Source organism: Aulostomus chinensis, chromosome 3 (assembly GCF_037954235.1).
Source record: "Aulostomus chinensis isolate RoL2024-O1b breed Wild chromosome 3, RoL_Achi_v1.0, whole genome shotgun sequence".
Lineage (NCBI taxonomy): Eukaryota > Metazoa > Chordata > Actinopteri > Syngnathiformes > Aulostomidae > Aulostomus > Aulostomus chinensis.
In genome coordinates this window covers 18,596,470-18,880,836 of record NC_141322.1, presented here as the reverse complement: position 1 = coordinate 18,880,836, position 284,367 = coordinate 18,596,470, and the positions used below count along the sequence as shown (strand labels likewise).

Sequence of the window (284,367 nt, the reverse complement as noted above, 5' to 3'; positions counted from 1 at the left end):
TCCAAATGTTAAATTGTAGGTCAGTTAGAAAGAATTTAAATCATCAAAATCCAGGTTTTTATTTCTGTTTTTCGTTGAGAAAAAATTAAAAATGTCAAGATTTACAAATGAAGTCTGGCGTGTTTGTCAGAGTGCCATAGTCATTACTGTCGAGGAGAGAGTGATAGAGCTGGAATGCAACACGATCCTAGAATCCATGTTTTGTGTGTATTTGTGATTTATTATGTGGATCTCAGAACTATGTGAGGACATGAATGAACAACATAAATCATAATGTGAACAATGTGGCTAGAGCTCACGTTTAAAACTAGCATGCTAACATGCTAACAATAGGGGCGGGCCAAATACGGCCCTATAGCTACACTTCTGCTTGTGGTGTGTTATCAATACACTGGTTTAATTAAAGAGCTTACATTGCAGATTTCTTTATGTATACACGATGCTGTGATGAGTCCTGCTTTTGGCCCGTTTTAGCTTTCTTTTACTTCATTTTCACAGACTTGATGATGTACAACATCAGTTATACTAAAAAACTACAAGATATCAGTTCAAATCTCCGCATTGTGACACGATTGTCATTGTGGGCAAAGCATCATAATTGTATTACATTATATCGACAACTCCACTCAGTCTTTTTTGGGGGGAGGGCGCAAAATCCCAAATCACACTCTTTATTATTAATTTGTGGTGATTTCACAGTATTTTACAATTGTTTGTCAGTATCATACAATCATGACAACACAGGGTAAAGGGATACTTCATATGTACAGACACTGCTTCCAACATGTGGTCAGTAAGGCCTTGCACGTGCACGCGCGCGGGCGCACACACACACTCACTCACTCACTCACTCACTCACTCACTCACTCACTCACTCACTCACTCACTCACTCACTCACTCACACACACACACACACACACACACACACACACACAGGTCATAAGAAGGAGCCCACATTGAATAGCACGCCTGCTCATACACACCCATGTGGTTGCTCACACACTCATATAAGGAGGAGTAATAACATCCCTTTTGTTCCAGTGATCAATTCCTGGTCAATATGGAGGAATGTGCTGGGCCATGATTATTCTACAGTTGGTCAAGAACAACATACCAAGTGCCATTCTAGTTTAAAAAAAAGAAAAAAAAAAGGTGCATTAATCACATTCTTTATTACTTTATTAGACATTTACTGCTAAAAGTGACTTTTTAAGACATTGATATAATTCACATGAAAAAAAATCTATCTTTAGAACCATTTTAAGGATATTTACATTCTAAAAAAACCAAACCCAGTGATCTCTATTGTACTTCATTCATGTACTGCAGTACTTGGCTCTCACGGATTAAAAGAAAACAACACGTAAAAACAGACTTTATAGCCACACTAGTGCCCTGTGAGAATGTGAATGAGAACACACCGGAAAATAAATTGTTACTGGAAAATTATTCACAGAGAGACAAGAGTAAAGGTCACATCGTAAGTAGAGAGACAATATTTGAACCTGAGTGAAAAAAAAAGATTCAAAATTTTATTACCTCACCTAACAAGAGGAAAAAAGTCTCTAGATGGAAAAGAGAGAGTGAGATCAAGAGTTACTGGTAGCTTGTAATGAAGTGGAATTTGAATATGCCTGACATATGGAAAACATTTGTACGGTCTGAATATGCATTTTCAGATTTTCTCATTGTAGCATGTTTAGTTTGCTAAAGCTAAACATGCTAATACGCTACACACATTTAGCATCTTACTCATTTGAGAGCTTCTGACTGAGAGGTATCTCACAGGGGGTGCAAGATTAAAAGCTGGGGGGGTTTAACCATATGGTAAAAATTAAAGTATGAGTGAGTGACAAGAGGCTCTGCCAAAGGAAAACAAAGCATCTCCTATAGGATCAGACAACACAGGACCTCCTCTTCCTCTATCCAGCAGCATTTTACATCCCGCAACATAAACCGGCTACGCAAACTATTAAATAGAAGCGTCTTTACATATACAGTTCAAATTAGCATCACACAGGATGAAATATACAGCAGATATACTGCCCGCTTTTAAAAGGTCAGTCTTATTCATCACATCTACAGTACATACACGCAAGTATACTTGAATATAAATATATGTAGTCCTATAAATATAACCCTTAACACCATGGCTTCAAATGTTGTGATTAAAAAAATAAATAAAGGTATCCTCTTACATATAACAGGAACTTAAAGTGATACTTCACCCAAAATGTAAAATTTGTTTATCAAGTATTTGCTGTTCGATATCTTGAATTCGTTATTCATATTCATTCATTATGTTGTTTTCTTTTGTTCCCCATGACATCTTGGTGAATCCACCATTCAGAAAACATTAGCCTCATACTTGCTGCTTGAAGCTAACGGAGAGTGAAGATGAACAACGGCAAAACTACACAAAACATCACTTTACAAACTCTCAAATGCATGATCTGGTACAGTCCAAGTCTAAAATGTCCACAGGTTTGATTTGAACTAAAAAAACAACAACAAACTAAAGCAGTTTGGCTGCTGCACCCTTCAGCACGCTGTTGAAATCCCGCCTCCCAGCTTATGCTTAACCACGTAAACACCTGGTAGTGGAGTCTGGCCAATAAGCAAGCTGAGGGGCGGAGTTTCAAACGAATGCACAAACAAAGGTGAAAAAATCCCATGGGTGGTGGTGCTTGCGCCATGGGGGGGAGGGGGGGGGGGGTAGAACCTCAGCTGTTTAAGTGAGGTAGTTTTTAACTTCAAACCATTAAATGTTTGTTGATTGACTAGCAAATGGCTGGATAAAGAAGACGTGCAGTTTACTGGACGATGAGGGACTCGGTAGGGAGACAAAACTTCTTGAGGAATTCAAGACATTAAACAGTGAGTTACTGATTTAAAAAAAAAAAAACAACGTTCTGGGTGAAACATCATTTTAAATGTGCTGAGGTTGAACTTGTAGACAATCTCACTACCAGTATTGACAGAAGTGAAAAGCCAACTTCATGTAACTGGCAGCTGCAATATTTTAAGGTTAGTTATTCCACAAATATCGGTGTAGTGTTTTGGTTTGTGCGTGTGTTTAATATTTCATTACTTTTCCCAACTGTTTTGTGTTGCCATATTTTTTGTTTACAGTTAACACAGTTTGTGCATTTGGGTTTGTGCTTCAATCGCTCGGTTGTTGTGTGCGCAGACGTTTCGACGAACACGCGTATAACGCGCAGGTCACGAATTAGCTTGTGCGTAATAAACCTGAAAAATGTCTTTCTAACTTTTGTAGCAAGGAATTCATGTTTGCCATTTCAAATTCAAATGGAGCAGCTGTGCTTTCTGTCAACGAGGAATCTGACTTGCCTCAACTAAATATGGAAATTTCAAGTGTTTCGCTGTATATATCTATATCTATATATCTTTATCTATATGTGTGCTTCTAATTCTTTGGTGTAGAAACTGAAACAGATGACGAGACTAACACAAACTACATTATGCTACAGCACATTACTTTTTACAGAATGAACAAGAAGATATCATACACAGCAGGAGGGAGAGGACGCAACATAAATATGTTTTAAAAGCAGCCTTTAGCATAGTTTACAAGACAAGAGAGCCCTGTGAAAGCAAATCTACATGGTGGGAAGTGTTTTCATGTTCAGACCTGCAGAACAAAGGTGCATTGCATGAATGAGTGTGTTATTACGGTATGAGCCTGTGCTACCCTGCACACACGTGTCTGAAACCTCCCATTGGTGAAACTCACATTCTTAAATGCCACTAAGAATCCTGTCAAAGTTTCACTACATTCAGATCTTCTGCACTGCGCTCACAGGGACACACGTTATACTTGATGAGGATGTGTGTATGTATGTGTGTGTGTGTGTGTGTGTGTGTGTGTGTGTGTGTGTGTTGAGGACCCTTACACTAAGGCAAAGAAAAACAGATCACAGAACGTCATCTTGAGCACATAAATCTGGTGGTTGTGACTACAGACTAGATACTAACGTAGATCTGGTCCAGGCTGGGAGACATGAACACATTTTGGACACCTTCTCCAGTGGTTGTCAGCTACATCTAGTTTGGATGTGTTAGTGGATGTCGGGGTAGGGGAGTTGGGGGGGTAGGACAGCAGTCAAGAGTCAGACTCAGGTGTGGTAGGTGTGGTCGGCGTCGTGGGGCTGATGGCAGCATTCTGGTAGCTTGTACCGTAGCAGCTGTTCGGAGACAGAGAGTTGGGGTCCAGCGGTTTGGTCCCTCCAGGAGCTAGATAAGCTTTGCGTGCCGGCACTGATGATGGTGCGTCCCCGGGTTTGGCACCGAGGATGAACCTTGCCTCGTCCTGCTCCTCCAGGTTGGATATGTCCTTCATCATGCTTTTACGGTAGGAGACGGACAGCTTATTTGAGCCGTCTGACATCAGGTGGAAGTGACGAGCGATGAAGACGATGGGGAGAGGAAGCATGGCCACAACGATGAGAGCGAAGCACATGACTAGCGCCCAGGGAGGGTAGCTCTGGAAGCGTTCCTGCGCCTGCAGACCCCAACGGAGGGTTTAGTGAGTAGATTATGTTGTGCAGTGGTGGACACGGGTAAGGATATTTGTGCATGCAGATGTCAAAACAGGTCAGTCTCAGAAGGAAAAGGGACTAATAGGTCAACTGGTCATCATCCAAAATCACAACTGTTTGTTTGACTTGTACGATGGCCCTGAGGGCTCAACACACTGCAACTCCATTTAAAAATAATCAATTTGGCAATGCACCAGCAGCGGTTTGCAAAGAAGCCACAAATATTACATCATGGAAGAGTCTCCAGTGGACATTCAAAGTGATGAATATGTCTGGATAAGATTTTTTTTTTTTTAAACGTTCTCATTTCTGACCAGAATTCGGCTCTCTGTTAGAAGAAATTGTTTTTGGTTTTATTTTTCAAACATTATGATTGTCAAAATGTATTATTTAGCATGTATTTTGTGAAGGTCCAGTGTTTTGAGCTCTCAGGGTCAGGTCACTGCAGTATAGAAATCTTTAAATATAAACCCCTAAAAGCAAAAAAACAAGAAGCTCTCTGAGTGACTGACCAGGTCTTGGACCCAGGCGTTGTACCCTGGTGGACTGATGGCCATCTCGATGACGGTAGCAGAGATGAGGACAATCAGACAGATGGGCGAGACGTACTTCCACAGGTAGAAGTAGAGCCTATTCGGTCGGAAACCCAACATGTCCTCCAGGTCTTGAAAGAACCTGGCAGAGACGGAGCAGCAGCCATCGTGAGTAGCAGAGTGAGGATCACGTCTCTGTAAACAATCCCACACTCACCTACCTACACTCATCTGCAGATGGTTGTACCTTTTAGTGCCATAAATCCACGCGACAGACACATTTTCCAGGATGACCACCACGGTGAGGGGCAGCCCAGCAGAATAATCATCAAACATGGTGACAAAGTAATTCCCTGAGCGCTGAACAAAGAGCAGACCGCACAGGAAAGCCACGATGCAGCAACACACTGAGAACACAGGGAGGACAAGACATTCCATGGAGTCAGTGATGGAGAGTAAAACAGTTTAAATATCCTGTTTGTGTTTTGGCATCAGTACAATAACTGAAAGCAGCACATTCCTAATCATGCGAATACTTTTTAAGTGCTGAGTCAATTTCACCTTCTAAAACTGGACAACAAAGGAGGCGACTCGACTTGAATCCCAAAATTGAGGTCTTGAAACTTATTGTACTACCACTGATGACAGACTTGACTTTGACTGGACATTCATGACTTGGGACTCGACTCTGATACGAGACAGGTCTAAACATGGCAGGTAGACAGGTCTAAAATGATTTTGACTCGCCTTTTTCATTAAATATTTGCATTTTACAACATATCGAGGATGTTCTGTTTTTGAATCAGGACTTTTAAGAAAATAGGACAGAACACCATTACTGGAGTTTCTTCACGTAAAAGTTGGGACAAATTGTGGGTTACAGTCCTCTATATTTGCAGTGGTGTTGTTTGTTGTGTATTTCTACAGTTATTTCATGTGTGCTCAGATTATCTCACCCTAGCTCACCATGGTGTGAAACCTTTACCTGAACAGCTGATGCAAACCTGGCAACCAAGTAGGATGCAACAGACCAGCAGGGGGCAGCATGGAATCTTGGAGACCTCTAGTCAATAATAAGTACATTTTTCAAGGATTATGTTGTCCATGATGATTTTAAGAAGACGTTTACAGTTCCAAAAGCAGTAACTGCGACTCTATTGCAACACTCCCAAAGAAGAGGAAGGGACGTTATCTCAGCTATCGTTTTGGCTGGTCAAATCTTAGCTAATGTTAGCTTGAAAGCTAATGTGCTTCGTCAGATTTCAAATCGCCAATTGTTAATGCAAAAGTCTATCAGGGGACTGAAGCAGATCACCAGAATGTCACATGACTTGACTCATGACACGAACTTGACATGACTTGCGATTTGTGCACATGTGACTTTTACTGCTACTGCTGCACGTGGTTTACCTGTGAAGAGCTCCTTCTGGACCTTGTAGGTATCCAGGACGGGTGTGGTGATGCCCGTCATGGTACCGATCATGCTGCCCAGACCGAGGTTGATGAGCATGAAGAAGAACATGACCGACCAGAATGGAGACCCAGGAAAATGTGTCATGGCCTCCGTGAATGCGATGAAGGCCAGACCGGTGCCCTGCACAGCCTGCAGATGGACAGACAGTCAGAGTCAAAGAGAGTCACAGACAGACAGGTGCTCCGTCCGCAGCCTCACCTTGTTGAGCTCATCCTCCAGGATGCACGGGTCCAGACCCAGCTGGGAGAAGCTGCCCTCTTTCACCGTCTTGATGACCCCGTACATCTCAGCGTAGTCTGACGTGGTGAGGTGGGAGAAGTTGACATGTGGTGGGATTAGATCATGACTCAGCACATTAGAGTTGAGGTATCCCAGGATCTTCTCAGCGTTGCTACAGGCATGAAAAGACATTCTGAGCAAACATGCCAACCTTGAATAAACATGTTCTTCATCTTTCAAAAATTTCACATCACACTTTTCATGATATCACCAATTTCTGCCAAAAGATCCCTCTGTATCCTGCACACTACTCCACCCACGTGGAGAGAGAAGTGCTGAACTTACTCTACGACACATTTTTCATTCATGATGTTGGCCTTGAAGCCCAGCACAGCAAACACCACCAGCGTCGCCAGAATGGAGGTGAGAAAGTTAATGAAAGAGACGAGTACTGCGTCAAAGTGGCAGTTGTTATCTATCTTGTTGTAACTGGAGAAGGCGATGACTCCTCCGAAGCCCAGACCCAGAGCGAAGAAGACCTGGGTGGCTGCCTCCCTCCACACCTGCGGCTCCAGCATCTTCTCCAGCTGTGAGAAGCGAAGAGAATGACTCATCAGTTTGTGAAACTTGATTATTTGGTATTAAGAGTCAAGAAATCAATCTCACTTTAGGAGTGAACATGTGAGAGATGCCGTCTATGGATCCCTTCAGCATTAAACCTCGGACCAGGAAACAGAACAGCACCCCGTACGGGAAAAGTGAGCTGAAGTACATCACCTGTGAAGATGGAGAGTTTGATTATGAAAGAGAAACCAGCGACCATCACACTTGTGTCATGTCTTCTTCACTACCTTCCCAGATGAGGCGATTCCTTTAATCACGGCGAGGCAGACGATGATCCAGGCCACCAGCAGAGACAGGGTCATCTTGATGTTGAGGCCGCCGCTCTCGGCAATGGTGCTGGTGGTGTTCAGAGTCTGACGGTACCAGAAGTAGGTAGTAGCCGAGCTTTTCTCACACTCCGGCTCCACAACTGGACAGTGTCAGCAGAGGGAAAGTGGAAGATTAAGATTAGGTTTGGTGATGATGAGTAGGATGAGACGGGGAATCTTTACACCTCTCAGTGTCACAGTTGAAGCAGCACACGCACACACACACGCACGCACACACACACACACACACACACACGCACACACACTTCATAACCTTCGGTCTCAATTCTCAGCTACTGTCAGTGCAGATTAATCAATTTTACACACACACACACACACACACACACACACACATATCAGCACCCTCTGATGCACAGAGAGACCTTCATTAAATTATTATTTATTGAAATAAATATGATGATGGCTTCAGCGCATCGTCTCTCTGGCTCAGCCTTGCTGACTCATACATATGCTGAATGAGTCTTTGTTGCTTCCGAGTTATGTTCTTATCTCTTGTAATTGCATAAACTCCAGAAGTTCTTAATCTGGATGATTCTAACACAGTTTTATGAGGAAGCAATGGCAGATTTTGTTTGTGGATGTCGACTGGAGCTGCTCACACAGCTACAAAGACACAAATGGATATTTTTTCATATGACCCTGAAAATGTTGCACTCTTCATATTCGATGAATATTTAATGAAATGATATTTAATGGGTCAAATTTTAGTAAAAGACACACACTTGTCTGTGTTATTAAAGGCCCCGGGGGGGGGGGGGGTCCATTTGTTTCTGTGGTTTTATGTGGATCTAGTGGAGGGAAGAGAGGGACCACTTGAATTTGTTTGGTTTAGTAATGAATGTAAAACTGCCTGAAGATAAACGCTCCTCTATTACTGCCTCGTGTCACTCACTGGCAAGTGTCCCGTTCTTCCTGATGGGGCAGTCGCTCCATGGCAGAGGATACTGGAAGGACTGGAAGAAGTAGAAAATGCTCCAGCCGATGATCACATTGTAGTAGAGTCCCACAAAGCCACACACCTGGATAGATAAAAAGATGAATATGACAAATAAGGATGATTTGTGTTGATCCATGTCGCTGTCAGTCTTGCCAGCCAGGACATTCAGACACTAAATAAGGTTGAAGAAAGCATGAATAATTGAAGTGCTCTCTTTTTAACAGAGATGGCCGGAGAGATATTTATAGCTACTTCTGTGCCAGCCGAGCAGCTCTGAAGACGGCTCTCTTTCTCTCTCCATAAACTGAAGCGAGGCCGAGGCAGGTTGTTGTGGCAACCTACTGGAGATGTTCCTGTAACTCCATCCTGCTTATTCCTGTATCGGTTTCATGGCCTTTACATTATAAATATTCACATACACAAGGGATCCAAAAACATACTTCATTCATAGTTAAAGGGCAGAGAGGAGTTGGAACCTGCAGACATCACACAGATGGAGCAGCGACTTCTTTACTTTCCTTTAAACCGATGGAAGTTCAGCAGACATTCGCAGTTTATAACCTCCGTCATTCTTACAAGAATACAACAAACACACAACAGTTCTCTCTCCATTTGCTGCCGATTAAATAATTCTTTTACCATCAGACTAGACACCCCTATCCCGCCAAGACGTGGACAGACGTAGTTCCACACCCCGATACTCCCACGCCGGATCTTCTGACCCACCGCCAGTTCCAGGAAGAAGAGCGGGATGCCAATGATGAGGAGGAGGATGAAATAAGGAACCAGATAAGCACCTGGAAAACATTGAGACTTGTTTATAGAGCGCTTATCCAGAAATATAACATTTCCTTGTCTGGTGCTGAATTAAAGAATGTTATTTCAGTCTCTAGATAAAACAGTTTTTTTTCAGGGATTAGTCGGCCTTCATCCAAAAATATCAGTCTCCTTTAATAGTGTGACAGATGTAAACAGAGTTTCGTGCCGCGTTAATGTTAACATTATCAGTGTAACTGTGATACTGTGATTCAGTGAGATGTGTTTGCTCTCCCCTCCCCTCATGAATCTCCTCATTAATGTCAGACTCCATTGACAAATAGTCTTTGAATGTCATTTTAATTTTGATGGAAATCTAAATTTGGCCCGATGCAGCTTAATCCTGCGAGACATCATCAGGATGCAGCAGTGTTTCATGTGAAAAATGGTGAGTCAAAATCCGGGATATAAAGACTTACAGCCAGCGAACATGAACTACTATTAATACACCAAAAGTAGGAATTACACACACACACACACACACACACACACACACACACACACACACACACACACACACACACACACACACACACGATGGGCGCAGTGATGAGGCAGAGGGAAGAGGGGAGGTGAAAGGCTGAAGACAGTTGGAACACAGAGGAGAGTGAGATTAAATGAGGCGAGGTGTTCAGAGACACTGAAAAGATCAGATCGCTCATGCAGTTCCATCCATCCATCCATCCATTTTCTTCCGCTTGTTCCTATTAAGGGTTGAGGGGGGGGGGGCTGGAGCCTATCCATGTGGCTACGGGCGAGAGGCGGGGTTCACCCTGGACAGGTCACCAGTCCATCGCAGGGCCAACACATAGAGACAGACAACCATTCACACTCACAGTCACACCTACGGTCAGTTTAGAGCAGGGGTGGGCAATCATGTGCCATGGAGAGCCGTGTGTATGAAGGTTTTCCTTCCAACCAAACACTTTAAAAGGTGATTTCACTGATTAACACACCTTCAGCCACAGAAGAGTGTTAATCAGTGGAATCACCTGTTAAAGTGTTTGGTTGGAAGGAAAACCTTCATACACACGGCTCTCCATGGCACATGATTGCCCACCCCTGGTTTAGAGTATCAATCAGCCTCGTCCCCTCTTGATGTCTTTGGACTGTGGGAGGAAGCTGGAGTACCAGAGAGAACCCACACAGGAACAGGGAGAACATGGAGACTCCACACAGAAAGATCCTGTGCTGGAGCTGGGACTCGAACCTGGAACCTTCTTGCTGTGAGGCCACAGTGCAGACCACTGCACAGCATCTCATGCAGGTCCATCCCCCCAATATTCTTCCAATTCTGTTTTTCTGTCACTTTAACATTAGCCAGCAGGTGGTGGCACAAAATCATGGACGAACCATTGTCACCATGGAAATGCCATCATTAAAATAATCTTTTTAAATATTCAGCAAACTCCAATCTAATCAAGTTAATGTTCCACCAAGCTAGTAGCAAGCTAGGGTATAGCTGATGCAGCGGAGCTAAAGTTACTAATGCTAACATGTTCGCTAATCTTTCTTTCATAGTACTGAGAGACTGAACTGTTCCGATCATTTCTGATCAAGTGGTTGATACTTCGTTTTGGACAAAACAAGTTACATTTCTTTTGTTTTACCTAAAACACAAATGACACAAATGGATCTGCAAGTCTCAAGTCCCATGTTAAGCGTGACTCAAGTCCAAGTTTCATACCAAAGTTTCCATCTCTGACTGAAGCCACTGATATTCAGGGTTCGATTAGCCATACGGGCCACAGGGCAACTGTCCAGAAGCTTCCAAAAGCCAAGAGTTGAAGCAAATTATCCGGCTTAATCTCATTGTCAGGAAACCTATCAGATGATGCTACTTCTCCACCTCACACAGAGCCATTGAGAACTCACTGAACCTTAAAAAGGTCAAATTGATGTAGATTATGTTGTCAAAACTCACACACCATCAAACAAACAAATGCAAAGACCTAGACACCTGACGGGCTACTAAATAATGGCCCAGGAGCCCAGTTACAGCCTGCCGATAGATATGATGCATGACGGAGTGATGAACATAAAATGAATCATGGAGAAGGAAGGGAGAGGAGACAGGTTCAGTGAAGGAGAGAAAATAGTGAGGAGCGCACTCGGTGATAACAGACCTTTAATGCGTCTGTAATTGGCTGCAGGACAACCAATTACGGAGTGAAAAATGGCGTCTGGAGCGGCCTGGTAGAGAGTTTACTGTGGGCTCATCCTGCCTACATGCAGTAAATCAGGCTGTGAACACAATAGCATGTCTGATGATGTGCTACAACCAGGCGTGTTTCACCAGGGCTACGCCTCCAATTACATCCAGCCCAGACAAAAATAATCCTCTGCTCTAAACAATGACATGAATTATTTATTGAACCCGGTTCTGTTTATCGGAGTATCAGCTGAGCCTGACCTGCCCTGCTGGCAGTCGGAATCAATAGCGCGGCTAAATTTAGTCGAGCTGTTTTTAAGCACGACGCAGCTGCTCTCTCCGCACCCACTGAAGCGTCGTGATTGTCGTGTGGTCACTGATATATTAAAGGTGAACGGCTACGAGACGTATTAATTTTCGACTGACACACAGAAAACTGAGCAGATGTTGACCTAAAAAAAAGTGTTCAAATCAGATGAAACATTTCGACTTCACTTGAATCAGATCGAGAAGGCCTACGAGCTTAACGTGCACATCACCAAATTTATACGAATTTTTTAGTTTGTTCACATTTTTTATTCCTTGTTGAAAGAAAAGGATAAACTCACATGATCAACTAGAATGTCGATACATTAAAACAAGTTGATTCAGTTTTTTATGGCATTTTTTAGCTTTGAATAGTTAATGTCGGCAACATTTTGCGTAAAATGACAACATGGTATGATCATGAAATGATTCAAATTAAACTCATGTAATACTAACATTAAGTGATAGATCATTCAATTTATTGATTGATTTGGGTTTTGTTTTTATTTAATACACTCTCAAGATGTTGTCTTTAGTGGAGGCAAGGCTGTTAAAATGCTATAATAATACACGCTGTAACCTGCTGTATTAGTAGAACTGAATAATACCTGATTTAAATGTAGTTAGAGAAAAAGCCGTCCTATTTGAAAGCATCCTTTTGTTTTGTTTACTCATGTTTGCAGTTTTACTCACTCACTCACTCTGATCATTTAATTTTGAGGAAAATCACATCAATGCACATGGATTACAACAGATTTTTACAGTGATTGTTTTACTTGGAATAATTGAAACATGACAAATGTCTTAATCATTCAGAATTTATCTTACTAGGCTTTCTAACTCTTTTCTTTGAATGTGGCATGGAGCGAAAGGTTTGAAGTAAAAGTATGCAGTAAATATAGTACAACTGCCTCAGACTCACCTCCTCCATTCTTCTGGCACAGGTAAGGGAAGCGCCACACGTTCCCCAGGCCCACAGAGAAGCCCACCTGGGCCAGGATATACTGCAGTTTGCTGTTCCAGGCAGGGCGTCCATCATTTTCAGGCACCTCTATCTGTGGCACTTTCTTCCCTGCTGTCCCGCCAACGTTCAGGGAGCTGCTCTTGTAGTCGAGCGGCTCCTCATGCGCGAGCAGGTCGGCCACCGACTCCGTGACGTGCTCATGGCTTTGCTCGCGCTGGGTCACTTTGCTGTTCTTAGGCATCGGGGAGGCTGAGGGTGGGGAGGGGGGGGGGGTGGGGGTGGACAGAGAAAGTGAGACTGGCGGGTACAGAAAGAAGAGAGATTGGAGAGGAGATGGTGGATGTGGCTACAGGGGAGATGCTGATGACTTGACAGCTGGATCGCAGGTCTGGACCGCTGTCCTGCATTAGAAAAGACAAAAAAGGGTCAAACGGGATGTTTCAAGGACATCATCGAAAAATGAAAACGCCACGATGTTCTATTGTTGGACCCATAACCCCACAGACATTTTTAATTTAAGAAAGTGGTCTTGACAAGTGATGAAGATTCATCTAAAGCTTCCTTTTCCTGGCTGAAGAATGCAGTTGCTAACTAAATTATTTCTCCATTTATTAAAATGCTGGATTGCAACTCAAACCTCCTGAAGATGTCATCAGAGACACAGGAGACTATTTGTCCCACCTGTATTATCTTCACCTGTCTTTTTTCAACCAAAACTGAACGAAGGTTGGATTTACTTTTTTGCTTCTAAACAATTCCCAATCCTGCAAATTGTTCTATTTAATTTCCCTGCTCTGCAAGCTTAACTTTAGTGAAGGTTTTTTTCCCACTGTAAATCCCCTAATCCCCTGAAGCCTTGCAGCAGCATCCACCCTCACCCCTCTTTCAGGGAGTGGTTGGTTCATCCCAAACGCTACAGAGGAAGTGATGCTTTGGATGATCAGCCCTCATGTGCTCTGCTGAGCCGCATCACAAGTCTCCATGTAGCCTCATTACTTATTGAGTAAGTCTTTCCACCATAATAAGAGACTAGTTTCCCAATAAATGCTAAACTGGAACAATTACCGGGCAATAAAGACGACTCTGGAAGCCAGAAATGCTAAATAAAAGTGGATTCTTTGTGACTGTTGATTTCCTGTTAAATGAAGATGCTGCTCTTCACCTCACGTGTGACGACGCTAAGGCAACAAAAAAAACCTCACGGAACTTAACATAAACTCCCAACTTTGATGGTGACACGGAAGCTACAAACATCCTCAATTTAACTCACAAATTGTGCCTCAAGATTTGTTTTTAATGCTGCTGTTCATTTTTTTTTTAAATCCCACAACGGATTTCCTCCTGTGTACACACGACTCTGCTGCTGCATGTCAAGATGAGCCTATGATGCAATAATCCACAGCCATTCACAAGTCTTCATAATCCCGTGTGCATTAACCGTAAAGCCCCCCTACCGCTGCTTTCTGTCTTGTCATTCAATCCCACACTAGAGTGCACAAGACACATAATATCAATCAGAGGCTGCAGAATCCAGCCAGCACTGAGAAATGAAAATAACAAATAATCCTGTTGGAACCTACCACACACAGTTCAGATGACCTTAAATGATGAGGCCAAAGAGGACGATTGTGGAACAAGTTGAACAAGCAAGAGGAGCTTCAAGCTTCGAAGATTTTTGTTTCACAACTGAACAGTGCGGTTGAAAATAAAACCAAAAATCACCTGGTGATGATCGATTCCCTTTTTTGCTTTTTAAAGGTCCTTTAAAACAGGGACATCACCTTTATTACAACAAAACATCCTGGAAGATATGAAAACTGTTCTCTGTAGCAGAGCAGTCACGAGATAATGCAACAAAATGTCATCTGTAAGGTGTAAAAAACATCAGGGATGAATGAAGCCGCTTTCTTCTGCCATCCCATGATACATCGACATGTTGCAACCAACACTTCGCAGGACAACGCATGCACAATAACACCAATAACTCTTAGCGCTTAAAAAATGCACTACATTAATCATATAGTTATTATTCTTACCATCCCCAGCAAGCTCACATTTTCATTATTGCACAATTCAACATGGAACAGGTCTGTAAAATTCTCTCGTGCAGACCAGAGCAACAAACATCACACTTAAAGGTGAAAAACAGAAAAATAAGGACTGTTATGATAGGAGATCATAAGTATGTTTCTATTTACGGCTGCAGGAGGAGGCTTGGGAACACAATACAGCATGTAATTTGAGTTAAAAACAATAGACTTACCAGCTCCAGTTATTCATACATCGATGTGTGATTGCTTTGTTTTAGTAGAAACCAAATAAGTCCTTCATCAGTTATCAAACTATAAAAACCAGACACTATGAGCAGCTATGAAGCATCAGTTTCAATAACATTTGCTTACTAAGGCTGTCTGGCTAACTGCAGTTTTCTGTCTGGGTGGAAAAGTACACTGGAAACATCTTTTATCTGCAAAATGAATGAATGAACAGCTTCAGGTTGTGAACAGCTCAGGAGCTCAGATGAGTGTGAGCGAACAGCAGCTGACACATCTGCTGCTGCCTCTGATAGCCTGATATTTACTTTGCTGCTCCATCATGAGTCATGCACCGACTTTTAAAAACCCTATCAAGGTCTCCACATCATTCCACTATGTCCGTGAGAACCACAATTTATATATAATTATATATATATATAATATATAAAATATATATATAGTTATTTATATATATTTACACACACACACACACACACACACACATATATATATATACATATACATATATATGTGTGTGTGTGTGTATATATATATATATATATATATATATACACACACACACACACACATATACACACGCTGATCTGGTCTGTCAAAAGCAATTCAAACTCTTCCAGTTGCGTGTTTAAACGATGCTGATAGGAGAAGACTCACCGTGTATTCAGGTCCAGTTTGACCGCAGCTGTCAGACTATCCGGAGAGAAGCACGGCTTCAGTGTCGGTGTGTGACTGACGGAGCGCTCGCAGGACGCTGGAGGACGAAGCATCACATGTAGGGTGGAGAGTCCGGGACGCGCCGCCACTGAGACGCGCCGTGACGCGCAGCAGCGTGCCGCTCAGTGTCAACAAATCACAAATGATCAGCTGCAAGTCACTTGTTGGTGTTGGACTCTTCCGCGCATCATCATCATCATCATCATCTTTGTATGGAAAAAAAAGGATGCAGAAGGTAGGACGGGGTGGGGTGGGTGGGGGGGGGGGAGGGAAAAGGGGCGCGGATTTGTCAAGGTTATCCACTCCTACCTGAAGACGTGAGTGTCTGACGTCATACTTGATCAAGTCTGTAAATGCACGTGAGGATAGCATTCTGGGCTCATTTAGCGTGTAAACTTTATATTTAAAGTCTAAATAGGGTTTGAAATCTCAGATAAAAACGCAGATGTACCTAATTTTATAGTAATGAATTAATAATGATGAATAAATAAGTGAATATTGCCGTTGAAGGGAGAAAGGGTCATTGTACTGAAAGTAAGCGATCAAGATGCGTTATGTTAGTCTTGTAGAAGGGAGAATCCATGTGGGGTTTGTTGATATGTCTGAACATGGATGACATAAATGGATTAATCTTCCTGGTCAAACTTGTGTACGTTTGGTGGTCGTTTTCTACAGAGATATTGGACGCGCCTGCAGCACACGCAGCCTTCCAGAGGAGCATAAATCATGCACCAGCCACCAGAATACTCTTTAACAGCAGCGAGAGAGGAGGAGGATAATACTAAGTGGCCATTTTTCATTGTGACCTTATGGATTTCCACGTCCGACTCCTTGGTTGTCTTAATCAGATGGATCCTCACACTTGCTGAATGATATTCCTCCTCCTCCTCAGCTTCAAAAACAATGACTAAAAGATGCATAAAATCCCATTTAGCAAGCAGGCAAACTGTTTGAACTGACCCCTGAAACCAGAATACGACCTCTACAGAATTCCCTGTATGTGCGAAGCTTCGCCACTCAACTGAGACAAGCTTGTGGTCCCATCTGTTATTTCCACTATCGGTCATTGTTTGGTGACACTTTTCAAACACCTTCTTTGAGCTGACTACTGGGAACCGTTACCACGGCAACCTCAGGGTCATATGACAGACTTTGTGTCCTCTCTGCATGCCTGTGACTGCATCACTTGGAGAAATACAAGTTATTCATCCTCTGTTTGGTTGCATAAATTTCGGTGTCTATGACATACTGTAGGTGACACGCTTAGTTTTGATATCATTTTCTGTATGTCTCAGCTCTCCAAGTACATTTCGGTAAAGTAAATTGGCTCAGAAATATCCACCTTTTATGTTTTTACACTGTTTTTAATATCCAGCATATTTTGTCACCTCATTTGAGATCATGTCTGATTAGAAATCTTTGACATGAACGTGATGCTGAGACTGAAACGATTTCAAAACAGCCCAGAAAAGTCTCGAAATATCAGTTTAGGAGAAAGCTTTGTACCCTTCCTCTACACTGGGAGTAAGGGTTCCCAGGACAGATGCTAACTGGACGGCTCTGGGTGACTCAGATCATTTTTTTGGGGCTTTTATCAGCAGCCCTGTGGGCCTGTGGGACGGATGTCACCACGGTGCTGCTGCCCTCTCTAGTTAGCAAATGACCAAATGGTCTGGTTGGGGTTGGCTGAGCTATAGCTTTGTTCAACTCTTCATCTCATTCCTCATTTAAACTTTCCTTTTTTCTAGAGCTTAGGTGAGGTCCCACAACCAGCACCTGCAAAAAAAAAAACTTACAGAAGAAAAAGTGAGGGTTCAATTTGGTTTACATCAATAAAGTTCAGTGTCACGTGTACTTTTTGCATCCTTGCCATTTCTGTCGCTCCTTTTCTTGTTACCAGCGTGCGTTTGCCTGCAGCTACTCACCTGCTTTGAATAGCACTAGTTGCTGCATTTGCTGCTAGTGTTTATTGTAGTTGATTGTAGTTTATTATAGTGTATTATAGCTTATTGTAGTTTATCATAGTTTCTGCTACTATTGCTCTTGTACTCTTTCTGCTGCTACTTGTTTCCTGCTGTTGTAACAGTGACAATTTCCCCACTGAGGGACGAATAAAAGCTTATCTTACCTTATCTTATCTTAAGCAAACAGCTTCAACAATCCCCCTCCGACTAAATTAATTAATTAACATTAATGATTAACAGCAAGAGCAATACATACGTATGAAAATGTAAACTTCTTTAAATGAAAGAACAGCGTCAGAAAGCATGGACTCCCATAACCGCACTTACACAAGTTACTGTTACGTACACTCTCAGCATCTCATTCCACTTGTCTGCTAGTGTGGACAGGAAAAATATGAAATACAGGAAGTTTATTTTCTGTGGTCTTAGCACTCGGTCCAAGCTAGGTGGGGAAACTGCACTGTTATAACACCAATTTGAATAAATCAGTCCATTAATTTCTCCTGATCTGCGGTGATCTTTCCCCGCCAAACACTGGCAATTTGAGCATGACAGGAAACATCATTTAAGTCAATAGGAGTCGTAGTTTGACACTGGTGGATGTCTGTGCTAATCTATGCCATATTTGTGGACAAGTTTAATAATCTATATTTTCTTTATCCAGCTCAGGAATCAACAAACACGTTGATTTGAGCTAAAAACGACGCAAACTACCACCCCTACCAGTGATGCAGCAGTGGCAACCGTCTTTGTGAGCGCGTGACACATGTATGTGAGTTCACACTTTTTGATGTCACGGATCGACGTGCGGCATCCCTTTCTTTTCTGTGGACCTCAGCACCGTCGACTCTGTCCCTCCTCTTTCCTTCACATACCCTCCCTTGTTCCTACTGTATCTCTGCTTGTTGACGTCAGCATCCTTTCTTTCTACTCCTTTATGCTGTTCACCTTCAGTCCCCTCTGACATCACAACGTCTCCTCTCACTGGTTTGCAGGCCCGCTTCTTCTCACGTGCTTTCATGTATTCTGCATCTGCACCACCACATCCGCCCAGTACTTTTCCTTTACTCCAGTCTCATTTATATTCCTCCCTCCCTCCTGTTTCTCCCCCTAGTCTGGGTCACTCCCTGCTCCTAAAAAAAGCCTCAAGCCGGCACTGTGGGCTCTGTGGTACCTGGTCCATTATTAGAAGAACTACAAACATCATGATCCTCACTTAAAACAAGAAACTGAACACTTGAGACGGATGTGACTGAATAGTAGAGCAATGGAGCCTACTTTCTTCGGCCCATGTGCACGGCTCTGTGATGGATGCAGATATTATTAGATTGTCACTGTGATCAGCATCATACAGAAACACTTCAGCTCCGCCACCAATGAGTCATATTCAGAAATGTTGTCGAGGATGGAAAAAATAAACTGGGAGTATTGTCTTTTTTACATGATCTACCTCCTCATAGGTGTCACACCAGTGTTTTCTTTCCCAGATTGAGGGTGTGCAGGTGTGTGCAGGTGTGCAGAATAGGAGAAAGTGGGTCACGCCTGCATGTGACAGACACACACAAACACACACTGCAACGTTTCTCCACATGAATATGGCGAGTGTCAAATTCTAATATAAACAGATGCAGTAGCTGAGTGTCGTAATACTCAGCAGAAAGTTCTCATTTCAATCATCTGTTTTTCCTGTTGCATGATGGGAAATTCATCATGAATGTGTATGTAGGTTCAGGTTACTCAGGTGAAGGCTGGATTTATTTATTTTTTTGGCAAACAAAAATGTACAAACATATCTGTTACTGAGCATCTGTCAGACATGAAAGCCAGAGTTCAGCGGGTCGGCGCCTGCTGTTCACCTCAGTGAGACGCACCAAAATAGAAACTCATTAAAACCTGTATTTTGTCGGTTTTTTTTTCCCCCTCGCTAATCCTTCGAATTTGACAGCTCATTAACCAACACCCCGCCATTCTGTTTTTGGAGATGAGTCGCCTGTCTGTTCCAGTATGGCGGATCTTTCATATTTCCACCAATGAATTAGAAGTGTACTCTTCTGAATACCAATATCCATTACAAGCAAGATTATCACTCCTGATCCTAAGATTACAACGAGTTTATATTTAATATTCTCCACTGTCAATTTATTGGGTACACCTATATGAAACTAATGCAGTGAAATAACCCTGTAACAAATCCTCCCTTCATGAGGATTACTGCCTCACTGCTGGGCCTGCCCCAGGAACATGTGACCCTCTGTAGAAGAACTTCACCAGATGGTCTCTCAAAGAGGGGCCAGTCCGGCTCACACGGTTGAGGGCAAAGCTCCTGTCCCCATTTTTTTTTCTTTTTTTAGGCAACATAATCCTTTTAAAATACCACTGCAGCAAAGGATACTTTTTTTTGGTAAGTATTGGTTGATACAACAAGATTGAGTCAGAGAGTAATAAGGTCAGAGTTACTCTACGGTGATTTAAAAATGATTCAGAGCAGCCAAACGCAAGAACAACACAGCAACACAGGACCCGGTTTATGAAAACGGCCCAGCCAAAGCTGTAAACACAACTCTGACTGTTGATGCTGCTGACAAAACACTCACTAATATCCACGTGAGGCATTTAATGATAATTCCAAACCAACAAATTTGAGAATTTTAATTCTTTTTTTGTTTGTTTGTTTATTAGTAAGCTTCGAGCCGGTCTTCTCACTTTGGAAATGATAGATTTAGAGCAAAAGATTAGAGTAATTTTGAGCTGGAAAAACAACAACAACAACAACAACAAAAACAAGATATAATCAGACTTTTAAGAAAACACTTTGTTCCATATTAAACAGAAAAATAAGAACTCTGTGTGTGTGTTTGTGTAGGACTTTGTGTGCAGATGAGATATTACAGAACTACAAAGCAACACAGCTGAAAACCTGCAGGACCACCTCTCTTTCCGCTGTGCTGCAGGCTGTAATCCTGCGTGTGGGAGCGCCCTACATACACGCCTCGGCATTTTTAACCCCGTCGATAATAATAATGAAGCCTACACATCCACAAATAACTGCTCACACCCACAAAGACACTACACGCTTTGTGGGTGATGACTCGGATCAGCGAAGAGTATTCACAGTAACGCTTTTCGTCACATTTTCGCACCATTAGACTCTTGTCACACATTTATTCATTTTTATACACAAGCATAATAGTCCAAAGCGCAGATCACCATGTGACCATAGGTGAGTTGAGACAAAATAATCAATATTATGACATTTTGATATGGAAATGAACAGCACACTGGGATCTGTAGATATGATCAAAACCTGATTTATTTCAACGTATTTGTCATTACACAGTACTCTAAGTTCCTCTGTACTACAGTTGAACTGGTTGGTAGGAGGATCGTCTCTGCCCCCTGGTGGTGAGAATGCGTCACTCCCGAACAGGCTGGCGGGTAGAAATCCAGCTGCTGAAGACACATCTGTTTTTGAACAATCCTGAATTTAACAGCTTAACAGATCCCAGAACTGCAGTCAGTCCAGACAAGATGTCACGTACATGAATTATGAATTTAAATAGCAGCATCTCTCCTCTTTTGGGGAAATCTTTGCTTTATGGAACATTTTGCTTTAAAAGAGTTTCATGTATTGAGAAGTTTTTATGTCTCGTTTTTATTTATAAATTTGAAAAACACTTTAACTTCTTGTTTTGCAATAATTGCACATTTGTATTTGCACTTCTACATATACATATATCTATATATACACATACATATATGCACACGTATATATGTACGTGTACACATATATATATACACACATATATCTATCTATGCACATATAAATATATATTCCCATACATATATACACACACACGTGTATATATGTATGTGTATATATATATATATATATATATATATACATACATACACACATATGTATATGTACACACATATGTATATGTACACACATATGTGTATGTACACACATGTGTATGTACACACATATGTGTATATGTACACATATGTGTATATGTACACATATGTGTATATGTACACGTGTGTATATGTACACGTGTGTATATATGTACACACGTGTATATATGTACATATGTGTGTATATACACACGTGTATATGTACACATATGTGTATATATGTACACATATGTGTGTATATACACATATGTGTGTATATACACATATGTGTATATGTACACGTGTGTATATATACACGTGTGTATATATACACGTGTATATATGTACACATATTTGTGTATATACACACGTGTACATATATACACGTGTGTACATATATATGCGTATATATGTACACACATATGCGTATATATGTACACACATATGCGTATATATGTACACACATATGCGTATATATGTACACACATGTGTATATATGTACACACATATGTGTATATATGTACACACATGTGTATATATGTACACACATGTGTATATATGTACACACATGTGTATATATGTACACACATGTGTATATATGTACACACATGTGTATATATGTACACACATATGCGTATATATGTACACACATATGCGTATATATGTACACACATATGCGTATATATGTACACACATATGCGTATATATGTACACACATATGCTCATATATGTACATATATGTGTATATATGTACACACATATGCGTATATATGTACACACATATGTGTATATATGTACACACATATGTGTATATATGTACACACATATGTGTATATATGTACACACATATGCGTATATATGTACACACATATGCGTATATATGTACACACATATGCGTATATATGTACACACATATGCGTATATATGTACATATATATGTGTATATATGTACACACATATGTGTATATATGTACACACATATGCGTATATATGTACACACATATGCGTATATATGTACACACATATGCGTATATATGTACACACATATGCGTATATATGTACATATATATGTGTATATATGTACACACGTGTGTGCATATTCTCAGCTGTCCCTGATATATTAAGGAATTTGTTCAGGAAAAAAAGTCCTTAGATTCCACACGTATCGTACCTTCAAAACAATTTAGCTGCATTCCATCTATATTGTGTCCTCTCATGGAGCTCCCCTCATGTTTTCTGAGTGTCTGCCCCCCCCCCCCCAATTCTCCTTCTTTTTCATCAGTGATCCCTGAATAAAGCAGCAATAACGACATCAGTTCCTGCACGTTTATTCACTTATTGTTTGCTCTGTGTTCCTTCACTCATTCCTCATCTGTCAAACAACTGGATCAGCCGATCACATCACCTGACACGACAAATACTGTACATCACATTATATTCCCCTCTGTTCAGGTTCTCCACCCAACTCTGCCCTCTGGAGGACTGGGAGACCAAAAAAAAAAACCCCATTCAAAAACATCCTGCTAATTTCAAATGATTCATTAAATGGGATGTCACAAAGATGAGGTCGCATCAGATAGAAAGGTTCAGAATAGCTGCCTTTATTCAACAAGGAATCAAACACAATTTACTCTCATCATGTGACTGATAAATGTGACACAAGCACATTAAAAAAAACAACAAAAAATCTGTACTCACCAATACTTGACGGGTGGATTTCTTGAAGTGTCCGATTTCAGCGGAGAAGTGTCTGTGTTGACGTGGTCGTCTGAAACACTCATCATCATAGTTATGACCAGCTCACATTTAAGACACCCTCTGTCCTGCTGGGCCAATGTGTCAGTATCGAAAGGTACATAAACGGTATATAAAGTGTGTTGTAACCTTCTGTAGCTACTGAGAGCGAAGAATTCAGCTTCCAGTGCAACCAGCAGCTTCCCGCATCCACGGTCCCACCAATAAACTTTAACAGTTACACTTTTACTCTTAAAAAAAATGCTCATCGAGACACGTGTCCCTCAACACAGATGTGATCCACTGTGTTGCAAGATCTCCCAACAACTAAATAGTAAATTTACCAGAGTCTCATTTTATTTTGATAGTTAATAAATTATTCCCCCCCCCCCACTTGTTTTGAAAGAATAAAGTTTAGTGCTACTTTAATTTATAAGCTCTATGCATTTGTTCTGGCTTGTATTTTGAATTGATTTTCTTCCAGTTTTTAGTTCTGCGTTGACCAAACTATTTTCTCATGAATTTTTCTGCCTTCAAATCTATGAACGCAGTTCCTCTAACTTATCCATCTACAGGTTATTTGAATCGCCTTGTACAAATATCAGCAGTTTTTTAAAGTATTTTATGACCCTTTTGTCACCTCGCTCTAGTCATCGGTGAGGACCTCTAAACTGCACCGACCTGCATTGAGATTGCTATGCAAATAAAGTTTGATCGGCAGTCACCATTACACAAAAAGGATCTTGTTCAAGTGCACAAGAATCACAATGAAATTGGAGAAAGTGCATCAATTTCTTCTCAGTTTTGGCAGGTTCTACATACCTGAGTCAGCTGGCACGTTACCTGAGGAGTTGGTCAGTGCCACAGCTCCAGGAAGTCTCAGGTCCGAGTCACGGCTAGCCAGCCCCCCCACCCCACCCGGGGCCACCAGTGAGGCCAGTCAGATCCCTTGTGTCTGGAGATGAACCCAGAATAGTCAGCTATGAGCAGGAGCGTCGTCTCCACCAGGTAGATCCCACCCACAGTGGCAGGAAACTCTTTGTTTGTTTGGCACATAATCATTTCAAAATAAAAGCATCCTCACTAGAGGTTCCCTGAGATCTTCCGCTCCAGTTGATGGAAAACCAGGTGGATGAGGCGGATGTCGTTTCAACCTCTGTTACGGGAGGAGCTCGACGAGTGACCACACAAGTGAAGACTGCTCCCAGAGCCAGATGATGATGATGATGATGATGAGGATGATGATCTCCTGCTGAGGCCTACAGATGCAGGCGACCTCAGTGACCTTTCGCAGAAGTTGAATGACAAACCAGGCAGACGAACTCTCTGCGGGTATCAGCCACTAAATCAGTGACTCACCCTCGCAGGCTGACTGGAAAATACAAATCTGCCCAATTTGTTGTTTGTTTTTTCTCAACCGTCACATGAAAATCTCTTCACAAAGGCGTCATTCAACAAAAGATGATCAACAACAACGCAAACACGCGTACTCTCCCGCTCTGCTCGGAAGCCTCCCGCTGTCAAAACCGTCAAGAGTTTGATAGACAAATTCCAAGCACAGAAAAAGGTCACAAAAGTTGTCTTCCGAAGCACTTGAGTTTCCCAGGAATGAGTAAATTTATTGAGACAAAATCTATGAAGTGCACTTTGCGATTTGTTTTCTGACAGTTAGGTAAACTTCTTAGGCCCGTGACGTTCTCCATTTCTGTCTCCAGATATCCTGAGTTTACAGCACACACACTTTTTTTTCTCCTTCCATTTGAAACAAAGAGCATGAAGAGCAATCATTAACAGTCCTCTGGAGGGAAGGCATGTGGCTACCCTTCACTTCCAATTCATTCACGAGTCCACGGATTGATAATTCTAATGACGGAGTCCTGATCAGAAATGTGCACCAAATACATAAAATTAAGGAGTTTACGCTGACATCATCTTTGTTTTACAGTACATGCATTTGTCAAACATAAACATCAGAACAAAAATGGAGGATGGAAACAAATCAAACTGAATGTGAGTCATTAATAAGGGGAGGACACAATCGGGCCATTGAAATCGTCCATGAGAGCTGAAATTACTGTAAATGATCAGTCAGCCAGCAAACCACTGTTAACATCTGGATTAGTTCCAGTTTCTGCAAAATTCGAAGCGAACCTCAGATTTAGAGATGGGAATTTTTTTGAAAAACTTTTTTTCCCCCTCCGGCGCTATTTTCTGCTACGTTAAAAAATCAAAATGATCAATTAGCAGAGAAAAATTGAAATAAACTGTTGCCCCTATAATAATTATAATAATAATTATAATAATAATAATAAAATGTACTGCTGTCCAATGTAACAAATCAGGCAATGAGAAAAAAATCGCAAACAGTTCAAATGAATCTGACCGAAAACGTGCTTGTGTCCACCCCCTGTGGAAACTGTGGGAATTTCACCTTGTAATGTCACACAACCACCAGAATTCATTTTATGCTATCATCTTTAACACGCATATGTATAATTATATTTGTCAATTATGAAAAATAATCTGTGTAGGCCAGACATTTTTTATATATATATATATATATATATATATATATATATATATATATATATATATATATATATATATGACAAATGAAACATTAGTTGTGATCTTATATATCGCCATAAAACAGGAAGTGGTCACATACTTTGGATAAGGAAGTATTTTTTTACTTGTTCAGCAAAAAGTAATACAGATGCACATGAAGAATATCGATGAGTAAAGCTTTAGATTTCGCTAAGAATTAATTAAAAATATATATTGTACATGAGTGGGATCTTTTCTGGCCTTGTTGTACAAATATTGTTACTACGGAGTCATCGATTAGATCTAGAAGTGACATCTGGCAACTGCTGTGGACCTTCAATTCTTTCTTAAAGAAAGGTTGTTGTTTTTTTTCTATAGAACTGAATTTTTCAATGACGTAAGGCATCATCTTACTGACTGACAGAAACCGAGCTTGCTCTTCACCACTCTCAGCCAAGTACCTTTCAAGTATTGTAAATAGCAGAAAACCTGGTATCCTGCTTCGTTACCGTGATTTTTCTTTTCGTATCTCACATTACAATAGTTCTTCAGACGCTTCCGTGTTTCTCATGAGGCGCCCCTGATAATAACCATCACCAGGTAGCTGTCGTCGGTTTTGGCAAAGGCTTTGGCAGAGGCATCCAAGAACTGCTCAGAGAACTCACAGGGAGGGAAAGCTTGCAGGACTCCTCCATGATCCTTGTCATGGCTGCCCCCCACAGGGAGGGTGATGATGCCGGCTGCCTCCTTCTGCTTCAGATAGGAGACCAGGTTCTTCAGTGGTCTCTCCATGGAGTTGCTGGCGTCCTGAGCCCCTCCGTCCTCGGGTTTTGCAGGCATGGCGAGGAGGATGGAGTATCCGTTTGAGCCGACGGCCTTGATGCGACGAGAAACTTCGTCCAGCTTGGGCTGGTCCAGGCGCAGACGCTGGGTGATCTTCAGCTCGGACACTTGGCCACCGTCGGAGCCCTTCACCAGCAGACTGGTAGCCGCCGCCACATTGCCATCCAGCAGGTGCAAGGACGTGGGGAAGCTGCTGTTCTTTAGCAGGAGGACGCCCTGCCACACCTGACTCAGTTTCTCTACTCCTGCTCCCTGTTTCAACTGCTGATCAGGCTTAGAGGAGGAGTCTGAGGAGGACGGAGGCTGTTCCACCTTCCTCGCTGGGCTCTTAGCCAAGTCACAAGCTTTCCGTTTACGGTCCTTCTCTGGGCTAAGAGTTCTTCTTTTCTTGTTGCCCAAGCCAGTGTCTTGGCTAATCTGTCGCTCTCTGACAGGGGAGGCTCTGCCAGAGCGAGGCAGGCATTCAGGATCACTATATCGCCCCCCATCTTTGCTGCTCCCTCCAGGGCTGCGCTCTAGTGAGCTGCCATGGCGGCGCTGACCATAGTCACTGCTGTCAGGTGAGCAGTCCAGCCGCCACCCTTCATCCAAATGTCTTCTTTTGCGAGTGCTTTGCAACTCCCACTCACGTTCTACTGACCAGCTGTCACAGGAATGTCTCTCCAGGCGTTCTATTGGTTCAAAGCCACTACCTCTCATCCTGTCGTGGACGCTCAGGCCAGACCATTCAGCAGGGGAGAAGAGATCCCGGTCTCGGAAGCGAGCAGGTATCGGAGGGGACCTCACCCTCACCGAGTCAGCGAGGCGGTGGGCAAAAGGCTCAGAGACCAAATCATAGTGTGGCAGAGGGAGGGGCAGCTGCACATACTGCTGCTGCGGCTGGTAGCGGTGCTCTGCGTTGGCAAAGTCCACCCTGAGTCTCCGGTCGGGGCCGCCAAGTGGGAAGCCTCGCATGTGATTGCAAGCAGCCTGAGCAGCATCCAGGCTTTCATACTGAATATAAGCCCACACCTCCCCTTTCCTGTAGTCTATATTCCGAATGGTGCCAAAACGGTCAAACTCTTTGGCCAGAGCTGTGAGAGGCACCCAGGGTCCTAGGCCCCCTACCCACAGTCTGTTAGTGGGTGTAGGTTTACCATAGCCAATTTTAATGGGGTTACGACCAACCACTTTCCCTGACATCGCTAATTTGGCACGGTGAGCCATGTCAAGGTTTTCAAACTTGATGAACCCATAAGTGTTGCTCTGGCCCCGAGCTGCTCGCTTTATATCCACCTCTGTTATCACCCCAAATCTGTCGAACACCCTCCTCAGGTCACTCTCAGTCACACTGACGTCCAGGTTACCCAGAAACAAAGTCCTGTTGGCCCTCTGGTCATTCTCAGGGGTCGTCAGTTCCTCATCACGGAAAACAATACTTTCAGGGATGAACGGTTGTCGACTCCTGGCGTCATACACAGAAAGATCTCTGAGGTGAGGAGGGGTGTGGCGGCCCAGCGCCAACTGCTGTAGTCGGAGGTCTCTGTACGCCAGCCCGGGAGACAGCGGCCTCTGCGGATGGAGATGCCTGTGTCCAGCGGGGAAGTTGTCTTTAGACACCGGAGAGCGGCTCCTCCGTCGGCTCAGGTAAACCGTATCGATCCTCAGCGGCCGGTCGTACAACACCAGCCTGCCGCGCGCGTGTTTGGCCGCCCGAGCGTCTTCGGCTCTCCGGAAGTTCACGAACGCCACCCGTTCGTCGTTCTCTCGACTCATTTTAATACTGACGTCACCGAACTTCTTAAACTCGTGAAAGAGTCCGTCTTCTATCTCTTCATCGTTAAGCTGAGAGCCCAGCTCACTTATTTTGAGAGTCTTGTACTCACTTTCCGAGTTTGCAGGAGGCCGTGAGTCGGACCTGGAAGTCTCCGTGGCGCTGTCGCCACCGTGCGGCTTGTTCCCCAACACGGGTCCGTAATCATAAGCACTTCGAACGGACGACGTATGTGCATCCCTCACGTCTCTTTTCTCATGATTTAAGCTTCTCCTGGATGAAGCGCCGCTTACAGCCGAACTGTTACCGTTGCTGCTTGTAACAGTCAACAGGGCTCCGGTCTTCTTGCCGCTGGAGTTGCTTCCTCTGTCTCTGCTATCATCTGACACCCGAGAACGTTTCTTCACCGGCGATCGCTCCTTCCCCTTCATCTCCAGGAAACGATATCTGTCGTGCGGAGTCTCCGAGCTCAGTAACTGTCCTTTCTACCGCGTGAATCCACCTAAAATGTCTAAACTTACTCGCGGTTTCCACGACAGTATCAGACGATTGACACAATCGCCATGTTGAGAGACTTCGACTACTGTACAGGAAGTCCCGCCTCTTCGCTTTTGAAACAAGCTGATTGGTTTGACGGGAAGTCAGTCATATTAAACAGAAGGTCACTCGCCTATGCTCGGCAAGGGTGCGGTTAGCTGCGGGGTCAAAGACTGCCCTGGAAGTTGATTAAAAACAACAGAATGATTTATCAAATCTCCCCTACACGATGTGAGAAGGTTAATTAGTCTCTTTGGAAATGATAGATACTTATTATTAATTAGTCTGCCAATGTGGAGCTGGCATTTCTTTGATTCTACAGTACAAATACACAACTGTAGTTCAAGTATAAACCGTGTGACAGATGTCTTACAAGGTTCGCCACTGTTTCAACAAAGCGCTAAAGATTTATTCGTGAAATTCTCTAACATTACTAACTTCCTAGCTCTCTAAGTTGTTTCTTTTTTGTGGAGTATGATGGAATGTGTGCAGCTACACTGATTTTTTTTTTTACGTAGTTTTTGTCGGAAATTCTCAGATATGCCTTATATTAATTATAATGACTTTTCACCATTTTACTGTTGTCAGTAAGTTGTTTGATCCCCTCTCTAGTATTTTATATTAGTAAGTGGTATAACAATTCATGAAACATAGATCCAGAGGCACATTTATTTTAAAAAAGAAAATACTTAAGATGATGTGAGTAAACACAATTTATTTTCCCTTTCATCGAATCTGTCCCGATATGAAACTCTTTTCAAAGCTGATTTCTTCCTCCCGGATGCTTGCTAAACTCTTGAAATGACGTGACCCGCGAACCTTGTAAAAGCTGATTACGATGACATTTTTGTCAATCTGTGATTTTATATACTTACTAGTAAAAGTAGTTTTATGTGGGTAAAGACAACACAGGGTGATATTTATTTAGAGTCAAATGTTTCCCCTAACCTCGTGGTTGCTTCCTGCAGTTGCACCAGCCCAGTATATTCAAGGACAAAAGTTCTCAGGTTTTTGCCCTGTTCCTCATCTGGGCTCATCTTCCAGAGATTTTGTGACAGGATGTAATTGTAGAGCGTAAAACTAACTCCAGTCCAAAATTGGCTTTTTCTGAGGCTTTCAACTGCACGGGGACATTTTTTCCAGGACAACTGAGAAAATACCCTCTGTTAGATACTAAGTATCACCTGTTCGCAGGCTTCTCTTATCACTCTCTTTCTGTCACCAGCCAGTAAAGTAAAGTAAAGCTCCTCCATATCTCACAGATCAATGGATTTGGAGCGGCAATAACAGGATCTGACATCCTATATGTGAAGATTTCAAGTCAGCATAAGATCCTTGGCATACCGCGCGGTGCACAATCACATATTTTTTTTATTGTTCTTTCAGTGCCAGCATTTTACACCCTGCCTGTGTTTTCTTAGCCTTTGGCCTCACTGAAACAGAGGCAATTTTCTAGGGTCTTGGTTTATTGTCGTACGATTTTTGGGCTGCCCCTTCCTGGCATGTCACTTGACCCCTTTACAGGGTATCTCAGTGGGGTAAAGAAAACCCCACACTCCTCAAGGATCTATATTTTCTTCATCATGGACAACGTATTTTTTGTCTTTTTTTCGATTTCATGTGCTTATGTTATTTGAGTCATCTTTGTACCTCCACTTCTGCAGAGATCCTTCACGTCCTTCTTACCATGAACTGCATACACTGAAACAGTTGTGTTGTTGTAACCTTTGTGCTCCTGCTCATATCTGTTTTTAACTCACGTCTGTCTTCACTTCCATCTGTTGGCTGCTCACATTTGTCATCGTAATGTCTGCTCACTTCAGCTGCCCGGTAACTTGTCGCTTTGTCGATTCATGATTTACTGCTTTATTACTGTCCGTGTACATTCTGTTTACCTGTCATCTGCATTTATTGAAACTGATGTGTTGTATCATGATTGTTGTTTTCGAGTTGCTCCTTGATTATAGGCTGCAAATTTCAACCCTGGCCTGGGATTACAGATTAAGACGATGATTAATGCTAATTTTGGCATATTTACAGTAAAGCAAATGATCCTGCATTTATGTTTTTGAAGATAAACTAACAATAATATGTGTTGCTGTGGTAGATGAGTTCTGTCATAGCAATAGTCAATCCAAATGTTACTCTCACGGTTATGACCACTAGGTGGCAGCAGGCGCAATGAGCAGCAGCTACTGTAACAGTCACTTCATTCATCAGAGTCTCCTGGGAGGGGCCTGGGGAAAGGATGAGTCATCTTCTGGAGAATTCAGACTTTAAAACAGAACCAAATGCCAGTCATTCATTGACAACAGGAGCTGGTTTGTATTCATGCCATCTGTAACATTCAGTAATCTGAGATTTTCCTCAGGGCCCTGCATTTGATCTAATTATAATCTGTGATTTAATATGGGGGGGGGGGTGCATCATTCAGATTTATTTCCATATAAACATTTGCACTGACACGCTCAACATCTATATTTAACCCCATCTGACCCCTTATGAACACTTAACCACCATTTAAAATCACACTGATAAAAATACTTTCTGACTGGGGCATTAGGCACTGTATTGTTGTGCTGTGTTTTCCACGTGGTTAAATGTAGTACATACACACACACACACACACACACACACACACACACACACACACACACACACACACACACACACACACACACACCTGGCTTGTGTTGCCTGGATTGGGGGTAAATAAGGTAACCTTAGACTGCAGCAACATCATTGCACACCTCTTCAATCATTCATCCAGCCAGGAGGATTGGCAGAGCTACAGCTTTCCCACTAATAACTGATCGATTTCTGCACAAAAAAGGAACTTTAAATGATGAAACTTTACATTCGCCACGCTGAGAATCTAAAACCGATATATGAAATCAGCAAATACTTATGGCTACCGTGAGATTTCAGTTGTTTGAGGCTTAAATAATACAGATGAGAGGAAAGTAAACTAGATGGTTCACTCCGGAGGGAGATCCTGTGGTGAACAATCCATATTAGGACAGAAAAAAGAGTAACCCCAAAACGTTGCCAGAAGAAAGTAAGTCTGAGGGACATAAATACGACTCCCTAGTTTCTGCTCCAGCGATCTGTGTGGTCTCCTGTTTCACTCTCAAGTGATCAGGCTTTCTGTATCGGTGTAATACAGGAACATAAGCCAGCAGACATCTGTGTTACTGAGCAAGCTGAAGCCAGGCCTTAGTCTCTAAAGATCACACCACTTGTCCTCACACATCTGGACTGAATGGATTAAACGCATTGATCTTACGTGGACAGATTTCACATTTTGTTGCCTTTTTTTTTTTTTTTTTGTAGTTTATGAAATGGAAGCACAGGAGCATAACAGAGACAATACAACAAATAAGGAAGTACAACAGGAGGACATTTGTGACACAGCAGCTAACATCACATATCACTTGACAAAGCACTGAACATACAGACTAACAGTTTAAAACAGTCTTTGGTTATAAGTAAGTTCCAGAGAAAACACAGAGAGGTACAGCATTAGCACAGAGTAGATAAGTGTCCCTTTTTAGAAGTTGCTACATCATAATACTGGTAGATCACAATGTTTTGACATTTAAACTCAAATAAATGAACTGAAATTAGCTTGGAAATGTGCCACAAAGACAAAGGATTAAGTGTTCCTTCAAAATAAAAGAACCGAATATTGCTACAACATTAATGAGTTTCTGCTCTTAAGTTTCTTCACTGCTAACTTGTGATGGATGTGACATGTGGGTTGTTATCATATTACTTTTGTATTGTTTTGTATGTTCGTAGTGGCAGTGTCACTAGAAACTATGTTCTTTGAGAATGACTCATCAAAACTTGACTTTAAGATGATGATGATGATGAATTTTGAGCAATGAGCCCACAATATAAAACTATTGGGAATCAAGGAATCTGTTGTGTAGCTGTTCTTCTGTATTTACACTTCCTCTGTTTCAGGCAGCCTGCTATTTCTAACCCTGTTTATGAGACTGCTACATGTCCCGCCGGAATTTGCTAATTTGCTCAGGGTTTGGCACTAAAGCCGGGACACTTTCAGAAGTTGGTGCCCAATCTCATTTCTGTCCCCGGGGCAATGCTTAACTCTCAAAAAAATGGGAGGATGTACATTTATGTTACCAGTATCAAATAATTTAAACTGAATAACATGAAATCCACTTAGAAAACATAAATTTGTATGATTATTAATACAGTCCTTCCATGCAATTGAAGCTACAGAAGCTGGGCTAAAATCTGTCACAATAATGGCAACAATGCCCTGATAATGATGTCATTATTAGGAGAGCAGGAGTGAGATTCAGTTCCTGATGAAACTATATGATGCCCTTATCATAGTATAGGTGCATTCGAACATAAATATATGATTCTAACAGCACAGACACTGAAGTGTGCACTAAAATATAGGGTTATGTGTGCTGTCTCTGTTAAATAAAGCTTGACTCAAATAAACAAAATACATTCCTTATTATTATTATTATTATTTCATAATGAAAATTAATCATGCTTGAAATGTGTTACTTTGTTCTTGCATGGGGAGTAAACCTGTTTCAATTGATGTAAAGAAACTAGATCACTTTCAGTAATTAGAGTTTCGTCTGTTTGCTTCTATTTAATATGAGTAATTGCCTCTGGCTATATTTGACTTTATTTTTTTTCCTTCTTTCTTTATTGTTACAGCAAAAATAAATAAATAAATAAATAAAAAATTTAAATATCAATTAAAATCAATTAGTTAGAGCCAGAATAAACTGAATTACAACAAAAAGGTATCACACAAAAAAAAATGAGGTGCCGATTCTATGATTATGATAAAACCTCATGTGATTGTAAAGCAAACCGGCAGTGCAAACAGCATTAATTTAAAAAAAGAGTTAAAGTAATATTAAGTAGTAATATTTTGAAACTCTTCAGGGCAGCTATTTCTTTAGCTTAAATGACACTGAAACTTTAAAATAATGTAGAAATAAACTGCATGGAAGTAATTCTAGTGTTCAGGCATAAGTTTAACTAAACCTAAAAAGGAATGTAACATTAAAAGACTCGGCAATGCCACCGTTGCACGGTGAAGTGATATAAATTCAATTCTACGTGAGATAAATGCATTCATTTCACTCTAACCAATGTTAATATATGAGGGTATTGCACGAGTAATCAATCTCTTACAAACAGCATGTGCTGCTACATCAGCTGGCCAAAGCTTTTACTTTGTTTGGAGTAAAAAGCTTAGACAGAGCCACCACCGTCTAAGCTTGCAGCCTCTTACGAACATTTACACCACCATGGGGGTATCGGAGCACACAGAGCTGACGGATTGTTCATCAGACCCCCTTCTCTTTGTCTTTTGCTCCTGCCACTCCTCGTCTTCCTCACCTATTGGGTTCAACCTCCCGTTCTGCTCGAGCTGGTCCTTGGTTTCCAGGAAGGGCACATGTCTGTAAGAGAAGTCCCTGCCTCCACCGTCGTCCCCGTCTTGCCCGATCCCCTCGTTTGCTTGAGAGATGCTGACAGTTGAGGAGTGAAGACTACCTGTGGGGTCATTTTTCTCCAGACCCTGACCCGGACAACATGCGCACTGGCAGGGTGTGAGGTAGAGGTAGACAAGGACCATGACTACACTAACCAGGCAAGCCACCAGGGTGGTGTAGGCCGTCTTCATGTTCTCCAGCCCGCCACTCATGGTGGAGTTAAACACCACCACGGTAAAATACAGGGTCTCATTGAGGGAGACGCCAGTGGCATGGCAGATGTAGACCCCTGAGTCCTCTACCTGCAGGGGTCCAATCTGGAGGTTGCCTTCAGGAAGCATCACAGCAGTCTTATTAGCTGGAGACACTGAGACATTTCCTGGCAGTGTCCAGCTCTTCACCACGTCCTTCTGCCTGGTGTCACAATCCAGGACCAGGAACTGCTCCAGATACGCTTCTTCATCCATGATTTTGACCTCACTGCAGTTCAAATAGGCCTTGTTTAAATCCAGAGTGGGCACTTTTTCTTTCTGTGAGACCTGCAGGACACATTTGTGGTCACCCCTAAAGTCAGTGGCAGAGCTGAGCTCCTTCAGGTGCCAGCGGGCCATCATGTCATACAGCTCACAGGTGCAGGGGAGAGAATTGTTGTGGAAGTACAGTCCATTTTTGATCCAGGCAGGCAGACCTTGAAGCTCATGGAGGGGCAGTACTTTGATTCGGTTGGAGGAGACATCCAGCAGTCGGAGACTTTCTAAGCGGCTCCGCTCCTTCACCAGCTCCAGGGGAAAGCGTGAGATCTGGTTGTGACTCAGGTAGAGCCTCTGCAGGTTGATGAGGCCAGAGAAGGCGGTGCGGTCTATCTGTGAGATATGGTTCTTATAAAGCAGCAGCACCTCAAGTTGCTCCAGTGGCTCGAATATGAACTCATCTAGCAGGCAAAGGCCATTGGAGGAAAGATCCAGGTAACGCAGCCCCGTCACATACACAAACGCCTCAGAGGAGAGAAAGGTGAGGCCATTGTTGTTGAGCAGGAGAGTGTGTAGCCTGCTGAGTTTGAAGGGGGTCCACTCAGCACGAAGTCTATTGATGGAGTTGAAGCTGAGGTCCAGCACGGCTGTATACTGTGGGAGAGCTGTGGGGACATTAGTTAGATTCACCTTGGAGCAACTGACTATGTTGCTGGCACACACACACGTCTTTCTGCAGTCTAGGGGGCTTCCTATTAACTGCCCACTGACTCCAAATGTTGGCAGTAACAAAGCCAGAGGTAGAAGTGTGAAGAAGCTGCGTCTCCTCATTGCTGCCTCGGTGGCGTGGTGGGGAAAGCAAAACAACCTCCTCATGATGTCAAGCTCTTACACAATAGTAGACCTTGTCTTCACAGTTGAGGGTCATGGAGCTGCAAGGACAGATTGAAAATGAAAGATGTGATGTCATCGCTTTAATGAGATAATAAAATACATGATGTATAGCTTGCAGCAGCTCATGCTCTGATACTCTCAGGGGTGCACTGCAGCAGCCCCGTCACAGTCAAAAAGTTCTGTTTGCTCAGCAAAAATAAACTAAATAAATGTAATTGAAATAGCTTAAATCAATCAAGAATAATAATCATAAAATGCGCGATAAAGAAGCATGATTCTTATTTGTTTCCATCTTCCGGTAATCAGATCTCCGCACTCAGGCAGATACATGTGTCCCATGCAGCAGACACAAACGTCCCGTCGATGCCTTACCTTTTCCGTTGCAGAGATAAAGAGTCTTCAACAGTCCAGCATCGTAGGAGAGCCGCTCCAGGACGGTACCATCCTCCTCATAGCAGCCGCGGCAGTCGTGTCTGTCGGGCGATCACTGTGCAGCAGCACCAGATGACCGGAACAGCCGGTCTGCGGTCTTTGCTGGTGAGGAAACGCACCCAACTGTTAGTTGATCTGCGGCGCGCGAACAGCAGTGGAGAGGTGTGTGTGTGTGTGTTTGTGTCTGTCTGTGTGTTTTACGTCCCCTCCTCTCTCTCCCTCACTCACTCTCTCTCTCAATTTACACGTGACGCAGTCATAAAAAGAAATAAGTTTAATTCTACAAATATTAAACAGGAACGAGTGAAAAAACTCTTTATTTTGCTGTGAATCAAAGGAACATGATATTAGTTCAGAATTTTATATATATATATGTATATATATATGTGTATATATATATGTGTATATATGTGTGTATATATATATATACACACACACGTATATATATATGTGTGTGTGTGTGTGTGTGTGTGTGTATATATATATATATATGTATATATGTATATATATATATGTATATATATATACATATATGTATATAATCGATTGAGCTTCGACCTTCCAGGGTGAGGCTTGTTGATGTCCTTTGTTGGGGGCGAGCGGGGGGGGGGGGGGGGGGCAGTTCTTCTGGGACGGATTAATTTCTTTTCCCTTCAAGGCCACATTATCTTGTGATGGCAATTATGACGTTAATGACGAAGTCCTTCCGTCCTGGTTCGTCTTCTTACTCTGGTGAAGGGCAGGCTTAATGCGCGCGCACCTGAGTGTGTGTGTGTGCGTGCGTGCGCGCGCGCGCGTGTATTGGAGCTGCAGCAGCAGCAGTCTTTAGCAGCAGCAGCAGTCTTTAGCATCAGCAGGGACATGATGCAGCAGCAGATCAGCCCACATTAACATAAACTGCAGAGTCCAGTTGTCCTGATGAAGCTCTTTAAACACAGTCTCAGGATAGAGTGGTGACCACAACTACAAGCAATCATTTCTTCTTTTTAAAATCATTAATCCTTTATGCTATCTTCAATCTGTCATTGTGTACATAATCTTCCCGTGGGCCCTTCTTGTGCAATAGGTGATGTTTTACGTATTTTATGGAGGTCAGATTTTTTTAAACCATCAAAATATCAACATCAGGTGTCATTGCTATGTCACATTGAATTGACTCTGGTGTGGGGTTTTGTCCCTCTGACATTTCATCAAGAAATTAAGCAAACATCAATGTCTTAACAAAGTTGGTCACCAGCTAGGTGTTGTTGAGGTCCAGGCTTGGTCTGGCTCTGGATCTGGCTCTGAGTCTGGCTCTGGATCTGTATCCGAAGCAGAACTCCAGTGCAACATCAGTAACCGCGAAGAAAATGAAACAGGAATGTTTGGAAGAATAGAATCAGTAAAGGTGATGAGGATAAGATAGAATAAGAATATAGGACATAGAAATGTAAGTCTAATCAGCAGGCAGCTTGACAATAAAAAGCGGTTCAGAATACAAGGAATATAAGAGTTGTATCCTTCCAGGATGTGCAATTGTCACCAACACCTTTCCTATTTGAAGAAATTCAGTCAGAGGTTTCCTGATGAATCGCATACGCATGAGGTGACAGTGACCTTGACCTTTAACCACCAATCTGTTTCATCACGTCATCTTGTAGTCCCAGTGATGTTTGTACCAAATTAAAAGAAACTCCTTTCAGAGATCATGTAAATAAAAATGGGACGGATGTAGAGATGGACAATCAGAAGACATAAAGCCTCTGGTCCATGCCTCCACTCCCTGGCAACAAGGCATAAAAATAAGTACAAACAAGTAAGTGCAGACAAGTAGCAGTCAATGAATAAATAAAAGTATAGGCCTACATCCTGGTATATAGAGTTAAATATGTATGTTCAAACATTTGTCCTATATAGATTATTAGAAATACAACATACAAGTATAAAACTGACAGAAATCATTTTGTACATCGGGATTATTTTCACATCAGCGGTGCTTCAGGAGCTGTTATCTTCAACAAAGTGGTGGTTAATCGATGGTGTGGAGTGCAGGAGCTTTGTAAGCCTCCGAATCCTGAGCTTCTTTGTTGCTTTAACTGGACGGTAATACATCCTTGTTAGGAATGCACTGTGACTCACAGCAGCAGCCTTGAGATGAATTGTAGTGGGCGCACGCACGCACACACACACACACACACACACACACACACACACACACACACACACACAGACAATGAAACATAGGCTGTCTCAGCTGGGTATCTGGCGAGCAGACATAAGACTTATCTGGTTAGCAGTAACATAAGGGGCTGGACAATAGTCAAGTGTACTAAAGCAGCAAAAAAAGAAAAAAGAGAAAAAAACAGTCTGGTACTCAAAACTGTCTTCAAACTGAGAAACTGATGAGTAACGCCAAAGGAGACAAGTGGGAGAAATTCACTGAGGGGAAGAACTTGTCAACATAACAAGAAAAAGCAGATTCTTAGACGATGAGGATGAGACAGCGATGTAGAAGTTGTCTTGATGGGCAGTCCGCCAGCATAAGGTCATAAGGTCATCTCACACAAAGACCCACCTGCTCAGGTGTGGTTGCCATGGTGTCACAGTTGAATGAAGTAAATTGAAGGTAACAGTGAGAGCACCATGTGCACCGTCATGTAATGAGTGGAGATATTTGAGACTGTCCTCCCAAGAAAAACAAGACAGTCAGTCGTTAATGCGACGTCTCCTCACCTTAACCATGAGGCGCATGGTTGATGACGAAGCTTATTGAAGGTACATCCTACTAATCACTGGGTCATGGATCAGACTTTTATTATGAATGGATCAATAATCTTTCTTATATTGGGGATGGTAGCAAAAGACAGCTTGAAAATACTTCCTAACAACACAAGATGTTGACCTGTTGGTCTTTGATTAAAAGGTTTAAATGGTCGCACTGAATGAAGATCAAGATTTCAGTGGCGGATCGAGTCACAGAGGGAGTTCTAATTTAAAAGGTTGTGTTGCATGGTAGGAACATTGCTTACATCAAACAGACTTTAATTAAAACAAAACACCCTGCTGTCTAAAGAAATCTTAGGTGTTCTGAAATTCAAACTGGCAAGAAAGTTTAACCAAAAACCGTCAGAGCAGAGGAAATGAAAGCTTAGCTTCAAAATATTGTAATTTATCTTTTAACAAAAGAGAAATGATATCACGATATCTAAGTAATACCACTGTCAGGTTGCATAACAAATAAAGCGTAATACATTTTGTTTTAATAGTTTTCTTTCTAAAACCAGGTGTGTAAGAAAACCTTTGCAGTACTGCAGCGGAAGAATGCAGCTGGAGTGAATAGTTTGACTCATTTTAACAAGCACGATGGAAAACACACTCAGAAAAACGTGCGTGAAGCACTAATAGGTTTAAGTGAATATGAAAATAAAGTGTTACTTTAATGTAAACATGTCAGTAAATTATTTATGAATAAAACAATGCAAGTCACGTGCCATTATTCGAAGCCAAATATGGGTTCAAGAGAACTGACCTGAGAACAGATATTAGGCACATCTTTACCAAACATTAGCTACTATTCTCCTCCAGGAATTACTGAATACATGCATGTGGCAGCACTTACACTGTGATAAAAGCTCCATCAGCAAAGAGATCAGTAATATCTTATAGCAATCAAAAGCAGTCTTTTAAAATGTTCTTATTATTCACTTACAACCTGTTACACACTGTAACTGTCAGTGTTTTGATTTCAGCAGCCTTTGACCCTGATGAAGAACAGATTAGGCCTTGAACATGAAACTTTTCTAAAAACAACAAAGAAAACTGTGGCAACACAATAAAAGAAAGAGTTTGAGATTTGATTTTAAAGAAAGTGGTCGCTTTCTTTTCTGGTTTTCTCAAGATAAGCTATAACAGAAGGTTGGAGCCCGGGAGAACAGAAGCCCCCGTCCCGCTTGGCCATTAGCCTTGACAGAGGAATAGCTAGCAAGACTTTATCAGAGGATCTCAAACTACAGGCTGCTGATTGGTAGTTTAGATGCTCAGTATGCAGCTCGGAGCCAAAGGGTTTAAAAATCAAGACTAAAATGAAGACTCCTCCTTTCGAGATCATTGAAATATGATAATAATTCTGGGACTACTATCAAACCATGAAAACGTGACTGATCTAAAATCCCTCCAGGGTCCTAACAGAAGTTAGCATAAAGCAACAAGAAAGATTTATGAAAACTTTGAAGCGTAAACTACAAGCGAGTTAGGTTAACTGGAGACTGTAATTCCCTGAAGCTGTGAGTGTGAATGGTTGTCTGTCTTTCTATGTCATACCTGTCCTGAAGGAACCCCCCACCCCCACCCCCTACCCACTGTCAGCTGGGGTAGCCTCCAACTCCCTGTGACCCTGAATGGGATCAGTAGTATGGGATGAAGAAACGTGAAAGAGTGAACAAAGAGCAAAATTGGGATTGAAACACTCTCAATACAACAAAGAAAACACAAAGCTGAAAGAATTTGGGAAGTACAAACCAGCCTGAAAGATTTGGGGCTCAGTGCCTCCATTAAGAGGACGTTGTGTTGCAGATGTGCAGCTCTTGTGTATCTCTGCAGAACCACATATGGAAATAGCGTTTGACTGAGCCGTGCAGAAAGCGTCTGCAGCCTAAGTACCCACCATCACTGCTGAGTGTGCTCGGCATTAGGACATTGATTGTAGCAACACAAGCGTCTGAAATCAATAAACAATCTGAAGAGGGAACAAAACTAATGCAGTTCCACAAAACCACGACGGTCCTTTTTGATTACCGTGGCCTGGGAGTTGAGTCATGTAAACATATACCTCTGGCTGTTACAACTGTGTTTTCACACAAATGATTCAAGCTGCACTGGGAAGTATCAGTAGCGGGGTTGATGTACGCAGCGGCCTTGGGGAGGCGTGCTCCTGCTCTCAGATTTACGGTTCTCTAGTGAATTATAAATGAGGTAAGTGGCGGCAGGTTTGGGTGATATCAAACCCAGCCCAAAGTCCATCAGACAAATGAGATCAGCATCCTCTCTGTGGAAGAGCTGCCCATAATGGATTTCAGCCTTTCAACACTACTGAACGTGATTTGATGATGAGCCACATATTGGTTGACAGGTTGATGGGCTGAAACATGTGACAAAATGATAAATAGTTTATTCCCTGAAGTTATCAGCATGCATGTGTGGATGTACAGTAACTAACCGTTATTGATCATTCTTACACAACAGACCTTCTATTTCAGTGTTTGATATAAGAAAGTAAACAGGTTGTGTGGTAAATTAATGGGTGTTGATCATGTTGAGAAACTGCCCATTAACAAGGCAACGCACAGTACATAAAAACTGCAGGAGAACACTGGTGGGTTTTTTTTGTACACATTGTTTCATGTACAATGATTTATTCATCTCTGCATTAATGTAGCGCATCCAGATACTTTTTGTTGATTTAAATTAACTGGAAATTAAAGAAGAATTAACAAAGATATTTAAGATTCAAGAATATATTTACATTATTCTGGTACATGGTCCCTGTACAGTACCACACACAGTAAAGGGTTTTTTTTAGTTTTTTTTTTAACAGTGACTGTTTTCATGATCAGTGTGGCTGTATTAGATCACGTACGGTGGAATTGTATAGTAGAATAGTTTAAATGAGCCCTCTGGAACATCTATGGATGGAGCTGAAATGTTAATCGATGTAGACTCTTAGAATATAAAAATAAGAAACATGGGACAGATCATTTAAATTAAAGCCCCCCAAAAAAATCCTAATCTTCCCCAATAATAACACAATATAAACACTGCAACACTGCCCTTGTTGGCATATTGCCTCCCTCTGCTTGTCACTGGTATACTGCAGTAACTCTATAGAGGATGTAGTTTTAAATATGCGTGTGTGTTTGTGTGTGTGTGTGTGTGTGTGTGTGTGTGTAGATGTTATCGCTGTTACACTGCCACCATCTGGCTCAGGCAGCATACTGAAGAGTCAGCTCTGCTATTGTTACATGTGTAACTTAAATCAAAACTACTGTCTCACCTGACTGTTCATATCGAGTGGGTTCAAATGCTTTCAGTCCACAATTAACAAGGTAATTCAAGATGTTTTCTTCCTCCGAAGCAGAGAAACACGGCCTCCGTGAGCTACGAGCTCATTTTGTATATCAGTTTCCCACTTCTGCTGTAAACTGTATTGACTTCACTTTAAAATCGCCTGAATGGATTGAGCAGAACAGACGATAAACTCAAAAACAAATGTCTGAAAGTAGTTTAATATTTACCGGTTGAATGACATTTACTCTCAGCCTCAGCAATTTCAGTGCCTATTATTTATAATGTTTGATATGATACAAACAATTGTATTTGAGCCTCAATTTGAAACAGTACACGAATCTCAGGAAAAATAAAGCTGGTCAGACTGGTGAACACAAACAGCACAAGATGTTATTCTGCCATGACATTTTTTTTTTTTTTTAGTTTTTTTAAATTCTTGATGGTTTGCTCGTCTGTCTGCAGCAAACCTTCCTCCTCAAGTGTCTCCTAGACAACATTCATCTCTTTACCCTTTATCTCCGGCAACATCACACAAATACTTCTTTTTTTAACTTTTACCTTTAAATATGAAAGGACTCAGCAGTCCATGTCATCCCTTCAGTATGAGACGCTACACAGCTGTCATGTCAGGCACTGTACAGGTTTGTCTTCAGTGTTATTAAACACAAAGCTGATTAATGTTCTCCCACACCAACCTACACCTGCGCTCAGTGTGCGTTTGGATTTGTTTGCTTATTGCAATAATTATGTTTCAGTTGTTATGATAGTGTGTATTTTATTCTGAGTGAAGCTGATGTTTGTGCATCCATATTATTGGCAGTAGGGGCTCTCTGGGGTTAGTACGGCGTCCTTTGCTATTTCTGAGTGTGAATGTGGAGTCTATTTTCAAGGTTGCCATGGAAACCATTGTATTTGAGGTGGCAATGATTGGTGCTGTCGGCCGAGCAAGACCCTGCACGCGTGCGCGTGTGCACACACACAAACACACGCACACAAAAACAAAACATACATTACTTTGACTCACCTTCATTTCCTTGAGTCTCATCTTAAAATTTGATGACTTACCCCAACACACACACACACACACACACACACACACACACACGCGCACACAAAAACAAAACATACATTACTTTGACTCACCTTCATTTCCTTGAGTCTCACCTTAAAATTTGATGACTTACCCCAGTGCACGCGCGCACACACACACACACACACACACACACACACACACACACACACACACACACACACACACACACACACACACACACACACACACAAAACCTCTTAAGTGTAGGTGTGCCTGAATATAGACACTTAAACTGTACCTAAGCACGTGTATCTTTCTCATGTTGTTTGACAGGAGTTACCAGATATATTGATTCATCGCCATGACAACAGTAGTAAGCGCTGTCCATTAAGTCTCTGTACACCAACTCTGTCGTGTTTTGTCATGTCCTGCTGTTTGATGTATGGACTGGGAGGAAACAATGCAGTAATCAATCAGGGATTGATCATGTTAAAATAGATTCTTTTGGATAACATAGAATGTAAATGGATGTATCTGATGAAAATACTGCTAATGCTTGTCTGCTACTGTAATGTAGAGTATATCTAAACAATATATGGTAAAAGTGGAGTAAATAATATTTATGTAACTCTTGTTTACATGGATGAAGAAGGGCATAGTAGTGTGTTGGCTGCACCAACAGCCATTTCATCATTGCTAAATCTGCTTATTTATGAAGTCATTTTAAGCTCACACCATTCAAATAATGTGAAACAAATATTACATATATAAGTAATGCTACAATACAATTTAGCAACTTGGATGATTCACAAATTACCAATCCAATGTTTTACTGCAGATATTTTCTCTGACGGTTCAACCAATGCCAATTACACTGAATTAGTAACATCAAAATCTATATTCATGGTCTTTAATTTCACATTCATAGCGTCCTAATTTACAGCATGCATCATTATTAGGTCCATAATTTCATTTGCTAAATTATCACAAACATTCAAAATGTAAATATTGACTTCATGGACAGTCACTTTTAGGCTAGTGAGGTCTGGTTGGAGGGGGTTTAAATATTGGGATACCGCTTTTTCTTGCGCCTCTTTGAAGGAGTTAAGCGCTTTATCTATTCAGTACTTTGGTGGTAAGTCTTAGAAAAATGTCCATGGTATGAAACCAAAGGTTATAGTTGGACATTTTTTTTGATGTTGTTGGTATGCAAAAAAATTGTCAAAAGTTCAGTAAACTAGATGGGGAATGTTGGTGAAAATACTATTACAGCTCTGTTGTAGCTCCAATATACTCACTCCTCACTTGGTCTTCCTGTTGCAGTGATTTCACTAGACATTGTTCTAATAAGCCTGTTAGAGAACAAGATTAATACATCGCTTTTTAATGGTTAGAGGTACAAGTTGATTTCCATGAAATGCAAATTCTACATGTAACCTCAATGGCAACCTTGCAAATGCAAATTAAAAAACACACCAAGCAGTTCCATGCCTGCTTCTTCAGTCGAGCAGCTTCACCCGTAACAGCCCAGATTTCATTGTCCTCTACAGACAGAGCACTTGGATGGACTGTATATGAAGAAGATCACCGTGGCAACAGTAGCCCGTGTGAGACGCTGGGATAGCGGAAGCTGAGGCCTGGGCTAATCAATGCTTCACTTTCTCAGTAAATCTTGTACCATGGGGTACCTAAGCTGGTGGCATTACTACTGAAATTATTAGCGACTGACAAAAATAAATAAACATGGAGAAAGGAAGGAAATAAGGGATCATGAGCGCGTGTACGTGTGTGTGGGTGTGAGAGAGAGAGAGAGCACAGACAAAATATAAAATTAAACACCAAGAGGTAATTTGAGATCATCTGTCAAGAAAGAGGGAGTGTTTAAAGGTTCACGCAAGAATGAGAAAAGTTCATGTTGACAGAGTAGTGAAGGAAGAAAAGTCGTATTATTATGGCCCCCTTACTCCTCGAGAGCTGTATTTCCTAGACTGGGTTTGTTAAACTCCATTTCACACAATTTTAGTCAATTTGTGGTTCTGGAGAGTAAAATTAGCGAGATGATCTCTTGTTAGCCTGCTCACAACACAATAAACACACTGAATTATCATGGAGAGAACAAACATGTAATTTGTGATTTTGGGCCATAAAAATAAAATCTGATTTGATTATCTTAACAGTTTTACAGTTAGGATTGATGAAAACCAAACTTTATTACCATAAGTGGTAAATTTTAATCACAAACTGTTTGGCAAGTGTAATTTGTGACTGGTGGCACTGGGTAAAAAGGGTTTCCCTGGATTATTTGACATATCGTCCAAAAAAACACTGTAACCGTGCAATGTGTGACATGACATTTCAGCAAATGCTGAGAAATACTTAAATCTTTATTTCTATTTCAATAGTAGTTGGGATGTACGAGATATTGTTCCAGCCTCCCTGAAGAGTCTATTCACACAATTCAAATATAATCCCAGTATTTCCAGCATACTTCTTTGTAGATGAGACAGTAAGGACACTAGGACCCTGTGGAGACCCTTTGGTTCTGTTTCTCCCTGCCTCCTATTCCATCTCTGCAGTCACTGTGTGTGAGTGGAGGAGGCAAGAAGAAGAGAGTGAGCTGGTGCCTTTGTGAGCATTTACATCAGCATCGTTGCTCAGAATAACCTCTGCCGCCACAGCTGTAGTCATCAGTCTGGGGGAGAGGATGCACCAGACAGATCAAGGGACAGGAAGAGAAACAGAGGGAAGAACCTCAGCAGCAGTTCTCATCACAGGTGGACCTCAGCAGAGGCAGATAAACCAGCTTTTCATCCTCAGAGACCAAAGCAGCAGACAGCTGCATCAGGATATATTCTGATTCAGGTACATCATTTCTCTCTCTTCATCACACTCCCTGATTCTCACCACATCTTTTTTTAAGTCCTCTTCATATAATCTAAAGATTATTGTGTTACGAATAAATAATCAGCTGTGTTATGACATATAGAACGTGGGCCTTGCTTTACACAGTGGGTGTAATGTATTGATGATTAATATATAAATGAGTGGGTGGTAAGAGATGACTAAACCAGGCAGCAGGGTTAAACTGAATTAGGACTACCCATATGTGTCATTTAGAGACATTGCTTACTGTGAGCAGTCATTCATTGGTGATGAGGGAGCTCACTGTTGCCCCAGTTGTCTCTGTTAACATTATAGACAGGAGACAGAACATCATCTACATTTATGCTAGAAGTCTTTCATCACAGTGAGCAACAGGATTCTCTTGATTGGACACATACATACACCAGCATGAATGTTTATGTCTGTACAAGCTAGGCACAGCTAATATGCAGCTAATATCTGCATTCCCAGAAAGACACCAGAATGCATAGCAAGTGGTCGGGGTTGTCTTGGTGGCAGACGTTGTAGACAAAAGGACCAAAAGAACGGTAAGGCCTAACAGAAACCTGCAGTTTCTGTTTTTATTTTTGAATAAGAGAAAGTCAGTTAACAGGGTGAGCATACGACAGGAGCTTCACAGCAGGTGTGGATGTGAAGGAAAAGAGCTATTACCCATTCAGTGACAGGATTGGTTTTGGGGGAATAGGCTTGCTTACGAGCATTGGCAGGATGTGAGCTTGAACAGTATTTATCACCTGCGGCTTGCCAGGAAAGATCAGTCTCGATTTGAGCTTTTTTGACATACAGGTAAATGTGTGAATAATATGATCTTATGCTTTGGTCATTAAGATTTAGCTGCAAACTTACAGTATAGAGGGTCTAAATGGTTCAGTTCTACTGCGCAGGCCTGCAGACGTGGGGTGTAATAAGGCAGCAACTTTTAATTAATATGCTATAATTCTTCAAAATACACATTGGGAAATCATCTTATAAATATAAGTATAAGTCGCCTTTATTGTCACCAAGGGATCGAGCCCAGGGCGAAATGCCATTACACAACTCAAAGCCTGATGCAACTATCACAATCGGTCACAATTATTACAGATTGAGAGTAATAATGGTACACTTCAGATTCAGAAATACACATTGGGAAATCATCTTGTCCTCAAGCATGAGAAAGACACACAGTGGCCCAACTATTGTACGTCAAATTATAATCAATTCAATTCATTTTGCTGGCTCAAACTTGTTGCTAAGGGTGGTAAATGTAATAATTCATTCTCAGATGAATTAATTAATTTTGAGGGTTGCTTGGGATTATCAGTAGCATTGCCTTAACAGGGACTGTCTTAATATTAGCAGGGCCAAACCACAGACAACTATACAGATGCTAATTCATATTCTTTCTCTGTTGTTTTTCAGGGTGGTTTCCGACTGACGGCAGCTATGGTGAATTTGTAAATGAATCCTAAAATCTTAACCTCCTGACCATCACATCATCCTATGAACTACAGGGCAGCTTTTGACCTAATTTTCAAACCTCTGTTCTCTGGCTGTACTTCCTGGAAGTGAAGGATGGGTGATGGGCCAGTGACTGACCCTATCTGCCTGCCTCATCCCACCCTTCAATGGAGCCGATGTGGAACTCCTCCCACCTGCTTCCACAGCTTTTGTCCAACATGTCTACCTCTACGCTGCCTGAGGGCTGGGCTCTGTCCCAGTCACTAGCCCTGCTGGCAATGCTGCTCATGGATCTGCTGGCTGTGGTGGGTAACGTGGCAGTCATGGCAGTCATTGCCAAGGCCCCACAGCTCCACAAGTTTGCCTTTGTCTTCCACCTGTGTTTGGTGGACCTGCTGGCAGCCCTGGTGCTGATGCCCCTCGGCATGCTCTCGAGCCGAGCCTTCTTTGGAGAAGCCCTGTGCCGGAGTTACCTCTTCCTCAGTGTGTGCCTGGTCAGTGCTGCTATTCTCTCTATTTCTGTCATCAATGTGGAGCGATATTACTACATTATACATCCCATGCGCTATGAAGTAAAGATGACTATTGGCCTGGTAGCTTCGGTGCTGGTGGGGATCTGGGTCAAAGCCCTGGCCATGTCTGCTCTACCACTACTTGCTTGGTTCCTGCAAGGTGGAAGAACTCCTCTTCTAGAAAGCAGTGGGGTTGCTGGAGGGGGAGGTGGGCCTGTCCCATCTCCCCCGGCTCAGGGTCACAGGCGCTGCTCTTTGCATTGGACTGGGGGAGGATCAAACCGTTTGGCCTTCATGGTCTTGTTTACGCTGGTTTATTTCTTGTGTCCACTACTGGTCATTCTTGTTGTGTATTGCAATATGTTCAAAGTGGCTCGGGTAGCAGCCATGCACCACGGGCCTCTACCTACTTGGATGGACACACCTCGTCGGCAGCGTTCGGAATCACTAAGTAGTCGTTCCACGATGGTTACCAGCTCTGGCGCAGGAACTGGAAGAACGACTCCACAACGGCCTTTTGGTGGGGGAAAGGCTGCAGCGGTGTTGGTAGCAGTAGGTGGACAATTCCTGTGTTGTTGGCTGCCCTACTTTTCTTTCCACCTGTATTCAGCTCTGGCTGCCAGCCCTCCGGCAACACTGGCCTCATTGGAGGAGGTAGTCACCTGGATAGGCTACTTCTGCTTCACCTCCAACCCATTCTTCTACGGCTGTCTCAACAGACAGATCCGGGAGGAGCTCGGCAAGCACCTGCCTTGCCTGTTCCGCCGAGCAGGGGTTGAGATTGAGGACAGACTGCCCAGCCGAGAAGGATCGATAGAGGAGAATTTCCTTCAGTTTCTTCAGGGCACTGGCTGCAACCTGGATCCTCAAAACTCTCATAGCACCTCCAGTCCTAAAGGTGAAGCGTGCTGCCCCGTGGCTCAGTCCCAACCACCTGAGCCAGCACAGCCAATACCCATTGATTTCCGCATTCCTGGACAAATTGTAGAGGAGACTTCAGAGTTCATTGAGACTGAACGGGTGAAGAACAACCATATATATACAGACAATTGAGTTTTTTTTAACATCTTTATTTTCTGAAAAGTATTCTAGTTTTTATTATTCAAGTATTCAGGAGTAATTTAATTGAAAATAAGATGAAAGCTGTCCAACATTTACTTCAATGACTTAAAATAGTATCTCTGTTTCATTGCACTTTGCCTCATCAGTTTTCCATCCTAATTTTTGAAAATACATAACATATTTTCAAATGAGGATGCAGCTGTTTGAGATCCATTTCAAACTGGGAAATCGCTACTAGAATTTAAAAAAAAAGGCAATATTTTGGCCTTCCACATCACTGCTCGGCTCTGTACAGTAAATGGCATTGAAATAATATTGATGTAACTTGTTAAACAGTTTTCTTTTTTAAATAAATAACAACAATTAAGGTAATGATACGTTTGGGTTTACGACAGAATCTGAACAGAGTCAGATGTTGTCAGAATAAAACCTTTGGTCTTAAATTAAGGACAAATCACTGAAACACACTGGTTCTATCTCAGTAGATTATTGTGCAGTGATATTCCACAGTTGAACAAATGGCCTTTATTACTTATCAATGAATTGAATGATTTCATTTTTACACGTTCAGATATTTTATTTGTTACTGCCAAATCTATCATTTTTTTAAGAGTCTGCCTCGTCAGGTATTTTTGTAAATCATTTGGTTAATTGCAAGTAATTTCATTGACGACAGCAATAAAATTCAGAAAATATGACCACCAAGGAGGATCCACCTGAGTAAAATCCGTCACTTCTGACTGGTAGTTGTGTTTTTCATGTGGTTGCGCCATCTTCACTCTAATGGTTGAAGTTTACAGATAAACTACTGAATTGTGTCCTCCTTTCTCTGATGCGAGTCTAACCAAATTATTTCCTAGAAGTAAGCCAGAAATTACCACTCACTTCGGGTTGATTTTCCAATGATTTTCAGGGTTGCTCAGCCATGCGATCAATGGGTCCGTGCACTGAGACAAGGACCTTAAAAAACACTACTGATGCACAGCATTGCATTCCAATCTTATCCTTTACATTGTTTGATGTACTAAATTATATGTTATGTTTATAAAATTGTAAATTTTGTTGACTGCAGCACTTAACACAACCTTTTTTTCCCCCCAGTGAGTGTATTTGTTCATTGCGTGAAGGCTGATGTATTTTGGCCTGTGTGCAGTAAATGCTTAATTCAAATGAGTGTTTTTCAGATGTGGAGATGATTATCCCAGAAGAAAAATACATTTCGATTTATTTTTGAGCTGCCCTGCCTCATCAGGTTATTACAGAGCCTTGGAAGGAACACGGAAAATGGAAAAAATAAATTATTGTTAAAAAAAAAGGCAAAATCCCGAGTGTAGTCTTCGGAACATGTTTGATACTTAGCAGTAAGTACTCTCCTCAAAAGTCTATAAAATATCTGAAAAACATACTGACAAAGCCTATGAAGCCATGAGTGTGTGCACTCCACTGTTTTGATTTCAGATTCCAGAGACCTGGAAGTACTGGAAGGAGAAGTTTTGCAGAATCTCACAAAAGTACATTACTTTTTTGCCCAGTCACTGATCTTTTCCTCACCGGTGTTATGTAGGTTTTATACAGAACCTCAAATGCAGGAACAAATTTTCATTTTCAAACATTTTCCCATCCTGAGCAGTTCTTTGTATGTATGATGACTGCACAATTTTTGATGTTGTAAGATTTAATTGTTGAGGTTTTATTAGAAAAGGAGGAATGCAGAATTTGATATGTTTTGCTAGAGATTGATGATGAGTTGAGGTGACTCTTTAAGGGGAACTGCTAGGGAAAAATACAACAAACTGATGTGGAATTTTAATGTATTATCAGGACATTTCTTATGTGGATACAGGGTTTTTAAGATGTTTTTGTTTGTTCTTTCAGTGACAATGCCAATCCAAAATCAAAACAGACCTTAATTGTTCATCCAAACTGTGAATGATGTGGAATGTTTTTCAGAGATAGTTTTTATGCTGTGATTACAATAAAAGAATGACTTCCACTGCACTGCAATGATATGAATGTGATTAGAATATACATGGGTAAAAGTGAGAGATACTGTTGTAATAAAGAGTTTCTATGTTTGTAAAAACATTTCAGATGCATTCTCATGATTACGATCGGAGGCTTCAGGCACAATCAGTGTTCAGTGATGGGTTTTTGTTGTTTCTTTTACATTTCAGCACAATGATGTTATTCCATGGATGGAGCATAATCTGCCAGCTCCACTTTGATATTCCACCGGAAAGAGGAGAGCAGGACGACATAGATCAAACACTTTGACCTTACGAAACGTCAAAGCTCGTGGTGTGACCGTCAGAAAGAAGAATCTGGCGCTAATCCCACCCTGGTGAGAGCAGAATCATGAATTACATAGAAACGCTTCTGCTCAGTCCTGAGTTTCATGTTGGTGCTGGTGCGCGGCAATGCTCACACCTCAACGATGGACCTCCTTCATATCGTCCTCTGCTTCACCAGGCTCTGCTATCCCCATGGCAATTATTACCTAGTGACATTCTGTGTGCTGTGGTGGGTGGTAGGAGGAGCCTGCACCATTAGGAAGCCAAAAACACTCTTATCTGTGACTTCTTAAAATATATTGCAGGCTGAACCAGAGCGGTCACTCGTTTTTGTTGTTTTATCACAGTCTGGGATTGCTTGTGAGTATTTCTCACCAGAAACTCTGATGAATATCTTCCTGGAAATTCCAGTTTTGTTTACAGTAATGGGCCATAAATTTAAATATCAAAGTTATATTCTCAGACAAGGGGTCACAACTAAGGTTCTGTGTTAATTTTTTAATTCATTGTGCAAAATATTTGTATGTTGTGGATACATAATTCAGACATTTAACTTGAAGTAATATGTGCAAGGACTGTTGCTGATGGTGCCAGTTTGATTACCTGCCAGCTCGGGACTAAAGCAATTCAATACAACTGAAAACTGAAATATTGATGTCAAAAATTATTTACAACACAATTGAAAAACTTAATGGAGAACAGACAAGATACGATACTGTGGTTAGATAAGTGCGTGGAGAAGAATGTAAAGCTTTTTCCAGTTGCACTGAGTGCAAGGGCAAAGGACATTCAGTTAGAGAGGAATAAAGAATCACCCAGAGTTTTGTGTTTCACAATAAGAGGAAGTTGAAGAGGGAAGTGAGACAGGAATACGTATGTATGTGTTAAGGTAAGGGCAAAATATGCCAAAAAGTGGATATTAGAGAAGTATATACACATGCAGCTGAAACACTGAGAGGCATGTAGAACCATTTTGTCCACATGAACGAATGTTTTTGAATTCTACTAACTTCCGAGAACACTATCTGGCCCTTAAGCTGCTTGATTCATCAGCTAGTTGCTAATTAGCATCTTGGCTGATTGGATCCGAAGCAGACAGGCAGCATGCGCCGATATGTGAACACAACCAGGATGCATTGAGAGCTGATCATTCGGGCCACAACTGGAGGGGGTTTGACCTGCATGTGGTCACATTCTCCAAGCAGTGCGATTGTGAATGTGACCGGAAACCTCACTGAAATCCCCCGAATCAACTGATATCCTCGTGCAATCACTAATACTGTACATGCTCATTCATGGGACAACATTGTTATTATTATCACGCACATCTGGGAGTCAGTTTATCTGCGTACAAGTATTACATATCAGGCTTTAGATGTGAGAATCACAATGTGTCCACGGATTTACAATCAAGAGTTCACACATCTGAGAAGCTGCTAAACCACTGTATTGTTTATGTTGCCGGCCATCCCTTCTGAGAACCACTACGAGTGCAGCGCACTGTCATGCCCACGCCACGCCACACCGCAATGTGGAATCCGGACAAACTGACACACGGCAAATGTTTGCATTTTTTGTATTCTTCTTTTCAGGTCAAAGCATGTTTGCCTCCCACTGGTTAAAAAGAAAAAGGGAACAACATAGTTTTTGGTTTTTTTTGCAGAAAAGCAGTGAAGTGAGATCATTAGTGGCCACTTGAAGCATGTGGAGACATTTTTGAACGGCAGGTGTGATGGGATCACCTAAAGGCCACGCTGGGAAGGGAACACACACTGACTTGATCAGAGCTGTTCAGTGAAAATGCTGCGTGTGGAGCTCCATGATGCCAAACCAAAACAGTTAAAGTTGCGGGTCATCACATCAAAACTATCAGCTGAAAGATGCTAAACTTGCTATGGGCACCTGAAAGCTGGATCATCTCCCAGATCGAACTGATAGTTCCTCAACCTTAGTTCTATCATACGGCTAGATCTCATCATAATGGATCCAAAATGTTTTTGTGCTATTCTGCTAATAGACGTGATTATCATCACCTCTTTGGGAGAGTTTAAAAAAAAAACAACCTGAAATAATGGGTCAGAAAGTGAAAACAATAAACAATACAACATTACATTGCAAGCCGGTGGATCTACGCACGCTACAGGCTCCGGGGGTAAATAGCTGTGTAGCTGCTGTGTGAGACTGTGTCTCACCCTGCTGCAAAAAGACTGGATTGAGAGCCCAGCTGTTCACTCAGAATCCTGCTTCAGTCAAAAACTGGTACATACTTGACTTGTGAGGGAGAAATTTAGCCACTGCACAAACCCAAAAGGTTCATTCACTGCCACACTGAGAGGAGAGAGCAGATGGACGAGAGACTCACGGAAAACAAACATACACAAACACATAAACATGGAAAACAAGAAAACATGTTACAGAAAAAAACAAGTCAATATAGATGTACAATGATTTGAATCCTAACTTTTTTTTAAATCCCCTTTCAATGAAACTTGAGCTACATTATACGGTGCATGGTGGTGGAATCTAAATTGAAATAAATGTCAACTGTTGCTTTTCTGAAGTGTCATTTTTGTTGGAACTATTCCTTAAAAACCAGCTTGCCTCCGTGTGATTGTGAATGCAGCTCAGTAAAATTAGACACGTCCGTCTCCTCGGTAAACATTTGTCTGTTTTTAATTAACAAAAACAATAATAATACGAATAATAAAAAGCTTCCTGAGAGAAAAACGTTGACTCATCGTTTCACCGACACGAGGACAGACGTTAGCTGCTTCATCAATACGAGGAACAGCAGGCGGCTCCTTTAAATGTTAAAGTTTGAGAAGAAAAGTCTGTAATACGTTAAAAACCCAGTGGGCGAAGTCGAGCTGAGTTGGAACTTATCAATACTGCTTCTTTTCTTTATGAGTGTAAGTAATGTGAATTAGGAACGTAGTCTTTCTCAAAGTCAATAGCGTTCTCACGGTAAATATTTGTAATTTGCGGTGGTTGTAAGCTAGCTAACGTCGGAGTTTAACCCATATCGTGGTGATATCGTTGGCTGAGTCACTGGAGCGTAAAGATACCGGAACCTTTAAGTTATGTAACATTAACCATCGTTTGTAGACTTCCGTGTAGGAGCATGAGAAACTAGGTGATAAAGTGAGTATGCCCACCATGTTATCTCCTACCTTGTGTGTTTCTGCAGGTTACGTCTTCCTGTCTGCACCCCTGCTTCCAGCTACACCGCAACTATGTCAGGAGGTAAGTCAACAACCACTTTCAGCTCAATATCAGAATCAGTTATAAAGATATATATATATATAATCGTCTATGTTCCCAAAGGAAACTGCTTCCTTGAACCACATTAGAACTCCGTTGTTTTACAGAACTACCAGTAGTGGCCTTCCAGTAACCAACGGGGTTAATATATCCTGAGGCACAAAAATCATTCAATGAATTTAAACTTTCTTTTTAAGTACAAAAAGTTGTGTTTGATGGGGTTTTTTTTGAGAAAGTGGCAGTTAAGTTCCGTGGCGCCTTAATAGTTAACTGACTCATGATTACAGTGTCTGGAGTACAGTCTGTTTTGTTTTGCAACTGCTGATTTGATTCCTGTAAAATGTTTATTAAATTATGCTGCCGGGACAAGAAATTTAATGCAAGAGGCTTTTGATATTTGTAGTAACTTGTAACTGGAATAGTGTTGGTAATTCTGATCTCAGCTTTACAAAAAAAAAAAAAAACTAATACTGTACTACAAGGCTTCCTACTGTTGACAAAGATATTGAAATAACATTATCATTTGCAATATTAGAGGAGAGTTTTCCCATTTTTGTTGAAAAATCCATTTTAGTAATAACATTGGAATTTTGGTGGTTATGTATATGACCACCAAGATGCCTTTTTAAACCTGTAGAGTCTGTGTGGAGGTAGGAAATCTCTAGAGAACCATAATGTTACACTTAAAATGGTGTTTAAAATTACATTTTTGATTAACTGTTCTTCTACTGTACTAAAAAGACAAGAAAAGAAGCACGTCCCGATTGAGTTTTCTTCTTGTAAGTAGTTACCCCCCTACATAATATTGATAATGTAGTTTCTCTCATTCATAGTAAAGTATAGTATGATTGTAGACTATTGAGTTTTGTTTACTTAGGTTTCAGCAATTTCACAGTTCATATAAACTATGGCCGAGCTGCTCAAAGGGAGAGAGAGAGAGAGCACATTGAGTATTTGGTGAACGGCCTCTGCAAACAAATTGCTGAATTCCATGAGCTTTGCTCTGGAGTGAAAAGAAATCCCACAGCAGTCAGTGATATACTCACTGATCTGCTGTTTTTTTGTTGTTTTTTTTAGCAAAAAGCTGTACAGACAGCAAGCTTGATCAAATAGCAAAGACGGACAGAGAATCAAAGAGGAAATCGCAAGATCTATCAGGGTAATACTTCTTTTTCCTCCAGAATGTGAGTATTTTGATTTTAGCTGTGTGTGTGTGACATACTTTAAGATTGCTGTGACTGTTTTTATTTTTTGAGTCTGCTGCAGCTGCACCAGATGGTGAGTCTCAGCTCTCTCAAAAACTGGGTCATATTTCAGAAAAGGCTAGAGACCTCCTGTAACTGAAAGATTTTATTTTTGTACTTTACAAGAATTATTTTGCTTTTGCCAGATGCCTGAAAGATGTACCTTTTGTAAGGTGATGTGAAGCTTATTTGACCACCACGAGTCATTTTAAAATCGTCCTGGGCCTTCTTCATGTTGGTCTTGGACAGTTAGTACGAAATAGTTTGTAGCCTGATTTCACAATAATGCTAACAAGAAATACTTTGGAAATGTAGGTTGATTTTTAGATGACGGAGTGATAGCTTTGGCTTCCTTTAGGATGTGACTTGTATTACTACATTTATTATGTTTCTGATCCATATTTATTTTGTAATCTCTGAGACCTTCTTTGAATAGTTGATCAGACGCTTATCTGCGTTAACTTTTCATACCACTAGATGGGGACCTTTACTCTTTTATGCCTCTTTGACATCACTAACAGTCATTACACAGCCAGTGCTACTGTAGAAAAGCAGAAGCCTTAGGAATATACAGTTATATGTGTTTGATTTGAATTTGATTTACGGAGACGTTCGGTTGCATTCTATATGTGCAAACCCTGGGAAGCCTAAGTAAAGCCTGATTAGAGCTTTACAACTTAAGGAATCACAGGAATTGATATACCTTCATGCCTTTTGTAGTGTGACTTTGCTTTAATTTTGTAATTTAAATGTGTGATTTATATCTAAGAATATGTATGCATATACACACAAAACATTCATAAAACAAAATATTGTTTTAAATGTGAAATAGTCCAAAGGAAAGTGGCTTTAATTCGCTTTTAAAAGCTAGTTTAGTGATATATTATACTCAATTGTTACAGTATAACTTCATGCACATAAACAACATGAATCACAGGTAAGAAATTTTAGCTGCTCACATACTGATCATGGGTTGGATGACTTGTCTCGTCGTGCATTGGCTGTGACTATTTATAATAGATCATGGCAGGCGGGCCTGTGTTCTGTGTGCTCTGTCTCCTCAGAATTTTCTAGCTAAGAAGACTGGGAGGTCTTGGAGTTCAAAGATTGGGAGTTTTTGCACTTACTTTTCTGTATTCTTTGGCTTTTTAGGCAATTGCGATTCATCTGAATACTTGCTCTGTTATCTAGTTGAATCAAGTTTCTATTTTTAGATGAGTGGAAAAACTTTTGTCCTTTGCTCACCTTGGCGCTCAGCCGACGGGGTGTAGTTGCTTGCAAACTGTCATGCTAGCAACATACCCTGCTATGAGTGTAGCTGTTTTCCCCTGCATTGGCTATAAGAAGCTAATTCCCTGGTTGCTAGGGCAACCAAGTAGGATGGCCGTCAACTGGAGATGGGGAAGCCTTGGGCGGCCATTCAGCTTGTCGCTGTGCAGCATTCCTCTTGACCTGCTGGCTGGGAGGAGGAGCCAGCTCTGCAGAGGAGCCTCTCCAGGCCCAGTGTGCCCCAGCATGAGACAGAGCTCCAGCTTTAGAGCTAGAGCTCCTCTCTCCCTCTGCTGGCTACTGCACACCTCTGACTGGCTCTGCTCCACTGGCAGCTGGAGGACAGGCGGCAAGATGTCAGCTTCTTCCTCCACCTCCATCTCCTCCCCTGGCAATGGACAAGGGAAGCCTAAAACTAAATCCCCCTTTCGCAAGAGAGGGAGTCTGCAGAGCACAACCAGCCCTGGTGAGTGAGGATGAGAGGGGGTCCCATAGAAAGAGTGAGACAATTCTCAGCCGGTAGGAATATAGAGATGCTACATGCTGCAGGGGAGGGTGGGGGCTGATGCTGTATTCTAGTTAGGAAAAGCATGTTTTAAAAAAAACGAATTGGATGTTCTCAAACTTTTACTTTAAAAAGTCTGGTAAATACAGTTGCAGGGCAGATTGATGAAATAAGCTCTTATGTTGCATTGATGCACTGTTGTTAATTAAGTTCTAAGTCTTGATGCTCAGTTTGCTCAAAACACTGTAACATGATTGTCATTTGAAAACATATATGTTTTTGTTAATATTAGAAATATTCACATAACAAGCTGTGAACTTTTGAGTTAATGTGCGATTGTGAATGGATGCCTAGCCTTTGGTGGGCCTTCTGCTTGCCGCTTGTAGCAGTTTATCATGAGTGAGCAGGGTCTCAGGGGTTGCCTCATCTAACCGTTTTAAGATTACCAAAGCAGTAGCATCGCATTATCTTACATCTTGCTCAACTGCTCCACAGCAAGGACATTATTTTCACTCATTGTTGGAGGAAAGATGAATCTCATCATCTTAGTGGCAGTTGCATAGTGGAAGTGTTGGGAATGTCCTAAACTTGTATTTTGAAAGTTTTTAGTTGCTATAGCTGCAAGATCCCCTCATTTCATCCTCGCTTTTTCAGTTCTATCCTACTATCAGGATAGATGGATGATTGTGTCGTTAACTTGTCTTCGTGATAGTGTCCTCTGAAATTCTGAGTTCTAAAGAAAACACTTTTCTCAGGATTTGACATAAATCATAAGCTGTCACATTAGATGTTTTATAGAACTATCTAAGATGTGGCCCATAAAAACTGTTTAGAAAGGGCAGAGGATATCAAAAATTACTTAACAGCTGCTTGCAGGACCCACCTGTCTACCACCTTCTATCGTGGGCTAACAACCAGTCAGATGAATCAACTGATGTGAAGCCAAAGTTGTTGTTTTTTTTTGTTGTGTTGTGTTTTGTGGAGAGATACCAGCAATTCTTTTGGTGCAGTTGAAACTAAGGGTTCATAGGGGCCTCATAGTTCCACAGACTTGTTTTTTTTTTCCCTCTGCGCCTTGTAGTTTAACATTTCACAAAAACAGCAAACAGTACTGTCAGAGTATTAGAGCCAACTTGTAGACAGTGAGCTACTCTCAGGGCTGCTGAAGTATTACTTTACAAAGCAGCAGCCAAAGGTGAACTATAAAAAAAAAAGAAAAAAGCAATGAAAGTCTTGCAGTAAATTGAGATGTAAGTTATTGCCATAATATAGTGCGTAACACGGCGGCCAGTGAAGCTTGTCTTTGAGGGCTGTACCATCAAGAAAAGCATAGCTGTGCCTAATGCAGTTACATCACCTGGAAATACAACATCGGACAGACAAATGCATCAAATAGAGGCAGGGGGACAGCAGGAGAAAAGGATTGGTTCCTAAATATGAAAACATATTCTAACATGATAAACATGGAGGTGTGTTGCAGTGGTATCAATTCACAAGGTGTACGGGTTTGATGAGTTAGTGAAAAAATGTCTGTAGCTCTGTCATTGCCTTTGAAGTTGATGCTGATTGGCCTCTATGGGGAGGAGAACCTAGAAATGTGGAGTAGCGATTCCGGTGTGAAGCCATTAAATGTTAATATTGATTTAATTATACAGCTACAGAGCATCGCCAATGAGCCACACTGCAAATTTAAATGTTTGGAGGATGCAGATCCCAGGCTCACATTGACACATACCCACCGTATTTGCTGAGGAAGCCTGTCTTTGCTGCAGTAATAAATAACTTAGAGGTCTCTGCATCCATGCAGCCATTTATGTCCTCTCAATTAGCCGCTCGACTGAGCCCTCTGCACTCCCAGTGTGTCATAACAGCCATTTTTGTACGTCCCCCTGACCCCACCACACTTATTGCAGCCCATGTGGCAAATTTCTCCTGTAGGGAAATTTACTCTATCTGCATCGTGAGCAGCTGGTGTCCTGGACCGGAGGACTTAATATTTCCTGTGTTAATCCATGTTCATCTGTCCTTTCATGAATCTTAACTGTTCTTTTATCCCAAATATATCTTTAGCACGGCTGCATATTTGAAACAGTTCTCTTATGTAAGTGTTGGTATTGACTTGCATGAGGAAACATTGATCACCCAGTCAGTTTTTACATGCCGGAATCAGTCTGAGCCTGCAGGCTGCTCTCTCCCACTGGACCGTAATTGCATCACATGAAGGAGAATACTTAATGTAGTAGCTTTGCAACTGAAGCCATATGATGTGATATATGCAAGCTATTAAAATATCTGCCAGCAAGGTGGAGGGATTCCTCTCTCCAGCATGAATCACTGCTGAGGCTTCTGTTAAGACCTGATATGGAGGCTGCTGGTGTGATCTAGTCATAGTGATTCTAATGTTTTTGATATCGTTTTTTTTCTTCCTGATAGAAAATATGATATCTGAACTTAAATATTGACCGATACAGAGTATTGATGCAATACCAGTGTGTAAAACACTACTTAGAAATACATACATAACTTATTGGTAGGATTTTAAATATTGCCACGTTGTTGCCATGATGATGACATTTCTTCTAGTCAACTCAGTTTGTTATTGTTTGGTTATGTATTTATATCAGGTAGAAAATAAATAAGGGATGATTGTTTATTTATTCACATTCATGTTGTAAACACTATTGGGATGGTTGTTTGAACTTGATATGGTTATATTTAGGTTGTAAATGTATTTGCGATAGTAAAATCATGTAAGGAAAAAGGGCTCCATTCATTCATTCAGTACACTTAGCCATATGAAACAAGCAGGTTTGATTGACGATACAGACAACAGGGATATGAACACATTTGTGCATTTAATACATTTTTAAACATGATATTAGCTAGGTAACTTATGATGTTAGTATACACACCCACTCAAAGATCAGAACCACACCTCTAAGTGATAAGAAGAAGTCCTTGAGTGACCCCAAGTGGCTTTGTTACTGAATCATTAGCATAAAGTAATTTTTTTCCCCCGTGGACCTTCACCTGGTCAAGAATCAACCACATTTGCCACTCCCGTCTTCCCACCACCCATAGGACATGTCATAGACCTAATCATGTGACAAAAAAAACCACAGGGAGTCCCACAGTAATGTCACAGTTGAGGGTGTTACAGAGAAGGTGTCAGTGGGTCAGAACTTCAGTGTCAGTGCACAATTGAACATAATTATAGTGTTAATATTGTTGATCTGGGAAAAAATACTGATCAAGGGAACCAGCGAAGCCACACTGGGACTAAATACAAGAAGAAAGGTATGGCATTATTGACCTATATATATATATATATTTAAAAATTCTACGTGAAGCATGCTTTGACCAGTAAGACCCATGTATTTGGCTTTATATGGGATTACGTTTGTGATATGTGAGTTTTCAAGTTTTTAAAGAACTTATTTTGATAATTTAACATTTACAAAAAACTTCCTATTCTGCTTCACCATTCGAGGGAATCTTTGCATCAGGCCATCATTTTTAACGAGACACCGGTTGTTCGTCTCACACATCTCTGCAGTTTTCTTTGTCTTTGGGTGAAACATTCCTGACCTTTCTTCTGCTATGTATAGCTCAGTTGCTTCCTGTGTAACAGAGGAAGTCTGTTGATGGTGGAGTGGAGATTTAGGAGAACAAGGGACCAAGGTCCCATCAGCTATCATGCTAACAGGTGGGCCTGTTGTTGCAGAGTCAGTTAGATAATCAGTTGAGCCTCATTATCTCGCCTCTCAACCACCCCTGCACCTGAAATACACTGGTGCTGTCACTCATACAGCAAGCATTGGAACAAATATGAAGCCAGTTTGACTGCTTGTTATATTTTCCTTTCTCTTACCTCTGTGTAATTGAGGTTGTAAGGCTGCTGCAGTTGACTAAATGTCTCATCTTTGTTGATAGTTCTGCAGTGTGCCATGTAGGTAAATAGTTCTTCACACTGCTGTTTTGATGATCTGATCAGCAATGCTTTGCTTTCTAATATCCTCCAGCCCTTATTTGTTAGCTTGGTTTACATACAGTTCCAAAGGCCAGTCAGAAGTCAAACTGAGTGAATTTAAACAATGCCCTCTCCTGGGTGTCAAGGCAAACTGCAGCTGTACCTAAAACTAATAAACATTTGCTTTCCCCAAGAACACACAATCTCAAGGTCTCAGAGCAGCTAGACTACGGGTACGCACACTTGTTTCCCTTGGGTGGGACAAAACCTGGGCCGTAATGTTCAAATGCTAAATGGTACCAGGATTCTATGTTCCCTTAATGAGTATTTATGCTTTAAAAAAATGGCCCTTATAGGTGGTAATAAATAATGTATTGTTAAGTACGTACTGTTGTTTTGTTTAATTCATTTTTCTAACATTTGCCAGGCCCTGATGGTGACTAAGTGTCATGTTATTTCACTGGGATGATGTGCAGACAGTAAGCTAACACACAGTAGTTCATGATGGTTCGTGTTTCATCTCTGTGGCACAGTTAAGCATGATGCTTTACTATATCCCTGATCTGGACAGGCTTCCTAAAGATCAGTTTTCCCTTTAATCCATAATCACAAATGAACCTAAGTCAGTCCCTCACCCCTGCACCCCCCACCCCTATTTCCCAAATTACCTTCCAGCTCATATTCTCACAATTGAAGCACACATGAAGGCAGTTGCACTTGACTGAGGTTGTAAGGTTATAACAGTGTGAGTCAGGGATTTTGATTACTTTATGTGGCCAGAATGATTGTGACCAGTTTTTCAGAGATGCATAGCAATATCAATATTGTTATAGTTTTTTTTTCTGTTTTGAATGTTGATGATATCAAGTAGCAATGACTGTCCATCACTGTACATGGACACAGTGTTGACTGTTAAACCATTCCAAGAAGCCATAAGAGAAATTTCAGATTTTAAAATCTGAAATTAATATGTAGTTGCAACAAAAATAACTAAATAAACATGGTTTAATAAAATATATTTTACCAATCAAACTAATATTCTTTCTTGGTACTTCTCTTAGGCCACAAATTGAAATCAGAAATAATGGTATATCCCAAAGTAAAGATAGCTGTAACTGTGTGTTTGTGTGTGTGTGTGTGTGTGTGTGTGTGTGTGTGTGTGTGTGTGTGTGTGTGTGTACGTACTCCTTGATGTTTTTTTGTCTATTTCTTTTGCATGTGTGTGTTAAGTATGTGGAATTACAGTTGGTGTCTTTTTGTTTTTGATGGCTGCAGGCAAGATTCAGTGTTATGAGAACATTCCTGATAGGCCCAACGTGAGAGATAAACAGCACTAGTCTGAATGATGAGGATTTCTGTTGAAATGTTTGCCCTGTTTTATTCCCGTGGGAATTTCAGTCTCTTGCTTGACAACTGCCTCTAAAAATAATGACAGCTTTTCTGTTCCTCTGGGAGAAAAGGAGTGAAATATGTGCTGCTGATTAGTGGGGAAAAGATGCATAGAAAACAACTGACTTGAACTGTTAAAAAGGTGACCAGACCTCTGACAATTAACTAGCTATGTGCCATGAAGAAAAGTGGATGTGTCTAAGTATGAATACATCACACCCTTGCTTACTTATGCTGGGCAGCATACTGCCCAGCTTTTTTTGCAGTAACTGTGAAAAGACCTCAGTGGCAGAACACACACTTAAATACAGACTGGTAAATATGGACAAATCAACAGAAAAGCAGCTGTCTTCCATTCTCAATAATAACTGTCAGCTACTCATCTTATATGATGCGAGCATCTACTTGGACAGTCAAAACTCTGAAGACTTCCTGTCCTGGACACACTCAACTTCCTCAGGTCCAATTTCCTAAGGTGAAGAGTTGGGCCTCAAACAGCCCTGCATCAAAGCGTTGCATATCTGGAGGCTTGGAAACACTCATTTAACCTAAAATAGGTCCGTGGCCCTCTAAAAGCTGGTAAAGAACCTGACCTCATTCAACAGTCACAATTCTACATTGCTGGGACCTTTATTTAATTTCCTTCTGTAACATGTCTCCCATGTGTCTTTTCTTTAGTGGTCACCTCTGCCTCTACTTAGCACGTTTTCCTTCATAGAGGTCATTTGCATTGTGGAGTCCCTCTGCTAAATTATTAGCTCCTGTCTTGATAGCTTGTGCCCTCCATCCACCAAAATTAACCAGCCGATACCACCAGAAACCTGGATGCCAGTCTCAGAGTTTCTGTGATGAAATTGTATAAATTCAGTGACCGTGCTGATCAGAGAAGGAACAAATCAGTGGAGATTCACTGGAAAAGACATTGTAGTAATCTCTCAAACAACTGAAGTGAACATTGAAAAATACAATAAATAGAATGCTTCCATACTGCTTGCCCGAGGTAACCCAAATCACCTGAAGCCTCAACATGCAGAGTTGTTTTGAAAAGCATCACTGACACCATGTATTCAGATTCACAAAAAATGGAGAACTAAAGAAAAAAAAATCATCCTAATCATCAGGGTCATTTTTAAGCACTAGTTCACCTATTTTTTTGTCAAGATAAGATGAGATAAACCTTTCGTTCAAAATCGTCCCTCAGTAGGGAAATTGGCACCAATGACTTGCGTCCATGCCATATTTTACCCTTGCAGCAGGGTTGAACAAGTACAATACACTTGAAGAACCAAAGACCGTATAATAAAGATAAAATAAATAAAGATGCATATAATCAACAAATACTTCTACTCTATTCTCTTCATGCTTGTGCCTCTGTGGTAGTCACTGCTATAGTTGTTGTATCTCACAGACTCACAAGCTATAAACTTCAGCCACATGCTGGCTGGTAATAATGGAGCGATGACGAACGACTATTGAGTTCTCGTGGGTCAGACTGTCAACAGGTTGACTGATGTGACAGCTGGTGTGATTCCATCATGTTTTGATGGTCAACATGTATTTAAGAGGAAAGCTGCACCTGTAGTAGCCTAAAGACTTGGTGGAACTCTTGTCAAACTGGAATGGAACAGGGTGTTAACTCATGAATCGTACTCTGGAGTTCCAGTGTTAGCTGGATTTTTGTTGCAGCGTTGTTGTTTGTACTTGCAGGGTATGACCAAACAATATATACGTGCCCAGAATTTAGTTCCTGATGTGGTTCCTGTCGTCAGTCTTTTGTGTGTCTCTCATTCTAATGTGAATTACAGTTGACAAGACTTCTTGTGCCACACATCAGTCATGTGAGTGCAGAAGAAAACAGCTTCCCTTGACATCATGTGGTCGGTCAGGAAATTAGCATTGCATGCTGCATGTAAATGAGCTCACTTGCATGTACCCACAATCATGTACCCCTACACCTGTGGATGCTCAGTCACATGAATTCCCACATTATAAATAAGTATTTACATTTCAGGCAACAAAAGAGACATATTTTCCAGAAGAGTTCAGCTCAGTCTATATTTGTCTCACATGGACACTTTAACAGGTGCTATGGAAAAGCAAATCAGACTTTGAATAGGCAGAATAAAAACATTAAAGAAATTGTTGTAAAGCAGTAAATCAAGGTAGCCTACACTTTAAGCTCTAGAGGGCCAAAACTGAAATGTAAATAGAGCCACACATATTGTGATGTTTGTGCAGTGTGTCACTCTGCCACTTTATACAAATTATGAAAAATAATCCAACATATTTAAAAAGTACTCTTACCTTACAAAACAGCATAAACAGTGATTCAAATAATTTTACATTTATATATTGTGACTGTTGTTTATTGTTTACAAATGGCATGCCAAATTGAAGCTTTTGGTGGGTCAAATTTGGCCCATGTGCCCCCCCTTTGGAAAGCCCCGAAATAAATCATAGCATGGAAATGAATTAAAACTGTTAAAACCTGTTCTGTAGAACTGTAAACTATTTTGAATTTAAATATAGCAATTAAGGTACGAGTCAGTATCAAATCAAAATATGTCTTGTTCCAGGAAATATTCATCCTATCTTACGTTTGCAGTTATCAGATGATTGAGGCAGTTTTCTGTATGAAGAGGTGGGTGGTGGAGAAAAGGGGGGTGTGGCCAGAGATGCAGGGCCTCCTCCATTTTACAGCACAACAGAGAAGTGGTTCACCCCAGACCCTCCCCTTTTTTGCCACGTGGTATGTTCCAACCAAGTATTTAAATCCGGGAGCTTCAAGACTGCTGTTTATGCACTGAAAACCGGTGTTATCCAGGAAGCAGCTGAGAGACAGAGAGAAAGACAGAGAGAAAGGGGAAGGTAATCAAGGGACAGAGCAAAACAAACCTTCATCAGCACTGGAGGGGGCAACACTTACAACAGGAGGAGCAAAGAGAAGAGAAATCCTGGTGTGAGATCAGCTTATCCTTACGAGAGGGAGCGTATCCTGTCTCTGTCTCTCCTCTTCTCTCTCTTTGCTGTCATTCTCTTCTTTCCACTGAGCCAGTGGGGGAGGGTGCATCGACTTTCCCAGGCCTAGTTACATGTCCCAGCATCCCATCAGAGCTCGGACAAGGCCACTGCGACTGTAACAGAGACTCAGAGAGCAGGACAAGACAGGGGAGCTAGAGGTACTGTAACCTGCGCTGGTTAAACATCAACAGTGTCAGATAGCATGTTGTCTGTTAACATACTAGAAGTTTCATCACTTCTGTGCTAGTCATGGTACTTATCATTCCAAAAATATTGCACTTGCAAGCTCATAGTGACTAATGAGGTGCCACTAACAGTTGCTTAATCCTGTAATATGATGACAGCATGCTGACAGGGAAACAGAGACATGAAAGAACAACTTTGCCTTCTGCCAAAAGGATAGACATATGGAAGAGCGGATCGTATTGTGTGTTGCAGTGATGCTCAGCATAGAGACGTCTTCCTAGTTTATTGAAGTGTCTTGACTGTTGCAGTGAGCGAACATTTAGGGCATTGGGTTCTGCACCACACAGTCCAATATGGTGCATTACTATTTCCCAACAGATTACTCACTGAGATTCTCTAGAATGTGCTGACAGAAATGTGTAGTAAACCAGAAAATGCAGTTACAGCAGAGTATCAGCAGCTGAGTGTGGAAGAGAAGAAAGCTCTCATTTTGGAACACTTGAACAGCATCCTCATTAGTGTTGTGTTAGCAGGGTCAGTGAATGTGACTGACTGTTGTTGTTACGTGCACTTGAACATGTTGACCTGCTAGGTATTTTGTTGTTAGAGGTGGTTTTTTTCTTTTTTTGTGTGTCACCAGCTGTCATGTGTTTGTTACTCTTAAAAGGTTTCCTGTTGGCTGCAGAGATGTGTTTCCCAACCTCATGTTTCTAATCTAAGTACCAAGAATGACCTTTCTATGTAAGCCTTAAAATTGACGAAAATTATACCCCAACTATTTACAAAGTGTTTTTTTTTTGCCTTGCAGGATGTAGTTTCAGCTGGCAGATGTCATCAATCATGTTTACTCACTTGCACGCAGCCTGCATAAATAGTATATTTTCGAGATGAAGACCTGAAGCGGAGGTTTATTCTCATCTGTGGTTGCTAAGGAGCATCTGGGATGTGTGTCGTCACATTGTCTCTCAGGGTATCAAGTGAAATCGGTGAAGAAGAATTAATAGCTCTGAATGATCGCAGTGGATACTTCCTCCCTCTGAATAGAGGGATAATTAAAACACATTAAAATGGGCACACACAGAGTCACACATTCACAAGTCTATTTATATATACCATCAACAGTTTCTCTTGTACTGGCTAGTATTGCTGCTGCATTGAAGATTTGTTACACCAGACAACACAATTCCTTCTATTTGCATCAGTCCAAAATGAAATTCCTCCTCTTTAAGGTAAATAAGTAAATAATGCACCTGAGAGTACAATGATATATCACAGATTTGCTTTTTTATAGCGTTGGTTGATTGTCCTCCTTGTGTTTTTTTTGTTTGTTTTGTTTTTGTCAGAATAACATTCATGTACATGTCAAAGTTGGTGCTAACTTGAATTCATGACATTTCATCTGGGTGTGCTGTGTCTTATAGAAATACATCAACACAACAAGAAAGCAGACTAGAGACAAACAGTCTTTGTTTGCACTGTAGCTGATTCATCTCTTCAGCTTGTTACCTTTCATTACCTCCACCGGGGACATTGTGTTTTCTGCCTGTCTGTTAGCATGATTACGCAGAAGCTACTAGGCTGTTGCTTAAAACCTGGTGGAGGGTTTAAGCATCAGTTGAGGAGGAAACCGTTCAGTTTTTGAACAGATCTGAAAAACAAATTATGTCCTGCTTTTGTCCACATTGTGACGTAGAACATACAAAATAGGGAGAATGCTGAATGTATTCTTGAACAGAGATTCATAACATTATTCAAACCATCTCTCAATAATTATCTAATTCTAGATGATAAAATTTGTCACATTGACCAAAGGAATTCGATTGAAATTTGTTGCATGACCAGTAATCACTATTGTCTAATCAAATAGTCCAGCCTTCAGGATCCATGATCTACAAATTTAATTTAAATTGCTATCAAAAGTTAATCACTTTAGTTCATTTTCACATTACCTATCTTTACCCCAATTTAATTAAAATCCATTTACCCTAAGACTCCAATATGAAGTGCAATCTGGATTTTCAGAAGGAAAACTAAAAAGCAGACTTTTTGCTTGCTGTGCTGCTCTTGTATCTATTCTAAGCTTAAACAAATACGTCTTTGAGCCAAACCACAATGAAGGCAGAATAACCAAAGCAAAAAAGGTCAAACGTTTTATTATCCATCAGTCTGCAACTTCATTTATTCATTATTTGTTAATTAACTGGTCTGGTAACATCATAAAACACCAGTCTATCCCCTAAAGATTTTGTGGAAACTGTAGCATGAAATGATGGGTGGGTTTCTTGAAAATAGTTGCAGCTCATTACTTCTCTAGCACATTAGCTGGTTAAATTGGTCAGGACAAGCTACTGGCTCTAGTGTCCTGGTTGGGGCACTCCACCTGTCCCTAAACTATTTGTGTACCCTTTACAGTGTGCTTTTGTTAAAGGTCGGAGCTGACCAATACAAATCGAAATAGAGGAAGTAGAGCAGTATGTAAATTAGAGTAAAACTGTTTATTTGCTTTCTGCAAAATATCACAAAGTTGCAATTAAATCAACAGAAATAAACCAATTACTGAAAAGAGACAAGAGTAACAGAGAGGGATTGGATGAATGTGACAATTGAGCTGGACGATTATTCACTTTTGTATAAGGAGAAGTGCTATATTGTCTGCTTGCAGCTGCATCTAAATCTTATTGATTCTCTGTTTCATCAAGTTTTGCATCACTGTCAATGACTTAGCCTGAAAAGAACTGTTGGACCACACGTTTGCTACAGGAGTGTGTTTATGGCTAATCTAATTATGCGTTAAATTGACTGATAGCAACTCTCAAAATAACAAGGATGTATTGACAAATACTTGCCACGGCCTCATGATCATCTTTGGAAAAACCGGTGTATTTTACATTTTTTTCCAGTTTTTGATCATTCTTATTCAAGACAGAAGCAAAACTTCTCTTAAAATCTGATGTAAAATAAGTGAAAAATAAGAAATCTGTAGACTTTTATGATTCATTTTGCACTTAATTTTCAATGTCTCATAAGATTTTAATTGAAGATTAATCTTAGTCAAAATTCCAAATTAATTTGCTTCTGTCGTGAATAGAACTAAATGTAAAACACACAAAATAAATGCTTGCTGTGGCATTTGTCCTGATGGATGTGAGGACAAGGCATGTTGGAAGGATGGTATTGATTCCCCTGGAAAAGAGGCTCTACAGTGACTAGATTGTCTCTCTGGTCTACTTTAACAGAAAGGTGGGTAGTTTGTGTGGGTGGTGTTCAGATTCAGGTCTCAGGGATGTGAGTGAACACCGAGATGTGGAGCTTTGTCAATATCACTTAGTGATCTCAGCAATTAACTTTTAGCAGCTACTGTGAACTTGTGGTTTGTGCTGATTGTCTTTTCTTTTGTGAGTGAGAGGGATGCAATCTTTTTTCAGTTTGCAGGATGCATAACATTTCAGTGTTTGTTTGGGCTAATTTTGCAGGAAACTGGTATAAAAAAAACAGGCTTTTGCAGAATATTTGATGAATCTGCTGTGGGTGATAGTATTATTTGACTTGGTTGGCCACATGGAGACATCAGTATTAAATTGACAATCTGGGTAGAGGCCACATAAACAACTCAAAAGTCTTAGAAGCTGTCAAACGAAGATTGAGAGGTTGAGGCATTTCATTCAAAATAGGCACGTACATAAACGGTAAACAACATTTTTGAGGTGAGGCTGTGGGCTCAGTGTCGTGCGTCCTTCACGCTATCTACTCTGTGGTTTGAAATTTAGACCAAAACTGCTCATGCCAAGGTCTCATGAATGTTGTTGCAGATAGAGGAAATGAAGCAAAATGAAGATATGCTGGATTAGGGTTTTTCTTTTGGATTACACAGATTGAAATAGTACCAAGGAAAATTTACACATGCCCTCTATCGTGGTGTCTTTAAAAGCACAAAAGACGCTGAAGATACAGTATTGTCAAGACAAATGAACACTCTGCAGCTTCTGGATGTTTCCATTCAAGACCATCCAGGGCCATTGCTGTTTGGGTGGACAGTTCTCGTCCATGAGCTCCCCACTTCACTGATGTCACTGAGATAAAAACGAGAGTTGGGGTGCTGGATTAAGAGTCATCTGTGGTGGAAAGACTGGAGGATTACATGGATACTATACTGGGGATGACACCACGTGTGTGTCCATATACTCCGTCATCTGTCCTTGTGAACATGGACATGTGCTGATATCCACACACGTGTGTACCGTACTCATATAGACTCGTGGGAAATTATGGGACCAATGGAGGGAGCAAAGAAACTTCAGATAAGGGTATCTGGGCTGATATTCTGTCTGTTCTATTCTGCAAGCAGCCCTTTGCTATGGTAACAGTGTGTTCAGAACACTGTGGCTCATGTAGGTTGGTAGTTGTCATATTTATGCTGGTTTATGGTTTAACCATCAGCGAAGGGCCGTAACATTGCTTGACCTCAGCTGCTTGTCACAGTGTTGTAAACAGTGCTAACGGAGTGCTATGTATATGACAAACTGTCATCAACATCTCAAGGCGTTTTAACAACTCTTGTTCATCTAACATGTCTGAATCAAATTGAAATGATACATTTTGTTGATTTTCTTTTTATTCTGGTTTGGCTCTTTTTATATATGATGTCTTTGACAAGTCAGTAGCCAACAGTAAAGGTCAGGCTCTAAAGTCAGCAGATAAGTAGCAAGTAATAGAGAAAATAGATATTTTTCATCTCATCTGAGACATCCATCCATTTTCTATTCGGCTTATCTGTTGAGAGTTGGAGGGAGGGGGCTGAAGCCCATCCCAGCTGACATTGAGCGAGAGGCGTGGTTTTCCCTAGACAGGTTGCAAGTTTGCCACAGGGTCATCAGGAGCACAGTGTCTTGCTCAAAGATACTTCAACGTGGTCACCGGGAAAGTGAGGATCGAACCAGCGACCCTTCTGTTGCTAGACGGCTACTCTACCTCTGAGCCATGACGCCCCCGTCATCTGAGACTTCCAAGTGCAATATTGAAAAGTGTTTCAGTCTTAACACCAGTAAGTGCTGTGTGGGGAGTTACCCTCTGTTCAGTCTTAACTCCACTCAGACAACAGATGGCTCAGACTAATTGTCACAGGCGACACACACAACATCAGTAATGAGTCCGGTTATAGTAAGTGAACACACCATTTCTAAAAATTCATGAGTGACTGCAAGTGCACAAATAAATGTGGCGTATTAAATTTTGTTGCTTTTTAATTTAAATTTCTTGCTGTTTTGATCATATTAGAGTTAATTTAATGTTCTTCAGAGTGACTCAAACAGGAGAGAAGTATATTTTGTCTTTTGTTGCTGTCCCTTATTGTGTTGGGTTGTGTCTGGAGTGGACCTGGAGTCATCTGTTTCCAGCAGGTCCAGATTGAGGATGGCCCCTCTGTGTCAGCCTCAGGAGTGTGTGTGTGTGTGTGTGTGTGTGTGTGTGTGTGTGTGCGCAGATTTGTGAATGTGGTTAATCAGGATGATTATTTTTCAAGTGTGTACACTGAAGTGACAAAGTGGTCTGCAGGTACAACAGTGGGCTCTGGTTTTTGACATTGGACAAAGATCTTAATGTCTCTCTAAGAGTGGAGACTCAGCTGCCAACGCCAGAGCGTCACATGTAATCTTTTTTTTTTTCTTTTTCTCAAAAGCTGTATTTTATGTCTCCTGCATAGAGGGACACAAGAGACATGATTTTACGTAGTGGAACTAGGAACACAAAGGAAACCCTTTGTCAAATATTGCTCAATGTAGTACAATGGTTTTCTCTCGATGTTTTTGGTCTGCAATATCAGTTCTATGCGGTTAACTCTTGTACTAACTGGGTTGTTTTCAGTTGCTGTATTATAGTTACTCTTAAAAAGACACACAAATACACTTTATCTATTTATTTGTTCATTTATTACGATACATATATCACTATATATGAATATACATATTTGATTTATGTTCATGGGGGCTGCATGGCTCAGAGGTAACGTGGCTGTCCAGCATTTGAACGCTCGCTGGTTCAAGCCTCACTTCTCATGTCAAAGTATCCCTTGGCAAGATACTGAACCCGAAATTGCTCCTGATAGCCCTGCAACGACCTGGCAACTCATCCAGTATGAACCCCGCCTCTCACCCAATGTCACCTGGGATAGGCTCCAGCCCCCCCGCATCCCTTAACGGGTAAGCAAATGGGTGGAGGATTTATATTTGAAGTTATAATTTAGAAAAACATGAAATTACCAAATAAACCAAATTAACTGACTTGTTCATGTCGCTGTCATGTCACTATCCAAATATGTGTTCATTACTTTCAGAGATTCCACACGCCACTGCATTGTAAAAAAAATAAACTGTATAATAACTAAAATCATGGTTTCCCATTCTAAAACTACCACATGTACACTTCTGTACAACCAAATCCAGATTATCCTCAGTGTTGATCTATGATGGGACAAGTTGACTTCATGTGGCTGTCTGTGTTTTCACCAGACCGTAGAATAATTCAGAATTTCAGTTTGCAGAGTGACTGACCTCATCATTGGTGTTTTTAGCTTCAGGCTACAAAGCACCAAGATGATCCACGAGTATCTGTGCCCAGTGAGGTCTGTCAGTCACGACACACGGCACATGACACCACACACGGCACATGACACCGCACGTAGCAGACAACGATGAAAATCGCAAGGACATTCTTGTATTTAACTCCTGAGATAAAAAATTGTTCATTTGACTGCCAGTGTTGTGTTAGTAAGACATATTTCTAAATCTCTAATCTAGAAGCCTCTCCATCTTTGCTCAAGCCGCACTCATGTCAGCATTTACTTATCTGATTACTTTTTTTCCCGCAACAAACTGTAATGACACTATTTCTGCTCAACTTTGAAATTTACTGACTCTTTCGTAATGGTCATGCCAGTTTCCCCACTGAGGGACGAATAAAGGTTTGTCTTATCTTCCTGAAGAAAAATGAAAATATATCTCAGAATAAGGGATGTGTCAGAAAAGACAAACGTGAGATGAGATTGTTTCTGTGTGACTCAAAAAGGATTTGTAGAAGCATTCAACTCAGATTCCTGAACTGCATTTGTAAATACAAAACTTGGCATCATTGGAACCTCCTGAAAATATGAAGAGTTCAATATATCAAGGCCTGGTGAAGAGGTGTTGCTGCTGTGCTGAAACAAAATGATGTTTTCTATAATTGGCTGTTTACTTGCTACTGCTTGCTCATGCAGCAAACTGTTGAGTTTAAATGTGTGTTTGTTCTTGAGCTTGGACTAGACCTGCTCTGTTTAAGTACCCAAGATAACCCATGCTATGATTTGGTGTTCTAAAAGTAAAATTCACTCGACTAGACTGACGGGAATAAAATTGAACTTCTCTCCACAACGATTTCTCACCACAACTTTGCCTGTCTACAGATTTGTGTGGTTCAGCTGGGCCCAAGACTCTCAAACCCCAGCGATCCCTTCCAGGGACATCTGTTTCTCTCACACAATTCCCAGTCGACCTACGAACGTCCATGGAAGAGAAGTACAAGGAGATCGCAGAGGTGAGATTTCAAACTCAGATATTGTTTTTAAACTCACAGCAGCGTGATGGTAACACTGGTGGTCTCCAACCAGCTTAGATGCAGCCTTCAGTCCATTAACGTCATAAAAGGGAAAGAATTAAATATAACAAGAGGATTTCATTTTAATCCTATTCTTGTTAAGGGTTTACATTTTTTTTTATTTTTTGCTGAGATAAATTCAGAAAGACATTTAATTATAGAACACACAAAAATTTTGAAAATATGATAACATCACCTTGGCATTGAGGCTTGGACTGCTGATGCCTAACACAACAAAACTCATGAATAGTTCAGATATTAGAGTAAACATTGGGAATTTAAAAAGAAGATGCTTTCTTTATTTTCAAAACATTTACAAATGTCTGTAAATCATACTTAGCTCATGATAAACGGATAATAAGCAGACTTCAGCAAAACTGGGCAGACATAGATAAATATCAGACTTGTTTATTAAAAAATTGCCAATATCTGCTGATACCGTGCGGATATTTGCCTTTTCATTGCGTGTACCTTTTTATGAAAGTAGATGGAGCATGTGGGGTCTATGTAGGTCTCTGTGTTGACGATTTCGTCTGCTCGCTCTAGGAGCTGTTCACACGCAGCATGGCGGAGAGCGAGATGCGGAGCGCTCCATATGAGTTCCCAGAGGACAGCCCCATCGAACAGCTGGAGGAGCGCCGGCACCGCCTAGAGAGGCAAATCAGTCAGGACATTAAGTAAGGAAATACACACACACACACACACACACACACACACACACACACACACACACACACACACATACACACACCTACACACAAAGACGGTAAAATAAACTCTCCCGAGAACCGCAGACAGCTCTCGCCCTCGCCCCTCTGTTTACTCAGTCTTGTTTTCACCCACGCACACAAATCCTCGGGCGCTTAAACTTTTATAAGGAGGTGGGTTCTGTCCTCTCCAGGGTGATGCTATCTGCACTACTAAGCTGCCTGTCCTAGTAGTTAAGTGAGGTGCCTCCTGAAGTATGATCAGAGTTTACTGCAGTCTGAATCACTGTGATTGATTTATAACTGAAAGGCTTTGTGTATGTCTGTATGTGTGTCTTTGTGTGTGAGAGAGTTGCTTGTGCTTATATAATTGCTCTCTGTCTGTCTCTCTGTCTCTTTGTGGTGGTGTGCTTAACTTCTGATGCCCTCTACCCTTTTCCTTGCCCACACTATCCTGCACCGCTGCATATCACCCCAAGGCTTGAACCAGAGATATTGCTGCGCGCCAAGCAGGACTTCATGAAAATCGACAGTGCTACAGATCTGGAGTGAGTGAGCACTGAAGATTTGTCAAGTGATTCTCTTTCTGTCTTTTTTTTTTTTTACTGTATATTTTGTATACTTACACCTGTCATTTCAGAATTGAAACTCCTCGCTTCCATTTGTTATCAGAGCCACTGAGAGTGTTAATCAGTGTATTAAGACCACATCTTCCCTCTGCTGGTGACTTTATAGATGTGCAGTAACTTTAGACATTAGGAGAGACTCAGCAGCTAACACGTGACCTCCTTGGTGGTGGTAACATCAAGGCTGCTACTGCCTTTGCATACTATAAATCTTTATTTTGCTTCTCCTCATCACTGTGATGGGACTTCTTGTTTGGTAGAGAAGCCCGCCTCCCTGCATCCATGCAAAAATCTTTCCATTGAAGCGTAGATAAATCGACATTTTAGCTGCTACCCTGCATGAACACTGGGCTGAATAAGTATCTGTTTTATTTAAAAAACATTCTTTAGATTAAATAAGCTATTTTTTAGTCACTCATCAGAATATTGACGGTGATTGCAAATGTATAAAAATGAATGAGCCTCATCACATCACATTGTCTGACCCCTAACTCTGACACCCTTAGTTTAGTTACGCTCAGTTTTCTTTAAATCCTCCTAGTGATATTCATCTAGGACATGAAGGTATAATGCTGCCTATGAACAAAGCCAAGGTCAAAGATGCTTTTAGAGATTTGTTCATGCTGGAGTACATCTCATTTATATGAAGACATAAACCCTTTCTTTTCTTTCATTCACTTCATGCGACATTCTTGTTATTTCCTGCTTACCTTCATGATTTCTTGGGGCCCTCTGTTACTTTGTTTTACCCTGTTATTTGATCCTTTGAAGGCTAATGAAGGAGACGAGTGTGGACACTGTTGATCATGGATTTACAGAGAGGGAGATGCCAATGGAGAGAGAGTACCAGCGGGTCTCCATATCTGGAGAGGAAAAATGTGGGGTGAGGAGCTTTTATTAAGCTGCTCTCTCATAATTTCTGTGTGCGTTCACTTCATTGAGCTGACTTGTAAATGTGGTTCAACGTCTTCCCAGGTGCCTTTTACTGACCTGGTTGATGCTGCCAAGTGTGTAGTGAAAGCTTTATTCATTCGGGAGAAGTATATAAACCGATCCATGCAGTCCTTTTGTAAGACCACTGCTCACGCCTTGCTGGACCTTGGAGTGAAGCCACTGGACCTGGGGGTATATGACGACATACCAGAGACCCCTGTTGATGCAGGTATCACATGCACACACCAAAGAAATAACAATTAGAAAGTGGAAAGGATAAAATCACATGTGGTGCCTCAAGGCTCATATCATACAGAAGCATCTTTTAATTGCACGCCTCCTTTTGTCATTATTTTATTCCAAGAATACTTTTCACTCAACAAGCATACCTGACCCTGTTTTGCAGCCGAGAACACTAGAAATAATTGCATTTGCCCTACATTAGCTGTCAGTGGGTTGTTTTGATGATCTGAACAGTACAGAAGAGGCTCCAGGAGGCTAAAGCTCTGCATTTGCAGCTGAGATCCAGTTTTTTTTTTTGTAAACTTCATGTGTGGCTACAGCAATTAACAATGTGTTTCACCTTTTCCTCAGGCTACTTTGCAATGTTTTCAAAGAGGTTTTCCTCTACCCGAGATGAGGGGAATGTTCCAGCCTTTCAAGCAATACATAAATGTTTAAAATTTATTAATAGTGAGACAGCAGGGGGATTGCCTGAGGGAAAGTCAGTTGCACGCCAAACTACATTAATTGAATCTGCCTGTAAAGAAACTGCATGCACACAATGAACTAGCTGAGAAAAATTAACAAAAAGTTACACGAGCAGTGTTCCCTATCATCTGTTTTTTTTGCCTTGGGAGCAGCTGTGTTGTACACTTTTTTCACCCTGGCAGAAGTTGTGCCATTGTTGATCAGAAAAGGTTGTTTGTAGCTTATGATGACAATGAAAATTCTTCCAGACGCCCCCGTCCACCCACCTGTATCCAAGACACACCCTTACGACAATCAGGACCCCAAGAATATGCCGGCAGATACAGGATATGGTTGCAAGATGGTAGATGGAGTAGTGCATGTCTACAACAAGAAAAACAACATGGACAAGTAAGCATCTTGCACCTGTAGGGCAACATTTTAATGCTGTTTGTTTACTTATACTTGTGGGTATGAACACACTATCTTCATTTTCAGAAGTACAGAACTGGACCTGCTGTACCCTGACCTGAAAGAGTACATTGCAGACATGAATGTGATGATGGCCCTCATTATTAATGGACCAGTGTGAGTATCAAATGATAATATTAGAGGAAGAAAGAAAGGACATTATTATATGCATTGTGATGGTAGCTCTTCTTTTGTATTTAAAATGAGGTTCTATCTTATATGTCTGTGTTTGCTGTTTACAGGAAGTCTTTCTGCTACCGTCGCCTGCAGTACCTGAGCTCCAAATTTCAAATGCACATCCTCCTAAATGAGTTGAAGGAACTGGCAGCTCAGAAGAAAGTTCCTCACAGAGACTTCTACAACATACGAAAAGTAAGCCAACTCTCCAAATTGCGGCAGCAGCCAGCTTAACCAGTTTATCCATCACTGTAAGGATAGAAACAAAATCAGGCTTCTCATTGCATTCCCACAACATTGAAAGAATCTCTGCCAAATAACTGAACTGCAGCTCAAGAGTTAATATGTTGTGATTTAGATTAGAATGATACAAATCTGACATTCACTTGTTCTAGTGCCTGCTTAGTCCAAGGTGGACCTGTGTTTTGACGTTGTTGCCACCTCCAATTGCGAAAATCTACAGAAAATACTCTGAAACCTAACAATTGTTTTGTCCTGTCTCCAGGTAGACACACATATACATGCCTCTTCCTGTATGAATCAGAAGCATCTGCTGCGGTTCATCAAGAGAGCCATGAAGAAATACCCAGAGGAGATTGTTCACATTGAGCACGGGCGGGGTCAGACCCTCAAGGAGGTGTTTGAGAGCATGAACCTGACGGCCTTCGACCTGAGCGTTGACACACTTGACATGCATGCGGTGAGGAATTGCAGATGTGATATTATCTGTGAAAAAGAAGAAAAGAAATTTTAACCGTCTTCTTTCACTTGACAGGACCGTAACACATTCCATCGTTTTGACAAGTTCAATGCCAAATACAATCCCATCGGAGAGTCTATCCTCAGAGAGATCTTCATCAAGACTGACAACCACATTGAGGGGAAATACTTTGCCCACATAGTCAAGGTACAGATGACATCACAATTGATTAATTTAACTTTATTATATATCATTACACACAAACTGATACATCACTCTGTCACTTGTCATCCAGGAGGTGATGTCAGACTTGGAGGAGAGCAAATACCAGAACTCCGAGCTTCGTCTGTCCATCTACGGCCGCTGCAGAGACGAATGGGACAAGCTGGCCCGGTGGGCTGTCAAACACCGAGTGTACTCAGATAATGTCCGCTGGCTTATACAGGTGCCCCGTCTCTTGTAAGTAAAATCCCAGCTTGCTTCATTTTATATTGAACAGCAGTGAGATGATGCAAGATATTGTAGCCTTTGTATGTTGAATACTGGTCAGTATCATAAATCAGAAACTCAGTTTTGTATGATGCAAGTGAAGTGATTCTTCTGCCACCCTTTGTATTTTGTGTGCCACTATCTCTGCTTATTTGAAAATGTTGTCCACATAGTGCTCCCAGCCTATCCTAGAAATCAACAACAAAAACTATTTACGCCTGCATTTTTATGTGTATCATTGGATGTGTATCAGAGTGTGTCCCTGCATCTCCTAACCATCACTGTATTTCCAGTGATGTGTATCACACCAAGAAGCAACTGGCTAACTTCCAGGAGATGTTGGAGAATATCTTCCTGCCTCTGTTTGAGGTCACCATCAACCCCGGCAGTCATCCTGAGCTCCATCTCTTCCTGCAGCATGTGAGTACCTGAGTGCATTATGAATCATCATGAAGATCAGTGCTCAGCAAGGCTTACTGAACCTAATCCTTGTATTAAAGGTGGTCGGTTTTGACAGCGTGGACGATGAGTCCAAACCAGAGCACCACATTTTCAACCTTGACAGTCCACTGCCTGCCAACTGGACGGAAGAAGACAACCCTCCCTACTCCTACTACCTCTACTACACCTACGCCAACATGACTGTGCTCAACCATCTGCGGAGGTTCGCATCCATAAAACCTTATCAGACTGTGCATCCATTCATTTCAAAATGAAATCAAGCACAACAAAATATGTTTCTCTAAAACAGGAGACGAGGCTTCCACACGTTTGTGCTGCGACCTCACTGTGGGGAGGCAGGGCCAATCCACCACCTGGTGTCAGGTTTCATGTTATCAGAGAACATCTCCCACGGGCTGCTGCTCCGAAAGGTCAGGACACGACACTGGCTTGGCTGCACCATGTTGAAATACAGTAACACTGGCTTTCCTGCAGGAATCATCTAAAACCAGATTTAATCTTAAACTGAACAATTTATTCTCAGGGAAAATGCAATACACATTTGTATTTTGTGCTGCGAAATAAGAGATTTTTTTGTCATATATTGTAATTGATAAGTTTTCTGTGTTTCCACTGATTGCTTTGGGAGACACTGTGTAAATAGCTATTGTGCAACTTGTGAAATCATACAGAAAATAAGGAAAAAAGCAGCTCTAATTTCAAGGGACTACTCATTTGGGAACAATTCCATTCAGTCCACGTCATAATGAAGTGAGATGCACAGGTTTGAATCATGCAGTGATGCAGTGACCAGCAGGGGGAGCACACTGCTCTTTCATACTGTACAACGATTTTTATGTATGTGGTTGATGTCCATTTGTCCTTTTTAAGTGATATCTCTGGAACGCCTTTAGAAACTCTCTTCAAATTTTATATCGGTGTCCTCTGGGACTCGAGGATGAACTGAAAATATTTTGGTGCTCAAAGGTCATACCAGTCAAATGGTTGGTTGGTTTTGATTTGGCCTTTATTTGGCTTTACTTGGTTGTTTCCTGGCAGGTGCTCCATGTTAATATTGAAGAAAATACAGTCAGGTGGGCAAGAACGGATTTGTTCCACCCAGTTTGGGTTAGAAGGCTGTTGTGCTAAACAAAGGCTTCATCACCAGATCGTAATACCTGGGCACCTCCACCAGACTACCCAAAATAAAAACAACTGGAGTGCTCATAGTCTGCACGTTTATTGCGCTATGTTTTTTTATTGTTATTTTCCTGTTATTGTTATGTGCAAGAACAAAGCCTTGTTCATGAGGCTCAGTGTTCATAAACACCGCAACGTTTTCTATTTGAAGCCCTTCTCAGAGAGACTATGTTTAGTGACAGTGTTGTGTTGGATTATATTTTGGGAAGCATCATCTCCACCCTCCCACTTGGTTGTGACTGATGAAGCTTTAAACTCACTCACCTCAGTCTGTGGAGTCTTCTTTCGACAGAGTTAATTGTTTTTCTGTTTGTGTCACTCTTAAAGGCCCCGGTTCTTCAGTATCTCTACTACCTGGCTCAAATTGGTATTGCCATGTCACCACTCAGCAACAACAGCCTGTTCCTCAGTTACCACCGCAATCCTCTGCCAGAGTACCTGTCCCGAGGCCTCATGGTGTCTCTGTCCACTGACGACCCCCTTCAGTTCCACTTTACCAAGGTCAGTGGAAAGCCCCTCATATTCTTCCCCACACGGATAAATGTAAGTCTACACATAGCCAATACTGACGGTGTGTGTGTGTGTGTGTGTGTGTGTGCGTGCGTGTGTGTGTGTGCGTGCGTGTGCGTGTGTGCTCTTGTACCCAGGAGCCTCTGATGGAGGAGTACAGTATTGCCACTCAAGTGTGGAAACTCAGTTCCTGTGACATGTGTGAGCTGGCGAGAAACAGTGTTCTCATGAGTGGGTTTTCACACAAGGTAAACGGACATATCCATTATTTTGATCATGTTTAAAACATTTAAAAATGTGACATGAATTACACTTATATGGCGTTAGAAAAATCGACATATTGTCTGTCAGAATTCATGTCATCATATTAGTCCAATTGAAATTGTACTTTTTAAAACCAGACGAACACACCTAGATCTAGATGTAGTAGATTGATTTATGCAGGCATGTCGTCTGTGCAGCCTTCCCCAAATTCCCACTCATATCGCATCTCCTAATCTCAGGCCAAGAGCTACTGGCTGGGCCCGAGCTACTCCAAAGAGGGTCCTGAGAGCAACGATATCCGTCGCACCAACGTCCCTGATATCCGGGTGGCGTACCGCAGTGAGACCCTCTCTGAGGAGCTTCACCTCATCATTCATGCTGTGCGCACACAAGAGCTTGACACCATTGATGAGGAGGACTCGCTGTCCATGGGCCCTCTCCCGGGACGCCGCTGAAATCACAGTCACTTAGTTTCATCCATCCCTGGCACAGAGAAGATGGGAGCATTCAAACTGCTCGTCCTATTCACTTTTTAAACACCTTAAACCTTCACTGTATCAGAATGCTAGCAAACAGTCCAGGAGACGGTGCTGCCAGTGCACTCAGGCCTCTGCTCTCCTCTGTATCGCGTCTTGAGTCATGATTGTGTTTCAGGAAAGAGTTTTGACCTCTTTATAGCCAGCTTGGAGAAGAGTTGATGTCCACTGTGAGGCAGCATGATGAAGGCTAGCTGGGACATCCAGACAGCAGCAGGGAAACATTAGAGGGAGGCCCTTTCACTACGAGAGGCACCGAGTTGCAATGTGGTGGTGATTTCTTGATCCAGCAAGTACTGTCTGATGAGTCCAGTGTTCTGTAATTGAGTGATATTTATATTCAGAGATATTATACAGCATGTGGTATCACTGTAGTATCTGTGTACTACAGACACTGGCGGCCAGCTTATTGCTCTGAACATTGCTTATCTTCTACTACTCTAACTTTGATGCAGCCATCATCTTCATTATACAAGGCTGAAATGAAGGAACCCAGATGCAGACTTATTTGAGTAATGCTGCAGTGTTTCTGATGAATGTAAGACCTGCTTTAGCAGCAAAGGCATGGCCACAGCACTACATCAGCCATGCATGCTGCTCTGTGTGGTTTTAGATCAGGCAGTTGTGCTCACAGACTTATTCCTCCTTTATTCAAATGAGAACATAGAAGACAGAGAAACTCCACGGCCCTCAAGTCAGGAGAGAATCCAGCTCCCTGCAAAAACATTCCATTTCTATCAGACAGCAAAATTTATTCCTGTAAATATAGAACCTTGTTTTGGTTTGATGGTACATTTCTGAGGTAAAAGAGATAAAGAGGAATTGTGCAATGTAGCGATTCGTAACCACACATGAATGTGGTTGTATTCAGCGTCGTCAGAGAACACGTTTACCTCACAGTGGCCATGATGATACGGACCCTCTGTGCCTCTTGACCACACTCATTCCTTCCCTTTGCATGCAGTGCTCTGTATATATGCACCAAGACTTCACAGTGCCTTGTCATTCTCAGCTTCAGGCACTGCATGCACATCTCTCACACTGTTATCATGTATAAAGATTTGTTTTCCTGCAAAACATTACCAAGTTTAATGCCTTTGTGCTGTTGTAAAACCCTAACCCAATGGAATTGAAACCACCCAGCCGCATGCTGGGTGTAAAATAGCTTTTACCTTGGCCTTCACTGGAGGGGGAATGTTTGAGTCTCTGCTTATTAAGTGCTTTTTGCATGCCTGCATCAATAATAGATGGTAGCGGAGTCGTTTTCAACCAGCTGTAATGTAAAGCATCTTCCAACCAGCATCAGTGTCCAGACTTCTCTTTGCAGAGAGGGAGTTCTACTCTGCATGTCGAAATCAGCCATGCAGGGACGTGGTCCGGACTGTTGCATGAGTCTCGTAGCATTTTATTTAACTAGCCCCCGAAATCCAATCAAGCTGTGATGTCATCAGCTCCAAATGTTTCTGTTGTACAATCATCATATTATCACACCACTCTGGACACCGCCACTGGACACAGTACAACCTCCCTTCAAACTGTGAGCTTAAACCTACATGCTTGTGTCATGTAACACTCAAAGCCAAGACTAAGACTTAGAACTATATATATATATATATATATATATATATATATATATATATATATATATATATATGAATTTGTTTGCTTTACATGGCAGAGGACTTGAGTTGAATAAAAGATGGAAGGGAATCTTTGTTCAGCCAGAGTACTGTAGCTCGTGTTAAAGGGATGCACTGGAGATGTGCGCTGAAATTTTTTGTGTGATTGTTAAATTTCATGTACAAATGTATTTTTTGAGTACAATATAGAAATGAGATTTTATATTCACACTATTTTGATGTCAAGGTTTGTCACTCGGTTGTTGTTTTTTTTGTCCGTAACCATTGTGTTGTACTATTATGTTCTGAAAATAGATGTTTTTAGAGTTTTTCCATTAGTTTCCGTTCTGGACTCAGTATTTTAATTTGTGTTTTGTCTGCTGTAACTGTAAACCATATCCCTCCTTTATTTTCATAGACTGTTCAAGAGAGACGGATGACGCCTCAAAGTTTTAAAAATGAATGGCCTGCAGATTACAAAAAGTAGACCATTTGTAAGTGTATGAGAAAATGATCCTAATTCTCTCTTTTGATTACTTCAGTTAAAAAAAATCCTCAAATGTCTATTTTCTGGCCGTTTGAAGCAGCACATACCTCCACCAAGGCAACCTCAGTCAAACTATCCATCCGTCCATCCGTTGTCTGTCCTGTTCAGGGATTAGACCCGACCCATGTATAAAGAAATACGATATTAGGCTACGTTAAGTGGATCAACCTCAAATGTGCATAGGCTTTTCCTTGACCCATATGCCACCACTCAACCAAGTTTGGTGAAAATTGGCCTTAGCGTTTTTAAATTATCATGGAGACAAACAGCATGACCAGGCAAACGAACCCTGGTTTATGACCTCGAACTAAGAGTGGCCACAATGTGATTCTATTCATATTTGTGAACTTGTTGAAAAAGTAATGCTTCATTGATTAGTACTTCAACAAGACACTGTAATCAGTCAGCTGGTAAATAAATTGTGCGCGTTTCATGCGAGTCACAGATGCACAGCGCTAACAAAGCTAGCTAGCTAGCACTACCTGCTCGTCCCACCATCGGCACTTGTGGTTCCAAGAGTTCAAGATGGAACAGCCAAAACTCTAAATTCACAATGCTAGTCCACACACCAAAGTGTACCATCACAGTGGAGTTGTTTGATTCTTTTATACAGTCTATGTCTGTTCAGCTTATCATTCTTCATCTGACAGTTGCCACATCCACAGTAGAAAGGCTCATTGCTCCCTTCCTGGTTTATGGTTGTATGTCCAACTGACTAACAAGCTGCTAAACATCTCAGTGAAGCATCTTCTCATTTCCACAAACAGAAACTAGCAGACGCTGACAGGAATATCATGAGTTTTGCAAGTATTCACTCACAAAGTAGTAAACCATTTCCAACTGAAGTACTTGTGACACAAGAGGGAGGTTTCTTACAAATCATCCCTAGGGAGATACGAATGTTTGTACAGTGTGTCACAGCAATCAAACTGGTCATGTTAGTTGTCAAAATATTTCACAAATGTCCAGCTGCTGTTGCTGCTACATGAAAAGTTTAGGTTTGTCATCAGAGCATCTGTTCAGAATGTAACTTGAATCCATCCCAGATTTATCTGTGTTTTTAGCTGATGTAGCCATCCCAGACAACCACCAGCCAGGCTCCAAAGTCACTCTTCTACCACATGAAAACACAACAGTAATCACATTTTATTAATGGTCTAAGCACAAAGTGTAACTTTTCATGTCTTTAGCTTTCTTTTTTTTGAATGTATAACAACTAACATGTTGACTACTTTCTTACATTTAGTTGAGGCATTACAGGAATATATGTTGCAGATGGTGGGAGGGTTAGCAAAATGCTAACTGCTGGGTCCATGGTGTGTTTTTACTGTTTACATGTTACAGTGACAAACTAGTGCCCCCCGCCCTCACACCTTCATATCTCTCGTCCAGTAATCACCCACACGGAAAACACTGCAGCCTATAATGGCGTCACACAGTGATCGCAGGAGAAAAATAGCAACAACAAAAAAATCACAATAGAAGTCAACAAAAACTATTCAAATGTCAAACATTTGTACATTGTTCACTGTCTGTATAAACCTTCTGTATACTGCATCAACTACCAGTGTTCTGTTGCCATCAAGTTATTTAATGTTCATCTGATATTATCCTCATTAACTTTTACATTTATGTTGCATTGTCTTTTTAATTTTGCCTAATTTTGTGTTAATTGCCACAATAATGAATGAAACTGTTTTACGGATTCAGATGCCTCAGAGTGCACATGTAACGTCTGAATAATTAAATAAAGCATGTTTATTCACTAAACCGTTGTACTGAAACTAATGACTTCCGTTGACAAGTTACATGATAGATTGGGTTGCATATCCACCGCCTCTACTGCTGCAGAATACTTAGTATTTGTCTGACTCGTACTGCTTTACTCCCAGCCTGTCAGCGACAGTCCAGACTCCCTTCAGAAAGTCAGTGATTTTACTGAAGCACAGTCTGACATGCATTCAGACCCGGTTCTGAGGCCATGGGTCCAGGAGTCCGGCCTCTAGGAAGCTGATCAGCTTGTCTTCAGTCAAAGTGGTCACATTGGTCGTCTCCTGCCCCGTTTGTGGATTCTCTGCTGTGTGCCTTTTCTTTCAACTTCTAAATAATTTTGCTGTTTCCCATCGTTAAACTCTGCTTGTCTCCCAGGTGGAATTCATTTGCGTGTTTGGCGTCTGTGACATTTTATTACATTTCTAAATGACACATCCATCAAAAATGATCTTTTATGATAAAATATGTGTCATTCTCTGTTAATATGGCAAAGAGTACAGAGTACAATGCAATGTTATTAATGTATTTATATCAATCGGATTTTTAACATTCGCTGAAGCAGCGCAGGTCATCAGTGTTGGCTCAGGGAGATTTCTGTTATCTCAGGGTTCCTCTTAACTTGCAGCCTACATAACAGAAATAAACAAAAAAAACCCAAAACAGTCAGTTTGCAGTTGTATTCATCGGTGTTATGATTCTATCTTCAGACAAATGAAGCTGGCGTGACACGTACAGCCATGTCCAACTTGACTTCTTGTAATTGGAAGAAGACTTTCCCTCCCTCCTCTGGACACACAGCCTTCAGTTCCTCTCTGCTCATCCCCAGGAGCAAGGAGCCGCTCAGCACACCCAGACAGGCTACGGTGCTGCAGGAGACGACGGCCGGGAACCAAAAAACATCACTTTGTTAGTCTCTAGTGTGTTAACTCTGCGGTTTTGCGGAAGTAACTACGGAGACAACCTACAGAAACACTGCAGCAATGCAAACAAACCACACGGTTGTATTATACAAACACGAAAAAATTAATTGGACTTAGTCTGTGTTCTTACATCTTTGTAAAACCCAAGTGTATAAGCCAGGCTTTAACTTCAGCAGGCTTGGACTTTTTGGTTAGGACCGGGGGAGCTCCAGGTTGCTGAGGAAGTAGCAAACACACATGAACAATTCAGGTACAGTCTGATTAAGTGCGATGTGACGCTAGCAACTTCTAATTAACAACCTCATCAATAGGTTTTCCATCACAGGGCTCCAGAACATTGTTAGGGACGTAACCCTCCTGTCCATCGGTGTTCTTCACCTTCCACCACAGCTTTGACGTGTCCAGCAGCTGTGAATAGACAAAAACACACACACACATGCACACAATCTTCAAAGTTTTGTATCTGAAATACAGAAGCTGGGTTACACGCCACCAGTGCTCACCTCGACTATTTCACCTTGCTTGATGGTGAGCTCCATGTGCTTTCTTGAAATGAAGTCACACGTAGCACGCATGTGATGCAGCTTTGACTCTCTTAAAAAAAAAAAAAGGGAAAAGAAACATAAAGTTAAAGAAAAATGAACTCCAGCCCCAACTGTAGAAGAGCTAAAGAGCTCTTGCGTGTCATTACCAACCACGTTAGAAGCTGCACTTCACTCAAGTACGGCACTAATAGGTCATTCCAGCCTCACCACCAGGTTTTCCTCCAATACTGCCTCACTTTTTGATGCTTCCAGAATGCAGGGAGACAGACACTTCTATTTAGCTTGAAGCTAACACCAACCTAGCGCCACCCTCCACAAAAAAAAAAAAAAAAAAAAATTTAAAAATTGAAGAAGTGTCCAGGTGCATCATCGGGTATTCTCCATGTAGTGCTTTTTCCAGCTGTATGCTGAGTAACCCACAGAGAGATTGGAGCTAAAACCAAAGAATCAGCCTTGTCTGTAATATCTGTATGTACTTACACTTTGGAAGAACCCATCCGTTTAAACCAGGATTTAACATCTGTAGGCTTGGACTTCTTGGTTTGGATAGGAGAAGCCTTAGGCTGCAGAGGAAGTGGTGACACACTATAATCACACTGGAATGATATAGGAATAAATGCAGGGGGGCAAAGGGACACTGATAGCTTCTTCGTTAGCCACCTCATCAAGTTTTCCAACCCAGGGCTCCAGGACGTTGTTGGGGACGTATCCTTCCTGTCCGATGCTGTTCTTCACTTTCCACCACAGCTTTGATGACTCCAGCAGCTGTGGACGTACAAAAAGCACAGACAATCATGGTCCTCACAGGTTTTCTATCTGAAATGTGTCGGCTGCTAAATAGAGACTGAATCTCACCTCAACTACTTCCCCTTTTAAGATGGTGAGCTCCATGTCGTTCCTTGCCACAAAGTCATTCATAGCACGCATGTAATGTGGTTTCGACCCTCCTGAGCTAAATACATGAACAGCAAAGGGGAAGAAAAGAAAAACTCAGAACTCTAACATGTCGACGGTTAATTGACCTGTGCTGACATGCTGATGCGTACCACACTGTTGAAGGTGCTGGTGTGCACTTGCCAGACATCTAAACAGAGAAAGCAAATGTTTCCGTTGTGTTTTTTTCTCCTTTCCGGAGGAGCTAAGAGCATATACGGTTATATTTCTCACTACTTTACCGCCTGCTAACAAGTTTACCTGGTTGGATGCCAGCTGGCACATCTCCGGTCCTCTTTCTGGTGTCACATTGGATTCGGGTGCTTCGTGCAGCTCAGGAGGCTGCCAGCCATCAGAGAAGGTCAGAGTGAAGGTCGGGATGTCCTCATCGTCCTCCGGCCATTTGGTGCTGCTCAGAACCATAAATAATTTTGCTTCATATACCCGCCATTCCAACATTTAATTTAATTAGAAAAATTTAATAGAAAAAAAATACTACATAACAATACATTTCTACCAGGTTCCCACCTGGGAATGTTCCAGGCGTCTCCCAGAGACTGCCACAGCTGGTCCTCCTCCCCAGATGCCTCCTCACTCAGGAGGCGAATGCTCTGAGGAGTAAACAGAGGAGCGACGATGGTCGGTGGCAGATCCTCAGGACAGTGAGGTACAATCTGGTGAGGAAAATTAGGATTATCCGTTAGAAAATAGACGCAGTAGTGTCTTTGTGCAGGTCCAGTCCTGTAGCTTGGGCCTTGTTCAGTGCTGCATGTTTATTACATGAGAGCTCATGACCAAACCGTTCAAAGTTAATGATTATAAAAACGAAAATCAGGGAAGGAAAAAACTATCCAAAAAGAGCACAATGAATGACAAGGCTCCTAATGTGAGAACATAGGAACATACATATGTTCATGTTTGCGAAAAAGCACAATTGTAAAGTGCGAGATGTCATGACTTACGAACGCTAACGTGGAGAACAAGGAGTGAACACATTCAGGGGCACTGAGGTCCTTAATCTGTCCATTCAGCTCTGACTGTCAAAATAAAAGCAGTTCCAAAGTACATATGCAGCTGCAAGACTTTCATATTCATGGTACAACACACAAAAGTGAAGAAACAGCGATCATGATGACAATATGGGAATATCATGAAGGATCACCAACCAGAAGGTTGAAAGCATATTTGATCTTATGTAGACAAGTGGCAAAATCTCCTTCAGGGGGCATGCCGTCCAAAACTGAAAAAAACAAAAACAAAAACCAGTTAGCCTGCAAATGATGAGGATCACAAGTGGTCATCTGATTTTGTTTATATCATAAGACATTATTGTATTTTGATCTCACAATCTGACACCACTTTCTACATTATACTACCTTTTCCTTTTTTATTTTTCTTCTTTTTCTTTGCATGTTTTGCCGCGACCGCAGCCACGTGTCCCGCGAAGATTTCAATGTCCTTCGAAATATGATTCCAGATGTCCTGGGAGTTGGGAAATCACTTTCATGTTACTCACTGCTTTGCTTAAAAAAATGAATTAATTCTATGTGAATAGTGCAAAAAAAAACCATTCATCCCGTGTTCTGTCGATAATAGAACAGACACCGACCGCGTTTCTGTCCAGCTCTGTGTATGAACGTGGAGCAGGTAAAGGTACTTCTGCCAGGCTTGCGGCCTCCTCCTTGTCATCCTGCTCTTGAAGCGCAACCAGTTCAGGCTCAGGCACGTTATCTTCCTCTGCAACCGAGACCAGAATGAAAATGATACTGGCATCATTTTGAACGCACCAGTTTCATGGAAGCTGTTACTGCCTCACCGTAATCGACAAGAGGCTCCTGGGGTGCTGAATCAGCTGCAGGCTTCTGCTCCTGGGGCTCAGGTGTTTTGCCAGCCTCGGTAGTGTCGTTCACTGCCTCACGTCCTTCTGCACTTCCTGCGGTGCTGCTTGGAAAGAGTCAAAGGCACAAATGAATAAAGATACCAACTCTGCTCGACGATGCACCTGCAGGTCCTCACCGGACACGTGAGTCCTCCAGGCTGCGTGATATTGCTTTGGAGAGACTCTTCAGAATGTCGTCCGCCTGTAGATATTAAAACGTTCCCTGGATCATGTCGTTGTCTTATAAGTCATGATGAATGCTGCCTCCGTGGCTTGTTCTCACCCTTAAATCCTCACACTGGAACATGAAGACGTTTGGTTTTCCTCCATAACTGACCGACAACGTGAGGAGGGAATTAAACTCGGAAGCGTCCAAAACAGCTTTCAGCTCCAGGACGTCACTGACAGCAAATGTTTCCAGTTCTTCCTGAGGGGGGAAAAAAATAGATCTTAACTTTTAGTCATGACATCCACGTCATGTCATAGAAATGGAAAAACACCACACATCTGTGGCATGAAGCCGACTGCTGTGCAGGGTGGGATTTTTGCTGAAATGATACATGTTTTTTGAAATTATGACAACAATGTTAATAGGAATCACAAAACATGCAAACAAAAGATGCGATGTAATGTGACTGTAGGTTACCCAAAAGAGGGTATATTTTAAAGCTAAAAGCAGATTTGAAATGTAATTATTTAAATGTTATTATGCATAACAGAGGATTTGTAGGTTTTCTTTTAAGAACTATTCGACTCGAGAGGGAATCTTTCAGGGATTGAAGGTGCATGACATCACTGATGTCCATGATGTAGTCGGGCACAAAAAGGAGCTTTGAATTTGTTCTAAAGCTCCCTGGCAGCCAGAGGTTTTCTAATAACAGGATGTGCACTCTTTTTTTGGTTTAGGATCCTGGTGAAAGTGTCTTTTAAGTCCATCCATCCATCCATTTTCTTTGTCTTATCCTGTTAAGGGTCGTGGGGGCTGGAGCCTATCCCAGCGCTTTCAGGCAAGAGGCAGGGTTCACCCTGGACAGGTCACCAGTCCAACGCAGGACCAACACATAGAGACAGACAACCATTCACACTCACAGTCACACCTATGGTCAATTTAGAGTATCAATCAGCCTCGTCCTCTCTTGATGTCTTTGGACTGTGGGAGGAAGCTGGAGTACCAGAGAGAACCCACACAGGAACAGGGAGAACATGGAGACTCCACACAGAAAGATCCTGGGACTCGAACCTGGAACCTTCTTGCTGTGAGGCCACAGTGCTGACCACTGCACCACCGTGCTGCCCTTTTTCTTTTAACTCATTTAATCTTAAGATATTTGATCAGGAAAAGCTTGTACATAAACGTAGGAATGATTTGCGTACTGCAAATGTCAAATCATAATTCTTCGCCATAGTGTGTATTGAAATAGAAATATATATATGGAGATATAGACTTTTGTCCCTAATTATCAAGAACAGTGTTGAGCGATTGCTCCAAAATTCAAAGACAAACTTTGTTAAACAAAGTTAGAGCCATCGGGTGAACAGATACTGACTTTTGTGACAGAAAAAAAGAAGGCCCATGAATAAACCTTGAAGGACACCCTGATTAATATTGTCTTACTAATGCATTGATAGACTAAAGAAACATGTCGTCTTGACCTCGATCTTCACCAGAAAAGGAAATCCATGTTTCTAGCTTGCACATTTCATTGTATCGCAAATATAATTTCCACACTCTTGAGTAGAACCTGACATCATGTGGCTACTGGAACACTGACATCTTGGATGAGACCACAGGTTGGATTTTACAGTTCTCAGTTACCTTTGTTTCCATGTCAGTGAGCATCAGATTAGCATCCCGCAGTTCCAGCACCATGTTCTGACCCCACACTCGACCCATCCTGTCCAACAGCTTCAGCTGCTCCACACAGTCGGCTATGTTTCTCAAGCCCATCCCATCCAGTTCACAGGTGAACAAGTGCTGGTTGCAGAGTGACATGAACACACACACACACACACACACACGAAAAAAATTCAACCTGATCTGATTCAGGGCAGGCTGCATTTGAACAGATTTATAAAATGTGATGTCACCTCCACTCTGTACTTGTGCTTTTTCATCATCTTGTTCATCGACTCTGCGTATTCCTTCCTTTGCACTGTTGAAACATGAACCAGTGCTCCGTATTCAGACAAGATTAAACTGAACAGGTGCAATCACACGTTCGGTACAGCAGAGTTTAAACACTCACAGTATATTGACTTTGCGCTGGGCCTCGACATACATGACGCCTGTGATGACACCTCATCCATGGTGGAATAACCGCTGTCACAACACCAACAAGCACGTCACAACACTGATGGGCTCCCGATAAATGGAGCAATCGATCAACCACTTAAAATGATGATACTTAGACTCGATGGATCCGGCGTAGCTGCTGGTGTCATTGTTGCTGTTGGTCCCGATCATCATCAAAAGGAAGCCAACACACTTGTGAGAGTGTCACGCATGAAACGATTCATCCAACCACGAGTGCTTAAAACCAGCTGAGTCAGCAGCCTTAATCAGAAGACCAGACATCAGAAAATCCTTCATTGGCCATAAGTGTTCGTAACAGTGTCAGACGCTGATTTGATGAGTGGGTTTATGTTTTCAAAAGACATCAGTGTGTGTGTGTGTGTGTGTGTGTGTGTGTGTGTGTGTGTGTGTGAGTGCGCGCGCGCATGTTTCACGATGCTTTTATTCCAAGTGGACTAAATAACAAACATGCTGGGCTCACAGATATCAACAGATATGAAGTCAGACTTTGTTCAATCCACACCTTCGTCATTGGCAATAAATCAGTAAAACATCAACAACAGTAAACTGTTTACTAAGAGAATCATTTTTTATGCTTTTCTCTAAAATGCTTCTTCGATACTTCAATGATTTTTGTAAATTTTGTTCCTAAGTTCCTCTAAAATACCCTGTAGCTACCCGATACATTCACAATACGTATCCTTTAGTTAAATTAAATTGTAATTTCCCTTTATATTTTTACAGCTTAATATTTTTTCTTACTTAAGAAAATTTTGATCCAATTCACGTGAATCTTACCTTTTCTGGCTGGCGGTTGAGAGTTGTTGTTATTCCTTCTGTATTGTTGATCCCTGTGAATAAACTCAACTCATCTTTTTTTCTCAGTGAGTGTCATGAAATATACAAGACTTCTTCACAGAGGAAGAGGTGGAGGAGGACAAAGTCCAGTGTCGATAGCACAATTAACGATGGGATACTGTGACGTCTTGGTTGCAGCTGCTGTTAGTGCAGCATGTCAGCTGAGCAAAGGTTACCAGATACGGAGGAAATGGCATTTCCCAGGAACAAAGTTTCCAGGGCTCTAAACGTTCGAGCTTTCTCCATTGTGCTCCTCAAAAATACTCCGATATCATACAAATCACCTACCAGAGGTAACTGCGTACAACCTGCAAAATACACATTACTGCAGATCTGAAAACATACTGTGACACACTAATTTCAGGGAGGATCATACATCTTAGTTTATATAAAATGCGTAGTGTAAACACTTCACAATCATACAATAAAATAACAGCATGTTCAAAATCTACTTCATGGAGGAAACCTGGTTATGACAGCCAACCACGGACAGATTAAATACCTTTAAGACCCTCGGGGAAAAAGGAACATCAAATCTGGCTCAGACAAGGCGGGCGCATGATTCAGTTACAGATATGTAATACCACCCCCCCCCCCCCCCCCAGAAAAAAGTGGACTAGATAGTGATGATGTCATGTATTGTATTCCAGAGATTCTAAATCAAACCCTTGGAACCAGGCTAATGTCACCTGGAGCTGAAGACTGATAAGATAAACATGGATGAAGCAAATTAGCTCTATGCTGAAGCTGGACATTTTATTTCACTGAAACAACCAGGCTGAGTTTTTATACCAGCAGAGGAGCAATCATACTGGCAAACATTAACCAGGAGGAATTCCTCCACCAGTGGAATGAACCCACTCAAGAGAACACGGCCGAGCTGTACAGTCGCGTTTATCAGAAATGGAAACGACTCACTTAGTTTTAATGTAATTTATATGCATCCTGAACCTGAGAGTTTAACAGAAATCAACCAAGCGCATTAAAAACACATCTTACAGCACAGTAAATAATAGTCTGTATGGCAAGTCTCATTGTTATGTTGCTTTCTTCAGAGAAAAGTATAGTCCTCACACTCACGGCAACAGGCTCCACTTCTAACAGGTTTTCACTCCAGAAAGAAGCCAGATTGATGTAACTGAACAAGAGATAGTAATAGAGTTTAAGTTTCTCCTTCAATCCGTCGCCTGCACCTGTTGGATTCAACCACTAGAGGTCGACAAGGTTGCAGCAGGAGACTCGGGAGGTGCAGGAAATCATCCGTCATCCTTCAGCTTCAGGAAAAATGAAGCAAACATTGATATGGACATGCAACAGTCAACAGAATCAGAGGTGGTGTGATTACTGTCATTAACAATGTTGTACATGAAAATAATCAAACATTTTTTGGTGCATTTTTATTGATAAAATACACATAAAAATTACAGTTTGAAAGCACCTCCATTCAAGAAGCCATAAAACAAAAATCCGCACCTGAAGTGCAGTTCCATCATTTCATAACAGATCCAAATAGCTCAGCGTTTAGTTAAATGGCTGCTTGGATACAATAAATTGCTTTTTAAAAAAAAAAATCAAATGATATATGTATATATACAAACACATACACACACACACACAATTGAAAAAAAACACACATGCTATGATACACATACACTCACCAGTTTACACAGACTGAATTGCTGCAGTATAATACCAAATCAAATCCTTCACGGAGGATTATAATGTTCGATCTTTACTGAATCTGTTTTTTGTTTTTTTTTTAAACAGGTGGTTTTTAAAGGCTGTAACTTGTGGTGCAGCTGGTTGGCTGCTGGTTTATTCTGAGAGGTGTTCCTAATATTCTATCACTCAATAAATTATACGATTTTGTGTTAGCACTAGGAACGCCTCCCAGTGTTACCTCGTAAAGTTCAACAGCACCATAAATTACAGCCTCCACAGCGACCATAAAAATAACTGGACACCATTTAATCAGATTAAAAACATTATAATCCTCATTAATGGAAGGCTAATTGTAGGCCTGATATGTTACACTGGTAATATTTACTATCTAGGTGTACATAGTTAATTGTTGAGCGTTAGCAGAAAAATAGAATACCACAAGATAAAACTGAGGGCCAAATGTCTTGAAGACAGATACTCCGAACCAATATTCTGACAAAGGTTTTTAAAGTAAACGTGGTGTAAGGATTGTGGAGTACCACTGGACTCTGTACGGCTGAAAAAAACTCTTTCAACCATAGAATATTTGCTATAATGGCCTCCTGTTAGATGTGCTGCTACTAAAAAATACTACCATAAAAGGTCTTCTGCCCCTTCTCTTGAAGTAAGAAAGGAAAGTTGGGTAATTTCTGACCCATTTAGGACAAACATGGCATGGAGCAATTTCTGTAACTTATTAACAAGGTTTAACGTTCCTGTGTGGCAGCAGGACTTCGGCCCACGCATTCATCACACCAACCTGCAGCTCCTGCAGAGCACAACGCCTCCTGCTACGTCTACACATGGAAGCATCACAGCGACGCATGCGAATCCTACTGTAATGTTGTGCATACTTCTAAATGTGATTACACTTAAGTACTTCTTTGCTAGCAGTATGTGACTCAGTGGCAGTGTGGAACCTCCGGTCATAAACAATTTGAGTGGCGTCCTCACTGCGCCTGCAGGACCTGGGCGATGTTCAGGCCTGGGCCGGAGGGCAGCACCCAGCCTTCCTGGCCTTGGTGGCCCTGTAGCAGACAGTACAGCTGTTTTAGGTGCATCACTATGTTGTCTTTGATATCTGGTATTGAGATCTGCAGGCGAACGCTGCCGCTGTCAAAGGAGCGAGTGTTGTCTCCCGAAAACATCTCGCTTATCATTCGGGCCACAACCGGGATGATCTGGAGACGAGAGAACGGGCGCCATTAATACGCAAAACAAGAGCAGAGGGCACATCTAGCTGCCATCGTCCCTGACAGATAAATAAACACATAAACAAACGACGAGTGAATGAGGAAGCATGAGCAGCGCAATCTGCAATGGGACATCAACTAACTCATCTATTTTTTTTCATTCATAAAACTCAGATTATTAAAGAAGAAAAAAAAGAACTTCAGATTAAATTGAAGTGTTTAACTCATGCTCCATGTTCCGACACTGCTGGAAGATACTGGTATCCAACACCAGTGACACAAAATGCGGCAACAATTCCAAACAACAAAGAACCGCAACATGCAGAGGTGATCATTCACTTGCGTCTTGTGGAAATACTTCTGTTGTTGTGTTGTGCATCTCATCTATTAATGTGTCCTTTCTTTGAACTATGAACCTGAGCCTGGTGAACTGGGCTATAAATGTCTCACCTGCACCATGATCAGTTTCCTCTCCCTCGGCTTCCCATCGGGCCACTCCTCTCCAAAACACAGGCTGATTTCAAACCGAGGGGGGCTCGGCGTCTGGCCGCGCTGGTGAGCGATCACACCTGCAAGCCAAACAAACAATAGCTGCATTTTCAATAAACACACAAGCCCAAAAACCCCAAGTAAACAAACACACAGTTACATAACACAAGTTATTTTACTGTGTTGTAGAAATGTTCACGTACCGCTGAGAAAAGACTCCAGGCAGAAGAGTTTGACCTTCCTCTGTCGCTCTATGAGATTGGGTGTGGCTGCATTGGGGGCACAGGGCCCAGACCAGTACACCTTGCACTGGCACAGGCGGACAGCGTAGATATCGTGGCCACTGACCTCCAGGATCAGACCTCGGTCCATCACATCCAGCAGCCGGTTGGTGAAGACTCTCTGCTTATCATTGGTAATGTGCTCTGTGGTTGGAAAACGTAACTGCTCCAGGTTGATGGGCCCGAACAGTTCTTCCTGGTTGACCATGGGGCCCAGATCCCCATAGAACAGCCTGCAGCCCTGCGGGTTACTGACGGTGATGGTGGGACACATCTCCTTCCCTCGGTACTGGAACTGGACCTCCAGGTCGGTCACTGATTTGAAGACGAACACCAATGTGAGTTTTTCATGTGCGTTTGAGGACACGGTGAGTGCAGGCCATCGCACGTTAGCCTAAACTAGACTGAACTAGTCTAGTCCTGAACAAGGCCTGAGAAACACAGGTAGTTGAGCCTAAGTGTGTACAAGCACGTTTGTCTCCTACAGTGTACTTTGTTTGAATAGTTTGAGTGCTTCCTACCCAGCCTGGTGTGGATGAAGGAGTTGAGCTTCAGCGCGGTAAAGCTGCACACACGCAGGCGGAGCGGTGAATTCACCAGATTTACCACGAGTGATGTTGCAACGCAATGTGAGCCTGAGATGAGTGAGCCTGAGCACCTTTCTTTTGTTGTCTTTTGCTTGTTATAGTAGAGACCCGCAAACTCTCAGCACAGCATGTTCAGCAGAGCTTGATCGGATCTCAAGTTCTGTTCAGTCTTGCTTGCGTTCCCATGATGAAGTATAATATGAACCCAGTACAGCTCAGCGATGATGTCATTCTACTCTGGTCAAGTCAGGTCTGGAGCAAAGTGTGTGTGTGCAGTTGGAATGCACCCTGAGATGGTGAGTTCAAAGCCACTCTCGTCAAGATGGAGAGGACACCTTAGCCAGCGCTGGAAATATTGACCCGGCTGTGTTCAGCGGCTACCAAACCCACTGACCATTACTCACTAATCAGCACACAGTGGCTCACGTCAACATGTTTAGCCTCAGACAGACACATGCTAGCTTAAACGGCTACAGGCTGTAGAACAGTGGCCATAGTTCTAAATCCTGCATGGTCACTTACTTGGGAGGGAACTGATCCACATCTCTGGAGAAGCAAAAAAGGCTTCAGGTAGAGGAGGCGGCTGCATGGCGTGATCAGGTAGAGCAGCAGGGGGTATATCACCCAGGGGTGTGGGGTGCATCTCCACATCCTGTGGCTCCTGTTTAGGCCAGATTTTAATGGGTTCCTCTTTGGGCCAGACCTCATTCGTGGGGGGACAGCTGGGGGGCTGCATGGAGGACTCTGATCCCATAGGAGACCACATAATAAGAGGAGACGGGCTTGTGCCTAATGACAGGAAGAGAGGAGAAGTGATTGGAACACTTAGCAAAGCAACAGAAGTAGCTGCTGATTAGCCTGGCGTCTAAATCCGTCTGTTATTCTACACGAATACGAGTCAGGTAGCTCGTCTCCTATCTACCTTCCTCAATCTTGGTTTACTTGCTATCACAGCTTTTTTAAAAATTCAAATTTTCCAACAAACGCCCCCCCCCCCCCCCTATTTTAAGAGTGAAAATCTGAGAATTAAAGTACAGAAAGTGATGTCAGGGAACATCCCTCACCGTTTGAGGGGTACGGAGGAAGAGATTCTGGTGTATTTGGGACATCCTCCTCAACACCGTCTTCATCATGTGGAGTCCAAGAACCAGCGTCGGAAGAACCTGATGTTTATGGAAATGGGGGGGGGGGGGAGAAAGTATTTAACTTTATTCTTTTGCAAGGTAGAGACGACATCATAGCAGTATGGAGAACCTGTGTGTTACCTGGGTTACTGAGGGGTTGGGGGATGTCGCACACGTCATATATCTTCAAGGGATTCATAGGGACCTCTTTGGTTCCATCATAGATGAGGTTGAACTCTCGGCTTTTGTTCAGGGCGCAGCGGAGTTGAGCTTTCCACTTGGCGGGATCAGGTTCATCAGCTCCCTCTTGGAACTTCCCCGTCTCCACAGCCCACGCCTGCAGGAACATCAGAACATATAATAGCATCACTTTCACAGCCCTGGGTTGAGTGTGTTTGTTTTGGATGTATTTTCAAAAGGAACGTATTCACGTACTGAGCTCAGGGAGACGCTTCTCCCTCTTTCTGTATCAACTCTTTGTGACTCAAGAACACACAAACCTTCAGTGGTATACTTTTCGCTAGAAGCTGACTGTGACTTACAGCTAACAACAGCTACAGCTGTTTGTGCTAATCCACGAATTTGTTGCTTTAAGGAGGAAAAATAAAACAGAGCATTTGAGTTGTTGTTAGCCTCGAGCTAAATGTAAGTGGCTGGCTCTTTCTGCACGCTGGAGTCAAAGAGAATTGACGCAGTTGTGATTAAAGCATCTTGGTGAACTCAAGACACTGACGTGGGGTACTGGAAAGGCCTGAGCCCTGGTTGTTGATTCATGACAGTGATAGGAGTTCAGCCCCAAGATGGTTGGATATCACAGCGTCCTTTGGATGTCAACATCTCTCCCTTTCTTGGGTGCACATTCACCAACTGTGGTGACTTAGGACAGACAAATGATGAACAACTGTTAGCACCTTGAATATAGTGTCCTCATCCTCGTGCTGGGGTGTGTGTCTGGTAGCGTGCTTCCATGGGATCTTGAAGCGCATGGCCTCCCGGTCGATCCACTCCAGCCCCGGGTATCTCCCGCTGTCCACCTGAGCCACCAGCCAGGGCTTCAGACGGACGCGCCGTGGGGTGACTGACATGTTGACTGGCGAAGAAAACACACCAGTCAGCGTCGGTGGAGGGAAATTTTATGCCTAAAATTTAATCCAACTGCAAAGAAACCCGGCGATAAACGCTGTAGCTGTGCGCGCGATGACGCAAAATCCTGGAAACATTTCGTCCTCGCTTTGACTGACCTTCAACTCACTCCTCTATGCCGATCCTGCACGCAAGTTACGCCACGTTTAAGATGCCAAGATCTATCGATCAAAAGGTGTAAATAACAGTCCATAACTATAACTAACAAAGCAGCTGAAACCAAACCCAAGAGCGACACACATACCTGTGAACCAGGAAGTTGGAGGACACTTGGTCGGCCTGCCGCGAGCCAACAGCTGGAAATTAACCCGTCTGAGACCTGAACGAGTCCAAACCAACTCAGCAGTTTTCCCCCGGCCGACACTCGACTCCGCCAAGCTGCTGGACAGCAAAGCTACAAGTTTTAGTCGGGAGAACTGGGAAGAAAAACTGATGTTTTTCACTCGACCTGGCCCTTCCCCTTCCCTCACCGAAACTCAGGTACGCGCGTGACGTCACACCAGTGACACACCTTTTCTGATTGGCAGCGGGCAGGGCAGGATTTCATGAAGCACGTGGACAAAACACCTTAGCGGAGGGGACGACCTCCTCACAACAAAGCTTTCATTGTGCGCCCACTGACGTTGTGCCCAGGTGAGCTGGATTCCTGGAAACGTTTATTTTGAGAAAAATAATTCTTTATTATCATTTGTTTATCAGCGTTATCACGCTCATTGTATTCACGCCTGCAGTTGAGTCTGTTATTTCTCCGAAACGTGACGGTTTGCTTAACTCTCCGGTTGTTTTACATGTAAAGAGATTAAAACACGCTGCAGGTTCCATTCTAGATGATTAGCCTATGAATTCCCATAGAGAGGAAGAAATGAAGAGAGCGTCTAAATAAAACATTATTACAAGTGAATACGTGCAAGATATGTAAAACGACACTTGCAAACTCTTATGTTTGCGCCAGTCTCTTGCATGAATGTCTTTCATCAATCGCTCTGAAGTCGCACGGGACGGTCGATGATGATCTTGTTGCCATTAGCAGCTGAAACGACAGTAACACGCCACTCCCTGAAACTACGCATCGTTACGTGTGTCCGTTATCCAGCTGCGCATCTGTCCCTCGCTGTACCGAGTTTCGGCACATGCATATGCCTGTTATCGCGCGTGTAAATGGTAATAACAGGGATTTGCATGTCAGGAGCAGAATGGGAGGCTGTTGGAGGTGTGGGGCGGGAGTGCGTGTTGGGTTGTTTGAGGTCACCTTTGGTTCCAGCTGCAGGGAAATATCAAAGGATGTGCTTGATGCAGATGTTGGAGGGTAAACCGCCCGGGGGTGAAGTCCCTCGACGGCCCCTGAGAACAACCTGGGGGCTGTTTTATTATCACTGAAGTGATGGTTTTTGTTGAATACGGGATACTTTCAGTCTCTGCAGGTCAGATCTTGCTAACACGGTTGTGTCCTAAACTGTGGTGAGGTTTCACTGGCAGACGTCGTCATCATAACAGAGAACCATCAGAGCCTGTCAGCGGAATACAGAATTCACACACCATGGCGTTGATGTTGGTTCTAAAGCCACATGCGTTTACCACAAATTATGAAATCTGAAACCTCAGTGAGCTTCCTAGTGCGGTATGTCAGCAGCCGGTGTATTTACACTTTAAAATGAGTTCATTTGGCTTTAAATCAATTGCATTCTTGTATTTTTTTCCACCCATTTTACACAAACCGCTTAAACCAACAGAGTTTACATGAACTTTAACAAATTGGGTGGCAACCTACAACTGAAAAAGGAAATGCTTTACACGTAGTTTTTTTAAATTTTCATAACAGCATTTATTTTACAAGTTCCTATCTCGTGGATAAAAAATACTTCCTTAAAATGGTCTTTGTACAGATAATATTTAATATTTATACAATATTGAGTAGAACTACCTTTCAGTGTACTCAGGTTGTAAAGTATTTTTCTGGTAAATACTTGCTCATCAGAATAGAGACGACACTTTCTACAAACCACTCCGGTGTTTCTGCTGGTTCACACGTCTCTTATTGCGCTGCTGCTTTTACCTGAACAAACAGACTCCAGCATGCATTCAGGGCCACGTGGTTCTCTCTCAGGGTTTTGGCAATAATTGCACTTCAGTGACATAAGCAGAGCAGCAACTGATGCATCCGAACCGTCGAAAATACAATTGTGTTGATAAATAACTACACTGATTTTAGAAGCTGGCCAACGCCATAAAGACCTTTTTTTTTTTTTGGTCATAAAGCTGCTACTGCAGGGCTCATCCGAACCTGCATCTGGTGTAGTCACGCCTCATGTGAAAGTGTTGGATGCTGCTGGTGGAATCTTTTATATTCTAAAGTGAGCGTCCAGTCGAGGGCTGGAGTTGGACGGTTAGTCTTTGTGTGTCTGATCCAGAGTTGATGCAGTCATTCATGCAGGATCCGGAACCTCATCCGGCTGTGGCACCAACACAAATATATACACATTTACTTAAGGGTCCTCGACGTCGGGAAATTAGGATTTGGCCTTCAGCTCGCCTTCAATTTTTCGAACAATGTGTGTCAGGTCCAAACTTTCCGTGAGAGTTTTCAGCAGCATTTCGTCGTTCTGAACGCCCTCCATGAACTCTTCATAGGACAGCTCACCTGGAGGACGACACACACGCAGTGAATCGGGCGGCAACACGTTTTGTGTCAACAATGACATTTATGTACCAGTACAGAGAATAGAAGTGATATCTTAAAAATGAGGAATGATTATAATTTTATTAATACGCAAATGATAACATTGTAAATATTCTAGTGCCAGTAAATATTGGACTCCCCCCTCCAAAAAAAAGAGAAATAATAAACCATACAGTAAGTTAGATTTAAAGATGAATTTTACGGATTGCATCCCAATGATCCCTTCCAATAGATATTTCGATAATGTTTATTGTGAGTTCTTACATAATCATGATAAACCGTGAGACTTGATCGTGATCTTACCGTCTCCATTGATGTCAATCTTGTCAAACACCATGTTGGCGAAGTCCTCTGCTGACATCTCTTGAGGAACTCCGTTGATGGCTCGGATGGACTAGTGCCGCACCATAAGAACAGACCAGGACACATTTAATCATTTATTGTCAAGATGACCTGTGCAGTACATATTTTAACCAGTAGATGTCACCCAAATCTCATATATTTGCCACTGCACCTTGATCCCCCATTGCTACAGGCTTGACATGGGATCAGACCCCCTCCCCGGGGGTCTAGGAGGTTATTTCAGGACAGTGGCTTTTCTTATTTCCATTAGTGAGCCGTTCATGAAGCTTTAACAAGACCTAAAAGGCTCATGTTTACCTTGATGATAAGAAGTAACTCATCGCGGTCGATGCAGCCGCTCCCATCGATGTCATAGATTTTAAAGTACCAGCGAAGCTTCTGCTGCACCCCTCCCTTCAGCACCAGGCTCAGAGCGGCTACGTACTCCATGAAATCGATGAAGCCATCCTGTACAGAAACAGTCCAAAATGCAATCAAACACGTGAGCAGAGCAGCTCAAGGTATACTGCTGTCATGAGAAAAGCTAGAAATGTGCAAATCATAGAATGAAGGTCTGTTTACCTCCATTTTATATATTTATATATCTATATTTTCCAAATAGAATATATCTATAGCTCCTGTAAGACCTTTCTAACTAAAGGAACAACACGTTCACATGTATAAGAAGTAGGTCAGGTGGGTGAGCACTGAGGTGGGATTAGCCCCCTCTGTAACAGGCTACCATTCTATTTACAGAGCAAACCACTTTCCTCCGATTAGAACAGGACAAAAATAAACACACGGTTAATTTTGTGGTTTGGTTTTGTTTGTTTGTTTGTTTTAGATAACCAAGAGCCCATCTTGAACTCATACAGGTCTGCTCATATAATGAGCATGATACAATGTTAATAGAGATGATGAAAATAAGAGATTCAAGCCTCATGTGAATAAATAAAGATTTGGTTCTTAGGTCTTTGAGGGTTTACTGATGAAAATATTGATAACTTGTGGTATTATCAGTGACACATGCTGAGTATGATTTACATATAAACCTCAAATTAATATAATCTATGCTACAGTATTTACGTCTAGTTCGAACAAAAAATACCACTGTCAGTGTTATCCAATAAAGAGTAAAAGCAAATGTTGAACAAAAATTAGACATAATCATTTACAACATCATAATAAATATCTATTTCCCTGTTCGGTTATAAATGCTCTTACGTCATTCATGTCAAACGTTGCAAACATCGTCTCAACATAGGCGTTCGACGTTTCCGACAGATTCTTCAGGCCAAAGAATTTCTTGAACTCATAGAAAGTCAGAAGTCCAGACGGGCACTCGGTCATGAATTTCCTGTACCACTGATGACTCTCGCAAGCTTGTAGTTCCTCTAAAGTCGACCCGGTGCAGTTTCCCATGTCTGTTTTTCAAAAAAGATACGTGAAAAATCCTTTAAGAAACATAGCCACAGTTTACAGCATCCACCAAACATCCAGCGCAGCGAAAGCACACTTGAAAAACTGTTTGCAAGCGGCAGGATTTAGCTTTAGCCAATCATCTTTCTGTGCGTCTGTGTGAAAGGCTGAGAAGTCCTAATCCAATTGACTTCAGCCAGCCAAGACTTAACGAAATGAATAAACCTAAGATCATGAATAAATCATCATGTCAGCAGCTGCAAAAATCTCTTCTCATCTCCTTCATTACAGTACAAATACTTCATTTTAGGTGGGTTTTACTGCGTTGAAGAACGACAAGGGCGCCCGTATCACTGTTCTAGCTCTGAATCATGGACTTTCATTCTCCTTTTGCTTGAATGCAAATGTGTCACCATTGTTGCAGGCACACAGACCACAGATGGCCTTGAGTACGCTTGTGCACACCGTCTTGGAGCCCGAGAGCCTGTTGCTGTTGACAACAACAAGGTAAATAAAAGTAGGTAAAAAACAAAACAAAACAAAAAAGTCAGGCATAAAAAACAAAACAAAAAAACAAAACTTCAGTTTCACCTGACCAGCTACTAATGCATATTGGAAATGCGTGTTCTGACTTGAGATCCTCTTTAAAATAGAAACTTATTTCAGCAAAGTTTCAGTTTCACATTCTGTGGAGATGTCAGTAAACCTGCTCTGCTTAAGTCCTGTGTGATCTGTGTAGCTTACCCTAGTTCCTCTGGAGGAATGTCAGTCACCCAGTCGCTGCTGCAGCTCTTAAAGCCCCTCCATCTGCTCTCACTCATGCTGGATATGCTTGCTAGATGGATGGATGGACGGATGGATGGATGGATGGATGGATGGATGGATGGATGGATTGAAGGAAGGCAGGACGCCTCCACAGCTACTGTCCCCTGTTACAGAAAGATATTTCAGATTGAAGACAAATTAGACGCTAGTATGAGTTTTTAGTTCATGCAAAGTACCAAGTGTCCCGATGGTTTTGACTTCATTTAAGTGGCAAATGCTATTATTCTATTTTGTGAATTATTGTCGATATTTCTGTCTGTCTGTCCAGTCACAGGGAAGATCAGGATGAACTCATGGAATATTACTGGATTCTTTTTTCTGGTTCTTCTTCATATTGCTTTTGTACAATTCCTTTTTCTGGGACTAATACACAGACCTTTATGAAACGAATATGACGTATGTTATTATTATTTTATTCATAATTTTATATCATTTATTTTTATTGATCAATTTATTTGAAATCATAGATATCCGGCTGTGGTGCTTTCTGTGGTTGATTTGCGTTCCATTGGAAAATGAAAACGTTTTTTTTTTTTTTTTAGATTTTTTTTCAAACTTTTAGTCCAGGAAATATGAATACATATATATGTTTTGATATATTCTATTACCTGAATGATTCTAATACACATATACTTCCATTTTTGTTCACTTTCCTGAACATTTTACAATATTGAACATCTTTTGTACAATTCATGAACTTCAGGGAACATTTGATAAACTTGAAACTTTTAATCGACTTTTAAAAAGGTGCAGTAGGTTATGAAATAACATGTAACTTATAACATATAAACCACATATAATGATGATCCATTATCAGGTATGGGCTGAAACACAAACTCACATAAACAAGAGCACAAACGATGACGGCCGACAACCTGTACACAACAAATGAACCGGTGACCTCATTATCTTGAAGGTCAAACTCACCGCATCATTTCCCCCCCCCATTTTCTGCTGAAGAATGACTGGAAAATAAAAACAGCCCGTATAACTGAAAAAAAAAGACTTTCGATAGGATGAATGCACGTATTCCTCCCCATAACGTACATTGGATTCAGCCGGTGCGTGTGCATGTTACTACTGTAGCGTCATTTCCATAAGACTGATGGTCTTTTTAATCGTGGATGATTGTAGGGTGAACACATTTAAAGGCAATTTTAACTGCGTTCTCCACTTTACAAGCAGGAAACGTTGCACGTGAACGTTACGCGTCCTCCGTTTAATCATTAGTCTGACTACTGATAACCAAAGGACCAAAATAACACAACTGTGTTTTTATTCAGCTTGAAGACATAAACAAAATATTAGCTCAACAAAAATTGTGCCTTTGGCAGTTTATAAACAGTTGAGAGATTTCTTGCTCGGAATTTCTCATTATATTAGGACAAAACAAAAGCCCGGGTGATAAACGAGCTCGTGACGAGGCTAAACTATTATCTGCTGCTTCATGGGCAGGGCTGAGCTTCGCGTGGTGAACAGGTAAAGCGTTAAACGCCAGCACATTCCTCACATTTCAGCAGGCATCAGTCTGCATGCTGAATTCCCACAGAGGATAGAGGAACTGGATGGACCTGTCTGGGTTGTCTCCAGGACAGCTACAGTAGGTGCGACAGACTGTTGTTCAGGAGAGGGAATGACTCTCTGGACCGGGGGAATGTTTAGAAGAAGTAAAAAATATTGCTCTTGTGTAAAAGCAATCGGCAAAGATAATGTGAGCATTTTGCCGCAGGTAGCTCAGTGGAGGCTTGGATTCAATTCCTTAATGATTGGTGGAAGAAATATCAGTGACAAATTCATCCATATAAGAATATATCACACACAAAAAATGATATAATGTATAATAATTAGGTAAATAGTGGTATTAATTAACCTAACTACCGCAAACGATCACATAAATGAGAATTAGCCTCGACGACTACGTGCAGTAGGTGGCCGGCGGCGTGGTTGTGAGCAGGGTCAGTGTCAGTGGTCAGCTCACTCAAGGCTTGAGAGGATTTTTGATCCTCTTTACGCAAGACTGTCCGACATCATCTTTATAGTTAATCCCCTTACACGGGTCACATGCTACACCTTTGTCCCGAGGTGACGAATCTCATGGAGAGGCCTCAGCATGACTCGCAGGTGTAATTGAGTAAATATGGGATTCACACTCCATATCCAGACCAGTTTATCTGTCTTTTTTGTAGTCAAAGTATCTTGTTACTCTTAATATAAGCAGGATTTCCGTGCAAAAATTTCACAAAATAAAATATATCTTTTCTAAAAGCAAATCCTTACACCTGACAGAGGCCTGGATGCAGCTGAACACTGGAGGTGCACGAGCATTTTCAGCTGCTGCACTCGGATCGTGGAATAACCTTTGATAGCTTCATCTGTTAACAATATTAAAGCCCAAGTCTCCTTACATACAGCGGCTTTAAGCTTAACATGAACACCTCATAATGATTCGTATTTGTTTGCATTTAATCTTTGTTCCCGATTAATTATAACTAATTACACTTTTTTCTGTGTTTGCAGTGTGCTGTTTCATATTTGATAGCGAATTAAGCAAACACTCAGAATAATAAATGAAGTATAAAAGTATTTTAAAGCCATCAAGGGGAAATGTTGGAATTTGTAGCTCAAATACGAACTCTCACAGTCACTTCAGCTGAGTCATGGCACAAAACTAAACAAAACAAAACCTAACAATGCCCATCTATATACAGTGGTGTATTTTATCACTGCCACAAGGGATTATGTTAGTTTGTTTTTTTTCCATTCATTCAATATTTCCTGATCCACTCCTGGTGCGCCTGTTTCCCTCTTGTGTGTTTATTCCCCCCCCCTCCAGTACATCATGAATCATCCAGGTTAAAGTATTTTGGTCATTCACACTGTGAATAATCATAATAAGTAAAGGAAAGGAAAGTATTATTAGCACAAATGTGCACTACTTCAAATGTACAATATAATAGGCCCTGTTTGTGTTACATGATGAGTACTTTACTAGAAAAGTACCTGCATGACTTCTCAAAGCAGATTCAGAGGCAGTGCACCCTCATAAACGACTATACTGGTATTTATTTCATAGTTAATGTCACATTTATTGCTAATACTTCCATTGAATCTACCTACCCCAGTACTAACAATGGCACATTGACTATTGTTTTAATTACATGGCCTAATTAGTAATCTTCAGTGTGATGCTGGGCAAGTTCAGTTATAGACATTTGATCAAAACTCCTGAACTAAAACTCCAGAGGAGGATACACACACACACACACACACACACACACACACACACACACACACACACACACACACACACACACACACATTTCAGTAATGTCAAGCATTTAAATTCTTGCTCGGGGGCTCAATTAATTCTGATCCTTTTTTTGTTTTAAGTGTGGTTGTTTTCTGTTTTTAGCTTGAATGTGTGTGTGTGTGTGTGTGTGTGCGTGTGCGTGTGTGTATTTCTTTATTATTTTAACCTGCTGTTTTTTAGTATCTTATCTTAAGTAAAGCACTATGGGCTGCATTCAGTGGGCCGTATGAATAATTTGTGAGTATTGTTATGTTTCTGAGTTTTTGTTTGGACAAGTTAGAATTAGTAATATCCTATTTTTTAAAAATTTCAAATCACTTATTTGGGGAACCCTAGAAAATCTGTCACCTACCAACCAACTAACCCCCCACCCCCCCCACCCCACAAAAAACAAAAAAACCCAAAACAAACACCTGACCTCGATACCAGGTGGCGGAAAAAATCTCAGTCCATAGACTCTGATGATGATGATGATGATGATGATGATGAAGCTCAAAGCTTAGAGGTGATCAGCCAATGACTAAGGTGAGCAGGAAGACGTAGCCAGGTGAGGCAGTGCGGGAATGTGGCTGAGCGCACTCACCTGGGAGTGGAACACAATGACATCACATCAAGGGAGGGAGGCTCAGTGAGAGCAGGGGGAAGAGGACGAGGAGGAGGAGGAGGAGGAGGCGGGCTTTATCTCCATTTTCTCTCCCCGTAAAAAAAGGAAGAAAAAAAAAGAGAAAAGTTTACACCAACTCTCTCCGGAGTCAGGTGTTCTCGGAGCGCGAGCTGCCCTGCACCTGTCGAAGTCGTAGTCGCTCACCTGCTTCAAGTCGGATTTACCTGCTGGTCAGAAATGCGTCATTAATTGAATCGTCGCCTCTGCGCGCGCGCACGCACACACACACTCACACTCACCATCAGTCACCATGAAGAAGGGGGCTTTAAATTTTCTGAGTCGGAAGAACCAGTCTCTGTTCGACACCAATGTCAAAATGAAGGACATGGGTGAGTACACATGGAGGCGACACTGCATAAGAATGTTGACACGAGTGAGGAATAACACAACCTTTGTACCCGGTGGGGACACGGAGCTCCAGCTGTTCTCTGAAGGAACGACGTGTCCTGATGAGAGGCGAACGTAAAACGTCCCACCTTTGACGCGCGTGTGAGGCTCCTCAGTCTGACCTGTAGAACCTGTGGCTCCTAACTATGAAAGGAGACGGTTTGCGGTTTAAGAAGGTGGGCTTCTCCTCAGATATCAAGATCAGATATCAGAGGTCAAGAACCAGTCAGTTGATCGTCTGAGTCAGAAGGGACCATGAGGGATTCTTACGGGTTTGTAGAAGTGAATGTGGGGTTGGATGAGAATAAGGAAACGAGAGTCTCATTAATTACTAATTAGATGGGGATCAAAGCGATTTATTGGTACCATAAGAACAAATTATAACAATATAATATACATAACAGCTCATCTCAAATTCTTGGGAATGAGATACGTTTGTCATATGATGTGCTTGTCCTGTTTGCTCAGGAACTTCTCCAGAGGAGTTCACTATTAATGTGATGACACAGATGAATCTTGTCATTTAAACTGAGGAGAGACAACGTCAACAGTACAGTCCCACTGATCTCAGACAGCGAGTGCTCTCTCCCGTCGGTATCAGTTTATGGATGAAGTGTTCACCTTTTGTGACATTGCGTTTCATAGGCGAGGGCAGAAAACAATTGCCGTGCAAAGCCGCAAGACAAGCGAGAACATTGCTTGAAGCGGGCAGGTGCGTGATTTGGTTGGACTGGTTTAATGCCACGTTCAGGTCCTGGAAGCTGTTATCTAGGGTGTATTCTCTGGTGCGGCTACGCCATGTTTATTTATGCCTTATCGTGCACAACAAGTTGTTAGTAAGTCGAGGAAAATATCTTTTTTCTCTTGGTGTCACATTCTGGGTTGGTCTTCAGCTCCGATGTGAAAGTTGACTTGAAGGTTGACAGGACACGCAGACTAAATGCCTTTGAGCCACATTTCTGTCTGCAGTCACTTATGTGACAACAGTAAAGGAACATACGGCCTCCAAATGACTTTCCTTTAACAACCCCTGTAATCTCTGGTATTATCAGTTAGTTTAAGCTGAACGTAATGTTTCTGGCATTGTTTGTTCTTCTGCAGCAGAAGTTGGATTAGCGCAGGACAAGTCGACTCAGTTTGTCTTTGTACTTTTGGCTCACCTTTGCAGTGAGTCTGCAAAAAAACAAATACAGAAACAAGAACTCCCTCAGAGCTCGTTCCTTCATCAAGGGGGCTATGAGTAAATATTATCAATATCTGTCCATACCTGCCAGAAATAGGTCTCCTGTGTCTCAGGTCTGGACCCTGATCAAGAGGATTTCCAGAGAACAAAACATGTGATTCTGGTCTAATCCCAGGCTATCGTCATATATGGGTTATATATCGCCGTATCTGATAAACTCATATGCTTTAAACATTAACGGTTATCGTACCGTGCATCTTTGTCGAATGGAAAAAAAAAACAACTAAGTGCTACCAGACAGAGAGTCTCCCTTTGACCTGCAGGTCTCTTTTATTTCGACCCTTCTTTTCAAAATGACATTTTTTTCCTTCGATAATACAAAAAAAGATTGTCGAACAAATAAACTGTATTTCCATACCTTTGACAGTCTTTGTAACGCGTAATAAAAACATTTGCGTAATGCTGTGGTGCAGCGGAACCGTAATCTGAGACAGTTTTCGTACAGTTGCAATTCCGTTTGCACCCATGACAGATAAAGAAGGAGCAGTCAAGACTCTTGTCAGCGGCCTCGTCGTCGCTACCAGCAGCACTGCTCTGGCGGAACGCTGATCGCTTTGATCTCTGTCAAGGCTCAGATCTTCTCACATGTTCCTCATCGGTTTTATTAGGATATGAAAATGCACCTGCTGGTATAACAAGGATTAATTTAGCGTTAAGCGTCTGTTGCACACATTACAGTCTTCTTGGTAGTTCTTGTTTTGGTGTCAGCAACACTTGGCTGCTCAGTCATCAGCAGTCCAAACCCCGTCTGAAAGAAGAACCGCCTCCTCTTGCATGTTACGACAAAACACCAACACAGATTATTCCATCATTTCAGTATTGCAAATAACTCTACAATATTGGTATTCTATTTAATGGTTTCTTTTAAAAAGTTAAAATCAAGGCTCTTTATTAAATATTTGTTTTCTTTCATGCTTGAGTACCAGTTATTAGTTCTGCGTCTCTACCGTGGGTTGGGAGTCTTTGCATCAGTTGAAGATAAATTCCTTCTACCGTGAAAAAATTTACCCGGCAATGCCTGTGATTCTGATTGGACACAGGGCGATTTTGAAGGATTACATCACATCGGTGAATTGATTTAAAAAATAAAATGTGTCTGTGTTTCTGCACACCAAATGTTCGGTGATGACGGTGCTTTTTATTCCCTCAGATAACCATGGGTTACATTTAACCACGGAGTCACCGGCCATCCTGGAGTCGGGTACCGCCAGCGTGCGGGCCAGACCCACCGTCAAGCATCACACTGTGAGTATGACATTAAACCTTCGAGACATTTTCTTCTTTCTCATTTATCACTCACTGTTACCGTGTCGGACGCTCTCAGGAAGGCATCTTAAGAGTCTCCACCCTGCTGTTTAGCTGCTATGGAGGGTTTGCCTGGTGCTTCAATGAAGATCTGAACATATGCAAATTACTAGACACCAGACAATGTGATTATGCATTGGGTTCACTCATTTGTACAAATGAATTTGGATTCTGTTGCTCATTACCAAGAGTTTACAAGGTAAATACTCCAAGGTTAGCATGTGGAACCTTTGCTGGCATTTTGCCGTTGAGTGAAAGACTACAAGCCAGGTTGTGAATGACGATGGTGTTGCACTATCACTACAGTTTGTTCATGATGATGACGGAATCATTACAAAGACCATCAGGAATATGTGACAGAGGGAAAAGCAAAGGCCAAACCTAAAAGCACAAATGATAAATAAATAAAAAGTGCACCTGTAAGCACATTCAGTGCTTACAGGTGCACAGAAGTGTAGCAACTAAAATATGATTGCACAAATTGCTACTAGTGTCTACCCACAGCCAATGTATTAATCATATATTATTAGTAGTACAATATAGTAACATTCTGATCACTAATGATCAAAATCAGAGGATTTGCAGTCTTTATGTCACTGCAGTAGCAGTTTGTCATACATCGTCATGGTGCAGATACAAACATCCAGCACACCTCGGTGCCAGGGAGTGTTCTGTGAATGTGTCTGTGGCATGTTGGAAGCGGCACACCCAGCAGAACAGCTCAGAATGATGTGATGAATGAAAGTGAGTCATAGCGCAGCCAAGCGAGCAGATGGAATCAAACTACATCACACACCGTCACTGCTTGACACGCCCTCTGTGACCTGTGGGCTTAGATCACACATTTCCAAGAAGCAACTTGTGCATCTGTCAGATTATTAGAAGTGAAAGAATAAAGTGCCACTCAGGTGTGTTTTTTTGTCGTGCTGCAGCTGCCTGAGAATGACCTAAGTTTGATTTGTTTTTAAGGAAACATGGAATTGAATTAAGAACTTTACGAATCTGTGCAGAATTTATGCTGCTTGTACAGGAATAGAGATAAGATCAGATAAAACTTTATTAGTCCCTCAGTGTGGAAATTGGCAACACGAAAAGGGCTGAAAAGGCCTAAAGTGACAGAATAAGACCTGCTGACTCTGATCCCCCTTCGCTCTCAGAACAAAGGGATTCGTCGAGGGATAGTTGTGACTTTACCACACACATCAGCCGTACAGACTCAGAACGGAACACTTGACCATCGAGTGTGTTTAGAGGAATGGTGCCCTGAGAGCAGAACTGCCTCGAGAGTCAGCAAGTTACAGGGTTGTCGTAGGAAGGTAGAGGTATCATCAGATCCCGACTATAGCAACCTCACGGTCACAGCTGGGACATGCAGCCAGCTGGAAGCCAGAGCTCTGACCTGCCGGTCCCAACCACCGTTTCCTATTCTTCACCTACGTCAGAAAATTATACTGCAATGATTTTTTTCCCTTTGGAAGAGCTTTCACCGCCTCCCACGAACTTGTATTGTGTCAACAACGTCTGTGTTTATTTTGAGCTCTGATGAGACACACTGGCATGTAAGGCTTAGATTGTCTCTGCCAGGCCCACTGAGAGAGAGCACCATGAATGATAGGTGGATCCTCTGACTCGTCATCTTCTCCTCATGAGTGTCTTGTCTGAAGTACGGTATGTCAAAGGTGCAAAAAATGATCCCTCAGAAATCCTACTGAATGTGGAAAATCCTATACTGTATGATTGGAATATTTATGCAAATTAACATGATCTGTCATCTGTCAAACACTAGTGTCTCGCTATGTCAAGACCCGAGAACAATTTGAACATTTTGGCAGCGTTACAAGTATTGGACATGCCATGAGGTCTTCCATAGTTGAGAACTGGTTCGTTCACTCCGAGACTGAATGCTTCCAAGTAAAAAAGCTACTCCGGAACGCTGTGTTAAGATCATTTAATCCTAGCACTGTTCCTGAACCATGCCCTTTTTTCCCATTGTTTTAATATAAACAGTGATAGTGTTTATTTTTTCCTCGCAGCCATCAGCTGAGAGTTTTCAGGGGTTTGCTGTTCCAACACCCAAAGTCCCTCTCCTGCCGCCAGTCAACAGTCCAAAGATCAACGGTTCAGGTGAACGACAATCGCTTAACCAACTCAAATATGTGCTCAAGGTTTAATGTAGCAAAGCCTAGAATGCAATCGTTTACTCTGTGAAATTTGCAGATCATTTGTGGTACCTTTTCTTAGGTCAATTGATGGATCAGAGCAGTCAGAGAGACGGCTGAACAGCAGAGCAGGTTGATATTTGTCTGCTCTGTTGCACAAAAGCCTTTCTGAATGGGCCCAAACAGCCATACCAGGCAGCGAGCATATTTATACAACGGGAGTGGTTGCATTTCTGTAAAAAAAGTGAATATCTCTCCGTTCAGTTAAATATTGAAGATCAACAGATCTATTGATCCATTAAACATGAATTAGAACAATGCAATAAATCTGTTCCATGCATTTTTTTTTGGAGTGATTATTCATCAGCCTCATTACTTTTATTAGCCTCTTTGGTCACGTTCATGTTTACTACGGTAGACTGTGGTCATATCCCTTCCTGCCTTTACTGGCACATTGCTGCATCTCCTGGTGCATCACAGCCACATGTAGATGTGGCACATGTGCATGAAAGGAAACACAACCAAACCACTTATTTATAACAATACTCCATAGTGTATTCATAGTGTGTAGCCAGCTCAGTTATTCCCTGCTCTTCTTTCCTTCCATAGTTGGCAGCTTGTCTAATGGATCAGTAATATTGATGCCTGACCTTGCGGAGTCGGACATATTTGTTCCTCCTCCACCCTCCGTGGCCCCCCCACCACCTCCAGGGATGGAGTCAGTGATCACTACTCTACCAGGCTTCAAGGCTGACCTAAACAGTCCAGACCTCACAACCCTTCAGCCTCCTTCCATGCCTGCTCCAAAACCTCCCTCACTGCAGTTAGAGGAGCTACCCTTTTTAAAACCCCCATCGATGGCTCCGCCAAAGCCTCCATCCACGTGCTCTACTATCTCTGCATCATCGATACCCATGTATATTCCACCACCAGCCCATGTTCCCGAACGTCCTAACTTTGCCCCGCCGCCACCGCCAACTGAAAGGCAACAGAAAAAGTTACCACCTGCAAAGCCAGTCAGACTCTCATCTATGTCTATCCTTGACTCCCCGCCGCAGACCCCCGCACCACCTCCCCCTGTGCAGACACCCACACTGTCCACCTTCAATCCCCATAACACAGCAAAGCTTTACAATGTTCCCGCTAACTCTGTTCTCAGTGGCTATGAGGAATCCGACTCCAGACCAAAGCAGATGCTACTCATGGAGGATTCTGGGTCAGTTAAATCCATCCATGTCCACGCGGATGGAAAGGTGGCCAAGGTGGCTCCAAAATCCAAACCAACTCTGGAAGATGTGCTGGACCCTAAAGGGAACTTGCAGACTAACCAGCCCTCTCAGTCCCTGCTACCTGAGCCAGTCAAAGAGGCTAATAAAGTCATAGCTTCAGCACAGCAGGAACAAAACAAAGACCTCCAACCTCCACATGAAATGTCACCCAAGCTTCAGAAAGCGAACAGTTCTCTGGTCAATACAGAAGAGGACAAACTTGAGGAATTTCCAAGTCAAGGTTACAAATTCAGTCCATTATTAGATCGTAAACTACGCAACCTCAAGAACATTGAAGCCAATAAAGCACCGGAGGCACCCGCAGCATCTCCACTAGCACTTTTGAAGGCGGCAAAGGAAAGAGAGAAGCATAAACCAAGTAACTCACAGAAAAACAGCTTTAAGAGCACAGAACCGACAAGCGCAAGCATTCAACACGATCATTCGAATCCCAATTCTTTTATCGTCACCCCAAGATCCCGCTCATCGTCTACTCTAACATCTCAAGAGACAGTGGAGGAGAGTCCAGCATCCATCAGTCCACACGACAATACGATTCAGATTCCACAAGCATCCGGGACCATCGAACCGGTCATAGATCAGATGCCATCTACAAGTCCTGCTTCAGGTGTAACGGCAGCAGCGAGCAACCTAGTTAATGACAATACAGAGGCAAATATGCCGTTACTCCCTCCTCCACCAGAGTTTGGTGATTTTGATGAAATAATGGAGCCACCTCCCTCCCTCCCACCACCTGACCCCCCTTCGACAAAGGCCCCAAAACTAAACCGTCCAACTGAAGTTCCACCACCTCCAGCAAAACCCATTCCTCCACCACCAAAACTCCCACCTCCTGACATGGACATCAGACCAAAATCACAGTTCCATGCTAAACCTAAGTTGACCCCGGTCCAGGTGCCAGCCACTCTGTCACCCAGCCAGGCTACACTCCTGAGCATCTTACAAAAAAAGATGTTAGAAATGGACCACAAAATTACCCCCATGAAAGACGCAGATTCCAGCTTGGATGACTGGAGCACCCCGCTGTCTGATGAGGAAAAGAAGGTCCCCGTTGTCCCTAAAACCACACCGCAGAGCAAGAGCTACCCTGTGGTCAATAAAGCAGCAACCATGGACATGCGTGAGTTGGAGGGTAAACTTAGCCGGAAACAGCAGGACATGAAAAAAGAAAGCATCAGGTAAAACTTGTCGCTCCAGTGTGGCACCTTCAATGTTATCCCAGCACCCACTCATCAGTGTGTTTTTCTTTCCAGCAGCGCACCTCTGTCTAAACACCAGTATGGCATGACATTTACGGTTCGGCCCGGCACCAAGCACCCCATCACTCCTGTTATTAAAGGAGAGTCTTCGTGAGATGAGTGATAATCGGTATTCTTGTACCTGGACATGATAAGAAATGACTTGTACAATTCTGGTTGTGTGTGAAGCTAACAATGATTGACTCAGTTACGGAGAACTGAACAGATAGTGTTTTACTTTTGAAGGGTCAACATCTACAGAGGTCTTGTCGCTGCTTTTCTTTATTATCTAATGTAAAGGTGCATGTTGCCTCTTTCAACACAGCATTTTTTTATTATTATTATTATTCATCTCTGTTAATGAACCTCAGTGCCTCATAAGAGAAAAATACTTGTACATTGATTTTTAATATTAGAAAATAAAATTGTAAAAATGTAATGATTCCGGTTCATGTCCCATAAGTGAAACATTTAGTTGCTGTTACACGTATGTTTTGAAGGTCCAGTGCAAGGAAACGTATAAACTTAAATTGTAATTATTTCACATATTCATTGACCAAGGAAATGTTCTATTGCCTTTACTCTGCAGCAATATGTCAGCGTAGCTACACTTGTGCTGTAGAGATAGATAACTGGTATGGTTTTGAGTCATGCTGCTCACCAAATATTTAAAAAAAAAAAAAAAAGTGTTCCATGCACTCCCACATTATTCAACTTTTTATCCTGCTGTATTCAACTGTGAGATTGAAAAGTGACGATAGCCCTCTCCTCCTTCAAATGAATAGCTTCTCTAATCATTTTGGACCTTTTTATATTTATTTAAATAACTTTGTTTCACATCTTTGAGTGGTTAAACATGAAGTATTTGAGCCAAATGGTTAAAGCCAAAGAGAAACTACAAGTCACTATGTTCACTTATTTTACCGCATCAAGTCTGACGTAATCAGTTTTATGACATGAGTCAAGTCCTAGTCATGTGATACGAATCCAGACATTTGTCTTGTTCCTTAGATGCAGGAGCCCCAAATCAGCTTGGCTTATTTGGGATGCTGCTTTATGCCTCAACTTACAATACATCATGATGTAACACTTGCATACACACACAATATAAAACACACCGTCTGTGATAATAATAAATAACGAAGGGAATTTTAAATGAAAAAACCAACTAGCAACTTGTCAAACAAGGACTTTCCAGCGACATGACATGCTCAGGCATGTCGTAGGCGGTTGTGCTCTGAGCTAAATGCCTTCCATCAGCGTGTCGTGTCTTTTACAGGCCATTTGTCAAGTAGCAGTACGCGTAAAGTCAGCTGAGATTTACGGTGAAGTCTCCAGACTCCGCTGTCCCTCACATTTCTACTCTTTCTCTGTGTAATTTATCTTGTTCCCACAACAGAATATCTTGTTCACCTTATTAACTTTAAATTATTAACTTGATTCCAGAGCTTTCACCAGACAGAGAAAATTATAAAAAAACAAACAAAAACATATTTTGAGGCCAATTATTTTGAGTTGTATTGTTTTTGGGTTTTGCTGTGGTAGCAGTGTGGCTCAAGGTAACGTCTGGAATAAAGAGGAACAACCTATTTTGAGGCCACAAGACACATCTTGTTCCCTCAATTTAATTACTTTAAGACCACATGATATAATTTGTTCAAAAATATAAAACAACTGAACTGAGGGAAGAAGTGATATCTCATGGCCTCAAAATATTTTTTGAGAAAACGGTGGACTGATGCACTGAGCCACACTGCCACTGTGGTAAAAAACATTTCAACTATCACTATTATTTCTGGGTTTTTTTTTCCATCATATAGATGTGAAATATACAGTGATCATACTTTCATCCCCTAAAAGTTTCAGTGTTCAGGTGTTGCAGCTGGTAACAGGAAATACAAGACTATCAAAGTGATCTTGCTATAACAACACGAAGTAATTTTTAATGTAAAACTATGCAATACAAAGTAGTTTCTTCATATGCAATTACAGAGGGATGGAAATGTTAGTGGAGAGAGGGAGGGAGATAGAGAGAGAGGGAGGTAGGGAGATAGAGAGACACTGTCATACGCTGGAGCAATAATGCATTGAGGCAGGACTGGAAGAGCAAAGGTCGACATACTGTGCACATATCTGGAGAACGAGAGACGTGAATCCATGTCTCTAGTTTACACCCCTCAAAAATAAGGGGACAAGTAATTTAAACCGTGCTCTGCTAAAGGTTTATGAGACCATCCCTTCAGTCTGAGGAGTTAGGAGTTCTGGCAGACGGATCCACCGTGTGATGAAGCACCAGGTGATCCCAGCCGACAGTTGTGAGTGTGTTGGAGCCCCCATGGAGCCAGCTGACACCCTTGATGAAGTCTCGGTGCTGCCGATCTCTCAGTCTACAGAGGAAGGATGCACAGTTAGTGTGGTGAATATGTGAGAATATTTTCAGTATGGCGCAGACACTCACATTTCTTGCATTTCGGCGTTCAGGACAGCAAGCGAGCAGTCATCACTGATGGAGGCCAGCAAGGAGGCACTGAAAAACAAACAAGGAACAAGGCTAGTTAGAGGAGAAACAGGGAAGCGGACTACAAACACTGTGAGAAGAGTTATTTTTACCTGTGTGTAGAAAAGGCGAGCCCATTGACTCTGCTGTTGTGGACGTTCTTCACACGAGTCGGCTCTGATGACACGCAATCCTTCACTGTCACCCTGCCCAGCTCATCACCTGAGGCACAACAATCGCCACTTCTGAGGTATTTACATCAACAATCAGCAGTGAAACAACTACAAGACTGAACCGCTGACTCCAAATCAGCGTTTTAGCAGCTGGGGACATGGTTATCATCCCTCCATGCACACGCTCTCCTTGATTAACTGGTCTTTTAGGCTGGTTTGTATGCTCCAAGGTAGCTTAAGTCACGTGCTCAAAATGTGGATTCTTACCAAAAGCAATGGTGCTTCTGTGGTTTGGGTGCCAAGCAACAGTGGTAGGCAAGCAGCAGGAGTCCTCTGAATCTGAGACAAATACAATGATTATGGCCAGGGAAGACGCATCCTGACAGTAATAATATTCCAGCTGTACCTGGCTCAAGTCAAGTGTGTTAAATCAGTCATAAAACAAAAGATTAAAAAAAGTGCCTATCTTTTCATAAAAGCCTGCTTGTCCACACTGGGATGCTGCTCACCTATTCTAGAGGCCGGTTTGTTTGGCTTCCTCCTGTCCCACATCAACACACGTCCATCCTGCAAGGCAGAAAACAACACACACTTAAATGAACTGAAGTGTCATTTCATCTCTCTCTCTGAAATAGAGTACTTGCAGAAATAATGTCCACTTTTTTTTTTTTCAGCCAGAAACTTACTTGACCGCAGGAGATGAAGAGAGAATCGTCTGTAGGGCTGCAGGCGACACAGCTGACTGGCTGTGTGTGAGCTGGTGGAGGAAAACAAAGAAAGGTCAAGAGACGTGTTTATTTAGGCTTTTTGTAATGATAACAACTATACATTTTTCAAAGTCAGCTATGCAACACTTCGATGGAAAACAGGAAAAAAAAAGAACCATTTGAAGATGATTTTATCTTTTCAAAAGATTAAAAAGTTATAGAAAAATCAAGTTTATTCTAACCATCCAGTTAATCAGAGGGACTTCTGAGACCTTTCCTTACCGCTGTATGTGGTAACAACCATCTCCTGACCAAGATCCCAAACTTTAATTCTGCAGTGAAGAGAGGCGGAGCATCAACTGTGACGGAAAGCTTGATAACAAGTTTGAAATCTTATAACAAACAGATCTAGTATAATCCTGCAAGCAAACAAACCAAAGCAGAAACACCAAAAACAAAACCTTCTTGGCAGAGGCAACAATCTTACACGCATCAGTTCCTCAGTGATCCTTCATACAAGAGGGTATGTGTGTGTGTGTCTCACCTGCAGTCCATGCTCCCAGTGACAGCACTCCCAGCTCCAGCCATTGGGCTCACTGTGGTTACAATATTGTCATGATCGTGTTTGGTGAAGCGATTCACCAGCAGGCGCTCATCCTCTGCTAACTCCCAGAGCTCCAAGGCACCTGCACAATCAAACAAAATCCAGCTGAACTAACAATTTTCAATTGCACTATTTTAATTTATCATTAATAGCAGAACAATCCCCTTACCAGAATCTGACGCAAGCACGACACCTTTCTCTGACACCCATTTTACATCAATGACACCAGCCTCAGTCTGCACACCAGCTTTGCAGAAGCCCTCATTGGGGGCTTGTTCTGGGCTGCTGTAGATCCACACAGAGCCTTGCCAGCTTCTGCCACTGAGGCTGGAGGCACCCAGCAGCATGGTGCCGTCTGGGAAGAGAGACAATGGGAACAAATTCAACAAAACACTCAGCTGTAACCACCCAGCATCCAAACACCCTGGCAGTTTAACTTCAGAAATGCAGTACCTATTTAACAAAGCAGGGAAAAAGTACGCGCTTTAAAAGATGTAAGCAAACCAATAATAAACCTAAGAACATCACCACGTGTTTACATCCAGCTAGCTTGGTTGGTTACCGACCTGCTCTGTACTGCACCGAGCACAGGTGCTTCTCCATGCAGGCAGGAGCATTGGGGGGGATATTCCATCTGTTTTCCTTGATCATACTTGTATCCACCGCACTTTTCATCCAGACAACGCTTTTGAAGTCTTCAATTGCTGAATTCTGCACACAACTCCAGAGCCAAGGTTCGCGTCAGCTAGCTAGCAGAAAACCGTCTCCAAACTAAATAGTTTCGTTTATTCCGAAAATATTAGAATTTTTTTAAACTCTAAAACCCATGAAAAAAACAACAACCAGGAAGTGTTAGCGTTAAAGTTATCGTTTCAAAAATGAATGAACAAGTGGCAACACATGCGACCGACAGACATGTCCTGGCTGTTTCTTCTTCGTTGGTTTTGACTCTTCTTTGAGGGTATGTGATGGATGCTACAATGGATGTGGCATGACCGCCATCACCTGGAGATAATGTTTTACTGCAGTTTGCATGAGCTGTTACTGGGCAGTGGTGGGGAAAAGTGAATATAAAGTATAAGCAATGTACTTTACAACATCGTTGAAGTATCTTTACTTTGCTGGAATACTCATACTTTAGTTGACTTTTTATTTTTGATCCACTACATTTCAGAGTAAATGTTATACTTTGCACTCCATTTATCAGAGCCCATCAGTTACTAGTTACTTTGATGAGAAAGATTTTGAGTGTAAAAATGGTGACTTTCATATTTGAATCTTAGGAACTTGAAGAGGACAATGAGATGAGACATAAAAGAACAGTGTGCTGAGGACTGAATGCTCCCAACCACTGGTGTACACAAATATCACAAAGAATATGTATTTCTAAAATGTATGTATTCTCAATGTCAAATACTTCCTAACCAACGGAATGGAGTATAATTTTTTTTTAGGGGGGGGGGGTATTTCGACAATTACTTAAATACAATAATTGCATACTTCTCCCACCACTGCTTTTCATTAATTATTTGATTAACAGATCAATGTAGCTGCCTGGTGCTTGTTGTGCTACATGCCCTGTATCATCTTTTGCATGTCAACAACCCAAAACCCAATTGTGTTGTGTCAGTCTTTGTTTTTATTTCAGATATGGCACACAGTAAAACCTCAATATAACCAATTTCTTAATAATAACATCAGCATGTCTCCTTGTAGTTACATATTTTTTGTAATAATTGAGATAAGGAGATTTTAAAGGACCAGTGTGTAGAATCTTGTAAGAGTATCAGGAGGCAAAGCACACCTCACTGCTACGGTTCCAGGTGAACCTATGACAGCCTACATTTGTTGAAATCTTATTTGTCAGTCCACGTGTACCACAAACATGTACAGCAGCTGAATTAGGGGGTGTGGGGGGGTATTTATATTGGTATATTTAATTGGGGTAAATTACTTTGGTCTCCATCTGGTCAAAACACAGTAAGGTAGGAGGAAATCCTTTTTGGTGAGGACAAAAATGATTATATTTCCCAAAGGTCATGAAGAAAGTTTGATGAGGAGTCTGTGAAACAAGGTGTTTTTTTGTTTTTTTAAGATACCTATGAAGGGTATTTTCTACACACACAATGACCTTTCAATTAAAACGTGGATATGAATATTATTTTCAGTTTCGGTCAGAAATCCTAGGTTCTTCCCGATGGAATTCTCCATTGTGTAATGTATCATAAATGAGGCACATGTGGAGATAAACCAAGAGATGAGATGAATTGAGACGCTTCTGTCCATGTTCCACGCCGAGGTTACCTGTCAAGTGCACGTCAACCAACAGGAAATTAATAAAGTGGTATTTAATGAATTGGTATATATTTACTTGTTCCATCTGCCTTGCATTGGTTATCGCACAAAACTGTGACAATTATACTTTATTTTTTATTGAATCACCTCCCTTTTACAGTGGAAAAAGAAAAAAGTATAAATTAATTTTCAGTTACATGAACGCCTAAATAAAAGCTTTTCTTTTGAAAGTCAATAAACGGAAGTATATACTAAGTTGCAGGTAGCTTCACACTGCTGTCCCTTTTTTTAAAATCGATAAGTGATTGGCTGTCTTGATGGTAAAGATTTTGTGGGTCTAGACGTGTTCAGTAAAGGTAGGCGCCCAACTACATCACGTTGATAAACCGAATTGTCGCATAAAATCAAAGTGTCGTCGATGCATTTAGACGTTTACGCCTTTTGTCTGGGCTCTCGGAGATGTTGAAGGCTAACCGTTATGTGTCAGGTTAAGCTAACGTTAGCTGTCGCCCGGGTTGTACCTGGTAACGCTCGAGTGAGTGACGCTCAGGTATGTGGACAGATGTGGCTAATGTTAGCTCCCCGCTGCTGGCGTGTATACACCGAGCTGCAGCCAGGGGACACACTAGCCCACCTTTGATGAAATGTCATCGCAGGTGATTAAAATCAGCTGGCAGGGCTGTCACCTTTCCTCAGTGAATAGAAGTGGAAAATCTTCGAAAGGGAATTGCTTAATTTGGTTGTTTGATGAGAGAGGAGTTTGTCGGTGTTTGTTTTTTTATCTGAAGAAATGTATTTATTAAGGGTCCGAGCTCATGTGTATCAAATATTTCCCAGTTTTTTCTCTCTCCATAAATTATAAAAATAGAATGGGCAATATATTAGTTTTACAGCGTCAAAAATGTAAAAAAAAAAAAAAAAAAAGATGAATTAAACAAATCACCACCTCCCTGGAACAGATGAAATTTGAATATTAAGGAAGAATGCATTATAAGGCTGTTTAATTATACTGTATAATATACTAGTTCCTGCATGATCCTTTTTTTTTTTTTTTTACAATACATATTCTAAATAAATTTTAACCAAATGAAAAGGATGACGTTCATGTATAGATCTTTGGTTTATGTTTTCAGCTCTTTGGGAATTTCACTCACTTTAAACACTTGCAAACATAAAAATGTGGTGTAATCTGATGTGTTCAGTTTATCTATTTATTTTGATGTTTCAGCAGGTTGGCATTTTTCCTACTCAGGCTGAGAGGCGCTGCACCACGCAGGAGCTAAAAAGCTTTGTTGTAACAATTTCAAGGCAAAGAGCTCCTTACAAAGGATATTTACTTTTAATTAATTTGGTGTATCAAAGTCACTTTACATGGAAGCTACTGAAAGAAGAAAACAAAGAATTAGGGACAAATAATTCTGCGCTAAAATATTGGGAATCTGTAGGACGCCATCAACCAAAACACAATGAAGGTGTTTTTAGTTTCAAGTCAAGGGAAACGTTTGATGAGGAATATTAGCTTTTAAACTGTTCTACTGATGAAAAAAGTAGGCATGTGATATTTTATGTGCAATCTACTCTATGTTGTGACCCTTGTTATTGACTTTAAGGATTCACCATGGCCTTGAAAAGGAGAAGGGCGACGTCCCCCTCTAGCAGTGTGAGTGGTGGAGATTTTGATGATAGCCAACCTTCCTCATTAATGTCATCCGTTGGGAGAAAGAGGAGACGAACATCAAACGTTCCCACAGTGGATCCTGTAATTTTTATCGTTCCTGCATATGAAAATTTTGTCAGGATTATGCTTGCGTTTAGATTAATTCAGGAGCTGACATGGGGATTTCTTTTATGCCTTGCAGATTGCTGTATGTCATGAACTGTACAACACAATCAGAGATTACAAAGATGACCAGGGCAGGATGTTGTGTGAGCTGTTCATCCGAGCTCCCAAACGAAGGTCGGAGAAAGAACGAGAGAAGGATTAGTTTGTCATTCATGCGTTCCAAAATGGTTTTAATATCAATCAGTTTCATTTAGACATCTGGCTGAGTAGTTAAATCTCTCCATTCACAGGAATCAGCCAGACTATTACCATGTTGTGTCTCAGCCGATTGACATGATGAAGATCCAGCAGAAATTAAAAATGGAGGAATATGACGATGTTGAACAACTCACCAGTGACTTTCAGCTCTTATTCAACAATGCAAAAACATATTATAAGGTAACGGAGCGATCACAAATGCACATTACAATAAAAGTTGTGTGGAAAGGGTTAAGGAAATAAGATACATTCCTTAAAATGAAAGTTTCTCTTGTGTGTAGTCCGAGAGTCCTGAGTACAGGGCCGCCTGTAAACTGTGGGACCTTTACCAGAGAACCAGGAATGAGTTTGTTCAGCGCGGGGAGTATGATGAGGATGATGAGGATGGGTATGATGTGCAAGACAACCCCGGGGGGTCCACTGAAGATGAGGTGATACTTTCATACTTCCAGTGTGACTCTTCAGTCAGAACATAGTATAAATAATAACCATTGTGATGTCAGAGTTTCTGTAATCCGTTTAATCCATTGTCTGTCACAACACAAAGGTTTTTTTTTTAATGGTACATATTATTTAAAGACTTAGGAGCATTTTTTTGTATTTATTTTCATTGTATGAATGCATACTTGAAGTACCCGTTACATCTAAATAGACTATTTAAATGTGATAATGCCATGTTGCATCAAAGAATCAAGGTGAAAGCTCACTGCATCTGTTTGGAATCAGATCGGATTTTACTGTAGTTTAGATTTATAAGCAGTGTGTCACTGTAGAGGTGGTAAATCACTACAGGGAGACGATATATCAGGGTAGTTTTTTGCTATAAAAATAGAAATAGTGGTATGAAAATAGTCCCATAAAACATGTATTTGGCCACATGTCACACTGGCTTATGATTTTGAGAGCCATACGAATGCATACATTGATCCAAAAAGTAGCACTTGCACAAATACTAACAAGACCAGTAAAGCAGGGTGAAAAAAACAAAACAAGAATAAGATTCACAAATCAAATCTCCAGTCACTCTTTGGAATCCTAATCTGACTCCAGGGTCAATAAAAGTAATGTAAAAAAAGTGCAAATACATGGAGCGGGGACATGCATGGAGCTGTCATACACTGTTTCCTTGTCTCAACTGTGTGACTACTAGCAGCGCGCACCGACCTGCTTGAGAGAAGCCCTCGAGCAGCTCCTGGATGCAGTGGTGACGTATACTGAGCCCACCGGCCGCCTGGTCAGTGAGCTGTTCCAGCGGCTGCCCTCTAAAGTGGTAGGAGCAACTCAGTGGGACCTCAGTTTTCTACTAAATGACTTTACTATGCGTTGATGTGCTTTTCCTTTTTTTTTTTTTTTAAATGTAGCAATACCCAGATTATTATGCCATTATTAAGGAGCCAATAGATCTGAAAATCATCGCTCAAAAGATTCAGGTGGTACACTTCCTTTGTCTTTTTTTAAATAGGCTTTTTGTTATTCATGAAAATTTAATAACCGGTAAATGTGTTTGGTTTTAGATGGGCCACTACAGGAGTGTTAATGCCATGGCTAAAGACATAGATCTGCTGGTCAAAAATGCCAAAACCTATAATGAGCCTGGATCACAAGTGTTTAAGGTGAGATTGTCATGGATATTAAAATACATAACACTTGTAATTTGTAGTGCTCAACACACACACACACACACACACACACACACATCTGTGACTAACCTCTGTGTTCCAGGATGCAAACACCATTAAAAAGATTTTCTCACAAAAGAAGTCTGAGATAGAACATGGAGAACCAATCAAGTCCAGCATTCGTATTAGGTACAGAAGGAACTATAAATTAACCTTTAATTCTACAACAGAATGAATTTGAATATCCAAGTCATTTTAATTCTCGCACAGGAATAAAAGGTCTGCACAGGGAGACCGCCTCTCAGCTATCACCATGGCCCTTCAGTATGAAAGCGATGAGGAAGGCATACTCTCAGGTACATGATGAAGTAGCCATTGATTACCATGCATTTCCTGCAGCGTCTGATCAGATCTAATGATTATTTCTTTACTCCTCTATCGTTTAGGGTCTGTCCACTATGATGAGGTGGAGTCTGAGGCGGAGAGCATGACCTCTAACATCGACATGAGTAACCCCATCTTCCAGCTGTACGAAGCAGTACGTGGCGCTAGAAACAGCCAGGGCCAGTTAATCTCCGAGCCTTTCCTGCAGCTTCCCTCCAGGAAGGACTACCCGGACTACTACCAGCAGATCAGCCAGCCCATCTGCCTCCATCAGATCAAGTATGATCAAAACAGAGCTGGCCTCATCTCATATGTTCACCAAACAACCAAGTGATTAGCTACTCAACAATGGCTACGCTTACATGGATAATACCAGAGCCTTAAATTCATAGGCTGAGATTAAGAAGCACTCAAAAAACACTTAATTTATATCAGGATTGGAAATTCTGTAAGGAAACTTCAATGTAGAATGTAGGGAAGAAACGTGGATTGGCATCTTCAGTTTTTAGTCAGACTCTGTGTAAAAATAGCTGTCTTCACTCTCTGCATTTTGGGATGTCACAAAAAGGATTCAGTGTGGATTTAATGTCTTGATAGTTGACAGTTTTATTACTTCAAAGTTGATTCTTTTTGTGTAACCCTTAAACTTTTGTAAATAAAAAAACCTTTTAAAGATAAAGGTTTGATCCAGGTTTAAGATCTAAAAGATAGTTTACTCCATGAAGAAAAGCTCAAAATGGTGCTTTTCTATACCGAATCTTCTAGAATGGTTGCTAATCAGTGTAATTATTTTATCAATAGATGTACCAACTCTTTAAACAGATGCTTTGAATTCACAACAATTATGTATCTTATCCCAGAAAATATGAATTTGAATTAAATATGCAGTGGTGAGCATAGTGGCAGTGGTGTTGAAAGTTGCCTTTTTATGCAAATAGAAATGAAGTGGAAACTCATCCTGCTTTGCTTCATTGACTCAGTTGTACATGTTTTCATCATTGATGTGTCTCTTTTGTTTCACCAACAGTCTCTTTTTATTTTCTACCCCTTCGGCATCACACACACTCACTGTACAATACAGTATTTCTGTGCCCTCCTTCCCAAATGTGAGAGCCCGTAATTCCCCACAGGAACAAGATGAAGAACAACGAATATGAGAGTGTTGAGCATATTGACTCTGATCTGACGCTGATGTTTGAGAACGCCAAACGGTACAATGTTCCTCACTCTTCCATCTATAAGCGTGCACTCAAACTCCAACACATCCAGCAGGTCAGTCTCAACTCTTCCGAATGGACATGGTCGAACAACATTTTAGAGACTCTGTCAGCTTTGTGTTGCTCTGGAGAAGCAGATTCATATATGTCCTGTCAACTCTTTAGATGAAGAGGAAGGAGTTCTTACAGAGAGATGATGATGATGGAGACAGCATGCTCTCCTGCGCCACTTCTGACACCAGCAGCACAAAGAGAAAAAGGTGCACATTATTACGCCTCACTCACTCAGCTCTCTTGACTGCGTTTTAAGAGTGTGTGACAGCTCTTTATCTATCTCTACCATGTTACCAGTCACAAGAAGAACACAAAGAAAAACCGAATGAAAGCTCTCTTTGCCGCTGTGACTGATGCACGAGAAGCCGGCACTGGTCGTAGATTGTGTGACCTCTTCATGGTGAAACCCTCCAAGAAAGACTACCCGGACTACTACAAGGTCATCCTCGAACCAATGGACCTCAGGACCATTGAGCACAGCATCCGCTCCGACAAGTACATGACTGAAGATGCAATGGTGGAGGATATGAAGCTGATGTTTCGAAACGCTCGACACTACAATGAAGAAGGCTCCCAGGTGAGATGCTCTTCATGTAATTTTAAGTTTTCATTTACTCTTCTATTTAGGATAAACATTGTTGTGTTGCAGGTCTACAACGATGCTGACATTCTAGAGAAAATAATGAAAGACAGACGCAAGGATCTTGGGCCAGTGATAGATGAAGAAGACATCATGACCACAAAGTTGAAAATAAGTAGGTGACATCACATGGCTTCATTAAATCCATGTAAATTGCTGTGCCACTCAACAAAAAACACTACTATTATTACTATTAATAGAAACAAACTTTATGTAATGCAGGAAAGAACAGCCTCACTCTGAAGAAGTCCAAGTATCTCACTCCTTTGCAGCAGAAGCTGAATGAGCTTTATGAGTCTGTCAAGAACTACACAGATAAGCGGGGCCGTCGCCTCAGCACCATCTTTCTGCGGCTGCCGTCCCGCGCTGAGTTGCCTGATTACTACATCGCCATCAAGAAACCAGTGGACATGGAGAAGATCAAGAGCCACATGTTGGCTAATAAGTACCAGGATGTAGATGCACTGGTGGAGGACCTGGTGCTTATGTTCAACAATGCCTGTACTTACAATGAGCCAGAGTCTCTGATCTACCGGGACGCTCTAGTCCTGCACAGGGTGCTGTTAGAGACGAGGCATGACCTGGATGGAGGAGATGACACCTATGTGCCTGATGTGCCCCGACTCATACAGGAACTCATCCGCAGCCTCTTTGTCTCTGTGCTCGGTCACCAAGATGATGAGGGCCGCTGCTACAGTGATTCACTTGCTGAGATCCCTGCCATGGATCCAGCAAACCCAGAGAGGCCGCAGCTCAATTTTGAGATCATCAGGAAGAATGTAGACCGTGGATGTTACAAGAGGCTGGATGTGTTCCAGGACCACATGTTCGAAGTCCTGGAAAAAGCTAGACGTCTGAATAGGTGAGGTAAAGTTGACACTCCCACACCAAATTAAATGAGTCATCTAATCTGTTGTCATTTATTGTTCATGCAGGGCAGTTATTGTATTAAACAGAGCTAGAGTTAGCATTACACTCTCTGTCAATTACAGGACTGACTCTGAGATCTTTGAAGATGCAGTGGAGCTGCAGCAGTTCTTCATCAGGATCCGAGATGAGCTCTGTAAGAATGGAGAAATCTTGATGTCTCCTGCTCTGAGCTACACCTCCAAACATCTGCATAGCGATGTGGAAAAGGAGAAGAAAGAGAAACTTCCCAAAGAGTTTGAGGAGGACAAAATAAAGAGAGAAGAGGAGAAAAGAGGTATTCTGTTTTATATTTATTAAAAATCTCTTAATACAAAAAGAATCCATGTATAAAACCCCTAATAAGTGAGCATGCTGTGAATTTCCAGAGGCTGAGAAGAGGGAGGACTCCACAGGAGGATCGTGGCAGTCTAGCATGCAGCGCACATACAGTCAAGACTGCAGCTTCAAGGACAGTATGTACCGGGTTGGGGACTATGTGTATGTGGAGCCTGCAGAGCCGAACCTCCAACCTCATATCATCTATATTGAACGCCTTTGGCAGGACGACACTGGTCAGTCTCTTATCCAATCACAAAATAATTCAAGTTTCTGCAAGATTTTTGCATCTTTACAGTACTTTTCATCTGTTTGTTCGTCAATCTTTTTAATAGGTGAGAAGTGGCTTTATGGCTGCTGGTTCTACAGGCCAAATGAAACTTTTCATCTTGCCACACGGAAGTTCTTGGAGAAGGAAGTTTTTAAAAGCGACTATTACAACAAAGCTCCTATTAGCAAGATTTTGGGGAAATGTGTGGTGATGTTTGTGAAGGTAAATGTGGTTTCTTCTAAGAATTTGTTAGTAGTTATAGTTAATAGTTTTGTTTGGAATCTAGATTATTAACATACGGTACATGTACATAGACAAGTGATCAAGTAGAACAGCTTCAATGCACTGTGACAGAGCTTCTGCAATTGTCTTGAATTCTACTTTGGTGTCACTGAACATGGTGAGGAACGCAGTCTAACACCAGAGTGTTGGATTAGGATGACATCTGATGGCTGCAATGGCTAAAACCTCAGAGTCATGGCATTGTCATTCTCATCAAACCTTTCAGTCATTTCTCAATTATTGAGTTTTTCCTGTTAATTCGTTCCACCACCTTTCGGTACATGAACACTATTGTGGTGTCTGGGATTTCAGGAGTACTTCAAACTTCACCCAGAAGGCTTCAGGGCAGAGGATGTCTATGTTTGCGAGTCACGTTACTCTGCCAAGTCCAAGTCCTTCAAGAAGATCAAGATGTGGACCATGCCCTTGAGCTCAGTTCGCTTTGTTCCGAGAGAGGTCCCCCTGCCTGTAGTCCGTGTGGCATCCATGTTTGCCCCCAAACAGGAGGAGAAACCACAAGAGATAGCAGAAGAAAGCAAATTGACCGAAAGCATTGTTGACAAGGTAAAGTCCAGATTTAGTTTTTTTTCTTCTTTGTGACAGAACACACATGAAAACTTCTCACCGCTGTCAAGAATGCATTTTGTGTCATAGGAGAGGGAGGATGTTCCCATGGATATGACCAATGGTGAGCCGGGTTGTCAGTACTACGAGCAGCTCTTCTACAACAACCTGTGGCTGAAAGTGGGAGACTGTGTCTACATTGCTTCTCATGGACTAGTGCGCCACCGTGTGGGCAGGTGGAGTAAATGTATTATAAGTTACAAGTTTGATGGTTGGCTTTATTTTAATCTAAAAACCTGTTCCAAATGGCTGTAGCGCACACATTCCTACTTCCTTTTATTCATGAGTGCATGAACTCTACATTGGCTGACATTTAGTCGGTGTTTACGCACAAAGCTTACCTGATGTCCAATATGACATTTAAACTTTGCCAAAAATTGAACAGGATTGAGAAAATGTGGATGCGAGATGGAGCAGGCTACTTTTTCGGTCCTATCTTCATCCACCCAGAGGAAACGGAGCATGAACCAACTAAAATGTTCTACAAGAGGGAAGTGTTCCTCAGCAACCTGGAGGAAACTTGTCCTATGACCTGCATCATAGGTATCCTCCCTATGTACAATGGGTTGAGATTAACATTATTTCACTTATTTATTGGTCAATTTATATAGTAGGCAACATAAAATGTGTCAATTGAGACAGTTCTCTTCTACCTAAGGGAAGTGTATAGTCTCATCCTTCAAGGACTACCTGTCGTGTCGGCCAACTGAGGTGCCTGAAGAGAACGTCCTGCTCTGTGAGAGTCGCTACATTGAGAGTGAGAAGCAAATGAAGAAGTTCAAGGGTCTCAAGCGCTTTTCACTCTCTGGGAAAGTGGTGGAGGATGAAATCTACTATTTTAGGTAGAAATCTTTTTATACACTAATAGATGCTCCCGTGTGGGTTGCATTAATCAATTGGATATGGTCCAGTGCTGAACAGTGTACATAAAATGAAAAAAAATCTGTTGGACTTAATGTTAAAAAAAGTGAATTTTGCCTGGTTTGGAACCAAAAAAACAACAATGTTCCCTTATATCTGGAGAACACGATGTGTACTTTTCTGATTGCTTTATATAGGAAGCTTATAGTTCCCCAGAAGGAGCCGTCTCCTTTGCTGGACAGGAAAATTGAGGAACTGGAGGCAAAGTTTGCTGATATGACAGATGAGGAGCTGGAGGATCTTGGTGATGATGATGGCGAGCTTGGAGATCACTCTCTTCCTCAGATGCAGTCCTCAATGTGTAGTGACATGGATATCATGCCTTACACTCCTCCGCAGGTCAGAGTGGTTGTAGTTGAAGTATTTCATCGTGTAAAAAGCCTTCAAAAGTATAGCTTGTAGCGTTCTCTTAATGCGCTCAACTGTGTATGGTTGCAGTCCACTCCGAAATCCATTAAAGGCCTTTCAAAGAAGGAGGGCTCCAAGCGCAAGATCAACATGAGCGGCTACATCCTGTTTAGCAGTGAGATGCGGGCCGTCATCAAAGCCCAGCACCCAGACTTCTCCTTTGGGGAGCTGAGCCGCCTCGTCGGCACAGAGTGGAGGAACCTGGAGGGTTCCAGGAAAGCAGAGTATGAAGGTGCAAAGAACAGATATTGACCCAAATGTTTGTGCTTAGAGAATTGTGAGTCACACAAATGTTATATTCTAACGCACTGCAGAGCGAGCAGCTAAAGTGGCCGAGCAGCAGGAGCGCGAGAGGGCCCATCATCAGATGTCCCCGAGAGCAGGTACCCCAGTAGGGGCACTGATGGGGGTGGTGCCTCCCCCAACCCCCATGGGGATGCTAAATCCCAGCATGACGCCTGTGTCAGGTAACCCCTCATAGATGCAGATGGACCCCCTGTGTAATCTAGGAGGCTGGAATAAGAAGCTGAACTGCTAGATTTGCTCACATTTCCCCTTCACCCCCGTATCAGCATGTTTGTGATGGTTTCATCCTCTTTGCCGCTAACGTTATTTCATTTGAATCAGAAGGTTTCCAAAGTGGGAGATGTGTGGACGGAAGTAAATTAATGACATTAGTTAACGTATTAGCAACATTTAATAACTGGGGACAGATCTTTTTTATGAATTTGGAAGCCTACAACCTCAGACTTTGAAAACCCCTGACTCAAATGGCAAGCCTGTAATTCAACCTCTTAATGTTTCAATGTTAACACCATTGCTATTATAGCCCATGTAGCTAACTCTGCTTTGTTTGCATTTGAATATAAAACATGAACCTGAAATGTTGTTTCACACCATTTGAAATCTGAGAAGTTAATCAGTGCTTGACAGTAGCGCATGTGCTCTGTATTATTGATTTTTAATTTTTAAGCTGTTTCTTTCCATTAATCTCCATTATATAGATCACTCACATGTCATTGCAAGCTTGTAGAGAAGTAGCAGATGCATGTTTCACTGATGCATGTTGCTGTGTTGTGTTACTACTGTCCCTTCCTAAGAGAGTATGGTGGGTGCATATAGGTCAGCTATGATGCCCCTGCGCAGCCATGTTGAAGACATGGTTAGTAAGGCTGGCATACCACCACATCACATGGGGATGTCTTTGTGTCCCCAACATCTGCTGCCCCTTATGCCTGGGTTCCCTGGAATGCCATACTTTGGTAAGAGTGCTGTCATAGCCACCCCACCTACCACGCAGTTGCTTCCTGTCTACCAATCTGACTTGCTGGAGGGGCTACCTGTACCAATAGGCTGTGACCTGATGGCGCTTTGGCCTCAGCTGAGACATGATAGGTTGTTCTTATAGGTTGTAAAAATCAATTGGCAAGTAAGCATTTGTCTTTCAATGATTGGCATTCCTGAGAGTTCTAATGTACGTAACTGTTTGAATTGAAGTCATGCGTTTTAATGTAGGATTAATGACCTAAACTCATATCAAGTTCCCACTGTAGTTGTTGATTTTGTGTCGATGTTGAATATCACCACAGGGATCAACGGTATGGGAGGTGGAGCTGGAGCAGGAAACATTCATGGATCACAGGTAATCTGCTCTGTTGTTGCCGCTGCCACAAATAAATTCATTTGTATTTGATGTCACTTTATTTGACTTGAAATGTAGCTTTCATCCTAAGGAATACACTGTTAAACATGACCCTTATGTAAAAGTTTCCCACTTAACTGAGAATAGTTATAGTGATGAGGAAATACTTAGTGGTGTGTGTGTGTATGTGTGTGTGTGTGTGTTTGTGCATGAACTAATGGGAGGTCTTGTTTGTTTCCTGTTCAGATGGGTCTGATGGGGTCAGGGCAGCAGGCTCCCCCACCATACCCAGGACAAAGTCAGTTAGGACAGCCTGCACTCCAACAGCCCTCCACCCCACTGTTTGTGACACCGCCAGCTAAGTCTCAGAGACTGCTTCACTCTGAAGCGTACCTCCGATACATCGAGGGCCTCACTGCAGAATCATCTACAATCAGCAAATGGGACCAAGCCCTTACAGGTACATCTTTTATTGTTACTGGTCAGTGATGGCAGGTGATCTGTGTGATTGGTGTCTTCAGCCTGGGCTTCATTTTCACTCGGTGTAAAGGCTGCATGTTTTGAAAGGTGTTGCTGTTTTGATGTCGTCGTGTCAACCGATCATTTCCACTGTGTATTTTTGCTGAGAGATGAGCGCAACCCATAGACAAGAATGGAAAGATTTCTGACCTCACGATGACACAATTCTGGAGTCACGTGTGAGTCACACTGCTCATGTGGGTTGTCTGGCTCCGGCGTTAAGGCACATGCCATGGAACTTGTTTACATATACAAAAAAGGAATGCTTATGTCATTCGTTAATCCTAATATTTCAAATTATTTTAAGTGTAATTGAAAATCCTACTGCAAGTTTAACCTTAATGCCTGTGTTTACACTTACAGTTCAAAAACAAGATGTGCGCCTGACAAAAGAGCAGGAGAGCAGACTTCCCTCCCACTGGTTGAAGAGTAAGGGGGCCCACAAGACAATGGCTGATGCGCTTTGGCGACTGCGCGACCTGATGCTGCGAGACACCCTCAACATCCGTCATACATACAACCTGTAACACGCTCCTGTTCTGAGCCTCTGTTCCCACACCTGTGAAACAGGAATGGGCTTAAGCTCACTAAAAGTGTAAACTTTTGTTGTTATAAAAAAAAAAAAAAGTTTGTATTCACATGAGCTGCTTTCTGTTGTGAAGCTGTTTTTCATTTAACATTTTAGATATATTGAACAAAGTGCATTAATGTTACGACTGTCATTCTGTGATGAATGCCTTCATGCTTTCACATTTAAAATGTGAGAAGTTTAATATGTTTGTGTGCGTTTACCAAGTGGGAGTGATTGTATATTGATGTTTGACATGCTTCACTTGAACTATTAAAAAGGCTGTCATCTGGTAAGTGTTAAAAGGTTATTTCAGCATATTTTACAGGCAAGAAGGAGCCTGGAGCAGCAGCTTTACGAGTCCATAGAAAAACACCCCAGTCGTGAGGCGATGGCATGATTAACGTTGCAAAATTAATCAGTCAAAAGGTTAACTAGTGTGGGTTGAAAATAAGTCACTGGCGAGGGATAGACACTAAAACCTTAGCGTTGTCAGCTGGGAGCTACAATGAATCAACCGGTAAGGAAAGAAACCGGATATGACGTACAGCATAGTGTACTCTGGTACCTGGAGTTTTCACTGAGAACATAAACGTTAGCCTACAGTTAGCTGTCAGCCGCGGACCTCCGTAATGATGCGCTTGGCTGCTATTCGCCTTTAAAACACCGACCTGGTTTGGATTGATATGTTGGGTGTAGCCTCCATCTGCAGGGCCCCTCTTCCCTTGTCTTAAAGACACAAGCAGAAGAGGAAGTTTAACAAGAACGCATTCGTCGTTCATATTAACACTCAAATGATGGAAATGAAAAATTTCCGTCAATTGGGACATTTGATGTAAATTGCAGTTGCCAGAGGGAGACAGACATTGACAACTATACTTGGAGGCCAAACCGGGGGCGTGACTCAGAGTACTCGTCTGACATGAGCGCATGCGCAGTAAGTGACCGCGCAGTTCCTTTTGCTCCAGACGTTTGAAAGCTGGCACGGCGAGCACGACTGTTTGGTGTGTAGAGTTCCTCCATCCCATTCTCATTGAAAGTCACTGTCACGGTAAGATGTCCCATCCCTTTAACCTTCATTAATTCCAATAGAAGGACAGTCTAAGCTGTTGGCTGGATCATAATTCAATACCTTGTGCGTAAGTGCGCGTTAAAATAATTAACTTTATTGTTAGCTCACAACATTAGCAGGTTAGCGCTAACATTAGCAGGCTGACTGGAGCGTACTGGCTAATATATCGGTCTGCTCACTGGGAATGGGATGTTGCTTTTCATACTGCTTTTGATCGTATGATGTATTGGCTCAGGGAATGGGTGCGATCTATATATATCCTTAACTAAATAAACGGACGTGCAGCTCGGGAGACTTCCCTACCACCATGTGCTTTATTTTACATTTGAACTTAAAGGACCAGGCAATCCCTAGCCAGCTAGCTTAAATGGTAAACTGATCTGGAGTCAGTAAATGCCAGACTGAATAGCAGTGCAGCTATGTTAGCTAGCAGGCTAACGTCAATTGAAGACTGAAAGCATGAATTGCTAGTTAACTAGTTGAGGGCCAAAGTAGCAAGAATGAAGCATGTGTAACTTGTCATAGCAGTTAACTTAGAACAGGTTATTTAAACTTTTCATCCACTGGGTAACTTTTATGTAACTGTGCGATCCGAAATTAGCCAAGTAAACATTTAAATGTATTGCCATTTTTTGTTGGTCGGATTACTTCACATTTACACACATTGACGCCAACCTCTTAAGCTGTTTTGTGGCGTACTGCCACTCACTTATTGTTTTCCTTTCATGAAGTGACTCGCGGGTCTCTTGTCCCAGGTTAAGAGCATGGAGCTAAATGATGGTAACCTACAAACCCTCACAGAGTTCCTTAGGAAAACACTGGACCCAGACCCAGCTGTCAGACGTCCAGGTAATAACTTGAGCGTGGATGCACGAACCGAACCTTAACGCCAGTAATGTTACATTATGATACCTAATATGTTTATTTGACCATTGTCTCCTTTTTTCAGCTGAGAAGTTTCTTGAATCCGTGGAGGGAAACCAGAACTACCCGTTATTACTTCTCACTTTGCTGGAGAAGTCCCAGGACAATGTCATTCGCGTTTGTGCTGCTGTCACATTTAAAAACTACATCAAGAGAAACTGGCGAATTGTGAGTCTCACTTATTAATGTCAGTATAGAATTTCATTGTCACTGTTCACACATATTGGTATACCTCCATCAAGTGTGAACGGAACCACTTTTGTATATATATGCACTGAGCTGGATATTCTATGTGATTTGTTTTCCTCGAGGTTGAAGATGAACCAAACAAAATTTCAGTTCAAGACAGGACGGCAATCAAAGCAAACATTGTTAATTTGATGCTAAGCAGCCCAGAACAAATGCAGAAGCAGGTACTTCATCACATGTCACTGTGTGTTAAAGGATTTGATCTGTTCTTATGTGACGTGTAAACAAAGATGCTCAACCAAGCTACTATTTGTACTTTTCCACAGTTGAGTGATGCTATCAGCATCATCGGAAGGGAAGACTTCCCTCAAAAGTGGCCTGACCTTCTAACAGAGATGGTGACTCGCTTCAGAAGCGGAGACTTCCACATCATTAATGGAGTGCTTCAGACGGCACATTCCCTCTTCAAGAGGTAGGTCTCAGTCAGTGCTTCCGATCCAGGACAGTCTGTTATCTGTGTATACCGAGGAAAAAACTGAACCACAAGTCTCTACTTCAGCCATCCAGTGACAGGGAGCATTCTACTGCATAAGTTCACCATCACAGAACACAGCTATGCTATAATGGTAATGAAAATATTAATAACAGAGATATTACTGACTCCTTTACTATGGTGTAACACATCCTCCAGAAGAATATGCATCATGTTCTTTGGGGTTCCTTCTCAGTCCTTGAAGTCCCTAATCGTCACTCCACACTCTGAGCCCTAACAGAGGCTTCAGTTTAATTGTATATTGTTATACTCCTCATATGCACACTTAGATTTTAGCCAAATTTCCCCTTGACGAGCAGTTTTATGACCTGAGACGAGAGAATATGTTTGAACAAATAAACGTGTTGCTCCGTGGGCCAGTGGTGGTAAAACTGACATACGAGCACATTGCGATATGTAAGACTTTTAACGACAGAGCTCCTGAAGGAAGGGAGTTTTTTCCCCCTCTAGAATCTTCTGAGTCCAACTGGAATCCATAAGCAAATTTCTCACAAAGTTTAAAAATCTTGTCTGACTGTCCTTGTTTCTGCTTTTGCCCCCCCAGGTACCGCCACGAGTTCAAGTCAAATGAGCTTTGGTCGGAGATCAAATTAGTCCTGGACACATTTGCCCTACCTCTGACAGAGCTCTTCAAGGTTGGTCATAACTCGCATTTGAAATCCCATAATACTGACAAGTAAGGTACTGGAACAGAATCTCAACACTCGGCCGTGAGAAGCGCAGTTCACCCCCCCCCCCCTTATATTGCTGTGAACGCTGAATGCATCTGTTTCATCTCCATAAACACAGTCACAATGATCCGCTGATAGTGACGTGAAACCATCTGTGTTTGGTGTAATCACTCTGCTACCACCTTACATCAAAAAAGAGATCTACGGTTGTCTGTGTCTTTGTTGCAGGCCACTATTGAGCTGTGTCAGACGCACGCTACAGATGTCAACGCCTTGAAGGTCCTCTTCTCCTCGCTCACGCTGATCTCCAAGCTTTTCTACAGTCTTAACTTTCAGGTTTGTTCAGTCCGCTCTGACTTCACTATCCTATGTGATGGTTTGACCATTTCTCATCGCGTTTATAGTGACACGGTGATCACGATTGTCAGTTTTGTTTAATCACTGTGAAAACACTATTGATAACCTGGCCTGAACTAATTTTTCACCAGGTTTTTAAAATGAAAGCAACCAGTAAAGATGGCAGCAAAATAAATGCAGTTTTTGCATAAACATGATGGTCACAAAGAGTTCTTCCTCTTCATTCTGCATATTCAGCAGCTGTTTGTTTAGCAATAAAATCTTGAACGTGTTGAATGTCATGTGGATCCAAATATTACTTTGGTGGAGGATGTAATGCAAGAAGATTCTAGTTAATATTAGCCAGTGCATCATTGGTAGTAAGTGAATATTTTGAGTTTTGATGATGCCAGGTTAGTGTATCGATGGATTCGTTCCAGCTGATACACACATCATTATTCAGTTTTGTGAATGCACTGCTTCAAACCTCGTTCTGTGTCATTCTGTAGGACCTTCCTGAGTTTTTTGAAGACAACATGGAAACCTGGATGACAAACTTCCATTGTCTACTTACTTTGGATAATAAACTTTTACAAACAGATGTAAGTTTTTTGTTTTTATATACACAAACATTTTCACTTGCAGTGCCCCCCCAAGAGGGGTTATTGGAATGAGTTTGTGTCTTCTGCATCCCAAGGATGAAGAGGAAGCAGGTCTCCTGGAGCTCCTTAAGTCTCAGATCTGTGACAACGCCGCTCTCTATGCTCAGAAGTACGACGAGGAATTCCAGACTTATCTGCCGCGCTTCGTCACGGCTATCTGGAACCTCCTAGTTTCTACAGGCCAGGAAGTTAAATATGACCTGGTAAGACACCTGACAGACTTCCTGTGTTTTTTCTTGGAGTAGATCTTTTCTCCGCTAACGATTTAACTTGTTTTTGTTTTAGCTCGTCAGTAATGCGATCCAGTTTTTAGCATCAGTCTGTGAAAGGCCACACTACAAGAATCTATTTGAGGATCAGAATACGCTCACTAGCATCTGCGAGAAAGTCATTGTCCCCAACATGGAGTTCAGAAGTAAGTAACCGCTGGATTACACTTGGAAGTGGAGATGGTGCCTGAAAACAAACAACCTGATTACCTTTTAATTTATTTTGTCATTAGGTGCAGATGAGGAGGCATTTGAAGATAACTCTGAGGAGTACATACGGAGAGACCTTGAAGGATCTGGTAAAGATGATCACCTTCCCTAATAATGATTATTCATAACAAAGCCAAAATATATCGTTCCTCCTCTCGCTAAGAGTCTCACTGTGAGTGACAGTTGTCACTCCTGCCTTATGTAAGATTACACCTCTGCTATGTTGGCTGAGGGGATCGCGTACATGCATCCAAACGCTGCCACCTACAGCCTGGCATGTGTCACATAGCCAACGTAGTCCTGCCAGTGATAACCACGCCTCCATCCTTCCTCAGACATCGACACTCGGCGTAGGGCGGCTTGCGACTTGGTAAGAGGCCTTTGCAAATTTTTTGAGGGCCCGGTCACTGCAATCTTCTCTGGTTACGTAAACTCGATGCTGGCAGAGTACGCCAAGAACCCCGGGGAGAACTGGAAGCACAAAGATGCCGCCATCTATTTGGTGACATCACTGGCATCTAAAGCTCAGACACAGAAGGTATTGTTTTTATTTTGATTGAATGATTTGCTCAAAAACCGTGTGTATTTCTAAACATCGTGGCTTAATTGGCTCAGCGCTGCTCTTTTCATGTTCCTCTACCAGCATGGAATAACTCAGGCCAACGAGTTGGTGAATCTGACGGAGTTTTTTGTAAACCACATTCTCCCAGACTTGAAATCCCCCAATGGTAAGTGCTCTCTCCCCCTACACTAAGTTCTCCTGTTGCAAACTCCCTCTCGCCTTATACAGCCTGCTTGTGTCTTGATTTCTTCTTGATTGGCAGCCGAGCAGTTTCAAGGATGGCGTAGCTTTTTAAGTATCGTTTCATATTGAGCTGCATACTGCACATTTCCTATTAAACACTTGTCCTTTGTCCTCTTTTGAGGGGGAAAAAAAAAGATGAATATATCGCTGGGTTTTTGTGCCCATGTTTCGCATTAAATTGATGGTGTTTGTATGAATTCAAGAACTTGGGCAAACACAGCTTTTTGTTCTTGTTTCCAAAAATGAACTAATTGGCTGGTTGAACAAGCTACAAAGCAATCATTCAATAGAGAAAAGTGAACTATTGACAGCAGTTTACAAGCTAGAGAGCCAATTAGCCGCTCAGCTGAAGCGCATCACACAGCCTGTAAACACACAAACATACAAGGGCTCAGCAGGCACTTGGAATTATACTCTCACAGTTCCCTGTGTGTTTGTGTGTGTGTGTGTGTGTGTGTGTGTGTGTATGCACACTACGAATCTAAAGGTAGTTTTTGTTGGAATTTTGAATTGGTTTTGCAGTGTTCTTTTTAAAACCAAACGAAATGTCATGCTGTCATTGCAGTTAATGAGTTCCCAGTGTTGAAGGCAGATGCCATCAAGTATGTCATGATCTTCAGAAGTCAGGTGCGAGCTCCAGCTTTCTCCCCAGCTCCATGTTCAGACTGGCTAGATTTGTCTCAGACTGAAGCCTCGCTATGCTTTCCTCTCTCAGCTTCCTAAAGAGCAGCTGCTGCAGGCTGTCCCTCTACTCATCACTCACCTGCAGGCGGAGAGCACCGTGCAGCAGACGTACGCTGCTCACGCTTTGGAGAGGCTGTTCACCATGAGAGGCCAGAACAACACAACACTGTGAGTACCGAGCAGTACGGTTGTAAGTTATCAACCGTTTCCCACCGCACATACATGTTGAAATTGGAGAAACTTCATGAATCGATCCCTTTATCATTTTAAAAGGATGAGCGCCTCTGTTTTGTTTTTTCTTTCCTTCGTTCACCACGTTTGATTTCGCGCACAGTTGAGGCACCTGAAAACAGGGTGAAATGGTAGAGCAGCATCATTGACAATGTTTTGGCGGCAGCGGTTTTATATCTCTGCCTCCAGTCTGTTTTCAAACCTGAGGCCAAGTGAACTACGTCAGAGAGCTGCTTGAATGCACATATGTTGAATTTGAGGGCGAAATCCCAGAAAGTCACAGAGATACTGCGGAAGCTGCGAACTTCCATTTTCTTAACTTTCACCGTTGCTAGAAGAGCCTCGATCGCTTGTTGGATGTGGGTCAGAGTGGATCGCTGAAGCAGTGTTCACCTGGGTTTTGTGTTCACATCAGCGCAAATCTGAGCCGAACCTTTCCTAAGCATTTAATATACTACTGAGATGACACCGTGATAAAATGCGTAATAAAAATAAAAACAATATAATAGTAATAGTAATTATAATGATTTCTGTTTCCTCAGTGACAGCGACATATCTTGCTCTCTGTGTGTTTTGCAGTATCACTCCAGTAGAGATGGCACCGTTTACTGAACAGTTGCTCATCAACCTGTTCAAGGCCCTGGCTCTTCCTGGTTCATCAGAAAATGAGTACATCATGAAAGGTGAGCTTGACTCACCTCTGTCCTCTAAATGACCCCAGAATGGCGTTACATCAAGTAATCTGATGGTTTTGTTTGTCTTTTTAAAAAAAAATTTTTTTTAAAGCCATCATGCGCAGCTTTTCCCTGCTTCAGGACTCCATCGTACCCTACATTCCCTCTCTGATTGGTCAGCTCACTGATAAGCTCCTGTTAGTCAGCAAGGTAACACACACACACACACACACACACACACACACATTTTGTGGTTGACACATGTGTGTCTTTTTAAGGAAATTCGCTCATCAACTACTGCTGTCTCGCTTCCTCTCAGAACCCCAGCAAGCCTCACTTTAACCACTACCTGTTCGAGTCCCTGTGCCTGTCCGTGCGAATCACCTGCAAGGCCAACCCCACCACTGTCAGCAGCTTCGAGGAGGCCCTCTTCCCTGTTTTCACAGAGATCCTGCAGAACGATGTCCAGGGTGCGTTTGCTACCTGTGAGATAGATTTTCTTAATGTGTGCCAGATAACGACGTCATCATTAATCCTCTTCTCTTTTCCCCCCCATGTGTTCCAGAGTTTCTTCCGTATGTCTTCCAGGTGATGTCTCTCCTCCTAGAGATCCATTCCAACTCTATTCCTGCTTCCTACATGGCGTTATTCCCTCACTTGCTGCAGCCGGTGTTATGGGAACGGACAGGGAACATCCCCCCTCTGGTGCGCCTGCTTCAGGCTTACCTGGAGAAGGGAGGAGCCACCATTGCCAGCTCTGCTGCTGATAAAATAGTAGGTGATACTGCAGTTGTTAATGGTGTTTATTATATAATATTACAGTATTTCCAGATCGTTCTTCCATTCCAGTCCTTTGACACTTAGATCTTCTGTCTTCCTCAGCCTGGCTTGCTGGGAGTTTTCCAAAAGCTCATTGCCTCCAAGGCCAATGACCACCAAGGTTTCTACCTGCTCAACAGCATCATCGAGCACATGCCCCCGTGAGTGGAGCACATTCGGTTCTACCCACTACTCTCTATGTGCCTGGTGGAATTGACAGCTTATACTTTGTTCTTTTTTGTGCTTTTATGTTGTCAGAGAATCTATCACTCAGTACAGGAAACAGATCTTCATTTTGCTCTTCCAGAGGCTCCAGAGCTCCAAAACCACCAAGTTCATCAAGAGTCAGTACAGTCATTTCACTTCCTTTGCACTTGTTTGACTTTAATAGGACTTTTAAACTGTAGACCAAAATATGTCCACCTCAGTTAAATAACACAGCAGTTTAAATGTAACCGTTTGTTCTCTTTATAGGTTTCTTGGTGTTTATCAACTTGTATTGTGTCAAGTATGGAGCGATTGCACTTCAGGAAATATTTGATAGCATCCAGCCAAAGTAAGTGTATTTTCACTAAGAAGCTCTACACTTTCTGTGTCAGTTCATCATTTTGGAATTTAGGCCACAGAGTGAACATGAAAATTACTGCTTGCACAATGATCATCTTGTGCAAGCAGTTTCTCTCAAGGGCAAAGTGTGAGGTATTCCAGCTGGCTCTGAAGGGTTCATCCTGGTCTTCTGTAGAGACGACACCAACAGGCTGCTTGATCTCAGAGTTCCAACCTCCACAGGTCACAGCAGTTATCGGGTGAGCTGCGACGGCGAGGACCAGCTTCCCCGCTAGCAGCTGCAGAGCCTCAGTCGTCCTGGCTACGTTGAGCCACAGTAGAACATATTCAGACAAAAAAAACTACCCAGTTGTGTTAATGCAAAGACATTACATTTTTAATACGACTGGGTTTATACACACAGCTGTGGATTGGCTTCGGCTCGACACAAACGCAACCCCGGGGAAAACTAGCCACTATCTCACATGAAAAGTAAACGCGTTCCACCCAGAAATCTCAGCAAACTGGTGCAAGCTCTTTCTTCCAGTGGCTGGGTGTTTTTTTTTTTTAATTATGGCTAAATGCTTGTTAGGAAGATTGTGTTGCGCATAAAGTACAACGAGGTTGTTTTCATGAGTAAATCATCTTGTGACTTTATTCTGCTCTACTCCTCTGTGTGTGAATGTTCTGGATGCCACTGTTTGCTATGATGCTCTACTTTAAGCCTACTTAGTGCATTTTACACGCGTTTTTTTTGGGGGGGGGGTAATTTAGACAGTTCATGATTTTGGCGTGACAGTAGTCGACATTGTTAATTTTCTTTGGGGATTCTGGGACTTCAACCTCAGAAGGGTCTATAAAACACTGTACACTAAACTGTTCTGTTTTTACTGTTTGGTGCAAATGAATGCGCCATCTAAAGCCATTATTGCCACTACTGTTCCCTGTTCCACAAGGTGGTGCCATTACATCATGTTTGGCCCACGAGGAAAAAGAAAACGTGCCGTTTCCACTTGGGGAACTGCTTGCCAATAGAATGAGTCATGCAATTGTTAGTATGGTTGTTAATTTTGTGTGTGTGTGTCTATGAAGCTGCAGTTAGATGAAACGTGTATATATACACATTTAAGGGGTTAAAATTTTAAACGTTATCGAATATTTTCTGTTTTGTGCTCACAACACAGTGTCAGTCTAACAAGAATGTAAACCCTGTACCATCTGTAACCACAACACGCGTGTGCTCATTTCTAACATCTTCTCAGATATACAGTTTGTTGGACTACAATCAAATTGCAGCGGCTCAATTGTAATGGTTCATTAACGCTGTATTGTTTTTGCTTTTCAGAATGTTCGGTATGGTGCTGGAGAAAATAGTTATTCCAGAGGTTCAGAAGGTGTCCGGAGGAGTTGAGAAGAAGATCTGTGCGGTCGGCATTACTAAAGTCCTCACTGAATGTCCCTCCATGATGGACACGGAGTACACAAAGCTCTGGTAAGGAATCAGCCTCTGTTAAACACTTCAGTCCTCCTCATGCGGTAGATAGGAGTGTGACACAGAAACCTGAAGGCTGAATGTTGTCGCGTTTATGTAGCTGTGCCCCCTACATTTAAAAAAAAACAACAAAAAAACCCAAACCCACCAATCTGGCACAAATACTGTCCTGGGAGACTGTCTGGTCATTTGTTGTTGGTGTGTGTTGTGTGATCAGGACCCCACTGCTCCAGGCCCTCATCGGTTTGTTTGAGCTGCCAGAAGATGACAGCATCCCAGACGACGAGCACTTCATTGATATTGAAGACACACCAGGCTACCAGACGGCTTTCTCCCAGCTTGCCTTTGCCGGGAGGAAGGAGCGAGACCCCATCGGAGACGCCGTGGGCAATCCTAAAATCTTGCTGGCCCAGTCGCTCCACAAGCTCTCTACTGCCTGTCCAGGAAGGGTATGTTGACACATGCACCAAATGTTGAGGCGCTCTCTGTTTGTTTTAGGGTCACCGTCGCTGATTTTTACTGTTTTTTTTATTTTTATTTTTCCCCCTTCTAGGTCCCTTCGATGCTGAGCACCAGTCTGAATGCAGACGCCCTCCAGTTCCTGCAGGGTTATTTACAGGTGGCAAATGTGCAGTTGGTTTGAAAGTGATGTGATGGTTTAAGAAGGAGACCACAATGTCCTGCTGGACTAACCCCCCCCCCCCCCCACCCCCCCCCCGAGAACCTGCTTCAGCTGAACTCAAATCTTCACTCGTTTGGTTTCACTTGGCATTTAAATTATAGTCGCCGGAGACATTTTGTGATCTCTGGGGGATGATTTTTTTAAGTGGTTTTTAAAGACCAAACATTAACATTACATATTCAAGTTTGCCAGATTTGAATAGTTAAGAATCAATGATCTGTTTTTTCAACAGCAGCACTTGCAGATGGAAATCTCAACATTGTGGAACGCTTAAACATGTGAGAAGAATTTGTTTAGTGCTTTTTTTTTTTTTTGTATGTTTGAATTCCTTTTTACATTTGAGGGAGACCGCTGACCCGCTCAAATGTAACGAAAAATATTTTTCTGTTGCATGTTTTCCTGTAGATTTGTTCACGCCTAGTCTGTTTCTGCACTGTTTGCTAATGTGAATAAAAAGAGGCACAGGGGACAGACACATAGATTGGTTATTATTGCATCCTGATCCAGATCTCTAGCAACAGTTTTTTCATTGAATTCTCCAGTTTGGATGGTGATCAATGACTTTAAAAAAAAAAACTTTATTCATTAAACAGTCCCTGGCCCTTTTTTAGATGCAGTTGTGATAATATTCACCACATTGTGGCTGTTCGTATTTGCCCTGTAGGACCACCCCCCCCCCCCCCCCCCCATCACAAAGACATAACTACCCATACGAGCCTTTGGTTTCTGCCGTTCCCGGTCCAGTGTTTAACAAGGATTAAGACGGGCTGATGAAGGTCTCAGGAGGATTTGATATGGCCGTTAGATGTCTTCTGTTCAACGTTCTTGATGAAAGGTAACATGCATTTGTCTCCTCCCATGAAGCGATATGTTGCTACGTTTGCTTCCCACGGTAGCAATCTGGAGGAAAGGAGAGATGACAAACACGTGAGAGTCCCGTAGTGGCGTTTCCTGTCTATACTTTGCATCCATCTGTCCAGCGTTGGAAATGTCTCATCTAGGGTGACCAAATGTCCTGTTTTTTTAAACCTGTCCTGGCCATCCTGGGTTTTTTTCTTTTCTTTTTTTTTTTTGTAATCTAACAATTTTCTACCCATAGAGAGGAGGCATACTTAAAATGTATTTTAATTATAAGGCACCTTTGAGAGAACTTGGAGTACCATTTGAGCGTCTCATTGCCGGCCGAGTGTCCTGGTTTTTGGTGATCAAAATACGGTCAACCTGGTTAATGTGCTGTGAAGGATTTCTGAGTTCCACGAGACAGGGGTGGACAACAATATAGGGGAGGGGCTTGGCATGCTGACAAGTGGGCGGGACATCACATAAAATTGCGGATGCCTCAAAAGTTTAGTCTGCAGGCCTGTTAATACATTGTTGTTTTTTTTAAGGAAAAGAACAGGATTTGAAAGGGCATATGGTTAAAACGCACCAACCAAACTGAACAGTTGTTGCTAGCTAGCTAATGGAGGTATAACAGCGCCTCGTCTACACGGATACATGCCGCTAAAAGCTCAGCACTGATTGACAGGGGGATGGGTGGTACATGCCTAGGGAAGCAGGTGCCACATTTAGTTTTCCAAGAAGAAAAAGAACAATTTTGAAATAAAGTACCCCATCCCCTGTTAAAAAAAAAAAAATCCCTTGTATTTTGTGGCTTATTTTCAATCAACAATGTGAGCGGTGATGCGAGCTAAAAGGCTTAACAAGAAATGCTTTCCACTTCAGCTCGACTTGAACAAGATTGTACTGAGTACTTACGCTCGTGCCAGAAAAGGAATGTACATAAGGCGAGGAATGCAGATCATCTGCTGCTCCGCTAAAATGGCCTTCATGGACTGCTGTACGGTGTACAGAGGCTCCAGAGGTGGGATGAGGCTCCGGAGCTCCCTCCTGATAGAGGACAGCGAACATTACCCTCCACTCCCACGGGTGACAGGAAAATGACTGAAACCAGCGGTGGAATCTCACCTGATTTCGCAGCCTGCGAACATCCCGGTGTCGACGATGTACGGGCAAACTAAAGTAGTTTTGATGCCGTCCAGGTTTTCTGCTAGTAACTCATGAGTCAGTGACTCATGGAAACCAACGGCCCCAAATTTACTGGCACAGTAATCCTGCAGGGGAGGAGAGAAGAGGAGTCAGACATAAATGAGCCAAGCCATCTAGAAGCAATTTGGAATATTGGATGTGTCTGGTGGTGAATCTGGGCTCACCTCCACACATGCTGTGCTGAATAGTCCAAGAGCACTGGCGATGGTCACGATGTGACCCCGGTTCTTTGCTTTCATCTGGGGCAGGAAGGCTTTCGTCATCTTAGTTTGGAAAGATGAAGATAATAGTTGAACGCAAAGAAAGAAACTGACCCGATGAATCTTACAAGAAGAATCTGATTCGCAACAAATGTGCAAGATCTGCGTAGAAGATCAGAATGTCGAAATTCAAGGTCAGGGCTGTTTCGATGAGATTATTGCTATTCAAGGAAACAGATATCAGTCGTTTGGAATCAATGCATCTTTGCTGTAGAAAGTTATTCTTTTTTTTTTGCAACTTTAGAGGATTGGGATGTTTATTGAGCCCTGCCTCCGTCTCATGGATCCATGAATTTAATAGAAAAAAAAAAACAAGAAATTGTAATTGTAAAAAAACGCCAAACTGGTTTAGATGTACAACCAGAAAGATGTTTTGCTGAGTCCCTACTCCGGGCTTCAAGGGAATCCACCAACCAAATCCGTCTTTTATTGCTTTCCTACCAACAACTTTCTGGAGGCCTTGAATCTGAATTCGAACATTTAACTGTGATTTTTGCGGGGTAACTCAAGAACTTTGAGGCCTAGAGAACTTATTGTAAGAGGTTCTCTGATTTTAAGGTGTTGTTTTGAAGTCTGGAGGTGGGCTGTTCCTATTCAGTGTGAAACATTCTATCATTGGAACGTTCTCTTTTTCATCCCGATGGATCTGATCGCGGTGTGAATTAGCTTCTCCAGTGTTTTGCCTTCTTTCGAGTCTGAGGCCTTAAGAGGATCAACAGCTCTCCTAACTGGGGGACACACACACATACACTGTACAGGGACAACCCTCTGATCCCTTTACACATCAGTGCGCAAACACAGGACACACACACACACACGCGATGAATGAATGTTACGTAATTCATGTCAGGCTGCCAGAGGACGTTCACTCGAGGAAAAGCCAAAGTAAAGTTTCCTAATTTGTGTTTGAGCGCGGGGGTCTCACCCAGAACAAGGCGTGACAGTTGACCAGCAGCGTCCTCTCTAGCAGCTCGTCGGGACAGTCCAGCAGCCTCCGTCCCGCCACCACACCCGCGTTGTTGACCAGAATGGAAACCTCCCCGACCTCTGCCCTCACCCTCCCCGCCGTCTCATAGATGCTCTCACGGCGGGACAGGTCCACCGTGTACGCACACACCTGAACGCCGTGCTCCCGCGCCAGTTTCGCCGTCTGCTCGTTGGCGGCCGTGTTGCAGTCCCACAGCACCAGGTGCGCTCCCTCTTTGGCGAATTCGAGCGCGAACAGCCGGCCCAGCGCCCCCCCGGCCCCTGTGATCAAACACAGCTCCCCATCCACGTTCTTGAGCCGCGGCCGGAGGAAGGTCTGGACCACGGCGCTGAGGATGGAGTAGGTGAGGTCGATGAGCATCAGCAGCAGGTCCACCAGAACGATCATGATGCTGCACTGAGAGAGGAGCCACTGGCCAGCTGTGCAGTTGATTCTGAGTGACAAAGGCATTAGTGGCCATTTTATATAACTTGTGTGTGCTGGATTAGACCTCGGGCTGCTGGAGGCCACCAATAGAAGAGCTTTTAGTCTGATGCACATTCATAGCTGAACAGGGAGGCTGAGGATTAACATAACACTCTCCTCTCTGGGGGGCAGAGCCAAAAACCATCAGCCTACAGTGACCAAGTGGTCATATGTTTGAATACAAACAAGGCAAACAAGACCATACCTACAAAAAGATCTTATAGGTTGCAGTTTTTCAGCATCTGTATTTGAGCTGCATTTAGAAAAACAACAAAACAATAACTGCAAACAGTTTGAGATGATGAGCCAATAGCCCAAAAAGTTAATTTTGCCTTTAAGTCATCATAAATATGAGTCTTTTGCGTCGCTGCATTTCTGTTTTTGTCGCTCCAGAACTCAGTAAAAGCCAGCCAAGTACATTTAGCTCAAAGCTAACGGTACAGAACAAAAAAGCCCAAAAAATGTCCGTTTATGAAAACCCGAGTGCATAGTCCCATCTAATCCACATCTTCTTTATCCATTGCTCATTATTTCACAAACGCTTTGATTTGAGTGAAAAACAAACTATAGCACTACACTGAAATGCTACCATGAACAAGTGCAAACAACACTTCAAGGCAGCAGCTGGTCACAAAAATGGAACTTTAAGAAAGGGTTATTGTTTTCGTAGTTGGTGTACATGAGACATTGTTAGCTTCAAGTTAAATATACGCGGCTGGCTGCTTCTCCATGAAAATCCAAAACAAACTTTGGCTCATTCAACCTTTCATGTAAAATAGCAAAAAAGTTTGATGACAGCGTGACTTATTACAGCCAAAAGTGTGCAGCGCTACATCTGATCCTTAAAAGAAGAGAACATTATTTCAAATATTATATGCCAAAATATATTGATAATGATTAAAAAAAAATCCATCAGCAGTGTATTGTGCACTCTGACCTGCTTCTAAATCCTGCGTTTCTGCAGAGCGAGGAAATCGTTTGACAAACTAACCGCAGGAGCCATTTGTAATTCCAGTGTGACTCCAACACTGATGTAACCGAGGTTGTTTACAAAACCAAGGTGGCATCACATGCTAATAAACTCTGAGCTGTTCTCCCCTTTTGTTCCTTTGTTTTTATACCGTTTACAGTGACGCTTCTGCTCATTCAACAGAGTTTGGGTTTCTAATAGTTGCCTTTATAAGATCTATAAGAAGATATATCGAAATTTTCATCTGCCCCCTACTCATAAGTGACCGCAACCAACTGGGTTTACATTATATTTTTAGAGTTCTCAGCAGACATTCCGTTCATCTGTTAAAGAAAGTTATTCCTGATCCGTGATGTGAGGCGGATTATCCAACTCAGAGGCAAATCTTAAGATGATAAACTGATTAGCACATGTACAAAAATGCCTGATATTTTGACGGTTTCATAAGGAAATTATATATATATATATATATATATATATATATATATATATATATATATATTTTGTGCCTGTTACATGTCATTTTTATGTCTGCTAAACTCTGGAGTTTACTGGATGCAGGTTGAGTGGTTTAGTAAGTTATTGCTGCAAGTGTGGATGTGAACTGATGACGTTTATGTCATCCTGAGAAAAGCCGTAAATTGTGACCTGCACTGACTGTGATGTAATCCTCTACACAACTTGGGTCATGATGCAGCATGATGTCATGGTGCATTATGGGAATGTGTAGTCTGCTTGAGAGCGAATTCGCTACCATTATACAGGGCTGAAAATGCGGGGAAAAATATTCAGCTTGGATTATTTTGACTGATATTGCTCCTGCGATGTGATTCACAACACTGGAAGGAGCTGTCGTTGGAAAAAAAAACGTTTGGAAATCAAAATTGTGGGATTTTTGCAGCGATTTGTTCCAAGCAAAGATGTTTTCTTAAGTCAGTTGAATGTCATTTACAGGCTACAGCAGCACTTTACCTGATTTAGTATAATATTTTGACTCACTTTATGTCCTTTGCAGATATTGCACCTCCTGCGTTTTGCGTATTTCAAAAGGCTACGTTGGGATTCCTATCGAAGGTATTTGTTCAGCCCTGCTTTTCTGTTTTCTTTTGTGTGTGGAATTTGCTTACAAAAAGATGAAAGAGAGCTATTTAGTGGGCGAATCTGTGATGGACACGAACAAAACACAGCACTTTTTCCTGTAATTATAATGCTTAAACAGAAATTGTGTGACGTAATGAAATCAAACTGACTAAAGATTCAATTTGGATGAGAAATTTGAAATATTTAGCAAAAATGGCAACATCCAGGCGCCGTAGCACAGGAGGGGCCCCAGACGTTTCCCCCTCAGAGAGCCAAATGAAGGGATGATCACACACGGTGTGCCGCCGTCTCTGCCTCTTCACAGTATCCTTAGGTCGCTCACACCAAACTGACTCCTGTGCAAAGTGCCACTCTGCCGCCTGTTAAGAATATGAGCAAATAATTAGTCTTTAAGGGGCGTTTCTACATCAGATAAAGGAAAACAACATTAAGGGTGTTTTACATGTTTGTTTTAGATTAACGTATCATTTTTAGCATTTGGCCAATTCTTATATTATCTCAGCATCTGGCGAGCCAAACCAAAACTACCAAATCTGAAGTAGTATGTCAAATATGAGGACTTGCTGTTACTCTCCTTTTTTTTGGGGGGGGGGGGGGGGTTTCAACATCATTGTTAGCTTCTTATAGTAATTTATTTTTCTTATAATTGTATGATAATTTATTTTCTTTGGAAAAACAACCTCACCTGTTAATTTGAGCTGTGACAGCTGTTTATTGTCTTGACCAAACTATTGATTTAATAGAGAAGATGTTGCACCAACCATGAACGTGTCTGTGCACTGTTAGTATGCATGACAACACTAGAGGGCACTGTTGTATTAGATTCTCAATCTTCACCCACTGGCCATGCAGTATCCCATCATTTTTCTCCCTCTAGTTGTTGTGTGTATGCCTTATTCTTAATTTAATAACCAGCTGATAAAGCGAGTCTCACAGCACCGACACTGGATTACCATCTTTTATTATGCATTAGTCAGTAAAAAGAGAGAAGTGTTTCAAAATTGCTCGTCATTAGACATCTGAGACTACAGTATCGCTTCTTGGATCATATTTACATGTTCTGTTTGTCAAAGTTTAATTGCGCTACATGCGTCGAACGACAGGAAAACCACAGAGATAAATATTCTACAAATTCAACTTGTACAAAGTATGAAACTTTACAAAACAAACATTTCCCCAGACACAGTGAGGGTAGTATACAGACAGGCATGAGCTGAAAACAGGTGATTGTTTCCCTAAAGAGGAGGAATATGCTGAAAATTCAATTGTGTATCAGTATTTGGCTTTAACCTTTTGTGTGATTTATTGTGCTTAAAGAAATTATTACTTATTGATATTTGTCCTTGTGCTTTTTTTTCTTTAAAAATAGGCTTGTTTGTATGTTGACATTATCATTTGCATGGCGATACAACGGTAGAAGTTTTAGTTCAGAAATAAAAACGAATTGTATTTTGGGAAAACAAGAAAATAAAAAGATAAAGATTAAAAAAAAAGCAATAAGACATTGTTAAGATTGAAACAAAAGAGCAAAAAGTTGTATGACTATGGCTTGCTTGATGAGAGGCTCATTTCCAAAGATGTGTCAGTATTTACTGCGTGTCTGACTCTAGTGTGATGAATGCTAATGAATCTTCCGTGTGGTGCGTCCTCCCTCTCAATCCATCTCGTCTTTTCATCGGTCTAAAAACGCCTCGAGTAGTGAAAGTCATACAACAACTTGTCAGTGTGACATTTTTATCCGATCAACATGCACCATCAGTGTCTGAGAATGCAACAAATCCCACACAGCGGTGACTGTTTGTATAACTTCCTGTCATCTGAACAGTCGTCCTCGCCCTCAGCCAGACTCTTGGTCCTTGACGCCCTGTGACTGAAACCGTTGCTGTAACTGAGCCTCCTCTTCTGCCCCGGACCCTCAGTTTGCTTCGCATACCCAGGATGATATTTATAGACACAGAAACGAGCCCATCCTCAGTAGGATGCTTCAACCCAAGTGATATTTTTTGCTTTGTCATTCTACACAAAGCTTCAAGAATAAGGACGGTCCTGATCAGGAAAAACATAAATGCATCTTCTCGTTACCTCTTCTACTTTTGTTTCAACCTTCTCGACAAATAGTTCCTGATTCAGAAAAGATAAAGTTTGTGTTTTACACAATTTGTGTTGTTTTTGTGCTGAAGTTGGACATAAGGTGAAGCAGCCCAGTGCTACAGCCGTCGTTAGGGATGTCGGTTGTAATCAGACTGACAGCTCTGCTGCACAGCTCTTTCTGTCACACACCGCTCGTTCCTATTCCGTTCACATTTCACACTTGTTCCGTCCACGGGGCTAGGAAGTGAGCCTGCACTTAGTGACAGCACCTTAGTGTCGGGGTTCCTGCTAGATGATCAGCTCACGGTCCATTCTTTTGTAACTTAGTTAGGTGACATGAAATACAAACAATCCACCTTTCTATCTGCATTGATCTATATATATATATATATATATATATATGTATATATATGTCTATATATATATATATACTGTAGATGTATAGATAGATAGCTAGGGGTGGATGAAAGAGAGGTTGACCAAGTGAAAGCATGGAAGAAAGTAAATGTATTTGTAGGATGTTATTTGAGTCTCAAAGAACTCCATCTCGACAAATTAGGCTACTTGCTTGCATCAAATTCAAGCCGTCCAGAGTCATCTATCCAGCCACTATCACCATGGAAACAGTGATCGCTCATTCTACTGAGTGAGTCTGCACCTGTTTGTTTTGTGGATTCAGCCTTGTTCCTTTAAACGGTTGGTACAAGTAGAGGCAGACTTTAGACAGAGGGATAATTCATGAGGATCCAGATCTGTGTGTGTTTATCTGCTGTCCAGGAGACTGGGACCAGCGACTGTGTGTGTGTGTGTGTGTGTGTGTGTGTGTGTGTGTGTGTGTGTGTGTGTGTGCGTGTGTGCGCGTGTGTGTGTTTGTGCATGCGCGCAGGTAATTGTTAAAAGCAAAAGGCACGGATAATTCTAATTCATGTTACATGTAATGAATGCAGCAAACTGCTATTTTGAGTAAATACTTTTATTATTTTTATCTGATATTAAAGAGTTAACAATGTTATAAAATCATGCTCATACGATTAATTAAGTCATTTATGTGGAATCAGGTGCACGCAGGAAAGCAGAATGCAGGAAGTGTGGTTGAGGATAACTCCATGCTCGTCTGTGTGCCTGAGTAGCCGCAAGGTGGCTTTACGGTTGTAAAAGATGTCATGTGGACTCATATGAGCATAATGTTTTAAATTTCTGGAAGCGAAACCCTTGCTAAGATCCACAGTGTGTAAATAATCATTTTAGCTGGACGGATGTAAATTAAAGTGCTGTGTTCTCGCTTCATTTTCCATCTTCCTTCTTTCGTTTGATCCTCGCCAACAGCTTTCTTCTTCTACAGAGGCCAGTCCTGTCATCTGTGAGTTCTCCAGCTTACATGTTTGTACCGAATGAGCAAGTATAGCTCCCTGAAATACATCTGCTGTTTAGAAAAACATATTTGTCAGATAAAACAGTGCACCGTTCTGTCAACGGTATGAGCTTTCAGTGAGAAAAATGTCTTTGGTTCTTCACATTGCACACAGATAAAGGGACTAACATTTACTGGGAGACATTAGCAAACAATATAAATTCATCAACTACAGTATATTGTCTAATAAATGCAAATCCTTCAAAATAATTAAAATGTATATTTAAATGCAAGTTTAGCACAAGATATTTATCTTAAGAGTCCTTCTTTTTAGAAAATATCTTAAAAATATATATTATTTTCCTTCTTTTCCTTATACAATAAATGCGTATTTCATGTGATACCCTACTTTTAAATGTACATTATTCACACTCCTACACAGCTGGAAGGTCAACACTAATATTTCAGCATGGTCCCTCCAGCTATAATGATGCTCGTTGTGATTTTTATACGTTCAGTTTATCGGCTACAATAGGAATATTTGTGAAACATATTTGAGAAAGTTTTTTTCAAATAACACAAGACGTTTCGATTTTTTTTCTCCAGATTCAGAATGATATACATCAATCACGCACACAAACGTAGACATTTAGTAACAAACAAAGATAAAGATTTTTTTTTTCTATCATTAAACAAATGATCGCATTAAGGTGCTATCTTTTGCCAGCAGTCGGGCACAACGGGAACAAATGATGCAGCCTCACAGTCTCTCTCTCTTTCTGTGTTGTCCTCATGTATTCTATGTAGTAGAAATATCAACGAGCAAGACACGAGACTCCCGAACAGATGAAGATAAAGACAGTAACAATACATATGTGAAGAATAATTATTGCACACACTCAAACATGTGATCTGTTCCTTTAACTCACACAGGCGCGAACGCACACATTCGCACACACGCAGGAAACGTAGGAGACAACATGAACTAAGGCTAGTTTTGAGGAAGGAAGCAAAAAAGGTAGCAAACTCTATATTTTTCCCAACATATTGCCTTGTAATGCCATAATTTAACCTAAAGAAAAATATATGTTGCCTTTCACACACACACACACACACACACACACACACACACACACACACACACACACACACACACACTCATCATTATAGGAGCTGGATGAGGTTCCCAGTCTTCAGTGTCATGGTTCAGTGCCCTCTGTGGTTTGTTAGTGACCGGACAGCCATTTTGATATCAGCTTGTGCTATCCACAGATGTCTGGTAAATAGGGTTCAAATGTGCCATACTGTACTCTTATAACTAGACTGCAATTTTTAGAAGATAATCAAGGCTAAAACAAAAAAAGTAGAAATAGTAAAAATGATCAGGATGATGCCATTTTTACCTCTTGTATCACAGTTCTCTGCTTCATTCATATACTGAGCAGATGGAGGGAAAAGGTTTGACAGCAGAACATACAATGTTTCCCCATTTTCCATACGTGGTTTTTTTCATATATTTTGTGTTGTAACTCCTCAAATATTCAAACGTTTTCCTGCCTTTTGGATTTTTGGGGAGTTCAATTGTTTGTCCACCTTTCTGCTTCCCTCTCCATTGTCCTGCATGGTCTTTAGGTATTACAATGACTCTTCTCTCCCTGAAGCAGCTGTGCGTCCTGAGCCACATGGTTCTCTTGCCCTTCTAATGGCAACGTGCTGTTCCCCAGCTTCCTCTGGAGGCCATCCATGTGGTTGGCCCCATGTTGGAAGCTGGAATGATGGGCGAACTTAGGACTGGCTTTTTCCAGGAGTCTTTGGGACGGGTTGATGCTCGAACCCTCGTGAAGGTGCTCCTCCTCATCTGTGTCAGCGTCGATGAACTTACTGATGGAAGCATCGTGGAATGTAAAGATGTTTGGAGGTAAATTCTCTGGACTCTTGCTTGGCGTCCTGCTACTTGCAGTTGTGTAGACCGACACCTCAGGGCTCTGGACCGATGAGCTATCTGAGAGGGCTCCTGTCCCTGAATCCTCCCCACTCCTGAACTTGACCTTGAGCGAATGGCTTTTGAGGGGATTGCTGACACGCCGACTCCTCGGGCTGTCAGAATACAGGCGAGGTTTGGCGCCTCGTCCTATCAGCGGTGTAGTGGTGCCCTGGGATCCTTCGTGCTCATTCTCCAAGGTGGGCTCCAGGCTTGGGTTGGTGCTGACCCTCCCAGGTATATTGCTGACAGGGCTGTGGGAAAAGCGCGAGCTCTCAGGGAAGTCAGTAGCACAGCTGATGAAGCTGTCAATGCTGGACATGCTCCTGATGTCTGTCACCGGCTCTGCTGTGCTCGAGACGCCTTCAGTGGGGATGTTTGCCATCTCAAATTCAGCCCTCTGCCTGATGGCTTTAGACAGCAGCACTTTTTCTTTGTTGTCCAGGTTTGTTTGTGAATGAGTCTTGGCCATCTTGTCATACATCTCCTCCAGTTTCTGTGCGCTAAGATGCTGAGGGCTGCTGGAGGGCTTGGCCTGCTCTTGGTAGCCTGATTCAAGGGTTTTTGTTGGGCTGCTGCAGGGGCTTGTTCCTGACTTCAGCTGGGGCGTCCCTTTCGGCTGAGTATGAGACACGTGATTATCATGTACCTTTTCCTTTTTTCCTGTGTTGTCATCATTTTTTTCCACCATGATATCCATGAGCTCTATACTGGGGCCAAATGCATCTTTAATGTTCATTGAGATAATGCTACCATTTCTCTTGGCCCTCTCTAGGGCCTCTCTTCGTTTAATGGCTTTCTCTTGTCTCTTTTGCTCTTTGTAGAACTCAGAGAAGTTATTTACAATGATGGGGATGGGCAAGGCTATCACCAGTACACCAGCGATGCAGCACAAACCTCCCACGATCTTTCCCAGGAGAGTTTTTGGATAGATATCTCCATAACCTACTGTGGTCATCGTAATTGTAGCCCACCAGAAGGATGCTGGGATGCTTTTGAACTTGGTGTCTTCTTCATCCTTCTCAGCAAAGAACACCAGACTGGAGAAGATCATAATACCCATGGCCAAGAAAAGGATCAGCAGGCCCAGCTCATTGTAGCTCCTTTTGAGGGTGAAGCCCAGAGACTGAAGACCTGTGGAGTGACGGGCCAGCTTCAAAATACGCAGGATCCGCATGATCCTGAAAATCTGGACCACACGGCGGACATTCTGAAACTGCAGCACACTCTTGTTAGATTCCGTCAGGAAGATGGTGACATAGTAGGGCAGGATGGCCAGCAGGTCAATGATGTTCAGAGGACCCTTGAAGAACTTCCACTTGTTGGGGGAAGAGAGGAAGCGCAGCAGGTACTCCATGGTGAACCAGGCGATACACACAGCCTCCACATGGGCGAGTTGTGGGTTGTCTGTGGCTTGTCCAAATTCATCAGTGTCCTGCAGCTCTGGCAGGGTGTTCAGAGACAAGGCGATGGTGGACAACACAATGAAGAGGATGGAAATAATTGCCAGGATCTGGAAGAAAACAGGATAAAAAATAAACAACATTAAAAATATTGAAGAATACACAATAATGTCTGGGTAGAAAACCCTTGTGTGTATAATTACACACATCAACCTATTTAGTTGTTGATGTCAGTCAGAATGCCGATTGGTATATTGATGGCTTCCATAGAGTAAGTTGATGTCTTGCACTAACAAGATGCTGACATAATCCTTTGACTTCTCAACAATTTTTTGTGTGAATTATAATTAAAAATGTAAGAAATGATCATATTAACTCAGGGATGAATTATAATCACTTTACTTTTTTCAACTCCATCACTATGTAAATTTGTATTTATTTAGCATTTATCTGAAATAGCTGTTATGCCTCAGAAAGCCACGAGTAATTTTCTGATTTTATGTGAGGCAAATATCAGGATAGGCCAACGACTAATTGCGTGTTCAAGTCAGTCTTTTCATCATTGTGTGACGACCAACTTTAGATCAATATTACATCTGTGCTGTTAATGGGCATCTGGACTGAAAATTAAAAGCCATGAAAGACTGAATTGAATATGCAGTAAGTCATCTGTTACCTGCCATCTGTTTTCTGTCCTTCTCAAAAAACCTTGAACTTGTACTTGGCACCAATCTATGAGCTCATCTTCCAAAGCAAAACTATCGGAAATATATACACAAGAAAGGTAGAGCCAGGTTTTACATGTATGCATGATCCTAAATTTGAAGGACAGATGTGACCTTTTTTGCAGCTTGCCATGTTGAAAGGCAGGTTATATGGAACGTGTGATGGTGGAGGACCAGTGGTGCTATATTTAGCACTGGTCTGTCCCTGAACTACATGTTGAAAGTTAAAAAGCTCCACTGAAGCTACATTGTGCTTTGACAATGTAAAAGGAGAAAGCGCCCATATGTCAAACTATTACAGCTCCTCTTGTGACATTCAACACCAGCTACAATATCCGACTAGTGATCGCCTTTCCTGGTGTTATTGGTCCATGGCCCATTTAACTTTTTGGCTACTCTCTCTAAAGCCTTCATGAAATGCCATGTCAGCATCTCAAAAGAAACAGGGTCAGAGCTAATGTGATCTCTTGGGAAGATTTTCGCCTCAACTTCTGCATTACAGAGAGACGGTCTCGTGTAGAGATGAAAGAGAGCAAATTTAAGATTATATCCATGCGTTTTTTTTTCTTTTAAAGAAGCAAGCCTCCTCACTGCCCTTCTTAGCAGTTTCATTTCAGTTTCTCCCCATTTTAAGACAAAATGTTTGACTTGTTTTACAACCGTATCCTGCAGTGAGCTTGACTGACATCCTACTGGAGACATTTGAAGCATTGAGACAGCTATTAATGATATAATCTGCTGAGTACAATAGGGTCTGGTCATAGTGCAAGGGATTAAGAGGGTTTCTCAGATGTGGGTGAGTAGGTATGCCACACCTATTATTCCTGTCCCAGAGTCAGTGTGAAATCCAGCACAAGGTCAGTATGAAGGGTTTGTACCAGGCCAGTGGTGAGCGGGATTATTCCTTGTGCCATTCAGCGGTTATAAGCTTTAATTAATCTTGAAAGGTGACTGTTTGTACACCCACCTTGGCCTTTGAGGAACGAGGGAACTAAATGCAGAAAAATCCTGCTGAGGTTGAGGTGAGAGAAGCCAGGAGGAAGACTAGGGTAAAGGAATGTCAACTCCAGCTGCCAGCTGTGAGAGTGAATTAAAGGGCAAGCCAAAAATTAAACTCGTATCAGAAATACCCCGAAATAGCTCCCATCCCAAGAGATTCAAGTGATGGATGAAAACCCTCAAATACGACCCATTACAGGTTGCTTTCCTGCCACTGAATAATCACACCCAAGAGAATAAGATGTCAACATGAAACATTAACACCACCATTAACAGTAGCAGGTAAAAGTTGGAGCCATTACTTTCAACGTTTTTAAGGGCACAGAGGTCAGATATAAAGTTTGGAGAGGCAGGGAAAAAACATTGTATGTAACGATTTGACAGATGAAAACAATCACAAAGAGCTGGGTTCTAAAATGTGCCGTCCTGTGGAAAAAAAAACTCATCAGATCAAAAGTGATCCGATCTAGCTTCACACATCAACCAGGCTGAAGAGCGGCTAATGAGTCACCCTGAGCACAAAAGACGAGGCTGAAAATCAACTGAGGTGTGTTGTGTGTGACAAATAAGCCAAGCATAACAGCTCCACCCCCCATCAAACGTTGTCTCTTGCTCACCTTTTCCCCTCCCACCCTTGCATTCTCCCAAGTAATCCAAGTGGGTGAGTAAAGAGATCCAGAGATGTTATCTCAACACAGAGATACAGCATAGTGACAAATCTGTGATAAAGTGTGAATGAGGCAAACCCTGTGGAGCAGAAACTTTCCAAAGTTAGGGAATAGGATGTGAAGGCATGATTTATATGGGTGGGGGGGTCGCTGCTTGATATATGAAGAAATTGAATATTAATATCTTCACATAGCTGCTAGACAGAGCAGAGAGGTGACAGTTGGAGGAAGGCTGCAGCTCAATGTTAAAGCTAAGAATCCTCTGCAGCCCGCCTGAGCCTTTCATCACACCTCCCAGCACAGAGAATTTTTCCAGAAAATTTCAATTCAGCAAAACAGTGATGTGAGTCGATGAGGAGTTAATCATCCACAAACATTTGTATTGAAATAAAACTAGGATGAAAGGCTAATGCATACATTTTGATAACCCATCAACGTGATATGTATGACCTCTCAGTAGCCTGACAGCCCACCCAGCATCTTAGTCCCGGATGGACAAGACTGATTGACAGCACTGATACGCTGTTAAAGTGTCTTGTTTCACTCAGGTCAGGGGAACAGCCTGCCCACCTCACTTCCTGTTTGCATGCACTGACAAAGCAAAGATCAGTCTGGTCGAAACTGCTGCTACTGTTTTCACCACTCAGTGAAACACACCTGTAACAAACACAACACACACACACACACAATATTCACTCCAGCTCATTAGTCCCAGGCATCCCTTCCCTAAAGGCCAGGAGGCAGGAAAGTGAATATTTAATATCCAACCTGAAGTGCCCGCTATCCTGTCCTGGAAAAAGTGTGTGTGAGTAGCTGCCCACTGGGCTATGACGGTCGACAGAAGCAGAGGGGAGGAGGAGGCCTAGTTTCTCCTGCCCCCCCCCCCCCCCTACACACATGCTAACAACACACACAAACTATTACTATTATTTTTGCTTCCTGCTTGATTGAAGCAGGGAAGGACAAGGAAGGAGAGGCTCTATAAATGCCTGGCAGGAAGGAGCTTCCCAACAGGATGAGGAATATCAGCTGGTTTCCCAAAAATGGGGGAAGAAAAACTTTTAAGAGAATTCAAAATCTTTGTCAAAAGCTGTTATCAGGTTTCCTTGCAAAGGAATGATCAATTATTCATTTCACTTGTAACAGAAGAGTGCTAAAAACACTTGAATGACCCTTCCAATGTCTGAAAGGTGGTTGGGAAAAATTCTGTTTGGCTCCAACCTGATGGAGACATGCTGCTGTCAGCTGAGATTGATGGTGGTACAAGAGTAGTACAAAACCACCATCAATCCTTTCCATTTTACATGAGTGGGATTTTTTTTTTTTTTGCTAGCTGTTGTTACATTTACAGTGTCAACATCCACTATACCATTCCTACTCTCAGAATTCAAGGGAGGGATTGTGAACAGGGAGCGGCATGGTGGTCCAGTGGTTAGCAGGGATAGGATAGGCTCCACCCCACACCCCTCTGTGCAACTGTTAACAGGATAAGTGGTAGAAAATGGATGGATTATGAACAGCTGATATTAACCTTATGAATTATTCAATCAAATATTTCTGATACGATAAAGACATAATGTTTTTTCCCTGTTTTTTCATGTAGAAGCAATGTTCACGTTCACTGTAGTGCATATCACAAAATGCAGCTGACATATTTTGGGAGGTTGTTTATATATATATATATATATATATATATATATATATACACACACACACACACACACACACACACACACACACACACACACACACACACACACACACACACATATGTAGTTCTGTAGTTGAAAGTTTGACCTGGTGGTCTGATGGACAGAGTTTGAAAACAAGCAGATTGCTGCTGAGCTAGTGATAAGGAGATTGCAAATGATGATGATGACGATGATGATGATGATGATGATGATGATGATGATGATGATGATGATGATGATGATGATGATGATGATTTTTGTTGTTGTCACCAAAGCCACGGACTGAAAGCCTTACCTTCCACCCACTGATCTCTAGGTGATTATGAGATGACATTATGAAATCTTTTTGCATTATTTAGGGTTTCCCCTTTGTGCTTTGTGAAACAATGAATCATGCCTCTTCATCATGACTGGATCTGAACTTTTCTCTACATGAATTCAATGAATGGAGTGATTCTGTCACATGTAGTGACTCACTTTAGTGAGCATGGTGTGTGAACCGTGGTATTGCTACTCCTCCTAATGTGCAACTTCTTTGAGTTTCCAGTGACTGTTGACTTAGCTGACTTCCTTCTTGCCTGGTATTCCATGTAGTTACAGTTCCGCTGTTCAGCATCTGTAGTGTTCACTAGAAGCGATGGATGGAATCAAACGCCCAGTAACCAAAGATTAAAATAACATCCTCCCTCAGGTTACAATCGCCTTCTTGGAAGGTTCCACTTGAGATGCAATACAACCACCTGGGCTGGTCTCCCACATACATAAACTAATGACAGTTAACCCCCTAACATAGATTCCTGCCTTCTCTTATGGTTTCAAGTGCCCAGTGGAAATATGTTTGAAACATTCTATGATGTGAAATACAGTTTTGCTCATAAGTTTATGTAACTTTAAACCTATCAGGCGACGCTAGATGTTCCAACATGACAACCATTCGAAACACAAGGCTAAGTCGACCTGTCACTACACCAGAATAAAGTACAGGTTCTGGAGTGGCCATCTCAGTCTCCTGACCTCAATATCATTGAGCCACTCTGGGGAGATCTCAATTGTGCAGTTCATGCAAGACAGCCCAACAACTGAAAAGAACTGGAGGCTTTTTGCCAAAAAGAATGGGCAGTTTTACTATCTGAGAAAATAAAGATCCTCATCCACAACTACCATTAAAGACTTGAAGCTGTCATTGATGTTAGAGGGGGCAATACACAGTATTAAGAACTGAGGTATGGAAACTTTTGATCAGGGTCATCTTGGTAGTTTCTGTCGTTGTTATGATTTAAAAGGAGTAAACAAAGTTGTTTGATACTAAATGGCTTCACCCAACCACAAACCAAGATTGAAAGAAATGTTTCATTTTTGGTTATCATTCATATTCTCTCAAAAATGGCCAAGAAATCATAAATTCTGCCAGGGTATGTAAACTTATGAGCAGGTCCTATAAAAGTACTAAATATATTACTTCACCTCTCAAAGTTATCCGACATCTAACATTATTTGTAGGGCTGTAGTGATACACTAATCTTGCGATACGATACGATACGATGCGATACGGTACAATATGATACAATACGATACGATACACGATATTCAGCACACGATACAATTCGATTCACTTGCATCCTTTTATGAAAGATTTTAAAGGGACAAAGTGACTTTGGTGACATCTTGTGAGTGTTCCATTGACTTGGATTGAATTAATTGAACTGAAAGCATCAATTAGACAATATATGGCTCTGACTGGCAGCCTACAAATGCTGGACAAAATGAATCAAAGATGTGGTGAGAAAATTAGTTTCATTTTTTGAAACTGAGTGCAAATTGTAGCTTGCAAGCTTTTGAAAAGGAAAGTGAGCAATGGAGAGTTTAAGGGCAGCAAGTGGCCTGTTTTGGCAGCTTTTTTAGCTTGATACTGAACATATGAGGTAGCCACTAGCCAGTCTAGTCACCAGGTTAACTAAAAATAAACCATGGCAGCCAATAACTCAATTCGCAGGTGACTGTATCATAGAGGGGCTCCATCCATTCACCATGCGCCTAGAACCTGTGTTTTCCACCACCCAATAAGGTCTCAAATCCTGACAAATAAAGTAGGCAATGGACTTCGTAATTTTCTGCGACCTCAGTAAAGAAGATGGGAACTCGAGGCAACCACAGCCGTCACTGTCCAGTGTGGTTTGCTTCAGGTTGCGCGGCAGCTTCCTGGGCGCAGTCTCAGTTAGCATTTGAGTGGGGGGGCGACACTTTTTTGGGGGGGGGGGGGGGGGCGACACTTTTTCTGCCACTAGATGGCAATACCTGTGACCAAATCACAACTGAAGCACTTTTGCGCTTACTATGGGTTTTTCCTTCAGTCTGAATTCTTGCTTGTGTTGTAAGTCGCTTTGGACAAAAGCGTCTACTAAATGAAATTGTAGAATTGTAGAATTGTAGCATTTCTTTGTCCGGATGATGACGTTTTAGGTGGGCTCGCAGGTTGGTGGTATTTCCAGAGTACTTAACGTTTGTGTGACATACTTTGCAAACTGCCATATTTTTGTCTAAATCGGCGCTGTCCTTTTTGTTTTTGAACCCAAAACGCTCCCACACGTCTGCGTTTAAGCATGCAGGCACTGGCCACCAATGCTCCCTCTAAACTGCATGCTTGCGCAATCACGCACTGCTTGCACGTTCTCAGTGCACAAGAAAATCTACTTTGTGAGTTACAGGTGTCCAGCCAATGATACGATACTGTTCACTTGCGCTACGCAGTCAATCACAGCACTGACAGTGATGGCGTATGCCCTACCCATACGCGCTGTAGCACCGTGCAGGTTAGCTCGCAAACAATAGTGTGGCAGAGATAAGAGACGGTGATGGTAGCTTAGCGGTTGAGATGTAAACCCCCGAAAATATTAAAAGTAAAGAAATACAAACTACGCAAATATACGTCTACGAATAGATGTATATCACACGTCTATAAATAGACGTATATTAGCGGTTATTTAAACGTCTATGTTGAGGTAGGACATGTTAGGTTTATGACTGTGCTTCTGTACAGTTCAGTTTGTTGTAGTTACCACTGGTATCCCACCAGGGGTCACTGTCGAGTTTGTCTTTTGCCTTGATGAGCGAAGAATAAAAGACGGACATTGTACTCCAGAGAGCTCGAGTGGGAGTGATTAGTACGACTCTTGTCAAAGGAGTTATCCAGCCCTGCCGCAGGAGAACTGGCAGGTTCAGGGCTCAGGCTATGAAGGGTAAGAGAGTTTGCGAGGAGTACATGTGGAATGCAAGCGGGAACTGCGGCAGTTACCACAACGAGCTAAAGTAGCAGGCTAACATCGGTGAGCCGAGGAAACGGCCCGCTACACAGAGCTACTGAGATGGAGAACGTAAGGAAGAGCAAGTGACCCCCATTCAATGGACAGGCAGATGAAGAATAATAAATAGATGTATATTAGCGGTTATTTAAATGATTATTATAAATTGTTTGTGAATAGACGTCGATAAATAGAAGTCTATTAGCGATTATTTAAACGTAGGACATGTTATGTATATGACTGTGCTTCTATACCACTGCTTAACACACCTTCAGCCACAGAAGCGTGTTAATCAGTGGAATCACCTGTTAAGGTGTTTGGTTGGAAGGAAAACCTGCATACACACAGCTCTTCATGGCACATGGCTGCCTACCCCTGTTCTGTACTGTGATTTTCAGTTTGCTGTAGTTTCCACTTGTGTCCCACCAGGGGTCACTGTCGAGTTTGTCTTTTGCCTTGACGAGCGAAGAATAATAGACGGCTGTTCGTCAGAGAGCTCCAGTTGGAGCGATAAGTGTGACTCTGGTCAAACGAGAGTTATGCATCTCCGCTACAGGAGAATAGAGCCTTCCAGCAGGTTATGAGCCCAGGCTACGACGGATAAGAGAATGTGCAAGGAGTACATGTGGAATGCCAGAGGGAACTGCGGCAGCTCCCAGAACGCGCTAAAGTAGCAAGCTAACATCGGTGAGCTGAGGAAACGTCCCGCTACATGGAGCTACGAAGATGGAGAAGGTAAGGAAGAGCGGTCATTATTATGAGTATTATTATTATTAGTATACATTAAATCTATAAATAGACGTATATTGGCTGTTATGTAAACGTCTATGTTGAGGTAGGACATGTTTTCTGTAAGCTGAGGAAACGGCCTGCTGCACAGAGCTACTGAGATGGAGAAGGTAAGGAAGACCAAGTGGCCGACATTCAATGGACAGGCAGGTGAAGAAGAATAAATACGCATATATTAGCGGTATTACTATTGTTAGTATTATACATTATTATCTATAAATATACGTATATTAGCTGTTATTTAAAAGTCTATGTTGAGGTAGGACATGTTTTGTGTATGACTGCTTCGGTACTGTGATTTTTCAGTTTGTTGTAGTTACCACTGGGATCCCACCAGGGGTCACTGTCGATTTTTTTTGCCTTGACGAGCAAAGAATAAAAGATGAAACGTTGTTCTCCAGAGTGCCCTAGTGGGAGTGATTAGCATAGACCAGGGGTGGGCAATCATGTGCCATGGAGGGCCGTGTATACGCAGGTTTTCCTTCCCACCAAACACTTTAACAGGTGATTCCACTGATTAACACTCTTCTGTGGCTGAAGGTGTGTTAATCAGTGGAATCACCTGTTAAAGTGTTTGGTTGGAAGGAAAACCTGCATACACACGGCCCTCCATGGCACATGATTGCCCACCCCTGGCATAGACATTAGTACCATCCCTCTGAATCTCAGCTCTAACCGGATGAGAAAGGCGTCGGCGTCTGGGTAACTAGAAATGCTCTACAGCGACACTAGCAGTCGGTAGACCTAATTGATCTTCCTGCAAAGTGCGGGACACGGGGGATTTGAATGGGGCCTGAATGTATCGGTTCTCTCTGGGGAAACAAAATATCGATATATATCACAGAATTGATGAAATTGCTCAGCCCTTATTTGTGTGATTCAGCCTCTAGCCCGTTCCTTATTTACATAAAAAAATGCTCACTAATTTTCTAAAAGCAGTGGGGTGTAGATCTGCGTAAACTCTCAGACTGGAGGAAATTGTTTATCCAGGTGTGTGTTTGTTTAGAACTGAGTGACCTGGAAAGTAGGCCACATTGGAATCATACTTTGGTGACAGGTAATAATATTAAAAGATGATTTCAATGGGTGTTTTTATTGGTTGGCCCTTCTAGCTGCAGGCCTCCAGAGATGTTGTGGTTATATTTATGTTGCACGGTTATGAAAAAACTGTGTCATGAAAAAAAGAGATGATTCCTGTGTACTTTTTCCTCCCCTCAAGAGTTTAATGAAGACCATCTTTGCCAGGTCAAATCATTTGAAAATGGAAACCTGCCTGCATTAATGGATCAAACCTACTCTTAGGCTATGAAGCTGGTTAGATATCCTAATGTAAAAGGTGATAAACATCATTAGCAACAAAATAACAGACGTATATTCACCTTATATACTTTCTCATGTGCATATTAAAATATATATTAACTGGGGAAAGGTTTAAGAACAGCAGTTTGTCTTTCTCTTAGTTAAATGTCTGTTGTCATGTCGCTCTGTACGGATTTTCATAGTCTCCAGGTGATGAATCCTACTGGCTGATTGCTCGAGCATAATCCACTCAGGTATTCTACCATCATCTGGTTAAGCACCCGCCTTAAATGTTTTTTGTGAAAATGTGCGACTGCTTATGTCAATTCTAGTGTTTTGAATATTATATCAATTTAAAGAGAGAGTCCATGTTATTAAATCTTTTATGCATTCATACAAATATGCCACATTTAGCCAGAAGGCTGATTTTGAACTGCGGTCACCAGCAGGTCATTACAGAGGTCATGATCAATAAAAGAACAATACAAAACACCAGAAAACATCAAATATACAAAATAGTCGTTATGCTTCGCTGTACAGAACCTGTGCTTGTCACTCAGGTAGCCGGTCATTAAAGAAAATCTGTTTATAAAATACAGATCATGCAGTTTAAGATACTATTCAGGTAATAGATTGTATGAAACATTTCAAAAACTACTTCATTTAGGTTCCTGGTGATTTGATTGTGGTCATTATTTATTTGAAAGAAACTGGAATCAACACAGTAATGAATAAAAATTTGCACAAATAGCTGCTAAGTATGAAATAAAAACCAACAGCTGGCGCACTCTAAAGGATTATAGCTAACAAGTCTCAATAGTTACCAGAAGAATATTTTCAGGTCTGACTCGAGGGAATGGCTGGAGAAATGTCCACTTCCTGTGGAGGAAGCGTGCTGCAGGATGATGCGCAAAGAAGCACCAGAGACCCGTGGGAGGTCGGAATCATTCACTCGTGGGTCTTGTATACAAACTTTGTTTCCTTCGTAGATATTTTAATACTTTGGTTGACTTTTATTTGAAAGTATTGGTTATTCCTTAGATTTTCCTTGATTTTTGAAACAATATTTGAGTTAGAATTTATTTAGTATAAATCCAGGAAATGTAAAAGGATTAAATTTAGGTGGAAAGATGAAGAGAAGCAAAACTGAGTTGGTTTGAAAGTCCACAGTGTCTAGCAAGTTTAACTTTTCCATCTAGCAAGATGGGCAATGACATTAAACATCTCCCAAATTGACCTTCTGTGACCTGCACAGATGTGGCCTCCACATCTGCCTGATTTCACCTTGCCTGACAACCTTTTCCATCCCAGCTTTAGGCAGGAAGCCCACTACGCCACAGACCTTGTGTGCTGCAGAGGAGACAAGTAGATGGATTACAGAGTTTACAGCACTGCACAGGATGTTTCCTTTCAGAGGTGTGAAGGTGGTGCTAAAATGATGGGGCGCGCACACAGCCAGGATGTGTTTGATGTCAGGACCAGTAGAGATGCACGTAAGATTTTTCTAGTTCTGTCTGATCCCTTTTGCATCCAAAACAAACAGTTAATGGAACAGGATGGCAGTTCAGTGACTGTGTGTGTGTGTCAGTGGGTGCAGGTTTTTAGGTTCCTGCACTCAAACACATCACTGGTTGCCATCAGGTTTCCATAGAGACAGGCATGGTTGTATATTTTGGGATGTGAGACTGAGAAGGTGAGCGAGTGAAAGGAACAGAGGTGATATTGAAAAATGCAACTAAAATTAGAGTGTGACAAAGTGAGACGCACTAAACCTCGCCCTGACACCCCCCACTAAAACACTTGCCCTTTACCTGGGACAGAAGACCTTGACTCTGGAACAGCTGGCGCACCGGTGTTATCAGATGTACCTACATGCTGTTACACGTGAATCACTAATTTCCTGTTTAATTGTCCAGTTTTTGTCAGTCCTGTGAATTTTCATACATAAAAATGAAATGCTGCTCCTTACATTCTCCAAAACTTATCACTTGTTTGCTAATACTGGGCTGCTGCCTCCTTCTCCTTCCTGTTTTCACCAGGAATATTAATCAGTTTATGCTCATACTGGAAGGCAGAGTGATAAAACACTGGGTGAGAGTTCCTATACTGTGCAAAGGAGGCTTATAGAGCCATATCACTTTGACAAGTTGAGACCATTGATTACAAAATGGATGTTGCTAATCCCTAGAAACCACAATCACCATTATCACTGTGTGCATGCGTTGATAATGTATTCTTTGTTGTTTATTGATGTGGTGAAAATACATTTTTACGGTTAAACATGTAATTATGTTTTCTTACATTATCTATGTAAGTTAAATATCGTCGCCCTCTTAAAATAATTGCCTAAGTCATTTTTTTCCAAAAATGATTTTTTTTGCCTAAATCATCTCCTCATGATGCGGGCCACCTCTGGTAAAATTGCCTACATCCTCAGTTAAACAGATCATGCCATTCTACCCCTTCAGTATAATTGCCTGTGTCAAGAGTGTGACTTAGGCAGTTTTATTTTTGCCTACGTCAAAAGACAATGTGACTTGGGCAATTTTACAAGTGTTTCAAGATGGCAGCTGATTCAAGAAGCTGAAACTTCTACCCAGTTGCTGACATTATTTCCATGATTCAGGGCTCCTCTGATATTGGTAGGTGAAGATGTTTACTATAATATACGCTAGGCTATAAATATTGAATAATATGTCATCTTTTAATCAGTCTTTTTAGTTAAAATTTCAGTTAAGGAATTTAACTAGGCAAGATGTTTTTCTAGGGCAGTTGGTTATCTACAATCTAGAAAAACTCACAAAGGACCCTCTTTACTTTTGTGCTTTTAACCAATGAAGATTTCCGTTAAACATAATATGAGTAATCATAACATGATTTGACTGGTACTATAGTATGCAACTTGCAAAGCATTTTTGGGAATCCTAGATGTAGCTTAATACGATTGACCACAAGGCAATTCATGTTTCTCAGAATGATCACACATTTTTGAAGGGTTTAAATTTATTTATTTTTTCCATTTTGGTAGGAGATGCACTTGACTATGATGACACCAGTCTGTCTTCATCTACTGAGGATGACAATGAGACTGTCATTAAAGAGATGATGCAGCCTGTTGATAATGATGCAGCATCAGCTCCCATAGATGTTAAATATGACAAGCAGACACATCCACACCATGAAGAGGAGATATCAAATGATGGGGATGATGTCATTCAAGATCCGGACTATACCCCAACCTGTGATGAGTCCTCTGCCCCTGAAAATGAAGACAACCTAACTATGGTGGCAGCAACTTAAGAACAGCAGCATGACGATGAGGATGTTTTAAACAATGCAGGCAAAAAGAAAAGAAAAGAAATAAGCGCCTTAGTCCAAGAACATGGAAGCAAAATGAATCCAAGCAAACACGTCTCAAAGGAATGTCTTACAAGAGCAAAGGTGGTAAAGAAATAAGTACAAAGTCTATGGGTCCTCCCTGCAAGTCCAAGTTCTGTCTGTGAGTCTCAACTCGAGACTGCTAAGTTCTTACAGAAGAGCAGCGGCAGTGGGTATTTGACAAGATTTGGGCAATGAACACCTGGGAAGAACGTCTGTTATACGCCACCACTTTGGTCACTAAGGTTAACATAAAGCAAAAAAAGGTTGCTGAGGGATCCTGACGCAATTCATCATTGTCCTACCAACTGAAGCTTGAAGATGGAACAAGTGTTTAAGTGTGCATGGCACTTTTTTCTTCTACACTTGGTCTCCCTGAAAGAACCATTACAAAATGGCTGAATGACCTCATCGACCCTGAAAAACAAGCAGTGACGTCGTCTAAATCTGGACCTAAGAGTGGCAAGCAGACCAAGGTTGAACCTGATGTCAAGGATTTTATTAAGAACTGGTTGAGGGCCCTGCCCAGTGTTGATTCACACTACTGCAGAAGCACCGCTACCTACAAAGAAAAGAAGTTCCTTTACCCAGGCACAACCGTCTCCCAACTACATCGTGAATATCAACAGGCAGCTGCAACTGCTGGAGTGAGGGCTGTTGGGAGTCCAGTATTTTTTTTATTATGACCAGGTGAAAGTGCTCAAGCACAATGAGTTCCTGAAACTGAATGGATCTTACTTCTGTAGCATCAGACCAGGCAAAAAAGCTGGAGACCCGACTGCATGACTTGCGGGCTCTTCAGTTTAGCAGTGACGGCAAGGTCCATTTCAAACTGTCCTTCTCAGAAGCCTCTGTGTGGGAAGAACTGCCACAAAGAGTACAGGTGCCAAATGGGCCAATGGCATGGATACGATTGTTTCCATGTGCACTGCCAATCAAGGAGAGAAAGTTCCAGGACCTCCAGTCAATGAAACCCATCATACCTGTTGAGTGTCATCACTTCTTTGACAATTTGCCACACTAATAGGCATCAGTCAAGAACCCAGCAAAGAAGAGCTGGAAGGAGAAGTGAAGAAATGCACGTCTCCTCAGCATTATGTTTAGTTAGTTTGTTCGTTAGGCTTTATACCTGACAGAGTAGAAGGTTTTGCCTGAGTCACAAAGGCATGTTCGAAAATTTGCCTAAGTCATTTAATTCTCTCATGTTGCATGTTTGACTGACCTTGTTGTTTGTATGTCAAAATGCATCTGTTGTTATACCGGTTTTGATTAACACTGTTAGTAAGTATCATATATTCAACCAATGGTTCACTTTTTTGTGTTTCCTGAAAAATCTGAAAAAATGACTTCGGCGATTATTTTAAGAAGTAATTTCTGCTTATTTTGTTTTCAGTAGTAGTAATAGAAGTAGTTGTTGTAGTAGTTGTAGACACATTTAACAAATATAGATGTGTGATTTTGGATAAGTGACATTCGATCAGATAAACGCATATCAGTTTTGTTTGTTTTTTACCAAATTTCAGTATAAAATCAGAAGTTTTGAATAAAGTGAGGATACAGAAACAAGTTCTCAATGTGGTGGTAAAGATTTGGAAATTTGATCATGAAAACTGAAGTGAGATGATGTTTGCTGTATTAAATAATGAGGTAATTCTCTGCAGACTTGGAGGAGGGGTGTAGCATGGGCTGTTGAAGAGCCAATTCAGTTTTTTTAGGGCAGATTCATACGGGTTTGGTCGAGCAGAAATACGCTCTCAGTGATGGGTTTTATAAGGGACAAATGAATCGGTAGGAGAAAAGTGTGTTAAACACAAATTTTATGCATCCTAATTAGTTTTTCTATGTGGGTTCAGATGAGCTGATCCTCTCCTGATCAGCGTCTGAGCCAGTCAGGCTCTCCTCACAGCACGAGCCCGTCTGCCTCCCTGCGCCTGCTGTGTGAACCCTCAGTAGGTTGGGGAGGCTTTTCTGCAGTTTGCTGAAAAAAATAAAATAAAAACCCACGCACCCTGTATAGCTGAGGCTTACTAATGGAAAAGTATGCGCGATCCTGAGTTGTACGATCCTGATGCAGTAGGCGTGTTTGTGCTGGTCTTGAACACAGCACAACAGTAAGACTTGCAGTGTACTCACTTTCCCATTCAGTGAAAACACATCACACCCAGCTAAAAATGACAAGTACTAAAAATCTGGCTTTGTTTTCAAGCTTTTTTTTTTTTTTTTTCAGCTCCAGCTGTCTCTTGTTGCTATAGCCTTTACTCAGTGTGAAACTGGCAGCAGTGTTGGCATGCTTACAGGAAAAAAAAAAAAGAGAAACGATCACGCTGAATCACCAGCAACTCTTTGAAAATGGACAATTTGGCAGCACTACAAAAATCATTGTTTTCCTTTTTCATCTGCTATTATGGGTGTGGTTGTGTTCACTGCACAGGGGGATAAGTACCAGTGGAAAAAGAACTGGGTTTTGATGGTGTAATTAAAACGCCAAGTCAAGTGCAGCTTTATTGCAGTTGCAGCCACATCAGCAGACAGCACGGCGACCTGAAGAGAAACTGTGGTTGCTAGCCATTATGACCAGGAAGTGACAGATTACATCAGACATGGAAAGGTCATGACCTCTGACAGTGAGGGTTTTCTGAGAGTCAAGGAAAGCAAACAACTGAGTCTCTTCCAGTGAAAGCTTTGTAAGTGCAATATTAGACTTTGTAACACCATTCTTACCTGATGAAGATTAATGTCTGTTTTCTGTCTTCAGACCCCACTAATTACCTGTCTAATCTACCTAGCAACTAAGTTTAAAGTCTCATCACATGCCTGCATCCCCGACCTGATCTTTGATACCAGCCCGTGCCAAGCAGCGAACACGGAGGCTGACATGATGCCTCTCCGGATCTGGTGTCTGCTGACGGCTAATTAAAGTTCACTAGATTTCCTGTCTCCAGTGACCCGCCTCAGAGGTGCGGCGACCCTGTATGCGTTTAACATCAAAAGCAGACGTCACAAGGTTCCTGTGACAAGATTGGGTGTCAACACTGAGTGGAGAGAGTAACGTGTGCTGCTTACCACGAACAACGTCTGAAACAGGAGAAGCAAGCTCGCCACTCATAATCCTATAATGCTATCTGATGACAGTTGAGATAGATCGTAAACGTGACTCTCAGGTGTAACCTGATGTACAGCCACCAGATAGTTTGGCAGTTTAGAGATGTCTACTTCAGACTGACAAGCCTCCCGTCTGAAGTGGATATTATGCTCTTCATGCTCAATACTTACATCATTGTTCATTATACTTTTGCGTTAAAAATTGTATATTTTTGCACACGATGTCATTTCACCTCCAGAGCATCACTTTTTTTTTTCAAAATAACATAAACCTGGCAAAGTGAAAATGCAGTTCTATTCTTTTCCACTTGTCGAGTGCTTGCGTGCGCCTTAGTTTTATTAGACTTCAGACATACTAATACTAATGTCACCAACTGTTTTAGCTTGGAAAATAGCATCAATTTCGAATTTCAGATGCAACGATGCACTTTGCGGCAGGCTAAATGTTCTTAACTTTTTTCTTGGTGGATACAACTAACACTTATTTTAGTGAGAGATGTTAGTTTTGTATGGAAATAGGCAATTTCTTCTAGAACGATGACATTTTTAGCATCGATAGATTAAACGCTATTGGAAATATAACCTGAATTGAAAAAGAAAATATTGAAATGAAACAACGATATTTGTGAAAAGCTTTATTGGTATAGAACAAGTTCCGGTGAATGACAAAATACGGTTATTCAAAAGTACAGGCTTATTTACTTATTTTAGTTGAAAATATTTTGGGGGATGATTAGGTATTTTTAATATCAATTACAAACTGCTAGTGCCCCAGCATGGCAAAAGTAGCTGTGCTAGCTGACCTGTGATCGTGATGAAGACCAAACCCATGCCCTTAGGTTTTCTGTTTTAAGTCATTATGCTAAACTATGCTAAGCTGACACGGCTGCTGGCTGTAACATCAATTTCAGATTTGTGTAAATTCTCGTGACCTTTGAGAAGTCACAGTTCTTCTTTTAAAACAAAACATTACACCCCCACACAGGCAGAATGAATAACGTACAAGTAAAACTCAAAAAAGCGACATCACGTAACAGTTGTTCTCCTTCGTTCCCACTCGGAAACCTGAGCAGCTGCGATCTCCCCTGAGAAATGTTAACGCACTTAAAAGCACTACGTCTCACATGGTTTAATCTTATTTGAAAACCTTTCGTCCTAATCTTGCAAGCACTCAGATGTAACAGAATCTTCCGCAGCAACATCCTTGAATTACCAGTTGTGGCATTAGGGGTCACTGTTGCCTCCACACAGTATTGGTTGCACAGTGTTGTTCTAATATAACAGCAACACTTAGGCGAGGAAATCAAACAAGTTTCTTCTGCTCAGACTGGTTCTCAGTTCATGGTTTAACATGGAGGGGCTTGATCATGGCCACATATGAACGTATACAGAAGGTGTTCTAAACATAATTCAGAAACAAATATTGCCAATCGTTGCTATTGCCAGACAAGCAGATAGATACCCCTCTGTCCATAGCTTAGCTGCAATGAATGCTAGTGGTGGCGCTCAGGAGCATCTGTTAAGCAAAGTGGTCTTTGCTTGTATCCTACAACTAGCTTTGTGCTTCAAATTAGCCGGAAACTCCTGCTAGTTTAAAAAAATCAGACATGAGAGTGGTATCATTTCAGTCTCAACAAGAATTTTCTTTTCAAAATGTCAAACTGTTCCATTAACATGGTGGCTGACTACGCTGTCATCTGAAGAATCCTCATCTGACAGCAGCAGAGGTCCCTTGATGGAGGTTGTTTTGATGCGGACTAGCTCTCATCCGTCACTTCTTACCTTTACAGTATGCGTGGCTGTGAAACTGCTTATGCATCAGATCTTAACTGGCCCCAATTTGCCAGGCCCGCTCGTCAGTGTAGCCGCGATAACAAATACACAAAATCAGAGAAAGTGCTGTGTCACAGGATGCCTGGCAGAAACGATGTTATTGCAGTATGTTTTCTTTTTCCCTCATGGTTACTTGATGTCTCCACCAGTGCATGTGTCATAGCCCTCTCTGTGCCTCTGATAAAGCAATCATTAGCAGATAGTTAGTTGTTACCCCGGATGGCAATGAACTGCTCCTTTCAATACCGTGTCCTCTGATGAGAAAGGCCCACGGTCTTGTTTTAAAAGCACTTGTGCATCCACATCTCCTTTGGAGAATAAAACAACCAGCTGACACAGCACAAAACGACACGACTCAGTTAAAGGCAGAGTCTAAATTCTCTGAGTTAATTTTGTTCAAATCTTAAATTGAAATTGTCCAAATGTTGCACATCTGACTTTTCCTCAGCAGCGCCTACAGCACTGTAAGCTGTTTGTTCAATACTGAAGGCAGATTTTTATGATAGATCAAATACAAGAATATGACCCTGTCACACTTAACACAGAAAAGAATTGTAACATAAAACCATGCATTTTTTTATTCGGTAGAGGGGAAACACCTGCTGGGTACCAGAGTCTCTTCCTAAATGATTAATTTGGAATGGAAGGGCAGAGCAAGGAACTTCCTTCCTACTGACCGTGTGTTTATCTGCCTCCAACGTCAGGTGACAGACAACCAAACAGCTCCCTATCCAGCTGTGCTGCTCTTGAGGCCACGGCACTGGGAGAAAGCTCCTCTTACTCAGTGGTAAAGGGAGGCCGGAGATGCATAATGTAGAAGAGAAAAAGATGTTTGAAGTGCGGTGGATAATGTATGCAGCTGAGATGTAGAGGCACTAAAGGGCCCTCAGGCCATGGACATAAAAAAGTGGCCTATTTTCTGAATCACCTTGATGGAATGGTAAAACGACACAGATATATAAACACCAACTTGTTCTGTCCTCAACAAAGCAGCAAGGCATCGAATTGAAAAAGTCCACTTCACTACATATTTTGCGTGAACAAAAGAAAGATTTGACATTTACAACAGATTTGAGAGATCTAACCTTTAAAATGAACATTCATTATGAGTCTAGAGGCCTGGGACACAACAATTAAACATTCATTATGGAGATGGAGCCGTTCAGAGCTGGTATAAACAATGAGAATGCAGCAATGACCCAGATGCGTGCAGCCACTGCAGCTTATCTAATAGGCATGAATCCTGGACGTGGTTTTCCAGTGTTTACTGTGGAAGTCAGCAGGTCATCATGCATATATTGCCCTGGTAGTAATGAGGTACTGCAGTACTGGTTACTGTTCTGGTGTATCTGGTGCTGGATCGGACCCCCCCGGCTTCCCCTGAGTAGATGCCCTGACCAACCAGAGTCTGTACAGCCAACCCAAGGCAGAGGCAAAACGGGGACTGGTGGACTCAATAGATTGCTGCACAACCTGGGTGCCTTAAAATAACTATGTTTAAACCGTAAAACAACATTAACTGTTACCCTCAGCACCACACTGGCAAACCAGAGATTTTCTGTCTACCACAACATATTTAAACAACTAAAACAACCTTGAGCAGAACAGATCCCTTTTGAGATGGCAGGCCAGTAACCGTGGTATTTTGGGGGAAGGAAAACAGGCTTTGATGTGTCAAACACACTAATGCTTCATTTTTGGCTGCTAGCTCACCAATGTATCTCAGCTGATAGACGTTCAATATATGCATGCTGCTAAAAGTGATTGATGGTTTGATGTCATGATTGACTGGTGCATGCTTAGGTGAGCAAGAAAGACAGATTTGGATTTTGATGGTTCAGAGACGCAGGATCAATAGACTGAATTTTGTGTCGATCACAGGAGCTGCAAGTCAGGCTGTGCCGATTTACGGTACAGTAAACCCTGGGGTTTGAGTTGACGAAATGTGAGAGCAGGACATCACCAGTATACGTCAGGGCCTTTAAGTCGAGCTGTAATAAGAGTGGACAGAGATTGTGATGAGACTGAGAAGCGTGCCCAGCTGTCTGTCACTGCACATGAGGATGAAAACAAAAGCAGGCAGCTGCATGTGATTAGTCCGACCGACTGTTGGGATTTGTTCACTGTTGATCAAAAAGAGTGTTATGGTGCGTTGATGCAGAGTGAAAAGGGATTGACTGTCACGGTGTAATGGCCGAGGAGAAGGAAACATGCCTCTCTCATACAGTCACACATGAGGTATACACACCCATCAGCATACACACACGCACACACACACACACACACACACACACACACACACACACACACACACACACACACACAAACCACGGTGTGATCTCCTCATAGAGAGAGACTGCAGTACCTGCTCAGCTGATAGTTTCCATGGTGATGTGAGGCTTTACAGCATTTGCATAACAGATGCAGTGAGGCATTCACAAAAAAGAGTGGCACAGAACACAGGGGCCAGCGCCGTGTGATCACCCCGAACCACACAGTGGAAAAATCCTAACAATGTTGATACTCAAGAGTTCAGTTATGTCTGTCAGGCTTCAGGGAGCTAATTTAGCTGTCTGATTTGTCAGTTCTTAATATCACAGGGAGTCTTGTTTGTCAAGTTGCTTCCTGATATGTCTCTGAGGCCCAATTTCAATCACCCAAATGTTCTCACTGGTTTTATTTCTGACAAAGTTTATAAGGAAAAGGTTCGGGATCCCTCGACAAAACAAAATAGATTAGACAGGAAAATGGAAAAATAACTGCCAATGACTTTGATAATTGATTCATTGTGTTGTGAGATGATTTATTAACAAACCAATTTCCAGCTTCTCAGGATTTGATGTTTTTTTATTTGCTATGAAATTGCAAATTATTTTTTTTGATGATCAGGAGAAAAAAAGAGAGACATCACTAAGCTTTGTGAAATTAAGAGGAAAATACATTTTTTGGGTCATTTTATGGTCTAAACTATTGGCTAATTGGAAAGTGATTGATAGTTGTGGCTGTTTAACACACGCGTGCACGCACACACACACGCACACACACACACACACACACACACGCGCGCACTTTGATGTCAACAGGAACAGGCCTGTCACCATTAATTTTACACAATACAATATACAACTACTATAATAAACTAACCTATGTTTATTCCTGCAGCCCTGAATAATAGTCAACAGTGCCAGGTCATGTAAACTATATAAGAGTTAAATCACACACAAGTGCATACAGGCCGTTAAATTACAGGTAAAAACAGCCAACTGATGTAAATGTAAAATAAAACTATTGTTTAGGTGTTTGTGGGTGTAGCTGTCATTGTTTGCTCAGCGTATCCAGTTTAACTCTCACCATCCTGATAAGGCAGCAGTGTGATGTGGCACACAGCCAGTTCCTGGTGGAACAGACGGCTGATCTCCAGGCTGGACTGGCTGAGCGTCCCAGTTGTATAAAGTGGGAGTGACACAGACAATAATTTGCAAGTGGAACAAAACCCTAAGTTACAGAAGGTTGTGTTTAATGCTGCTGCCAGGATCCTGATCCTGAGATATTAAGCAGAGAGAAAGACATATGTTTCAGGTCTGAATTGAAGAGGTGCAATCCAAAGAGTACCAGCATATATCACCAATAAATAATTTTTCAGTTTCCCAGGCATGAAACTCTTGCATACTCTTTGGAAAAAAAAAAACAACCTAAACACATGTCAGACCAGTGGTTGAGGCTTTGCACGCTGCTTGTATCCATCCAGCGGGCTGTAAACTGGCTGACAGTCAGGCATGCTAGCCGGCCAATTGCTGCCATACATGGAGATCCTGACCCCGGATTAAAACACACTGAACCAGCCTCCCTGCGGTACTCCTGACCCTCACTCTAGCGCATCACCTGTGTTACCATCATTATCAGCCATTAAAGTCGACCCTTCGTTAACCTCAGGTGACCTCATCTCCTGTGTTGCCGCACGCTGCCCTGTTTCAGCTTGAGTAAACAGCACTTTGTTGTGGCCCTGATGGCCAGTCACAGTGCTTCTATCTTTATAAAAGAAATCAATCAGGGAGCTGCTTTAATTCACAGCTGTTATCCTTCCCACCACTAATCTGCCTCTTCCGCTGCTAGTACATCTGCTGCCCTGCCCACCAACTGCTGTATCGGTTAGTGAAGTGCAGGGTTGTCCTGGCAGCAGAGTCCATCTTCACCTGCTGTCAATGTCACACTCACAATTTTACAAGCAGCCACCTGGCTGAAGAATGTGCTGCTGCTCTTTTGTTGTGACCTCACACTTTGATGTCACTGCGGGGATGGAAAAAAAAAAAAGACATTTCTTTCTGCAGGGATCAATAAAGTGGCACTTGACTGAGATATTGATAAAAAGTTGAAGTCAGATGTCTAACCATGCGTTTTTAGACTCAAAATGATTACAGATGCAGAAGCCTGTGCAGTAGCTGGCATTCAGCCATGAAGCAAACCTGAAAAACAAGAATGTTGGAAAAAATAAGGCTGGTTCAGACTTCATGTGTTTGTCAGAAAAGTAATAGCAGAAGATGTTGTCTGCTGTCTACAGCCATTTACAAACAATGGAGAGAATGGTTTGAGGAATTATTTTCAGTTGGTGGAGTTGCAATTGTCCTTTCATGCAAGCTTGTACCAGCATGTTGCATGCTGTCTGGAGATGAATACAACATTTGGGAATACTGGCTAAGATGGCGCCAGCTGACAAATCTGATCAGACACTTGAGATACGGACGGCTGAAGGATTTTCTTGCCCATTTTGCATCTTGCCCTGAAACACCTCAGGCTAGCAAAGAAACCGTTTCGTGAAAGTTAAGGCTCGTCTCTTTTTTCTGAACTTTGACATTTCCATCAACCTTTCTCAAAGCAATACATAAACTCGCACAAAATAGTCTCCCTCCCTCCCAAACATTCATTAAACCAGTGTAAGCACCCTCTCTGTAATCTGATATTTTCCCTCTCAAACTCCCAAACTGGTCATAACCCCCCTGTCAAATACATCATTCTCTATAAGCGCTCCGTCTCTCCCTCATCACTGTCAGTCAGGCCCTCAGCTGTCACACAAAAATCACCTGCCTCGCCCCTCCTTTGCTGGCCTCACACCTCGTCTTTCCTGTATGTGCACTGTGCATGTAGCCAAACATCTAATCTGAGGCCTGTGTTGCAGTGGTAAGCACTGTGGTCTCACGGCATGATGGTTCAAACCTGCTGGGTCCTTTTGTTTACACGCATATAATGATAGCAAAACATGCAAAGAAGGTTAACTTTAGAGTTTAGAATGGCTAAGAGAGCGTGAATGGTGCCTTGTGACTGACTGGTGACATGTCCAGGATGTAGCCCACCCCCACGACCCCGTACACTCCAGTAAAATACATATACCTTTGAGTTGATGATATCTCAGAGGAATGTATGGAAGATGACCTTCATTGAGTTAAATATTCATTCCACTTGTAAAACCACGATATTCATTCAAGCACGAGACAAGAAGTCAACAATGCAATACCACGATTTGCCAAATGTCTCTGGGTATCCTCTTTGTTTGCAGTGAGGATGTTTTTAACAAGCGTCCCAAGCACTGCTGTAATCACTTTTTGCACATTAGACTCCAGCAGCGTGAGATTACACTAAGATTAGAAAGCAAATCCTTTGAGATTTGGCAATACTGTTGTTGGTGTTATCCACAGAGCCAAGGTTTCTGTGGGATAGCCCCTGGGATTTCCATCTAATACTGATTTTGATCTGGGCAGAAGGTTGATGAGGAGGCTGTAATAGGCAGCACACTCGCCTCATGATTGCAAAGCCCTGCAGTGTTACCCACCGCGGGGTTGATCGCACGAGGAGTCTTCCAATAAAAAATGAAATAAAAAAAGGACAGCACTCTGTGTGATGTAAAGCAAAAAGAGGCGGATATTTATCAATTCAAGGTCTAAACATTTTACCCGTCTTTCAGAAAGACGCTCTGCTCATCACTTATCCTTGTTTTTGTTTGAAAATATATCCAAATCATAACTCTCCAGGTACAAGGTGACATCGTTTATATTATTTTGCTTCATTCAATTTATCATGAAAAATCCCAAAGAAAAGAAGAACAATAAATGAATTCAACCACCTACATCCAGTGAATAACTGTCTTCTCTCCTCATGACACTTCCTGATCTGTGCCCCGGTATTTTCTGTCCTGCTAGAGCTTCATCTGGAACCACACGTGTGTTCGTGTCAGGACAGGAGAGTCGGGTTTCCCACAGATCATGAACACTTCCAATCTACATCAGTCTGCTCAGTTTACACAGGACTCCTCTTTTCCCCCGGGAGAAGGAGCTGCTAGTTTGTGATATTGATGTTACACATGTGGTGATGAAGCTCAATAAACATTTTCAACAATTACAAGCTTAAAGCAGCAGTTTTGAATGCATCATGTGACTGAGCCCCATGACAGTCACCTCCTCTCCTCTCCTCTCCTTTCCACGCTGGCCCACTTAAGGCCAACATTTCTATTCTTTCCGTGGCCTACATCTCACACCAGATGGAAAGAAGGTGATGTGCTGGTGTCTGGTAGGCAGAGGCAGGTGAGAGAGAGCGAGAGAGAGAAATGAGAGTAGTGAGTAGGCTGATGGAGTAGGCTGATGCTCTGGCAGTAAACTGGGAGATTCCTGGGACTGCTTTCAGGAGATTAGTGGAGATGTGATTGAAAATCCATCCACTCTGAGCGGCCACACTCTCATATACACGGGTCTTGAGTGAACCCTGGTGCAGTGTGCTGAAGGCAAACATTTGCCAAACAGCATACAAATGTAACTTGGTGCATTAATATAAAAACTCAGGGCATCAGCATTGCATATTTCTACCAAAGCAAGATGAGGTCATCAGTTCCAGTTCCAGATCATTTCTGAAATCTGAGTCCCTCAAGCTACGTTCCATCAACCTACCAAATTTAATCAAAAGCTACAAACAACTTTATTTTGTTATCTTGCAAACAGACAAACCTACACTGGAGATCACGTGACCTTCTTGAGAGAGGTTAGTGATATCGTATTACAAGTGAAAGAACTTATATTTTTGAGTTAAAAAAAAGGAATGGGATCCCAAAACACAAATAATATGACGCTGAGGTAAACTCACTTCCATACTTCAGGTTATTCATTCTTCGTGGTGCTTTCAGTTGAAGCGATTGTTCACGGCATTTCTATTGCTGTGATAAGCTGTTCACAACTAGCAGGATTCTAAAATTGTTTAACTGCTGCTTTGTTTTTGTTGCTGTTTTCCCAATTCAGGGTGAGCCATCTTTGGGATGTGATTGATTTGCCTCCCTCAGCACTAATGTGTCATCACTGTGTTTCATTGAAGGCAATTTTTTTTTTACATGTGTATTGAGAAACATTCAACAAAGAACACACACACAGATAAGTTATTTAGCATATAAGTATTATCAGTATTTAACATTAATATTGACCGTTACAACCAAGTGTCTAACCCACGGCATCGTCTAATCCTAACCCCTGACCTTAAAACCAAGTCATTTCAACAAACTTTTCAAGTTTAGGGGCCAAGCATTTAAACCACACAAAGCAGCAAAAGTAGCGGACTCCCAGTTATATATCTGTTATTTAAACACCTTCGGGATATTCATTTCCTGGAGCATAACCCCTGCTTGTCCATCCCTAAGAACCCACAAACTCATGCCATCCCTCATCACCTGGTTTTTAGTCTTGTTTGTGTCCCTGAAATTAGTTAAATCTCTCTCTCTCACACACACACAGATTCTCTCCTCTATTCCAGAGCTAGACCTTGATAACAGTCAAATGTACGGTGCAAGCAGTTTTAATCCCCAAACCAGATTACTGTCTTAACTGTCAAGTTGAATTACATTACCAATTCATTCGGTTGTGCATTTCAAACATGTAAACTGAGACTTTGATGCTTTATGCAGTAATTTCATATAACAGCCTCAATAATCTTGTGTTGTGTCATGTGTTTGCACTCTCCAGAGTCTTTTTACTGAGATAAACCTGCATATGTGAGGAATTTTTTTTTGTGCTGAGTGGCCACAAGGTTTCGGGTGAACTTCTTGAGAAAGGCGATACTGCTCCCAGGTGCTCCCAAGGGTCACGTACTACCGCATTCCGTCTGAATTTAGAGTCTCCTATGGCTTATCTACAGTCCTGCTAACTAGTCCTACAAGCAATTACAACCAATGAACATTATTACATCCTCAATCAGCACATGGCAGGAGTTTCCCGTAATTACCATCCAATTTAGCATAAAAATACCACAAGGATGTGGCCTTTGATCCCTGCTGACATCACCATATGTTCACTCTGGTTTCTACATATTCTTTTTAAGGGAACTTTGCTGTTCTCACTTAAAAGATAGAACTTTAGGGGTGACTGACAAACTTGGCATCTGTTGCCCTATTTTTTCCTATGAATGAAAACGTTGGAGGATTAAAAAAGGACACAGACTCGGTTCATGAATTGCATCATAAAACAAGAGAAAACGTGTGTCCTCGTGTTCAGTTTTCAATAGAAGAAAAATCTGCAACAATTTGTGTTGACCTAGAAAAGCTTTTCTTTCCTCACATCATTTCTCTCGCTCTCTCTCTCTCTCACACACACACACACACACACACACACACACACACACACACACACACACACAAAGTGTACATACATATTGTATGCAAACACACATGACCGGCTATTTTTGGCTAAACAGCAACTGATTGAAACTGTATTGACCATTTTGGATGATGATGGTGCTCTGAGAGAAGGCGCTCCTGCCTCCTCCTGTTACTGATTATGCTACTCTTTGGTGCTTCAGTGAGTTTTCTAAATCACGTCCGGGTTTCTCAGATTCATCAGAGTTCTATTTGTTCTGTGCCATCAAGAGCAAATGAACCCGCCATTAGGTGTAATTACAGCACCCTTTAGGTAACAGCACACATTTTTACTTTTAGATACAACAGACAGTTCTTGTTTAAAAGAAATACTCCAACTTTTGGGAAAAGGGCTTATTGCTAAAAGTTAAATGAGAAGATCAAAACCACCAGCCTGCTGCTACCTCAATGTTCGTTGACATGTACAGTATAATATGAGTCAGTTTTGGCAAAAGATTTGGAATCATTAAAGGTAGGCTCATGGCTGTCGCTAACGGCTCGCATAACAGTCGTCCAGTGACCAGCAGTAGAGAAAGGTCTGCTCTTAGTTTCCTTCACAATAGTCGCTCTCTTATTATGTTTTGCTTCTGTTTCGATTTCTGCACTGGTCCCACTGATTCCAGGCTCCTAGCTAGCGAGGGATTTCATGCTTAACTTGCAGAAACAGACAAACGGAACTCGAATGAGGAATGAAAGGGACACCATCCTGCTGATGTCAAGTCCGTGAATCCTGTAAATGATGGTGAAACAATCAAAATCCTTTATACAGCCAACATAATACTTTGTGGATCAATACAGCCAGCAACTGTGCTCCTAGTTACTGTTGCTGGATTTTTTTTTTTACATCATAATTGATGCATTACAAAGATGTCTTTTTTTTTTAAATATCATGGTTATCATCAATAACAGTCTGGTTAGGAGACGGTTTGTTTATCCCCCAAAGTATCAAACTCTTTTTTTTGCTAAGGTGCTAAAATTGAAATAAAAATGTCAATAAAAGAGCCAGTCTTAGGCGGACTTCAGTGTACACACCCACAAATCCATTTGAAGTCACGTGGCAGCACATCCACCTACATGGTGGAGGACTGAATGCATTTTAAAACCACATCATTGTGAACATTCTGCGTCACCACAGACCACCACTCTGCGATCACACCAATCGCCTAAGTGCCAGTCTGTCTCACACTAAACCTTTTCTCTCTCTCCCTCCCCTTCTTTCTTCCTGTGTATGAAAGAACCACCACCGCTTCAAAAAGACATACCCTGAACCTGACAGTCTGCTGTTAGAAAATTAGATCATCGCCAAACAGTCTGATGCAGTCCAATGAAAGGGTTCCAGCCTGTCACCAACAATCAACTAAATTACAACATCAATGTGTCTATTTAAGGATTAGTGTGTGTTTCATGAGGAGTGGGAAAATAACAGGCTATAAAAGAACACGTTTTTGACAGAAAGCCAGGGTGGGAAAGCATGGCGTGTGTGTGTGTGTGTGCTTGTATCTGCATGTGTGTGTGTGTGTGTTTGTGTGTGATATGTATATACATGTGTGTGAAAGCATATTTATTTATAGAGGGCCCTCGGGGGAGGAGTGCCATTACCATGCTAAGGTAGAAAATCTGGTGGGGTTGTGCTGGATGCCACACTGCGGTGGCTTCATCACTCCTCGCAGCTGTGCCTCATGAGCAGAAACCTGTTTAATATTAATATTAACAACCACACGTCTTCTGCATTTCAGTCTCCTCCTGCAAACACACATTTCTCTGTAAATGTATGCTGGTTTCTGGGGCGGCATGGCTCAGAGGTTGAGTAGCTGTCTAGCAACTGAAGGGTTGCTGGTTCGATCCTCACGTCCCCCGGTGACCATGTCAAAGTATCTTTGAGCAAGATACTGAACCCCTAAGTGCTCCTGATGGCCCTGCAATGAACTGGTGACCCGTCCTGGGTGAACGCCCCACCTCTTGCCCAATGTCACAATGTCAGCTGGGATAGGCTTCAGCCCCCCCCCCCCCCCCCCCCCAATCCTGTGCTCATAAGCAGTATAGAAAACGGATGGATTTTTTTTTCTTCTTTTTCATCCACCATTCAGGAAATAGTGACAAATAAACAATAAAACAACAACAACAACACACATAACCTTGAGGTTTTCGTTCACCCTGTCAGTATTGATTGTCTTGGTTTGAATTAAGTTCCATAAGAATTAAAGAGAGTAGGCGGACACATTGATCCAGAAATCAAACTGAACTCCCCCCCTGTCTCCCTCTCAGGGCACAAACACTCCTCCAGCTCTGAATGGATCCCCAATGCAACTACGGCTGTTTTCAGGACCTCAAAGGTTACTCGGAGAAATGAGTAGATCAAAACAAAGCGCAGGCGAGATATTATCTCCCTGAGCTGGACTAATCTGTAACAATCATTAGAGATGAAGACCTCACTCCCACACAAGCAAACGTGACCCCAGGACCTGCATTATCTCCAGAAACCATACTGGGGTTTGCCTCAGAGACCAGGCACCGCCAGCTCTCTGTGTGGGAGCTTGATGCACTCACATTGTTGTATCATAAAGTGGTGCAGGAATGAGTCTAAAACCCAGAAAGCAAGTTAGTATCAATGTCTGGTTCCCTTACCTTAAAAAGGGTTTTTTTGTTTAAATGCCTGCAATAATGGCACACAAAATATTTTTAGGTTTTGTTCCAAATACATCTGTAAATACTGCACTTGTGAGTTTTGAAGCTTTGAAGTATCTTAAAACCGTCTGTTGCTAACAAGAGGATAAACCAGACAACAGAAAGGCAAAGCTATTTCATTCATATCACAACATTCGCCTTGAACCTCCAGTGATTCTAGCCAATCATTTCAGTGTTGTTCATCAGTGATTATCTTCTGCAAAACAAAATTTGTCTTTTCCACAGAGCTAATTCTCAGCAATAACTTGAAATCAACTGTAAGAATCCATTGCCTTTTGGACAAGTGAACCCATCACCATGCTAACTTCCAGGTTAATGTGCAATAACAGTCATAGAGATAGATCATTTAAACATTGCCGAGCATGACGGAACCGTTGTTGCAGATACTGGATTTCAGTCGCCCAATTTTTGCAGCCTCTTTGTTCTCCTTGTTTTCACACATATCTGATCAATCAGATACTGCATCTGTACTGCAGGTTGCATAAAACTCTCCGGAAGAAAGTGTAGAAAGTGTATCTTTTCATACCTCATTGCATCAGCATTGATCAGTGATGCAAGATGATATATTCCCAACTGTAAGGTGACTCGTTCTTTAATTCAGCCGGTCTACCACAGTTGACGTGATGCTGAACTGTGCAAGACAGGAGGTCATCTAGTGTTAATTGAACCCTGTTGACTTTTTTTTTTGTCCGTGCAGCTCTCAGGTGTTGGGTTATGTATCAAGTTAAGGTAATTAAGGTTCCTCAGTCTGACATTTGCTGCGGGCACCAGCAGCAGCAGCAGCAGCAGCCGCTCACACGTGGATGTCCTGGATGTCTTTATGGAGACTTCAAACACTGCAGCTGTATTCAATTCCAAGAAAAACACATGTTGAGAACTTGTGTGTTTTTTGTCATAATTTGAATCTTTACACACCACCTCACAATGTCCTTTTATGCAGAAACTCTTCTGGCAAGCACCTGCCGCCGCCTCCTCTGCTTCAGGAAATGCTTGTTTTCACTTTCTTTTAACAAAGAGGGACACACAACAATGAGCTAATGGACTCAGGAGGAAGAAACAGGCTGATTTAAATATGTGTGAAGCTGAGCTACCCCAAAAGTAAGCCAGGAGATTCAAAAGGCACTCTGCTTATAATTAAACTATTTTGGTGGGGTACCAAATGTACTTTTTTGTATTTTTTTCTCCTAACAATATTCAGAAATGGTGTTTTATTCAAGACAGAGAGGACTTTACATTTCATATGAGAAAGTAGCACAACATAACTCAACTTCCTCTAAATGTGACTGAGCTTTCTGCCTTGACCGTTTCAAATGACCTCAGGCTGTCTTGGTTCAAGAACGAGGAGAGTGGATACAAGTAAAATGTCTGCTACTGCTATCAAACAACAGTGCAGGACTCTGATCTATCTAAGTTACATTGTTACTGCAGTGTTTCTTAAGAGTTTGGATAAAGAACATGATGAGTCGTTGGTTAAAAAATGCACTAGTGTTCTATTTGCTGTATTGTCAACACAAAGTAGGCTAATGTACATGTAGCACTTGAGATTCATGCCAACAATAAAGAGCAGGAAGAATCCGTGAAAGCTCTGAGATGGATTACGCAGATTGAGAAAATTTATCGGCTGTCAGGAAATGTATTGGCCTGGCTAGAGAATTCCATTGCAATATTCAGTCATGCCTTTCATTCCTATACGGGTGGTTAGAAACTGACCTTTTCAGTCTCACACTGCTGAGTGAGTGATGAAAATCTTGGTGTTAGTAGTTTTCGCATGCAATGGCTTTGGGTTTTAATGTCGTAACTCTCTGGAAAGTTCCTCTGTGGATGACCACTCGGCCGCACACATCCTCTAGAGTGATGTCCTCCCCCTGACAGCCCCCTCTAAATAATGAATGAAGCTCTGCAGCAAAGTAGTCGTGTCTTGGTTCTCTTGTGGTTGACCTCTCACCTTTTTAAATGTCAGCATTCGCGAAGACCTCTACAGCCAAAAGACCCAGTTGCACCAATGTGTGAGGACTATAAGGCAAGTCAGATAAGGCATCGTACTAGAAATATAGCCTGCAGGTCTGTCAAAGAGAGATACTATGCAGTGTGTGTCCGTGTGTAGCATGTGATGTTGCCCCAGCTGGTTAGCATGATAAGCTAATGCACTACATCACCTTCCTCTATGGAAACTGTGGGGCAATGGGAAGTTCCAGATGGTAACGCTCCTTCTTCCTGAAACTATACTCTCCAAACTGGGGCATGAAGAAAAGAGACATTTACACTGTAGTGAAAAAGATTGATGCATTCATACGTTATCGTTCCACCTCTGCAGATATCATATTGTTAGTATCTGGCAACTGCACAGTCAAAACATATCAAATATTCATGAAACTGATATTTGAACCAGGTTCTGAAACTCAACCCCAGAGTCAGAAATCGCTAATTCATGTTTTTGCTTAATTATATTGATGTGATTCCCAAGGACACTTAAAACATTAAATGTCGTTATCTTTTCTTAAAAACCCAACATATATTGCAAACTTGCTGGCGATTAATTACTTGGAAACATGGCAGTATTAGCATCCATAGGCTAGCCTCTCTGGAGATTTGATGCGTTTCTCATTTTGTGCTTACTAAATATTTCTGTTTCCTATGTTCACAAGCTACCTCTTTTGTCTGTGCCTAACAGGACTCGATTTAAACAAACATTACATACATTGTACAGTGATACGTTGTTAAATTTAATATACTGATTATAGTCACTTCAAGATTGAGATATTGTTCTTTTATCATGTAATTTTACTGTATATTTAGAATATTACTTCTTCAAACCCAATCCTGTCCACACTGGTAACACAGCCCCTCCATCAGTGAGGAAACCATTTATAGACAGCAAGAGATGATCATTCTGAGGACATTCAAATATATTTGTCTATCAGACATATGCGGGGAATATATCAGGATTTAAAAATCCCCGAGCTTTGAAAAAGCGTGGAGAATTTGCATCCATGTGTCAAACGTAGAGGAAACTCTGGCTTTTATGTACGTGGAAACTGTGATTGCAACATGTGTCTTTGAAGTCAGAAATCATTTAGACTTAGCAAATAAGAAGCACACGAAGCCCACTCTGGCCGCTGCACAAACAATTTAATCCTTATCTGTGCAGTTCACAGACGGCAGATTCTCTCTATTGATTAGCCACAGCTCTGATGAATGCTAAAGTGAACTTCCATTCATGTGTCTCTCTACGCTGATCGTACATCAAGGGCCTGCTTTAAATCGATAATGGTAATGTCTCCGTTTAGAGCAGAACTCCATCAGAGTCGTTGTGGTTGACATTACACACACTGCTGATCTCTTTCGAGTGTTGACCCTAAAATAAGTTGAATGAAACAAAGCCAAGCAGAAACCTAAATATGTTGGTCCGTCTGTTAAAAGTACCAGACTCCTGGTATGAATGAGTACATTTTGGCCATACCTTCTGTGGTTGTTTGAAGTGCAGCTGAAACAACAACAACAACAAAACCTCTTTTCTATGCTCGGCCCAGATTTCTCAGAGGTTCGGTCTGGCAACGAGGGTCATCTCAAGGAATTGCACAAGTCAAAACAAAAAGATTTGGACCAATCAGTGGGAGTGGTTGAGTTGGATGATGTAGAAGTAAAGGCGCCTTGAAACTTTATCACATACACAGATATTAAAGCTGGCATGAGACAAATGTCTAAAACTACTAATTTAGGGTAAAGACATGGTTGAAATACTGCCTGTGGTGGTTTGGAAAAAGTTGAATTCCTTGTTGCAGCGCTTGCGTTTGGTGGTGTCGGTGCTGAGTGGTTTAAGGCTGCTCCAGCAGAGTTAAACTTAACCACGCCTCCTCAGGTTCCGATCCCCAGTGGCGCCTGGCCAGGCCCTTTTCACCAAGTGAATTTATTTGCAAAGTGAATTATGGGTCTGGTTTACCAGGCGAGGTCACAATTGGCTGCATTCATGAAATGCTCTTTTGCACATATTAGTTTTTTTAACACCATGGGGCTTTTGTTTTTAAGCTCTCAGTTTAGACAGGAATCAAAGCCTGGTGGCTATTCACTTCCACTCAGAACTGTTGAACTTATCTTGTAACATTAAGCAATTTGAAAGTATGGATAAATAACAGCTATGTAATTTCTTTCTGTTCTGTTTGTTCTGTCTCATCAGGAAACGCATCACAATGCAGCTGTTAGACACTCCAAAAATGCTGTTTCAGCGAAAATATATAAACCCACTCTGTATCCACCTTAAGACGCTGTTGACCTGAAGCTAACTATTAAAATATATTTCCTAGGCACAGTGCAGTATAAGGAGTTATTATTATCTCTGTGCATTCAAGATGAATAACAAAATTGTATTTATAGAATCCTGTCTGGCTTTAATTAGAATTTGTACAATAATTAGGGCTTCGATGCTGATTAGGTTACTTGGATTTGAATAATGAGAGGGAGGAGGACAAAAGAGGCAAGCAGGATCAGAATAATGATACGATAAGAGAGCGAGAAAATGAGATTTTGTTTGCTTGTGTCGATCTTTTCTCCATCAGCCCTCGCGATTGTGTGTAAGCCCACTTGGCGACATATGGCACTGCAATCAGTCTGGCAGCTGGGAAACAGTGTGGCATTGATTTGTGCTGTTCAAACCTCACCTAAGCACAAAGGAAGAGATGCTGTCACCCAGCAACAACCCTAGGAAACAAGTCGTAAAATGCATTCTGTTGGTTTGCCTTCTTGGTTTTTAACATACAAATCCAGAGGCAAAGAAAAACTCTTTGCTCCATTACTTGCTGAAAATAACAAGAGAACATAAAATCATAGTGACTGCAGCGTTACATCTCACTGCACTCCCTGTGACACAGCACGGGAGGTTAGCATGGGTGACTGCGTGCCGTCGTGCCTCGATATCAGCAGGCAGTGGCTTGTGGGAAGTCACACGTCTCAGTCCCTCTCTCTCTAATGGCTGGCCAGGGTGTGTCCTCACTCAACCCAGCTTGCCTTACATCTTAATGTCTTTGCCATTGATTTCCTCCCCATTCTTACAAAAAGGGGTCTGCTGAATGGGCAGCAAGTAACAGTGGATAGCTTCCAGCATGACACTGCACGGAGGCACGGCCAGGGCACAACAGGATCGCAGACTTCACGAACAACAAAGCAAAGTGCTTAAAGTGAAGTCAATCGGGCATATCTGATGTGTGGTAAGACGTACAGTTAACAGCCTCTGGTCATATCTGTCTCTGGCTCACTGAGAAGTTTCCCTGCAATTATCACACAGCCTCTGCCTAAGCAAAAGAAGATATGTCAGATTTTATAGCTCAGGATCCTGCACTGGACCAAAGATTCATTGAGTTTCGAGAGCGCTGCAAGAGAGAACGCTGCAAGGCTTTTAGGAAACACGAAGTTCCAAATGTGTAGAAGTTCTAAAGAATTCAAAGATGTCAACATTACTTTGTGAAACCACTCTGGTCTCATAGAAAATGCAGTGACCATAACAGCAAAACATAAACAATGGCGCTGTAAATTAATTAAGATCTTTTTACTTTCATAATGGACGCTCAAATTTCCTGGTTCAACAAGGTCACACTCCGACTGGTGGCTAGTGCTGTTAAAACATGAGAGAGATTGGGGTTCAGGCATGTTAATTTAACAGACACACAACGTGATGGGGTGTTGCTTTACAGGTGGGGTCATTTTTCTTTGGGACAGGGTTGTGTGGAACTCAACAGGATTAGTAAATTCATCACTTCTTCACTTGTTTTTGCATCATGAATACGACCTGGACCTCATGAGCAATATATTCCAGAGAAGACACATGACATCGCAAAACAACTGTAACCACACACCGCTGAGAAAATAGGTGTTCAGGGGGGCTTAAAAATAAATCCAGCTTCAGAGTTTTTTTCAATGATGACCATTTTAATGCCAACCCAGTCTCCCCTGGGAGAGCGATTTATAGTGTGGCTGTGATCCCTTTGAGTCTGAACTGCACCCCAGGGAGCGTTGAACAACAGAGGCATGCTGAGACACGCTGCGTTACAAAGGCAGTTTGTCCTTCCCTGCCTGGCCTATGTTCATAATGATGACATCCACATTCAGCATGTCCTCCTCTGTATCAACAAGAGCTGATCTTTTATTGATGGAACGATTACCTGCAGCTTTTGCTTGTGTTTACAGGAGTCCATATTGTTATGTTGAATAATTTAGAAGGCAAGACTCATGGTAGAAATGCAGACTCAAGTGGGCATAAAACTATTCAATAACACTGCAACTCTCCAAGGCAGAAAGACAGCTGCTTTAACATGAAACACGGACTGTGTGTGTGTGTGTGTGTGTGTGTGTGTGTGGGGGGTGGGGGGGTGGGGGGGGTGGGGGGTGGGGGGGGGGGTTTGTGGTGGTCCAAGCTGAGATGACATCTTTAGTTATAGATATTCTGGATCGCACCTTCTCTTTCTAGCATCAAGTCAGGTCTTATTAATGTACAATTAAAGTTTGATCAGCACTGAAAAATAAATGAGGCAGAATATGTGTTATGGAACAAGCCATTTCACCAGTGCAACACTTAATTAGACCACAGAAACAACGCTGTTTTTAATGGCTGCCATTTAACCTCAATTTGACATTTTTACTGCTCTTTGTCTCAAATAGAACCCTAAATCAGGAGCACACGGCTCCATTTTCACCCCATCTCCACAGCCTCATCTCCTTGTTATGAAGGAGTTAATTATTATAAATTATAAATTTATTTATTATGTTATTATACATTTATAAAGCATGTAAAGCTTTGATCAGGGTTATTTAGCTGAGGAGAAGATATTGCTTACAGATACAGTAGGGATTTATTAGGGGGAATGCATGTTTAAACATGAGGTGCAAGGAATGTGGCCATCCGTCATTACTGTTACCAGTTCTGTTTCCCAGAGAGAGAGACTTTTCTCTTCTTAGCTTCCTCCTTAAACGTTCTCATCTTTTTCTCCCTCTCTCATTATTTCACTACAGAGAATTACAAATTATTTTCAAGTACCTGAAGGTAACACAAAAGCGAGTGGGCGCTCCATGCAGCTTAAGATACATAGAACAGGAAGGGAGGTTCCGAGCTCAGAGGAGGAATTAAGGAGACACCAATCTGCTCATCACAAGTCAGTGGAGTATCAGAATGATTTTGAAAGTTTTAGTTTGAGCTAAACATTCTGCATAATGTTGCACAAGTTGTAAAGTACTGAGTCAAGGGTCATGTCATGAGCTGGATTTCTATCGCTAACGTTGTCACATGAGAGGAGTGTTGGTGTCGGTCGTGCTCTTTACCGTTATTATCTAGTTCATGAGAGCTCCATGAGCAGTAGCGGAGGAGAGTGAATCTTCAGGATCAAACCTGCATTTGCTCAGGTAGCTTTGTAGAAATTAACTTCAGTGAAATGAAACCTTGAAATGAAACCATCAATCAAAGAGTTGTGATTATACGTCCAGCAGGTCGGAACATTAACGTTCAAAGCGCTGAGTAACTGGTTTACTTTTATATGACTTGGAACTGGTAAATGTTTCTACGTAGAATACCTGAGAAGTCAGTCTGGGGAATTATGTAATGCTTTTACAATCAAAGGATGTATTTACTGTAAAAGGTTTTTGAGAACAATAGATGCATTTATTACTTCTTCTTGTTCCTCCTAAATCAGCCGGTCTTCATCATCATCCTGGAGTGACGACTGTGGTATTTGTTTATCTGTGAAATCTGTAAATCGCATAAAGACGTACTGAGCAACATGAGAGTGCTGCTTACCAACAACAAATATGTAGTGGTTGATCGTTTTTTTTAATTCTCTAGAGAAAAATGCCCTTAATTTTTGAGTGTTCAAATACATTTCCAGTGTGTGAACCACTCCACCTGAGATGTCCATGAAACATGAAAATATGTTGCTGTGTTTCTTGAGACTGCAGGGAGAGAAGCAGCTGCAGAATATTAATTTGTCAAGATGATGATGAGAAACACCCGAAGGACATAAAATGTACCCTGTTGTCCATTAATTGTCAACTGTTATATACAGGATGTAAAGCATACAAAAATAGTCTATCTAACACTGGCAATAACAGTGAACCCGTGATAGATCCTTGAGGAACCCCTGCATCTTTGAGGGAGTTAATTAAAAATTACCAGCAGAATCCGCCTTAATTCTATCAGAAGAAAGCAGGCGCCAGTTTGAGCAAAAGGTCCCATTTACAGTCGAATTTATGAAATGATAGCATGATCAACAATGTGAAAAGCTGAGATCAGAGGATGGTAAGACAGCTGCTTTTACCCAGAGGGTTCAACACTGAACCCCTGTTGTTATTTCAAATGACAGCAGCTAATACCAATTGTTATGAAGCAGCCATTAATTACAGTTCCAAAATGGCCACCTTTGGAACGACATTGATCAAGTCCTGCTCCCAGTGCTTTTCATGCTCTGATTTTGATTCTGATTGATCTCTAACACGCGGCCCAACAGAGACACAGTGTTTCTTCAGTATCACATCATAACAGGAAGGAGGTAGAGACCCCTGTGCTAGCAGGAGGAGGGTCTGCCAGTAGCAGGAATACCAAACAACCACATTATACTTCTTTTCTCCGCAGTTTAATAGTTTCAGAAGGCTTTAAATAAAACTGAAGGGTAGCAAGTGTCATAAATGTCTTTAAGCAATGTGATCCAATATTTAAGAAAAATAATTAGGAGTTTTAGCTATTCAAGGTCAGGGATGGAGCAGGGCCTTCCAATAGATGAGCTGAATGAATTATGCAGGACTCTCTGTTCAAGGAGGTGTTTGAAGTTTCTTTTAGTAATGGTTTGACCACAGTATCTTGTGTCTGGAATGCTGAGCAAGTTATTATATAGAGAAGCTCTCTCTCAACTTCCCATTATACTTGTGTGAACACAAATGTAACCCACAGGCCTTTTAAACTGTGATGGACCCGTGATATATGGTCGGGCTCATTAGATAAATGAAAGCTCTCGGGACACTGTTCGTATACACTCGCCCTGCTGAAAGTGAGCCATTTAAAGGGCCAACGTCCTTTGAAGTACATCTATTATAACATTAATATGTAGTTATGTAAACATTTTAATTGAATATTGACCCATCTTTCACAAAAAAAGTCTTGAAATGCTGTTGAACGTAAATATATCAATTGATCCAGGAGACGGCAGGTGCCGCACTGAGCTATGAGCTTATTAATGAACTGGATGATTTAATACAGGGGCTGGAAATGAGGCAGGGGCAACGAAGCTGAAATGGTCTAAATCTATGCGTGCAGGTGGGTTTCTTAGAGCCTCCATGAAGAGTTAAATAAAAGATGTCACTCTTCCAATCCCCACGGGTGTTGTAGCAGAGAAACAAACATTCATTAATTACCCCGAGAGACCTCCATGCAGACACTTCCTGCCAAATATATATACATAATCCAATAAACTGAGACAATGAGGGCTTGTCATGTATTCATCTAAAAAAAGCACATAATAAAAGGTTTTAATTGACTTGCTATAAGATGAATCCCTCAGTCTTTTCCTCTCAGTAAGATACACCTGGTTAAGATTATTGATTTACTGCAAGAGTAACAAAATTACTTTCCAAAAGTCTATTTTACACTGAATAAGCAAGTTGTTCTCAGAGGTGAAAGCTCCACATCTCTCTCTCTCTCTCTCTTTCTCCCTCCCTCCCTCTCTCTCTCTCTCTCTCTCTCTCTCTCTCTCCTTCTTCCTCCTGTACTCAAGCCTGTGAAAGTGACAGATTAAAAGCACTGATTCGGGTTAAAAGAATGTCAGACACAAGATCAAACCAGAAAGAGATTTATACTCGCCTCTGGATGTAAAACTAAAATCCTCCTGCTTCTCTTTTTCTTGTTTTGTCCTATTTTCTTAATTTAAACTCTTCTCAATTACTCAGCAGCCTTCCTCACACTCAGAGGCAAATCATTATTTAAAACTTATAAGCAGTGTTGGCAGGTTATTTTCACTTGATGTGTTCTGGCAGTATAGAGAGTGAAATGCTGATTTGGACCCTACCTTTGCAGCAAATGAGGAGCTGGGCTTCTCCAGGAGGTCCCACAGTTTCTTTCGTTTTTCAGAGCAGCATGTGGTGGTAAACTCCTCGCCTTCCCTCTCCCTCATGTTCTCAGCCTCCCTTTTGAGTTCTTCGTTCATCTGTTCCTTTTTCTGGTGATACCTGGCCTGGCAGCAGGACTCTAGGTAGATCTCATCGATACCCCAGAAGTCAAGCTCTTGACTGAAGGACAAAGCGCACATTTCCTCCATCATGTGCAACTTCCCAGTGCGGTAAAAGTTCAGAATGGATGTGAAGGCGCCGGGGTGTCTGTCGAAAAAGTACTCGTTGTTATCCAAGCAGTAGTCGTCGCACATCTCCATGATGGAGTCGTGGGTGTTACAGTCTCTCAGTTTGCCCAGTCTTGTGCGAGGAAGCCTGTCCAGCGTCCTCCACAGGACTTCGTGGAGAAGGCCTCCGACGTTGAGCCTCACTCGGCGGGAGTGTTTGCTCTGTATGATGTCCATCGTATCCGGTGGCAGCGTGGTTGCTGGCCGAGACCCTACTTTGTTCATTTTGACTCAAGTCACTCGGTCACTTGAATAGACTGGAAGATACAGTCTGCTCGGCTAAGAAGACATGACCCTGTAGATGACCTCATCAGGGTCGGCATCTCCTCCTGTGGCTGCAAAAACAAAGGACAAACACCATGATTTGAGGTCTATTAAAGAGGCTTTTCTGCACCTATTGCACTCTGTAATGTTACTCCATTCACTGTATTACTGGAGGAAGTGGCACTCGAACCAGCGACCCTTTGATCCCCAGGAGCCACTTTACCTCCTGAGCTAGTGTCCTACAGTAGCAATGTCAGGTGGTTTATCCACTCATCAGAGAACCTAATAGATATTTTAATCAGCTTTGAGAGCCGCAGCCGCTGTTCTTGCTGACAAGGGTGGCGGGTGATAAACTGGACTCTACTTGTGGACGCTGTCCGGTGCTGAAGCGCCTGTCAGTCACTCTGTAGCCGGCTGTCTGTCGCTGTCCACGACTCTGGTGCTGAAAACCTCTCAGCTCCTTCGGGACTTCCATCAATTCAGAGGCAGCATCGTTGAGAGTGCTGCCCTTATCTAAAAGGGACATGAGCTGGACTATCAGCTTTGATTAAAAGCTCGACAACCGCACTGTTCCGGCGAGTTGGAGGCACATAAACAAACCGAGGGTGATGTATTTTCCAAAGACGAGCGGTTATAATAAAGTTTCCCAGAGCATTCTCGGTGCTACATTGCACATATTTTAATCATGCAACAAAAAAAGTGAATGCACACGACAGCAGTAGTTGATATTGTAATGATGGCCGGCTGAGAATAGGCTACATACGTGTCCCTCATATATCCCGATCCCTCTCCTGCATGGACATCAGCATCGTTCCCAGAGTAAACGCGTGAGAACTTGTTTGGTCCGTCCAGGTCTCCGGCTGCGCTCTGACAGGAGCTGATGGAGGCATCATGAGCTACGTAGCGACATGTTGTTCAACTGGTTCTACATGGATATCTCGTCCAGTGAGGCTCTGAATCAACAAGTAGACTCCGGAGAGAAGCCGGTGCCTGTGCTGGTCCTGACCACAGCGTACGTGCGTGTGTATGCGCGCGTGTGTAAGTGTGTGCGCCAGCTGGCCGGCGCCTGTGACTGTGAACGGGATCCTGCGGAGGGTTTATTTCGCTCAGGCTCCTCCAGCGGCGCTGCCTGCTCCTCTTTAACCCTCTCAGGGCCGGTTCAGAGCAGCAGCAACACACTGGGCTTCAGCTGGGTGCCACCTGGACCCTGAACTTTTAAAGAGGCCTGAAGGAAATCAATAACTATTTCAGAAACAATCAACTCTATCATTAGGTTTCAAGTAAAATTCTCTCACTGTAATTACAGTAAGGCTACTACATAATAGATGACACTATAGAAACACTACCTACTGCTGAGTGCAGTGTTTTCAGGAATTATCTTCTTGGATGAATGAATGGAATTCATCCAATCCATGTAAAAAAATGATGGACGATTTATGGAGTGCTTGTTTTGCTGTATTATTCTTACTGAAGGAAATCTATGGAGCCCCTGAGGGGACATTTGAAGAGAGTTCTAGGGGAAGACACCATCATCACAATGATTCTGATATCCCAGCCCTGGCTGAGCTTCCAAAGCTTTTCTCATCTGTTCAGGGAAATTCACTGGGTCCCTCAACATGTTTTTTTTTTCTAGCTTTATTTCTCCTTTTTTTTCCTTTTACCCCCAACATTGATTGTTTTCCTCACTCTGTGTCCCTCTTTAGAAATCTTTCTGGTTTGGATGGACAACACATACAACAGGATCCCCTCAAGACATTTTAAAGCACATAGAAAATATTCCTCATAAAACGATACATTTTTTCCTGATCATGTTGCTGTTACAAAAACAAAAGAAAAACATGAAAGAGGCAGCTAAATTTTAAATCCTTCATCTTCTTCTGCTTCATTGTAAATTCAAGAATATGTAAATAGACAAATATTTTGCATGTCAGAAGTTGAACACGTCTCCTACTTCAACATGACCTCCATTTCATTATGGACTTCATTTGGAAGGATAGATCCCCGAATTCAACAAGCTTTTATTGTGTCCGTGATTTCATTCGCATTTGATATCATCTCCCTAACCTGATATGACAGAAATGCAAAAAGACTGAGTTGTTGCGATGATACGGCAGCGCCCGACGTGCCATCGCGTGATGGTTTCTGCTCCTGCTGGTAAATGACCACGAACTTCCAAAACGACATGCAAATCTAAACTTTCCGCTCAGCTTCCGTCTGCTAAACGGGAGGCATGCCTCTGTCAGACAGATGTGGGGCTGGTTGTGTTTACAGTACAGGAAGTCTCCTCAGCTCAATATTCAACATGCAGAAACATGCTTCCACTTCTCATGACCCATTCATCACGCTCACGCTGGTGCATCATGTCTTCACAAAATAGTTCTGTTGGGCTCAGTTGGCTGAAAGTTACATAATTCTTGGTGTTACTTCATGTTTTGGTCTTATTATTGTATTGACTGATGTTTTCTCTCGAGCAATCATGGCAGGACTATTGTGAAGTAGACTTGCCCCCCCCCCCACCCCCCCATTTATATAAGTCTAGGTCCTCGACTCCCATAGAAAAACAGTCAAATAAATTTCACCACACAATATTATACATAATGTATTATTCACATTTATTGTTACAAAACAAAAATAATTAGCAGCTTATAAATACAGAATACAAAAGTAGGCATTTGGTGTTGAAATGTACATAAAAAGGTGTGCATTGAAGTCCTAGTGTGTGTTCTTGTGTTTATATCGGAACAGCAAGTCTCCTTGTGGTTGTAGCATCCCAAATCCATAATGACTAGCATTCACCTCTGGCATTTGAGCGTTTTTGTCACACAGCTCCACATCCAAATGAGTCAACACCATGTAAACAAACCTGAAGAAGAGCAAGCAAATGTGGAAAAATTAGGATATTCAAACTTCTCCGTGGTAAAACATTTGGAAGTCTTTCTGGGACACTCACTGTCTGATGGTATTGATGGCAAACTGCTTTCCCACACAGCCGTTGGTCCCTGCACCCCATGGCATGGTGTAATATTTCAACCTTCTTCCTCCTTTATAAAAATCTCTCTTCACTGATCCGTCCTCATTCAGGAAGCGATCGTACTTGTATTTCTGCAGAGGAAACTCATTTTTAGACAGCAGACATAAGACACGTACGTTCAGAAAAATGACACATTTGTTACTGAGGATCCTCTGCATCTGTTTATTTGTCTTGCGGCGTCCTTCCCACGCCAATTACTTGTGACTCTGTTCCAGCGCTAAGCTAATCTCTCACTGTACACAGCTCTGGCTTTGACCTCTTGCCGGTCAGCTTAGCGTGGGTGTTGATTCCACCTTTCACAAACAACTACATACACTAATTACACTCAAGTTTCTCTGCGTCTAGTCAGCTAGACAATTACTACTGCTCCTATTGGTCGGTGGAGCGGCTGGAAACAGGAACTCATCGTCATGATTTGTTTAACAAGACAGGACAACGAACCTGCGGCTCATGATGGATCTCAGCGTCCATCTGAGGGCTGTTGAAAGGGAACAAGCACACCCGGTCCCCTTTCCTTAGTAAGTACTCCTGGCCGTCGGCCATGTGGAGGGTCTTCTCCCGCACTACTTCTCTGGTGATGAAGGGGGCAGCGGTGAGCCGAAGCGTCTCCTCCAAGGCACTGTCTGTGTGAGCATCCAAAAAAATGAACAACTACAGAAAGAGCTTCTCACATTTTTAGTCTGAATGCAACTCTGTGGCTTTCGTCTATTTCACATGTCAACAAGAGCATTCTGAACTCAAATTGATTCATCAGCAACTCATTTGAATTGTTGAATTCTCTTTCAAATGTAACCAATGTAAGATGCAGATATGATTTTAGACACAATGTAAATATATCAATATTCCTGGTTACACTTTGTGAATTTAAAGTCCAGCTGAAAAGAAACTGCATTTTTAACCCTTTTAGTTCAGATCCTTGATCCCATTATTCACCTATTCAACAATATATGCTAAAAAATAAATACCTTCAAATTTTTAAATCAAAACCAAAACATTTTTTCTACTTACAAAACAAAAAGTTATCAATAAACATGTGCCAACCAATAATATCAACTTTTAGCAGCATGGATGCATTAGCTAGCTTATAAAAATGGTACTTCAGAGGGTTGTTGGACCTCTAGCCACCACAAACCCTGCTCAAATTCCTCAAAACACTGTAGTTACAGGTCTGCCGGTGAAATTTACTCCTGTTGTGGAAACTGGGATCTGTGACATCTCCGGAAGACCGTTGCTTCAGCAACTACACGGAGAGCAAGACTGACTTTGTCTCTCTCTCCCTGAAGGATACTGCTGTCCCATCAGTGTACACCATCAGCACCTCACCTAACGTTATGTTGTGACACTCTCTGGATGAGCCCACTTTTCAGTACTCCAATTCAATTCCTCCCAACAACATCCCTCCAACTTTCTATCCTGAAATAAGCCACTATGGAGTTTAATTCTGTTCATTCTTCTCCCTGGGCTTTTCCATCTGTTTATACAAGCTTGGGTCAAGCCCTCACCAAACAAGGGTGTGTTCATGAGTCCGTCGGGCAGCGCAGCATCTGAGGTTTCCATCTGTGACATCTTGTTGAATTCCCTCCTCACTGCAGTCAGAGCTTCAGGATTTGTCAACAAGTATCCCAGCAGCCAAAATGCAGCGGGGCCAACATTACCCTGAGAGCAAACAATGAGGACAGAGATAAGGCGGCGCTGCTGTTGCATGGAGACAGCACAGGTGGCTATAAAGCAAAAGCAAATAAGAACATCAGGTGACATTCACGGCGCTCACCATCTTTTATCAGAGTTGGAACAAAACCCCCTTAAAAATATGCTAAATTAAACCAAGTCAAATGAGTTATAAGTGCTAGCAGGATTAAAAAAAGAAGAAGAGGCATCTTTTGATGTGTGTGAGATGAGAAGAGTCGAGCTCTGGACTGTGTCACTACTGGCTACACTCCGCTCTCTAATGGTTTACTTAAAAAGGAAAGCCCTTTGAAACCTGAGGTGAAGCACAGATCTCTGCCAGAGCTAATTGTTATCATCTGAATTCTGATATAGCGGTGACTTAACAATTAGAAGTGGACAACTTAAGTACATTGTTGTCATCAGGATCTAATAATGTGGTGGTTGTATATTAGTATGTACATTCACTGTTTAAAGAAGAATTGCAATGTAGTGATTCTTTTTCCCATCCAGGATAGCCATCATTTGTCAGTGACCTCACATGACAAAGCGAAACTAATGCTTGCCAGTATTTGTGTATGTGTGTGTGTGTGTATGTGTATGTGTGTGTGAGTGAGTGAGTGAGTGTGTGTGTGTGTGTGTGTGTGTGAGTGAGTGAGTGAGTGTGAGGGGGGATTGGGGGTATTTACTGCCTGCTTTTACTAAACACAATCCTGAAAATAAGTCATGTTTGTAGCTGCTTGTTATTACTGCACTCTCTCTCAGTCTAATGAGTTCTCTCCACTTTCCAAGTACAAAAATATGCAAATTTCTCTCTCTACACCTTTAGGCAAATTGAAAATGTGACTCAGCGTCAGCTAAATGATGGCGACAAGTGCAAAATAAAACAGTGAGTAAGCAGCCCGCAGGGTGAATATCTGATTAATACCTCAGATACAAAAAAGACCCTCCAGCTGGGTTGTAGGCACAACCGTATGAGTCAGATCTGAGTGCAAATGGATGAGATTAAAACTCAAGTCAAGACCAGCTGACGTCCGAAGCTAATACTCTAAGCTAATACTCTACTCTTTGTATACATCTATATATACATATATAGATATGTATAGACAAAGAGAGGTCATTAAAATATGACGCTTAATTTAATTACATACCATAGTCATAGCCATTCTGTTTTCTTAAAAGCCACAAACAGAACGCATGCAAATACAATGCTAGATGAACAGCACCCTCAAGTGTCTAATATAAGTAGTGCAACGCTCCATGTGATGCCCATGTGATTCACACAATCCCCTTGGAATCAAGACCATTTGATAGAGCTCATCTCTTTTTTCATCCTGCCTTGGTGCAGACAGTTCACCCTCCTCCTGATCCTGCACTCACCTGGGTGGCCCAGAGTTGCATCAGAACGGCCCTCGTCTGCATCTCCTCATCGGCTCCTTCCTCCTTCAGCAGGCGTCTGTAGGCGTGAAGCCAAGGGCTTGACCCCGAATCCTCAGTCAGACCTGCCGGAGACAGAAGCTGCCACAGCCTCTCCCGGACACTCTGGGCGGTCCTCTTCTCCTCTGTTAGACATAGATGGATATCTCTGTCAGGCAAAAGGCTTAACAGTTACTGGATGAAACTCTACACAAAAGGTGTGAGGGAGTGATATTTCAGCTACAGACAGGTAAGGCAAGTGGGGGAGCGATGTATATCTCAGATTTTCCAGTGTAGTTATGGGTGGAACAGATTAAACAACCATGAGGTACACGAGGAAAAACAAGGCCTGGGGGGGTGGGGGTGGGGAGAGCGTGTAGAGACAGGAGGCGAGCAGATGATGACGTCAGAAACATACACACATCAAAATAAAACAGACCCTTAAGACGCTATGTAAGCAGCTGATTTGTGCATGAAAATTTCCCTGGTAACCCCAAAACAAACCTGAAGGGAAATTCTTTGATGATGTAAAAAAAAAAAAAAAAAAAAAAGCAGAGTGAATTTATGGTGTGCAACGAGATAACAAAGAACATAATGTTTTACCTGGCTTTAGTGTTCCTCGCGCCATTTTGGTTAACAGACTGTCAAACTTGCGGTACTCTTGATAGACACGGGAGGAATCAATGCTGTTGTTGTTCTGTTCTCCTCCGAAAAGCGTCAGATAGCCGGCCCTATGGAGTGAGTAGAGATAAATCTGAGAAGGAGATGGACAGATAAACAGCCCACATCACCTTTGGATGATCTCTCTCTCTCTCTCTCTCTCTTTCTCTCTCTCTATCACACACACACACACACACACACACACACACACACACACACACACACACACAATCATCCTCTAACAGGTATTTTTCCACTAGCCAACATTAGTATATTTCACTATCATAGACTTCTCTCCCGTCAGCCAATAGTTTCGGTGTAAGATTGACTCACTTCCTGTCTTCCACATTCATCTCAAACTGTACCGGTGGTCCTCAAACATTTGTATAAAGACATATTTGTAGCACATTTGTCTCTGTGTATATACAAACAAAGCACTGAAGGAATGACTGGTCTGTAAACGGTTTAGCTGAAGGCTGTCAACGGGAAAGCGTGCCTCTTTTGTCATCATTTGTGAGTCTGTGTGTGTGTGTGTGTGTGTGCGTGTGTGTGTGAGGGAGGAGTCGGGGGGGCCTTTCATACTTGAAGAGGACGCTGTAGCAGAAGTTGAAAAGTCCCTCCTCTTTCCAGTATTTCTGGTTCTGAGGCATCTCAGCTTTCAGCAAACTCTGCAGGTGTCTTCTCATGGACCTGTTGAGGACGGCAAAGTTCAGTCCCAGGAAGTGCCTGCGGACACGGTGGGTAGAGAAGACAGGGTTCATGAAGGAAAAGGTGCAAGGAAACCCATCAATTATACCTCTCTGAATAGGGGAGTTGCCAAAAAAACAATTAGTCAATGACACAGATTATTAAGAAACAAATGTTGACCTAGCCCTACCTTCCTGTCACACAAAGTGTTAGCAAATTTCTGAGTGAAGTTGTTACATGATATGTAGAGAAAGGAGAGCAAATTTTTACATCAATGGAATCCGAAGAGGTCAGAGAGTTAAAACGTCAAACGTTGGGGGTTAAAATAAACTAAAAAAAAAGACAACAGCAGAAAAAATGGCTGAGATAACAAGTGAGCAATATCAGAAGAAGAAGATCTAAAAAAAGATTTCCAAAGAAAGGGAAAGGGAAGGGCATTTTACAGAAATATCCAGAGCGGTGATACGTATGACAAGAAGCAGGTAGGTGGAGTTTCATGATTTATTTCACTTCCACAATGAAATAAAATGAAAATGAAATCATACACTCAGTTTACTGTAAATACTAAAGAGGGGCCTACTGTTTCATGAGCGCCTTCGCGATCTCTGGCCGGTGATAAGGGAGTCGCAGGCTGAAGATCCTCTCCATGAGCACTTGTGCGTAACGTGTAAAGTCCAGGGAACCCGAGTCATTGATCACCGAGTTGTAGGAGTGGGGGTCTAGCAGCACCGTCACGTAATGTCCAGCAACCCGCACCTGGACATGAAGCAGGGAAGATATATGAAATATACTCTCTCTCACCCCCCCCCCCCACACACACACACACGCGTGTATAGAGCATCATTGTGACTGTATACTAGGAATATTCCACTCTTATATAAAATTCTCCTTATGATTGGATATATTGAAACTGTATTAATAACTGTAAACCACAAATTCAGGAGTATTTTTGCAGCCATCTGATTTTCAAAGAGTAAAATGGAAGGCAAATGACTGCGTGATATTGCGTGAGTGAGAATAATAGCACGAAAGTACCAGTAGCACTCACCAATTGTTCTTTTATCGTTGAGATTTTATGAAATGTTAATCTGAGCTCTTCTATGTTCAAATGTATTTTTAAATGAATGAGCTGCACCCGGTCAAAGAGACAGTCACATTATTTCATTGACGGATGATAAAGTTTTAAACACAGGATTAAAAAGTCACATGTTAAAGGACAGTGGCATTAAAATGTAGCTGTAGAATACATTTTTATAAAGTTTCAGATTATGTTTGTACATATTAGTGTAAGGGCGTGTTAAAAATTATCAAAAACATTTAGTTTCTAGGATAAATGTGGACAGGATTCATCACTGCTTTACCCTCAGCTCATCAAACCAGCATAGATGGTAGCGGTCAGTGTGTTTTGTAAAATCCATAGCCGTGACTTTGTATGTATCATTTAAAATGTCTTCAACTCACCGTGAAAATATCACCATGTTTCTTCTTCATTCGGTTCAAGAACTTTGAAGCATCTTTTCCGAATTCGAGCGCATGGCCCAACCACGGGATGACTCCTTTGTCGAGAGGGGGCTCGAGCTTGGTTCTGAGGAGACATTGTAACAGGTAATTCTTTTGACCCGTTCGTCAGTGACAGATAATTCCAGGTTTATTCAGGTAAAGGTCATAACAACAATAGAGGCTTTTTATTTTGAACACTGTAGTAGTGAAACCACATTCCGCACAGACTGAGTGAATTACAACCTCCTGAACTGACAGGCTGCTGTTGTCACCTGGTTAGTAATCCAAATAGATTTGAAACCATGTCACGGCTGAATTTGCATAATGAAGAATAGGCACGATGCAACACGCATTCTCTCAGAAAATACACGACAGATATGAGTGGAAAAACACACATTTGGCACAAGAGGTAGGGGGAAAACAAAACTCACGCGCCCACACATGCACGCACGCACACACACACACACACACACACACACACACACACACACACACACACACACACACAAACGAACTCGCGAGGAGAAGCTTACCTGGATCTGTGTGTGACGAGGACATAAAGCAGGACGGCTTGGACGAGCAGAAAGATGGTCCAGATCATGTCGTGTGTTTACTTCCCCGCTGGAGTAAGTGACTTCCATCCGTCCTCACGTGCTTTTATCAGACGTCCTCTCCGGCGATGACGTCACCATGTCACCTCGCCACACATCTGCAGTCACCATACGAAACGTGCGTGGTGTCTCCACACACACACACACACACACAAACACACACACGTCATTCTTACATTGAGTAAGCGCCCTCTGTCTGACTGACATTAAACACGTTACTTAACAACACCGTCGCTCTCCTGTTTATTCAGCAAGCAGGAGCCTGAAAGAGCTTAATAAAATCGATTCATACCGTCAGTCATTTGAATCGAAAGGGCAACATACACATTTTATATTTAAACAATGCGGTTCCACCCGTGATTCAGTTAAACCCACATTAACTTCATCACAGTAAACGCTGTCTGCCTACTGAACTACTTGTTTATTCATTATGGCAGCAGGTGTCGGATTTATTGTGTTGTTTTTCAGGAAACATTCCTTTTTGTCAGGGAGTTTATGATTGCACGGAAACCTCAGTCTATCGATGTCACTCATGATATGTGATACCTCCTTCCTTTTAGACACAATATTAATTTACAGTCTCGTCACATTTCCTCATTTGAGATCAGACCAGCACGTCAAACAGGAAGGACAGAGAGGGATGTTGACAGCTCTCAAGAAGATGAAACCCCACACTCAGTCCTAAGTAGATGCTTCCTTATTTCATTTCTAGCTGCTCCAAAACACAAAACTCCTGCAAACGTCGGCTATGGAAACATTTTTAAGTACAACTCCCCTGTCCACTTCAAATGACCCTCTGTATTTTCGAATTACAAGTTTGTGTTGGGTTCAGAGGGTCAAGCACTGAAGGCTACACTTAAGTGTTGCAAATAAAATAGGATGATGCAGGAGCAGTTGTAAACTTGCTGTGGTTGTCGGAGTCTAGCTGGTGCATTAATGTTAGGAGACAGCTGACCTGTAACTAGGGTGAGTCACAAGAATGAAGTCAAATTAGATGACTTCGATGACCTCATCTGAACTTGATACGACTTGAAGACTTGAGACTCTCCCCAAGCTTAAAATGTCAAATAAACTTGTGTACCTGTCTAATTTAATAATATAATTTCCATCAGCATCAATCAAGTTGCACAAGGTGAGGAGATGCTTCCAAAGAACCGACCCTTGACGTTTTGAGGCTGCGCCACCGTCAGTTAGCCGGTTCACGTCATACGTGACGAGCTACGTGATATCCAGTCCAGCGCTTCTTGCTGTCACGGCCACTGCAGCAAACACTGAGGCCTTTCATTTCCCCTTCACGCCGAGATGAATCACAATCCCATTTACTTCTGTAAAAGTATTTATTCTGATGCGTTTCAGAAGTTTCGGACCTGTGACCAGCATCAGGAGCTGCCAGTCATAACTAGGGAATTACAGTAGATGTAAAAAAAAAAAAACAAACCCATGTGATGTACTTGAGACCTTCTCAACAAAGACTTGGCTGCGGTTCTGCCTCATTATCAGGACCTGATGTTCAGCCCACAGCCTGTTCACACAGATCACGGCACAATGTGCAATTAATCAACATCGATCCAATTTTTTTTTTTCCTTCAAATTTTATTAAACACAACAAATGGCATCATGCAGTTTGTACGATGTTGGACGCGGCAAGATTCAGAGGCGCCATGAAATCACCTTCAATCATCGTTTAACAGTCTCATAAAAACAAAGGAGTGTGAGAGCCATTAAGGGGCTACAGAATACTGGCACCAGTGTTTCTCTTTCCAGTTGCCGTTGAGCAACATCACACTTGGCCATTCAACCGGAGAACCTGAATTAAGAAAAAAACATGTTTAAACCATCGCAGAGAAGATAAATAATTTTAATCCACCGCGACCGTGAGAGTAAATTCAGAACTTAAACCCCGGATGTGGATTGAGAAGGCTCCCTGTTATCGGTCTTCTCCTGCTGTGCGTGAACTGTTCCCAGTGATTCATGGACATCCTCAGGAGTTTGGCCAAACACTGCCCCGGTCCGCTTGAGGAGGTAGACGCCAGCATGTAAACCCCCGACGTTGACCCAAACAGTGAGCAGCTTCCTCCACAGTCCGCCCATCCTCGATATGGCCTGCGGACGACATCAATCTTATGAGGGGGAACTAAACAAATGAGACATGTGTGTTGTGTAAAGCAGGATCTCTGCTTGGATAAAGTCAAACTGTGACGACTTAATAGGAGACAGAGTGGGTCTGTGCTCAAGGTATTTGCAGGCAGACAGCATTAGCTTGAGTAAACCTGATGGAGAGCTGCATAAACACAACAAACGCATGCAATTTTTGAATGACTGGGCCTGACTTTTTTTTTTTTTTTTTTTTAAACACCGGGAATGCCTATTTCCCATCAGGGTCCAACCTTACTTTATGACAATGCTAACTTTTAATTTCAATAACAATTAAGGGCTTTGAGAGTTCAGTGTTTTGGGAGTTTAAACAGTTTGCACAAGTATTTCCTCTGATCTTTAGTCTAGATGAAGCTCAGAGCCAGAAGCTGGACCCGCCGGTCCGTGTGGCTTTGCGAGATTTTACATGGTCTTTGAGGTATTTACCCCACCCCTCCGCCACTAAAAAAAGGAAGAAGAAAAAAAAGGATATTTATGAGGGCAGAGTTTTACCAACAAGTTTACAAATGTTTCAGCTCACGGCCGTGAGAAAATGACATGAGCGCGGGTATCGTCTGTGACTGCAGATTTGTTTGTGTTGCCTGGTGAGAACATTTGAATCTCCTGAGCTCAAACGCTGAGCTCTGTAGCTACAACCGCCGTGAGCGGGTGGAGCACCTGCCCCGACAAAAAAGCTCCTTTAGCCTGTCAGCGTAACAAAGCAGGTGATGCCATCACATTCACCCAAGTCAAGTCATTTTTATTTGTATGGCGCCAAATCACAACAAAAGTTATCTACAACACTTTACAAGTAGAGCAGGTCCAGCACCTCACTCCTTCAATGAATTTCCACCCAACAATTCTCCATCAGCAAGCACATCCTGCAACATCGGCAATGAAAACCTTCCTTTTAACAGGCAGGAATGTCAAGCAGATCCGGGCTCAATGGGAACGGCCATCATTCTGTAATCCGGACGAGTAGATACGGATGGTGTCACCAAGACACCAGATCTGCTTTAACCCTTCATGACACAGTGACAGTGAGCTGGGAAGTATCCAAAAAGGCCAATTACTGGACGATGTGGGCGCCATCCTTGTCTGAACAAAGTCCTGCAAATCTGTGTACAGGTTTTTGTCATGGTACTGTTGGTGCATGCAGTCCATTATCTGTTTGGTGGTTGGAGTGTCTCATGCTTGGCAGGACTGTAAAGAATCGGAGTGCTGCATCAATAGCTCACAGCAGAAATGACATGCAGGAGTGAATCATCATTGCGTCAAGAATCAATTATTCCTCAGTTTATGTCGCATGAGGCATGGCAGGCTTCAGAGGAGAAACTAAACACCTTGAGAGGATTCAGCACAGACGTGCTTCTGATAGCGACAGGTGGAGAGGCCTCATCGCATAACTTTTTAATTACATTCTGTTTTTATTAACAGCTGGTCAATTCCTCCCGGTGCTACATTATGTAAGACTGGCAGGGGGCTGCTGCAGATATCTGGAGCTGAATGATCTAACAAACTTTGTACACACACACACACACACACACACACACACACACACACACACACACACACACACACACACACACACACACGTCCAAGTTTTATGGTAATAAGGGATCACTGACTCAACTGATTGCCCAAAGAGGAAAAGGGGTCACAGGCCTGGAGCTGGAGCTGCTGATAGTGATAGTAACGGTGAGGTCAGACACAAGATTGATGTTTTAGCCCGTGCCACAAAGACTGTAGGGTGTGCCTGAGAAAACAGCTTTTTTTCCTGACTAAGAACATGCATCACTAGGAGCCGGGGCGCTCCTTTTGAGTCAACACTTACTTGTCCTCAGTTTTTAATGTTTTGCTTTGCTTTGGCAAAGACCAACGTGCTATGTAGTTATGTATATACCCTGGTGAGCAGAGGGACAGACATCTGTGTTAGTGACATGTTGTAGCTGTCTTCTACTGGTGGGGGAGGTTGCTATTGGTAGGGAGTGAGCAGGATTATGCAAACTTTGTTGGACTGATAGTCTTTGTTAATGGGAGAGTAGCATGAGCCAAAGAGGAACTCTGGAGGAGATTGAGGAGTTTTGTAGCTGTAACAAACCAAGTTTAACATGAAGGAGCCCTGAGTGAATCCTGACAGGGGTTCCCAAACAGACAGGCTGTCAAAATGTGACTCAGGCGTACATCAGCTGATGAGACGAACAAGATGGTTGCTGCTTACTAGCAACTGAAAAACAGAGCCAACTTTATTCAAATGACATGTATTTATAAATCCCTCCCATGGCAACTGTTTGCATATTTATACACACAGACTGCTGTTTAGTAGAGCATTGACAAGCCTCCACGTCAAACTGACAGAGGTGTGGTGATAGAACTGCAGAGCCACTGATTTTAGCAGGGTGGAGATCAGTCAAACTAAATACAGCCGTCCTCGGATGGAAAATGAAATTGTAACACTGCGTAATTGTCCTGGTGAGAACACAGGGAACTGCTCTATGTTATTGGCAAAGCATCAGGGTGCAGGAGCTGCACCCAGGACTCCACCATAGAAGTGATGTGTTTGACAGGTGCAACTTCTCTTCCCAACACCATGTCTCAATCACATGTAACACTGGAAGACCTATTATTACTCATGTGCTTTGACCTTAATGACAGGTTGCATCTATTCTTATTCCCATTCACTGCAAATCCCCTAAATTGAAAATTGCCATCATGGAATTAAGACATGTAGCAAAGGCATAATGGTTTTCTCAACAAAAACAACAACAACAAAAAGGAAACTCTCGAAGTTTCCAAGGAGCTGATGTCGTCTATCAATTTGCATCAAATTTGCAAGACACAAACATGAGACAGAGACAGGAAGTGTGTAAATGTGGGTCAAACGTGATACACGTTCAAACGCGTGCTGGACTCAATCATCTGAGGCAGCTGCTGCATCACTCTGCTCCTCAGTCAGAGCAGATTCCAGTCTGCTGGGTCGCCGATTAATATCGTCCATAAACTGTTTTTTTAATTATTATTCTTATTATCATTATTATACTGAATACTAACAAGAAACGTTAAGTTTCAACTTTCTGCGGTCTCATTCTTGATCACGCATGAGCATGCCCTCTCTCTGTTTCTTTAATCTTTTTCTCTCTAAAAACCTTCAACCTTTATTCAGATCCCATGCACCCACCTGGAAGCTGCTCAGTACAAGCACAGCCTGACCTGCTTCAACTGTGCGGCTCACTGGAGCAGTTGAGGGCACCTCGGTGGTCTGAACGAGGGAAGGGCAAACGCTGCTCCTTCACTTTCCTCACCCAGGCTTATCCCGCCAGCCCTGGGGGTTTGAACAGGTCTGCACTGCTCCATAAAGAAGGGAGTTTAATTATTTCTAATTTTATTTTATTTAACCTTTATTTAACCAGGTGAACTCCACTGAAACTACAAGGTCTCTTTTTCAAGGGAGCCCTGCTGGAGACAGGAGCAGCACCAAGTTCCAGAGAAAATACAGAAAACTATGTATAATTGGTTGGTTCCTACGCTCACCTACTATCATGAAATAAGGGTCGTGGCCATAACATGATGATAGCTTCCTTGAAACTTGTTTAACCCCGACTGGGAGCAGGGTCGGCTAACAGGACTTGACTCCTACATTCAGACTCCTTGTCTGGGTTTGACCCCAGAAGTGCTTGTGGGTTTGTAGCTGCACTTGCTCACAACTCTCTGTGTGTCATGTTGTTGTTAAGTTCACCCTGCGTGAAGAACCGCTGTCCTTGTCAATGCTTGCCCTTGAATCAGTTGAACATCCCAAGGGGGGGCTAATACAGAGGTGCACAGCCAAAAAAAATGAGTGCATCCAAAAAAAGAAAAAAAAAAGTCAAAGAAAAGTCAACCGGGCTGCACTTAATGTCACATCATATCATCTGGAAAGCTGCTGCGCTGGCCAAACAGCCCTGGAAACACTTTCGTTGAAATGTGTATGAGTTACATTACCTTGGAAAAGCATTTCTTATCCTGCGTCAACACGACAGCCTTTCCTGAGCCTGGTCTGCAGACACGGGCCATTTCTCTCAGGCAGGAGGGGTAAAGGTCCCAGTTCTTCTTCCTGGAGCCCATTCTTTCAAAAAACAAAAGCTTTTTCAGTATCATGTTAGCTTAAAAAGTGGTCATGGCACAGACAAAGTACACTCAACCTTAGCATTAGGGTACTGCATGAAAGGAGAGGTGGCCAAAGAGTCTCCTGTTGTACAAATGCCCGTTCAACAATTAAAGTGTTTAAGCTACGACGCTTCATTAAGACCAAAAAAAAAAAACCTCGACTACAGAAGCATGTACACCACGGCTGCAGTACCTCTTCCCAAAGGGCATGTCAGTGATGATGATGTCAACAGAGCTGCTCCTCATGGGTAAATTGCACAAATCCCACTGCACAGTGTCTATGGGCAGTCCAGATGCACTGTTAAAAAAACAACAACCCTGTATCAATTTACAGATGATCATTTAAGTCTAGTTGAATTCACACTAACCTCATCAAAGGATCGTTTCTGTTCATTTCAACCAGGTATGTTCTCTTTAAAGGATTCGCACTTGGTTTAAACGCCAACGCACGCCGGGCTGATATCAATCAGAGATTTAATCAGAGGTTCAGCGCTCGGCTCTCACCTGCTCTTCTCTGCCTTCCTTTTCTGGATGTGACATATGTTATTGACCGTGCGGTTCACAGCCATGTCATTGTTGTCACCGGCGATGTAGAATGAATTGTGAAACTCGATGGCCCCCTGGTGAAGGAACAATTCCCAGTTAGGAGTCAGTGGATACGCTGTGATATGTTGAGGAGTGATTTCAGATACACGCTGTGTTTATTCCTCACGCTGTCTTTGCTAAACTAACAACAAAATAACGCTGGCTTACCTCCAGAGGTATAGCTCCCGTTCCACACATTGGATCAAGTATTATATCTGCTGCCTGAGGTTTACACAACCTGTCAAAACACAACCGGGTACTAAGAATGACAACGATCACATGACCCAGGGCAGACGATGTCAGAGTTACCTGAGCATGCCATAGCACAGGGTAGAGCGAAGAGTGGTGGGTCCGAAGTGACTGATGTTCCTTCGGTGAAGACTCTCTTCAGTGAGCGCGATGCCGATCACCACCTCTTCGTTGTGTATGTTCAGTAAGACCTGCGGCGCAACGTTGTCCAGGATATCAATCAAAACATCCATCACCAAACAGAGATGCAAGATGTTTTGGGGTTTTTTTTGGACAATATCTGACATTTCAGAAAAGCTTTTTTTGACCAACGGTCGACATTTGTTATATAAGAATAACAATAAAATCACAAGATATTCACATTTTGTACACTACATAGAAAACATATAAATACTCTGACTTTGAGAAAGTATATCATTGTTCCTCCCAACAAAGAAACATTTTGTTTTGGATTAACTGGACTAAAAATCTGAAATGCAGAGAAGGGACGTCAGTGTGTCTGTGTGTCTCTCTAGGCAACATCAGATTATTCCTGATGGTTAACTGCATCTTCAGTGGAATTTAAGGAACACTCAGCAGTGGCGTGGTGAGGAGGACACACTGTTTGATGTTGCGTGTATCGGCTGTTAATTGATAGTTTACAACACATCTTCAGTCAACGTGTCCAAACTCTATAGAATGAAGAAGCTCACATGCACTGTAATGATGCTAAACTTTTAGCACTGATTCAAACCAAACCAAATCATGTTTATCCTCTCCATCGATCTTCCACTCGCGGGTGAAGTCAGCTGAGGCACTGCTCCACTTGTCAAGTAAAAAAAAGAAAAGCTTCTCTCAAAATGGAAAATTCTAGCTCATGGAGATGTTATTCTTTCTTTTGTTACCCTTTAATCTAAATATTAACTCACGCTGTTATCAAGAAGTGTGAGTTAGCCTGTTTTTCTTGGCTAGAATGATGGTATTCACTTCGAGCCAGTCCCGTCACAACTCACACCCTTACCTCGATATCAAACTTTGTCATGTCTGCTTTCCACTGGAAGAACTCTTGCACAGCGCCACCGAAGTCTCTGGCTGCTTCATTTGAGGAAAAGCTGTGTTTGTCACCAGCCCGGTTGCACGTCACGCGGAACTTGATGACTTTGGCCTCGGGCGCTGCTTCCTCAGGCGCTGCTTCCTCAGGCGCTGCTTCCTCAGGCGCTGCTTCCTCTGATTCCTGCTTGCTGGTCTCCATGTCAGGTGTGCTCTCCGCCTCAGTCTGGGCTTCAGCAGCAGATGATGGCTGAGGTGGCTCTTGCTGCTCAGAGTCAGCTGCCGCCAGGTCAACAGTCTCCTTGCCAGGTTTTCCTCTGGTGCCATTCGTAACTTTTCGGTGGCCTTTTTTCTTTTTGAGAGTGCGATTGAGTTTCCAGACTTCTAAGGCGTTAGTCCATGGGAGTTTGGCAGCAAGCTGCTGCAGCTCCTGCAGTGTCTCCTCCTGTACAGATGCATTCTACGTTATCTTGAGCACATCCACCTGACACCAGCTACATCTGAATAAGGTTGACCATGTTACCTTTGAGTCTTTGAACTGGTAATGATCATATTCCTCCACCACAACAAACAAGTTGTCCACAGACCTCAAATGATGGACCTGCACAGAGGACAGTAATGTGTCACATCATGTTGTCTCTGTGATACAACTTAACGCTGAAGGGAGAATGAAGCTCTTTGCTCAAGCTCTCATCTTACCTGGGAAAGCTTGTCAGTAGTTATTGGGAAGTATATCCGCCCACGATCTTTGCTTATTCGCGCTTCCACCCCGATTTTCTCGCTGACTTCCTCTGCAGCAGTGTGCTCGAACCCCGTGGGCACGGTGGCTCCGACGATGACCGTGATGGTGGCATCAGGCTCTGCAGGCCCGTCGCCCGCGGAGAAGGACATGTCGGTGCCTCTCACTGGTCACAGAGGGAACCGGCTAACTAACCGGTATGCTGGATGTCTGGCACCAGCAGAGAGAAGCGCTGAATTAGTAGCGTTGGCTGAAGCTAACGTTCGATGCTCTGCATGAGGACGAGTTCCTTCGGTTAAAGCAACGTATAGTAGGGAATACAGGAGACGTTACTGGTGGTTCATACCCACATGCGGAGAAGTAAAGGCCCATTTTTATACTGCTACAATAACCTTTTTGTGTAAACTAGGAATGAACAAACCGGTAAAGCAAAATACTGAGCAGCAGAAATTAGCTGGCTAACGTTAGCTTTTAGAGGAAATAAAGTTCTTATGACGGAATATTAAAGATATGGAAACAGACATTGCATCAATATGAAACTCTTGATGTGTTGTGTAGTGTGTCAAAGCGACGTGCTCCCCGGTTCTGTGGGGGAACTAATGATCATCTTACCGGATTCTCTTACAAACTTGCCAAGCGGCTGTCAAACACGAGGTACAACTTGATATTTCCTTTCAGCACCAGCAGCGTCAACACGAAGACTTCCGGTTTAAATCCTTCAAAATAAATCTAGTATTAAACTAAGAAACAACAACAACAACAACAACAACAACAACAATAATAATAATAATAATTATAATTGGGAATAAACAGAATTAATAAGCAACCTTAATTGATAAGTCGTAACGTTGTAATCATGGTTCTCATCTACTTCATATGGAATCTATTAAAAATGAAGTCGTTTCGTATTTTCATTTTGTTTTGTAAAACCAGTGTTTTTATGTGACTCAAATCAACCGATGTTATGTTTGAGTACTAAATGACATCATAACTCCCTGAATGTGGAAAGACTTATCTTTATTTTTGAAGGTTCAAAGCCCAAAGAGGAAATAGTTTCTATCTGGGGTTGTCTTGATTACGGATGGGTCTTCATTCATTTTCATTGGCTACTACTGAGTGTAGTTACTAATATGACCGACAGAGGACACCAGAATATAAGTTTTGTAGCAAACTGAAAGAGTAAAAAATAGATTCACCCAAGACAACACAATATATTTAATGGCACAATTATCCCTCATCATCAAATTAGGTTCTTGATTCATGACATTTAGAAGTCACACAAAAGATGACTTCAGCATAGATATTTAGTGTTGCTTGCAAGTTCAGTCCTTAACAGAAAACAACAGGGTTGAGCTGGCTGTTCAAACAAACGTAACAAATGCATTACCCATTACTCTTTTTCAAAAGTAATTTCATTACTTTCCTCATGACTCCATGTGACCAACATTTCATCACACCACTCATTATATCATTTTTCCTCACACCCCGCGATACTGGTAGTTGGACTCTTCATCCCCGACAGTGCTTGTATGTGTCTGTGTGTGTCTGTCAGTGTAATTACTGGTAACTGCAGCTGAGGCCTCAAACCAACAGTTGGTTTTCCGAGACATTTGGATTCAGAATCCCAGCTGATGAAGCAAACGTAGGTCAGCCATCATTCACGCCCAGGTAGGGCCTGTCTTTGCCAGGGTGCAGTTCAGCGTTGTTTTAGAAATTGTCTGAACAGGTTTGTTGTTGTCTGTTTTGCAGTTTAAACTGTATTTACTGCTCCTACCAACAACACTATGATTTTAACCAAATTAAAATAGTGGAACTGTCTTTCTTCTAAGCTTGCATGCTGTTTACAAATCATCAAAACTAAGGTTGTACCCAGTTTTTACAGAAATATGATTAGTGATTAGTTACGCCACTGAATTACTGTCCAAAACTGAATATAGCCCCAACCTTGTTTCATGCACCTGGACCATACAAACCATATGTTTATTGAAAAGCTTTTATTGTTTTCTCTTTCTTTTTGATTTAGGCCAGCTTTATTCTCTCCAACTGCTTCGTAAGTGTGAAGTCTGAGACAAGTGGGTGTGTGTTGATGTCAGGGAACTAAAAATCCTACACAACAGATGGCTCATGCTGTCCAGTACAGTCAGACAAAGTTTTGCCAACTTAATGATTTTATAACCCAGCTTCGCAAAGTAAACTTTTAGCGTACGATCAACTGATTTGAAACTGAATCGTTTTATAGCTTGAGAATAAGAAAAGACTTGAAAGGACTCAAGCTTCGGACAGATGATCAAATAGAGTAATTCAGGCGTTACGACCGGCTTCTATCTTTATATATAACTCAACCTCAGCTGCAATAATGTGCAACGAGGGGAAAAGACAAGCATGCAGGAGGGACTATCATCAAAGCCGTCAGGAGGGGTAATCCATGTGAGATTTTTATAGTGGGATTTTCTCCCAGTGTGGAGAAGACCCCTGGGATTATTCTTTAGATCTCTCTGACAGTTATGGTTAAACTTTCAGGAATAGGAGCGACAGTTACAGAGATACTATAATCCTGCTTCTTAAGGAATATGCGCAGCCGGCGTCTCAGCACGAGTGCTGGATGGATGATTGATGACCAGTTTACGACAGCGAGTGCAGTTGCACAGCACCAGTATAGACTGGAAAACATCATTAGACCTTGATATTTGGTTGAAAATGTGCTGATTTAAATGTAAAATTCCATGTCAGGAACACCAAAATCAATGTGATGAAGAGCGCTGACGACAGTTGATGTTGCTCTTTTGTTGGTTTTAAATTGCGTTTAATCCAACCGAAATAATCCAGCATCTTCCAAATGTTGTAAGGTTTGTCTTCACGCAATATGGAACTTTAAAGTCTTTTGATGTTTATTTTTCCTTTGAGTCATCAACCTGAAAGATATACTGAAAGAAGAAGTAAAGGGAAACAAAAAAAGTATTATGTTAAAAGACATTTAGATAAATCATTTAAATAAAATTGGGTAAAAAAAAAAAAAAGCTTCAAAAAAATTATTTAAAAGGACATTGAAATTTGCAGTACAGTTACAGAGTTGCGGGAAATAAAAATAAACAGTCCCACATTTGAAGAGGTTAAAGGAAGTGGTGCAGCCTTTCACTCTTCTGGGAGTTTGTTCCTGATATATGGAGCATGAAAACTAAATGGGAATTTTCCATCTTTGGTCAGACACTGGGAACAGAGAGAAAACCTGCCCCGGATTATCTGAAAAGTCTGGATGGTTCATTGTGTTTCAGCAGGTCAGAAGAGTATTTCAAACCAGTAAGTACTTTGTAAACCAGTAACAGTATTTCATAAAATCAGTTAGCAGGCGTGAAGATCTGATAACCATTAGAGTGATCGGACCGACGGGAAACAAACATATGAAAAGATTTGGTAAACCAGACACTAGTTCATTAGGTGATGAGACAGGCTTTTATAGCTGTCTTCTGTGTAGGTCAGACTCCATGACAACATGAACATTTACCATAGCGCAGACACACTTGCTCTTATTTTTCTCCAAAAACAAGTGTTTTCAACCATTTTATCTTTTATTTGATTAAAAACACGGGAACGTGCAATGGCTGGGCCTTACCCATGAAATGCCCGTCCAGATGCATGACGCGTTCTTATTCACCTTGGTTTATTTAACCCTCAATGAAGTCTTACAGACAGGAAGCAAATCCTGATGGCTGTTTGTAACTCCCTGCTCCTGCAATCCTTTGTGTCCCTCTTGTAGCAAAGAAGTTTTTGCAAGCCTGGGTTGTTGCTAGCTACAAGAGGGACACAATAGATGTCAGGAGCCAGGAGTTACAGCAGGCTTTGCTTCCTGTTTGAAAGACTACTTTAAGGACTAAAAATATCATTGTGTGTCGGCACATTTCATGATCCAGGCCCAGACTGATGCGCTTACTCAATGCTTGTATTGGACTACATAATTGAAACCTGCCCTTTTATGTATGCTCATCACGGATGGCTAGTGTAGCTTGACTGGACCAGACATGATCAATTAGGTGCTGTGATCATGAATAATTCTCACATCATGCAAAAATCTGTCTAGATGGAGAAGAAGAAGAGAAAGAGGGGGACGTAGACTTACAAACTTATCGTTATCTCTCTTTGAGTTCAGATGTCCAGCAGGTCTCATCCAGCAATATTCTTTAGATTAAAGTGTCAATTAAGAGGCCAAATGAGAAAAAAAATCTTAAAAAAAAAAGGAAAAAAACAAAACAAGAAAAGCAACTCAATGTCATTACTGGAAGCCCACATTTTCATTTGCTATTTGAGTAATTAGTGTTCCCTACTTGATTTGAACTTAAAAAAAAAAAAGTTTTGTTTTTCTCAACACCTTTCATTCCCTTCCAGCTCTGACAGCGGGCTGACATTTGTTTCACACACTGGAACAACATCAGCTCAGACTCTTTTTTGTCCATTAAAGATGAAGGGTTAAGAAGATTTCACAATGTATCTTTGTACCTTGCAGTCAGTTTCTCAGCCCCCCCCCCCATCCCCAGAGAGCGAGAGAAAGAGAGAGAGAGAGAGAGAGAGGGAGAGAGAGAGAGAGAGAGAGAGATGGAGAAAGGGGTAGGGTTGAGGAAAAGAGGGATGATGGGTGGGATCAAAGTCGCCTCTGTTGACGCCTGAAACACAAACAAACACACGAGTCCCCCCACCTGCTGTCCCTCCAGCGGGCATCACAGTCAAGTGTGTGCTCTCCTGAGATGCAGAGGAAACAAACAAGTCAGACTCGACACTGCACAGACACGACTGACATAAATCACACAGGAAGTCACAGTTCTCTTCGCCACTCTCTTATAGCCTGCTACACTCCATAAACACTCACTTTATCAGAGAAATCAACATTGTAAGGCAACAGCTCTGTGCATTTATGAAGTTTCAGACTTGTAGACTCAGTCAAAACTGTGACAACTAGGTTTATTATCGAGGTCGTGCAGGGTGGTGTGGCTGGAACACACAAGAATGAAAGGGGTCAAATATTCTGCCTTTGCATGAAGCCATTTAAAGTACCATGGGGCTTTTACTCTCTGGTGAGGATGGCTGTGGGTGCTGTGTGCAGCAGCAGCAGAAGCAGCAGCCACATCTAAACATCAGAAGGCCATCAAAGAACTCCAACTATACTACAACAGCATGACGGCACAGTTAAAGCGGCGTCCTCATTTGTGTGAATGTATAATCTGGGAAGGAAATGGGATCTTGTTCTCTCTGTAATTGTTCAGTTTGACTCTCCAGGGTGACGAGCTAATTGCACCACTTCATTTGTGCCTTTATCTTCCTAAAACATTGTTGTCCTCTAAGTTCAGCACAAACAGGCTGCAACTGAATAATATGAGTGTGACTGACATATATCTCCATGCCCTTGATGTATGAGAGATGTGTTTGTTGAATCAGCTCCATTACCATTTGAAACCATCTAAAATACATTCCAGAGCTTTTGGGTGAAACTTCGAACAATTCAGCACCTTGATTGAAAGGTTAATGAGTTGTACTGTCTTTATTTAAGAGAAAAAAAAACATCTCTATTATTGCTTTATCTTTACAATTGATAAAAAGGGAGTTTCGTGGACTGGTAATGCATTGGTTCTGAAAATGCTCCTCAGTTTACGAATCAAAATTCTATCAAGTCCGCAGACACGGGGGACTAATAGTAAATAGATGTTAATAAATGATTGATAAAGGTTTTCTCCAGAAATCCATAAAGTCTGCAGCTATAATGAGATCATTTCGCTGATGAGTTCATGTTTTCTTATTGCTTGTCTGTAAACGGAATTATGTTGAGTGCTTCGTTGACTGCATGAAACTTGATATCGGGGTGAAGCATATATATATATTTAGGTATATTTTGACAGGATGCATGGCATATTTTCAACAGGGGGAAAAAAAAAACTTGAATTTTTCATAACCTGGCCACCGATATGTTATTGAGGCTGTAGTTACTGAGTAATAAATGATTCATACAGCCAGTAGTTAATCTGACACACCTAGGATGAAATATTTAATGAAGCTGCAGATGGATATGAATGCAGAGGGATTGCACAGTGGCAGGTTTGTTCTACATCGTCTGAGAGTCAACAGTCAGTTCTTCCTTCAGCAAAGGAGAGAGACAACAAACAGTCTCCTGCTAGTGAGAACACACCGAAGCACCTCGATGGCAATATCTGTCAGGAAACACACTCCGTCTGTCACTCTGACAAGCCTCTTTTCCTCCATAAATGGTCTTGTTACATGACATGAATTCAGAGGTGTGAGTGTGCACTGAACTGTGAGAGGTTTAGCATCATTACTGTAATGGATTCGTGCATGTTTAATCTTTTTGTTGCACATTTATTATTTGAAAGATAAGATGTTTTAACACACCTGTTTCATTTGTTCTTGTCTGCGTTTCATATCTTTTGTGTTTTTTCCTATCAGCGGATCTGGACTGCCACCCTCTCATTCCACTCCTCGTGACAGGCGCATCACTCCACACACCTGTTTGCTGCAGGGCAGGTCATTGCTAAAGCTAAAGGCGGCTTTAAGAGATGAGAGCTAATGTGTGCTTGTCTTCAAACCATCAGTGATGCTGCTGAGACAAAATAATGCAATTCTGAAACCTTGATTAAGAGATAAAGGCATTTAAAAAATAATGACATCTTGGTGATTCTCAGCTTCTGTAGATGCATTTATCTTCTAGCAGTAACAGGTTAAAGTGTTGCATTTTCTCAAGAAAACAAATGGCTGTTTTCTTAAGGTAATATGTTAATTCTTCTTGACATCACCAATTAATTATTGATTAAAAAAGTCATTAACTGCAGTTTATCCTGCATCCCTGCATGCCAGACATTATCTAATTATGTCATTATGTGTATCTGTGTAAACACCTGTCATTGTATCTCGGCGTATTGACGTTAAGCTGCCAAGGGACTGTGGATAATAAAGTAAAATAAGAAACAAAAAAAAAAATAAAAACATGGCTGTACTAGGCTTCCATACATTATTTCACTGTATGAATGATGATTGGACTTCATGAGAGTAATATATAGATGATTGCAAGTGTATTTGAGTGTCTATGCAAAATTTAAATGTGTGTGTTTGTGTGTCCTGAGGAGGGAGGGGAGAGGAGGGGACGGGAGGGGGTGGGGGCATTCAATACATGAGGAGACCCACGTGACTCTCTTTTAAATTCCTGTTTCCCTGCAGCGCGATTTGTCAGAGGAGGACGGTGTCTGCTCGTCCGCCTTGCTCCTCCTCATCGGTTCATTCCGGGCTCACAGAAGGTGCCTCCAAGGACCTGACTTCCAGCCAGCGTCGTTCCCCTCCCCTCCCTCTCCTCATCATGTTGCTAATATAGTTTGGAGCTCGTCTTCTACCTTGTTTTTTTTGTTTTGTTTTTTGTTTTCTGTTTTTCCTCTGTTGCTGAAAGCAACCAGCAGTGAGGAGGTTCGTCCGTGAGGCGCAGAAGAGTGCAACACTGGACTGGAAAGCAGCAAGACTGCAGGGATACAATAACAGCCCGCTTTTGTTCCTTTCAAAGCTCGGACACTAGAAGAGAGAGACGGGCGGAAAGTGCTGCTGCAGCCCTGAGCCAGTAGAGTCCTCGACTTGCAGGGTCTCCCCTCCAGAAACAGAACCATGTCCTCCACCAAATTCAAGAAGGACAAGGAGATCATCGCGGACTATGAGACCCAAGTGAAAGGTGCGGTTGTGTGCATGCGTGCGTGCGTGTGTGTGCGTGCATGTGTGTATTGTCTCTGCAGGTCTCTGACCAATCGCCAGGTTATCAACCTTTTGTATTTTCCTCACGTTTGTGTCATATGCTGCAATATATTTTGAAGCATGTAGACAGACAACAGACCACCAGGATGCCCCCCAGCTATTTAGATTTTCTCCCCTGTGCTCCTCTCATCTCCAGAGGGATTGTGTGTGTGTGTGTGTGTGTGTGTGTGTGTGTGTGCTGAATGTTGATAATGTGGTTAGAACCTTGGCTCTGCTCGCTTTGTTGCCGGGTAAAATAATCCCCATGTTAAAACCAGTACAGGATGGAAGACTGGCTGCACCTCCACATTTTTTTTTGTGAGGGGGTGGGTGGGTGGGTGAGTGTTTGCCTTCCAGTGTGGTTAAAAGATGGTCAAATACTTGGGAATTGCTTTCAGTGCATGTCAAGTGAATGATGCCATGAAACCATAATGAGGCTTTGTGAATGGCGTGTGATGACAGCTTTTCCACGATCACACTGGTCAGGTCTGGGCTCAGGTTGTGTCACCAGTGGGTTGTGCTTCCTCCCCTCTCACCTGGCAACATGCACCATTTGGCTTCATGTCACTTGTTTTCTCCTCTGGAAAATGATTTCGCTTTTTGGATTCTGAAATCGGAGGGACAGATCAGAGAGTGATGGGTTGCTGTGATCATTTAGCTTTGAGGAAGCCGTATTAGTGATGAAGCATTTGCTTCACGTTTATCCCCAACAGCGTCCATGGGGTCAGTTAAAGGTTGATGTCCGTCACAGTTTTAGCTAAACATGTAGGATGTAGCATGTTGGAAACTATTTTAATGGAGTGATCAACCAACGCGTGATAAGTGGCACCATATTCAGCTGCGTTGTGTTAAAATGAAGTGGCACATTGTACAGAGAGAGAGAGAGAGAGAAAGAGAGAGAGAGAGAGAGAGAGAGAGAGAGAGAGAGCACTCTGATGTGGAGCCAGCGTTTCCCTAAGTGGAGCTGGGGTTCAGTTTCAAGGCCCTGGACCCATTACTAACACTCTCACTCTTAGTGGTTTCACTTATGTTATGCCTCAGGGGCTTTAACCGATCACCCCCCACCCCACCCCCCACCCAAGTCATGAACTGGTGCACTGGTACCAGACCTCTGGATGCTTTAAATGTGAGCAGTGTGGTTGTTTCTTTATTCAGAAAATTGCTCTAACATGTGAACACGTCTTGTTTCATCAATGCCCGGCTTATTCTTCTGCTTAACCGCTTGACTCCGGGACATTTTTTTGTTGTTTTTTTTTTGGGGGATCATTCTGGCATCAATTATTCAGCTTAGATCCCACTGTGTTGTGGGAGTAATGCTCTTGTTTCAGTGCCAGGCCCCCCCCCGTCTGCCCCTGTTTGTATGAGCCAGGGCCCTTGAACTGTAAGAGGAAGAGAGGGATGTTAATTTATGGTTCTCATTGACAGCTGATGTGGAGGCTTCAGACTCTCCTGCTGCAGACATGTACCACCTCACAACAATAGCTGTGATAGGAGTGAGTCCTAATGAAATTCAGTTTGGAAATTGCACCTGTCTTATTTTGACTTATTGCTTAACGTGTAAATGGCAGAAGGGGCCAAATCATCAGTGTGTCATTGATTGGGTCATAACAAGATGGCAAGGTTGCTTTATTATGTATGAGGACTAATAGATGTGTGTGTGTGTGTGTGTGTGTATGTATGTATGTATCTGTCTGTCTGTCTGTCTATCTATCTATCTATCTATCTATCTATCTATCTATCTATCTATCTATCTATCTATCTATCTATCTATCTATCTATCTATCTATCTATCTATCTATCTGTCTGTCTGTCTGTCTGTCTGTCTATCTATATGTGTGTATATTTATATATGTGTGTGTGTGTGTGTGTATAATCACTTGGTTCTAACAGCAGGTTGAATGAAGCAGAATGCTGCTAGTGCCATGAAAAACACACACTCAGTTAGATGTCCAAGAGAGAGAAAACACGTCATCACGTAAAAATGAACGAAATACATGTAATCATTTGTTATTGTAACAGAACTGCAAAGTCTTTGCTATTAATGAATTCTTGACAACCCTCGGGGCTGCTTGCCAAAGCCCAGGTCTCTGAAGGACCATGGGAGATGGTGTTCACTTTATTCAAGCTGCTCAGCTGGCAGATCCGGCATTACCATGTCAATAGAGAGGGCTCATAGACCGAACAGAGTGAGGTCGACTGGCTCGGACTGCAGCTAATCACTCTGTGGTTGCTGGACTAGGATCTACCCCTCTCCTGTTTGCCAGTTTTACAAGGTTCAGGCAGCGTGTGAAATGTTGCTCTCAAGCTTAACCATCAACAGCTGTTTGACATTTACACATCAGGTTCTTAGACTCAAATATGATTTCAGAGTAAACTAAGACTTACCCCTGCGCTGGTGGGTGGGTGGGTTTACAAGAATGAATTGAACCTTCCCTCACTCAACAAAACTGGACCTGGTTGGCTTTGTTAGATCAGAAAATATTGTACTGACCCAATGAAGATCCATTATGGACAGAAATGTTGCTTGTTTTTCCTGAAAGATATTCAAGGCTGTGGGATGGAGGCATTTCTCAGTAAACAGCTTGTGATTGAATCAATCCAATATCATAATATATGCTATATTTTTAGTCTTGTGGACTTGTTAGCTCTGAAATGGGACCCGTCCATTCAAGTGTGGAGTGTGCCCATGGGGAGACGGTGTGAAACCGTTTGTTTTATGTTCCCTGAATAAGACTCTGCAGTGGATCACTAATTCTTTGGAGTTCAATGGAGCATTACTTTGCTTGACTTGTGGCGTACTGGAAGCAGCCAATTCCAGTGTTTTGCAGATTAATGTCAGTATAATCGATGTTCCTCTGGTGTCTCTAAAGTCAGGTTTACTAACATCCTTTGTTGTGGTTAGTTGAAATATCCCTTTTTGGCCTTGGCGGTTCCTAGATGTAACCATTGTCTGACTCAGGCACAGCCACACCAGTCATCACTCATGTTGACACACACACTCACACACACACACACACACACACACACACACACACACACACACACACACACAGCAGCGGGGCTGATGAAAATGACTCAGGGCTTTCACTTGTTTATACAAACAAGCGCTCTAACGCTCTAATCAGCGAAATGAATGCAAAGAACAGCTCAGGGATGTTTCTGAGTGTCATATAGATGAACATATCAATGTAAACACACACACATACACACACACACACACACTCTCTCTCTCTCTCACATATCCAGGTACCACTGAAAAGAGGCATATCTCAGTTCCCTCTAGTTGCAGGATGTAATTAATGAATGTTTTCCTGAAGTATAAATGTTTGTGATCAACTTGGAGTTGAACAGAAGCCTGGTACCTATAAATGCCTGGTGTGGCTTGTTTTTATGGCTTTATATGACAATTACCCCTGAAAAGAAACGCTAATGAGAACGTTGTGAGAAACTAGGTGTGTCTGTGTTTGTTGTGGCTTCAGGCTACAGACAACAGCGTCTCTGCTGAGATAAATAAACCGTTCACGGTTGGTAGCATTCGTTAGCAAAGCAGCAATGATTACCAAACACAGCCTGTGGTCACTTTCCTAACTACGTGTCAACTCAGGTTTATTAGTGGTTCTGTATGTGTTGATGTCTGAGCTGCTTCCAGGTCAGAGCTTGTTCATATTAATATCATGAGCTGGCTGCATGGAGCTCATGGATGAACTCTTGGTGGAGCAGCTTTTTTCCTCTGTGGTCCAGTAGAGTTATTTGTGTGTGTGTGTGTGTGTGTGTGTGTGTGTGTGTGTGTGTGTGTGTGTGTACACACATACAGTCAAGCAAACAAGTAGTTTTTAGACACTGTGTTGCTGACTCAACATTTAAAATATCACAGTATTTTAGACGTAATTTGCAGTATGTAACTATAATCGTGGAGACTTGAGGGCCACGCAACTGCAAATAAACTTACTTCAAAGTAACACTAAATCCCGACCATCAAATACTAAAACAAATACCATTTATGGAATGGAAAAAATTGTTACTGCAATGTATTGCGTTGCTTACTTTGGCAAAGCGGTATTGATACACTGGTGCAAAATATCAACAAGGTCAATAACTGATACTTGTGGCCAATATTCAGTGGAATGTCTGTTTTCACGAGGTTTTAGCTAAGACTCCCCCCTTGTTTACAGTAATTGAATAGATAATTTCTGCTTTTTCTCCTTTTTAAATTTTGTCTTCTGTCACAGATAAGGGGGACGTATCGTCGATGAATTGCTACAAGTACACTGTGGAATGTGTGCGTTGTTTCAGCAGTGTTATCAACGTTGCGTGATAGTTTGGTATCTTCAGCTACTCTGTAATTCACACCCCCCCCCCCAACACCAATCAAATAATTACATTGAGAATTTGATGTATAAATGGTAAAAGGGTAAACGCGTGTGCACGTTGCCATTCTGCCTCTCTGATCTGTATAAACCCATGATGAATGCAGCATCTGTCACTTGTTTCACCAGGAATGGAGAGATAATCAGCCTTTCATGACACTGGTGATCTGACGGGGGAGATTATTTACCACAGAATAGTATTTGGGTTTGTGTGCTGAAGTTGACAAAGGTCCATTTAAACCATTTCAGTCTCTTGGTTATTCAGTGCCAGTCGGTGCATGGTTTCACTTCTCATTTCTTTCAGTCGCGCTTGTTGAATAGCTGTTATTTAATGTGACACTGGAGAATTATCACAAATCCGGTTATGAGCAGCGGCTGGTTGGGTGATTCATGGCTGGTCACAAAGTTGTTGGATTTTCTGATTTAAAACAAAAGTAAAAAAACAAACAAACCCAAACAAACAAAAAAACATGGTTACAAAACATTATTATTGAATGTGAAAGAATTGAATGATGAACAAATACAAAACAATTTACCAAATATAATCAGATTATTTTCTAGTGTCTTTCTTCTGATGTACTAAGAGTTACTCTAATTGTCGAGTCAGTACTTTCTATTCCTCATAATGTAAGATCATGTACGTATTCAAAACTTATGTTGAACGAAATTTGAAGTATATCTTTAATATTTTCTCCCGTGTGCCGACGCGTCAGATTTCGGATTGTAACCGCAGTTGATGGCTGATTTTTTTTCAAATCACAAATGCAGATATTTAGTAAAAAAGGCTTATACAAAAACAAAAACAGTAAATGTTGCTTTGAGGTAAGCAGTCAGATAGTTTCACAATTTCCTGTCAATTATCAGTCACCCAATGTCAGATGCACCAGCTCAGCAAAATTTTGATAAAAAAAAAGAAGAACTTCCTGTTGAGAGACAGTCACTTTTAGAAACAGGGACGCTGTACTAAAATAGCTCCTCAATGAGTTTGAAGTTCACGCTGTTAGATGAACTTCATCATGTACCACAATAGCCTTCAGACAATTAAAGAGCTGCACCCAATTGACCCACTGCTGAGGATAGAAATAGAAGCATATGCGGCACACACTCATTAGACAGCATGAGACAGAAAAATGTGGCTTTTTTAAAGGAATATTTGTGTTAATGAACCATCTTCTCAGTCAGTGTAACATGCGGTCTGTTAAGTGTATAAACAACTTGTTTAACAGTCTAAAACACGAGGATGTCAGATCAACGAAGACTAGAAAAAAGCAAAATGTAGAAGCAAGTGTGATGTCACTGATCAGTTTGTGGACTGATGTCATCCGGTGATGTATCGGGCCCTTTGCAGTTGTCGTGAAAGGGGAATTCATTTTGACTTTGTAGTCAGGCATGTTGGCGCCTCCAATCATCAGTGTGTTTGAATGAGACAAGAAATTACAGTTCAGAGATATTCTTACAGGAATATACCAAGATATGATGCAAATATGATGATGATATCCGGGTGATAGCCTCGACGTATGGCAGATTTCATCTTTGGTTCTCCAGCTCCAGGATGGAACCACAGTAATACACCGTAACACATACATGATTAATATCACATGTTTCTCATTTCCTAGTCCGATAGAGATATGGTGCATATCAACAAAAGACGGGATATGCAGTGGAAGTGGTTCTGTTCTCTTAAGAATTCCAGAGATATTTAACTGTGTTACTTCTGGATCCTGGACCTGTCCATGCAGTAAGGGCTGTAACGCTATTTGAGTGCTTGAACCCATTTTTCTATTTGGATTGACTTGTTTTTGCTACCATTCCCTAGTGGCCACTAGAGGAACTGCAGATTTTAGGCTGGCGTCACTTTTTAGCCCAGCAGTTTGGTGCTTGCTTAAAGTCAAAACAGCAGTTGGCCAATGATTTTTCTTTTTTGTAAATGTTTTCAATGATCAGTTTTGAAAATGTCTCATCTGTCTAGAGTAACAGATTCAGCTCTAGTTAAATATTAAAACTGCCATAATGGTGTCTCTAAAATGACCGTCAAATTAATTAAACGTTCTACGAATGACTATTAGTTCTGGTTGTAACTGAGTCTTTATTCAACAGAATCTCACTCATTTTCACTCACCTTCAGACAGTAAAAAGCTGCACTGGTCTTGGCATGTGGAGCTTTTGCTGAGTAGGCACACTTACCATATCAACATAAGTGGATTTTTCATTTTTAAATGACATATTTGATTTGATGTACCACTGGCTTGATAAGATGCTGGTGGCCTTATCAGCATCGTAGACACATTTCCTCCATTACACACACGTGCATGTGCCTCCTCACTCAACGCTGCCACCCATCCACATCCATCAGACTTCATCTCCTCTCCAATAAGATGCTCCTTAGGGACTATTGCACACCCATGTTGCCATGGAGACAGGTCTCAGCCTAGCCCTGCAGAGCTGGATCCTGGATACATTTGTGATGGACAGCTAAGGGTTTGTTTCCGGTTTGTGGCTCATGCTCGGGGTTTTTTCCTAAATTATCACACTCGTGTTATGTGCCAGCGATAGAGGAGAGACTCGTCATACATGAAGCATTTTCCCTCCTTTGCACTGTGACATTTAGGGACAATACAGTATGAAAGACATTCTTTGCTTTTGGCTTGATTGATTTTAGTAAGACATAACATCCAAACCTGTTCAACTAGCAGCATATCAGGAGGATTAAGAGTGAGCGACGACTGCTGAGACTGACAGCTGACATGTGGGTTCATCAGTTTGACCCCTGACAGCCATTGATCGTTCTCAGGTGCTGCTGTCTGATCTTCATATGCTGCAGTGATCAGGGGTTAATGAGAGAACAGATGAGATGGAGACAGACGGAAGAAAACTGGAACTGACATCAGGAACATGCCCTCGTCAATCCAGTATTGCATTAATCATTAAAGGATTAAAAAGAGAACATGGAAGTGCGGGATTAGTTCAGTGACTGGAACTTGTATTATGAGTACAAGGGACGCACAGAGTGAATTAAAGGTCTCCATAAAGGTTGTGTTTGTCGGTGTGTCTGCTTTTCATGTGAATTTGGCTCTGCAGCATGGAGCCCAGATACTGCAGAGTTAGGGATTAGGTTAGTGAATTTGGCTCCGAGTTGCTTTTGTCTGGGGTGTACGTTTGTGTGTGTGTGTGTGTGTGTGTGTGTACGTGTTTTTACGAATGCCCAAGGACATTATAGAGTATAGAGCAGGGGTGTCCAAACTGGTCCAGAAAGGGCCGGTGTGGCTGCAGGTTTTCATTCCACCCGAGCAAAAGCAACACCTGATTCTACTTAAATCAACTAAGCTGTGTCCACACAGCTCATTGGTTGGATCAGGTGTTGCTTTTGCTTGGTTGGAATGAAAACCTGCAGCCACACCGGCCCTTACTGGACTGGTTTGGACACCCCTGGTATAGAGTATAATACCATCCAAGGTTGGTTGTGATTTATTTATCCCCATAACACATAGACATGTAGTACTTCCCTTCACACTCTCCAACATCCTGCAACAATATCCTACTGGAAAAAGTGAAAATGTAAATTTAGACTAACCGTGCTTATGATTGTCTGAGGAGAGAACAGAGTTACACACCACCACGCTTCACTTTTGTCTGCTCTGCCCTGAAAGGAACTTCCCTGCTTCCCTTGCGCCCTCAATTTGCTGCAGAATATCCCTGTAATTCATTCATTCATTCATTTATTCATTCATTCATTCACTCATATATTCATCCATTATCTGTACCACTTGGAGGAGGGCTACCCCTCGGACATGTCACTAGCGCAATGTATAGAAACACCATTCACACCTTCACACTCATTGGAATCTTCCAGTAAACGCTTGGGTTTTTGGTCTGTGTGCCCCCCAAAACACACACACACACACACACACACACACACACACACACACACACACAAACCAGACCCTCATTTTCTGTACTTGTGGCCTCTTAAACAGGCTGGTTTGCAATAAAAAGTGACTTCATTGCATTTAGTTGCTCATTTCAATGAAATGCAAGTTTTTATTTGCATCAGATATTATGGCTGAATGTCATTCAGAGTTGATTATTTGATACCAGTTTGTTGGCTTTGATACAGGTTCCTGAATGATGCTTTTTTTGAAAATGGAAAATCAATTTTAACAAAATGAAAATTGTATTACATTTCAAGTCTTTGGTTATAGTTTTCAGCTCCATGGAATTTTCACAAAAAACAATTTACCAAAATGTGGTTTTAACTTAATTTGTCTGGTTTTGTGTTTCAGCACGTTAGCATATTTCCCCTCAAACAATAAAAAAATAAGCCATAACTTGGAAGTATGACAGCTCAGGGAGAAAAGCGAGCTTTTATGGATATGTTGACTTCTGTGTTAAACACAAATATAACTGAGAGCGTTGTGAACTGTCCACTGTAACTTGCTATAATTCCATTGTTTTTTTTATTAGTTAGTTGCCTATTATTGTTAATATGTGTGTGTGTGTGTGCTGGGGTGAGGGGGGGAGTTCGATGGGCTGACTGACATATTATCATTTTGAGCATTCCAGGATACATTTGAGAAACACTGGAACACTGATCCACCCCAGTGATACAATGTCGTATCAGCGGCAAACTGGTTCAAAGCTATGGCGAGACACAGCTGGCGGTACAGGATTTTGTCTGCAAGGGTCAAAGGTCAGGGATCTCTCACATCCTACCATTGTTTTCAGAGGTTTTTCCTGTTCTGTCGGGAGACCGACTTCCCCTGCGTTTTCAATTCCTGTCTCTGAACGGTGTCAGAGAAACGATCTGGAGCAGGTGTCCTGTGGAAGTCACTTGCGATGATGATGATGTATTGACTTGAGGTCATGAATGTGCTCAAAATGTGTCATAACAAAACTGTAGTGAGATGCAGCGCAGCACCTGGGCAGATTACTGACTTATAATCAGCATAGCTGGTTATCAAGACTTGATCTAGATGTTGATACAAACACTGGAGACATCAAGTACATGTGGAAGATGCACGCGCACAAACACAAATCTATCCTCATATATCTTAAACTTCACGAATCCTGTTGATGGACAAAAATATTCCTGCGTTTAAATCCTGGTCTACAGTTAAAGAGGGAAAAAAAAGCTCTTGATTCCAAAGGATCTGAGAAGTGTAATAATACGACTCTGTCATTAGATTAGCGTTCCAGAAAAGAGCTGATTAGAAATATTATTGGATTAATGTGGCTTTTTGGATTTAATTTTGCTTTTGCTAAACATCTGCAGGTTAAGAGAGGTAATGCACCAAATTTAATGACTGAATATTTGATGTACGAAACAGTTCAGAAGCAGCGGGACAGGGGAACACGCCTGGAGAGCACAGAGAGGTTATTTGTCATTGTATGCTTAGTAAGAACCAGGTCAGAATTATAGTATTATCGCTTTCAAAGCTGGACCTTCTTTTCCCATATTTGTTAGGTCTGAATGATTAACAGGGATTAACATTTTAGGAATTAGTCTGTTATTGATTGACATTTAGATCTGTATAAGTGCTCCAATGGCCATGAACGCAAGACTACTGTAACAGCAATGGTTTATTATAAGTGTCTGATGTTATTAAGGAAAAGATCCCTGCAGAGATAAAAATGCATCTAAAAGGCACTTACATGAGTTAGAGGGAGAAGTCGGGGGGGGGGCATAAATAAAAAAAAACCTGTGATTTGTAATTTTTTTTCCATGTTGCTTCTAATAGTGCCAAAAGTTAAAAATGGACAAAAGCATTTCTGCCAGATAAATTTGAGAAGAAATCCTGCACCAAAGCACTTTTTAAGACCTGCTGCAGTTAACATTCTTTTAATGGCCTTGCAACAGAATAACAGCCAAAATAATCTCTCAGTAGTCGTACTTCCAGAACATTCTAATCACTAACTGTCAGTGGCTAAACAAGCCCTTGTAGTGGGCACTCTGGTGCAGGCGAATCTCTCATCGCAGCTGTTTTGTGGTTATTATGGTGTTCTCCGTCTCACTCAGTCGTTGAGTGATTTCATTTATACTCCCCCATTATTCATGTAAACCTAAAAAATATGATCAAATGGAGGTTAAATATAACAATCTTCCAGTGTCCAGTGAACAAACTGAATGTGTTGTTGCATCTCAAAATATTCGAACCATTTTAGGATAAATGCATCATTCAGACCAAAAAAGGAGAGCCTTTATTTATGATTCCGCCATTGTTAAACCACATTTCTGCTACTCTCTCTTTTCTCCAGCTGTCTTTTCTTCTCTAAAGAAAAAGCAGATGGCTCCATCTCTAAATAGAAACACATAGAGAGGCAACACACGCACGCGCACACACACACACACACACACACACACACACACACACACACACACACACACACACACAGTCGGTCAACCACAGATAATTAATGCACGCTTAATCAAGCAACAAATTTAAAGAGATAAGTCTTATTTTTTGGAAGATTGTTCAAGTAGTTCAACCTGCAAGAAGAGTTTCTTTCCCATAAACCCACAGATGCACAAGCTTAAACGTAATTTTTTATTTCTCAAATTAAGGTTCAAGAGGATCAAATGAGCCCTCGTCTTAGTAGATTGTCTTCTTGGCTCTTTAACAATCTATCGTGTTAATTGTTTGATGCTAACAGGCCGACAGTTGTTCTTGTTTGATTCCGTGAAGTAATGAGGTTGATTCATTTTTACATCATATTTAATTTAGAAACAATAAAGGAAAAGAAAAACCAGAGCAATTAATTTGAAACTGGGGCATCCATCTTTAGCGTGATCACACAGAAACGTGTATTCGTAAAAGAAGTTGAGGCGCGTCATGTGTTCTTGATGTGTTGATCTGCTACTCTGGTTTTGGTAGCAGAAACAATGCTATAAATGCGTGTATGAAAAGACAAACAATCCTTGTCACTGCAATAGCGCTATTCCTCTTCCTCTCCCTCACAGATTGAGATTAAGAGTCAGGGAGTGAAGCTGCTCACAGAGCTGGGAATACTTCAATAATTCTCCAATTGCTCATGGTTTCTCAGAGGGAAGAGCACACTTCTGGTGCGTGTGACCTATTTTTCCAAACTCATCTGTCAAACGTGCATTCAGAGCTGCAGTTGGTGGTTCAGAGTTCCCTTTTGTTAGAGGCTGAGCGTCTTCCCTGACACTCACCCACATCTGTGCCACATTTTCCTCAGGTGTTTTTCTCTAGCTTACCTGCTACGGCACTGTTTCATTCCTTGTTCAAAGGTGCAATTTTTAGATGTACTGAACAAGCTAGCGCTTCGTATGTCACAGTCAGTATAAATACAGGGCTGGTATCTGACCCGAAATTAGGATGCCTAACACTACATTTCTAGAAGCGAGGCAACATAGACTTCCTTACCTTGAGCTCAGGAATAAAATCTCTAGATTTACCTGACAGTTTGCATTCCAATAATCCGTTTGTTTCTTCCTGAGATTGGCTGACCTGGACCACTGCTCGCTCACTCTGCCACACTAGTCATGTGTCCAATTAATCAACTATGAAGAAGAATTTAAATGGAATTTTTCAAAATGTTGCACAAACACAGAAAGAAAAGGAAATCTGAATGAAACATGTTTTCATCAACTGGTTTGGAGCGACTAGGCTAACCAACACATACAGTATAGGTGTTGGGAAGGTTCTGGGCTATGCCATGCTTGACTGTAACAGACCACATGCATGTAAGAAAGATGTAGAGATGTCCTGAGATGTTACTGTCAGCGAGTATTGCCGTCCCAAAGAAAAGACAAAGTTTGGGAAAATGGGGTTAAGTAGAAACAGCCGCACGGTCAGTGACATGAGTGAAAGATTTGCAGTGTCGGTGCTGTGGTAAAATTGAATGACTCTTTCTGAGCCGTTTCCATCCAACATTTCTAATGAGGTACTAAAATGTGAATCAAAACAGACAGAAGTTCGACAACTGTCTGAATGTGACTGCAGAGAGAGAGAGAGAGAGAGAGAGAAAGAGAGAGAGAGAGAGAGAGGGAAAGAGAGAGGGGGAGAGAGGTAAACAAATATTGCACCGCAAAACCAGGCCGATACCTATGAAGACACTTTTGACTGGACTGATGTAGTAAAGTGTTATCACAGAGTTCTCACGCAGGGCTCGCGCTAATTCTAAGCCCATCAGAGCTGTGAGGAAGAGGGAGGCCCCCAGGATAAAAAGGGAGGGCTGGGACAGCGGTTAACCACACAGTGAATCATGCTGCTCCAGGCTGTAGCCAGGCGGCACAACATCACAGGCAGAGAGAGAGAAAGAGGACTCTCCTGCACAACATCACTGCTTCATTCCAAATGACAAGTTCCCTCAGCAGTCGAGGCCTGTGTGCCTACACGGGGAGGGCTTGGCTCACCAAGTTACACCCTCAAAAGCCTGGAAACGCAGTCTTTGTTAATACTGGGGTTGTACTGTCGTTGTCATCCGTTCATGTGGTTGTCGCACGGTCGGGCTCAGCCATGTGTTTAATCCAAAACTTTTGTCCTTATTATTTAGGTTATAACTTGTAATTCAAGGATGGCGCAACATGAAGAAACTCAGGGAGTTCCATTCTGCTCACGAGCTGCACGTTCACTTTGTGCTTTCAACTGCTTCGCCGTGGTGATATCTTTGAGAAATAGATGAATCATAGCAAGAGTTTTTGAGTAAAGAAAAAAGTACTTGAGTGAACTAGACACATCAGTTCTGTACATGGGAGTACTGTATGCACGTTCTTGTTGAATTTTCTTACTTCACAATATGACAGTCCTACCAAAGAACTTTTGTTTTTTCTTACAATTTTTGATCAGAGGGAAAACCCGGAGAGCATACAAGCACAGGGATGAAAATGCTACATTTACTCGATGACATTTAATTCCCACTCTGCTTCAGAGAGTATCACAGTTGTATGTGACAGTGAAGAAATTTTAATGCGACGTGATCAAAAACATTTTGGTCTCTAATACAGGGTTCTCATTAGTACAGGAGGGTTCCTCCTTCTCAAGAAGTGACACCGCTCACCCTGTTCACTAAAGCTCTCTCCAAGAGGCTGCCTTTTCTTTTTTCCCCCTATGAAATAGGCCTTTCTGTGTTCCCGGAGTTGCAGATCAGGCTGCTGATGACAGCACTACAAAGAGGATTCAGGTTACTGGTGTGAGTTTCTATTGGCATGAAGGATGTGTAGTCTAGTAGCATCAGGTTCCTCTTGAGGAAATGTGTTACTCTACAATGGTGCCTGGTTCAAGTAGTGGAGTGCATTAGCTACTCATTAAACCAGTGTGTTCACAGAGTCGATATACACTCACACACACACACACACACACACACACACACACACACACACACATGGAGGTCATACACAGGTCATCTTACTGGCCTGGCATGTAGAACCATCTCTAAACCACTTTGGAAGGGTCGTTCGCTGCGGATGATAAGAATGAAGAAATTGTGATAAGTCTGTTATTATACATCATTACAGGACTTTGCATTTACTGACGGGTTTGAGAATACGTGTGTAATGTATATTTTTGTGGATTTGGGGTTTTTAATTTTTCACTTACTGTAAAATAAAGCTAAACGCTGACTATCATCCGCAGCTGCACACCGTACGCTATCAAGCTGGACATGGTCATATGTGAAACACATGGAAAGCCGATAAAGATATCAATTATACTTGCTTGGAAAAGACTTTGTGCACAGTGCTTACTCCAGAGCTGAAGGTGCCAGAAACTGCAAAAAGGACTGAATTTTACATGAAAGCCAAATTCTCAATCCTTATAATTCCTACAATTTACGAGTGTGTGAAAGTCATTTACTTGGAAATTGCAAGTGTTGCTTTAACAACATTTCATGATGATGCAGCACATTTGAATGACTATGATGGTTGTGCTCTACCAGGATATGTTGCGACCAGTCAACTGATATCTGTTTTGTTTGGTGTCTTGATGGACAGAGATCCGTAACCAGCTGGTGGAGCAGTTCAAATGTTTGGAGCAACAGTCGGAGTCTCGCATTCAGTTGCTTCAAGACCTGCAGGAGTTCTTCCGACGTAAAGCAGAGATTGAACTGGAATACTCCCGCAGTTTAGAGAAACTGGCCGAGAGGTTTTCCTCCAAGATCCGCAGCTCCAGGGAACACCAACAGTTCAAGTAAGTTCCTCAACCAGCAGAGCGAAAGAAAGTTCTTGCATTTGCTGCTGAAAATGTTGCAGTTGCCAACATTTTCTCTGATAACTGTAAAACGGCTTTAATGACGCTCCTGTCTTTGATCACAGTGCAGTGTAAAAGCGCAAAACAAAATACTCTTGATTATGTACTGTAAGGGAACATCTATTTTTAAATTCCAGTTCTTAATGACGCATTAGAGGTCAGCGAGTTCTAGCGTGGTGCTGAAGACGAATCTCATTGACGGTGTTTAAGACTGTTGATGAATGGAAAAAAACGAATCCACTGCACTCACAACGCTGTAAGTCAACACTTGCTGCACCATTACAGAGGCAAGGAAAGCTTTATGCTTCATTATGTGTTAAATTAAATCTATTGTGTACAAATGTAATAGGCTGTTTGTGAGTTCTGCATCACGTGTTGGATCAACATCAATCTGGAGGTTTATATTAAAACAACCACGTAGCTTTCTGATAGCTAGCAGCAATACTACAGCCACCGTAGAGTGTTTTTGATTTTTGACACTGAAACAGGAGAAACATTGTGTTACAGTAATAGCTGTAACACCTCACTGAAATATCCCAAAACATGCAGCTGAATATACCTCCAGAGTGAAGCAGAGGGGGGGTTATGGAGGGTGGAAGTTTGACCCATTTACATGTTCAACTCTGGAAATACTAAAATGTGTCTGTCTGCGCAAAAATCATCTCTAACATAGTAGCACATGACTCACACAGGGCATGAAATTAAGTTCTGCCGCTCCCAAAATCAAACACCTCAGGCGAGCAGGCAGACTCAGTTCAGTCTGGAAGTGGGAGCGCTAACCCAGCTGAGATCTGGCAGCAGATCTCGGCTTGAATCACCAGCAGCATGTAGTCTAACCCCTGCTCTGATCCTTGCAAGTGGAAAAAAGCAGGAGTCTAATTCTAACATGTTCATATGCGGTGATCTCATTTATAAACTACAAGTGGCACTCAGGCAGCACCCCCCCCCCCACACACACACACATACACACATCCATGTTATGTTTCATGAAAAAGTTATGACAATTTTCACATTTACCCCAAACTTGAGTAGCTTCTTCTTTGGCATGGTGTCGTAGCAGCCTCTCCCCGAGGGTGACCTACGGTATCCTGCAGGGTTCTGAAACTATACTCAACAAAAAAATTCTGAAAAGCACTACTGTACACTAATAAAAACATATCATTCCAGCGAGAAAATCCAAAAAACCTGCTCTAATAAACTGCCATGTATGTTTCTTTGGTATATTTTTTACATTTAGATATTCAATCCAAGTGGTTGAATTTGAGACGTCAGAGATTATTTGTAACAGAGCGCCATCATCTCTCTCTGGATTAAGATATTTAGGCGTTCTTGACACTACTTGTGTGTGTGTTTGTGTGTGTGTGTGTGTGTATGTACATAAAGTATTGTATATGGGGGAGGTGTGTAAGAAGTGGATAAGGATTTGACTGGATAATTGAGTCCAGCTGCGTTAGGAGCAGGGCTGCACTACTTGCCTGACAGTAGACAGAACTGTGCTGCTGTGTCACAGTGGCTTAACCTCCACCACTGTACAGTTGATCTTATCCACGCAGAGATAGACGTGTGTTAGAAAACAGCTAATCCTCAGAGACGTTTACTAAAATGATTACATACTGGTGGTGGTCTACACAGGCAGAATCTAACAACATTACAGTGAAGTAGTGGGACAGTGGCTACACACACACACATAGACACGCACACGCACATTGATAACCGCTCTCATAACCAACTCAAACCAACTAACCAACTCAACGCTTTTCTTGTAGTCAAAGCAATAATACGTACAAACATCTGGGTAGTTCTTTTATCTCATCTCTGAAATGTTTTAAATAATGCAGCAGTTTTAGCTAAAGGGTTGAGTCAAATCAATGACAGATAAATGTAGGTGGGAGGTTTGCATAACATGGTGACACCTTGTACCCTTCACTTCTGTCCTGAGCTTATAGGGCAACCACAAATCCTGGTAATTAGCTGTGACCCCCCCCCCCTTTTTTTTTTTTACTGTGCCATTTCCTCTACTTTGCATTCATGGTGAGCCACCAAAACACCAAAATAGGCTGGAGCAAGAAAAAACACTTGCGCTCATCTAATAAAAACACTTTACTGACACAACCAATGTAGCCGACAACAACAACAAAACCTTCTGTACAGATGTATATACATAATTACTTTATTTTGACCATTTTTGCTATGAGGTTTTTTTGTCATCCAAAGCTGTAAAATTGAGTCACTGTAAGCAGGACACTGTTGGATCCATATGTGTTGGATCCCAGCCTACAGTCTGTTGGCTGAACCCTTCCAGAGCAGATTCATTAGCAAGCTGAATGCCACTATGATTTACAGCTACTGCAGCTACAGCTACACCGCAGCAACCCAACCAAGGATGGTTTTTGCTCTTCCACTTTTCCTTGTTTGCCACAGTGAAGAGAAACACCGAGGGTCTATATATTAGGAGTTGAAGTTTAGTTCACCGTAAACTTTCTCTTCCTGGTTCACAGCTCCAGAGAGACAACGTGATGTTAATTAAGGAGGTGACATTAGATCATGAACGGGATTTATGATATACTTCATCCAATTACAACGGATCCTGATTGTCTGTCTGTCATGCAGACAGATTCAGATGTAACATAGCGCCATTAGAAGGCAATTCATGCAATATTAATGCCAGAATAACCTGTCCAGAAGAGATAAGACGGTTCTTGCACGGGTGTCCGAATGTGTGCGGTGCACGCTATTCTGTGTGTGTGTGTATCAAAGTGACTGGTCAAGGAAGAGCTGGGAAGTAAAGAATTCTCTGATAAGTGAGCTTCTCTGGTTTTGAGGTTGCCTCTTCTTTGTTCCTGGCAGGCATACATTTGGAACTCTATCAAAAGGATCCATCAGTTTTCTTTAGATACAACTCTCCTAAGGTCCCAGTAAGAGGGGATGCAGCCGGTGCCCATTTATATGTTTGTCTTTGAAGAGCCTCTCCTAAAGAGTGATGCATGCTTTAGTCATGATACAATTATGCGTGAGGACATCTGCTGCTGCAAGATAGCACCAGAGGCTTTAATGGTCTTTGTGGCCTTGTTGTACTGGCACCTAACAGGGGCTGTGGCTTTTAGTCCCATGTAGAGTAACCACACTGTTCAAATATGGCTGCTCTCCTGTGGTTGGAGAGTCAAAGGTTAAACTGTATCTGTAGATCTGGTTTATTTGAGCGCAGCAGTCAATACCTTACTCTTGTCATGATGATGAGTCCAGCTGGTGGAAGTCAGGGCCTAAACATCAGTAGATCAGCCGGTTCCCAGTTTGTTTTTTGGATCTTGCAGATGTAGGTGGTGTGTCTCCTCATAAAAAGGGAGAAACCTGCTAAGTGATGCACAAATTAGCCATGTTGCATTTCAAATTCTTATTTCAAACAGAGGTAAGATCAATTTAAATGGCAAAGCTAGCAGTCGGCCCATGCGCCTCTTGTTTTTTTGCAACTGTTTGGCTTGGCTGTTCATTGATAAGCAGCAGGCGGGCAGAAAGGAGGGATTAAAGACCTTTACAGAGCAGAGCCTTGGTTTGATAAATACACACTTCCTTCTGGAAATCCAGGCTCAGAAACATCATAGACTGTGGGTGATTAGATGGTGACATTTAGTTCAACCATGACTAAAGCACGGGCACTCTTCTATACAATGCCTCCTTATTCATGCCAGGGTATGCACATTATGGAGACGGCTTGCCAGCAGTTTATCCTCGAATCAAAAGAGATCAGTGCTAAATTCTCCAAACGTACACTCACAGAGACGGTGACAGAGAGCAGAAATAGTGAAAACCATGGAGACGGTCAGGCAGTGCTTTTGCAGGATGAGACAGATGTAATGGGATGCAAGAGAACTGCACTCGTCTCTCCTCCTCCTCCTCTTCCTTCTCACTTCTCTAGAGACTCTCAGAGCTCATCGTTTGCCTTCTGCATGTTAATGATATCCTGTGTATAAATACCAATGGCATAGAGCCATCCAAAACCAGCCCTACCCGCGGGCTCTCGACAAATCCACAGCCTTTTCCAGGAAATCAGTAAGCGGAGATGGAGGTGTGCAGTTGGTGAAGTTGGTGCTGTGTGATCAATAGTGCTCTGTATTTAAGAGCCTCTATAGAGAAACGCTGCATTTCACTATTTTTACTGTTAAATTACTCATTTCCCAGAGAAGTGGCTGGAACAGGAGCCTAATTAGAGACCTTCTCCTAATTCCTGTGAAATGAGGGCAGTGACAGTGGAAAAAGAGACCAAGGACAGATCACATATGCACAGTTGTACCCCTCAGGATTAACTCTCAGTACCTGGCTACTTAAAGACCTTCTTAATTTGGTTTGTCTCAGAATGATAAACCCTGATATATATATATTTTTGTACTGAAATTCGGTACTAATGCACATGCACCTACTTTACATGCTTCCCCTCTGTTAATGTTGTGGTTCACCATCAATCTTTAGTCATGATAAGTTTAAATATTTTCATCTGTCAGTTGTACCAAAGTTATTTTAGGCCAGCTTTGCCTCTTGGCAGCCATCTTGGTAAGCTCTCCTAGCATTTAACACTTTGCTAATAGAGACATAGGACAATATCCAGATTTTTTTTTCACTCGGATTGGAGAGCGATAAAAGCTGGTATTTGCAGAACCAATCCAGAGTTTTTAGGGCAACCTTTCAACTTTGGGCAGTGACATGCTGAATTAGTTCACTGGTAAACTCAGTCGTACCAGCAACTTCAGCGCTGTGAAAGAATCCAGCTGCAAAACTCAAGGAAAACTCCTTCAAAGTTTGGCTACAAACCCAACCTTTTATTAGGATGTGAATCATCTAGCTGGACAACTGCTCTCTTCATGTGATGAATTGATTTGCTGTGTCTTTGTTTCACTACAGAGGACATTTGGGGGCCGAACATCATTTCCACTAAGAAACGTTCTGGACAAAATTTCAGGGTCTTGGGTTTTTACTGGCCACTCTCGCTGCCTTTCAAGCAACTACATGGGCAGAGATCTCTAATCAGTGAGATTGCCGGTCCAAACACAAGCAGGTATCATATCTGGATGAATTCAGAGAGATCTCTGATTCCACCTTTGCTCACTAGAATGTACAAATACAATAAAATACCCTGAAAATTGCCCCCTCCAAATTAGATTGTAAATGTGTTTCCTGCTAGTAATACATCTGAACAACGGGAATTTCATAACTGCTTTGTCTCTTTTGATGAATTGTTTATTTTTAGGCCTGTTACATATTATTAAAAGCTGACTGAGATGGTGAAAGTGATGCAGGGGGAAGCATTTGGCCTCATTCATGAAATGTTTATGGGCACAAATTTGTTCTAAGTTACTTAAGGACTTTTTATCCCTCTATTTAGTCTTACAGACAGGAAGCAATGCCGGATGGTTATGTGGAACTCCTTGCTGCTGACCTCTATTGTGCTCCTCTTGTAACTGGCAATCAACCAAGCTGTAATGTTATGAGAAGTACACAATAGATGTCAGGAGTAAGAAGTTACAAAAGGCCATCGGGCTATCCTCCTGTCTGTGGAACTCAATTCAGTGCTAAAAAAAAGTCCTCATACGGCATATTTATGCTTAAGAAGACTTTATTAATGAGACATGATGTTTCACGTGAACATGCCGACATCGTCTTTTAGTTCAAACCGCAGCAGAGCTACTAAAGATGCAAGCATGGACGCTCTGATATTGTTTGTGTGGCATGAGAAATAAATAAATTGGATTTGCAATCAAGAAAAGCACCAGATAATCAAGGACAAATAAGAAGAATGGTCATCTTGCAGTGCCTGGGTAGGAAGCTGAGAAGAGTAGGAAATGTGATCTTGGTTGAGTTCAACCACAAATACTGATTATTCGCAGAGGAACAGCGTCCCATCCAGGCAGTTAGGTCACCAGAGCAGAACTGGTTCAAAATGAAGGATGAAAGTAGAAATAGGTCGTCTCGGAGGAGTGAACCAGAACGTGGTCCACATTAGGTCCTCTATTGTTAGTAATGAACCTAAATCCTACCTGTCCTCTCAGACTGTTGCGTGATTAGTTGAATTGATTTTATATTCCACAGTTCTATTATTACCTGCCAATTATGAAACTGAAATGTAGTGCAGGCTCTTTCAAATGAGCAGCTGTGTTGCTTAAGAAGGAATCCCCTAATCTTTGGGTGCACTGCTGGGGATGTCAGGTTGTGCCACCACAGGGTTATTTTACCACAGTGGTAGGAATATAGGCGCCCTTGAATTTTCCGCGTAGAGTAGACTAATTATTTTTTAGGTGCATTTTTTTGTTGCATATTGATTGTGAGCCACCGTGTTTGATGCCCAAGCCTTTTAACTGAATGTTTTATCTTCTTAGAAATCAGATCCAGCATCTGTGTCAGAAAATGTTTTGTATTTAGTTTCACCCTTGGAAAATACATACCGGACACCCAGTTCTTTGGAACGACCTTCATTGTGTATCAGTGTGGGGAAGTGAGTCTTGTTGTTGTGATTATGGTTAAATTAGTTTCCTGATTTCAAATTCTTTTGTGAATCTCTTTTTTGGTCTTTGGTTAACACAACCTCAAGATATTTTGTTCGGTTCTACAGCATAAAATATGTCAGTAATTGCCACACTTGTAAATTCTTCAGCTTTTGATGCATGTATAAAAAAGTGTTTGCTAACAAGTGGCGTAGCACGGCTGTAGATGCTGTCTTCGACATTAAGCATCATGGAAGGCATGAAGCTAGTTTTGTGAAGTTGTGCATCTGTGCTGTAATTTGTTCATAGCCTAACACCAACTTTGCTCTTCTACCAAATGCATTTGTGCTTTGTTTATCATATTATCATAAAAGTGCTATTAATTTGTGAAAATAATTTTGCTGTAGATCTCTTTGACCTTTTGGCTACAGAGCTCATTTTCTGCAATAATCCATAATCCAATATAATAATCCCAGTGGCTCTCAGCCGTGCTGATGCTCACGTCTGAGTTGGACTCCAGAATATATAATCACCACTGCTACTAAATGACACCACTGCCACGGGTAAACTGAGCAACACAGAATTTCCCTTTATTTTTTTATTTTTTTAGAAATATCTGGCTCAGGATCGGCAAGGAGCAGCCATCAGCCCTTAGGCCTTCTTGCCAGGCATGTTTAGAGTACTGGAATATTTCTCTTTAATTCTAAGTAAAATATTCTCAACCTATAACATTGAAGAAAAAAAGCCCAGTAAAAAGGATATTTACCACACCAACCAGTTAACTGATCCCGGTGATTGTATGCGAGGAAGGTGCTCTTTGTGTCCTTTCAACCTGATGTGAGTTAAATAATGCAATAATGTCTAGATATCAACTTCATCAGATCTTATTAGCATTAAATCTTGTTTGATGTTGGTGCTCTTCATCCTTCTTCTCTCCTCCAGAGTGGAAGCCTATACCCCCCCCCCCACACACACACACACACACACATACACACACCCTCTTCTGGCTCTCTGCTTCCTTTACTCTCATTTCTTCCTCTCCCTTTGTCTCCTTCTCGGGGTTGGTTGATTGATTAATGCTCAGATCGAATCCAGACAAGGGCATGGGTCTGAAGGGATAGTGTGTGCGTGCGTGCGTGCGTGTGTGTGTGTGTGTGTGTGTGTGTGTGTGTGGTCGTCTAGTTGTGTGTCTATTTGCCTGGGTCTTTCTATTTCTAAGGGCCTGAGGCAGAGACAGTTTAAACTGATTATGCAGCAATCAGAGCCCATGACTCTGTGGATCATTATAGTCACCAGCAAAGGTCCAGTCCATGAAACAATACCAGCAATAGACACTTCAGCAATAGCATGAAGAAAAGTGTCAATACAATATCGATAGGTTTACTTAAACATTATAATAGAAGTTCCGCTGAAATGAAAAACAATGTGACATCTTGAAATGACAGCATATCATTTCAAGATGTCACGCTGGGGTTTCCAGATTCAGCCATGTGACCATTGTCATTTTTTTTTCCTCTTAGAAGAAGTATCATCAGTAGATTATGCGTATTTTTATCGATCATATTATCGGAGAGTATACCCAATATTAAAAGAGCTGGATTCATCTCAAAGTTTAGAACCAGAATCTATTTAAGCTCTTCTTGAACACTTTTCCAAAACTCCTGAAGCTTCGGGCAGTCCCAAAATATATGAGTAAAATCTCCAATCAATCCACAACCCCGCCAACATAACTCAGATGCATTGCTATATTTTGAAGTGACAGATGGTGTACTAAAATACTGCATTTTCACCTTACAGTCAAATTCCTTCTATGTTTAACTGCTAGTAGTTTATGTCCTGGTTTAAAAGTGTCTTCCCATCTTCAGCTTTTATTATTATGTTTGTTTCCAACTCCCACCTTTCTTAAACAGCCATATTATTACCATTAGATTCTTGTTGTAATGCTTCGTACATTTTTCATGGAATCCCTTTCTTCGCATCGTCTATAAACATGATCATTTCCCCTAATTTAGATGGTACTGTATGTTACGTATCTCGTCCCATTCCTGATTTTTTTTGAAGATAACTTCTCAGTTGTAGGTATCTATAGTGGCCTTGAGCCGGTAAACCAAATTCTTGTCTAAGTTGTTCAAATGACTTCAGTATTTTTTTCCCATGAACATTTGTCCAATTTATATGAACCCTTAATTTGCCCATCTTTCAAATCCTGCATCCATCATGAAAGGTATAGAGTCCGGATTTGTTGCAGTTTTTGTTGCCCAACAAATAGAATTTGACAGTTTAAATTTCTTTCCTTCATCCATCCATATTTTCATAGTTTTTCTAATCCAGTCATTACCCACCTTTAGTCTGTTCTGTCCAACTTTGTTCAAAAATGGAGGTACATTTCGAGAGGCGTTTCGCTCCATTTCCACCCGTATGGCATCTGTGTCTTTAGTTACCCACCTAATTAAAACTGTAAGTTGTGCTGCCCAGGAGGTTTTCTTTTTAATGTCTCCGATTAATAAAGTGGTTGATTTTGATGGATTACAAGGAGCAAGTGATCACATTTTGGATGTGATCTGTAGATCCTGGAGACTGCTGTCGGCTTTTGGCAGAATTATTATTGTTGTGTTTTTTTCGAGACATGTCACAGAAAAATTTCAGTTAAATTCCTCGGGTCCATCTGAAAATGCTGAAAGAACATTTCAGCTTCTAGAAATCATCTTGATCCTTTTTGACCTAATTTTTTTTGCACTCATGAAGGAAATTAACAGATTTTGGTGATACTGTGTTCATGTCGCAAAAAAAGATGAGAGACGCAGGCTTTTGACGTAAGGATCACCAGTTCAATCCCCTGGACGGGCAGAGTGATGTAGTGTATCTACCTCCCTCATTAACGCTACTGAGGTGCCCTTGAGCAAGGCCCTTAACCCCGACCGCTCCAGTGGCAGCAGATAAGACTGTTACACTGACTTCCGCATGTGAAAGTGTGTAAAGGAGTGTATTGCTCTCAGTAAACTGCCCCTCATGAAATGAACGCTGAAAAAACATGGATACACACACAATCCAGACATGCTTTTGTACTGAGATACATCCTAACATCAGTTCCTTTTTGTTTCCCAGGAAAGACCAGCACTTGTTATCCTCTGTAAACTGCTGGTACCTGGTGCTAAACCAGACGAGGCGTGAGAGCCGTGACCACGCCACCCTCAGTGACATCTACACCAACAATGTCATAGTTCGCTTGGCCCAGATCAGCGAGGACGTCATCCGCCTGTTCAAGAAGGTCAGTGAAGGAAATAGCTCTTGATTTACTTTTAATTTACTGAAAAATACATGCCAGATTCCAGCAAACATAGTAACATTGAGCAATTTGTTTGATTTTTACGATGCAACAGTAACTTTTTTTTGCACAAGAAAGAACTCGGGACTTGCCCTCAGCTTGCTCATGTGGGCCTCACAGGTAATTACATCCAGATAACTTCTCTGTCCCCTTGCACCAGGGGACGACTCCCATTGCAGTCGGTGTGTGTTGAAGTTCTTTTCCTCCACCGTGAGAGGAAGTGCTGTTTATGGTCGGCTCTGCAGTAGAGAGGGCTCTGCTAGATGTGTGGTGAGATTAGACTCTGCCTCTCTGCAACTTCCTCATGTTGTTTGTCATCAAAGACTTCTTAGAGAAAACACAAATAGCCAATCACAGTCCTTCCTTTGGCCCAGTGTGAATATGTCGTGACAGTCACACTTGGAGGACACTTGTTACAGGCTGTTGAATTCAAAGCTGCTCCTACTGGCCCCCAGTTTGTCTTTAGCACACAAACTAACGAAGTCCTCCGGCACCGTGGTACTCTGAACTCGGTGTCAGCACAAGTTAGTGGAATGTGTATGAAGTCTGCCTAGCCTGCACAACAGCAGAGGCGAGGGTGAGGTGGGGGTGAAGCTGAGCCCCCCCCCCCCCACACACACACACACACACACGTGCACCCCGCCAAACAGTCTGTAGCCCCAAATAGTGTGAGCAACATTTGGCTCTCTGTCAGCACATAGCAGAGATGGCTGAGGTCTTATCCAAACATCAGGACCCTGTTTTCACCTTGGATGCCTTCATGTAGGTGAGCCTGCTAGGCTCTATTCAGATTGTATTTAATTTGTGTGTGTGTATGTGTGTGTGTGTGTGTGTGTGTGTGTAGGCGTGCCTCTGTGTGTCAGAAATTCTGCCAGCACTGAAAAGGGAAACACTCTAACCCTTTTTTGAGTCAGGTGCCCTCAGGTAACTTTTTCCACATGTGAAGGAATGAATGGATGTGTCTGCTTGCTGGCAGACATATTAGAGACAGTAGGGATGTTGGATACAATCTCCCAGACCTAGTATCACACTCTGTGGCCTAAAAATAAGATATTGGTTTTTATAAGGTACTTCCCAAATACACCATAGCGTATATTTTAATATTTTAAAATCTTTTGTAAGCACTTTATAAAGGCTTTTTTTAAAAATATTTGATTCGCACAAGTACAACCAGTATGTTAGGACCAGTCATCCCTGCATCATAGACGTGTCCCAGTTAAAACTTTGTACTCCGCTAAAGTGAGAATAGCCAGACCACCTAGAATGTGGGTCCTTTGCTGAGCCTGTGAGCCAGGGTCAAAGCTGTCGCTGGTTTCAGGAGATTCAGCAACTAAACCCCCTTTCCTGTAATTCTGGGCTATTTGGGTTGTTCTGGAATACCTTTGCCTTTATACACCATATGAAAATGTTAAACAAAGCAGAATATCACTTATTTCTTTGTCATATGCAGCAACATTTGACTTATAGAGGTTGGCTCGGACACTGAGAAGTTTTTTTACATTTAACATCAATTGCATAGCAGAGAACTCAACACAACTGCTCTCATCGAGGTCTCGATGTGTAAAAGATTGGATGTTGTTGACATGGAAATACACAGTGACACTGTAGAGTAAGAATAGGTTTAAGTTAAACCTAGATTAACATCAGTTTTGAAGGGGAGAATTCACAGAAAATTCATGATCGTTTCCAGATTTCATAGGTGCGGTGCGAATGTCAGCTAAAAGCACCGGCTCTGCTGTTGACTACTCTCTCCTGTCGGTGGATGCATTCTTCTGGGCGTCACAAAACCTCATGACTCATTTTACCATCAAAATTTGATCGACGCAGACTGTCTGGAAGAGCTGCAAGGTTTTGTGTGTGTATATTTTCTGTTGTTTGTTTTTTTTTAATTATTGAAGCAGCGCTTTCTAAATGCATTTACACATATTCAAGTCAGTCTCATGCTCACAATGTATCCTCCCAGCAGTGTAGGAATGTTGACACATTCACATAAACTCCACATATTGTGGCATGCAGAGAGATTTACCAGGCAGCGACGGGCTTAATGAGTACTGTGAGAACTCATTTGGCGAGACATTGATAAAGGGATGTTTATTTGTTTGAAAATATGATGCACTGTAGCTTTAAATCATGCAACTAGCAAGGACGTGGCCTCTTAGTGAGAGCAGAATTCTGCTCTGTGACGCCGTGTACTAGCAGACTGCTCAGAGCGAACATTAATGAATTACTGTGATTGCAAATTTAAATCTATTTTACGATATTTTACAATCTGACCTGCTCCAGCTCTTACGGTGTATTGCATCACATTTGCTCACTCCCTGGTTGAACCCCCCCCCCCCCCCCCGAGCCTCTGCAGTACATGCTGCAGTCTGTCTCACTCCAGAGCCACTGATGCATACAGATGCCACTCACCAGCTGCTAGAGCCCTCAGAGGACCCCCACCCCCCACCCCATTTATCAGATCCAATATGATGCTTGTTGGAGTGGGAGGTAACGCTTGCACTCCACATAAAAAAACAATGCAAATCCCATCTATAGGTTTGTGTGTCTGTCTTACTCATTCCACTCCAGGAAGGAGAGGCATTACTTTGATGAGTTTTCTTCTCTTTGATTATGACTTCTGTCTCATGACTCATCACTAACAAGTTTTATCAAGCTCAGTGATTATAGTTGAACAGGGTGTGGACAAAATATTAACTTTCATCTGAATGTCTCAGAACAGTGGATGGGTGTGGTTTGAGTACACAGCGTACACAGTCCTCTTCACCAGAGACTAAAAACCCCAAGGAACTTTAAATGGTTTCCAGCAGTGTGTGTGTGTGTGTGTGTGTGTGTGTGTGTATGTGTTTGTGTGTGTATATGTGTGTGTGTATGTGTGTTTGTGTGTGTATGTGTGTGTGTGTACACTAAAGATTCCTACTTAAATCTACTGCTACGCATGCATCTTGCTGAGTCACTGTGTTGCAGCCAACATTCTAATGATATAGTGGACTACAGTGAGTGATATCACAGTAAGAGGAGCAATAGAAGGCCACTGAAAGCTTTCCTCAGTGGAAAAGTACTTTTTTTGCTTGCCCCTCTACCACGATGATGGAGAGTTCATCCAATCACAAGTATTTTTGCCCCTTTCCAAACAGTTCCTGTGTGCAACCTCTCTGATGGTTCTGTTTGGAATGCAGATATTTTGTATCGTGTATAATTTTTTTTTTGTTTGTTTAGCAAAAATCTTTTACAGAGTTGAATCAACAGTGTGTATACACTGTATATGTAACATTTTGTCCAAATGGGTCAAACAGCCTAAGAGTAGTTGTCAGTTTTTCATTTTGCCTAATTTTTTTACCAAAGTGCCACCGTTCGATCTATTAAGGATAGGCTTGATATTTGTGCTGAGTTCAATGTTAATCTGACCAACTATTGCCAAGATACAGGACACTTCCGGATTTGACTGCAGCAATGTTTGTTTGTTTGTTAGTTTTTTTTTTATAGCAGTTGAAGAGGAGTAAAAAAATAAGGTCTTGCTTTATCGCAATTTTATGCCACAGCACCACCTATTGACTAATTGGCAAACATGTTTAATATTGCATTTGTAATTTTTTTGTCCACTTTTCATGATAACTGGAGCAACTGTTGACATACAGTTCTGTTTCAACTACGATGTACAAGAAATAATTTCACTGTAACTTTACAGTTTTACAGATATCAAAAGCTTTTTTTGGATCATTTTTGTCAGGGCCGTCTGTTGATCAAATGTGCAAAGTTTTGTGCACATCAGACGTTAAGAGGAGTTGCCCATGTTTTACAACATGGGCGTGTCATATATCGCCAGAATAATACATTGTTCCTAGCTACCTCAGGTTTGTGCCCCTGACAATAAAACACATTCAATACAATAAGAGCAAATACTACTCAACTAAAGTACAAACAATGTACACCTCCAAGGTAAGGTTAGCTCAAACAGCAAATTAAAGAGGTGGGTCTTCAGTTTTTTCATAAAAATGTCTATGGAGATGTCAGATGATCTGAGAAAATTCCAAAGTGTTGGAGCCACAGTTGCAAATACGTGATCGTCTCTGGTCTTGGGAGAAGATGGAGGGTCAGTCGATAGGTCTTGGTTGGAAGAGCTGAGTGTCCTACTGGTGGTGTTCGATGGCAGTAGGTCAGAAATATACACTGCTGACTGTCCATGCAGGGGCTCTTAAAATCAATCCCCTAACGGATGGGAAGCCAATATAAAGAGCTTAAAATGGTTGTGATGTGAGCCATTCTACTGGAACTGCTTGAAGCCTTGCAGAGGTAGCATTTTGCACCACTTGCAGGAGGTTTAACGATGCCTTACTGCCTTACACCGTGCCTCACAGGTGAAAATGGAGCTGCGCTAATCCAGTAGTGATGATACGAAGCTGTGAATGATCATTTCTAGCTCCGGTTGTGACATCACACATCTTAGTTTTTCAATATGCTTTAAATGACAAAAACAGGAATGGTCAGTGATTTGACAAGCTGATCAACGTGCAACACAAACCATATACCAAAAAAACTCATTCCTAATGGCATCCACACAGTTTTTAATCAACAACTCTGAAATAAACTGATGCAACGCCTGAAGATTAGAAGGTGTTCTTCTCCTGCCATTATTACTATCAATATTATATTTTTTATTTATTTTGCTTCTGTGTTTCCAGAGCTAACTTGTATGGACTTTGTAGTGAGTTGACTGCAACAGTAACAATAGACTGCCGTCTATTTGTACGGAGTTTGAATGATTCCTACATCTGGCACGAACCCAAAGCCACGCTTGTTCACACCTTTGCATGTTGTGTTTCAGAGCAAGGACATCGGGATCCAGATGCACGAGGAGCTGGTGAAGGTGACAAATGAACTCTATACTGTAAGTTACACTCTATCAAGGCTTCATACAGCTGACCTCACTCCTGAGCTCATCCAAAGATCTGTTTCCTCTCACGCTCTTTCTCACCGTATATTTGGTGAGAAATGAGACCTTTGTGACCATGCTTGCTGTGCTTGCCCATTTTGGAATGCATTTGGCCTTTTAGTCTATTAGGAGTATTTACACTGAATAGACTTTTTCTGGCAAATCCATTATAAGTGACAGAAAAGGCGAGCTGAAGTGTTGAAAGGACACGTGACTCTCAAAGTCACACAGTTTCTAGGCTCCGGTGATGTCACCTCTGGAAGTCGTGAATATCTGCCTGCCTGCTTTAATACTTGACCCTGTCATTTCTGTAGCTTTGCGTGAGAAATAATAAGCAGATACACAAAGTCCTTTTAATTAATTTATTTTTTACCCAAACAACAGCAGACTTAGTCTTTCATTTTCTTCAGCTCAGCTTCTGTCTCGTCTCTGATGCCACCTCTTGGCTCCATCCCGGATTGTCTTTTACTATATTTGACTGATTCTGCACAGCTGAATTATTTTATGGTCTTTATTGTGAAAAGTTTTTTCCCGCATCATTTTGATTTCATGTGCTACTTTAATAAGTGGAATTTTTAAATATTCTTTTGGACAACCTAAATTACTTTCCTATTCGGTTCTGCTTTATTTAATTGACCCTCTCTTTTCTTTAATATTGAAAAAACAGTGTATTACAGTATGTATGTATGATTACGAGTGTGATTTGCAGCTAAAGAAGATGTTCAGATATCATTTTCCCTCTTTATGATTGAACTTGCCAATACTGAGCAGCAGTGTGTACCCCTATATACTGTAGAAACTACTAACCCTGTATGGATGTGATGTCATGGTCATACAATGAAGACATGAAGACATCACTAATAACCTATAATAGTTTTGAAATTAATACACATTTGACCCAACTATACAACCATTTAAACTGAAGAGTATTTGGTTCTGTAGTAGCTGACGAGCTATTAATGGGATAATCTGTGCAGCTAGATGAGCGTATGTCAGGGATACCACCATACTGAGCGGCATCAAGTTCTCATTGACGGAGGCTTAGAACTGAATGAGTCCCTGGCAACCTCAGCAATCGGCTGCAAGCTTTAGTGAAACAGAAGACATCGCAGAGCTGCCTTTAGTGATGTCACACTATCAAAGAGCTACGCGGGCATTTCTCTCTGATGGTGCCATCTGTACGTTTGGATGCTTCCACAGAATCCCCGCTGAGAGAGTGAGATCATTCCATCTTAATAGGTTAATTACACTGATGTGCATTTTAGAAATGTTGTCAAATTCCTCTAAGATATTTTCCCCCGTTTCATTTCCAGGTTGAGTGGAAGATCTCAGTGAAATGAAAATCTAAATGTTGGTGTGTTGTGTTGTGTCTTTCTACATGGAAGTAAAAGATAGTGGGAGATGTGTGAAACCTCACAGTTAAGCTGGTAGATTCATTGCTGCGATAAACTTCTCCTGTAAATAATCATTGCATGCGAGACAATAAAGCAGACACACATTTTCACACTTGATATTTTGCTTTAACATGGCAACATTTAAAGGGTCGGGGGGGGGGGCGGCGGTTTGTTCCTTGTTTTGGTTTTGCTTCACGTTTCTTTTTCCCTCTTCAGTGTTTCATCCATTGAAATCAATTTCCTTCAGGTTGATAGATGTTAGTATTTATTGTTTTAATCCTGCTGTCGTCGGGAGGAACTCTTAGAGCTGTAGCAGTGATACCAAGGATGAGTCCCACCAATGTCAAGCTCTGACTCTCTCCATGACCACACTCAGGCAGAGGAAAGGAAGCTAACTCGTTTCTAATGACTGCATTGCGCCCTTGTTAGTATCCTCTAAAAAGGAAACAGCTTAATCAATGCCGCGGCCTTGGGATAATTGCCTTTTCAAACAGTTTTCATCGGCAGCAAACAAACTAAAACTTGTTGAACCGAAATCTCATTCGGATCCCGGCTGTACAGGCACCAGTGTTTTCTGTTTATTCATTATTTTATCTATTTATTAAAACCGAACATGAGAAAAGTGAGCAAAGGCATGAAAGTAACAAGGAAGCAGGAAATTTCCTGTCGTGGCTCTCAGCGACATGGCACGAACAGATTTGGTTTTTCTTTGCTTCAACCTGTGTTAATTTCCTGCTTGGCTGACTTAATATCCCACCAGGATCAATAAAGCTTCAGCTTATCTTATCCGACTGATCTGTCTGCTCTTCTGTCTCATACACTGGTGTTGTCTGGTCGGTAACGACAAAAAATTTCCAGAGATTTCCAGGTCAGACTCTCGATGTATTCATCCATTTTGTCATTCATTTACTACAACAGATCAGCCATTTAAAATACTCAGCCTCTGCACGACCGGGGAGAAATCTGTCAGTGCCTTCACTGCGGAGGAAGATTTTCATGCAGCTGAGTGACAAACCAGTCTTTTTAGGATCAATGTTTGGGATAAAAAGAAGTACACATATTGTTGAATTCTTTATGAAGAAAATCACCCGGGTGTTTATCTGGCAGCTGGGGAGTTAAATCACCAGCAGCTGTAGTCAGAAGACTCGACTAAACCTACACCTCCTGTGGACGCTTCTGAGGCTCAGCCGTCCTGCAAATTATTTTGTGTCTTTTAGCTGCAGGTCCTGTAGTCAGATAGTTCTTGCACATTTTCAGAGGTATTTATAAAACAGAACCTGTTCGACAACGCTGGGGAGGAAGAGTGTTAACCTAGTTTTTTCTCTTCCTGGAGGAGTAGCTCCATCAAGCTTTGTCACTCTGAAAATAGACTGGTGTCTTTTATTCTATATATTTCACTTTCAGGTGTTTGCCTTCAAGCTCTTTGTCACTCTTGTTCTTGTTAAGAGTTTTCCACGCTGCCTGGAGAGGCACACAGAGGGGAATAAATAAAGCCTCTTCAAAGGTAACATTGGTAAATATTTCTGGGAGGTCAGTCCAAGAGAGATAAAAGGCAGCGTTTTTTACTTGATCACAGGAAACCCGAAGAAGGAAACAAATAAATTACTCTTAAAGTTGACTATTTTACATCCTGAGGTGTAGAACCTTCTAAATCTTTTCTGGACGTTTGAAGACACAGCTCACATCTGGATGTTCCTTTACAAGGTTGTAGAATGAACATCTGGGCTAAATTAGCAAAGATGCAGGATGGACCAGGACCAGGTTTTTAGGTTTTCTGTGGCCACAGATGATGCTTAAGTCACAATGTTGGAGTGGCGGTAGTTGTGTAGATCAAAGTGAAGAAATATCTGCAGTGAAGGGGGGAAAAAAAAAAGTACTCTGCTGCCGCGCGATGAAGAGCTGAAAATGAACAAGCCTGAGGTGATGAAGAGTTACTGTGTTGAAGAGGCTGGGAAAGCCGCAGTGGGGTGGGGTGGGGTGGGGGGGAGTTGGAAATATGGCAGCCAAGATGATGGGCCCCTGGATTCAGTTAAAACATTCAGTGTATTGACATCTGTGTTCCTGCTGCATTGATACTCAAATTGATCCAACAGGCTACCGTGAAGAAGGACAAATCAAGGCAGATTTTGGTGGAAAAGCACATTAAATACCACTGAAGGTGGGATCCTTCCACAACAGCCACGCTCCTGTGACTCACTGATATGAAAATGCCTTTTTGCGTGTGTCGAGGTGTGTGAATGACTTGTGGGATGCTTTAGAAATGTGTTCAACTACCTTTTAGCATGTAACCGTAGATCGGTAAAAATAACTCTTTAGTCAATCCGTCTTCACCCTTTAAACAGGCGCCTTTAAAGTTTGTCTGAGACTGTCTGTCAGTGCCAATTACTGAGTCAGACTTGTTTACATGTCCTTCAGTTCCCAGCAGTGGCTGACATTACATATTTATTGCTGGCGGAGTCCTGATAAAAATGCTAATATTGCATCTCTGCTACAGTTCCAGGAAAAAAACCTCTAGTGTTCCTGTAGAAATTCACATGAGGCATTGATGATAAATGTCAGTTGAGACACATGCAGAGCAACTGGTGCCCCAGGTCCCGTCTTCTAACCTAATTTACCAGCGTACTCTGTAAAAGCCGTGTTGTAAAATATGATGATGATGATGATGATGATAAGCTTGTAAATGGACCAGTCTGGTGAAGTTCTGTCCTTGTTCATTCTCCTAGGTGATGAAAACGTACCACATGTACCACACGGAGAGCATCAGCGCCGAGAGCAAGCTGAAAGATGCTGAGAAACAAGAGGAAAAGCAATTCAGCAAGTCTGGAGATCTCAATGTTAACCTCCTCCGCCACGAGGACCGCCAACCACGACGCAGCTCCGTCAGGAAAATAGAAAAGATGAAAGAGAAGGTGAGTATACACCGCTGAAGCTAGTATCATGGTTAGTTCCTCTCAGTAGTTAAGTTTTAGTTGATTAAAAATCTGATTATCTAGTTGTAGTTTAGTCAAAGAAAACTGCATCTCTTTGTTTCAGTTGATGAAATTTGACCTGGATTGGTTTCTGATGAGCTTTGATAAGTCTCCAGGTTATTTGTGAAGCCTTTTTTTTTTTTTTTTAACTGAAAGGCATATTAGTTTTAGTCATTAAATTGTTGTTCATTCTAGTCTCCTTTTAGAAATCAGAGAAAAAGATTATTCAATGAACATTTTAAATCTAGTTTGTGTCGTTTAGAAGAGCGTCTAGATTTATGAATGGAGCGAGAGAGAAATGGAGTAGCAGACAGAGAGCAGTCAGATGTCCCGAGCGCTCAGCAGCATACTGATGGTCTGCAGCCGGATGCACCCTGAGGAAACCAACACAACTCCAAGCCAATAACACAATTCTGTTTCCAACTTATGCAGAGCTCTAGTTTGTGCAGTGGAGGGCTGGTCGCTACGAGCGCGCAAATAAAATGCTCTTTTAAATTCTGGAACTTCCTCTGGAATTTCTTCATACAAATGAAATTCCCATCATCTCAAAAAAAAAAGAAAGAAAGAAAGGAAAAAGTAAAGTCTACGGGGGAATAAAAGACTGAGGATGAGAGCAGTTCAGTGATGATGCCTTGCACGGGAACTGAACACTATTTATAATCCCAGCAGAGAAAACAATATTCTTTTCTCTGCCTGCAAATGTGTTTGGGGGAGGAAGTCAAACTTGCATCATAATGTAAAACTAAGAAAAATTGAAATGTATAAACACAGCAGATCTAAGCACAGTGTGTCTGTCTGTTGGTGTTATGAGGCTTCATCCTATTTCCAACAGCACTCAGTCTTTATAGGTAGATATGAATCATTTAGTTAGAAAAGGCGGCATCTGGTCTCCATTAACAATATTGCTTCTGTCATTTTCTTTCGTGGTGAGTGCAGTTCTTGTTTGTGTCAGTTCCAACTGATGATAGTGGTGTTCCCATTTTTATTATTATCTGAACTGATGTGATGAAATGCAAAACCTTCCTCCCAAAAAACCATGACATTTGCGCAAATACCTTTAAAGGTTGTGTTATAATGCTAATGTTTGCTAAGCTACTGAACACTTCACATGTAACTATACAAATATATATATATATAGAGAGAGAGAGAGAGAGAGAGAGAGAGAGAGAGAGAGAGAGAGAGAGAGATCTATATCTATATATCTATATCTATATCTATATATATATATATATATATATATATATATATATATATAAACAACTTAATAAAGCTGTCGTCTCATGATCAGTCTCTAGTAATCAAGAGCTAAGATCCAAAATCCAAAACTAAATGCAAGCCTGCCTGCACCACTGTCATCTCTACCCCCCCACAGTTGCATCTGCACACACTCAGACCCTCCTCACCGCTTGAATTTTCCTGCACTGATGGTTTTTCCTTCATCTCCACTGTTTCTTCTCTCCTCTCCAGAGGCAAGCCAAGTACTCAGAGAATAAGCTGAAATGCACAAAAGCTCGGAATGACTATTTGTTGAACCTGGCAGCAACAAATGCAGTTGTGGCAAAATATTACATCCATGATGTCTCTGATATGATCGATGTAAGTATGCGCTCGCTCCGGCACATGTGTTTGTTTACATGTCACAGCTGGAATTTTCTGAGGTTGATTTAACTCTGCAGCGCTGTCGCTTTCCTCACCATCTGTCCCTGCGTCTCACTCACTCACTCTCAGCCTGTTAGCTGTTTGTTCTCAAGCTGCTCGGTTGGCCCAAGTCAAAGTTGCTTCTTTTTTTCCCGTACACACAAATTTCTGAATAATGAAGTGAACACTGGCAGGCTGCCAAGTGACTGCTGGTGGATATTTTGTACATGATTTTAATTTCAAGGGTCTCACTCGTGGTATATCAGTGTAATCTGTAATATTTTTATGCTGCTTTTAACTGCGTTTAACTGTCACCTGGGAAAACAAAAAGAGACCCAGCACTCTGGCTGTCTTTGTGTTGCCTGTCCTTCGATGGGTCTGAGAAGAGGAACTAGCTCCAGATGCTATAAGTACTTCATGAAAAAGTCAATTCATAATATTTCTTAGTGACTCAAAAGTAGAGATTTCCTTATGATAATTTTTTTTTGCCTCTTTAGTTGTGTGACCCCAGATAAACTACATCAAACACTTGAGGATGTCAGTGTTATTCAAATTTTGAATCTGCTTTCCAGTCCTTTTATGTTCGGAGGTCGCTGGGATGTGGGATTGTGCATGGAGACGTGAAGCTAGACAATGAGGTCGGTGGTGGTCTCCCAGCCCCAGGTGACCTGCCAGCCCCCCCTTTCAGACAATCCAGAACAGAATAAGATCAAGCTTTTGTTGGCTGACTCATAAAAGATCATCTGAAATGTTCTGAGTGTGTTCTAGAGATGGACACCTATGTTAACATTCGTCCTTTGCTGGGGTTCATCTTTTTTTCGTACTCTTTGGGGAGTCATGTGTCATTGTCATTGCACACATTGTTGCCTTTTTTGCGACCTGAACAACTCATGTCTTGCTACTAATGTGCAACACTTATCAACTCTATGCTCTGTTTATTAAATGCAATAATAACATCCATCAGGAATGTATATGAATATATATTTACTTCAGTTTTATTTTTTCTCTTCTGTTTCATTTTGTATTGAGATGTGTTTTATTATTGATTGCTGGTGAGTGAATAAGAAATTCAACTCATCTCTTGGCCTGTTTTTTAGTTAAAAGAAGCAAATTGGTTGATGGTAGCCATTTTAATTTCAGAAGAAGGGACTCCACCAATTCCATGCACCCTTTTACCTCCAAATGATTGTACATGATAACTGATAAGTGTGGCTACCCCTCATTCTTCCTTGCTGCTTGTCAGATTTCCATCAAAGAGGCTGTCACCTGTTAATCTGTTGACCTGTTTCTTCCTGTCCTTGTGATCTGATTGACACTTTTTTCCCTCTAAGGCCAGACAGCCTCCCCCACCACACCAAATCAGCACGATCAAACCTGGTCCAAGATGATCTTTTTTGTATTTAACAAACTGTAGTTTGGTTAGAAAGCGGTCAGAAAAAATACCTGTCCCGAGGTGAACCTTCGACCCCTGCTGCTTCATGCTTAGGCTCTAATTCCAGCTGTATCAGACAAATGCCTGTGCTGTAGTAATTAAGTCATTTCCTGCATCCATGAAGTGGCGCTTGAGAACACCTATTTACTGTGTATTATGTTGCTGTACATCATGTGAAAACATCACAATGTAATTTGGATGTTCATGATGCCAGGTACACTTCCCTGTAACCATAAGGTGGCAGTAGGATTGATCTGCCCTAAAATGTAACCCATGCTGCACCCCTCCATCAAGTTTAGTGAAAAGCCATCCATCTATCCATCCATTTTCTTCCACTCATCCTGTTAAGGGTCATGGGGGGGGGTGGAGTCTATCCCAGCAGCTTTCGGGCGAGAGGCAGGGTTCACCCTGGACAGGTCACCAGTCCATCACAGGGCCAACACATAGAGACAGACAACCATTCACACTCACAGTCACACCTACGGTCAATTTAGAGTATCAATCAGCCTCATCCTCTCTTGATGTCTTTGGACTGTGGGAGGAAGCTGGAGTACCAGAGAGAACCCACACAGGAACAGGGAGAACATGGAGACTCCACACAGGAAGATCCTGTGCTTGAGCTGGGGCTTGAACCCAGAACCGTCTTGCAGTGAGGCGACAGTGCTAACCACTGCACCGCCGTGCCGCCCAGTTTAGTGAAAATCTACCACATATTTTTGTATGGACATACAAACAAAGGCAATAGCCCCTGGAAACATCTCTTCCCTGATGGACAGCAGCTAAATGTTTTAGGTTGCGTGTTGGGATGGTGGTATATTGATGGTAAGTGGGCATATTTGGACCCTGATCCCTGCTCATTCCGCCTCTCTTGGCTGCTTTGGTGAACCCACCATCTGGAGACTGAAAAGTTCATTTCATCCTGAACCCTTCTGTGGGGCAGGGAATGTGACTGTGAGCATGACTAGTTTGGCAGCTACTAGCAGGGCAAAGGTTCACTACTACTCACCAATCACCGTACGCAGATGTTCACACAGCAGGAAGTCACTTTTGATTGTGAGCATCCGTGACTTTAAACTACTGATTTGTATGTAATACTGATATAAAATGCTTTAATTTATAGCATTTTATTAGACAGAATTGGGCAGAATAAAGAGTAAAACTTACTAAAACGAAAGGAAAAAAAATGCAGCTAATGCAAATTATGATACCCCACCCCCATTCCATCCAACATCTGCTCCATGACTTCTCTCCATTCACTCTTTTCAGTCTTAAGTCAACTGTGCCACTTTGAGACTTGTGCAGGAAAGTAAAGAGGCTGCTTCTTCAGCGGTAAAGACCACTAAAGAGCATTTATTTAGTGATTCACAGAGTTGTCACCCGCTAAACCATCTTCCTACCATCCTCGGCTTAATTAGGTTAGTTCATGCAGCTCCGTGTGATGAGGCTCTATGATTATCCCTGGCGTCCTGCTGTGCAAGCTCCTGTAAGTGTCTGAACTCTACCTCTAAAAAAGCAACCTGTAGCGAGACTTAATTTGGGATTTAGTCCGTGAACTAGGTCTCAACATGAAGGGAGATGCTGAATTTTAATAGCCCACATTCCCTGATACATTCATTTAAAATTGCCAAATTAACTGCTCAACAAACCAGGTTGGACTGGCCTTTGCCAGTATGTACTGTATGTGTGTGTATTCCCAGTATACACATCTATAAAGTGTTTTCTTTCCAGGTCATTTATTAGCTGTTTTATCTCCACAGTGCTGTGATCTGGGCTACCATGCTAGTTTGGCACGCACCCTCCGCACCTACTTATCTGCAGAGTACAACTTGGAGACATCTCGCCACGAGGGACTTGACATCATTGAGAACGCGGTGGACAACCTGGACTCTCGCAGTGACAAGCACAAGATCATGGATATGCATAACCAGGTGTTCTGTCCTCCGATGCGCTTTGAGTACCTGCCACACATGGGAGATGAGGTGAGATGCTGTCAGAGCTGCAGGTCACAGAGGAGAAAATGCTTGATTTCATATCATATGTAACTCTGAGTGAAACGGGAAAGAAATGATGTTGAGAGGAACTGAATTGACACAAAACATAATGATACAATGCCTTGTGTATAATATTGAGCTGTCACAGATCCCACTTTCCTAAACATGAATAAATATAAGCCATCGGGCCTCTCATCACATTATTTGGGGGAGGGGGCAACAACCAAGGACACACCGACGTGCCATTTTTGCTCGCTAATTAATATATCTAAGTTTAGAGACATACTGCTAAATTGATTGATTGACAGGTGTATGGGTCATATTCTGCTTTACTGGAAGAAAAAGAAATTATTGAATTGGATTTGGCTAGAGAGACACACAAAAAAAGTAGATTTTGGGCACGTTTTTTAAAATACATGTTTGAAAAGGTAATTGATGTCACCAAAGATCTGACCTAAAAGGGTTAAAAAGCCGTCGTGTGTGTGTGTGTGTGTGTGTGTGTGTGTGTGTTCCTGCTTCTCCTCAGGTGTGCCAGGTGAGCGCCCAACAACCCGTCCAGACTGAGCTCTTGATGCGCTACCACCAACTGCAGTCTCGCTTAACAACACTCAAGATTGAGAATGAGGAGGTGAGGATTTATGATGGCCTCGTGTCTGACCAGCTGCCCCCCCCCCCCAAAAAAGACAAAAAAAACCCCACAAAATTACAGAGAGCCCTGTCTCCTTTTCCCTGGAGCCAAGGAGGAGGTCCACATCACCATCTGTTCTCATTGCAGTGACTCTCCAGTGACCCTTGCTCTGCAGGAGCTGGGAATATATTAAGCATATTGTCATAGTGCCAGTGTTGTGTTTTCTGGGAAGTTAGATATGAAATTGTCTATTGTTGTGCTGAAGAGAGGGCTTTTTCATGAAAAGCTGCAGACACAAAGATGCACATGGAGGCGGTAATGACCACAGCCCATTAGCCTTGCATGTGTGATGGCTCTGCCTCCTCCCTTTCTCCCTGTGTCAGGAGTTCTAGAGGAAAATGGAGGAGCCGTGCCAATACCAGAAATTAACTTTATCAATCTCTGCCCCAAACAAAAAAAACAAAACAACCTTCATCTTAGCCCCTCAGGTTTTTCCTTTCACTTCCATCCAAGGTCTATTGCTCAGAGGTCAGTTTTCTTTGATATAAACGTGCCAGTGCTGTGAATCACTCACTCTCACCCTTGAAAATGTCATCAGTTACTACATTCTGTCAGGCCTCGAATAAATTGTCCTTTTTTTCCTATTAAAGGGAAAATATGGCCGAGACTGCAAGCTTCATTTGTCATGTCTTTACTATATTCTCCCCATCTGTGCAGGTGAGAAAGACCTTGGATGCCACCATGCAAACTCTGCAGGACATGCTGACGGTGGAGGACTTTGACGTTTCAGACGCCTTCCAACACAGCCGCTCCACCGAATCCATTAAATCTGTGGCCTCCGAGTCCTACATGAGCAAGCTAAACGTAGCCAAGAGGAGGGCCAACCAACAGGAGACGGAGATATTCTACTTTTCAGTGAGTTCATGTCCATTTGGTCATAAATTTTGTCATAACAGTAATGTAAGAACTGTCAATTATATAAAAATATTATTTTTCATATAATGTAATAAATTATTCAGTTATTTGCTGGTTTAAAATATTGGTATGTAATGCCAAGAAGAATGGATAATGTAATTACATCACCTCATTAAAGTTTTATACATCGCCCATAAATCATCACACATCCATTCTCCTACTCAAACTTGATTATATACATTCTTAATAAATTTCATGTTCTTTTAATATGTTTTTTAATGTTCTCTCCGTGTGTTAAATCACTTTGAGCTGCAATTATTTGTGTGAAAGGTGCTACACAAATTAAATTTCTATGAATAATAGTAATACATTTTAACATTATTGCTCCTGCTTATAATTTCATGTGCTATATGAAAAGTTGTATTTCTTATTACTGTGAATGTACAGTTCCTTCAATTTTTTTGCTGCTCCATTTGTACCTGATCAGTTTGGTGATAAGCAGCCAATAATGTATGAATTGATGACATATGTGCTGAAGTGAATTGAATCAATGATGATTTGAGTGGCGTTGCCTCATCTGATTGCGCTCATATTATGCTGGATTATTGCTGCTCTTCAACCATTGTTTTCCTTAATCCCTAGAAATTCAAGGAGTACCTGAACGGTAGTAACCTCATCATTAAGCTGCAGGCCAAGCATGACTTACTGAAACAGACTCTGGGCGAAGGTAAGAATCTCCAGATGTGTTGTTTAATGGTACCTGACCTACTGTAGAATGTCATCCCTGTAATCGTGGCAGCTCTGTTCTTGTGATTTATTCAGGGGGAAACCAACTATGATCCATCTGTTCTGAGACATTCATTCCCTTTTCTACTTATCTCCACTGGTTAAAAGAATGATGTAATTAGTCTCTACACGGAATAGCCACAGGGATTGTTTCCATCGCTAGAAAAAAAAGGGGTTCTCTTGGCCCTTCCCCTTCCCATGGGTGTGTTGGTCTTCTCAGCCGTTGAACAGTCAATCAATCAGCAGGATCAGGCTCAGATCCATCTCTGCAGCTGCTCCTGCATCAGGCACCAGCAGCTGACGCCTCACATGCTACATGGAATCGCGGCGTCTCCCCAGATTTATCTGCCCAACATACATTTGTTTAACTCCTAATAATGTATGTCTTCCATGTTTGTGCTCTCAAGATCTCAAACCAACTGTGACAATGGTGATAATTCTCATCAGTCTCTGTTTGTTTATGTCTGTGGTGGAGCAGCATACAGGGTGGCATATGGCATCTCCAGGTACACCCACATTTAATTATTTAGATGATCAATTAGGGCTGCTCATTAGCTTGCAGCTTTTTACCGAAACTGTGTATGTATTTGTACAGAGGGGTACAAGGGGTTACTGTTGAGTAGCACATGGCGTTTACATCTTGCTGCATGTATTAATAAAAGGTCCTGCATCACTGCCTTGATAGAGGAGACATCAACAGAGTCAATTAGAGGGAAATCAGTGTTGACTTTTTGAGTAATTTTGGGGTCGGTTGCTTAGAGGTGGACGAGGTTGTCAGTGGGATGATGTCTGCTGTTCTTCCTTCACATGAATGCTCCAGAGACTTTGCCCCATCTGCCTGAACGATGTGTTGAGAAATGGGTTCGCCTTCCGCTCTGTCTGTCCATTGTTAGACGGGGTAAAGAAGCGATGTTAGAATACCCCCGTGCCATTGTTGTCTTTCTTTGTGCATTGACTCCCCTCCAGCTGATAGTCACTGGCAGACACACTGAAGGAACACCACATTTTCAAATCTACTGCCTGTTTTATGATTTAAAAAAAAAAGGTTTTACAGCATTACAAAGTGCTTCACACTTTAAAAGAGACAGCATAATAATGAAACAGCCAGACCTAATAAAAGGAGAAAAAAATTTAAACAATTCATGATTAAAAACAATAAATAAAAGACTAAGGATATAACAAAAAAGGCTTTTGATAATGTGTAGCCTGTGTATATTACCACAAGCAGAAAAATACACTTTTTCACGGAGTAAATCAGTCAAAAATAGTGAAGCAGAGGTTCATTATTTACATGTATGTGACTAATATGTGCGTGTGTGTTTGAATGATAACAAAAGGCTCAGTGAGCCAGCACAGACATTACTCACCACTGATAGACCCCCCCCCCCCCCACACACACACACACACACTCACACACTCACACACATACCCTGCAGCCTCCAGCCCCTTTTCTTTCCTCTGAGAGCAGGCCTGTACCCCACTGTGTCCTCTGGCTCCCCTGAGACTCTGCCTCTCTGTGCAGTGGATGGTGTTAGCACTGCTCCATTCATTCATCCCTCCCTCAATAGTCACGTTGTCTCTCCCCTCAGCAGACATATTATCCAGCAGGGTTCTACAATATGTACCATAAAAGCAGCGATCTATAACACTTCCCACATGTTTGTTTTTCTCCACAGGGGAAAGAGCTGAATGTGGAACTACAAGGTAAGACGGGTTTGGTTCGGTTTCTAAGCATCTGTGCACTTGGAGAATTGTCTCAGTCAGAGAGACAGGAACACAAAAGCACACAAACAGGAGGATGTAATTTATATTTAACAATCTTACATGTTCGTGGTTAAAACTGTTAGAATAAATGTGACTATCTAAAATAATGTAAAGTTTGTATAAACATGCACGAACAGGCCATGTTTTTTTCCCTTTCCAAAATTGAAACAGTCGGTTGTCCGCATTGCGAACTCGGTTCCTGCCATGGAGGATGTGTCTGAAAATTAAATCACATTCATTTTTGTGTAGTGCAGCGTTTTTTTTTTATTAGCATATATACGGTATTACTCTTGGAAATCCACATGTAAGATAATTGTATTTCCTCTGAAGGATTATGAGTTTTATCAGGACCCAGATGTCTCTTTGAGGAAGTGTGTTTGGAGGCAAAGTAAATTATTGTTGGACAACATGAACATGGTGGGCAGGATTTGTTATTCATTCATATTTTCAGGAAATCAAAAAAAGTATTTTATTGAAATCCAGTCACTTTTTTTTGCAGCTCAAGCTCTCAGAAACATCCTGTTTACACATTTGAATTTAAATACACTGACTGCTCTCAATACCTCCATATTTTTTTAAATTTTCGATCAACCTTTTTTCCTCAAAACAGGATTTTTTTCACTCTACTAGCTTTTTAAGCTAATTTTTCATTCTGTAATTGAGCCTTTCGGTTTGGTTGTGGAGTTTCACAGAATATGGTGTGTCTGTTCCTTTTGTCCATCATTTCCTAGGCCCCCCACCCTTCCCCCTAAACCACAGAAAATGCGGAAGCCTAGGCCACGCTCCGTCTATAACCATAAGCTGTTTAACGGCAATTTGGAGACCTTCATCAAGGTACCCTCTGGTGGTGGTGGTGTATGACTGAGCAGCCCTGTGGATCAGAAGGGCATCCAGAGCCTTCGCTCTCATTCTCTTCCTCACTTTGGCCTTCTGTTGGTCCCTCTTCCAGCTGCCCTTGATCATGATATAACGCCTTTGTTTAACCTCTAATCCTCCTCCTCCTCCTCCCCTCTGTGGTTCTGCTGGTGCAGACAGAGAAGCAGTCAGCTGTCTCTCTATCCCCCTCCAGAACAATTTACTATCAGCAGCTTTCTTTCTAAATCCAGTCAGTTTTTGGAAAGGCAGCAGTGGGTCTGCTTTGCCCTTCACTGCACCCAGTCCTGACTGCATCTGTGTAGCTTCCCTACTGCCAGTCCTGAGCTTAGCCTTCTTTAACCTGCAGAGGGATCATTCTTCATCTGTGCTTGTCTAACTCTGTGCTTCTCTGCCTCTTCCTCTGCTACGCTGTGCTTTGCTGCTTTTTTCAGAGGAAGAAGGAATGCCCGTACCCGCATCCAGGTACCTCTGCTGTTAGAGAGCTTAACGTCTGACTCAAGATGCACTTCAATTAATAATAGTAACAAGTTTAATTTCTGCTGCCTCCACTTCCCTCCTGTTGGATTTGTGACAGGTCATGAATAAATGTTTTTTTGTTTTATTCTGCTAATGAGGTTTGCACCATTTAATGTTTGTGAGTCAGTTTCTATTTTCTTCCTGATGTGGTTTGATGGAGCATTTTACTGCTTGTCTTGACTGCATGTTCTTGTAAACACTTTTTCTAAACAACAATATGTCTTAGTCCTTTTGTTTTGGGAGACATCCCTTCTTATTTTCACATTGTCTGGTTTCAGGATTCAGGTCAACCCATTCCACTGGTAGTTGAAAGCTGTGTCAGATACATCAATCTCTATGGTAAGGCTCACATCATCTACTTCTGAATAAAAAAAGCAATCTGTCAGGTGTTGGAAAACTCCCCCAGCCTCTTAAGAAGGGACTGCAGCTATTTCACGAGGCAATCTATTTCCACAAATAGCTGCCGGCGAGTACTTGCTGACCCGCGTTGCTCTCCACCTCAGTTTTCTGTGGTGCTCAGCTGCATGCAAGAGGTTTGACAAGCTAATAACAATAGATCACACACCGAGAGTTTCGAAAGTCCCGTTGGTCTTTGTGTAGTCCGTTATAACTCCTCCCTGTCTACCTTCACATCTGTCTTCGAGCTCATTGCTGTAGCCTGCAGGCCTTTCCCCTGGATCTGGACCTAATGAAACTCCAGAAAACTGATTAGGAGCCCTCTAACTGAAAACACATGCTGCAGCCTCACTGAGGGGCCCTCTCCTAGAAAAAAACCCAACAAAAAGCATCTCCCTTTATGACTAGATTACATTTCCTGCTCTGTTTTATGTTTCCAGTAGGCTTTCATGAAGTTGGCACTGGTGTTTGGAGATAATGGTTTACGTGCTGTTTTCTACAGATTCTGGATTGTGTTTCTTTCAGGGCTGCAGCAGCAAGGTATATTCCGTGTGCCGGGGTCACAGGTGGAGGTCAATGATATTAAAAATTCTTTTGAGAGAGGTGAGACATTTAAATCATGTCACCCCCCAAAAAAAGAAGGATGAAAGCTTGTGAAATCTCAGCACTGAAGTCATACTTGTTTTCACTGATCAGGTGAAGATCCCTTGATAGATGACCAGAATGAGCATGACATCAACTCAGTGGCTGGAGTCCTGAAGCTGTATTTCAGAGGACTGGAGAACCCGCTGTTTCCAAAGGAGCGTTTCCTGGACTTCATCTCTACCATTAGTGAGTCATAGAATAAAACCTATGCTTACATTTGACAGTAAAAGAGACAAAAAGAGAGTTGAAGTAGTTTTGAAATGAAGAATGTTTCAATGGTAAACTAGAATTCTGAGACAAAATTATTTTGACTTTTTCCCCTCATATTTATGACTTTTTAATCTGACTATTAGGACTAAGGTGGTGTGGTGGTTAGCAGTGTTTACTCACGGCAAGAGGGTTCTTGGTTTGAATCCACCAATTGGCCAACGTGCATGTTCTCCCTGTGTCAGCCGGCTTCCTCCCATATTTTAAATTTCACACTCGTTAGGTTGATTAGTGACTCTAAACCACCCGTAGGTGTGAATGTGAGTGGTTGTCTGTCTCTATGTGGCCCTGCGATGGGCTGGCGACCTGTCCTGGGTGTACCTCTTATCTTACTCAGCCCCCTCGCGACCCTAAAACAGGTTAAGCGGTTAATAATGGATATTTATACAATTAATTTTTTTAAATTTTACTGGCTGAAATGGGTTTTCATGCCGTTGGGAGTGGACTGGTGAGAGAGAGAGAGAGAGAGAGAGAGAGAGAAAGAGAGGCATGCAGTATGCAGCGCATGGAAGCAATCTTCACACCACTTCTCTCTTGCTATTAAACAGGAAGTCAGTAGGAAAAGCTCGAGGGTCACATCAGCCTGACATGTGCAACTCCACCACAGAATCATTCCTCCATTATTTCTGATAGTTTCATCGCTCAGTGCCCCTCAGCGAGGGTGGTGGTGGTGGTGGGGGGCATCTATTAATGTGTCAAATAGCAGATTTAAGTTTCTCCAGTGCTGTAGGCTCACTGGATCAATTTACAGTGCTTGGAGATTTGTATTACATTTTAGCGGTCATTATATGCTAGGATCCCTGTTTGTTTTGTCACTCTATAACATATTCATCGGTGTTGTCTGTCTATCTTCTGTGTTTCAGAGCTGGAGTCTGGAGCAGAGAGAGCCCATCATATCCAGCAGATTATTGTGACTCTTCCTCGGACCATCATAATCGTCATGAGATACCTTTTTGCTTTCCTAAATCAGTGAGTTTGTACTGTTTATGTCTTAAGCAACTGATTCTGATGTATACTGAGGAGTATGTAGAGACCAGCTTGACTTACGCGTAACAGTCACTTCAAGGTAAGCCATGCTGAATCAGGCAGAGACTGGAGGTACCACCCTACTATTATATGTCATATTATAATATGTCTGTGTGGACTTTATAGCTTGTTTCTGCTGCCTCTGAGTGGCCAAAAATTGGCATTGCAGATTTACCATGAAAGAAAATCTGAAATCATTTATAATGAACTGAAGTGCAGACTTTTTCATTCCAATTTGACCGACAGATCTTTTCACCCATGAATTAATATAGAAACAGTGAGGCGTTGTTTACATTAATTACATTCATACGCAAACTATAACACAGATCTCATCCTTCAGTCTCTCGCAGTACAGTGATGAGAACATGATGGACCCATACAACTTGGCTATCTGCTTCGGTCCCACCCTGATGCCCATCCCAGACGGCCAGGACCCCGTAGCGTGTCAGGCACATGTTAACGAGGTCATCAAGACCATCATCATACACAATGAAGTCATCTTTCCCAGTCATCGTGAGCTGGATGGACCAGTATATGAAAAGTGCATGACTGGGGGTGAGGAGTACTGGTGAGTGGAGCTTGGATAACTCAGTTTAACGGGGAAAAGTTAATAATATTGTTTATGACTCACTAATGGTTGATCACAATTTAATCAAACCAAATGATCAAATAACTTAAATCCTTCGTTAGTTTGAACATGGTATTACAACAAGGCGCCATCTCGAATCTTACTAATTATTTTTTCTTATTTGACTTTCATTTGTTCCTTCAGTGACAGCCCTCACAGTGAACCAGGAACAATTGATGAAGCTGACAATGGAACTGAGCCACACACCAGTGATGAAGGTCAGTTCACCAGAGCGCTTGTTCCTCCTCCTCATCATCATTGTCCAGTTTAGAGATGTATTTTCTGCATAAATGAATGTTTGAATTAGAAATTGGCGGCGCAATTGTGTTTGCATACAAAAGATTAACACCATAATCACAACATCTGTGGGGGGAAAAAAACTACATCACCGTAGAGGTGTGACATATCTTTTGATGGAGGCTTCCCAGGGTTATTTTTCATCTTTCAAAGAAAAACGTTTTCATCCAGACAAACAGAATTGTATGGATTTCACATTTTGATGTGTTGCTTTACTTGTCAAAAGGGGAAAATTATGCCTTGCCTTCTGTATTCATGTACACAGAGATGCTAACAGTGGAGGCACTAAGGGCTCTGGATCAGAAAGTTCCAACCAGTGGTGCAACAGCTCATTCAGCATACCGATGCTGTTGAGTCCACATGTGGCACCTCCGTGTGGAACACAGGAATACTGGGGGGGGGGGGGGGGGGGGGGGGGGGTAATGTGTGGCGTGATGTTACAAGTCTCACTGCTGGACACGATGGAAAAGTCTTTATAGACAGAAAGACCTTTTCGTGTCTGAAAGTTGAATGATGTCTGTGCCACGCTGGTTTATGACTGCAAAGAACTAGGTAACGTTTGACGCTGATGGCAAGTTGATGATGCAGTGCTGCATGAAGAAAGCCTCTGAATATACCGACTGAAAACTGTGCAACAAAGATAGTTTGGTAAGAGACAGAAAACTGTCCAAATGTCATCTAAAATAAAAGAAAACCTGAAAAACATTGTCATAAAAACTTGTTCGTATTCCATCCAAGATGCTCTCTGGAGTGGTGGAACTCTCTGAGGAATCCCAGAACCAAATTATGACCATACACAGCTACTGAGGCGCCACAACCCTCAACTATGTCTGGTGACAGGTGTGCAGAACAGCAACATACTGTCTCCTGCATAAGTAATTGAAAGAAAAATAAAAGTATGAGTAAAACTAAGCTGAAAAAAAGAAAAAAATGTGCTTTTTAAGTAAATTAAAGTAGAAGTAGCATATTTATTCTTATCCGCTGAGTTTGCGCTACTTTGAACATTAGTGGTGTGTCAATCTATATCATTCCGCTTTTGAAGAGGAAAAAGAAAACGATGTAAAATCTCGAATTGCTCTCCGGACTCGTTGAGGGCTCGGGGTGATCAGTGTCAGATGCCCGTCCACCCCCCCAATCCTGACTCAAGACTCACCTCTTTAGTTTGGCTTTCTAAATCTATGCTTTTATAGAGAGTTTCATTTGTTTCAGTTTTTTTCTTGCCTGGGTGTGCCAGGCCTAACTGTGATCTACTTGCTGTTATCTGCGTGTTCTGACTCTTGCCTTGGAAGCAGTTTGGTCTGCTGACATTTTAAATAGCCAGTAGAATGAAAGTTGACTTGAGTCGACCTCCTGTCAGGACTTTGGTTTGACCTTTTCAAAATACTTTCAGTACCCAGTTATCTGTTGTGTGTAAAAGCACTTACAGTATGACTACACAAATGATGTGTCCCCTCTCTCTAGCATGCACACACACGCACACACACACACACGCACACACGCACACACACACAGACCACCCCCTCTCTTCCTTGCCTGCTCTTTGTTCAAGCATTACTCAGCAGTTCTCTTGAGACTTATTTCTTTGCACAGTAATTCCACATTTCTCCGCTGAGCTGTGAATATGCAACAGGACCAAAAGAGCCAAAGCACTCAACCTATTATCACCAGGGCTGCGTGTGAATGCTTTACGAACACATCCATGCGTATGATGTGTCACTCCGCTAACTCTGTCCACAGCGTTGTTTCTCTTGCTGCATTTCAAATGAGTGCTGATACGGATTACAGAAACTTGAGGCTTTTCATTTATTCATTTTGTGATTTTTTTTTCCTCCAAAATCTCTTACTGTAACTTTCCTCTCAAACATCTCTGCAGCCCTCAGGTGAGATCCCAAAATGAAACTGATGAGCTTTATATTGTTGAGAGCTGACTGATGTTAACCTTTCACTTATCCCTTACTGACCTCTGCTGGAGGGATTATTGAATTACACCGCTGAACAGATTTAAATTCAGGCAAAAAATGTACTAATCTAATTCATTTTTCCCACTGCAGTGTTGACTAGTTTTCATTCATCAAAGAAAGAATTCTGTGCATTTTGTTTAGCAGTGTGTGTTTTCATGGTATGTGTGATATGTGAAGATGATGAGTGTTGCTGAGTAAAGGCCAAAAGAGTTCTTGGGAATAACCGCATAATGTACCATAAATGGATTTTGGACGACAAGCTAAATTCTAATCAATAATGTAATATTGTTTTTCTTTGAACAATTGTTGCATCTGATTTGTCCTGAAATTGTAAGTTAAAGAGAGAAATAATCGGACCAGTCCTCTCTGTACCATCTGTATTATCACAATTTTGAACTTTTCGTTAACTCGCTTTGTCCATTTCTTGTTTTTGCAGAGCTTGAACAAATCGAGGCCATTGCTAAATTTGATTATGTGGGACGAAGTCCTAGAGAGCTGTCCTTCAAGAAGGGAGCATCTCTGCTTTTGTATCACCGGGCATCTGAGGATTGGTGGGAGGGGCGACATAATGGCGTGGACGGCCTCATTCCCCATCAGTACATTGTAGTGCAAGACTTGTAAGTGATATGGTATAGTAGTTGTGTTATTTTCCTTGTGTTAAAAACATTTTCTGACTTTACATAGATAGGTACTACGCCAGATTATTTTAGTTCATCTTGGAATAAGATTAGAACAATATCATGTAGCCAGTTTACATTAAAAATGAATTGATTTTGAAAGCGTTTGCTGATTTTCATGACTTATCTATCATCAGTTTAGCTCTTTATATTGAATGACTGAAAAAAATTACATCTTGTGGCATCACAATTAGATTGATGGAGGATGTTAGATCTTTCAGTGTCAAAATTTAAAAAATAAATCAAAATGATTAAATTATCTATTAATGCCCAATTTTAAAAAAAAGAAAGAAGAAATAAAATAAAATAAAAATGTCCTCTCATATGACCACTCTCGGGCTCTGTTTAAACAGGGACGCTTTATGATTGAATTTGTCTCCATTTTTCTACCCAACATGTGATGAATGACTGTATGTGATCACATTGTGTTCATATTCCATCCTCACTACTGAATTGCTCCTCCAGGGATGATGCGTTCTCAGATAACCTCAGCCAGAAAGCAGATAGTGAAGCGAGCAGCGGACCACTGCTGGATGATAAAGGTTCATCCAAAAACGACGTCCCCTCCCCGTGTGAACAATCACCTGATTACAACTTTGGAGGAGTCATGGGGAGGTGGATATAATTCTGAATAATCACCTTTCCTTTTTTTTAAAAATTTACCTTTGACTTTTCATTTTTTACTATCTGATGTAATCCTTCTCCACAGAGTCAGATTACGGTCAGATGGAGCTGCAATCCCACGCCGTCGGTGTGGCACAGACACCCACAGCCCAACTAGAGTGCCCGACACTCCTCCACGGGCTGCAGCCTGTCCCAGCAGCCCTCATAAAGTCTCCATCAGCAAGGGACGCATGGAGAGCCCAGAGAAGAGGCGGCTTGCTACCTTTGGTAGTGCAGGCAGTATCAACTACCCTGACAGAAAGGGCTATCCTGAGGGCCACCCTCTGAGACCCGTGCCAGGGGCCACACGTCACAGCAGCCTCGGGGACCATAAATCATTAGAAGCTGAGGCTCTAGCTGAGGTAAGAAATCTAAATATCCTGATTTAACAACATTTTTTCTCCATTTATGACAGTTTTACATGAAAGCCAAAAAGCTAGGCTTTTTTTATTGTTTTATTTAATGTAGATATAGAATTTTAAGGTAGACTGTAGCCCTCAGGTTCTAGAAGGTTAGCTATAAAAATGAAATGGGGACTTCAAGGGGTTTTTAAGGTCTTGTAAAGTTATATTGTACAAGTGTTACCTTGTATTATTTCATTATTGTCATACAAATGTAAAATTACTTTTTTAGAGGGGGGTTATTAACTTCAATCTGATAGCTGTTGCCAGAAGAGAAACACAACTCAAGGATAGTGTGGTCTGGAGCTCAAGTAAACAAACAGGCTGAAGATGTCAACTAATGCTGCAGCAAAGTCTTCTCATTAGTAAATGGCTGCAGACATTCAGTCCAAACACATTTGAAGTACTTGAAGGGCACTTTTTACAATCCAGACCTCTGCCAAGGTTCATGTTATCTTTCCTGACCAATTAATGGAAATGTCCAGAGACAAGTGTCTGTTCTGTGGAAGCAGGTGGGGCCAAGCGCATGAATCAGCAGTCGGGAAAGAGGCGGAGGAGGGAGACGCGTTCCTTGCGCTAACAGAAAAAAAAAACCAAAAAACAAAACATTAACGGTTTGGTAATGAGCCGCTTCCGATCAATGGATAAAATGCCACATTAGATGTATTTAATAAAACTTTTCCTGATGTCTGCTGTTAGTGACAATGTAACACAATCAGTGATACGGTGTTGCATCAAAATATGCCAAAAAGGTTCACGTTTTTTCTTAAAAAAAGGTGGAGTTCTTTGGTTATTTTCTAGAATATTTGATTTAAAAAAAACATTAAAAATGACCTGAAATGAGGTCCCTCCCTGTTCAAGTTTGTTTTTGAAGGAGTGGGTGAAACAGTAAAGTAGCCAGTGGAAAAACAAAACTGAAGATAGTAGAGCCAGTAGGAGCGAGGGGATGCGATGGGTTTGGCACGTCGGGGACCTCAGATGACACACAGGTTCAGACTGAATAAAAACAGACAGGGTTTAATGTGTGGTGATTGACAGGTACCGGAGAGGAAGGAGAGGTTTGCATTTTAATGTCAGTAGAGGTTGTCTCTAAAAGCTTTTTGTCCTCACTGCTTGAACAGAGCTCCGATATTGAGTCATTTACTTTACTGTTGAAGAATCTCAGGAGCTTTACGGCTTGCTTTTTTGGTGTTGTTTGTTTGGAAGCACACATGAAGAACATGCATATTGTCATTAAGAGATTTGGTCCTCTTGTCTGCAGAGGAGCAGCAGTATCCAGAATATTAATGCTTTAATAAATAATGAACTTGTGAAAAAGCTGTAGATTTTGTTGAAATAATGTTGCAATCGACCATATAACAAAACAAAAAAACTTCCTTGAGCAAGTCCCTGAGCCCTCTAGCTGCTCCTGATGAACAGGTTGTGTGTGAACAGGGAAAGAGGCAACATTGGTGCTGATCAGGTAGAGCGATGCTTTGCAAATAGAGCACATGGGGGAAAAAGCTTTATCTTTATGTTTACAGTATGTAGTCTGTATTCCAAAACTTGCGAACAGCTGCATCGAAATGCATGACTCTGCTGTGCTCTACGTTGTCTTTGATAGTTCTGTGTTCCTCCTCGTCTCTTCTCTCTCCAGGACATAGAGAAGACCATGACTACAGCTCTCCATGAGCTACGGGAGCTGGAGCGACAGAACACTGTGAAGCAGGCTCCTGATGTGGTCTTGGACACCCTGGAGCCCATGAAGAACCCAGTTAGCTCAGAGCCCGGCAGCCCTCTGCACACTATCATGATCCGTGACCCGGATGCGGCGATGCGCCGAAGCAGCAGTTCCACCTCGGAGATGATGACCACCTTTAAACCTGCTCTGTCAGCGCGGCTCGCTGGAGCTCAGCTACGCCCCCCACCCATTAGGCCTGTGCGCCCTCCTCCAACCCAGCACCGCTCCAGCAGCTCCAGCTCTTCAGGAGTCGGCAGTCCGGCTGTAACTCCCACTGAGAAGATGTTTCCCAGTAACAATACCGCAGCTGGTTCCAATATGAATTTGTCCAGTGATGCTGGGGATAAATCAGGCACTATGTAGCAAAGGTGGAATCTGTTTTCAGTATAGATTCAAATTATTTTCTTGATTAATTGTATAGCCAATCAATCATCAGAAAATAGCGACAAATGCCCATTGTATTTTCCAACAGCTCAGGGAAATGTCTTTTTTTTGTCCCACCAACAGTTCAAAACACAAATTTTCTGTCATATATGATAAAGGGAAGCAGCATTCTTGACACATAGAGAAGCTGGAAATGTTTCAAATGGATTTTACTTAACTGACCTAATCGATTAATCTGCACATTGATTGCAATGGGAGTTGCAAAGATTTCAATGTGAGGGAAAAGCTTACAGATATGTGTGCTGATGTGAAACAAGCAGATATGGATATTTTGTCTCTTTTCTGCCTGTTGTAATTCGCATATTCAAGGAGCTTCAGAAGCCTGTTACCATGGTGATTCAGAGGAGGAACAAGCTGTAAAGGTGTGATAACATAAAGCTTCACTCTCTGTTTGAAACTGATTTATCTACAGTCGGAGAATCAATTTCAGCAAAAATCTACGGCCATGTTTTCATTGAGAGGTACACTGAATTTAAGTGAAGCAATACTTTTTCGGAAATAGTCTCCACACGCAGCACACGTCTCTCCTCCTAAAGTCAGCGTCTGTGTTTACCATTTAGGTCACAGGCCTGTATACATACTTGAAGTTGCAGTACTTTCTTTTTGTACTACAATACAATGGATGATCAGCAAGGTAACATTTGAAGAGGAGTCGAGTGGAGAGGCTTGGTCATTCATGGATTAAGAGACTGAAACTGTACAATGTCATATAAAGGGTTAATATAGTATTATGTTTTAAATGCCGTGTGTGGCTAATATTAATCTAAATGCTTGAAGTCATTCCTTCCACTGATAAAACATCCAGGCATGAGGATGATCCCTGAAGTACTAACCAGAGCTTTACTAGCAAGTCATCCTCCACCACCATGTATGGGTGGACACTGGGTACACTCCCTATGTCCTGTATATAATATACAACGACTAATGCACCAACTGCTAGTTGGAATCCTGTGGTAAACATGTACATAATAAATAGCTAGTCATTTCTAAGTGTTAATCTTGTACAGGCTAATACATAAATGGAAACAGATTGATGTGAATGGTACTTGAAAAGATGCAAACTAACTATAAAACCCCCTTTTTAATCATCTTCAGTTAACTGCAGACTTCCAGGCTTTGTAAAGTAGAGTTCAGATCAGTGACTTCGTACTGTGTGCTTTGAATACATTTGGTAACTGTGCTATAGAGAACTGATTGCTGTTGGACGGGTGTTTTCTTCTTCTTCTTCTTCTTCTTTTTTTTACACATTTGCTCATCTTAACTTGCGAAACTTGAACTGTTTTCAGATTAATTTGAATGATTTTTGTTATTTCATAAGAAACATTCATAAGAAGACTCACTGTTCCTACTTTAAAATGTCAAATATGATACCTGTCGTACCCAGAGGAACCAGGGGAGTCAAGTCAGGTCAGTTTCATTATGCAGACCACACTGCAAACCACCAATTTGATTCAGGGGCATTTTATTAAGATGTTGTGACATACACAGTGTTCTTTCTTTCCTGCCTTTTTTTTTTTTTTCCAAATCTTTGCTGAAAGAAACAGTTGTGCTCTGATTGTAAAAGAATCCTATTTTGTCGTTGGAAAAACAAAACGAAACGTCAGTTTGTATATCTACTGTACCTCTTTTCATTCTTACAGCTCTTGTAATCAGCATCCTGAAGAGCCTTCTCTGTTGTGCATGTTTGACGCTGTGATGTCCTAATATGCGGCAGTACCTGGTGCCTTGCCTTGGTAAAACGCACAAATTACTTCAATATTGGACTTATTACAAACATAGAAAACATTTATCTTGGTCGGGAATGATGAATTATGCCGCTTGTAGTTAAAATATAAGTGAATATATGATTGAGCATGTCAAACCAGGCATCGTTTCCAACCTTTCAATCATTTCATGCATAATTGTGATACAAAGTGTTTGTCACTATTTTATTTCAGGTCAGATATAAACATATGCAGGGGTGATAGCCAGAAAAAAGAGGTAAAAAAAAAAAGGCAATATACAGCATTTAAGTCATGCAGTGCACTTCATCTTCTGCTGCGTTCTGACGGTATTGTGATGAACCAGTAGACGCCATCACCCTTAATGTGGGCATTATCTGGAGCTTCAGTCACCAAGCTCATCCTTCTAGTTCTCCTCTGTCTGTCTGTGTTCAACTCTATCAAGATATGTTCATTGAATTATGGAGAAAGCACACAAATTCACCATCACAGACTGCTTTAATTTTACAATAGAGACGTGTGAGTGGAGCAGGAAATCTTAGTGCCTTTCGTGCACAACATCAATTTTTATTGGACTTTTGTATTTACTTTTTTTTTTTTTTAAAACACAACCTTTAATATGTTGTCTATTAGTTGTTGTATTTATTATAAAATGATTTTTTTAATCGTTATTTTCAATTTGTATTCGTCAAATTAATGTAATGCATAAGAATCCGAGGAATAAACCGTGAAGACTATTTCTCTTGTTTAGTCACAAATAAATCATCACAAACTGTTAACCTGTGCTCGGGTGATTATCCCTGAAGAAAAGGAGAGATATAAACTACTGTACATCTAATCTACTGAACTGCAGTTCAGTAGAATCATCTCAGATTATTTGTTTCATCTTTGTTTTGGTTTCTTTCCTGCCTGTGCTGTGCCTGAGCCGTCGTTCACTCTCCTTCCATTACAAAGTCAAAGAATGGCAGTATTGTTGGTTAGCAGGACTCATGCGGAACCTCTTCTTGTGTACGACACTCTTGTTTTCCCTGACATGTGATGTACATAGACCTTTTTTTTTTCTTGGAATGTATGCTGTCATTAGAAGACATTATGCTAATATTCAAAAAGAGAGATGACTGTGTGTGTTACGTTGTGGGTGCGGGGGGGGGGGGCGAGTGTGAGTTGCTGTCACAGTGTTTTACTTCTCTTTAACTGTATGTCTAGTGATGCTGTCTGTCAATGAGTGTGTGGTTGGTTTAAACCCTGTGATGATGTAACGTATACCATACCACTGACTGGATGTTGAAAACTTAGCATCCAAATAAAACCATTATTGATCAGTGACCTTGGTGTTCCAGGTGAATTATTCCAGGTTCGTTAGAAACTAGAGGAACACTTGCAGATCCGGCTCGATTCGAAATCCCTCCGTCTAATTTCTAACATTCCACCAAAACATCCTCGACTTTCTGAGATATTCTGCTGTAACAGACCGACTGATAAACTGACGGTAGTGATCACATGACCTCCTCGGCGAAGGTAGTGAATCTAAAATCTAAATCTCACAAAAAGAAAGCATTAGCAGAATTCAAAAGAAGTCTGCAGTTCATTTTGTGGCCACATGATGGAGATGCAGTGATAGTGTTGTGTGATCAGCACGCGTGTCATCTCTGCACTTCTGATCACGCTTAAAAGACGAGGAATATCAACACAGGGAACTAAAATTACATGACACTTCCTGAGAACTGGCTTTCTATGAGGGTGTAACAGTCACTCTGACGGAGCACAATCCAAATTCAATTTGCTCCACAGGAGAAACCCGTGGTAAATGAGCATTATTCAATAACTGACATGTAATTATGTGCTGAACATGTGTTGTAGCTCTAGTAGAGCGGATGATGGATCAAATGTTTCTATTAATCTTTGTGTATTTATTTCTGGAAAGATGAAAAGCTGGACTTTCAAGAATAATTAGATGAGAATTTATATTTTTATCAAGCGTAATATTGATTTTCTCACCATAAAATCTCTCTCATTTGACTGTTACCATGCTTGTTAGGAAGAAATGCCATCAGTGTTACAAGATGATATAAATATGTTTTCATCTACAAAAGCTGTTCAATCCTTCACGTGACAACTGAATCGAGAATATGTGCCTTCCTGAACAGCTTTGATGGGTGGTTGTGGTACACATTAAATGCAGGATTTTCGATTTCTTTTGCGTCCTTTTATCGTCACAAAATACATTTGTGCAATGATAGCGCAGCTCTTCCATGAGGTAGTGGCTTCAAATAGTTGCACTGCAAAGAAATTACACAAGAGTAAAAATTAGGGAAAAAAAATCTACGGTTTACTTTGGTTCCCCTGGTGAAGCATTTGTTTTTGGTCTCTCTAGAGCGAAGTTTGCTTCATCCATGAAGGACAGACGCTTCAACTGGTTTGAAAATAAATTGCATAATCCCTCTCCTGTGGTTTATTTTGGCTTATTTCCCATTATAATAAATATGTTAATGTGAGCATACTCTTCAATCTCACATAAATAATCTCTGGAATCTCTTGAAATTCCTTTCTCTCTCAAAAAACAAACAAACTTCAACTTCGCTGCCCTCAGCTTTTTCTCGGAAGCCCCCTGAGTGTGAGTAATGGATCTTACATTTTCCTAATCAGAATAAGGTAATGAAATCAAATGGAAATTTGGTTTATTTCATGCATTTCCATTTGCATATTAAATGTTTAAAAATAACTTTTTACTTAAAGCTGCATCTCATCAAGCAATAGTCTTATGACAATTGTAATATTATGCATTATTGTGATGTTTTAATCTTCCCAACACGTTCAACATGATTGCAGTATCTGCACAAACTGATTTTAATGTGAATCTTCATGTTCCCTCACCAGTGCTCCGAGTTAATCCCCTTTCCTTGACATACTCATGTGGTACTTGTTGGCATATGTGTCATCACAGCAGGACTCATGATAAAAAAGCTGAAAATTTAAACATTTTATATATATATATATATATATATATATATATATATATATAGAAATAGAAATAGACAGAGGAAGCCTCAGTACTCTGAAAAAAGTGGGCAAGATCCCAAAGAGTTATAACATATGTTTGGTTTCTGTTTTTATGCCAGCAGGGGTTCAGTGCCTTGCTTAATGATACTTCGGCCAAATGTGTGAATGTTGAAGGGATCAAACCTGGGACTTTCCATCTTAGACAGAGAAAGCCTAGATTAGATCAAGATATTGCTGGCAGAAGAGAGATGGGGACGTTACTGTGAAAAGATGAGAACATGAGGCCTTTTCATTTTCTTATATTTTGCCTGTCTCTGTGTGTCAGACAGAGATCAGTGCTGCACATATCCACTGACTTTAGGCTCAGGGGCGATCAATAATTTCTCTTTGATTCATTCTCATAAACTTTTCTGACTGACAATTTCGGCATCTGATCTGTTTCTGTAAATTTTTTAAATATCAAAATGATTTGCCTCATCAGGCGTGGATGGATAGGAAGTCCTATCGTCTTCAGGTTATAGCAGATGGCTGCACCTGTATCTTTGATGTGCAGTGCTGCGTATACGACATGCATAATAGATTAAACCCAAAGACACAAGGGAAGTTGGTCTGTTTTGTTTATCATTATGTATGTGATTATATAACCACACCACACAAGAACAACAAATCACATAAATAACACCACAAATCTGCTGCACAAGATCAATACAAGCACATTCTGTGTTTTATTGGTGCTGCCTCTGGTACTGAATTTCCCTCTGGGATCAATAAAGTATCTATCTGTCTATCTATCTGTCTATCTATCTATCTATCTATCTATCTATCTATCTATCTATCTATCTATCTATCTATCTATCTATCTATCTATCTATCTATCTATCTATCTATCTATCTATCTATCTATCTATCTATCTATCTATCTATCTATCTATCTATCTATCTACCAAACTTTTAAAGCTTGCTCTTTTTTGCCTTGGAAAAGGCTTTTCCGTTACAGAGCTGCTCATCATCCTCTGATAGTTTATTTGATGTGAGAATTAAAAAAGGTCATTTGTTAAGGATTATAACAAAGTACTGATTGTGTATTATTTAGGTGAAATGTTCTTAGAAAGCAGACTGGTCATCACTCTATTAATCACGGGTGGGATGAAGGATGAACCGATGCATGTGTCTAAATTAGTAATTGTTTCTTCCTACTGGGATTCGATGCTGTAGATGAATATTTCTCCATCCTGCTGCTGAGGTCCCACTGTCCTACATGTTTCACATTCGGATGAAACATGCATCACAGCGGGTCGCACAGCTTCTGCCAAATGCATCACTATGATGCGGATCTATTCAAAGCATCAATATCTACTGATTCTGAAAAATACAGTAATACAGTCCAACTCAGAATAATCCCCATTTCTGATCCATTCAGCTTCTTGCCGCTGTATTGTAGCGATTC

General features: G+C 41.8%; 16 protein-coding genes, 1 long non-coding RNA gene and 1 pseudogene across 36 annotated transcripts; 7 read left to right on the top strand and 11 right to left on the bottom strand.

Annotated features, from left to right (window-relative positions):
- Positions 1-3,849: 3,849 nt before the first annotated feature.
- Positions 3,850-16,079, bottom strand: LOC147268052 (sodium-dependent neutral amino acid transporter SLC6A17-like). 3 transcript variants are annotated; one of them, XM_086199295.1, is made up of 12 exons: positions 15,845-16,079; positions 12,873-13,315; positions 9,316-9,473; positions 8,632-8,758; positions 7,638-7,819; positions 7,453-7,563; positions 7,132-7,373; positions 6,766-6,958; positions 6,504-6,696; positions 5,341-5,500; positions 5,073-5,235; positions 3,850-4,523 (listed from the first exon to the last, which is right to left on the bottom strand). In XM_086199295.1, the coding sequence occupies exons 2-12, from the start codon at positions 13,153-13,155 to the stop codon at positions 4,125-4,127; spliced, it is 2,211 nt and encodes a 736-aa protein (XP_086055421.1). In that variant the 5' UTR covers positions 13,156-13,315; positions 15,845-16,079; the 3' UTR covers positions 3,850-4,124. The 3 variants fall into 3 exon arrangements, with proteins under 3 accessions (XP_086055421.1, XP_086055424.1, XP_086055423.1); XM_086199298.1 differs by having other exon boundaries at positions 12,873-13,163; XM_086199297.1 differs by lacking the exon at positions 15,845-16,079 and adding an exon at positions 15,178-15,471.
- A 6,985-nt stretch (positions 16,080-23,064) lies between these two features.
- Positions 23,065-29,241, bottom strand: LOC147268051 (RNA-binding protein 15 pseudogene; annotated as a pseudogene).
- Positions 29,242-31,891: 2,650 nt separating this feature from the next.
- Positions 31,892-36,673, bottom strand: LOC147268050 (amphoterin-induced protein 1-like). The gene is made up of 2 exons (XM_086200754.1): positions 36,408-36,673; positions 31,892-36,073 (listed from the first exon to the last, which is right to left on the bottom strand). The coding sequence occupies exon 2, from the start codon at positions 36,015-36,017 to the stop codon at positions 34,476-34,478; it is 1,542 nt and encodes a 513-aa protein (XP_086056880.1). The 5' UTR covers positions 36,018-36,073; positions 36,408-36,673; the 3' UTR covers positions 31,892-34,475.
- A 9,454-nt stretch (positions 36,674-46,127) lies between these two features.
- Positions 46,128-51,519, top strand: LOC147268049 (G protein-coupled receptor 61-like). 2 transcript variants are annotated; one of them, XM_086199291.1, is made up of 3 exons: positions 46,128-46,404; positions 46,897-46,973; positions 47,848-51,519. In XM_086199291.1, exon 3 carries the CDS (start codon positions 48,054-48,056, stop codon positions 49,449-49,451), a length of 1,398 nt encoding a protein of 465 aa, XP_086055417.1. In that variant the 5' UTR covers positions 46,128-46,404; positions 46,897-46,973; positions 47,848-48,053; the 3' UTR covers positions 49,452-51,519. The 2 variants fall into 2 exon arrangements, with proteins under 2 accessions (XP_086055417.1, XP_086055418.1); XM_086199292.1 differs by lacking the exon at positions 46,897-46,973.
- Positions 51,520-52,092: 573 nt separating this feature from the next.
- Positions 52,093-85,893, top strand: ampd2a (adenosine monophosphate deaminase 2a). Of its 7 annotated transcripts, none has more exons than XM_086199280.1 (20): positions 54,505-54,660; positions 54,939-54,994; positions 56,090-56,171; positions 74,032-74,162; positions 74,769-74,899; positions 75,409-75,477; positions 76,327-76,438; positions 76,531-76,717; positions 77,448-77,589; positions 77,677-77,766; positions 77,892-78,021; positions 78,332-78,526; positions 78,602-78,733; positions 78,822-78,985; positions 79,309-79,435; positions 79,516-79,679; positions 79,767-79,887; positions 80,984-81,157; positions 81,304-81,414; positions 81,670-85,893. In XM_086199280.1, the coding sequence occupies exons 4-20, from the start codon at positions 74,133-74,135 to the stop codon at positions 81,883-81,885; spliced, it is 2,295 nt and encodes a 764-aa protein (XP_086055406.1). In that variant the 5' UTR covers positions 54,505-54,660; positions 54,939-54,994; positions 56,090-56,171; positions 74,032-74,132; the 3' UTR covers positions 81,886-85,893. The 7 variants fall into 7 exon arrangements, with proteins under 7 accessions (XP_086055404.1, XP_086055406.1, XP_086055405.1 ...); XM_086199279.1 differs by having other exon boundaries at positions 56,090-56,196; XM_086199278.1 differs by lacking the exons at positions 54,505-54,660; positions 56,090-56,171 and adding an exon at positions 52,093-52,111.
- Positions 85,263-93,788, bottom strand: eps8l3a (EPS8 signaling adaptor L3a). Its single transcript, XM_086199288.1, has 23 exons — positions 93,274-93,788; positions 92,588-92,736; positions 92,429-92,502; positions 92,271-92,335; positions 91,999-92,157; positions 90,466-90,609; positions 90,320-90,384; positions 90,120-90,244; positions 89,913-90,040; positions 89,680-89,785; positions 89,470-89,543; positions 89,266-89,340; positions 88,832-88,977; positions 88,565-88,712; positions 88,417-88,454; positions 88,226-88,322; positions 88,031-88,135; positions 87,851-87,933; positions 87,329-87,419; positions 87,126-87,233; positions 86,956-87,041; positions 86,639-86,771; positions 85,263-86,531 (listed from the first exon to the last, which is right to left on the bottom strand). Exons 2-23 carry the CDS (start codon positions 92,647-92,649, stop codon positions 86,520-86,522), a joined length of 2,124 nt encoding a protein of 707 aa, XP_086055414.1. The 5' UTR covers positions 92,650-92,736; positions 93,274-93,788; the 3' UTR covers positions 85,263-86,519.
- A 332-nt stretch (positions 93,789-94,120) lies between these two features.
- Positions 94,121-100,361, bottom strand: irf6 (interferon regulatory factor 6). 2 transcript variants are annotated; one of them, XM_086199290.1, is made up of 9 exons: positions 100,096-100,361; positions 99,950-100,012; positions 99,620-99,863; positions 98,850-99,045; positions 98,649-98,747; positions 98,107-98,373; positions 96,920-97,312; positions 96,678-96,796; positions 94,121-96,215 (listed from the first exon to the last, which is right to left on the bottom strand). In XM_086199290.1, the coding sequence occupies exons 3-9, from the start codon at positions 99,791-99,793 to the stop codon at positions 95,985-95,987; spliced, it is 1,479 nt and encodes a 492-aa protein (XP_086055416.1). In that variant the 5' UTR covers positions 99,794-99,863; positions 99,950-100,012; positions 100,096-100,361; the 3' UTR covers positions 94,121-95,984. The 2 variants fall into 2 exon arrangements, with proteins under 2 accessions (XP_086055416.1, XP_086055415.1); XM_086199289.1 differs by lacking the exon at positions 99,950-100,012 and having other exon boundaries at positions 94,122-96,215; positions 99,620-99,798; positions 100,096-100,360.
- Positions 100,362-101,657: 1,296 nt separating this feature from the next.
- LOC147268045 (guanylyl cyclase-activating protein 1-like) lies at positions 101,658-109,605 on the bottom strand. 2 transcript variants are annotated; one of them, XM_086199293.1, is made up of 7 exons: positions 109,328-109,605; positions 108,843-109,252; positions 105,034-105,218; positions 104,095-104,294; positions 103,189-103,338; positions 102,832-102,922; positions 101,658-102,489 (listed from the first exon to the last, which is right to left on the bottom strand). In XM_086199293.1, the coding sequence occupies exons 4-7, from the start codon at positions 104,290-104,292 to the stop codon at positions 102,359-102,361; spliced, it is 570 nt and encodes a 189-aa protein (XP_086055419.1). In that variant the 5' UTR covers positions 104,293-104,294; positions 105,034-105,218; positions 108,843-109,252; positions 109,328-109,605; the 3' UTR covers positions 101,658-102,358. The 2 variants fall into 2 exon arrangements, with proteins under 2 accessions (XP_086055419.1, XP_086055420.1); XM_086199294.1 differs by having other exon boundaries at positions 109,008-109,252.
- Positions 109,129-117,155, top strand: LOC147268044 (uncharacterized). Of its 4 annotated transcripts, none has more exons than XM_086199286.1 (5): positions 109,129-109,417; positions 111,869-111,963; positions 114,057-114,147; positions 114,894-116,649; positions 116,725-117,155. In XM_086199286.1, exons 1-5 carry the CDS (start codon positions 109,339-109,341, stop codon positions 116,822-116,824), a joined length of 2,121 nt encoding a protein of 706 aa, XP_086055412.1. In that variant the 5' UTR covers positions 109,129-109,338; the 3' UTR covers positions 116,825-117,155. The 4 variants fall into 4 exon arrangements, with proteins under 4 accessions (XP_086055412.1, XP_086055411.1, XP_086055408.1 ...); XM_086199285.1 differs by having other exon boundaries at positions 114,792-116,649; positions 116,728-117,153; XM_086199282.1 differs by having other exon boundaries at positions 114,792-116,649; positions 116,725-117,153.
- A 1,462-nt stretch (positions 117,156-118,617) lies between these two features.
- wdr77 (WD repeat domain 77) lies at positions 118,618-121,660 on the bottom strand. The gene is made up of 10 exons (XM_086200753.1): positions 121,257-121,660; positions 120,860-121,045; positions 120,631-120,772; positions 120,369-120,418; positions 120,066-120,136; positions 119,889-119,946; positions 119,647-119,718; positions 119,320-119,428; positions 119,168-119,236; positions 118,618-119,096 (listed from the first exon to the last, which is right to left on the bottom strand). The coding sequence occupies exons 1-10, from the start codon at positions 121,363-121,365 to the stop codon at positions 118,949-118,951; spliced, it is 1,014 nt and encodes a 337-aa protein (XP_086056879.1). The 5' UTR covers positions 121,366-121,660; the 3' UTR covers positions 118,618-118,948.
- Positions 121,661-123,229: 1,569 nt separating this feature from the next.
- LOC147268042 (protein polybromo-1-like) lies at positions 123,230-135,712 on the top strand. Of its 2 annotated transcripts, XM_086199272.1 has the most exons (30): positions 123,230-123,341; positions 124,596-124,744; positions 124,845-124,942; positions 125,059-125,206; positions 125,308-125,457; positions 126,180-126,296; positions 126,388-126,456; positions 126,541-126,639; positions 126,749-126,834; positions 126,916-127,001; positions 127,092-127,308; positions 128,160-128,301; positions 128,412-128,506; positions 128,598-128,877; positions 128,950-129,055; positions 129,163-129,802; positions 129,933-130,144; positions 130,236-130,421; positions 130,521-130,678; positions 131,051-131,302; positions 131,393-131,538; positions 131,748-131,905; positions 132,021-132,204; positions 132,421-132,622; positions 132,722-132,923; positions 133,006-133,158; positions 133,792-133,953; positions 134,281-134,333; positions 134,580-134,793; positions 135,216-135,712. In XM_086199272.1, the coding sequence occupies exons 2-30, from the start codon at positions 124,604-124,606 to the stop codon at positions 135,377-135,379; spliced, it is 4,920 nt and encodes a 1,639-aa protein (XP_086055398.1). In that variant the 5' UTR covers positions 123,230-123,341; positions 124,596-124,603; the 3' UTR covers positions 135,380-135,712. The 2 variants fall into 2 exon arrangements, with proteins under 2 accessions (XP_086055398.1, XP_086055400.1); XM_086199274.1 differs by lacking the exon at positions 133,792-133,953 and having other exon boundaries at positions 133,006-133,074.
- A 588-nt stretch (positions 135,713-136,300) lies between these two features.
- Positions 136,301-146,741, top strand: cse1l (CSE1 chromosome segregation 1-like (yeast)). 2 transcript variants are annotated; one of them, XM_086199270.1, is made up of 25 exons: positions 136,301-136,471; positions 137,224-137,341; positions 137,442-137,584; positions 137,728-137,829; positions 137,932-138,077; positions 138,703-138,793; positions 139,058-139,165; positions 139,675-139,767; positions 139,863-140,030; positions 140,113-140,242; positions 140,330-140,395; positions 140,642-140,844; positions 140,950-141,034; positions 141,677-141,738; positions 141,827-141,963; positions 142,606-142,709; positions 142,813-142,910; positions 143,020-143,170; positions 143,266-143,474; positions 143,583-143,680; positions 143,778-143,863; positions 143,994-144,075; positions 145,411-145,557; positions 145,775-146,006; positions 146,111-146,741. In XM_086199270.1, exons 2-25 carry the CDS (start codon positions 137,257-137,259, stop codon positions 146,198-146,200), a joined length of 2,916 nt encoding a protein of 971 aa, XP_086055396.1. In that variant the 5' UTR covers positions 136,301-136,471; positions 137,224-137,256; the 3' UTR covers positions 146,201-146,741. The 2 variants fall into 2 exon arrangements, with proteins under 2 accessions (XP_086055396.1, XP_086055395.1); XM_086199269.1 differs by having other exon boundaries at positions 136,303-136,471; positions 137,248-137,341.
- Positions 146,742-146,927: 186 nt separating this feature from the next.
- On the bottom strand, positions 146,928-150,305 carry LOC147268040 (retinol dehydrogenase 10-like). The gene is made up of 5 exons (XM_086199271.1): positions 149,474-150,305; positions 148,453-148,551; positions 148,208-148,353; positions 147,998-148,129; positions 146,928-147,139 (listed from the first exon to the last, which is right to left on the bottom strand). The coding sequence occupies exons 1-5, from the start codon at positions 150,074-150,076 to the stop codon at positions 147,019-147,021; spliced, it is 1,101 nt and encodes a 366-aa protein (XP_086055397.1). The 5' UTR covers positions 150,077-150,305; the 3' UTR covers positions 146,928-147,018.
- Positions 150,306-153,025: 2,720 nt separating this feature from the next.
- Positions 153,026-199,730, bottom strand: LOC147268038 (potassium voltage-gated channel subfamily B member 1-like). Of its 2 annotated transcripts, none has more exons than XM_086199267.1 (3): positions 199,414-199,730; positions 198,060-198,721; positions 153,026-159,008 (listed from the first exon to the last, which is right to left on the bottom strand). In XM_086199267.1, exons 2-3 carry the CDS (start codon positions 198,609-198,611, stop codon positions 157,143-157,145), a joined length of 2,418 nt encoding a protein of 805 aa, XP_086055393.1. In that variant the 5' UTR covers positions 198,612-198,721; positions 199,414-199,730; the 3' UTR covers positions 153,026-157,142. The 2 variants fall into 2 exon arrangements, with proteins under 2 accessions (XP_086055393.1, XP_086055394.1); XM_086199268.1 differs by lacking the exon at positions 199,414-199,730 and adding an exon at positions 199,015-199,110.
- LOC147268039 (uncharacterized) lies at positions 166,134-173,294 on the top strand. Of its 2 annotated transcripts, none has more exons than XR_015112099.1 (4): positions 166,134-166,217; positions 166,837-167,015; positions 169,210-169,322; positions 169,680-173,294. It is a non-coding gene; the product is annotated as an uncharacterized LOC147268039 (long non-coding RNA). The 2 variants fall into 2 exon arrangements; XR_015112098.1 differs by having other exon boundaries at positions 166,146-166,352.
- Positions 199,731-201,269: 1,539 nt separating the features above from the next.
- Positions 201,270-208,326, bottom strand: LOC147268037 (prostacyclin synthase-like). Its single transcript, XM_086199266.1, has 10 exons — positions 208,143-208,326; positions 207,571-207,694; positions 206,690-206,865; positions 206,005-206,148; positions 205,366-205,493; positions 204,727-204,908; positions 203,184-203,337; positions 202,123-202,304; positions 201,601-201,752; positions 201,270-201,513 (listed from the first exon to the last, which is right to left on the bottom strand). The coding sequence occupies exons 1-10, from the start codon at positions 208,208-208,210 to the stop codon at positions 201,363-201,365; spliced, it is 1,461 nt and encodes a 486-aa protein (XP_086055392.1). The 5' UTR covers positions 208,211-208,326; the 3' UTR covers positions 201,270-201,362.
- A 1,289-nt stretch (positions 208,327-209,615) lies between these two features.
- Positions 209,616-217,797, bottom strand: thumpd3 (THUMP domain containing 3). The gene is made up of 10 exons (XM_086199264.1): positions 217,711-217,797; positions 217,059-217,308; positions 216,883-216,960; positions 216,331-216,804; positions 215,391-215,521; positions 215,250-215,319; positions 215,001-215,116; positions 214,690-214,794; positions 214,332-214,455; positions 209,616-210,323 (listed from the first exon to the last, which is right to left on the bottom strand). Exons 2-10 carry the CDS (start codon positions 217,248-217,250, stop codon positions 210,114-210,116), a joined length of 1,500 nt encoding a protein of 499 aa, XP_086055390.1. The 5' UTR covers positions 217,251-217,308; positions 217,711-217,797; the 3' UTR covers positions 209,616-210,113.
- Positions 217,798-224,206: 6,409 nt separating this feature from the next.
- Positions 224,207-281,079, top strand: srgap3 (SLIT-ROBO Rho GTPase activating protein 3). 2 transcript variants are annotated; one of them, XM_086199262.1, is made up of 22 exons: positions 224,207-224,806; positions 239,182-239,377; positions 249,013-249,175; positions 254,058-254,120; positions 258,283-258,468; positions 259,996-260,124; positions 263,356-263,577; positions 264,116-264,217; positions 264,935-265,132; positions 265,775-265,859; positions 267,595-267,622; positions 268,414-268,516; positions 269,353-269,413; positions 269,996-270,073; positions 270,167-270,301; positions 271,246-271,351; positions 271,749-271,976; positions 272,181-272,254; positions 274,731-274,911; positions 275,437-275,586; positions 275,681-275,996; positions 277,672-281,079. In XM_086199262.1, exons 1-22 carry the CDS (start codon positions 224,743-224,745, stop codon positions 278,116-278,118), a joined length of 3,315 nt encoding a protein of 1,104 aa, XP_086055388.1. In that variant the 5' UTR covers positions 224,207-224,742; the 3' UTR covers positions 278,119-281,079. The 2 variants fall into 2 exon arrangements, with proteins under 2 accessions (XP_086055388.1, XP_086055389.1); XM_086199263.1 differs by lacking the exon at positions 268,414-268,516 and adding an exon at positions 268,990-269,020 and having other exon boundaries at positions 277,672-281,078.
- Positions 281,080-284,367: the final 3,288 nt, after the last annotated feature.

Coding starts and splice junctions, on each gene's coding strand:
- LOC147268052 (XM_086199295.1), bottom strand. CDS start 13,155: ATGCCTAAGAACAGCAAAGTGACCCAGCGCGAGCAAAGCCATGAGCAC. Junction 7,820..8,631: donor GAAGAACGGGACACTTGCCA/GTGAGTGACACG, acceptor GACACTGTCCAG/TTGTGGAGCCGGAGTGTGAG. Junction 6,959..7,131: donor AATGAAAAATGTGTCGTAGA/GTAAGTTCAGCA, acceptor TCATGCCTGTAG/CAACGCTGAGAAGATCCTGG.
- LOC147268050 (XM_086200754.1), bottom strand. CDS start 36,017: ATGAGGAGGTTGTTTTGCTTTCCCCACCACGCCACCGAGGCAGCAATG.
- LOC147268049 (XM_086199292.1), top strand. CDS start 48,054: ATGGAGCCGATGTGGAACTCCTCCCACCTGCTTCCACAGCTTTTGTCC.
- ampd2a (XM_086199275.1), top strand. CDS start 57,880: ATGTCAGCTTCTTCCTCCACCTCCATCTCCTCCCCTGGCAATGGACAA. Junction 74,163..74,768: donor AGTACAAGGAGATCGCAGAG/GTGAGATTTCAA, acceptor TGCTCGCTCTAG/GAGCTGTTCACACGCAGCAT. Junction 79,888..80,983: donor ACGGGCTGCTGCTCCGAAAG/GTCAGGACACGA, acceptor TCACTCTTAAAG/GCCCCGGTTCTTCAGTATCT.
- eps8l3a (XM_086199288.1), bottom strand. CDS start 92,649: ATGATGATCGGGACCAACAGCAACAATGACACCAGCAGCTACGCCGGA. Junction 89,786..89,912: donor CAGAGCTGGACAGAAACGCG/GTCGGTGTCTGT, acceptor CCCAACTCCCAG/GACATCTGGAATCATATTTC. Junction 88,323..88,416: donor CCAGCACCTTCAACAGTGTG/GTACGCATCAGC, acceptor TCATGTATTTAG/CTCAGGAGGGTCGAAACCAC.
- irf6 (XM_086199290.1), bottom strand. CDS start 99,793: ATGTCAGTCACCCCACGGCGCGTCCGTCTGAAGCCCTGGCTGGTGGCT. Junction 99,046..99,619: donor ATGAGGACACTATATTCAAG/GTGCTAACAGTT, acceptor ATGTTCCTGCAG/GCGTGGGCTGTGGAGACGGG. Junction 97,313..98,106: donor GTGGATCAGTTCCCTCCCAA/GTAAGTGACCAT, acceptor TCTTCAAATCAG/TGACCGACCTGGAGGTCCAG.
- LOC147268045 (XM_086199293.1), bottom strand. CDS start 104,292: ATGGGAAACTGCACCGGGTCGACTTTAGAGGAACTACAAGCTTGCGAG. Junction 102,923..103,188: donor AGTTACTTCTTATCATCAAG/GTAAACATGAGC, acceptor GTGCGGCACTAG/TCCATCCGAGCCATCAACGG. Junction 102,490..102,831: donor GATTGACATCAATGGAGACG/GTAAGATCACGA, acceptor GTCGTCCTCCAG/GTGAGCTGTCCTATGAAGAG.
- LOC147268044 (XM_086199282.1), top strand. CDS start 109,339: ATGAAGAAGGGGGCTTTAAATTTTCTGAGTCGGAAGAACCAGTCTCTG. Junction 109,418..111,868: donor TGTCAAAATGAAGGACATGG/GTGAGTACACAT, acceptor TTATTCCCTCAG/ATAACCATGGGTTACATTTA. Junction 114,148..114,791: donor TCCAAAGATCAACGGTTCAG/GTGAACGACAAT, acceptor TTCCTTCCATAG/TTGGCAGCTTGTCTAATGGA.
- wdr77 (XM_086200753.1), bottom strand. CDS start 121,365: ATGAAAAGTGCGGTGGATACAAGTATGATCAAGGAAAACAGATGGAAT. Junction 121,046..121,256: donor CTCGGTGCAGTACAGAGCAG/GTCGGTAACCAA, acceptor CTCTCTTCCCAG/ACGGCACCATGCTGCTGGGT. Junction 119,947..120,065: donor TCTTCATCTCCTGCGGTCAA/GTAAGTTTCTGG, acceptor TCTGCCTTGCAG/GATGGACGTGTGTTGATGTG.
- LOC147268042 (XM_086199272.1), top strand. CDS start 124,604: ATGGCCTTGAAAAGGAGAAGGGCGACGTCCCCCTCTAGCAGTGTGAGT. Junction 130,679..131,050: donor GTGTGGTGATGTTTGTGAAG/GTAAATGTGGTT, acceptor CTGGGATTTCAG/GAGTACTTCAAACTTCACCC. Junction 132,205..132,420: donor GATGAAATCTACTATTTTAG/GTAGAAATCTTT, acceptor TGCTTTATATAG/GAAGCTTATAGTTCCCCAGA.
- cse1l (XM_086199270.1), top strand. CDS start 137,257: ATGGAGCTAAATGATGGTAACCTACAAACCCTCACAGAGTTCCTTAGG. Junction 141,035..141,676: donor AGACTTGAAATCCCCCAATG/GTAAGTGCTCTC, acceptor CTGTCATTGCAG/TTAATGAGTTCCCAGTGTTG. Junction 142,710..142,812: donor AAATGAGTACATCATGAAAG/GTGAGCTTGACT, acceptor TTTTTTTTAAAG/CCATCATGCGCAGCTTTTCC.
- LOC147268040 (XM_086199271.1), bottom strand. CDS start 150,076: ATGTGCATCAGACTAAAAGCTCTTCTATTGGTGGCCTCCAGCAGCCCG. Junction 148,354..148,452: donor TCAGCACAGCATGTGTGGAG/GTGAGCCCAGAT, acceptor CCTCCCCTGCAG/GATTACTGTGCCAGTAAATT. Junction 147,140..147,997: donor ATTCCTTTTCTGGCACGAGC/GTAAGTACTCAG, acceptor CCTTTCCTCCAG/ATTGCTACCGTGGGAAGCAA.
- LOC147268038 (XM_086199267.1), bottom strand. CDS start 198,611: ATGAACAAAGTAGGGTCTCGGCCAGCAACCACGCTGCCACCGGATACG. Junction 159,009..198,059: donor GCTCCTCATTTGCTGCAAAG/GTAGGGTCCAAA, acceptor GTTTTCTTCCAG/ATCCTGGCAATTATTTCCAT.
- LOC147268037 (XM_086199266.1), bottom strand. CDS start 208,210: ATGATCTGGACCATCTTTCTGCTCGTCCAAGCCGTCCTGCTTTATGTC. Junction 206,149..206,689: donor GCGAAGGCGCTCATGAAACA/GTAGGCCCCTCT, acceptor CCGTGTCCGCAG/GCACTTCCTGGGACTGAACT. Junction 201,514..201,600: donor GCCATCAATACCATCAGACA/GTGAGTGTCCCA, acceptor GCTCTTCTTCAG/GTTTGTTTACATGGTGTTGA.
- thumpd3 (XM_086199264.1), bottom strand. CDS start 217,250: ATGTCCTTCTCCGCGGGCGACGGGCCTGCAGAGCCTGATGCCACCATC. Junction 215,320..215,390: donor CTGTGCTATGGCATGCTCAG/GTAACTCTGACA, acceptor GTGTTTTGACAG/GTTGTGTAAACCTCAGGCAG. Junction 210,324..214,331: donor ATAAGAAATGCTTTTCCAAG/GTAATGTAACTC, acceptor TGTCGTCCGCAG/GCCATATCGAGGATGGGCGG.
- srgap3 (XM_086199262.1), top strand. CDS start 224,743: ATGTCCTCCACCAAATTCAAGAAGGACAAGGAGATCATCGCGGACTAT. Junction 267,623..268,413: donor GCTGAATGTGGAACTACAAG/GTAAGACGGGTT, acceptor ATCATTTCCTAG/GCCCCCCACCCTTCCCCCTA. Junction 271,352..271,748: donor CTTTTTGCTTTCCTAAATCA/GTGAGTTTGTAC, acceptor CTCATCCTTCAG/TCTCTCGCAGTACAGTGATG.